The sequence below is a fragment of the Doryrhamphus excisus genome, chromosome 1 (assembly GCF_030265055.1).
Source record: "Doryrhamphus excisus isolate RoL2022-K1 chromosome 1, RoL_Dexc_1.0, whole genome shotgun sequence".
In the NCBI taxonomy this organism is placed as follows: Eukaryota; Metazoa; Chordata; class Actinopteri; order Syngnathiformes; family Syngnathidae; genus Doryrhamphus; species Doryrhamphus excisus.
This window is the reverse complement of record NC_080466.1, coordinates 26,875,157-27,091,069: the sequence shown is the minus strand read 5'-3', so window position 1 is coordinate 27,091,069 and position 215,913 is coordinate 26,875,157. Positions and strand designations below refer to the sequence as shown.

The 215,913-nt window shown below is 40.0% G+C and overlaps 1 protein-coding gene across 8 annotated transcripts; it reads left to right on the top strand.

The window, feature by feature from the left end:
• Nucleotides 1-27,229: 27,229 nt before the first annotated feature.
• lama2 (laminin, alpha 2) lies at nucleotides 27,230-213,336 on the top strand. 8 transcript variants are annotated; one of them, XM_058091728.1, is made up of 74 exons: nucleotides 27,230-27,373; nucleotides 27,951-28,139; nucleotides 61,248-61,418; nucleotides 61,524-61,636; nucleotides 71,420-71,471; nucleotides 71,648-71,838; nucleotides 76,509-76,688; nucleotides 78,254-78,343; nucleotides 82,120-82,237; nucleotides 84,819-84,997; nucleotides 85,066-85,165; nucleotides 86,581-86,638; nucleotides 87,283-87,385; nucleotides 89,089-89,229; nucleotides 90,161-90,325; nucleotides 107,394-107,498; nucleotides 111,233-111,444; nucleotides 111,520-111,631; nucleotides 111,817-111,930; nucleotides 117,086-117,213; nucleotides 121,139-121,225; nucleotides 126,932-127,143; nucleotides 136,631-136,737; nucleotides 139,203-139,383; nucleotides 142,951-143,087; nucleotides 143,350-143,481; nucleotides 143,613-143,717; nucleotides 144,706-144,849; nucleotides 146,391-146,567; nucleotides 146,659-146,844; nucleotides 146,948-147,066; nucleotides 150,037-150,154; nucleotides 152,582-152,734; nucleotides 157,046-157,170; nucleotides 157,494-157,580; nucleotides 158,382-158,575; nucleotides 163,250-163,392; nucleotides 163,566-163,664; nucleotides 165,151-165,262; nucleotides 169,338-169,500; nucleotides 171,200-171,278; nucleotides 171,377-171,508; nucleotides 171,618-171,734; nucleotides 171,802-171,965; nucleotides 172,041-172,179; nucleotides 174,190-174,292; nucleotides 174,421-174,537; nucleotides 176,187-176,369; nucleotides 177,412-177,566; nucleotides 181,340-181,483; nucleotides 185,387-185,520; nucleotides 186,536-186,695; nucleotides 186,780-186,904; nucleotides 188,027-188,189; nucleotides 188,265-188,409; nucleotides 188,478-188,616; nucleotides 189,297-189,308; nucleotides 193,329-193,449; nucleotides 193,997-194,152; nucleotides 194,433-194,483; nucleotides 200,482-200,633; nucleotides 202,039-202,215; nucleotides 204,059-204,242; nucleotides 204,990-205,058; nucleotides 208,271-208,383; nucleotides 208,648-208,741; nucleotides 208,815-208,910; nucleotides 210,176-210,256; nucleotides 210,397-210,474; nucleotides 210,560-210,638; nucleotides 210,723-210,854; nucleotides 210,929-211,059; nucleotides 211,130-211,349; nucleotides 212,596-213,336. In XM_058091728.1, exons 2-74 carry the CDS (start codon nucleotides 28,073-28,075, stop codon nucleotides 212,754-212,756), a joined length of 9,486 nt encoding a protein of 3,161 aa, XP_057947711.1. In that variant the 5' UTR covers nucleotides 27,230-27,373; nucleotides 27,951-28,072; the 3' UTR covers nucleotides 212,757-213,336. The 8 variants fall into 8 exon arrangements, with proteins under 8 accessions (XP_057947711.1, XP_057947718.1, XP_057947715.1 ...); XM_058091732.1 differs by having other exon boundaries at nucleotides 27,339-28,139; nucleotides 158,382-158,437; XM_058091727.1 differs by having other exon boundaries at nucleotides 27,340-28,139.
• Nucleotides 213,337-215,913: the final 2,577 nt, after the last annotated feature.

Below are 215,913 nucleotides of genomic sequence, written 5' to 3'. Positions count from 1 at the left end.
TAATTTAACTTAAAAACTTAACTTATTTTTGATTGTAAAAGTACCAGATGGAGGGGTAGGATTTAATAAGCTTTGCTTCTTCCTACTCCTTTTGGACATGTGGAACTGGGAACTGATTATGGGATGCATTCAATTGTAATCTGATGCATGTTCAAATGAAATTAAACCATTACCATATTTACGTTCTCCACCACGACCACTATTTCAAGTCATTTTGTTTACTTCTATTGTGAAAGGTGGTGGTTATCATTTAGAACAGGCGGGAAGGCTGACCGTATTATTTTAAAGGAACATTCTTATTAGATGTGAAAATCTTCGATGTACGACTTTGTAGATTTGAGTACTCCTACTATGAAACACGGTGGTTATTATGAACAACTGGCGACGAGTAATTGCATTACAGTCAGGTCTACAATTCGATATCCATAATTGCATAACTTTTAGGTAATTTAATTCAGAAATGAAGCATCACAATTAAACTGTTGACTGATAACCCTTATTTTGCTAAAAGTTATGGTCAGATGTTCGAAACAACAAATGAAAATATTTGGACTTTGTTTTATCGCGAGAAAGTTGATTTAAAAATACGTAGAGAGGGACTGACGCAAGCTTGCACTGGGATTGCTTTTATTGTTTTGTTTTTTTTCTCTCCGCCACAGAGTGCTCATTGTTGCTAATCCGTTTAGGCACACTGAGATACGTAGCACTCACACATACTGTTGTGTATCTGTTACTTCATATAACATTACACCGACTTATTCACTTTCACCAAACTTAACCTATCAAGAGTTCCCAAATCAGCGAACTAAACAGGAAGAAAGTCTTCTTCCTGGAATTGCATGACTTCATGATAAAGGATTCATATCACCACAGCAAGAGTATCATCTGGAGAACACACACACACGCAAAACATCATGTGGTTCCACTTAAGGAAAATAGAATGCACACCCGATATTCATTGCGGTTGTGAGTCATTATTGTATTGTGTGTTGTTTGAATGGTGATAATTAATCTTCTTTGTGCTCGTATGAAGTGTCTTTTTCTATCCATTTGTCTCGTGGCTTCTGTGTTGTGTCGCTCTGCCATATGACCGCATTTTCTGCAGACCAATCACAAATAAGACAAACATACAGAGAAAGAAATTGCTTCAGTTCACAACGAAATGTGCTAGTTTCATGAAAATATTAACTGTAATTGATTTGGAGTAATGGTAATGGTAATGGTAATGGTTTAATTTCATTTGAACATGCATCAGATTACAATTGAGTGCATCCCATAATCAGTTCACAGTTCCACATGTCCAAAAGGAGTAGGAAGAAGCAAAGCTTATTAAATCCTACCCCTCCATCTGGTACTTTTACAATCAGTAACTGTTACATTTGTTCACTTCCTGCTTTCCTAATATAGTTTACGTTTTGTTTTTTTGTTTTTTTCACGTATCGAAGTGCGAGGTGATATGACCAACATTTGTTCCCTTCCTGCTTTCCGAATATAATTTGGTTTTTTGGGGTTTTTAAAATGTATTTTATAAAATATTTATTTTAATTTAATTAATAATAATTGTATTAATTATTTATTTATGAATTAATTATTATTATTTATTAATAGTTTTAATATTTTACAATTTTAATAAAATAATAATTAAAATAAAAAAATATTTAATAATAATTTAATTAAAAAAATATTTTTTAATTTTTTTAATTTTGTCATGTACCAAAGTACAAGGTGATATGACCATCCAATAACATTATGTGTACCATAGTAACTGTCAATATAGTGATATATAAAGCACATCATGACTGGTTCAAGACCAGTATTAATGCATCTTCTGAGAAATATGACAGAGAATGAAAAAAGGGGAAAAGTCAGAGGTTTATTGGCCGCCGGCACATTGTAGGAAGAAAAATTAAACCAAAAAAACAGAAAAAAATGGGAAAAAATTGAGCAGAAAGGCAAAAGTCAATCAAATTAATTACAGTTTACAAATTAATCATGGTTAATCGGCATGCGCAAATGTGTGAAATATGCTGTTTTTATTGTATTTTCCCAACAAAAAGATGAATGACAGGGCAGGATTTTATATATTTGTATTAATGAACAGCTCCAAATGAACAGAAAATGTAAGTAGTGCTCAAAGATATTTTTCTATCAATCATAGAAAATAAATGAATGAATGACAGAAAAACACAGAAAGCCCCCCCCCCCCCCACCCCCTCATCCTTGGATTTGTATGACGCCCTGATCTAGCTGGATTGTTTTAAGGCTGTAGTCTCACAACCAACATGACTGAAACAATAACAATAATACAATAATACAATAATAAACAACTGTTCTTAATACGATGTTACTGGATATAGTGGGTGATATAGGCCACTAAGCTCCCACAGAGCTAGCTTATAAATGTAAAGACTCGACTAAACCCTTTTGTTTTTAATCTGAAAAATGCATACATAATCGCTGCTGTCCAGTTGTTTTGAATTTTACGGCTTCATTCGATCACGGTTTTACAAAAATGCTGTTTTGTGGGATGAATGAAAAAAAACATGCATATTGAAGCAAACTCTGAACCCTGGACGTCACTTCCTGTTCACTCATCTATACATTCATAGCAACACACACAATGTAATTTATGTATTAGATGGCTTATTTACATTTATGTCTAATAATGTTCATTTATTCATTCATTCATTTTCTACCGCTTATCCTCACGAGGGTCATGGGGGTGCTGGAGCCTATCCCAGCTGTCTTGGGGCGAGAGGCGGGGTACACCCTGGACTGGTGGCCAGCCAATCACAGGGCACATATAGACAAACAACCATTCACACTCACATTCATACCTGTGGACAATTTGGAGTTGCCAATTAACCTAGCATGTTTTTGGAATGTGGGAGGAAACCGGAGTACCCGGAGAAAACCCGGAGAACATGCAAACTCCACACAGAGATGACCGAGGGTGTGTTAGCTATAGCAAGGGATAGTTCCAGCTGAGATGGCTCCACCTCCAAAGAGTAAGGAGACCATATCAGCTGAGACGAACCATTTCCCGAGGGCCGCATTCGAGGAAGGAGCCAGTTCGAGCGGAAACGACATGCATCCAGGAGGACGAGATGAGTGGCCTCCTCCTCCTCCTGCATGTGACATGCCGAGTCACCAATTCATCTCGACGGAGGAAGCCCCTCATCACAAAGAGTCCCTCCAGATCACATGATGACCCGCTTCCCTCCCCATCTATACCCATTTCATCAGGATGAGCATAAATTGTCATGAACTTCATCTGCAAACTCGAATCAAGAAACATTCATTCATTCATTTTCTACCGCTTATCCTCACAAGGGTTGCAGGGGGTGCTGGAGCCTATCCCAGCTGTCTTCGGGCGAGCGGCAGGGTACACCCTGGACTCATTTTTTTAAAAAAGCAAATCAAAGATTCTATATATTACAGAACAACTCTGCTGTTCTTTTAAGGACTTAAGGACTGTTGCTAAATCTGGCAACATATTTGACTAGTGACAAATCTAGTGACTCTTTCTGGTATTTGGGGGCTTAAAAGTGAAAGCACTTTTTTGTTCTATTGAGTGCTGCTGAACAGTCCATCAGCCCGCCCCAAAATATTGTGGGTACACCCTGGACTGGTGGCCAGCCAATCACAGGGCACATATAGACAAACAACCATTCACACTCACATTCATACCTATGGACAATTTGGAGTCGCTAATTAACCTAGCATGTTTTTGGAATGTGGGAGGAAACCGAAGTACCCGCGCATGCACGAACATGTAAACTCCACACAGAGATGGCCGAGGGTGGAATTGAACCCTGGGCTCCTAGCGTAATCATTTTTTTGGGTACATGATACCATACAGCATCCATATCAAACTTGCGCGGGCCGCACTAACATTAAACTTTCATATCAAGGCGGGGGCCTCAAACTAGTGTCCTGTGGGCCACATTTGGCGCGCGGGCCACATGTTTGAGACCCCTGACCTAGCATGTTTTTGGAATGTGGGAGGAAACCGGAATACCCGGAGAAAACCCACGCATGCACGGGGAGAACTGAGGGTGGAATTGAACCCTGGGACTTCATACGGACACACATCTCGTAGTGGGGGGTGTGGGAACAAGTAGCCACTTCATGATCGGAATACCTGACACACACACACAAGGATCATCCAGGGTTTTGCTAGTGAGCTGGATTAGGTCAACAGATGCAGAGAAGCAATATCGCTAATGGCTGACCTACACACACACACACACACACACACACATACACACACATGGCTGCCTTATGGGTATGGACTGATGCGGTGTATGTGTCAGATGTGCATGTGATCTGGGTTTGATGCTATTAAGTTTAATCATCGTCTGTCTATCCACACCACAGCTGCCGAGGCATCGAAAGGGGGGGGCTAGACTGGACTGGCTGGTAAAAAACTCCAATGAAATGATGATATTTTATGGTTTTATTGGCCGTGTTATAGAATGGCGACTGTTTTAGAGATATACCGCCATGTGCGATACACGACTCACAAAAAGTTGACATAGTTTCACAAATTAACTTATGGTGCATTTTTCACCTGAAAGTTGAATTTCCATCACGTTTTGTGAGTTGTGTTGTACGATGTTTTGTGTCATTTTTTGGTATAACGCACAAAATTTTTGCAAGACAAGCGGCTACAATTTTAATTGTTTATTTTTATTTTTATTTTTATTTTTATTTTTATTTTTATTTTTATTTTTATTTTTATTTTTATTTTTATTTTTATTTTTATTTTTATTTTTATTTTTATTTTTATTTTTATTTTTATTTTTATTTTTATTTTTATTTTTATTTTTATTTTTATTTTTATTTTTATTTTTATTTTTATTTTTATTTTTATTTTTATCCGGAGTCCCAGAACAGACAAACGGCTACACTTCACACTTAAAGAATTTAAGGATCTCCTAGCTGTGAGGTCTGCGCGCTAACCACTCGACCGCCGTGCCGGTTGTGCAATATACTTGTCAATAAATCACATTTATTTTCATATTTGTCATGTGCTAATATGCACTATGACATTTTTAATTTTAATTTTAATTTTAATTTTAATTTTAATTTTAATTTTAATTTTAATTTTAATTTTAATTTTAATTTTAATTTTAATTTTAATTTTAATTTTAATTTTAATTTTAATTTTAATTTTAATTTTAATTTTAATTTTAATTTTAATTTTAATTTTAATTTTAATTTTAATTTTATCCGGAGTCCCAGAACAGACAAACGGCTACACTTCACACTTAAAGAATTTAAGGATCTCCTAGCTGTGAGGTCTGCGCGCTAACCACTCGACCGCCGTGCCGGTTGTGCAATATACTTGTCAATAAATCACATTTATTCACAATTTTAATTTTAATTTTAATTTTAATTTTAATTTTAATTTTAATTTTAATTTTAATTTTAATTTTAATTTTAATTTTAATTTTAATTTTAATTTTAATTTTAATTTTAATTTTAATTTTAATTTTAATTTTAATTTTAATTTTAATTTCAGTTTCAATTTCAGTTTCAATTTCAGTTTCAGTTTCAATTTTAATTTTAATTTTAATTTTAATTTTAATTTTAATTTTAATTTTAATTTTAATTTTAATTTTAATTTTAATTTTAATTTTAATTTTAATTTTAATTTTAATTTTAATTTTAATTTTAATTTTAATTTTAATTTTAATTTTAATTTTAATTTTAATTTTAATTTTAATTTTATCCGGAGTCCCAGAACAGACAAACGGCTACACTTCACACTTAAAGAATTTAAGGAATATGTTGTCCAAGAGCAACCTCAGGTCAAGTTTACCTCTTTTTTTAGTGCAGTTCTTTGGGGTCCCAAAACCCCCAAAACAAACCTAATTGTCCCTAGTTTATATCTTTGCACCCCTGTATCATTTCAACTTGGTTGTTCCTTGAGTCGGGCTGCATGGTGGTCGAGTGGTTAGTGCTTGGAGCACAACTCATCAACAATAAACGTATAACATTAAGTGCAAGGCATGCTGGGTATTCCAGTAGCAAGTCCCTACAATTGACACTACAATATATAGTAATATATAAGATGTACAATGTACCCGTGTGTCTTATTAGCTGCTGCATGAAATTTAACCAGCGCGCAGACCTCACAGCTAGGAGACCAGGGTTCAATTCCACCCTTGGCCATCTCTGTGTGGAGTTTACATGTTCGTGCATGCGCAGGTACTCCGGTTTCCTCCCACATTCCAAAAACATGCTAGGTTAATTAGCAACTCCAAATTGTCCATAGGTATGAATGTGAGTGTGAATGGTTGTTTGTCTATATGTGCCCTGTGATTGGCTGACCATCAGCTGGGATAGACTCCAGCAACCCCTGCAACCCTTGTGAGGATAAGCGGTAGAAAATGAATGAATATACTGCACAACACAACAGCAACAGAACCAATGTTGTAATACAAGTAAGGGCCAATTCATAGAAGTAATTAATACCACTGTAAACAACAGTTTAGTTAAATCTCAGCACTGTAGTAGTACCTCTGTAGTACCTCACTAATGTTAATTAGTACTGCACTGAGTAGATGTATTATATGTTTATAGGGGTTATAATCCTTCGATGAACTCTAAAGTTTCTTGGGTCCAAGACTTCCCAAAGGAGTTGCTAAATTTAACGATCCCACAAATGATTCAACTAAATTGTTATTTTTTAAAACAGTAAAAAAAAAAAAAAGCTCTAAAGTGGGAACGTCAGCGTGCGTTCTATTGGGGATCAGGCTAATGTGGTCATTCCATAGGAAAGTAAAGCCTCTATGGTCGTTTCCCGTAGAAATAGCAGCTTCCACAGGCCGCTGCCGTTAGTGAGATAGATGGTCCAGTTGAGAGGCGGGAAAAGTACACCTCAGCATTTTTTAGACTTTATCTATTAGAGAAGTAATATTGCTTGATCAAGTGTGAGACGCACTCCCGCAGATCCGCCGCTTCCTCTCTCTCTTGCTCTTCTCCTACCACTCTTTTTCCGCCCATTATGTTGACTAATGAGTGTGGAGTTTGCAGTTCATACAATAGTCACAGTGGATTTTACAGACACACACGCTTGTTGATGGAGACAAATATGACGAATTACCATACAAATAATCCCACTTTTATTGCGATTAATTAGTTCCAGATATGATCCTGATAAGCAAACGTAGTCGGGTTCCTTATTTATTCATTCATTCATTTTCTACCGCTTTTTCCTCACAGGGGGTCGCGAGGGGTGCTGGAGCCTATCCCAGCTGTCTTCGGGCGAGACTGGTGGCCAGCCAATCACAGGGCACATATAGCCAAACAACCATTCACACTCACATTCATACCTATGGACAATTTGGAGTGGCTAATTAACCTAGCATGTTTTTGGAATGTGGGAGGAAACCGGAGTACCCGGAGAAAACCCACGCATGCACGGGGAGAACATGCAAACTCCACACAGAGATGCCCGAAGGTGGAATTGAACCCTGGTCTCCTAGCTGTGAGGTCTGCGCGCTAACCACTAGACCGCCGTACCGCCTGGTTCCTTATTTATAAATCAAATATTTTGGTGGTTAGTTAGAGCACATAGAAAACATTGATGATTTTTAACACTCACAGCTAGGAGACCAGGGTTCAATTCCACCCTCGGGCATTTCTGTGTGGAGTTTGCATGTTCTCCCTGTGCATGCGTGGGTTTTCTCCGGGTACTCCGGTTTCCTCCCACATTCCAAAAACATGCTAGGTTAATTAGCGACTCCAAATTGTCCATAGGTATGAATGTGAGTGTGAATGGTTGTTTGTCTATATGTGCCCTGTGATTGGCTGGCCACCAGTCCAGGGTGTACCCCCCCTCTCACCCGAAGACAGCTGGGATAGGCTCCAGCACCCCCGTGACCTTTGTGAGGAAAAGCAGTAGAAAATGAATGAATTAATGAATAACAAAATTACAGGGCTGCGCGGTGGAGGTGGTTAGCGTGGAGGGCTCACAGCTAGGAGTCCAGAGTTCAATTCCACTCGATTTTGTCTTTTCTCCGGGTACTCCGGTTTCCTCCCACATTCCAAAAACATGCTAGGTTAATTGGGGACTCCAAATTGTCCATAGGTATGAATGTGAGTGTGAATGGTTGTTTGTCTATATGTGCCCTGTGATTGGCTGGCCACCAGTCCAGGGTGGGATAGGACAGCTGGGATAGGCTCCAGCACCCCCGCGACCCTCGTGAGGAAAAAGCAGTAGAAAATGAATAAATGAATGAAAAATACAGGGCTGCGCGATGGAGGTGGTTAGCGTGGAGGGCTCACAGCTAGGAGACCCCAGTTCAATTCCATCCGAGTTTGCATGTCTTTTCTCCGGGTTCTCCGGTTTCCTCCCCCATTCCAAAACATGCTAGGTTAATTGGGGACTCCAAATTGTCCATAGGTATGAATGTGAGTGTGAATGGTTGTTTGTCTATATGTGCCCTGTGATTGGCTGGCCACCAGTCAAGGGTGGGACAGGACAGCTGGGATAGGTTCCAGCACCCAGGCCACCCTTGTGAAGATAAGCAGTAGAAAATGAATGAATTAATGAATTTAGCTATTGTTAATTGTGAGTTAACTAAGAAGTTCATAATTAATTCCTTGAAATTATCCTTTCAAACAAGATTAATGAGGTAGGATGACCAGAAGAATATAAAAGTATTCTGTTTTATTACGATTACTATTACCGGAAAATCACCTATATTTTGATTTGCTGTACTGCCATTAAAATACGCCTGCATAATACATCCAGTACCCGAGTTGAACAAGTACAACGCTCAAGTTAAACACACGGCAATAAAAGCGCACATAAGCATAAACATTAGTGACTCCTCATCATGAATACAAAATCCTCCTACATGAAGGCTGTGAATATTACTGATTGTGTACAACTCTGGAAATAGAAAAAGAGCAGCTAAGCCAGATGCATTCATTCATTCATTCATTTTCTATTGCTTATCCTCACTGGGGTGCTGGAGCCTATCCCAGCAGTCTTGGGGCGAGAGGCGGAGTACACCCTGGACTGGTGGCCAGCCAATCACAGGGCACATATAGGCAAACAACCATTCACACTCACATTCATACCTATGGACAATTTGGAGTGGCCAATTAACCTAGCATGTTTTTGGAATGTGGGAGGAAACCGGAGTACCCGGAGAAAACCCACGCATGCACGGGGAGAACTAAGGGTGGAATTGAACCCTGGTCTCCTAGCTGTGAGGTCTGCGCGCTAATCACTCGACCGCCATGCCGGTTGTGCAATATACTTGTCAATAAATCACATTTATTTTCATATTTGTCATGTGCTATGACAATTTTAATTTTAATTTTAATTTTAATTTTAATTTTAATTTTAATTTTAATTTTAATTTTAATTTTAATTTTAATTTTAATTTTAATTTTAATTTTAATTTTAATTTTAATTTTAATTTTAATTTTAATTTTAATTTTAATTTTAATTTTATCCGGAGTCCCAGAACATGCAAACTCCACACAGAGATGGCTGAGGGTGGGATTAAACTCGGGTCTCCTAGCTGTGAGGTCTGCGCGCTAACCACTTGACCGTCGTGCCGGTTGTGCAATATACTTGTCAATAAATCACATTTATGTTCATATTTGTCATGTGCTAATATGCACTATGACAATTTTAATTTTAATTTTAATTTTAATTTTAATTTTAATTTTAATTTTAATTTTAATTTTAATTTTAATTTTAATTTTAATTTTAATTTTAATTTTAATTTTAATTTTAATTTTAATTTTAATTTTAATTTTAATTTTAATTTTAATTTTATCCGGAGTCCCAGAACATGTAAACTCCACACAGAGATATCCGAGGGTGGAATTAAACTTGGGTCTCCCAGCTGTGAGGCCTGCACGCTAACCACTAGACCACCGTGCAGCCTTTCAATATTTCAATAACACATAAAAGTAATGCTTTTCTTCAGTTTGGAATGATCAAGTCACTGTCTCTTCTGGTCGGGCGGGGGGGCGTCTTGAGAGCAATTCTCCTGCTGAATACCCCCCCCTCCCCTTTTTTTTTTCACTTGACCTTTGTCCTGACAATTATTCATGATTCTCATTCCCCTAATGGTGATCAGAATCAACTTAACCTTAAGGTGAAAAATGCTTATCTGGTTTCAAATCAACTTTAAGGCTATGAGTCTGAATACATTTCAGATGCAGGAAATGAAAACCTTTAAATACTTGATGCTGCCTTGTGTCACTTTTACTGGAATTAAAGTACTTTTTTAAATCGTGCATCTTTGCACTAAAAATACAATGGTGTTTTCTGTAAAGATTGACAAAATGAATTGAACAAATGTTTGTTCTGTGCTGGCATTTCCACGCTCCACATCTGCTCACCCGTAGGTCAAAAGGATTAGATATAACCCAAGCTTATTAGGATTTTTAATTACCATAATGCTCTCATTATGATGCCATGCAATATTGCTGTTTGTGTTTGTTTCATCCATCAGGGTTAGCAGGAAGATGAATTCCTATTTTCTGTGATGTCTAAGAGAGTTGGGGTTGAGCCAAAAGAAGTGGAATAAGTGCAAAAACCAGCCAGTGTTTGACCAACCCATTTTTTTTTTTAAAGGATATGGCCCGGGATGAAGAATCAATTTGGGGGATTTGGGAGCTGACTGCAGTCTCTGGCAGCGTCACAGCGGCGTGGGTTACAGCCAAAAGAGTTATGAATGATGACGAAGACGAAGAGGAGGAAAGGAAGAGGGCTGGAAATGGCTGGCTCCGTGGATGGGTGGGCTTAGATACACTCAAGTGTTGCCAAGGATGGATTTGCAGATGAGTTAACTTGACAAATGAGTATGAACAGAAGTGACGGACGGAGTAGGATGTAAATATTTATAACTGCCAGCTCGCTAAAGTGGTTATATTAATGTGCCAGTCAGCAAAAAAAAAAAAGATATGATACATGACGACCAAATTGGTCATATTTAGCAACAGTAAACATGGTCAGAAGTTAATGAATGCATGTGAATAATACCAACACTTAATAATACTTTCATAAAACTCTAAACAGTAAATTTAGCACTGAAAAACATGAAATCGGTCCTGGCAGGTCCGCTATGATTATGTTAATGGTAATGGTTTAATTTCATTTGAACATGCATCAGATTACAATTGAGTGCATCCCATAATCAGTTCACAGTTCCACATGTCCAAAAGGAGTAGGAAGAAGCAAAGCTTATTGAATCCTACCCCTCCATCTGGTACTTTTACAATCAGTAACTGTTACATTTGTTCACTTCCTGCTTTCCTAATATCATTTTAATTTTAATTATGGTAATGGTAATGGTTTAATTTCATTTGAACATGCATCAGATTACAATTGAATGCATCCCATAATCAGTTCACAGTTCCACATGTCCAAAAGGAGTAGGAAGAAGCAAAGCTTATTAAATCCTTACCCCTCCATCTGGTACTTTTACAATCAGTAACTGTTACATTTGTTCACTTCCTGCTTTTCTAATATAATTTTAATTTTAATTTTAATTTTAATTTTAATTTTAATTTTAATTTTAATTTTAATTTTAATTTTAATTTTAATTTTAATTTTAATTTTAATTTTAATTTTAATTTTAATTTTAATTTTATTTTTATTTTTATTTTTATTTTTATTTTTATTTTTATTTTTATTTTTATTTTTATTTTTATTTTTATTTTTATTTTTATTTTTATTTTTATTTTTATTTTTATTTTTATTTTTATTTTTATTTTTATTTATTTTTTGACACATAATAATAATACATTTTATTTGTATTGCGCTTTTCAAAATACTCAAAGACGCTTTACAGAAAAATGGAGTTGAATAAAAGAAAGTAAACAAAGTAAAATATACACTAAAGTACAACATTTATTCGTTTATCTACAGCTAAAACATGGGTAAAAGCGGGGCCCCTTTTATTTTTATTTTTGTATTATTTAGTATGTTTATATATTTTTTTGTCACATACATACATTATATACTGTGAAGGTAGAGATCGTCCTTGTTACTAGCAAGTAAAATAAGCTAAATAAAAATAATAAAAACATCTTCTTTAATCCGCATGTAGCATCCAAGTATAAAAAGCCTGAAATGAACGATAACTATGCGAGTGGCATTGTTCCCGTTTTCCATAATTCCTTATGAAAATGTGACCTGCAGTTCTACCTCTTTATGGTAATATGGCCTCACTCAGTGCGGGTGATGTGGAAAGGCATAGAAAAGATGACCACATTAGCCTCGTCCTGACCTCGCCGTGTGACATATTGCATGCACTTGCACCATCTCAAGTGTCTGTGAACTCATCATTGAATATCATCATTTCTCTTTTGTGTCTTTCTGCTCGTTTAATTAATGCACAGCATGAACAAAATGGAAATGATTTCTGAAGAGTCAACCTTATTTAACATAAGACGTTTAGCCTCTTCCGTGGATTCTAAAGTCACAAAGTTTGCACTCGTCAAAGATCTTCTATACGACAGGAACATTCTGCTGTTTTTAAGGACCTCGTTTAAAAAAGCAAATCAAAGATTCTATATATTACAGAACAACTCTGCTGTTCTTTTAAGGACTTATAAGGACTGTTGCTAAATCTGGCAACATATTTGACTAGTGACAAATCTAGTGACTCTTTCTGGTATTTAGGGGCTTAAAAGTGAAAGCACTTTTTTGTTCTATTGAGTGCTGCTGAACAGTCCATTAACCCGCCCCAAAACATTGTGGGTACACCACACAAGGTAACAGGGGTGCTGGAGCCTATCCCAGCTGTCTTCGGGCGAGAGGCGGGGTACACCCTGGACTGGTGGCCAGCCAATCACAGGGCACATATAGACAAACAACCATTCACACTCACATTCATACCTATGGACAATTTGGAGTCAACAATTAACCTAGCATGTTTTTGGAATGTGGGAGGAAACCGGAGTACCCGGAGAAAACCCACGCATGCACGGGGAGAACATGCAAACTCCACACAGAGATGGCCGAGGGTGGAATTGAACTCGGGTCTCCTAGCTGTGTCGCCTGCGCACTAACCACTTGCTATGCCGCATGTCCTCCAATGAACAGCTTTGCTCAAACACAATGCAGAATGGGGAAACTTCAAAAATCATATTGGTACTTCATTGTGTTATTTTTAGGTACAGTGTTAAGTTACTGTGTGATGATTTTAGTGTTTTTTTGCAAGCATAAATGTGGCTAAATATAGAGACATAGACATGTTGTTTTCTATAATAGACATGTTTTTGGAATGTGGGAGGAAACCGGAGTACCCGGAGAAAACCCACACATGCACGGGGAGATGGCCGAGGGTGGAATTGAACTCAGATCTCCTAGCTGTGAGGTCTGCACGCTAACCACTCGACCGCCGTGCAGCCCGTATCATATATATTATGTCTTATTTTCTCTTTATTTTCTATTATCTTGTGTAATATGAGTTTAAAGTTGACTATAGGGGTGTTATTTCCTGTCTAAAGGGCTCTAATAATGTTCATTCATTCATTCATTTTCAACCGCTTATCCTCACGATGGTCACGGGGGTTACTGGAGCCTATCCCAGCTGTCTTCGGGCGAGAGGCGGGGTACACCCTGGACTGGTGGCCAGCCAATCACAGGGCACATATAGACAAACAACCATTCACACTCACATTCATACCTATGGACAATTTGGAGTCGCTAATTAACCTAGCATGTTTTTGGAAAAAACATTTTTGGAACGCCACACAGAGATGGCCGAGGGTAGAATTGAACTCAGGTCACCTAGCTGTGTGCCCTGAATACTAACCACTTGTACACCGTACAGATATGGCCACTATATTGGGTAAAACATGTGTAAAGGTGACTATAGGAATGTTATGTCATGACTAGAGAGCTCTAATAACTTATTTAGAAGGTTGTAAAGAGGTTTTCATGTACGGGGAGAACATGCAAACTCACAGAGACAGAGATCGGCCGAGGATGGAATTGAACTCGGGTCTCCTTACTGTGTGGCCTGTGTGCTAACCACTCACCACCGTGCAGCCTAATCGTGTAAAAATAAGCTAACCACTTTTTTTGCATCAGGATTTTATCCATGCATCCATGCAAGCATCACCAATAAAGGGCTGACGGCACACCCACTCTCACTCATGAGCAGTGTCTTAGTGGACCAGATGTGGGAAGGATTAGCAAAGTTGGCAGTCAGCACAAAGCTCCTTATCCACTGGAGTTAATTCACTTGCGTACGCCACGTCTCTCTGACTGCATCTTTGTCTTCCTCTTCACCTTTCAAACTCTTGCTTTGCTTGGCATTCTCAACGTTTTAACTCCGTCTTTGCTTTTTTTTTCACATTTCCATTCGCAATTTATTTGGAATTTTTTTTACCTCCGTCAGCTGAAATTGGTCTTGGAAAGCATCCCGTGCCTCCGGTTGGAAAAGCCTTCTGCTGATGAAAGGTGACATTACTAATGAGGCGATCTCCATCTTTAAAAATGGACTCATGGTGACTCAGGGTGATTTTTTTTAAAACTATTTTGAAGCTACTTAATATCCCAATTTAATTCAAACATTCTGACAAATAAACATCATCGTCATCATACTTTCCCGGTTCAGCTAGCACCAAAGGTGATGCATTATTTTTTGCTTTTTCTTTGGCTTTTTTGCTTCAAGAATTCTAACAAAGAACATTTTTTTTTCACATTTATAGTTCACAAATGTCAAAACGATAAATCAAAACCGCAACTTTTTAAAATGTCAGACCAAACCAAGAGACCCCCCTCCCACATATGGCAATAAAAAAAAGAATAATGCAGTAATTACTTTTATTTCCTGAACTTTTATTTATTTACAGTATTTACTGAACCTGCTCATGACTATCAAAGCACAGATCTGATGTAATACCTGCACTGACCTGTGAGGGGCAGCAATGTAGCACTCACACTGCCAGGAAATAACAAGTAGAAGAAGCTAGGCTAGCTGTTAGCTGACCTAGTTGTCATAATTACCACACAATTAATACTGGAAACCTGATCGGTTCTGCACAAGACCTATATTATGTCATCCATTTGAACATTTCTGTTTTTTCTTTGGCTTTTTTGCTTCTATAATTCTAAAAAAAAGAAACATATTTTCTTTTTCCTTTTTGTTTTGTTTCACATTAATAGTTCACAAATGTCAAAACGATAAAAAAAAACCCATATGGCAATATAAAAAAAGAATAATGCAGTAGTATTTACTGTATCTGGCCATGACTATCAAAGCACAGGTCTGATGTAATAATACATAATATATTATACATCGGATGTAATAATACATGTAAAATGTAATACCTGCACTGACCTGTGAGGGGCAGCAATGTGACACTCACACTGCCAGGAAATAACAAGTAGAAGAAGCCAGGCTAGCTGTTATATATATGCTATATATATATATATATAGTCATATAGTCATTAGGCAAATAACCCCCAGTATATTACATATATGAAATTTGGTCATTTACAATTTATGAAAAATGAAAAAAATAATATATATATATATTAAATATATATATATATATATTTTAAATATATTCAATATATATATATATTTAATTTGTAAAAAAAATCATTTTTCATAAATTGTAAATGACCAAATTTCATATATGTAATATACTGGGGGGGGGGTAAAAAAATTAAATATATTAAATATATATATATATATATATATAATTTTTTTATTTTTTTCATTTTTCATAAATTGTAAATGACCAAATTTCATATATGTAATATACTGGGGGGGGGGTAAAAAATTAAATATATTAAATATATATATATATATATAATTTTTTTATTTTTTTCATTTTTCATAAATTGTAAATGACCAAATTTCAAATATGTAATATACTGGGGGGTTATTTGTCTAATGACTCTTATTAAAAGACTTGCTAGCATGTTGCTATCGTCTTTATTTACGAAGCGTGACGAATAACCATCACGGTACGCATAACCTCGAGTGGATTCCTGCTAGCTCAACCTGACCTCCGTCTATGTAGGACAAAAGCCCAAACATAAATAGAACCCCCAATGGAATGAAAACATGCAATGTGAGACGAGTGTGAAATAATGTGGTGTAATCAACTTCATCATGTACAGTAAAGTGCATCATTTATCATCTTAGATAATGTGAGGCTCATTTTGGGGGTGGGGGGGGGGGGGCGACCGCGGCGGTGATAACAAGATATGATGCATCGGTAAACGCAGAGGTCACAGACTAAGAGCGTAGATGTGAGCATCGATTATTTTTTATGTGGCTTCTGAACGAATCAATTACATTTTAAGTGCTGTGATGATTAAAATATGAACGTAAAATCAACTGTAAGAAAAAAAGCACCGCCACTTTCTTCGCCACTTTTGATTTTTGTGGTTGTCGCTGACTGGTCACTAGGTTCATATGCTAGCATCATATTTAAACATCATCCATATTCATAGGTTTTCATTGTGATGCTGCAGTTACTGTACATCAGGGGTCTCAAACTCAATTTACCTAGGGGCCACTGGAGCTAGGGTCTGGGCAAGGCTGGGCCGCATCAGGTTTTCCAAAAAAAAAACAAAAACGCATTTATTAAAAACACAGCTTTGGTTCCGATTTTCTACAATAAAAGCTCTGATAAAACATTCCACTGTTCTCAAATATCTTAATTTTTATTTTTCTGCACAAAATAAGATGAAAAATAAATAAACAAATCAAGAATAAAGAAAATCAATCACTCAGTAATAAATAAATATAATAATAATAATAATAAAACGGCAAATAATAAAAACTTAAGAAACCACATATACATAGTTGGTGGGTAGACAAATTTTTTTTTTCAGATTAAAATGAACAAAGCATTATTAGAGCCCTGTAGACATGACAAAACACGACTATTGTCACATTTATACTTTTTTTATTTCCAACAAATTGCGCAACTGCAGGGTCTTGAGACACATGCTAACTCGCAAACTAGAGAGTTAGCGACCTAAACGGTAGCCTTCAAGTTATTTCCTTTAAACTTAAATAGCCAAAAACTTACCACTTCCACACGGATAGGGAGGATAACTATTAATAGTTATTTAACCTTTAACATGAACATTAATCAAACGTAATAATTTTTTTCTGGGTACATGATACCATACAGCATCCATATCAAGGCGGGGGCCTCAAACTAGTGTCCTGCGGGCCACATTTGGCCCGCGGGCCGCATGTTTGAGACCCCTGCTGTACATGGTCAATGTCAGACACCCCCTGACACCTCCAGTCGGCAGCGGCACTCCTGATAAATGAAGCGGTTCATGATAAATAAGTAGACAAACTTTGATATTATACTGTTTGAGATGATTTTGCATTGACATTGCAGAAAATAAAACACTCCTCTGGACTGCAGAATTCATTCATTGTAGCACTTTATTCATAACATATCAGTTTTTTAATTACTAATGCACTTCTGAGAAGACATGGCAAGGTTGGCTTGACACCTGACTCTTGAGAAGACAAAAAATAATTTGATTACCGCCACAAGGCTCTTCATTGTTTCCTGTTAACAGTTTTTTTTTTCCGATTAAAATGAGTATTTCACCAGAAAAAGCAAGGTCTTTTCATTCATGTACTTTGCAGTACCGGAATAACATTTGTGGAGAAGTGTTCCTTTGTGACAAAACAAGGCCAAATCCCAATAGAAGGGACACTGCCTGCTGTGACCTCGTCTTGCAATGTTTTTATGAGGCTACTTGTGCTATGAAAGCTGCATGGAAAGCTTTGAATACTGACTTCGTCTTTATCGTGTATTTATTTGCTCTTTAAAATGTGATAAAAATGCATTAAATAAATGTATGCTTCCCGGAAACTAGTGTTATTACAGTATACAAAGTATACTGTCTATACAGTATGTACTGCTTTGATTACTTTATTAGTAAATTATTATTAAAAAAATATTTGACGCTAATTTGAGTAATTAGTTATTTATGTGGCCCCTAAGGACCACAGGAGTCGCCTGCCAGTCTGTTAAAAAATAGCTCAAATAGCCTCTTAACAGTGAGCTGCATCTATTTTTTTTTGGTTGCTATATTCTTAAGTGGCGCTTTCTACAGTGTTCAGAATCTGCACCCATTCCGGCTGTTTTTCCTTGGATTTCCAGAACTGTTTTTAATTTATTCCACCCATAGTCATTCAGCTGTGATTGGTCACATTCAGCTTGTACTTTTTGACTCGTGGGTCGCATTGTTTATGTAAAAAAAATATTTTCTACATGTAACAGTCCACTTGGAATTATTGTATCTGTAAAAGTGTCATGCAATCTGCTATGAGATCATTTATTTGATGTAAAGTGTGTTATAAATTAAATGTATAATAATAATAATAATAATAATAATAATAATAATAATAATAATAATTATTATTATTATTATTATTATTGCCAGGTTGTATGTTGAGTTTAAATGAAATACTGATGGGCCGTATTCAAACACTTGGCGGGCCGGATGTGGCCCCCGGGCCATAGTTTGCCCACCCCTGTTGTACAGCTTGTACCTAAAAAAATATTTTTTACACGTAACAGTCCACCTGGAATTATTGTATCTGTAAAAGTATCATGCAATCTGCTATATATGCGCTTTGAGATCATTTATTTGATGTATTGTATGTTATAAATTAAATTTATTATTATTATTATTATTATTATTATTATTATTATTATTATTATTATTATTATTATTATTATTATTATTATTATTATTATTATTATTATTATTATTATTGCCAGGTTGTATGTTGAGTTTAAATGAAACATTGATTGGTCGTATTCAAACACTCGGCGGGCTGGATGTGACCCCCGGGCCGTAGTTTGCCCACCCCTGTTGTACAGCTTGTACCAGGGCACGCCCTTAAAAGGATGTCCGGCTGACTGTGACATAAAATGGAGCTAGAGAAACCGATCGTTCAGAGCCATCCCAAACTTATTTCAGAGTTCATTTTCCTGAAACTTTGACATTATTTAACACGATAATACAACATTCTAAAAACATTTATAGCTCAGAAAAGTGGAAAAAGCACAACAGGTCCCCTTTAAGATAATGTGATTAAACGTAGCTCCCAATTACGACGCTATATAGGCACCTGAATGCACCAGAGCAGCTTTGAGCGTTAGTGTCGTAACACGGGCCTTCCTTCGGATGTTTAAAGCAACAGTATTCGTCTAGAAACGTGAGTAATCTGGTTATTTGTCATTATTTCGGTGCTAGACGCCGTTTGAAGCTGTCGTGATATCGTATTGTGTTGTGAGTCTTAAACATCCAGCCGCCGATCTGGTGGCGAACTGCTGGGCTAAGTTAGCCTGGTTAGCATAGCCACTAATGCCGGAAATGACTGCCAGCTTTGTTTTGTACTAAATATGCCACATTGACACACGTTAGCATGCTACTGGTGATAGCTGGGATGTTATGTCACTAACTGGTAGCTTTATAAGCATTTCATTAGAGTAGATTAAATATTATTAATGGCAACTTATAGTTAAAGGCAACTGAGCAAAGAGTGTATCAAACCGGTAGCCATTAGCATCAATCAGTAGCCAGGAAGCAGCTCTCGATTTCTAATCTAAGGTTGGTGATCCTAGACCCTAGACAGACCAAATATCAAGAAAACACAATTTCAAACAATATCAAACAAACACAAACATATCAGAAAGATATATCAGACAAAAGACCAAAATGTCTTCACTGTTTTCCAAAATAAAAGCTGCAATTCGCCTGTGGTCTTTGGAAAAGGATCTACTGTATTATGTATTAATATATATCATTTCATTTGTTTAATTTTATACATTTTTGAACTTTAAAAAGTGTACTACATATGTCCAAACCAGCTGTTTAACTTTTTTTTTAATTGGCTCTGATTTCCTGCTTTGCTGCTCTTCTCCTATTTGACATTTTCAATGTGGCGGTTTAACCAATGTAATGGTAATGATAATGGTTTAATTTCATTTGAACATGCATCAGATTACAATTGAGTGCATCCCATAATCAGTTCACAGTTCCACATGTCCAAAAGGAGTAGGAAGAAGCAAAGCTTATTAAATCCTACCCCTCCATCTGGTACTTTTACAATCAGGAACTGTTACATTTGTTCACTTCCTGCAAATATAACATTTGTAACAGCGTGAAAGATGTTTATCTCATTGCTTCTTTTCTTTGCCTTTCTGGATCTTCCTTGGTTGATTTAACTCCCACCAGGTCTTGCATGCACATGGGAAGATGTTGAACCCAGGCCAAGTAATGACACTCACTCATACAGCATGCCTAAAAGCAGAAATGTATATTTTGAGCAGGAAGAACATCTTGATGCATTGTGGCTGAGCTAAAAAAAAAAATGTCTGTCCGACACACTCTATCCTACAGGTGGGGGGCGGGGGTTCCTTTGATATTCCATTTTGGCTTGGTTCCCATGGCAATGCATCTTGCATTAACATCCGTAGTGGTAGTGTAGTGTAGTGGTATGGTTGACTGCATTGTGTGTGTGATATTTTTTACCCTGACTGTTTACATTTTTATACTATAATATAATAGTTGGTATGCAGAATCATGATATGAATTCTATCAAGAGTATTGCATGGTAGTATCAGCGTATACAGTGTGATACTGTATAGTATATTACTCATACTATGAGATCCACCACTGCCCCCCGCCCCAACAAAATCAGGGGTGTAAAAAATGGATGGAAATAGAAGGGTATTATTATTATTTGATTACAAATCCATGCACATGTCATTTAAGCGTAATGCACACGAAATAGCCGATGTTATTATTCCAGAAATGTACCATCTTACCATTTATCGTATGTTGCTCAACTATGAAAAACTGCAAAGAAATCAGTCTCCACATGAGCAAAAGTCATTGGGATGGAATTGTAGGCACGAGTTAGAGACATTATCTTATGGAAGGGAAAATAGCGGCTCTTCATCAGGCCAAGGAGCACACATGCACACATCTACATCTTCCTCTCAAAATGAGATTTGAACATTTTGACAGCTTAGTTAATGGAAAATCCATGGCAGTGACAGATGACACCATAAGCTGAGAAAAAAACATATGCTGCACTTTTTCTTTCTGTTATTTGGGAATTTTACTGTTTATGTGGTTTCTCCTCCCTCTTTTTTACGTCAACTAAACAAGTTGCATGTCACCGTAATATGTTGTAATATGCTTGGCTCTATGTAATCCTGCTGGATGTAATTTGAAAAAAAAAAATGTTTAATAGAGAATCCGTAAAGATTCACACAACACTTAAACACTTATATGCTAGGACTACGTTAAAAAGACATAGCTTTTCAGTATGTGGAATCAAACTATGGAATGGATTGAGTGAGGACCTCAAACAATGCACAACGATGAGCCAATTCAAGAAACAATACAAGCTGTTGATGTTTGCTAAATACAAGGATGAAGAGTCTTGAACCAGTCATGATGTGCTATATATATCACTATATTGACACTTACTATTGTACCCATTATGTCATTGGATGCTCATATCACCTCATACTTAGGTACGAGGTACATTATTTAAAAAAAAAAAAATTAAACTGTATTATGGAAAGCAGGAAGTGAACAAATGTAACAGTTACTGATTGTAAAAGTACCAGATGGCGGGGTAGGATTTAATAAGCTTTGCTTCTTCCTACTCCTTTTGGACATGTGGAACTGGGAACTGATTATGGGATGCACTCCATTGTAATCTAATGCATGTTCAAATGAAATAAAACCATTACCATTACCAGATCATGTAACTATACTGTACAGTCAATGCAAAAACAGTATCAAAATGCTAATGTTAACATGCTGATGCTATATGGGGTTTGCGTCTCCATCACGGAGGCCGATGTGCTATGCAATAAATAAGCAATAACCACTAAATTAAAGTAGGCTGTTCATCAAAAGTGAAAGTTGAAAATAACCACAACCAGCCGCTCATCCACTGGTAAAGTGGAAGAAGTCTCAACATCTCAGTATCAATGAAAAAGGATCCATTTCTTCAGCTTTTTCTTTATGCTGTCGACTTACTAAATGAGTCTGCTGGTGATGGTTTGCTATCTAAGCCGGGTCAGGAGCTGGTCTTGGTCCCATCTGTCTCTCAGCAGGGAGTCGGAGGAGTTTGTTATGTCTGTGGGCGTCTACATCTTCTGATCTCCCTACCTCCTGTAGAGGGCAGCATGGAAGACAGATCATTTGGGCCTCTGTCATGTTTTCTTATTTGAGACTAAAGACTAAATTTACCGGGCAGGTAGGTTTGGGCCATTTGGGATCTATAGCTAAATATCTCATTCATTCTTCAATTTTCTATGGCGTTTCCTGTTCAGGGTTATGGGTGAGCTAGAGCCTATCCCAGCACTGGCTTTGGCTGAGAGCCATGGTATATGCCGGACTGGTCATCCAACACGGGCCACATATGGACATACAACCATTGGACATATAGACAATTTAGAACCTCCAATTAGCCTAACATGTTTGTTTTTTCCCAGTTTTATAAAATGGACCACTGCAGTAAAAGAGAGACTGTGGAACCTGTGGATACTGCAGCATCCACTCATCCAGGTACTAGGATTATACACCGGATTATATAATGTCATGGATTATGTTGGCGTTCTGAGGCTGAGTTGTAGGAATAAACAAACAGGTACGACCAAAGCAATGGAGTGACTGATTGTTTTCCTCCTCGATTAGGCTGTCTCGGGAGGAGAGACAAGGGAGGTCATCGCATGCAACCTCCCTCATGACCTCTGACCTCTTCTCAGCCTGTGTCTGCTGTCCGACCCTCTGCCATGCTACTCTTCTGCAGAGATCCTCCACACCTACTCTCCAAGAGGCGACCGCTAGTGACGCTAACGACGAGGTGAGCACTAATGACCAACACTGACGATGGAATTTCAATTCAAGCCGACACCTATTGTTCATTTTATGTCCTGTACCAGAATCCTCCATGTGGGTACAAATCGAGAACCAATCCAATGTGTGCCTGACAAAGACGGAGCAAAGTGCAAAGCAACACCGAGATGCCCTGAAGGAGGATAAAAGCAGAGCAAAGATAGAAGCAATGGCTTTAAAATACACATTTCACACAGAAGCTATAATTGCTGTTATGATGATGAGTGGAAAAACAATCTTCACCACAGGTGAAAAGAATGAAGGTAAAGGGCGGCGATGAATGAAGACGGACGGGGAATTTAGTTAGCGGATGAGGAGATGAAGATACTGTTGGCGTAAAGCCCAGAGAAGTCCAGCATCCAGGAGCAGAGGATCGAGGAGGGGGGGCGGGCTTTGGCCCTTCACCAAGTGACTCACAAGGAGACCCCGGGCTGCAAGTTGAAGGTACAGGTGAGAACAAAAGGAGACAGAAGAGAAGGAAAGAGAAGAAAGAGGCCTGACCTTTTGGATGCAGGGCAGGAAGTTGAAGGAGGAAGATGAGAGGAGGAACACGGCGCTGCTTTGATGGAGCTTCTGTGTTTTGGATGTTGGAACATGCTGATGCACACGCTCGCTACGCGTTCACTACTTTGATGTGGGGGGGGGGGACGAAAACGCTTGTGGAAGGATCAGACGTTCAAGTGCATGATGACCCCCCCCGCCCCCCCACCCTGCCATGGCCACCACCATTGCCCCCCCCTCCCTTCCTCCCTCCCCCTGTCACTTCTACTTTCTCTCTGTGCTCCTGCCAGTTAATTCCTAATTGGCTACTCTGCGCACAACCTGGAGATGATTCCAATCACAGCAAGTCTCAGAGACCGGGAAAAGGAAGATCCCTCCGTGGCTCTGAAGAAGATTCCGATCTGGGAGATTCTTTTCAACTCCAGCCAGTAGCCCAGACCCTTAAAACTCCGTTCATCCGTGCGACCATAATCTAAATGCTTTACATTCATCTTCACAAATTATAGAGCATTACACATTCTCCGCTCCGACTGGACTCCCCTGGTGGATGACTTCAATTGCAGCCCTTCAGCATTCATATGCGCAAGTGACAAGAGATGGGGAATTATGGGATGTCGGCACAACAGGAACAGACCGGTTTTAGTTTTTTAGTTCATTTGTTTTCTACCGCTTTTCCTCACAAGGGTTGCGGGGGTGCTGGAGCCTATCCCAGCTGTCTTCGGGCCAATCACAGGGCACATATAGACAAACAACCATTCACACTCACATTCATACCTATGGACAATTTGGAGTGGCCAATTAACCTAGCATGTTTTTGGAATGTGGGAGGAAACCGGAGTACCCGGAGAGAACATGCAATTGAGGGTGGAATTTAACCCTGGTCTCCTAGCTGTGAGGTCTGCGCGCTAACCACTAGACCGCTGTGCAGCCCTCAATTGTTTCATTCATTTTCTACCGCTTTTCCTCACAAGGGTCGCGGGGGGTGCTGGAGCCTATCCCAGCTGTCTTCGGGCGAGAGGCGGGGTACACACCGGGGACTGGTGACCAACCAATCACAGGGCACATATAGACAAACAACCATTCACACTCACATTCATACGTATGGACAATTTGGAGTCGCCAATTAACCTAGCATGTTTTTGGAATGTGGGAGGAAACCGGAGTACCCAGAGAGAACATGCAAAATTCCACACAGAGATGGCCGAGGGTGGAATTGAACCCTGGTCTGCGCCGTGCAGCCCTCAATTGCTCCACTAAACTTTAAAATCAATGCCTACGGACTGTTGCGACAAGCGATGCGCATTAATTAGCTCAAATTAGACACACAAAAAAACCTGAATGGCACAAATTGTGATTGATTGAACACTATTAACGATCATTACTTTTAACTAGTCGTGATTATTAGCACATCTTTTACGAGCTGAATATCACAGAAGGGATAACGTTTGATGCCAGTGATCATAATAATGCACCATAAGTCATTGTTTGCGATAGGAAGTATACCTGAAGCAAATATTAACTACCTGGGGACTGCAGATGGAAACTCACAGTAGTGCTTTCCTCTGGCATGTTTACATTGGTATTGGTCGCAGATGCAGTTTAATATGCGTTGCCCCTAATAAATAAATACGTAATATGTGCCCTACTACAAGAGATCTGGAGATTTTTTTTTTAATTACATTTTAGATTTTAATAAAATCATCACACTCAAGGTCAGTTTATCGAAGTAAAGTCGAGCCTGACGGCTATATCTGTCATGGGCAAACTCATTAAGAAGCAGTTGGAATCCATACCAAGTTCCGTCCTATTCCCAAGTTGGCAGCCTTAAAAGCTTGAGAATTAGAAGCTTGAGATTATGCATTTTATCTTGCCAGCGATTTTGCCCCTCAATAAAAACTTTATTAAGCTGGCACACAGTGAGTTATATTGGCACCAATAAACCAGCAGCGGAAAATTCATATTTTCTGTTTAATAGGATATAAAACTGTTCTTTTTTTACATTTTAGGTCATTCGTCACCCCTTCAACAAACAGTCATACTTTTAATGCCTACCTTTTTTATGAGACATGCAGCCACCACTAAATCCTCCATTACAATATTAGAAGATTGTTATTTTAGTAATATAAACCAAACATACATGACTTGCATACAAAGCAACTCAAAATAATTTACATGTATTATGCATGGGTGAACCATGACTACATTATGCTTGTTTTCCTTTATGTACTGTATGTATGTTTATGTGTGTGTATACAATTACACACACACACACGCACAGAGTGCTCCCGAATGTCCTAAAAGAGGCAGGGACACAGCTCCATCACACTACAGTTATTCACGGAAGAGCACTTTAACATGAGTACCGCAATTGAGCACGCCTCAGAATTCATAGCATAATAAGCTATTTGCTTTAGAACACAAGGATGTGCAATCTAGCTCATGCTTTTTTATTTGATTAGAAGTACTGCCTGCCTGCGTACACGCCGCCACATTGTTCAGTAATATTTAAAACCCAACCGGAGCAGATGAAATGTGTTGCACGCTTAAGGATGCCTTTTCAATGCACCGTGGAGAACAGGAGCCATTTGTATTCTTGCAATTTCAATACCATTCATATTTGGTTTATATCGTCATAAAGCTAAAAGTGAAGAGACAAAATTAGAATTAAAGCTCTAATTAGTTGAGAAATGCCAGTAGGAAAACATCTGTGTGGGTTTCTGCAGAACAAAATACAGCAATTTAGCTGAAATTTAGGAAAAAAAATATTTTTTGGAAAGTCTGGTCCTCCGAGCAGAAGGTGGTTAATGCTACAGTGGGTCTAGTAGGGGGTCCTGTTGTTTTGGTTGGAGTCTCTCTGTACTGGTGGATTCGGATTCAGCAATGACAGGTCTGGGGTCTATTCAATTAGAACGGGGACAGCTTTGGTTGTTGTTCGTTTTTTTTTTTTTTTTGGTGTTATGGAATTTAAACATCTGGGTAAGAATCTGCATGTCAAGATCATCCTGAAAGAATGACTACCATTATGTTCATACCATATGTCCACTTGCCGTCCAGTCCAGATATAGCCTTGACCTCACGCTGGACCTCGGAGACCCGGCAGACACCAGTGCTCCTCCGAGCCCAGAGAAGAGAACCCTTAGTCGCCGCAGTACCAGCCTCTGTGCATCTGGAGGTCATTTTGTATTCTAGGTCTAGAGATCCAGTATATGCATGCCAACCAACAGCCAAATAACTTCTCTCCAAGCGAGTCATAGCTTTTCTTCCTGTCACTCACACCCACCAGTGACCTGAATAGATGTAAGAACAACTGTTGGGTACCAAATAATATTTTCTTATTCACATTGATTAGGTGTTATTTCACTGACATTGTAACCATGAGTTAAAAATATAATTTTCATTTTTTCCCCCAAAAATGGGTCTTAAATATTTTGTTATGTTTTGTGTCCAAAATGAAGGGCGGGTTTAAATGTGTTGTGTTTTATTGCGTCAACATTGTGCTCTTTGCTAACAGTGCCTCATGTATTTTTTCATTTGTCTAAATTTTCCTATCAGTAATCTGTTTTCTGAGGGCCACAATTTGACGTTGACATGGATTATTATTTCCTGTTGGAATTTTTTTTAAATCCCAATTTTAGATAATTCTTGTGTTGGATGTGAGTAGTGACGAGTGGTTAGCATGTTGCCCACACAGTCAGGAGATCAGGAGGACCTGGGTTTGAATCTCCGCTTGGGCATCTCTGTGTGGAGTTTGGGTTTGGCTTTTTTTCTGATACTCCGGTTTCATCCCACATTCCCAAAATTGACGACCCCAAATTGTCCATAGGTATGAATGTGAGTGTGAATGGTTGTTTGTCTATATGTGCCCTGTGATTGGCTGGCGACCAGCCCAGGGTGTACCCCGCCTCTTGCCAGAAGTCAGCTGGGATAGACTCCAGCATACCCACGACCCTCGTGAGTATAAACTTATGATTTTTTTAGACTTTTTTTTTGTTGCCAATTTCTGTGTAAAAATATTTTGTAATGATGAAAGTTAGGCATATTTAAGTGTTGGGTAACATTCACATTTTTCCTGTAATTTTTCACTGTTCATTACATTTTTTTAAATCTCAACTGCTCCATATTTATGCACTCAATGCACTCATGGCTGACTATGCAAGCACTTTAGTCAGAGTGTGGTGAGTTGAGCAGGGCAGCAGGAGGAGCCCTAAAACAGTCGTACTGTCAAGTTAGACCAAAACTTTTCCTTCACTACTTTGTCTTTATTGCATTCTCTACTTTTTGCATCTCCTCTTTTTTCCCCACGAGTTTTTTTTTTAATCCATGAAAGCCATAGTAGTTTCTGATGCAACATTTAATTGAATAAGCCTCCCAAAAAAAGAATGTTTATACTTGTTACCAGAAGCTAAAGTTCATTAAAGGGTTGATTTAATGCCTCTAGTGGATGCAAATCTAATCAACAACGTGGAAACCAAAGTGTGTACTGAATGAGAACAACATTTCCATATGTTCCCCCTTGTTTCCCATTCAGGCCAGGAGGGGAAGAGGAGGAGAAGGAGGAGAGAAAGGAAGAGGAGGAGTGCGGAGTTGGGCCGAACTCCTGTGCTGGTGGCAGCGCACAGTCGCACGCCCTGAACTTCACACAGGACGACCATGGCGCGGCTTCGGCTGGTACTCCTCGCCGCGTTGCTATGGCAATGCGGCCACGCGCAGCAGAGAGGTGAGTAGTTTGTATGAAAGCAAGTCCATTAATGATTACGTCATTTGCCCTGATGCGCTAATTGGTCGACGGCCAATAGCTAATCACTGCAAAACAGGAAGTAAAACTTTTAATGGCGCTGTCGAGCTAGCACGTTTTTGTTTTAATTGTACCACGCTTTCGTTTAATTAGTTTAAAGCAGCATTTTTGAAGGATGTCTAGACAATTCATGAATGATTTTGTGAAAGGTCAGTTACGTATCCATGTGGAATTTTGATGTGTTTAGGAGCAAACGTTGATTCGTAGCCAGAAAATGATCCCACACCAAAAGCACACACACACACACACCATAAAACATAATTGATGGAAACAATCATAATGTGTCCTGGGGTCCATGTACTCATTTTAAAGATACAGTAATGTCATTCTACCTCTAATATATCACTATAGTACCACCTCCCCACCCCATTACTAAATTAGTGGAATCATGGGTCCCATGAAAAACACCATCACCACATCTGTCGGCCCTAACCACCCCATTAAAAGCCAGTTTTATACGATATGACTTCAACTTCAATTTGGTTATATGCATTTTTGGAGTAATATGAATGCATATCAGACAAACTGATTGATAAATGGTTATTACTGCAAAAATTTTGCTCACACATTGTCTGCTCTAAAAAGCAGCAGCTGTAGTGTTACACCACCAGGGACTGATATGTGAGTGGCTGGACTCTGCTATTGTTATTGTCATTGTGACAGTGAGTACAGTGTCAGATTACTTTGGTACCCCCCCCCCCCCCCCCCCCCCCCCCAAGCTGACTTGGTGCTCAATGCCCACTCTTTGAGCCTTTGTGGAGAATGCGCCCCCTTGTGCATAATGTGGATTGTTTTAGTGATGATACTAGATTACGTTTCTTTGTCGATACAAAAAAGAAGCAAGACAAAGCTGCTGACAATTGCTATTTCATGGCTAGTACTTCATTTTTGATTAGATTCAGTCATGAAGAAACTTTGTACTCAATGTTTTGGTTCTGGCTTCCACAGAGTTCCATACAGAGTTATAAAGGGGTTGCTTCACGATTTGACACGCCCTTAGGATGCTGTTTCTGGAAATACTTCAAGCCCCTACATTGCATTGTCATGCAGGCACACCCCTCCCATAGATCTCCAACTAAATCAAATCAATTTGTCTGGTATCATACCAGTGGAGCTCAGTGAAAATGAACTTCGTCCTGGTTGTAATTTTGGGCTAAAGATCAAACCACCTCTCAAAACACCAGAGACAAGAATGTGGCTGCTCTCGCTTTGCGTTCTTGGGGAGCTGTGAAAGATCAATTTGGTCTATGACACAGGTAACGCTGGTAAACTGCGTTGATGTCAATTTTGAGATTATGACTGACTGGAAGAGCAAATTGGCCAGTAATATGGGTCAAAATATTCCTGCAAAGAAGATGTTGAATATATTTATTGGATGTTATGTGCTGCATAATCTCACGATAAATTGAAGCATATTTTTTTGCTACCTGTGACCCACTTCTTAAGTTCTTCTGCTGACGGATGCGGATCTTTGTACATGTGTGTTGCATGGAGAGAATAGCCTGACTACTCATCCTTAAAACAAAAAAAAAATAATACATGGAACATGAATGTATATCATGCATTTCACACAATAATCTAGGATTATAGCAGCCTACAAAGTATAATAGCAGTCTATTCCCCCAAAAATGACAACATTTGAGACTTTGAATAGTGGCAGTCATCACACAGGGCAATGGGAATGAATGGGAACACACATCTTATTAAAATGGCCATATTGTATTCCCGCACTCTTGAAGATGGCAATCTGAACTGATCTTACAAAGAATGATCCCATAAACTTTGTAACAGAGAAATTAGGGGAAGTGCGTGTCTAGTGATGAATTGGTTGATGGAAAGGTTGTCGAAGTTACTGGTGCCGCGGCAGATCAAATTCATGGGAATCTGGCTTGAGTAGATCATTTGAGAAGTTGATTATTCGTACAATTGCAAAACTCGCTGTTGTGTGTGGACGGGTGTGCAAGATTAAAAAAAAAATGTGCGACATTATCTCACATGTTGAGCCTTATTTAACAGTAGTGTGTTGGTTAAATTTCATTCATTCATATCCCAGCGGTCTTCGGGCAAGAGGCGGGGTACACCCTGGACTGGTGGCCAGCCAATCACAGGGCACATATAGACAAACAACCATTTACACTCTCATTCATACCTATGGACAATTTGGAGTCGCCAATTAACCTAGCATGTTTTTGGAATGTGGGAGGAAACCGGAGTACCCGGAGAAAACCCATGCATGCACGGGGAGAACATGAAAACTCCACACAGAGATGGCCGAGGGTGGAATTGAACCCTGGTCTCCTAGCTGTGAGGTCTACGCGCTGGTTAAATTTCATGCAGCTGCTAATAAGACACACGGGTACATTGTACATCTTATATATTACTATATATTATAGTGTCAAGGGGAGTTGCTACTGGAATACCCAGCATGCCTTGCGGGCACTTAATGTTATACGTTTATTGTTGATTTGTGCTCCAAGCGTCCTCATCAGCACCGTTTTGAATGGATTTTGGAGATGGATGGGCCAAAATGTCAACTCCCTGAGTATAAAAGTTAAGTGTACTGTATCACCAGCACATTGACAAGCCATTGCACCTCAAAAAAGCTCAGCACAGGAGATGAAAACTAGCCAAAATACAGTCGAACATGTTTAAAATGACTTAGTGAAATTGGCTAAAGCAGTTACCGATGTGTTTATCAGTTTATGTAAATGTAGACCCAACCAAGGTGTGCTGAATGACAGGCAAGTCGACTCGTGGCATCGTAGCGAGTGTGATGTGAATCCAGAGAGTGTGTGTGTGTGTGTGTGTGTGTGTGTTTTTTTTAGGCCATCAGAGAAATCAATATTTTCATGAGATGAATCCATCTCAGCGTTATGTTTCTGAAACATGTTGATCCCAGTCTGCTTTGTTAATGTGAAAAGCAGCCGCGCTTAGCTGGATGGGTTTGATAGAATGCACCGCTGGGAAATCTGTTAAACTTTCACAACTTGGAAAGCCCAACTTTACAGTAAGTAATTCATGTTTTCTTACAAATAAAAGAGGATTAACACATAGGGAGGGGGTGGAAGGGCCCAGTAAGGGAATGTAAATCTCTTCTAATGATCTGATATATGATCTCTTATGAGCTACATATGTGAGAAAATGAGTCCTTACTTGGCACTGGTCAGTTTTGCACACCATGTTTATTTTTAATTATAGTTGCCCTTACAACTGAACTGGGTCAGGATATCGGTTATTTACCCTTTTAGCGAGTTAAGAAGGGTTTTTGTGGAGGCACGGGTTACCAGGGTAAGTATCCTGGACTTTTAGCCATTGTACTGACCCTGAATGGAGCACCTCTAGCTGTTTTTGAGGTTGGCTCTATACTACAACCCCTGCTTCCTGCTTTAACAGTTTTTGAATAGGAAAAAATAAACCTAGAAATCATCAGTTGCGGCATCATTATGCATTCATTCAAAATGGTGACAGAGCAAAGCCGTGAAATTCAAGCTGCTAATTAGTGAAGACACAAATTCCAAAGAAAAAACGCTGAAAAACTGACATGAAAATGACTCCTCAAACCAGAATCTAATCAATATTGGAACGGAATCAATATTTGTGGGAAAAATGTATACTCTAAAGTCGCAAGAATTTCATTTTTCGGGGGTTTAGTGACCCCTTCCGTGTAGGCCTAGGTCAAAATCTCACCATCAGAATGAAGCCCTGCCATTATTGACATTGTGCTAAAGTCACATCCTGTATCTGTGCCTTGCTAACAGGTGTGTGCGTGTGGATTAGCGCAGTGATTAATCCAAATGTAGTTTTACCGGTAGTCGTTAGTTTGTCCAAACGCAGTTCTAGAAGTAGTCATTAGAGTTAGTCCAAACATAGTTCTACTAGTAGTCAGTAGAGTTAGTCCGAACGTAGTTCTACCAGTAGTCAGTAGAGTTAGTCCAAATGTAGTTCTACCGGTAGCCAGTAGAGGTAGTCCGAACGTAGTTCTACCGGAAGTCGGTAGAGTTAGTCCGAACGTAGTTCTACCGGTAGTCGGTAGAGTTAGTCCAAACATCGTTCTACCGGTAGTCGGTAGAGTTAGTCCAAACGTAGTTCTACCTATAGTCAGTAGAGTTAGTCCAAACGTAGTTCTACCGGTAGTGAGTAGAGTTAGTCCAAACGTAATTCTACCAGTAGTCAGTAGAATTAGTCCAAACATAGTTCTACCGGTAGTCAGTAGAGTTAATCCAAACATAGTTCTACCGGTAGTCAGTTGAGTTAGTCAGTAGAGTTAGTCCAAACATAGTTCTACCAGTAGTCAGTAGAGTTAGTCCAAACATAGTTCTACCTGTAGTCAGTAGAGTTAGTCTAAACATGAAACATGAAAATGACTCCCCAAACCAGAATCTAATCAATATTGGAACAGAATCAATATTTGTGGGAAAAATGTACACTCTAAAGTCACAAAAATTTCATTTTTCGGGGGTTTAGTGACCCCTTCCGTGTAGGCCTAGGTCAAAATCTCACCATCAGAATGAGGCCCTGCCATCATTGACATTGTGCTAAAGTCACATCCTGTATCTGTGCCTTGCTAACAGGTGTGTGCGTGTGGATTAGCGCAGTGTTTTGCATGCTAAAATTAAACGGGTGTTAAGTTTGACTTATACGGCATCCTTCCTGTCAAAACCGATTTGGGAGCCCAGTAAAAAAAAAAAAAAAAAAAAAGTATCAGATTTCAAGGACGTCAACCCTCAGTGTTGTTTGCTTTAAAACGAGGCACTGTGTGTATCATATTTTCTTCTGTATCATTGTTTGTTTTTTGTGTACTACAGTCACATGTTAATATTTCATTTGGCCTTTTCTCATTGGGCTTGTGCTGCCCCCCCCCCCCCCCCAAAAAATCTAGGGCTTTTTTGTGTGCGTGCACGCCCCTGTGTGAGTGTTGTGTAGCTGTTTTGTTGTCAGAGCTGCACTGATAATGCTAAGGAGAAAATCAATAGTTAATTCTACTAGGGACACAATAGCTGCTCTGCCCACCTCCATCCTACCTTAGAGAGAAGGGGGGGGGGGCATGGGTTGATGAATTAGTGAGTGTTTGTACATGTGTGAGACACTGAGGGTGCGTGCCTGCATCCTGTTTACTGAGATATATAATATATATATATATATATATAATATATACAATTGGATGACAGAATTTTTGAAAATAGTACCAGTCCCTGTCGGAGTCGGCACACATTCTTTAATTTAGGCCACATCTTGCTTTGGAAGAAAAAAAAAAAAAACAAACTCCCACGAGTCTCCAGTGTACACAGTGTAAATAGTGGAATTTCACACAAGAAATACCTACTTTATTTATTCTGTCAGGCCGCAGCTGAAGCTGTTGATTTTAATAAACAGAGAAATAGCAACTATGTCCTATATTCATTCCTAACTCCAACTTAGTCTTCCCCAATGTTCCCTCTATTTTTCATCAAAGTTTTATTAAAAAAATGTAAATGTGATGAAAGTCACACAAAGTATATACATAACAGTACTAGTACATGTCTGTAAATGGGCATATAGACAATACAACATAAACAGTTCAAGTACTTTAAACAGAGATAGTTTAACAATTTTCTTTGTGTTCGGCATCTTATTTTCTTTCAATTGGTTCAGTGTTGAGCGTATGAGTGGCTGAGGCAAGCCCCCTTCTTCCATCTCTTGAGAGCTAAGGAAACATGAGAACTTGTAGGCTCTGCAGCATATTGTAGATAATACATGTGTCTTGGGCAGTCCTGGGGTTTGCCCACATTTTCTGCATTCACAGGAGCCTGTTGTATGTCTGATGTAATCTTTAACATCTGGGAGGTTTAGTGTTTGTCTTTATGTGCCCTGTGATTGGCTGGCGACCAGTCCGGGGTATACCCTGCTTCTCACGTGTTAGCTGGCATAGGCTGAAGCATACCCTGACGACCCTTCTGACGACATAGTGGCATAGAAAATGAATGAATGAATGTTTTTGGACCAAAAATCAGTATAACACACACAGTAATACAATAATAATAAGACGTGCACCATATTGTATGCTAAGCAGAAAATGCACACAAACCCAAGCAAAATTGCAGCATACTTTTTCAGCATTAATCGTTCATTAAACGCGCAAACCGGGGTTCCGCTGTATTGTGGTTGAAATCCAAATAACTTCGACTAGTCAACCTGTAATGGGTGCCAGCTGGGTGCCGCAGGTGTGGTCGTGACCCTGAGCTGGGGTGGTGTGCAGAGCTGAAGTTTGCAAAACATCAATTGGTTCTAACCCCTCAAACTGAGGTGTGTGTTACATTTTGAACACCCGTTTAAATAAACAAATATACCCAAAGAAAAGTTACACAACGTAACGTAGAATCTTAAAAGTTGGCCTACTCCAGTTTTACTGTTATATTTACCAGTAGTCAGTAGAGTTAATCCAAACGTAGTTCTACTGGTAGTCGGTAGAGTTAGTCCAAACACAGTTCTAGAAGTAGTCAGTAGAGTTTGTCCAAACACTGTTCTAGAAGTAGTCAGTAGAGTTTGTCCAAACATAGTTCTACCGGTAGTCAGTAGAGTTAGTCCAAACGTAGTTCTACCGGTAGTCAGTAGAGTTAGTCCAAACGTAGTTCTACCGGTAGTCAGTAGAGTTAGTCCAAACGTAGTTCTACCGGTAGTCAGTAGAGTTAGTCCAAACGTAGTTCTACCGGTAGTCAGTAGAGTTAGTCCAAACGTAGTTCTACCTGTAGTCAGTAGAGTTAGTCCAAACGTAGTTCTACCTGTAGTCAGTAGAGTTAGTCCAAACATAGTACTACCAGTAGTCAGTAGAGTTAGTCCAAATATAGTTCTACCAGTAGTCAGTAGAGTTAGTCCAAATATAGTTCTACCAGTAGTCAGTAGAGTTAGTCAGTAGAGTTAGTCTAAACACAGTTCTACCAGTAGTCAGTAGAGTTAGTCCAAACACAGTTCTACCAGTAGTCAGTAGAGTTAGTCCAAACACAGTTCTACCATTAGTCAGTAGAGTTAGTCCAAACACAGTTCTACCAGTAGTCAGTAGAGTTAGTCCAAACACAGTTCTACCAGTGGTCAGTAGAGTTAGTCCAAACATAGTTATCTCTCATCTAAAGTTAAACTTGTAGCGCTTTTTGGGCTGTTGGGATTAGTTTCCTTGTCCTTGTAGCAAAGAACACTGAACGCCTGACATGCAGATGTACGACTTCTGACCCTCGGAGACAGACGTCCACACGCAGGCTTGCAGCTGCAAGGAGTTTAGACTCTCGCTCCTGTCTTTCTCAGTGTTGATCTCCCATTTCTCTCTTCCCCCTTTCTGATGTCTCGAGATGCTTATATTTTCTCAAGGAGCTTCCTGTGGTAACACATGGTGTCAATAATGAGCCCCCCTACTTACTCACACACACACAACCTTTCCCTCCCATCTTGCTGTGCCACACTCTCCATTCGTTCCACGGCCCCCTGGTCCTCTTCACTGTTGTCTTCTTTTACTTACAAATAATATTTGTCCTTCTGCAACATGGCTCTATCAAATCAGAGCTGACTATATATAGATGTATTAAAAAAGCATCAAAAATGTTCCACTGATAGATTTGCTTCCCATTTTCACATTTCACGGCATCAAAAGCTTTCTGCACTTTTGTGTTGTACCATTTCATCACTTTACTTCCCCCGACTACTTATCTCTTTCCCCTCCTCTGGAGCCGCCTCTCTTTCATCTTGAGTTAAGCGTACGGCTCACAACCTCTGCAGCCGTAGTCGGGATCTGTGTTTGGCCTCGCTTTGTTTGTCTTTGCGCCTCCACCACCGCTTTCTAGAGGTCTTACTGGTTTGTTCCAGTTTAAAGCTTTCTGATCCACAGTGAGCACGCCGAGCGCAAGCTGTCTTTTAAAGGAAGAAAAACTGACACAGGCAGTTCAAAGGCAGCTATAAAGTCAGGCCCCTAGACCTTGTTTAGGGTTTTCTTGTCATGTCGAGATCACTTTAACATCTATTGATTTCAGTTGTGGTTGCTTCCTCTTAAGCTGCTGTTATGGAAGATCTAAAGCGGTGGTTCTCAGTTATTTGTACATATTGTATTGAGTTGTGGACTCCTAAAGAGCAGCTACACACAATAACCCGCACAGAAAGCTTTCTAGATCTTCCAGACTCTGCACCTCTTCCTGCAGTGTTCATTGAGTTCCCTGCTTCCTGCCCAAACCGCCTGTGTAATTTACTCCACTCCTTGGTGGTCTTCAGGAACAGTTAGGTGGATAGTCCAGCTTCGTATTGGCCCATGTTCACAAAACAGTCTCGTGTGACGTGCCATTGGCAGATGAACATATTTGTGGCTGGAAATTAGGAACTACAACCACTTCTGCCTGATGCTTGCCTCTTTAGACACACAAAACATACATTTCCTGGGAGCCATTGCTCGACATGCTAACATGGCAAACAGAGCGAAGCATATCGGGGGTGCTGGGCATGCCCACATCAAGAACTCCCAATGCATAAACTTCATTATCTGACACATTGGCATTGTTTACCACAACAATACAACATTGGAACAACATTTCTAGGTCAGAAAAGAGGAAAAGCATAATAGGTCCCCTTTAACACTCCTGGCATGGGGTCAAGTCCCACTCATGGCCCGTGATCGATTGATGAGCAGTCCTGTGGTACAGTCTGCCTTTTATCCTGGATCAGCTGGGATGGACGGATCAGGAAGCAGCACCAAAACAGAACCGGAAGACCTCCACCACATCAGATATCTTTGGGTTTCCCACAGATGCAGTCCAAAATCTTTAGGCAAGTCTTCCCCCCAAGAGTGGAAGCTCTTATACTTCCAAGGTTCCAGTTGCATTCATGTAGGTGTATTTGCCAGATGTTGTTCATGTTCTTTGATGGTTTGAATATGTTGCGGATTTACTGTAGACTAGAGGTCTACACGGAGCGGCTGGCCCCACGGCTAGCCGGACTCCTCGTCTAACGGGGCGGGCTGAAGAAATCTCAAGAACATGGCCACGGCTATGGAAAACTAATATAACAAAGTATTGCTAGCCTCATTTGTTTCTTGAAAGGTCACCTATATTGTCCATAATCCTTCCTTATATCATCTTTTTCACACAATTTATACTATCTTGAGCTGAAAAGAGGTCATTTAATTTTTGCGCTTGTTCGGCCGGCTGACGGCTGGCCGCTCAAATCTCACCACGGCTGTGGACGGCTGTGGCTGTCGTGCCACGGCTGTGGGACAAGGCGGCCAAGGAGGCCAAGGAAAAGCACAGCCGTGTAGACCTCTACTGTAGACTCATCAAGTCAGTTCCCAACTGATGTGGTAATTGCTATAAAACCCCCTGCAGCATACCAATTCTTGTTTTTGACGATGTCAGTCTTCTAAAAAAAACCCAGATGGGCCCTTACAAATTTCCCCACTGAGCGACGAATAAAGGCATATCTTATCTTATCTTCGCATCCCCAAACCAAGTTTTATCATTGTTGTTGGTTGCAACAGTTGAAATGTGTTTGGATCATAGCAAGGATTCATAGCAGCTGGGTTTAGTGACTGCTAGAAATCACTCGTAGTTACTCCTCCCATGCATACTTGCTGAACACATGGTCACAGCATGGATTTCTACGTATTGGGATCTCGGGAAGAGATTCTTCCAGAATGTCTTGGAAGGTTTGTTGTTGCATCTGTTGGTTTGATGTGTGTGTCCAGCTGGGATGATTCTATTTTTTTTTTTGTGTCGTCACCTTCAATATTAAGTTGAACTCTAACCTCTCACCCTGGTGATCTTTAACCCTTCGGGTTCACCCTCCATTACTTCATGTTATCATGACCTACCCCCACTGTGCGGTTGATTTGCATAGCCTGGCACAGATTTACTTAAACATCGTATTTGAAAGTATTTGCCAACCTTACTCAAGTTGTTTTTTTGTTTTTTTTACCAATCTTTCAAGATTGTCATGTAGCCAGATGAATAAATTTATAGTTGTTTGCAGTGTCCAGCACAGCTGTGGAGTTTAGTTTAAAAATTTTTTGAGGTGGAACATTCTGTGTCTGTTTAAGAATCTGTTGAACGAGGATGTCACAAGACTGCATCAAGTTTTCAGTTTTATTTCAATTACTTCCCAAGTACATTTCTTAAGGCAGCAGATTATGGAATATAACATAAATTGACCCCAAGAAAATCCATCAGAAAGGCCTCAGCACTAATTTACTTATGAATGGACACACATGTTCATTGATAAATAATGTGTTACTTTACATTAAAATGATTTATTTTTACATTTGCTTTCATTGGGGTGGCACGGCGGTTGAAAGACCAGGGTTCAATTCCACCCTCGGCCATCTCTGTGTGGAGTTTGCATGTTCTCCCCGTGCATGCGTGGGTTTTCTCCGGGTACTCCGGTTTCCTCCCACATTCCAAAAGCATGCTAGGTTAATTGGCGACTCCAAATTGTCCATAGGTATGAATGTGAGTGTGAATGGTTGTTTGTCTATATGTGCCCTGTGATTGGCTGGCCACCAGTCCAGGGTGTACCCCGCCTCTCGCCCAAAGACAGCTGGGATAGGCTCCAGCACCCCCCTCATGAGGATAAGCGGTTGAAAATGAATGAATGGATATTACTTAGGGCTGCACGGTGCAGGAGTGGTTATCACACAGGCCTCACAGCTAGGAGACCTGAGTTCAATTCCACCCTCTCTGTGTGGAGTTTGCACGTTCTCCCTGTGCATGCGTGGGTTTTCTCCGGGTACTCCGGTTTCCTCCCACATTCCAAAAACATGCTAGGTTAATCGGCGACTCCAAATTGTCCATAGGTATGAATGTGAGTGTGAATGGTTGTTTGTCTATATGTGCCCTGTGATTGGCTGGCAATCGGTCCAGGGTGTACCCCGCCTCTCGCCTGAAGACAGCTGGGATAGACTCCAGCACCCCCTGCCACCCTCTTGAGGAAAAGCGTTAGAAAATGAATGAATGAATGCTTTCATTGGACGACAGCCCCAAACCCTCTAATAATCCTCATGTCTGCTTTTACTGGCACATCTGTATGCAGTGCACACGGACACTTTAAGATAGAAATGCATAGACGTACACACACATACACACTGAAGGAGAGAGCAAACAGAAAAGCCATTATTTTCTTGCTGAATGTTTGTGTGATTCTGCTGATAAAGCATCAGAGAGAATAAGAGTCTATCAGAATGGCCGAGTTGGCCATAGGACTTCTATACACAACTCTGCGTGTGTGTGTGTGTACAAATCACTAAGACAGAGAAAAATACTGACAGAAGTGGGGCTAAAGAAGCAGAAAAAATATTAGATTTTTCATTATTTCTGTAGCTTTTCTCACCGATATTTTGTGTACGTGCGTGGATAAGACACAGACAGAGGGAGGTCTATATTCTGAATTTCACATTTCCATTAGGTTTTTTTCTATTTCCATTATTGTGGTCCAAGGCAAACCCACAGAGGCTAATGCAGAGCAAATGTTCACGTTTGACAAAAGATGAAAAATGGGAAAGTGTGTGTGTGTGTGTGTGCTCTTCCACACTGGGATTTTGCAGCACTGCAGTAATAGACTAACTGCACCTGGGAATAAGGGTGTGGGTCTGTGATTGTACAAGGTTGTGAGGTAGTTCTCAATGTCACTTTTCTGTTGAGGTGAATTTGCTTTATTAATTATTATCCACCTCAAAGGAAGAAAAAAAAAACTACTGAGGTCAGCCAGTAATGATACTGACTAGAAAGAGAGTTTAATATCACTGACTTATTTTGCTGTTTTTTTTTTCTCTGACCTTGCTTGGATCTGTCCAGGACAGCCGACCTAAGCATTCGGCCCGGCCCAAAGCTATGACTGTGGGTGGTCCGTCAGCACATTTACTCCTCCAGTAACTCTCTGTTCTGTTCGTAGAGCATATCAACACGCTCATTGTGGTTGATAAAGAACCTTTGTTTGTTTACATATCTTGCTATGTTCTCTCTGTTTGTTTATCAAATCGACTAATTGCGTTGAGAACCAACTGGATTATGTTGTTTGTACTGAGAACTCAAAGACACATCTATTGTATTGTGTAGTTTTATCGGAACAATATACTTATTTTATTGGTGCTAGAATCATTCATTCATTCATTTTCTCCCGCTTTTTCCTCACGAGGGTCGCGGGGGGTGCTGGAGCCTATCCCAGCTGTCTTCGGGCGTAAGGCGGGGTACACCCTGGACTGGTGGCCAGCCAATCACAGGGCACATATAGACAAACAACCATTCACACTCACATTCATACCTATGGACAATTTGGAGTGGCCAATTAACCTAGCATGTTTTTTGGAATGTGGGAGGAAACCGGAGTACCCGGAGAAAACCCACGCATGCACGGGGAGAACATGCAAACTCCACACAGAGATGCCCGAGGGTGGAATTGGTCTGGTCTCCTAGCTGTGAGGTCTGTGCGCTAACCCCTAGACCACAGTGCCGCCTGGTGCTAGAATCCGTACAAAGTTATCTTCAGCCATGTTCAGTTCCGATCACTTCAGTATGGATCGGATCAGTAAATCTTGATCGTCCCGATCATCCTGAACATAACGTAGTGCATTGCTGTGTACTGACATCCAAGGATCATCCGAAGATGTGTGAGTCGTGAACTCACACTTGTCACATTTGTTCACTTACCACTGCTTCCGCTGGCTAAATTTAAGAAGTAAACCAGTTAACATTTCACTAATTATATCATTGTTACCCATTAACTGCGTTTTCAATTCCACTGACTCACGGGTTGATGAAGACTCACATGTCACTGACTCAAGGTGGTTGAAGAAGACTCGAGTTTTACTGACTCATCGATGCTCGACAAAGACTCGAGTTTTACTGACTCATCGATGCTCGACAAAGACTCGCATTTAACTGACTCATCGGTGCTCGACAAAGACTCGAATTTCATTGACTCATGGGCTCATGAAGCCTTGTGTTTCACTGACTCACAGATGAACGAAGACTTGAGTTTTACTGACTCATTGGTGCTCGACAAAGACTCAAATTTCACTGACTCAACGGTGCTCGACAAAGACTCAAATTTCATTGACTAATGGGTTCATGAAGCCTCACGTTTCACTGACTCACAGATGAACAAAGACTCGAATTTCACTGACTCATCGGTGCTCGACAAAGACTCGAATTTCACTGACTCATCAGTGCTCGACAAAGACTCGAATTTCATTGACTCATGGGTTCATGAAGCCTCGCGTTTCACTGACTCACAGATGAACGAAGACTTGAGTTTTACTGACTCATCGGTGCTCGACAAAGACTCGAATTTCACTGACTCATCGGTGTTCGACAAAGACTCGAATTTCATTGACTCACAGATGGATGAAGACTTGAGTTTTACCAACTCATGAGTTAACGAAGACTTATCTTTTATATTTGACCATGTGCAGTTAAAACAATTAATACATTTTTCTGTTTTGTTTTTCAACCAAACAAGACGGGAACATTGAACGTTTATGGTATCGGCCAAAATAAGAATCTGTTGTCAGGCTTTTTTGTGATTGGCCAGTCCACTGTAATTAGTGAACCCCCGAGTGTTTATGTATGCTCAACAAGCAACACAGACCAATAAACAAAGCTGCAGCATGCAACCCAGCATGTTCCCAAACAGCAGCCATTAATGACCCCACGACAGGACCTCCAAGCTCTGACTTATCTTGGTTTGTGGATGCTTTAGTGAGTTGGCTGAGCAAATAACATCTGATCCTTTGGGAAATATCTTGGGGTGGGTTATACTCTGAGCTTTGAATTAAGTCTTGCACACCCAGGTATTAAAGAAAAACAATGCCGCAGTGACTTTAATGTCAGCATTATCCGTCTACCATAACTTTCTGCTTTTCTTCAGTTCGTCCAATTGTGGCTAAAATGAATGACTTTTAGCCGTGAAGGAATATGCACTGACATTTCAATTAAGAGCATTTTTTTTGAGTTTCTGTTGCCTCAGACTTAGCAGCTGTAGGGATGAAAAATAAATTTTAAGGCTGTCATAACTAAAATGTTAAAGTGGATTAATCCATCATCATTATTGATCTGATTAAAACGTTTCATGCAGTCGACAGAATGACTCAAAATGCCTGAAACATGAGTGGCAGTGCATTTGTTTGTCTAAATCAGGGGTCTCAAACTCAATTTACGTGGCGGCCACTGGAGCTAAGATCTGGGCAAGGCTGGGCCTCATCAGGTTTTACAAAAAAAAAGTGCATTTATTAAAAACAGAAAAATATACAAACTTTTTCAGTGCTTTGGTTCCGATTTTCTACAATAAAAGCTCTGATAAAACATTCCACTGTTCTCAAATATCTTAATTTTTATTTTTCTGTACAAAATAAGATGAAAAATAAATAAACAAATCAAGAATAAAGAAAATCAATCAGTAATAAATAAATATAATAATAATAATAAAACGGCAAATAATAAAAACTTAAGAAACCACATATAGTTGGTGGGTAGACAAATTATTTTTTTCAGATTAAAATGAACAAAGCATTATTAGAGCCCTGTAGACATGACAAAACACGACTATAGTCATATTTATACTCTTTTTATTTACAACATATTGCGCAACTGCAGGGTCTTGAGACACATGCTAACTAGAGAGCTAGCAACCTAAAGGGTAGCCTTCAAGTTATTTCCTTTAAACTTAAATAGCCAAAAACTTACCACTTCCACACGGATAGGGAGGATAACTATTAACAGTTATTTAACCTTTATTTTTAACCTTTACATGAACATTAATCAAATGTAATAATTTTTTCTGGGTACATGATACCATACAGCATCCATATCAAACTTGGGCGGGCCGCACTAACATTAAACTTTCATATCAAGGCGGGGGCCTCAAACTAGTGTGGCCCGCAGGCCGCGTCTTTGAGACCCCTGCTGTAAACCTTGCAATCCTACATACCTACACTACACATACCTTCTTAGAGTGAGATGGGAAACACTTTTTTTCCACCTTTTTTTCAATTGCCAGGATCCAAGCAGTCCAAAAAGCAGAAAGTAGAAAAACCTACTTAAGATTTGTCAGATCAAAACACGATTGCTGCATTAGACTTCAAAACACAACATTAGCGTCCATTTCACGACTTCTTCAATCTGCACTCCAAGCATCATGGCAACTGTATTTATTTTGAAGTTTGTGCACAATTCATTTTTCTCAAGCCGCTGCGTCTCCCCCAAAGTCTATTAGCGCCTGACACTGTGAAAGCTCTTGCTTGTTGAACACTTCATTAAAAAAAATTGTGTTTTATTGACTGTCCATCCAAAAGTGATGTGAAATTGAACTAAATTGACACAAACGTCTGCTCTGTCAACTCCGGCAGCTTCAATACAGTACTGGCAGGGAGACCTAATACCCGAATATTCTGTCTGATCCAGTTTTTCCCATCGGTGGGAAACCGTAACCCTCTTTAGGACATTCTGGAGAAGTCTTCACACGCTTCACAGACGTTCCCTTTTTCAACACAAGATGTCAGCCAAAAAATGCACACCATTACTGGGGAATTGCATAAGCTAATGAAAATAATCACAGGGAAGCATATTGTATTCAAAGTTGATGGCGGTTCAACAAAATATTAGCTCTGGAATGTTTTGGGCCGGGCCGTGTGGTTTGTCCATAATGTAGTGTGTGCAATGCAAATATTTCATCACTATTTCACAACAGACTGGCGTCTGCTGTGTGTCATCATCAGCTTTCTATACTGGAAGCAATACAAAAAAAAAAAAACAAGAAAACTCTTCTGGGGTTTACTCGGAGTAGTACTCTGTACTTGGCACATGTCCAGTATAAGGTATTTCTCATATTGCACCTTCCTTCAAGGGACTGAAGCTGTTTTTGAATGACTTCACTATACAAACCTGTGTTGTCATCGGGGGTTGGGGTTTCATCTACTTCCTTTGGGCAATGCTCACTGTTTTTTCTTTGCGCCCCCTAATAGTCTCCATGTCTACTTGTGTGTGTGTGTTTCCTTGCTGAGGCAGTAGGTCTGTACCGGTTGGGGGGGGCACAGTCCTAACTGGTGATGCATGAAGGATTCAGTGCTTCGATAATGACCAGAAACTTGGATTATTTGTAACTGCGTCTAAAAAAATTGTGCAAAATTGTTTTTTTTTTTTTTAATTTAATATTGGGCTGCACGGTGGTAGAGTGGTTAGCAGGGGTTCGATTCCACCCTCGGGCATCTCTGTTCTCCCTGTGCATACGTGGGTACTCTGGTTTCCTCTATAAACTAACTGTCATTCCAATGTTTTGTTATGTCTATTTATACTGCCTATATTATTATTATTATTATATTATTTATTACAACTGGTATATGAATTAGTTACATAACATCTTTGACAATTATCTTAGCTTTATTTGGCAACAATTATATTCATAATACAGGAAGTGAATCAATGTATTCCAATTGGGGATGTCTGATAATTATCGGGGCTGCATGGCGGTCGAGTAGTTAGCACGCAGACCTCACAGCTAGGAGACCAGTGTTCAATTCCACCCTCGGATATCTCTGTGTGGAGTTTGCATGTTCTCCTTGTGCATGCGTGGGTTTTCTCCGGGTACTCCGGTTTCCTCCCACATTCCAAAAACATGCTAGGTTAATTAGCGACTCCAAATTTTCCATAGGTATGAATGTGAGTGTGAATGGTTGTTTGTCTATATGTGCCCTGTGATTGGTACCCTGGACTGGTGCACCCCGCCTCTCGCCCAAAGACAGCTGGGATAGGCTCCAGCACCCCCGCGACCCTCTTGATCATAAGCGGTAGAAAATGAATGAATGAATGAATATTCATTCACCCGTGGGCATCTCTGTGTGGAGTTTGCATGTTCTCCCCATGCATGCGTGGGTTTTCTCCAGGTACTCCGGTTTCCTCCCACATTCCAAAAACATGTCTATTATAGAAAACAACATGTCTATGTCTATTAGTTTATTTAGCCATGTTTATGCTTGCAAAAAACACTAAACTCATCACACAGTAACTTAACACTGTACCTAAAAATAACACAATGAAGTACCAATATGAATTTTGAAGTTTCCCATTCTGCATTGTGTCTGAGCAAAGCAGTTCATTGGAGGACATGCGGCATAGCAAGTGGTTAGTGCGCAGGCGACACAGCTAGGAGACCCGAGTTCAATTCCACCCTCGGCCATTTCTATGTGGAGTTTGCATGTTCTCCCCGTGCATGCGTGGATTTTCTCCGGGTACTCCGGTTTCCTCCCACATTCCAAAAACATGCTAGGTTAATTAGCGACTCCAAATTGTCCATAGGTATGAATGTGAGTGTGAATGGTTGTTTGTCTATATGTGCCGTGTGATTGGCTGGCCACCAGTCCTCGCCCGAAGACAGCTGGGATAGGCTCCAGCACCCGCCACGACCCTCGTGAGGATAAGCGGTAGAAAATGAATAATTTAATGGGGTACTTTGTTCATCTTTGTTTTCATTATAGATTAGCGAGGATTAGCTGTTTGTCGATTCCATCATCCATCCATATCTTTTTTCAAATTTCACCCTTTTCCATTTACTTTATCCACATGTGTTTTTTTAATCTCTTGACCCTCAATCTCGCCTCTCCTTTTCCTTTCTGCTGCCCCGTAGGGGCTCATTCATAACCTGTACCCATTACCCAGCAAGCTATTAGGTTTGCTAACAGTGAGATCCATTGGGTGGAAATCAATGTCTATCCAGGGAGCAGTTTGTCCGTAGTGCCACTGTAATGAATGCCGTGTGCACCGCCTCACACGCGCGGCGGACACGCACTTTCCTTTCACACACCAGCGGGCGCACACATTGACACAGATGAGTGTAGCAGATATGTTCGGTCGACACTTTTGCGGAAAACACATTGCAGCTGTATTGTTCCTGTAAAACTTTCATGTATAGATACATCATTAGTGGCGTGGAAGGGCTGGTTTAGCTTGCCCACACGAAACCGAAGCCAAGTGTATCACAGTGCTGTCGCTTACATTTAGCAATAATTTTATTACAGGACATCTTCTCAAGGGATAGTATTACACGGATCCAATTTGCCGATATCATCGGATACCGATATATGTAACATGACATACCTCCTATGATGGAATGAACAGATATGTGTTGTATAAAATATCGTTTTTCATGATCAGGAAAAATCTGATACCGATATTGCATTTTTATGCTGATCTCGGGCCGATTATTATGATTCATTCATTCATTTTCTACCGCTTTTTCCTCACGAGGGTCGCAGGGGGTGCTGGAGCCTATCCCAGCTGTCTTCGGGCGAGGACTGGTGGCCAGCCAATCACAGGGCACATATAGACAAACAACCATTCACACTCACATTCATACCTATGGACAATTTGGAGTGGCCAATTAACCGAGCATGTTTTTGGAATGTGGGAGGAAACCGGAGTGCCCGGAGAAAACCCACGCATGCACGGGGAGAACGTGCAAACTCCACACAGAGAGGGTGGAATTGAACTCAGGTCTCCTAGCAGTGAGGCCTGTGTGCCACTCCAGCACCGTGCAGCCCTAAGTAATATCCATTCATTGATTCATTTTGTTATCCTCATGAGGGGGGTGCTGGAGCCTATCCCAGCTGTCTTCGGGCGAGAGGCGGGGTACACCCTGGACTGGTGGCCAGCCAATCACAGGGCACATATAGACAAACAACCATTCACACTCACATTCATACCTATGGACAATTTGGAGTCGCTAATTAACCTAGCATGTTTTTGGAAAAAACATTTTTGGAACGCCACACAGAGATTGCCGAGGGTAGAATTGACCTCAGGTCTCCTAGCTGTGTGCCCTGCGGGATAACCACTTGTCCACCGTGCAGATATGGCTACTATACTGGGTAATACATGTGTAAAGGTGACTATGGGGATGTTATTTCATGACTAGAGAGCTCTAATAACTTATTTAGAAGGTTGTAAACAGGTTTTCTATGCTCTATGACAATATTCAATTAATATATAAGGAATCCTACTTCTCGAAAATTCACTTATCGCGGTTGGGTCTGGAACCAATTAACCGCGATCATCGTCATCACAAATGGAGGTGTTATGGGATGTGATGGAAACATGGAAGGCATCAAAACAATGTTGGTATTCATTCATTCATTCATTTTGGAGTCGCTAATTAGCCTAGCATGTTTTTGGAATGTGGGAGGAAACCGGAGTACCCGGAGAAAACCCACGCATGCACGGGGAGAACATGCAAACTCCACACAGAGATGGTCGACGGTGGAATTGAACCCTGGTCTCCAAGCTGTGAGGTCTGTGTGCTAACCACTCGATAATTATCAGACATCCCCAATTGGAATACATTGATTCACTTCCTGTATTACAAATATAATTGTTGCCAAATAATGCTAAGATAATGATACAATGTGATAATTGTCAAATATGTTATTTAACTAATTCATATACCAGTTGTAATAAACAATATAATGATAATAATAATATAGGCAGTATAAATAGACATAACAAAACATTGGAATGACAGTTAGTTTATACATACGTGAAATAGGGGTAAAATGTACAGCATATACGTATGATTATTTAAATTATTTTACGTTTTTATGCTTGACTGACTGTTTTTCATCAAGTGTTGAGATTTCACACTGTTGGACAGTCCTTGAACGCACCGTAGCTGCTGTGAGACACCAAAGTAAAACATACATAATAATAATAATAATAATTGTGTGTTAAATATGTTCAAATAAAACAGTTGCTGAAGGTCTGTACTCACATTTGTGAGATACCTTACAAAGAAAGTATTCAATATTCTCTTGGTGATTAATCCCATATTGTCAAACGGCGGCCATTAGCCCGGACATTTCCCCCCTGCCAGGGCAGTGAACGGAAGCTTTGGAGCCGCTAATAGCAGAGGTGTAGTCATCAGTGATGCCCAAAGTCTGTGAGTCAGCATCCTTCAGTTCGGCTCCGTCGTGATCAATAGCCATCTTTTTAACGCTGTGTGAGAGCTCAGCATTAAAAGCATTGGACAGTACCCCCCCCCCCCCCCCCCCTTTTCCTCTCACAGAAGACTTGTACTCATTGTTGTGTTCACTTAAAGATGTGCTTCTCAAGTAGAAGTAAAGACTTTAATTTTAGTGCAGACATGGCAACCTGTATGATTTTATCGTACTGAGCCTGCCTCGTATTATAATTGTGTTTCCTTATGGGCGCACCAACCATGTTGCGTCAGTGCCACCTAATTATTATACAGTCCTGAAACAAACTTTGCCACATTCAGTTGTCGAAGTTAATTGTTTGATTTTCCAGTTGCAGACACCAAAGTGTCAGCTAACAGAGACGAATCGCGTTGCAAACCCAATAAGTCTTTTCAAGGAATACTGCGTAGAAGGAGATACTTCTTCCCTTTCGGAGATTGACTGCGTTTGTGTGGATGGACAGTCGATAGTCCGCATGATTACTCCCTCGTTCTTCTCTACATACTTGGCTGATTGTACCCCATGGACTTTACCACTCAATTCTTTAGTCAATTGTGCACTTGACTGTTTTATATGTTGTTCATAAGTCAAGTGAATGCACACCAAAAAAATAAAAAATGAGACCGGGAAGTCGGAGAATGAGAAAAGTAAAGAGACGACGAGAGCTGCAAAAGCAGAAATGAACGCTATTAACGTTGCTGCCTGTTTGTTCTGTTTGGTCTCCCCGGTAACTCTGTCCACCGCAAAGCTCATGCACGTCCATCTGGATTTCCAATTACCCACAACCCCTTGTGACTGCGCTGGCCGCATCTAAAAAAAATGATGTTATTTCCCGAACTGACAAATACAAAATGCCCTCATTCAGGCTGACCGCACCAAAAACACAAATGATCTCGTAAAGACACCTCATGTCACTCGGTCCGCCATGCAAACGTGACGTTTATTCTTTTGTCCCAATTGAAGTTCTGGATTTTACCATGAAATAGACCTCAAGGGGTTCTGATTAGGGATCGACCGATATGGTTTTTTTGGGGCCGATGTCGATACCGATTTTTTTCCATCACCCTTAGCCGATTTTGCTTGGGCCGATATTTGTGGCCGATATTTGTGGCCGATACTGCTTTTGCTCCCTCAATTTACATGAAAAAATGACCATGATAACAAATATTATCACATACTACAGTATTAATTGGCCCTGTACCCTAGAAACCGCCCATGAACGATACGGGAAAAGGCCGAAATGATACTGTGTCAAAACCCAGGGCAGTGATACTGATAAAATATAGAGTTTAACCATGTCCAGTATCAGCCCCCGTAGCTGTCCACTCAGAGCGCGCTGCTCTGGTATCGTGCCCGTGAAACAACCAATCAGAGAACAGTGCACGAGTGTGAACACACAGCGTTTGTTTTGCTGCCGTCTGTGCTCTGTCAACATGTCAGCGGTTGACACTCCCGGCGAAAGACAAATAGGGAATATAGCAAACAGAATATTAGAAATGGAACGTTTTATCACCATTAATGAGGAGGACACTCTTGAAATGATCGAAAAAACTAAAAATGCAAATACAAGTCGGATAACCAAGGGCTCAAGCTTTTTTCTGAATGCCTCATCAACTGCAAGAACGAACGAAGACTGGTAGAAAGTATTCCCCCGCCTGAGTTAGACAAATAGGTGTGTCTGTTTATTTTATCAATCAGAAAAGAAAATGGGGATGAATACGAGCCTGATTCTCTCGAATCAAAATTCAACTCTCTCGGCACGGCGGTCTAGTGGTTAGCGCACAGACCTCACAGCTAGGAGATCAGGGTTCAATTCCACCCTCGGCCATTTCTGTGTGGAGTTTGCATGTTCTCCCCGTGCATGCGTGGGTTTTCTCTGGGTACTCCGGTCTCCTCCCACATTCAAAAAACATGCTAGGTTAATTGGCCACTCAAAATAGTCCATAGGTATGAATGTGAGTGTGAATGGTTGTTTGTCTATATGTGCCCTGTGATTGGCTGGCGACCAGTGTACCCCGCCTCTCGCCCAAAGACAGCAAATAGTGGCTCGTTACATCGGCCGGCCGATGAATCGGTCGATCCTTAATTCTGATCATGGATTTGTTACGACAAGTTCACACCAGCAGAACATGAGCGTTGCACATAAACGTTGCAGTTGCGGCGTGACTTCACCGCCAGGGAAGACATTGAAGTTGACTCCGGAGCAATCGGCGCTGTGCTGAGTTCGAGATAAAAGCCAAAAGTGATATTGTCATTCTTTTGCCTCTGCTACGTAAGCGCTGGCCTGGCGAGCAGGACGTAGCGGTTGTTCTTTTAGCTATGAGGAGATTAGATTCTTCACCCGTAATAAATCTTTACTGGGGGGCAGAGATCAAGTTGCTCTCTCCTGTAAATCTACTCACTGGCATGTTTTCATTACCGAGCTCGACATATTCCCCTTATCCCCCCCCCCAGACAGTGGACGTGTGTGTGTGTTTGTTTGTGTATCTGTGCATGTGTGTGTGTGTTGTAGCCTCGGTTGATGGTTGAGTAAGTGCCCAGCAAGGCTAGCGCAGATGAATTCCGTTTTAAATCATACATGTGTATCTCCGAGGTGCTTTGGGATGATTTAACAATGTCCTCATCATTGTCAGGTACGCTCTCTCTCTCTCTCCGAGTGTGTGTTTGAGTGTGTGTGTGTGTGTGCAACACAGGGAGCAGTCGTAACATCGCCTGATAGATTTACTGCTTGCTGTACTGAGCTGGGTTAAATCTCCAACCACTTACCCAGGAGTAATTGCGCATAAACACTGGTGCTCTGCTTCATTTTTTACAGATTAGAGCAGATTTTTCCATAAAGGTTTTCCCAATACTGAATGAAATTAGGTATTTGATGGATTGGTCATCCTTTTCTTCATTTTCTACTTGTTTTAAAGTCCGTAGCTTCGGTCATTGACTTGCATTCTTGTCTGCAACATGAATTTAACAGCGAAGAGACCCATAGGGCATCGACTCCTACTTGTGTGTGTGTGTGTGTGTTTGTGTGTGTGTGTGTCGGGGTTGGGGGGGGATTAACTGTCTATAACTTGGTGGTTTTCCTGTTTAGTCTGATTTAATGACCGTCTGGAAGAGGACAGCATTGACTCAGATCCGTCCCACCCCAAACACACAAAATGAGAATGCATGTGCATATGACGATGTTACCGTGTGTTTATTTGGTATTTCCTATATTTAGAAAAAATATATATATTCAACAGTATTGGAAATTAAAATAACATTTCACCTTCTTAACTGTCATACAAATGTAAATCTCACTTCCAAATCTGACTTTGGCTCGGTTTGACACAAGAATACAACATTCTAACTCCATTTATAGGTCAGAAAAATGGACAAAGCACAATAGGTCCCCTCTAAAAACAATATGCGCTCAAAAGAGTAATACGGTTGCATCACAAAAATGTCTCCATGAAAAAAATTACACCTCACAAATTGCTAGATATCGTTATATACACTACCGCTCAAAAGTTTGGGATCACTTGCAAATTTCTTTGTTTTCCAAAGAAAAACACATTTTCATGCATTTCGCAAACATTTTTTCCATTTCACAAACATTTTTATCCATTTCAAAAACAATTAAAATGAATCAGCTGATTTTCAAAAAGGATCTACATTTTTGCATAGAGGCCTACTATCAACAACTGTCAGTCCTCTGCATCAATCTCCTGGTATGGCTGCTAATCCAAGTTCATCATTTTATAAGGCTAATAGATTATTAGAAAAGCCATCTAAAAATCGAAACTAAAACTGAAATCTCTTACCATGCTGTTAACTACTCCCTTCAGAGAGCGGCACAAACTGGGTCTAGCAAGGACAGAAAAACGTGTGTAGTATAAGGCTAGTAGATTATTAGAAAAGACATCTAAAAATCTAAACTAAAACTGAAATCTCTTACCATGCTGTTAACTACTCCCTTCAGAGAGCGGCACAAACTGGGTCTAACAATGACAGAAAAACGCTGCACAACTGTGCAAGAAGACAAATATCTGAGAGTGTGTAGTTTGAGACAAAGACGCCTCACAGGTCGTCACCTGGCAGCTGTACTAAATAATCAAATACCTGTCAAACACCAGTATCACCAGTGTCGGTATGAACAGTGAAGCGGCGACTTCAGGATGCTGGACTTCATGGCAGGATTGCCAAGAAAAAGTCATATCTCAGACTGGCCAAAAAAAATTTAAAGTGATCCCAAACTTGTGTACTTGTGCGTACGTATATATCCCTGTGCGCTGTTTCCTGTCCATTCTCGTGAAGCTCGCATTATTTTCCGTTGTGGAACACAGATGTAAACGAAATGATTGAGGTCATCAGACCGCGAGTCAGGAATACGTAGGATACTTCCTATGGCCACAGGATTCCATGGAATGATACAATACACTGCAAAGGTTATTCCTGGTATATTCTACGAAAACCGTGGTAAATTTTGGTAAATATTTTAGCGAAAAAACTAATCATACCAAAACTGTTGTGTTCGAAAACCGAGGTTTGCCGATACAGATTACCCACGTTTTGTCTTTAGCAGTCACAGTATGCTACACAATAACAAACTTTTGCCTGGTACTGTATCTGAATACATAGTAATCATCATTACTATGCTAATCACGTATAACGATCTAACGTGGGATGGCGGGGTGGAAGGGACAATAACATGAAGTGTGAGTCAATGGAATGAAATGTACTTGGGGAAGAAAAAAAAACCCATGGATGGGAAGTGGGACAGGGAAATATTCTGACCTTTCTGATCCGCCCACACTCATTCCACCGCTCTTTCACATGTGCTCTCGCTCTTTATTTTGTTTGTATAGTAAATAATTAATGGCTATATTTCAAGGAGAGCCGACTGTTTGCTGGAGGTTTTCATTTTGGAGCTTCAATTTCTGACTTGGAAGCGGCGCCGGGGCAGGAAGTCATAGAGAGAGGAGGATGTTGACTTAGGTTTCATTTCTTCTAAAAGCCTTCGAGGTTCGAGCGACCACCGGATATGCAGTGGAATAAGCCAGAGAGACAAATGTAACGAAAAGTTAAAATAAAAGAAATAATAGTGGAGAAGTTACATGACACATTCTTCCATCCTGCTGACTAAAACCTAACAATGGAGTCCAAATTTCAAAATTGAGGTGCACGCAAAACTCACATCATAAAAAAAAAACAAAAAAAAAAACTGTACAATGTTAGACGGAAAATAGTAGCAAATAAAACCTCAGTGATAACAGTCATGATGATTGGACACCATATCATGCTTACATGGCTGCACGGTGGACGAAAAGTTAGCATGTGGGTTCGATTCCCCGCTTGGGCATCTCTCTGTAGAGTTAGCATGTTCTCCCCATGGTTTGCAATTTTCACTTTTGCTTCCCACAGCATCTATGGTGCGTTCAAGGACTAGTGAACAAAGTGTAAAATTTCAGGCTTGACGAAAACCAATGAAACGTAGGAACATAAACATGTAAAAATTGTTGGATTTGTCAACAGTGGTAGTATGTATGTAGTATATTTAAGCAGTATTATCACATATTTAGAAACTAAATGTGAATTAGATGTTTTTTCTGTATAAAAATGGCCCATTTTCGGAGGAAAAACATTTTTTTTGGACCAAAATCTACATATTTGTGAATGTGCTGGGATTAATTGTACTTATATACCCTATAATAATACACATTTTATCCAAGGTAGTCACAACTGAGATCTTATACATAGAGCATGGTAATGGTAATGGTTTTATTTCATTTGAACATGCATCAGATTACAATTGAATGCATCCCATAATCAGTTCACAGTTCCACATGTCCAAAAGGAGTAGGAAGAAGCAAAGCTTATTAAATCCTACCCCTCCATCTGGTACTTTTACAATCAGTAACTGTTACATTTGTTCACTTCCTGCTTTAAATACGAGGTGATATGACTATCCAATGACATAATGGGTACCATAGTAAGTGTCAATATAGTGATATATATAGCACATCATGACTGGTTCAAGACTCTTCATCCTTGTATTTAGCAAACATCAACTGCTTGTATTGTTTCTTGAATTGGCTCATCGTTGTGCATTGTTTGATTTCCTTAATCCATTCCATAGTTTGATTCCGCATACTGTAAAGCTATGGCTTTTTAACGAGCATAAAGTAGCCATGGTGGCCTGACATTGCATCCAAGCACTTATTTACGCTTGCCACACTGAAATATGACAACAATAGTCACTTTATTGTGTAGTACAAAGTACAGCGACCCACTCCGAAGTCAGTAGCCTTTGGAACACATTGTATATGATTTTGTCCGTTCATTGTATCAGGGTAATTGAAATATGGTCGGGGGTAATGGATTTTATAATTGAGGCTTTTATCTTTTTTTCCCGAACCTTTAGATCATGACTGTAATCTGATGGTACCAGCTGTTCTACCACTGTATTTGTACCTTATTACACCTCATGAATAAAACATGCAACGCTAGTTATAAAGAATAAATGTAGCAATGATGCACGGTATTAATGAGTCGTGCTGTGTTCACTTGGCTGCAGGGATTTAATGAAGCGACTGGATGTTTTCTATTACGGAACAGAGCAAGCAGCTTGTGTGCTTCAGACACAATATGATATTTTGTCTGATGCTGGTGTATAGGAATATTAGGGATGGATTACTGGGATTGCATTAGTTTATCATTAGTATGTCAAACTGCACATCGACTCCATACTCCTTTGACCAAATTAGTGCCAAGATTTTTTGCACATTTTGCTCAATCATCAAAAAAAAAAAAATACTTCCATGATGCACCCCGTATCCTGCATTTATGCACGATTCCCTGGAGACCACGTTGAAAGGAGCCGTTATGTTGTTTTCTTTCCGCATATACGTTATACGCCAGTACTGACGCTCGTGCCTCCATCTCATGTAAATGACCTTGCTCCTCAGCCTTCAGATGTTTGCATTCATCTGCTTCCCCTCCGCTCTGGTTAGGATCCAGGCCAAATGATTGGACATTAGCATGCGGAGATCAGAGGTTTGCATGTTTGCACATATCTTTGCGTGGGTAACATCAGCGGTGTTCTTTGTACCTTAACGATAAACAAATATTGATTCCATCGTATTAACATGGTCTTCGTTTTATTTTCAGGCAACTTTGGTCACTGACAAAAAAAAACTTCTTCTCTATGATCTTGATTTAATTAGCTCCACCTTGAAATGGCTACAGCACATGTTATCAAGAGCATCATTTAATTAAACAGGTAAATTATTGAAAACTTGTTCCACCTATAATCCTTGATGCTCAGTCTATTTATTCAGATAATGCTTTGTTTTCTTTAAGCTCTGCCATATCTGTGGAAGTATCTCCAGGTGATTGTCTTGTCCTTTAGGAACAGGAAATTATTTTTGTTCTGTTTTTGTTTTACAGATAGTGTCCCAGGCAGCCGTTGGTGAGCTACCGAAATAGCTTCAAAAATATAGTTGGAGCTTTACCCAATGGGAAAATAATATATTCTGAGTGTTGACAATAATAAGCAAATTAATAAATCTGTCTGACCGTTTTGCAGTGTGAACACCCCCCAACATTGAATGCCCCTAAAGTCGTACAACATGTACAGTGAAGAAAATAAGTATTTGAACACCCTGCTATTTTGCTATTTCTCCCACTTAGAAATCATGGAGGGGTCTGAAATTTTCATCGTAGGTGCATGTCCACTGTGAGAGAGATAAACTAAAAAGAAAAATCCAGAAATCACAATGCATGATTTTTTAACAATTTATTTGTGTGATACAGCTGCTAATAAGTATTTGAACACCTGAGAAAATGAATGTTAATATTTGGTACAGTAGCCTTTGTTTGCTATTACAGAGGTCAAACGTTTCCTGTAGTTTTTCACCAGGTTTGCACATACTGCAGGAGGGATCTTGGCCCACTCCTCCACACAGATCTTCTCTAGATCAGTCAGGTTTCTGGGCTGTCGCTGAGAAACACGGAGTTTGAGCTCCCTCCAAAGATTTTCGATTGGGTTCAGGTCTGGAGACTGGCTGGGCCATGCTAGAACCTTGATATGCTTCTTACGGAGCCACTCCTTGGTTTTCCTGGCTGTGTGCTTCGGGTCGTTGTCGTGTTGGAAGACCCAGCCACGACCCATCTTCAATGCTCTGACAGAGGGAAGGAGGTTGTTCCCCAAAATCTCACAATACACGGCCCCAGTCATCCTCTCTTTAATGCAGTGCACTCGTCCTGTCCCATGTGCAGAAAAACACCCCCAAAGCATGATGCTACCACCCCCATGCTTCACAGTAGGGATGGTGTTCTTCGGATTGTACTCTTCATTCTTCTTCCTCCAAACACGCTTATTGGAATTATGACCAAAAAGTTCTATTTTGGTCTCATCTGACCATAAAACTTTCTCCCATGACTCCTCTGTATCATCCAAATGGTCATATGCAAACTTAAGACGGGCCTTGACATGTGCTGGTTTAAGCAGGGGAACCTTTCGTGCCATGCATGATTTCACATCATGACGTCTTAGTGTATTACCTACAGTAACCTTGGAAACGGTGGTCCCAGCTCTTTTCAGGTCATTGACCAAGTCCTGTCGTGTAGTTCTGGGCTGATTCCTCACCTTTCTTAGAATCATTGAGACCCCACGAGGTGATATCTTGCATGGGGCTCCACTCCGATTGAGATTGACCGTCATGTTTAGCTTCTTCCATTTTCTAATGATAGCTCCAACAGTGGACCTTTTTTCACCAAGCTGCTTGGTAATTGCTCCGTAGCCCTTTCCAGCCTTGTGGAGGTGTACAATTTTGTCTCTGGTGTCTTTGGACAGCTCTTTGGTCTTCGCCATGTTACAAGTTAAAGTCTTACTGATTGTATGGGGTGGACAGGTGTCTTTATGCAGCTAACGACCTCAAACAGGTGCATCTGATTCAGGATGATACATGGAGTGCAGGTGGACTTCTAATGGGCAGACTAACAGGTCTTTCAGGGTCAGAATTCTAGATGATACACAGGTGTTCAAATACTTATTTGCAGCTGTATCACACAAATAAATTGTTAAAAAATCATGCATTGTGATTTCTGGATTTTTCTTTTTAGTTTATCTCTCTCACAGTGGACATGCACCTACGATGAAAATTTCAGACCCCTCCATGATTTCTAAGTGGGAGAAATAGCAAAATAGCAGGGTGTTCAAATACTTATTTTCTTCACTGTAACTGAAGGTTTACTTCAGTGAAAATCCAAAGTGACTTTTAATTGAGTTTTTTTGTGAGTGTGATGATGACCATAGAATCGGAAACACAGTGGAACCTTGGTTGGCGTCATTAATCCCTTCTAGAAGGTCCAATCAACTTTTCCTATTCATCCATTTTTCATACGGGTATGCTGGAGCCTATCCCAGCTTTCTTTGGGCAAGAGGTTTGATTAGTTGGCAACAGGGATCCCTTCAATAACTCATTCATTCATTTTGTACTGCTTATACTCACGAGGGTCGCGGGGGTGCTGGGGCCTATCCCAGCTGTCTTCGGGCGAGAGGTTTGATTAGTTGGCAACAGTCATCCCTTCAATAATTAATTCATTCATTTTCTACCGCTTATCATCACGAAGGTTACAGTGGGTGCTGGAGCCTATCCCAGCTGTCTTTGGACGAGAGGTTTGATTAGTTGGCAACAGTCCTCCCTTCAATAATTCATTCATTCATTTTCTACCGCTTATCCTCACGATGGTTGCGGGGCGTGCTGGAGCCTATCCCAGCTGTCTTCGGGCGAGAGGTTTCATTAGTTGGCAACAGTCATCCCTTCAATAATTCATTCATTCATTCATTTTCTACCACTTATCCTCACGAGGGTTGCAGTGGGTGCTGGAGCCTATCCCAGCTGTCTTTGGGCGAGAGGTTTGATTAGTTGTCAACAGGGATCCCTTCAATAAGTCATTCATTCATTTTCTACGGCTTATCCTCACGAGGGTTGGGGAGGGGTGTTGGAGCCTATCCCAGCTGTCTTCGGGTGAGGGTTTGATTAGTTCTCAACAGTCACCCCTTCAATAATTAATTCATTCATTTTCTACCGCTTATCCTCACAAGGGTCACAGTGGGTGCTGGAGCCTATCCCAGCTGTATTTGGGCGAGAGGCGGAGTACACCCTGGACTGGTCGCCAGCCAATCACAGGGCACCTTTCAATAATCTGTCGTCTTATTTTCTGTCCGATCAGGTGCATTATCGTGTGTTTATGTAGCGGTCTAAATTAATTTGTGGCGGGCTGCCATGTATAACAATCCCTATGAGCGTCCACAATGGCTTGTATTCTACTTTGGAGACTGTACTCTTTCCTGAATAATATATGATATAATATATGATATAATATAATAATATATAATATACGATACTGTGTGATCACGTCCTAGTAAAATCACCCTTGTGGTTTTTGTGTCTACATTTCCGCTTGCACACAACTTTGTATGTATAGATGCCTTCCCATCCTCCATATGTGCGTACGTCGGCGTGAGGATAGAGAATTATAGTCGTCTCATCCGTCATTCCTCTCCCGGCCCTGACCCTTTTAAACAACACTCTATCGTTCTCGGAAAATCCTTCCCATCCATCTCGTCGTCTTCATCAATCTCTCCATATTTTCCTCCAGCCCGTAACGCCGAAGTGCTCAGGATGGAGGGGGAGGTGCAGAGAGAGATGATCCCGTCCTTTTCAACCTCCTTTTTATTCCATCATGCTTACATCTAGCCCCAAAACTCCACAATAACACATCCATCACACACGCACACACACCTCGGAGCGCGAACACACAATATGAAGACTCATCTTCTCCCGTGACAGCAAAAAACAAACACTGTTTCCTTTCACCATGTAATAAAGAAACCTTGGGGACATTTTGGCTTTAATGTAGATTGAGCTCCACTACGCTGATGTCTTGTTTTCTATTGTCTGTATTCAGCCAATGGCATGACGCACTCCTGTCTGGTTCATCAACTTGTACCAGTGTTTGCTTCAACTTTTAGGATTATGGCATAACACAATTGTGTGTGTGTGTGTGTGTGTGTGTGTGTGAATTTTAGGACTCAAGGCAAAAAGTCATTGTGTGGATGACATTCTTTGTATCTGAAATCTGATCTCCGAACTCCGATCTGCTAGGAGACCAGGATTCAATTCCACCCTCGGCCATCTCTGTGTGGAGTTTGCATGTTCGCATGTTTGCATGTAGCCATGCTTATGCTTATGCTTATGCTTGCAAAAAACACTAAACTCATCACACAGTAACTTAACACTGGACCTAAAAATAACACAATGAAGTACCAATATGAGTTTTGAAGTTTCCCCATTCTGCATTGTGTCTGAGCAAAGCAGTTCATTGGAGGACATGCGGCATAGCAAGTGGTTAGTGCGCAGGCGACACAGCTAGGAGACCAGAGTTCAATTCCTACCCTTGGCCATCTCTGTGTGGAGTTTGCATGTTCTCCCCGTGCATGCGTGGATTTTCTCCGGGTACTCCGGTTTCCTCCCACATTCCAAAAACATGCTAGGTTAATTAGCGACTCCAAATTGTCCATAGGTATGAATGTGAGTGTGAATGGTTGTTTGTCTATATGTGCCCTGTGATTGGCTGGCCACCAGTCCAGGGTGTACCCCGCCTCTCGCCGGAAGACAGCTGGGATAGGCTCCAGCACCCACTGCGACCCTCGTGAGGAAAAGCGGTAGAAAATGAATGAATTGCTGTGTTTTTAGAATGTGCTGAAAAAACAAATTCTCGGGCGTAATGCATGTAAAAGTATAATGATTCCATTTAAAATATTTTGTGTTAAACAGATGAGTTAAATTTACATTATTTCTTAAGGGAAAAATGTACTAGGTTTTCGGATGAAGAACAAAAACTGAGGTACCCGTGTATTTTAGTTCTTGCAGTGCATGGTCGTGTCAGCAGGCCAAAAAAAAACCCAGCATGGTAACACATAAAGTTGAAAATAATGATCATATATGGATATAAATCTGCTATGAATCCCTGTGTGTTCACTATAAAAACGCACAGTGATGATACTGGATCTCCAGTACACTGATGTCTTGTTTTGTATTGTCTGTATTGTCTGTATTCAGCCAATGGCACTCCTGTCTGGTTCATCAACTTGTACCAGTGTTTGCTTCAACTTTTAGGATTATGGCATAAGACAATAATGTGTGTGTGTGAATTTTAGGACTTAAGGCAAAAAGTCGTTGTGTGGATGACATTCTGTGTATCTGAAATCTGATCCGAACCTCAGCTGAAAAAACGGTAGCACTGAGTTGTCACTGATGCGACATATTAATTTTTTTTATTATATTATATTATATTATTATATTTTATATTATGCATATTTTATATATAATAAATATATTATATATATATATATATATATATATATATATAATATATTTTTTCACATTATTGTTTTATACCATAATCATAAAAATATATATTATTATTATATTTTTTTCTGTTAAAATTTTTCGTTTTCTTGTATTTTTAGAATGTGCTGATAAAAAAAAAATCTCAGGCGTAAATGCATGTAAAAGTATAATGATTCCATTTTAAATATTTTGTGTTAAACATGAGTTAAATTGACATTATTTCTTAAGGGAAAAATGTACTAGGTTTTCGGATTTCGGAAACAGTAGCACCGAGTTGTCACTGATGCAACATATTTGACTGATTGGAATACTTTTACAAAAGACCGTTTTGGATGTCTTCGACGCTCTTCACAGTACGATGATGTTGACATCTGCTCAAGCAGCTGTGCTCAGCTGGACTCAAACACTTCTCCACTTTTCCTCTGGTTCACACATTCATCCATGTCTGTTTACAACTCCAACTCCATGTCTGTTTATGTTTTTGTGCTCCTGCACCTGTTTCAATAGAACTTCATCAGTCCAGACTTGGATATCTGCTGATTCAAGTGTTCAATCAGGGGAAAGAAAAACACTTCTTTGACGTCTTGATTGGAACACAAGAATAAAATATCCCAATGAAATCCTTGGATAGTCCAACACATTCACAGCTGCATTTAATTGCCTTTGTTTTGTTTATTCCAGGATTATTCCCAGCAGTTTTGAACTTGGCCTCCATGGCGGATATAACAACCAACGCGACATGCGGTCTGTCGGAACCGGAGATGTTCTGCAAGCTAGTAGAACACGTGCCAGGTCAGCCTGTAAGAAACCCTCAGTGTCGAGTCTGCCATCAGAACAGCGTGAAACCATTTGGTAAGATGCCGACGCAGTACAAGCATTGATGTTCTCTAATTAGACGTAGAACAAAGCTTTGGCAAATGAATAGAAGAGGACGGCTGTGTTTCTGTATGTTTACAGAGCGGCACCCCATAGAATACGCCATCGACGGGACCAACCGTTGGTGGCAAAGTCCCTCCATCAAGAATGGAATGGAGTATCACTATGTGACAATAACATTGGACTTGAAACAGGTAGAGTACGCGCTTTTACTTTCACAGTACCGTCTGTTGTGGGTTTATGCTTACCTCAGCGTTTGGATTTACATTACATTCCGTCATCCATCCATTTTTTATACCGCTCTGTAAAAAGCTAAGCAAGATAAAATACCTGAACTCAACGTCAAAAATGCAGTTTTTGATTATCAGTATATTTTATTCCAATGTTGGATACATTTCATTTTCTTACATAAGTGTCTGGTAAGAAAAAATATCTTATTAGTCAAAAACTCATGTTTATTTATCTTTCAAATACCATAATTTCAGGCTGCACGGTGGACGTGTGGTTAGCGCGCAGACCTCACAGCTAGGAGACCCGGGTTCAATTCCACCCTCGGCCATCTCTGTGTGAAGTTTGCATGTTCTCCCCGTGCATGCGTGGGTTTTCTCCGGGTACTCCGGTTTCCTCCCACATTCCAAAAACATGTCTATTATAGAAAACAACATGTCTATGTCTATTAGTCTATTTAGCCATGTTTATGCTTGCAAAAACACTAAACTCATCACACAGTAACTTAACACTGTACCTAAAAATAACACAATGAAGTACCAATATAAGTTTTGAAGTTTCCCATTCTGCATTGTGTCTGAGCAAAGCAGTTCATTGGAGGACATGCGGCATAGCAAGTGGTTAGTGCGCAGGCGACACAGCTAGGAGACCCGAGTTCAATTCCACCCTCGGACATCTCGATGTGGAGTTTGCATGTTCTCCCCGTGCATGCGTGGGTTTTCTCCCGGTACTCCGGTTTCCTCCCACATTCCAAAAACATGTCTATTATAGAAAACAACATGTCTATGTATATTAGTTTATTTAGCCATGTTTATGCTCGCAAAAAACACTAAACTCATCACACAGTAACTTAACACTGTACCTAAAAATAACATAATGAAGCACCAATATGAGTTTTGAAGTTTCCCATTCTGCACTGTGTCTGAGCAAAGCAGTTCATTGGAGGACATGCGGCATAGCAAGTGGTTAGTGCGCAGGCGACACAGCTAGGAGACCCGAGTTCAATTCCACCCTCGGCCATCTCTGTGTGGAGTTTGCATGTTCTCCCCGTGCATGCGTGGGTTTTTTCCGGGTACTCCGGTTTCCTCCCACATTCCAAAAACATGCTAGGTTAATTGGCGACTCCAAATTGTCCATAGGTATGAATGTTAGGGTGAATGGTTGTTTGTCTATATGTGCCCTATGATTGGCTGGCCACCAGTCCAGGGACTGCTGGGATAGGCTCCAGCACCCTCGTGAGGATAAGCGGTAGAAAATGAATGAATGAATGAATGAATACCATAATTTCACACATTTTTGCCAGGCTTTAAACCCTGCAGGTTGTGTGTGATGTACGAATTATGGGGCTGCTCAATTGTGATGCTGAAGAAGACAGCTTCAGTGGTTTTAGTTGTCAGGAGGAGGAGGAGGAGCATGAAGATACCGGTGAATGACTTTTCCCTTTACCTTTTACCCAACCTAATTTCATAAAATTGCATCTGTATTCTTTGTTTTGTTTGTTTCTCACAAAATTATTTTTAATATTAGACTTTAAAAAAAATCAATATTTTAGTTATACATTTTTCAACTTTATGCTATTTTTGATTATATTAGTATATTATTATATGATATTATTATATTAATATATTATTATATTATATTAATATAATATTTTATTTTTTTTCTGTTAAATTTTTTAGTTTTCTTGTATTTTTAGAATGTGCTGAGTGCTGATTTAAAAAAAAGTATCGGGAGTAAATGCATGTAAAAGTACAATTATTCCATTTTAAATGTTTTGTGTTAAACAGATGAGTTAAATTTATATTATTTCTTAAAGGAAAAATGTACTAGGTTTTCGGACGAACAAAAACTGAGGTACTCGTGTATTTTAGTTCTTGCAGTGCATAGTCGTGTATCGGAGTCGGTTGTGTATAAATCCTTTCTTGAGCTGCTACGCTTTAGTATCAAGCATGTGAAGCATGTGAAGCAACTGACACCGATGATGTAAAAGCAGGTCATATTCCTCATACTTGGTCAGTGTGACCCTTCCTGTTGGGTGGCCCCCGCCTTCCTCCTTTGTCCCAGTCAAGCTTTCATAGAGATGCACAGAGAACTGATTGAAGATTGATTATAACAGTTGACTGCAGGCTTGGCAATCCACGACAACCATCATCTTGCTCCATTTGTCTTGCACCGATTCTTTAAAAGCTTTTTAATACTGGAGACTTTGACTCTTGGCGACCACCGACTGAGACAACACTGATTTGCAATTGTCTTCTTTTTGCAACGCCACTTTTTTCCTCTTTATTGATGCTTGAATGGTTTTGTATTTCTAATACGCGATTGTTCATGTTGGTTTAAATATAGATATCACCTTGTACTTCGGTACATGACGAAAATAAAATTGAAAAAATAAAACAAAAAAAAAAAACGTTAGGAAAGCAGGAAGTGAACAAATGTAACAGTAGCTGATTGTAAAAGTACCAGATGGAGGGGTAGGATTTAATAAGCTTTGCTTCTTCCTACTCCTTTTGGACATGTGGAACTGTGAACTGATTATGGGATGCACTCAATTGTAATCTGATGCATGTTCAAATGAAATTAAACCATTACCGTTACCATAAATTCAGGGCGTCAAAATATGGTTTTCGAGTAGTTTGACAAATATAATAATATCTGTGGGGCAGTCATAATGGAGCCCCGCCTACTTTAGCGGTCATCAGGTGATGTAAACAACAAAAAGAAAGTGAACGTTTCTGCTGCTTAAACGTGTATTTTAGTTTTTTTTTTAGAAGAGCATGAAGTGGGCTTCGGCCATCTTTATAAAAGTGCTGTAATACAGCAAGTCTTTTATTAATGTCATATAATTGTACTTTGAGAATATGTAGCAATACTTGGCTTCAAGCATTGTGTAGCAAAGAGGGACTCGGTCTTCTCTGACTGCTAGCATTAACATCCCGCCTGTGCAGGCTGTGAAATTGCTAGTCCAAGAGCTATTTGCCTCCCCGTGTGGTATTCAACTTTTCAGCATTGCAGCAATTCAGGTAAATTGCAGTTATTAAGAAAAAATGTCGGGCAGGTTTACTCACGGACGGTTTTGATGGACGCGGTCTAATCACGTACAGGCTATATGCTGATTGGGGTGGAAGTCTGTGTGTGTGTGTGGGGGGGGGGGGGATTGGCAGAGCAATTGGGGATCCTGAAAGCAGCTGCCAGTCAAAACATTTTTAATATCCACACTTTCTGATTACTAGAGATGTGACTCACAAAATGAGGTTTTTAATTTTTTTTTCAGAATAGATGATTTTTCAGCTAGAAAATATTATGTGACCTTGTATGGTTCAATTATATCATGGTTTTAAGGTTAGTACCATTCATTTTCTACCGCTTTTCCTCACGAGGGTCGCGGGGGGTGCTAGAGCCTATCCCAGCTGTCTTCGGGCGAGAGGCGGGGTACACCCTGGACTGGTGGCCAGCCAATCACAGGGCACATATAGACAAACAACCATTCACACTCACATTCATACCTATGGACAATTTGGAGTCGCTAATTAACCTAGCATGTTTTTGGAATGTGGGAGGAAACCGGAGTACCCGGAGAAAACCCACGCATGCACGGGGAGAACATGCAAACTCCACACAGAGATGGCCGAGGGTGGAATTGAACCCTGGTAGATAGATAGATAGACTCCCTTTATTGTCATTGCACAAAAACACAGTAGTGAAATTGCCAACGAAATGTCGTTGCCTGGCTCCCATATAATAACTGACACAAAAGAAGATAAGTAATAATAAATAATAATAATAATAGTAATAATAATAATAATGTGGAGTGGTCTCCTAGCTGTGAGGTCTGCGCGCTAACCACACGACCGCCGTGCTGCCAGGTTAGTACCATTTTCTGGTAAATAACAAAACACATTAATTTTCTAGTTTTGTGATGTACAATTCCTAACATTTGCAATAAAAGTAGCAAATTATTAACTAGATTCAGATCCAGAAAGTAAAATATGCAACGGTTACTCAATACTAACGAATCAAAGTTGACTGATAGGATGACTAAAAGTCACTACGTGGAAGTTACTATATACTGTATAAGATTCACATTTGCATCTCACAGCAACTATGGTGCGTTCACGGACCTTCAAACAGAGTGTAAAACGTGTCGACTGACTGCACGGTAAAATATTTTCGTGTAGCTTTTGCAGAAAAATACATACTTGAAGGGGGAAGCCATTCACAGATGGAAAATACATGAAAGAATCGTTCATAAAAATATCAGAGCATCTATTTTCCGAATTAAAAAATAAGCAAAAAATGATTCCGGAACAAAACCTCTTCTGTGAAGACCGTCTAGGACAGGACCAATCGAATGGTCATTAGCCGCGTTTACATTAGGAGTTTTTCCTCTTTCCGAATGGAATCTTTACGAATGACTTTTCCGAAAACAATGGTATCCATGGAAAGGAATATTCCAATCTCTTGTCTACATGCGGCGCTATAATCAAACAGAATAGAATGGGGCATTGGCAGTAAAACTTAAACATCAACATCACGTGATACACATTTCACTTGTTGGAATAACTCCGTATTGCCAGTTTTTCCTTCGTCCAGTCTTGAAATTTAGTATGGGTCAAAAGCAAACTTTCCGCAGCAATCCAGTGCCGATTGCTCGCCTCCATTTTTAAAAGTGAAGAACGTCTGGATCTGCGTGTTACGTCATATCTGAGCATGCGCTGAAAGAACGCACCCGGGATCAATTTAAACAGGAAAAGATCAAATTCAATCTTTTTAATATTTTATAATTAAACTCGGGACATGTGGGATTTTGCCCATCATTCCCAATCCTTATGTGAGATATGACCACATTTGTCTTTTCTGTGCATTCTAAAGATATAAAAACAGATAAAAAGAGGTAGCTCATTAATGCACGTAATGGAACACACCACCAAAAACCTCCCAAAAAGTTTCAAGTATTATCGGTATTAATATTAGAAATACTACAGCTTCTACTTGGGCCTTAAAGGAAAACTGCCCTTTTTTGGGGGGGGGGATTTTGCCCATCATTCCCAATCCTTATGTGAGACATGACCACATTTGTCTTTTCTGTGCATTCTAAAGATATACAAAGAGATAAAAAGAGGTAGCTCATTAATGCATGTAATGGAACACACCACCAAAAACCTCCCAAAACGGCTTTAAGTATTACCGGTATTAATATTACAAATACTACAGCTTCTACTTGGACGTTAAAGGAAAACTGCACTTTTTTTTGGTGGGGGGGTTTGCCCATAAGGATTGGGAATGACCACATTTGTCTTTTCTGTGCATTCTAAAGATATAAAAACAGATAAAAAGAGGTAGCTCATTAATGCACGTAATGGAACACAACCTCCCAAAAAGGTTTTAAGTATTACCGGAACGTCCTTCCTGGGTGTACTGGTTTCAGATCGCAACATAGAAATGAAAGAACGCACCCGGGATAAATTTAAACAGGAAAAGATCAAATTCAATCTTGCAAATATTTTATAATTAAACTCGGGACATGTTTTATATGGATACATATTTTCTTTTTTAATAAAACTGGACTTGTGAATGGCGTATAGAAGGGTTTAGATTCTGTTTCACAGATGGCGCTAATGCACACGAAAGCTGCTTGCCAACCGCCAATAAACAACAGAAGAAGAAAAACACCACGAAGAAGAACGCGCCCTGACAACTTTCAGTTTGAGCGGATACAAGATACCTCAATCGGATTGGGGAAAGGAATATTCCATTATATATTCATTTGGATTGGCACTTACATTTTTTCAGTTTGAGCGAATAAACCGAATGCAATTGGAATATTTGGGTCCATGTATACATGGCTAATGATGACAATTCAGCACAGGCGTTTTCCGATTATTGTGACTCATTTTTTGACAGATTTGAGTTACAATCCAGAGCGATTTATTGCCTGAAAAATACGGAGATTTTCATATTCATTTTAAATGAGAAGAATTTAATGAGAACTTTGTGTTAGAGGGCGGGGGCGTTGGCCTCGAATGTTTGACGGCAAACTGGACCAAAACAAGAATGTGTGTGAGATTACAGCATCTGGTGTTGTGTGTGTGTGATCGAACAAAGTCTATTTAAAAGCTTAAGGCCAAATTCCAACGCGGCTAGCTGTGTTGGCACATATACATTTTTATATGCCTTTAGTGTCTTTTGGCAGCCCAAAAGACGGACTTAAGGAGATTGGATTTCAAATGGATGTTTTGTCTTCCTCTGCACACACACACACACACACACACACACACACACACACACACACACACACGGAACATTTCCCTCTTTAATCTGTTTTATCCGGAGGCCTCTATCTCTCTGTGTCTTGCTCTTCTTCTTGAAACCCACCCCAAATAAAAACACAATTTTAGTTTCATATTTTCCCATGCACGCTGTCATCCATAACACTGCTGCATTCAAATACATTTTTTGTGTGCAAACAGAGCGATAAGATAGCTCCAGTGAATATTTGCTACTTTCTTGCTAGTGTTAAGTCTGGCAGGAGAAGATGTTGGATGAGTCACATGATTAGAAGTGGGCCAAAAGCTTCTTTATTAGTCCAGTGAGATGTTAGCACATTTCCACTTGACGTGATAGTACATTTTTAAGACTCCCGCATATCAGTGGTATCAGGCCAGGTATCATGCCCCTAAGTGTCAGTATGAGCCCGAGACCGAAGGTCGATCTTATTATGACATACTATTTAATCATGAGCTTATTATCACGTACAGTAAACCTCGGATATATCGGATTCAATTGTTCCCACTGGTTTTGTCCGATATAAGCGAAATCCGTTATATGCGTATACCGGAAAATGTCCGTTTTACGCATATATCGGATTTATATCCGGTATATGCGTAAATCGGATTTTATCCGTTATAAAAAAGCACTTCCTTGACTATGTTTCCAATGTACCTGGACGCGCAGGCAACGCTGCAAACGCTGCAAACGCTGCAAATGACGTCGTATAGCGGCCTGTCACGATTCGGTGAATCGGAGCGCCACGATGCGGCCATCCGATATATGCGAGGGAAATTTAATGGAAATGCATTGGAACGAGACTGGAGATTTTGTCCGAAATAGGCGAAATCCGTTATAAAAAATCCGATATATGCAATGAATTTTTATTGGAAATGCATTACAGAAAAATCGGTTCTTTTTTATCTGTCCGTTGTGAGCGAATTTCCGATATATCCGAGTCCGATATATCCGAGGTTTACTGTACTTTCGTTTTTCCATCATGTAACGTGCCAGAGAGTTGAATTTTGATTTGAGAGAATCAGGCTCGTATTCATCCCCATTTTCTTTTCTGATTGATAAAATAATGTAGCGACCCTGACGTGTTCATGTTGACATGTTGTGCTCTTGAGTGTCTGACTGTTCCGGGTGACTGTGAATGCACCAGGGGTGGGGGCGTGTCGTGTTGAGGAAGCACTGTTGCGTTGCTGGCGGTGGTTGCAACGGCGTGGTTACGGCCGACAGTAGCCAGTATTGTTGTGTAATAAAAGCTTGTTAGCGATCACAGTCGTGTCCTTTCCATAGCGTCGGCAACAACGTTACAATAAACATAGACACGTATTTGTCTAACTCAAGCGGGGGAATACTTTCGGAATACTTCGTTCGTTCTTGCAGTTGCAGTCGCCCTTGGTTTTCCAACTTGTATTTGCATTTTTAGTTTTTTCGATCATTTCAAGAGTGTCCTCCTCATTAATGGTGATAAAACGTTCCATTTCTAATATTCTGTTTGCTATTTTCCCTATTTGTCTTTCGCCGGGAGTGTCAACCGCTGACATGTTGACAGAGCACAGACGGCAGCAAAACAAACGCTTGTGTGCTGTTCTCTGATTGGTTGTTTCACGGGCACGATACCAGAGCAGCGCGCTCCGAGTGGACAGCTACGGGGGCTGATACTGGACATGGTTAAACTCTATATTTTATCAGTATCACTGCCCTGGGCTTTGACACAGTATCATTTGGGCCTTTTCCCGTATCATTCATGGGCGGTTTCTAGGGTACAGGGCCAATTAATACTGTAGTATGTGATAAAGTGGCATACGCACCTGTCATGTTTTTTTGTTTTTTTGTAAATACCAGAACTCCCAGTACCCTGTCTTCTTTCTTTTAATTGAACGCCACGTCTCTTTGTTTTCTACTTTGGGTTTTTATTCCAGTTCCTGTTCCTTTCCAACGTATCAAGCCAAAAAAATCGTAGCATGTGTCCATCAGTGATACTTTACCGCCAGCTGTTCCTCCGAACCTCATGGAGACGCCATGAATTCCTCACAGAATTCCTTTTAACGGCAGGAAAGCCAAAAATCCACTGGACACACAGACCTTACATGGTCAGATTGGATCTGCACAACAATCCTTTTTAAGTGCTCATTTGGCTCCCATGCTTCAATAATCTGGCAAGGACTATGTTTTTGCTTTCATAATGTACACATAAGGACTGTAGTAAAATGTTACATGCCGATAAATCCCTTGTCATAACCAGACAGGAACACTTCCTAGTTGTCAGCGGCGACTGTTCCTGAGATAGCATCGGTGGAAAAAAAACAAGAACAGATGATTTCATCTGGGAATGTCTTTTTTCTTCTTTTTAATAACACCTCCAGATGTGCTCTGTTCTGTCTTTCCATCGGCAAAACAGACAATATGTTCAATATGCGAATATGTTGAATGTCAAGCAAATAATCGGCCATTGCGGTTTCCTCGGGAGACGTTGTTGACGTGTGTCTGTAGGATTTATGGTCCATTTGTTAGGTAAGATGTCACTGATGTTGGACCTTGGAGAAGCCTGCTTTTCGTGGGAGGAAACATTTTTGGACCACCGGAGAATGGCGAGAAATCACAATTACTTGATAAAGCCATAAAAATGACAGTACAGAACGCTCCGTGCTTCTCAGAAATTAGACGAGATTCAGCCCCCATCTCTCTTTAATTGCAATTGTTCACTCAGGAAACAATCCGGGTTTAAGTCCTAAAGATGCCTCACACACTTATTGGACAATGTATAGGTCCTCGGGGTGTATATTGGAACATTACTTACTAGAACTACAGCTCCCATGATGCCGAACCCAGAAGTAGTGAACTACTATTTTTTTTTTTGCCAAGCTATATGCAGCCATCGTGTTTTTATCTCACAAATCAGTAACTTTGTTCAAATGTCGAAGTACTACAGCTTCTACTTGGACCTTAAAGGAAAACTGCACTTTTTAGGGGTGGAATTTTGCCGGTCATTCCCAATCCTTATGTGAGACATGACCACGTTCGTCTTTTCTGTGCATTCTAAAGATATACAAACAGATAAAAAGAGGTAGCTCGTTAATTCACGTAATGGAACACACCACAAAAAACCTCCCAAAAAGGTTTTAAGTATTACCGGTATTAGTTTTAGAAATACTACAGATTCTACTTGGACCTTAAAGGAAAACTGCACTTAAAGCAGGGGGAATTTTGCCCATCATTCCCAATCCTTATGTGAGACATGACCACATTTGTCAACCTTGCACTTTGATTTCATCTCAGCAAACCCCTCCATCAGTTCAGTCGACTCAGTATTGTACGGAAAATAGTCCATTAAGAAGCACAACTGACGGCCATCTTTGCTTGAGTGAGATATAGTGATCACCGTGCATATTTAAATACAAGTGCGTTTCAAAAAAAAAAATGTTTCTTTTTAAGTGTGTCGGTTTGCTCATTTATCTTCTTTATGTTGTCAGGTTTTCCAGATCGCCTATGTGATCATTAAGGCCGCCAACTCGCCTCGCCCGGGTAAGCGTTCCGCGACATCATTACTATTTAAACAGCCTCACACATTTCAGATGTTCCCCATTTCGCTTTGATTATGATATCAAACTTGGACCGTATGTTTTAGATGCTGGCTTTAAAAGCATCATGTTCAACAAACGTCAGATGCATATCCGTATCAAAAATATGTATGTATGCAGGTAACTGGATCTTGGAGCGTTCGATAGATGGCGTGGACTTTGAACCCTGGCAGTACTACGCCATCACAGACACGGAGTGCCTGACCCGCTTCAACATTAATCCAAGGACGGGACCTCCATCGTATACTCGAGATGATGAAGTTATCTGCACATCCTTCTATTCTAAGATCCACCCCTTGGAGAATGGAGAGGTAAAGATATTCAAGTATAATCTGTTTTCCTACCCCCCCTTTTTCCATATTGTACAGTTTTTAGTCAACTAACGTGTAATAAGCAGCACCATGCTAAAAAAAAAAAAAAAACAATTATCCAATTCAATTAAAATGACTATTTATCCCAAATGCGCAATTAAAAGTGTTACACAAGCAGGCATCCGAGTGAAATAATAATGATAATAATTACTCATGAATTCATTAGCCGAGTACTCTGTGTCCTGTTGGTACAATAAAGCCTACAGTATGTTGCACTCACTTGGTACGAACTGGTCATTTTTTAGTAAAATATACCAGTTACTGTCCAAAGAGTGTCATTTTTATGGATGCTGAGGACATACCTGTAAACAAATGCATTTGAAAATGTATAAGCTGCTGCTACTTATTGTTTAAATACTGTACTGCTCGTGAGTCAGTAAGGAAACAGTAGCGCTTTCATTACCAGCAGCCAATCACGCCGAGCTTGTCAACCCAACAGTAACAGTAGAACAACATAACAATCTGACTGTTATCTTATCAAATAATACTAAACTCATCACACAGCAACTTAACACTCAAAGCTATACTTGAGAAATATAAACAAATATGTACTAATATAAGTTTAAAAATGAAAAGGCGACTCTTTTAAAAGTTTTTCCATAATGCATTGCATATGAGCAAGGCATTCAATGCCGCCTGCAGTGGCGCTGCATTGACATCAGTCTCCCTATGGGCTCCTTTGTCTCCCTGTGGTGTACTTTATATATTTATTATGGAAACCTTTTGACCAGTCCAGGGTGTACCCTGACTCTCGCCCAAAGACAGCTGGGATAGGCTCCACCACCCCTGTGACCCTCGTGAGGAAAAAGCGGTAGAAAATGAATGAATGAATGTACTAATATAAGTTTAAAAATGAAAAAGCGACTCTTTTAAAAGTTTTTCCATAATGCATTGTATATGAGCAAGACATTCAATGCCGCCTGCAGCGGCGCTGCATTGACATCAGTCTCCCTCTGGGCTCTTTTGGCTCCCTGTGATGTACTTTATATATTTATTATGGAAACCTTTTGACCAGTCCAGGGTGTACCCTGACTCTCGCCCGAAGACAGCTGGGATAGGCTTCAGCACCCCCGCGACCCTCGTGAGGAAAAGCAGTAGAAAATGAATGAATTAATTAATTAATGGAAACCTTTTGGGTGTTAAGCTGCTGTGTGATGAGTTTAGTGCCCTTTGTAAGATGACACAGTGAGTCACACAGTTATATTGAGTAATAATGACCCGTTTCCAATGTGTTGACAAGCTCATTGTGGTTTTTTTTTCATGAAGAGTTACTTGGTCCTCACAGACTCGTGCACACCATGTCATTTTCTGACGTGGACCTGCATGAAGATGTTTTTCCTACCCGTATTGTGAGTCTATTATCCATATTTTTTTTTTACCAGCGCTAGTGGACACAAAATTGAAATATTACAACTCGCATGTTTTGTTGTGTTGTCATGGTTTTTTTCCTCAAACGAGGACCTTGAAGTGATACTTAGCTTCACCGTGAACCAAACAAGTTTGTTTTTAACATAATTAAACCCGTCATTATTTCACACAGTGTTACATTTTAATATATATGCGTTATAATTACGCTTAGAAGGGTTGCCTGTTATTAAAAACACTCTCTCAGCGAGGTTTACACTCTTGTCGAGCAACAATTATGTGTGTGTGTGTGTGTGTGTGCATAGTAAGAGCAGAGAATGGCCCTGCGATAACTGACATTAATGAACTGAAGGCTTCAGGATACACACACACACACACACACACACATGTACATTTCCTACACAGGCTTCTAATTGTAGTTGCCTGTTTGGAGATGCGTGCACATTCTCCCATGGGTGAAAGTGTTTGTCTTGTGTGTTTGTCCTGTATTTTTACGTGCGTGTGTGTCCTCTGGGGGAGCACCGGAGGGGGTGTGAGCGAGGAGATGTCAAGAGCTGCAACTAACGGAGGAGTCTAAATGTGTGAGTGTGTGCATGCGGGCTTGTGGTTGACAGCTCCCGAGCCGTCTGATCTCGGTGCAACTATAATGAGTCAGAGGCGATGTGTCTCACACACACACACACACACACACACACACACACACACATACAAAGCCGCTATGCCGCTCATGTGTTCACACCTACACAGCCACATCTTTTTCGTTACTTCCAAGTGTACAGCTTGCAAGTGTCCCCCCCTCCTCAAACCACCAACATACAGACTTTTGGCACAAATGAGGACTTTTTGGCAGATGCCAAATGTTGCTTTTGGCCACATTACGGAGACGAACTGACAGAGCCGCTCCTCTCGCTCACTTTGCGGCTTATTTCTGATGATGGGTGTTCCCACATATAGAATTAACACCTACTCATTCTATACATACCGACTCATGTAAACAGGTATTTCCATCAGTTCTGTGACTGGTTAACTGTTTAAAACCTTTGGCAATTTGGAAGAATTCATGTAATTTGTTGATGAAAAGCGGGCTGCATGGCGCACGAGTGGTTTGCACACAGGCCTCACAGCTAGGAGTTCGATTCCATCCTGTTTGGAGTTTGCATGTTCTCCCCGTGCATGTGTGGGTTTTCGCCGGGTACTCCGGTTTCCTCCGATTTGTATATATGTGCCCTGTGATTGGCTGGCCACCAGTCCAGGGTGTACCCCGCCTCTCGCCCGAAGACGGCTGGGATAGGCTCCAGCACCCTCCGCGACCCTCGTGAGGATAAGCGGTAGAAAATGAATTAATTAATTAATTATTGAAGGGATCACTGTTGCCAACTAATCAAACGTCTCCTGCCCGAAGACAGCTGGGATTGGCTCCAGCACCCCCCGCAACCCTCGTGAGGATAAGCGGTAGAAAATGAATGAATGTTGATGAAGCTACTTAATATAGGTTTAGAGTCCAATCAACTTAGTCAAACTATAATTCATTCATATTCTACCGCTTATCCTCACGAGGGTCGGGGGTGCTGGAGCCTATCCCAGCTATCTTCGGGCGAGAGGCGGGGTACACCCTGGAAACTCCACCCAGAGATGGCCGAGGGTGGAATTGAACTCGGGTTCCCTAGCTGTGAGGTCTGCGTGCTAACCACTCGACCGCCATGCAGCCCTTTTTTATCCATAAATTTAGACATAAATGTCTAATTTTAGACATAAATTATAATAATTATACATACAGTGATTTTTATTATTTTGATTATAATTATTATATTAATAATAAATAATCAATAAATAAATAATAATAATTATTATGATGCTGATTATTATTATACCACCGCCTCATAGAACTAAAGGTACATTTGTTTAGATAGATAGATAGATAGATAGATAGATAGATAGATAGATAGATAGATAGATAGATAGATAGACTCCCTTTATTGTCATTGCACAAAAACACAGTAGTGAAATTGCCAACGAAATGTCGTTGCCTGGCTCCCATATAACAACAGACACAAAAGAAGATAAGTAAAAACAAATAATAATAATAATAATAATAATAATGTGGAGAATAAATAGATAGAATAGACACCAAATATGAACAACATAATATAAAGTGCAGCATGAACAGTAAATTGCCCAAATAATTTAAATAATTAAAATAAATAATAATAATGTAAGTAAGGCTTATTTGGCATTGAGCAGTCTGATGGCCAGGGGGAAGTAGCTGTCTCTGAACCTGGTCGTCCTACAGCGGATGCTGCAGAGCCTTCTCCCCGATGCCAGGCGAGAGAACAGTCCATGCTGGGGGTGTGTGGGGTCAGAGCAGATCCGATGGGCTCTAGATACACACCGGCTGTTTGCTATGTCCTTAATGGGGGGGAGTTGGGTCCCGATGATCTTCTCCGCTGTCCTCACCACTCTCTGCAGTAACGTCCAGTCCGAGGCCTTGCAGCTCCCAGACCAGACGGAGATGCAGTTGGTCAGCAGGCTCTCGATGGTCCCTCTGTAGAAGGTGGTAAGGATAGGAGGGGAGAGGGAGGCTCTTTTCATCCGCCGCAGGAAGTGCAGTCGCTGCTGTGCCTTCTTCGCCAGAGCGGAGGTGTGGAGTGACCAGACAAATATAATGATATTTTAACAAAAATACCAAATCAAAACCATTGAAATGGCTAGTAAGAGCTCAGTTCAATTAAGTCTTATGAACTGTTTTCGTTGTCACCATTATATTTGTCCGAACAAATGTACCCTGTAGTTGTATCCAACATCAGATGGTAGGCTCAGTCTCATCTCTGCAAATTCGGTGATTTTACCCCAAAAAAATGTTTTTATCTTAACACAGGTGAGTCGAACTAATAATAATAATAATAATAATGGGCAAAGCCTACAGGCGCAGCTCGGTCTAACATAAAACTCACCATGCACGGTGGACGCAGGACTGCAGCCCAAAAAGTACCCTTCTGTGGTGGCTTCACACAAAATAAAAACCAAAGAAAAAGCATAAGACACTTGTGTATGTACACAATCGTGTATCATACTAAATAGAGTATACAGTCAATAAAAATGGATTTCTTATGTTTTGTTTTTTCTGGCTTTTCCTTCCCACCTTTGCCACTATCTGTTGCCGTAGGAGACACAATGCACCTTTAATGTTTCCCTTGAGTTGGATTCTCTTGTTCCATGTCAGTATTTATCCTTCTTCCCTGGTATAGATCCACACTTCTTTAATCAATGGCCGTCCCAGTGCAGATGACCCCTCCCCGACCTTGCTGAACTACACCTCCGCCCGCTACATTCGATTGGTGTTTCAGAGGATCAGAACGCTCAACGCCGACCTCATGACCCTGACCCTGCGGGACCCCAGGGATATCGATCCCATTGTGACAAGACGGGTGAGGCTGATGTGCACTTGTTCATTCTTTCTTTTTGTGTTTGTTTTGTTTATCGTCAACGTCTTAGATAAGGTCAAACTGTAGTACTCCACTGATATTCTTATCATTTGTTTTTCATGTAATACTTTTGTCGAAATGTAGTCAAGTGGCCATGTAGCTGCTATCAAATCCAACTGTTCTTTAACCCTTAGATGCGTAAGTGGGTCAAAAATGACCCGGTTAGGTTGTTTTCTTGAAATATCTTTGTAACGAATTTTTTTTATTAATTCATATTCCAGGTAGTCCTCAAAAAACATGTTTTTGATATCATGCCATTCATATTTTTAACTTACCTTTTGTACATTTTAAGAATTTTTTGTTTTTGTGTTACTACCCCAACCTTCCATAAGTGGGTCAAAAATGACCCGGTCAGGTTGTTTTCTTGAAATATCTTTGTAATAATTTTTTTTTATCATTTCATATTCCAGGTATTCCTCAAAAAACATGTTTTTGATATCATGCCGTTCACATTTTTAACTTACCTTTTATACATTTTAAGAAATTTTTGTTTTTGTGTTACTACCCCAACGCTCGGTTTTCCTAACCCCTGCTCCCTGTGATGTCACAGTGAGCCTTGTGAGAAGTCAACGACTCCACCCAGTCGGTGACTTCCGTATATGGCCGTACCTGAGAACAAGCTATAGGCCTGCACAGTGGGCACTACCGTGGGTGGAATAGATTAAAACAGACCATTTTGGAAATCCAAGGAAATAGGTACAGATTCTGGAAAATCTAGAAAGCTTTCTGTGTACCATAAATTAGTATAATAGGTCCCATTTAATATATATGTGGCCAACAAAGTATAGTTCTATGTCAAACCAATGAACCCATGTGTTAAAGACAACATGAACGGTGTCCTGGCTGGTCCAACACTATTATATAGACCAGGGGTCTCAAACTCGCGGCCCGCGGGACCTATAAATGTGTTATCATTTTAAACCATGCCAAAGTTTCACATCATGACTTTGCCGCATTTGGAAATGAGCGCTGAACGCTCGGTTTCAGAGAGTTTTCCTAAACCCCCGCTCCCTGTGATGTCACAGTGAGAAGTTAACGGCTCCACCCAGTCGACGACTTCCTTATATGGGCGTACTTTAATACAAGCTATAGGCCTGCTCGGGATTGTGACCAATCTCAGCAGAATGGGCATTGCCATGGGTGGGATAAATTAAAACAGACCATTTTGGAAATCCAAGGAAAATAGGTACAGATTCTGGAAAATCTAGAAAGCTTTCTGTGTACCCATTTAATATATATGTGGCCAACAAAGTATAGTTCGATGTCAAACCAATGAGCACCAAATGTGCTAAAGACAACATGAACGGTGTCCTGGCTGGTCCAACACTATTATATCGACTGCTAAAGGTCACTGTGGCCAGACATTCCAATTTGAGCTAGTTCACCATTTTTCTGTGAAACCTTTACTGTCCGGTCAGTTCTTATATATTTTTCACGCCATCTTGTAACCATGCAGTATAATATATCAGACATGCATCAATGTGTATCCTTCTCTTGTGTCTCCACAGTACTACTATTCCATCAAGGATATTTCCATTGGTGGGATGTGTATATGTTATGGTCACGCAAAGGCCTGCCCGCTCAACGCTGCTACCAAGGTAAAAAAAAAACTGGTCTCTCATGTTTCAATGTAACTTGGTCTTCTTTAGAAAGTGGAAAAGAAAGCCGAGTACCCTCAGGCTTCAGTTTGCTACGTGCCGCCTTTATATCAAACCTTTACTGCATTGTCGGCAAAGGACACAGGCGTTGTCTACCATGATGGGTCGGTCCATGGTTTGATGCCAGACACCTGATCTTTGCCTCATTTTCTCATGAACTGTTGTCCTGTATATGTCCTCAGGCTGAGACGAGGTGATGATGTCATTGGTCTTAAGTGATGTCATTGGTCCTAAATACAGGTTCTTAAAACGGTCAAGGAAGTTTTCAATGTTAATAATATTGACCTAAACAAAACTTTTTTCCAGACCAATTTTTTCATTCATTCATTTTTTACCGCTTTTTCGTCACGAGGGTCGCGGGGGTGCTGGAGCCTTTCCCAGCTGTCTTTGGGCAAGAGGCGGGGTACACCCTGGACTGGTGGCCAGCCAATCACAGGGCACATATAGACAAACAACCATTCACACTCACATTCATACCTATGGACAATTTGGAGTCGCTAATTAACCTAGCATGTTTTTGGAATGTGGGAGGAAACCGGAGTATCCGGAGAAAACCCACGCATACACGGGGAGAACATGCAAACTCCACACAGAGATGGCCGAGGGTGGAATTGAACCCTGGTCTCCTAGCTGTGAGGTCTGCGCACTAACCACTCGGTTGCCGTGCAGCCATCCTGTGGTGCAATGAACACATGTGTTGTATACAGCAGTTTTTTAATATCGATTTTCATGATCAGGAAAAACTTTATACCGATATCACATTTTTATATCCTTCGTCATAACTTCTCTCACGGGTGTCTTGTGTGCGTGAGTGACAGGAAGAAAAGCACTCCGGGGGAGAAGTTTTTAGAACCCCCCCACCCCCAAAATGACAGTATTATATTAAGGTCAATTTGGTAATATATGATAATAAAACATGCATAAGTGGGTCAAAAATGACCCGGTCAGGTTGTTTTCTTGAAATATCTTTGTAATGAAATTTTTTTATCATTTCATATTCCAGGTATTCCTCAAAAAACATGTTTTTAATATCATGCCATTCACATTTTTAACTTACCTTTTATACATCACATACATAAAACAATGTTATTCACTGGAAGACTTAATAGAAAGAGAGCCAAGTTGGGAAGAGAGAGAAGGTTCTCACTGGTTTCCTTGGCTTCCTCCTATAGGATGTGATTTCCCCCGCTGCAGCCAATCCAGGGAACCGAGGTCCTCCAACAAGGGGGGGAAAAACCCACACATTTAAACATTTAAACAACACCAAAGCAGACGCGTCATCCAAAAAGAACTCAGGTTCGAACCCTCATTGAAACCATGCAAACGTCCACGATCCTACTGAACCGGATCAGAATCAGGTATAAATCAGGTATCAATCAGGTATTTCCCCATCGTAAAAAAACATGAACCCCACTTTGCTTGGTTCCTTGCCTTAACGTGCTAAGCAAAGCAATTCACCGAGCTGATGGAGACCTGTGAGATGATTGGTTAATGATGGTCTACAGAACATCTGCTAGGATGCGTGCTCAGCACAAAGGCAGCCTGAAGCTGGAGTGTTTTGTCTCAGATAAAAGGGGAGGGGGGGGCGAACCGTTGCCAAAATAACCAAAGTTGGCTCGGACCGGGCTATTGTACTCCGTTCAATCTGGCAGCCTCTCCTCATCAAGCAATTTACAGAAAGTACTAAATTGAATTACTAAGCCTCCACGTTGGCAGAAGTCTCGCATGGGAGAACTGTGATCCAACTGTGTTATGATTTCCCTTCTCTCAGGAAGGCGGGACTCAACCCATTTGTTATCAACTGATAATCTGGAAAAGGGAAACAAGATCTTTTATGGCGCTCTCCTGTGGATTCATTATTGTTAGACAGGCCACTTACAAATACTGGTAATTACATTTTTTTTCTGCCATTTATTTGAACATTCCGCCATATGCTGTGATGCTTTGTTTTTCATTCACTGTCTGTGATGAAGACATTCAATCGTTACATCTTTATTCAACTTAGATAGATTGTCCTTGAAACTAAGTAAAACTAAAATCATGCTGTTTGGTAACAGCAGAAAGGACACGCACCAGCAAATACAAATAGACGGTATAGACATTGAAAGGGTGAAGGTAAATACATTTCTGGGGATCACAATGGATGAAAATATGAGCTGGAAACCTCATACAGTAAACCTCGGATATATCGGAGTCAATTGTTCCCACTGGTTTTGTCCGATATAAGCGAAATCCGTTACCGGAAAAAGTCCGATTTACGCATATACCGGATATAAATCCGATATATGCGTAAATCGGATTTTATCCGTTATAAAAAGGCACTTCCTTGACTATGTTTCCAATGTACCTGGACGCGCAGGCAACGCTGCAAACGCTGCAAATGACGTCGTATAGCGGCCTGTCACGATTCGGCGAATCGGAGCGCCACGATGCGGCCATCAGATATATGCGAGCGAAATTTAATGGAAATGCATTGGAACGGGACTGGAGATTTTGTCCGAAATAGGCGAAATCCGTTATAAAAAATCCGATATATGCAATGAAATTTTATTGGAAATGCATTACAGGAAAATTGGTTCTTTTTTATCTGTCCGTTGTGAGCGAATTTCCGATATATCCGAGTCCGATATATCCGAGGTTTACTGTATTACAAATATACAACATAAGGTGGCCAGAAATATTTCAGTATTGAACGAAGCAGAAATCACTCCACACTCTTTATTGCTCTCTGGTTCTACCATATCTTACTCATTGTGTGGAAATACGGGCTAATAACTATAAAAGCAATCTTCACTTGCTAAATGTACTGCAAAAAAAAGGGCAGTAAGGATAATTCATAATGCCGCCTACAGAGAACATACTAACTCCTTATTTCTAAAATCACAAATACTTCAACTTGCTGATATAGTTCATCTTCAAACAGCTAAAATAAAATAAAATAAAATAAAATAATGCATAAGGTTAAAAATAATCAATTACCTAAATATGTCATCCAATACTTCTCTACAAGAGAGGAGAAATATGATCTCAGGGAATAAATAAATTTGAAACACTTATGCTAGGACTACGTTAAAAAGCCATAGCATTTCAGTATGTGGAATCAAACTATGGAATGGATTGAGTAAGGAAATCAAACAATGCACAACGATGAGCCAATTCAAGAAACAATACAAGCAGTTGATGTTTGCTAAATACAAGGATGAAGAGTCTTGAACCAGTCATGATGTGCTATATATATCACTATATTGACACTTACTATGGTACCCATTATGGCATTGGATGCTCATATCACCTCCTACTTTGGTACGGGACAAAAAAGTTAAAAATAACAACAAAAAATTAAAAAAAAAAAACTATATTATGAAAGCAGGAAGTGAACAAATGTAACAGTTACTGTTTGTAAAAGTACCATATGGAGGGGTAGGATTTAATAAGCTTTGCTTCTTCCTACTCCTTTTGGACATGTGGAACTGTGAACTGATTATGGGATGCACTCAATTGTAATCTGATGCATGTTCAAATGAAATTAAACCATTACCATTACTTATCACCCGGTATGATAAGCACAACATCAACAGTGGTTGGCACAGGATTGCGATCTATCTGTGGTGCTATAATAAATGGTATACTGTATTTGCCACTGTATTACGCGATATAAGATAACTTGTTGGAATGTCATTGGTAACGAATGTGTTCATGTTTGTGTGTTTGCGTAGAAGTTTAGCTGCGAATGCGAACACAACACCTGTGGAGAGAGCTGCGATCGTTGTTGCCCTGGTCATCACCAGCAACCCTGGATGGCGGGAACCTTCCTCACGCGACACGTCTGTGAGAGTAAGTCGGTCCATAATGCAACAACTACTGATACACTACGCTACACCACCAGTCCAAGGATTGGAGATACTCTATCACAGGGGTCTCAAACTCAATTTACTTGGGGGCCACTGGAGCTTGGGTCTGGGTAAGACTGGGCCGCATCAGGTTTTCCAAAAAAAAAAAAAAAAAAAAAAAATGTAAAAACTTCGCTTTGGTTCCAATTTTCTACAAGAAAAGCTCTGATAAAACATTCCACTGTTCTCAAATATCTTCCTTTTTACTTTTCTACACAAAATAAGATGAAAAATAAATAAACAAATCAAGAATAAAGAAAATCAATCAGTAATAAATAAATAAATCTAATAATAATAATAATAATAAAACAGCAAATAATAAAAACTCAAGAAACCACATATAGTTGGTGGGTAGACAAATTATTCTTTTCAGATTAAAATGAACAAAGCATTATTAGAGCCCTGTAGACATGACAAAACACGACTATAGTCACATTTATACTCTTTTTATTTACAACATATTGCGCAACTGCAGGGTCTTGAGACACATGCTAACTCGCAAACTAGAGAGCTAGCGACCTAAACAGTAGCCTTCAAGTTATTTCCTTTAAACTTAAATAGCAAAAACTTACCACTTCCACACGGATAGGGAGGATAACTATTAACAGTTATTTAACCTTTAACATGAACATTAATCAAACGTAATATTTTTTTCTGGGTACATGATACCATACAGCATCCATATCAAACTTGCGCGGGCCGCACTAATATTAAACTTTCATATCAAGGTGGGGGCCTCAAACTAGTGTCCCGCGGGCCGCGTGTTTGAGACCCCTGCTGTATCACGTTATCGTATGAGATGAGTCCTGAGATTGGAAGCTTCCTTCTTCTTCCACGATGAGCATCTTCCACCCATAAGCCCAAAACACTCTGACACACTGACCCAGCACCACTAAGACTATAAAGGCTGTTGATCAGAGTGCAAGTTGAACGCTGGCTCATTAGAATATTAAAGGAAACCTGACATAAGTCGAGAGCGTTGTGTCACCACCTTTGAGCTCCTTGTTATAAGTGATCTAAAGCTGGGGGTGGACAACCCCGTGAATGGATCCAAGCAGCCCACGGGAACCACAGGAGCGGTTGCCAGATGTAATACAGCGGGAAGCTCAGCGGCGTCTTCACGGAGCAGCGATGCCAACTCTTGAGATCAAACCCACAACATGGCCCGCTATCGATCCTGAGATCAAACCGGCCATGCTCTTCGCCTCTGCTATTATTCCATCAGGCAGATCTGTGACCAAATAGTGATGAGTGCCGTGGGCTTGATTGAGTATGCAAAAGCTGTGGGTGGAGGGTCCGAGCCTGCTAATAACGGGCCTGTGATGTTTGCATTTATGTATAAGCCAACTACACATGGATGCCAGTTCACAAGAGTGGGTGGAGGGTCAAAGCCTCAGGCAATAAAGTACTTTCCTACTGCGCAAAATTACATGCCGCGCATTTACATAATGTACGAGATATTTGATAGTAGTTGTCATGTGATTGATGTATAAACATTATTGTTTCCTTATGCATCAAAAAGGAACCAGAGGGACTTCTCGTTTCAATGATATTAACAAGACGTGGGTAAACTGAAAAAAATGTTTTGCCTTAAAACATTGTTGTGAGGAACGTCTGCATTTTTGGGTGGCTCGCCTAATGCTTGAACAACCATATGGACGTCTTTAACTGCATACACACTCATACAATTATATTAATTATATTTTTAAAATCACAAATACTTCAACTTGCTGATATAGCTAAAATAATGCATAAGGCTAAAAATAACCAATTAGCTAAAAATGTCATCCGATACTTCTCTACAAGAGAGGAGAAATATGATCTCAACTACATTTGAAACACTTATATGCTAGGACTACGTTAAAAAGCCATAGCATTTCAGTATGTGGAATCAAATTATGGAAATAAAAATAGCAATAACAACAATAAAAAAATAATAACCATCATCATCATAAAAATCATAAAATAAATACTACAAATACTACAAAAATACAAAAAATACAATACAAATAAAATAATATAAAAAATAATAACATAAAAATAAATAAATAAATAAATAATAATACAAAATATAAAAAATAACCTTATATTAGGAAAGCAGGAAGTGAACAAATGTAACAGTTACTGATTGTAAAAGTACCAGATGGAGGGGTAGGATTTAATAAGCTTTGCTTCTTCCTACTCCTTTTGGACATGTGGAACTGGGAACTGATTATGGGATGCATTCAATTGTAATCTGATGCATGTTCAAATGAAATTAAACCATTACCATTACCATTAATCAGAGCAAACCAAACAAAAGGTACATGTAGCCAAAGTAGACAAAGAAAGGCATGGGGGAAAAAAAGGTGAAAACACACAGCACTATACCACCACCATTGATCAGTAAGTAGTAGTGATGTTTTCAATAGCAAGCATCATTTATTCATTTATTTTCTACTGCATGTCCTCAACATGGCAAAGTAAAATAAATATTATCATGTACTATGTAACCAAGTCCTGTATGTATGTACAACCCTTCCCAGAGTGCAACTGCCACGGGAAGGCTGAAGAATGCTACTTTAATCAGACTGTAGCAGACCTATCACTCAGCCTGGACATCCACGGCCAGTACCGAGGCGGCGGGGTGTGTATTTCTTGCCGTGACAACACAGACGGTATTAACTGTCAGAGCTGTCTTCCCGGCTACTACAGACCTGAAGGGGTAGGTTGCGGGTAGTAACATTCGCTTCTGTGAACGAGCGAATTTGAAATGTTTTACGTCTTGTCAAGGTGACCGCTGAAGAGGAAAACCCCTGCGTGCCCTGCTCGTGTGACTACCGTGGTTCTCATGGGCAAACGTGCATTGAGGACTCAAGCCGAGCGACGCCAAGTATGGAAAATTCTTGTAATTGTACTGTCCTATCTGATGAAAAATATAGAGAACAGTATGTAGGCATATTTAGGGCTTAAACATGGATTGTGTTGTGAGTGAACAATGGTAATTGAAGAGAGAAAGGGAGGGTTCTAACAGTCGAATGCCGACATCAAGCTAGCGTTAGGGTTTGGGGTGGGGTGTTAAAAAATAGACATTTTTATCATGGGCTTATCAATTACTTACTTTGTAATTCATAATTCTATGTCTGTTTTATGATCAAATAAACCACGTCCACACACATAATAAAATTATTAAAGGGGACCTATTATGCTTTTCCACTTTTCTGACCTATAAATGTAGTTAGAATGTTGTATTCTGGTGTTAAACCATGCCAAAGTTTCAGATAATCAGGTTTGTGCATTTGGAAGTGAGCCCTAAAAGAAGTTTGGGATGGCTCAAAACGCTTGGTTTCAAAAGGCGGGGTAAAACTGCCCCTTTGTGATGTCACAGAGGAACGGACTTCCTTATATGGGCGTGGCTGTAAGCCAAATAAACTCACTGCCCTCCCCCAAGTACTGCTCCTGTTTACGGAAACGCAACCATTCATTCATTCATTTTCTACCGCTTATCCTCACGAAGATCGCAGGGGGTGCTGGAGCCTATCCCAGCTGTCTTCGGGTGAGAGACTGGGTACACTCGGGACTGGTGGCTAGCCAATCACCGGGCACATATAGACAAACAACCATTCACACTCACATTCATACCTATGGACAATTTGGAGTCGCCAATTAACCTAGCATGTTTTTGGAATGGGGGAGGAAACCGGAGTCCACACAGAGATGGAATTGAACTTGGGTCTCCTAGCTGTGAGGCCTGTGCACTAACCACTCGAACACCGTGCAGCCCGGAAACGCAACCTTTGTTTACAATTCCTAATTACGTTACTGATGCTGTAGAAAACGCTAAAAGGCTAAAGCGACTTGACCATTGAGGGACATCTTGAGAAAACTGTGACTGTCCAGTCTCTAATTTCGGATTGGATTTGGAATCCAACACATTTTAAAAAGATACATCACTGTTTATTAGCATTCGCAGCTAGCGACATATAGCGGAATGTGACCAACAACAGCAAAGTAGGCGGGCCTGGAGGCTAGCAGTGGGTGGAATTAATAAGAACAGACTGTTTGCGAGAACTATGACATCCAGCTAGAATAGGTGCAGATTCTGGAAGATCTAGAAAGCTTTATGTGCTGGTTATTGTGTGTAGCTGCTCTGTAGGAGTCCACGGCTCAATATAAAGGGCTGAAAATGAGCATAATAGGTCTAATAGTAGGACTAAAATGGGACTTTTTTCAACCATACTGCTTTTAGGATGCACACACCCTCCTTCCATTCTTTCATGTGTGTGTATTTGTGTGTTTGACTGACAGCCCAGCCACCGGGGTCATGCCGGTGTAAGGAAGGGTTTGGGGGTCCGCGATGTGACAGGTAACACACACAAACGACAGGCACGGAATGTGACAGGTGAGCTGAACCTTTCAGCTGCTGTCTGTTCTAATTAGTCTTTGAAAATTGCTCCAAAGTTTTCATTAAGACTTGTAACGATTTACTAATACGCTGTACTTAAGAAGAACTTTTAAGTGCTCTAAACAAAGACGTTTTGATTTTTTTTCTTTTCTTCAATTATACATCTCTTCAAAAAAAAACATGCAGCATCCGTTTAGATTGGCTTAACTTGCTCTGGTACCGTAATGGCTTGTTTGCGTAACTGCTTATTATAGCATTTTCTCCATGGTGGAATTATTCACATTTATTCTAATGTCACCTTAAATCAAGTCTTCGCTTCCCTTTACGCTTCTTACCTAACAATTAAGGCACAGTCATCTGCTTTTTAATGACCAAATCTCTGTTTGTTGTTAATTATATGTAACGTTTCCTCTGAGAGGCCCGTTTACCTGCTGAGCAAAGTCAGCGTTTTGTTCTAAACTAGAGGTCCTCTGACATCCCGTGCTTTGAGTGCATGGGACTGTCAGGAGAGTTGACCCCCCTGACCAGTTATGGAACGGCCCCTTTTTTTTTTTTAATACTCATCACCTCCATCTTTTTTGTTATTAAATCCATTTGTCTTTCAGGTGTGCTGTTGGTTATATGGGCTACCCGGACTGTCAGCAATGTAACTGCAGCCTGGAGGGAAGCAGCAACGCTGACCCGTGTACATCACCCTGCCTGTGCAAGGTCAAATACACACGTAATAACGATGAAGACATGGTAGTGTCCGTCATAGCCTGTCGTGGGTTCTATTCAACACAAAAACTCAGCTTTTAGTGTTTTTATTTGTGTTGTTATGAACTGAATTAATATACTGAATCACATACTGCACTTGAACTCTTTTTAACATAAACAGTGTAGGGACCACTCATTAAATGCCTTCAAGGTCTGCTATGGTAACGGTAATGGTAATGGTTTAATTTCATTTGAACATGCATCAGATTACAATTGAATGTATCCCATAATCAGTTCACAGTTCCACATGTCCAAAAGGAGTAGGAAGAAGCAAAGCTTATTAAATAAGCTTATTAAATAAGCCCCTACCCCTCCATCTGGTACTTTTACAATCACTAACTGTTACATTTGTTCACTTCCTGCTTTCCAAATATAATTTAAGTTTTTAAATTTTATTTAATTTTTTTTATCATGTACCGAAGTAGGAGGTGATATGACCATATAATAACATAATGGGTACCATAGTAAGTGTCAATATAGTGATATATATAGCACATCATGACTGGTTCAAGACTCTTCATCCTTGTAATTAGCAAATTTATTTTATTTATTAATGTATTTTATTAAATATTTTTTGTTTTGTTTTTAATTATTATTTTTTTTCCATTTTGTTTCTCGTACCAAAATAGGAGGTGATATGAGCATCCAATGACATAATGGGTACCATAGTAAGTGTCAATATAGTGATATATATAGCACATCATGACTGGTTCAAGACTCTTCATCCTTGTATTTAGCAAACATCAACTGCTTGTATTGTTTCTTGAATTGGCTCATCGTTGTGCATTGTTTGATTTCCTTACTCAATCCATTCCATAGTTTGATTCCACATACTGAAATGCTATGGCTTTTTAATGTAGTCCTAGCATATAAGTGTTTCAAATGTACTTCTTCCCTGAAATCATATTTCTCCTCTCTTGTAGAAAAGTATTGGATGACATTTTTAGCTAATTGCTTTTATTTAATTTAATTTAATTTAATTTAATTTAATTTAATTTAATTTAATTTAATTTAATTTAATTTAATTTATTTTATTTTATTTTATTTTATTTTATTTTATTTTATTTTATTTTATTTTATTTTATTTTATTTTATTTTATTTTATTTTAGCTGTTTGAAGATGAACTATATCAGCAAGTTGAAGCATTTGTGATTTTAGAAATAAGGAGTTAGTATGTTCTCTGTAGGCGCCATTATGAATTATCCTTACTGACCTTTTTTGCAGTACATTTAGCGAGTGAAGATTGCTTTTATAGTTATTAGCCCATATTCCACAGATATGGTAGAACCAGAGAGCCATAAAGAGTGTGGAGTGATTTCTGATTGAGAACAAATTTTGCTTTGTTCAATATTGAAATATTTCTGGCCACCTTATGTTGTATATTTGTAAGGTTATATGAGGTTTCCAGCACATATTTTAATCTATTGTGATCCCCAGAAATTATAAAATATTTTCCTTCACCCTTCACCCTTTGTCTACGCCGTCTATTTGTATTTGCTAGTACGTGTCCTAGTGGGTTAAAACGGGTATATATTGCATTAAATTGCAATTGCAATTGTATTAAAAAAATGTGTCTTGCAACAATCTGGCAAAAGTGTTCTATTGTCAAGTTATTAAAACAGCAGAAATAAACTTGAATACTTGCTCCCTACAGGAAAATGTGGAGGGAGGCAACTGTGACCGCTGCAAACCGGGCTTCTACAATCTCCAACGCGACAATCCACGCGGCTGTGAGAAATGTTCATGCATGGGCGTAGCGAGCCACTGCTCTGCCTCCACGTGGGTTTATCAGAATGTAAGAAATGACACACAAACTGTGATTAGGATTATCGGACTTTCTGGCTTTCACAAATAAACATTGTTTCCGCACAGAGTGGGGGCGGATGGATCCACTGTGGGGTATTTAACTTCTTTGTAGGATGCGAGTAAAGACGCGGACAGCTGGGAAGTTAGATAAGTGAGGTTATTATGACAGCGGGAAAGAAGATGGAGACAATAACTGGAGACGGGGATGAAACCAGCAGAGCTCGTGTATACTTTTTACTAGTGACCTTTGGTCCAAAGGTCAACAAATTGCACGGAGGCAGCATCACGGTAGAACGGGATGACAATGAATCCGTTGACATTAGCAATCACTGAAACAACAGTAAGTAGAAAATAAACAAGAATGGATGCGGACAAAGCGAGGGATGGAAGAAGAAGAAAATAAGACGGAGCAGAGAGGTGAATAGAGGAAAACGTTTTTTTGACTGACAGGCTGGCGGGAGGGGATGGGAGGGTGGAGGTGCTGACAGGATGACAGCTTTGATTCAGACTCTGATAGCATTCGTGTGTGTGTGTGTGTGTGTGTGTGTGTGTGTGTTTGTGTTCAAAAGGGTAAGCCAAGGTCAGGTTAATTGCAATGACAGATGTGTGTCTCTTTGAGGTGTGACACGCACACACACACACACACACACACACACTGACAGTCTGACATGTGACAGATGTGCAGAATCTTTCCACATCCTTTGAGTTAAATTCTGAACTTGTCAGACCCGTCCATGGATTATTAACATATGCAATATGGAATTGAAAGGAAAATAATAACAAAGTGTATCTAATAGTCATACACACCCAACATGGCTTTATGGAGATAAACATATTCATCAATTTAGGCAAATTCATGAGATGCTTCACTTTTTTTTTTTTGACCAACTTTAATCATTTTTTTAACGACTGTTGCACAGGAGAGCATTCTGACTGGCTGGCACCTGAGTGGAGATTCAGGACGGAGGGTGTGGCCAATCCACAGAGACACACCCCTCTACCTAAGTGTCCACCATGCAGCTGTTGTGGACAGCCTTGGCTCTGCCTACTACTGGAACGCACCTAAAGTATACCTGGGAAACAAGGTGAGAGGAGGACATATTGTATGCTGCAGTTGCTGCAAATCTTTCATGGATGCTGGGCCAGCTTGTATGGACTTAAGTAAGCTTAGTTTATTATTAGGTTATACCCAAATTATACTTAAATTAACATTTGTTTTGAATGCAGTAATTTCTGACTTTGAAAACTACATTTCCATAATGTAGTGCAGCCTCAGGAAGTAGTAACGCTGATTGTTGAAGTTGGAAGCTAAAATCACATTTTGAAGTCTTAAATCCTAAGTCTCAAGAGGGACCTATTATGTTTTTTCCCCTTTCTTGTCCTATGAATGTAGCTAGAATGTTGTATTATCATGTTAAACCATGCCAAAGTTTCAGATAATGAGGTTTGTGCATTTGGAAGTGAGGCCTGAAAGAAGTTTGGGATGGCTCAAAAAGCTCGGTATCAAAAGGCGTGGTAAAACTGCCCCTTTGTGATGTCACAGAGGGACGGACGTATGTCGGACTTCCTTATATGGTTCATAGTTAGGAAGCACTTTGGATGTGTGACCAATCAAACAGCTGGGGATAGGTGTAGATTCTGCAAAATCGAAAAGGTTTTCTATGCAGGTTATTGTGTCTAGCTGCTCTATAGGAGTCCACAACCAATACAAAGGCTCGAAAAATTAGCATGAAGAATTACTACAGCTTCTGGGTAGATTACTCGGACCACCAACAGTCTATTATCACCACTACTGCGTAATGCAAAGGATAGCTCAAGCTCGAGACAAAAGTGACTCCAAAAGAGACAATAAAAGAGAGGCAGACAAAGTGTGTGAAGAAGGAATTATGAGACTAAAAATCTAAAAGGTTTTCTGTGCGGGTTATTGTGTCTAGCTGTTCTATAGGAGTCCACAACTCAATACAAAGACTCGAAAAATTAGCATGAAGAATTACTACTGCTTCTGTTTAGATTGCTCGGACCACCAACAGTTTACTATCGCCGCTACTGCGCAATGCAGAGGATAGCTCAAGCTCGAGACAAAAGTGACTCCAAGAGCGACAATGAAAGAGAGGCCGACAAAGTGTGTGATGAAGGAATTATGAGACTAAAATTCTAAAAGGTTTTCTATGCGGGTTATTGTGTCTAGCTGCTCTATAGGAGTCCACAACTCAATACAAAGGCTCGAAAAATTAGCATGAAGAATTACTACAGCTTCTGTTTAGATTACTCTTGCCACCAACAGTTTACTATCGCCAATACTGCATAATGCAGAGGATAGCTCAAGCTCAAGACAAAAGTGACTCCAAGAGCGACAATGAAAGAGAGGCCGACAAAGTGTGTGATGAAGGAGTTATGAGACTAAAAAGCTAAAAGGTTTTCTGTGCGGGTTATTGTTTTTGGCGGCTCTATAGGAGTCCACAACTCAATACAAAGGCTCGAAAAATTACCATGAAGAATTACTACAAGGGTGCATGTCGGTCGAGTGGTTAGCGCGCAGACCTCACAGCTAGGAGACCCGAGTTCAATCCCACACTCGGCCATCTCTGTGTGGAGTTTGCATGTTCTCCACGTGCATGCGTGGGTTTTCTCCGGGTACTCCGCTTTCCTACCACATTCCAAAAACATGCTAGGTTAATTGGGGACTCCAAATTGTCCATAGGTATGAATGTGAGTGTGAATGGTTGTTTGTCTATATGTGCCCTGTGATTGGCTGGCAACCAGTCCAGGGTGTACCCCGCCTCTCGTCCGAAGACAGCTGGGATAGGCTCCACTACCCCCCGCAACCCTTGTGAGGATAAGCGGTAGAAAATGAACGAATGAACGAATTACTACAATTTCTGAAAGAGAGGCCGAGAAGGTGTGTGACGAAGGAATTATGAGACTGTTCAACTGTGATGCTGAAGATGACTTCAGCGGTTTTAGTGCCCAGGAGGACGGCGATGATTGACTATTTAGTAAAACTGAGAACAGTTTTAGGTGTGGTCGGTTTTGGTTGGTGACTGCTGTTTTTGCAGAGCCCCGTTGGCTTTCGTTTTGTGTGACGATTCGTTCACCAGCCATTCTTTTTGGTTTTTTTGTACAAGTCTCCATTGCAAGTTTTAAGGAGTGACAGACAAATGTGTAAGACCTGACCCAGGGCTACATCATTAAGACAGACGTGCACAAACAAATGGGTTTGTGATCTAAGACTAAATCTTCCAAAGCTGCCCTGTCTGGTGAGAACATATCCTGCTGTGCTGCTCCCAACCCCCCCCCCCCCCCCTGCCCCCCCCCCCCCACCCCAGTTCTTCTTCTCTGGTTCTTGCCTCCACTAATGTCATCTATTTGAACGTGTGCTGCATTTTCTTCTGCCATTGTAGCGATGATTAGACTTTAACACTCGAGCTGGCAAATAGCTGGAGTCCATGCTTATGAAGTGGAGTTGTTGCACTTCTTCCACAGCAGACTGGCTGTGATGTTTGTCTGGGTGTCATGGCTTGAAGGAAGAGACTGCTGCTGCTGCTGCATTTCATTACTTCATGGCTCGCAGGCCCGGCTTGTCGTTTCATTTATTTGTCTGAACTTCTACCCCTTCATCCCTCCAACCATCCCTCCATCCTTGTTTCTCTTCATGCGCTTCCTCGTCCGACTCGCCCTGTCTCTCCAGGACTCCCATTTTCTCTCCTCCTGTTTCTAAATCATTCTTCTTCATCTCCCTTCAGCTCCTTTCTCCTTCTGTTTGATTTATATTTTGCCTGTTGAACTCCACCATCAACTTCATTCTTCTTGTGGCACACAAACACAAACAGAGCTTTGTTGTTTTAAGTTTACAACGCTTCAGCCCAATGCCGTTTGGGTTGGGGCATCCAGGAATGGACACAAGAAATTGCCGTATTTTCCGGACTATAAGTCGCACTTTTTTTCAGGGGGTGCTGGAGCCTAACCCAGCTGTCTTCAGGCGAGAGGCGGCGTACACCCTGGACTGGTGGCCAGCCAATCACAGGGCACATATAGACAAAAAACCATTCACACTCACATTCATACCTATGGACAATTTCGAGTCGATAATTAACCTAGCATGTTTTTGGAATGGGGGAGGAAACCGGAGTACCCGGAGAAAACCTATAGTAATATATACTGTAATATAATAGTACATACCGTATTTTCCGGACTATAAGTCGCACTTTTTTTCAAAGGTTGGCTGTTCCTTTTTATGTGTGTTATTTCAGTCATAGTTGCAAGTGATGATTAATCATGATTAATTAGATTAAAAATGTTCCTAATTTGCCAGCCCTATAAATAGTATATAGATGGTATATAGTACATAATAATATATAGTAATATATTCATTCATTCATTCATTTTCTACCGCTTATCCTCACAAGCGTCGCGAGAGGGTGCTGGAGCCTATCCCAGCTATCTTCGGGGTACACCCTGGACTGGTGGCCAGCCAATCACAGGGCACATATAGACAACCATTCACACTCACATTCATACCTATGGACATTTTGGAGTCACTAATTAACCTAGCATGTTTTTGGAATGGAGGAGGAAATCGGAGTACCCGGAGAAAACCTATAGATATATATATTGTAATATAATAGTATATACCGTATTTTCCGGACTATAAGTCGCACTTTTTTTCATAGGTTGGCTGTTCCTGCGACTTATACTCCAGAGCGACTTATAAATGAAAAAAAGTGTTTATGTTCCATAAACACTGGACACCTTTTCTGTTCATGTTTATTTTTTGTGTAGCTGAATGACCATTGTGTTAGCATATCTTACATCTATTCAGCCTGTTCTCTATTCTTTTATTGGTAGAACTTGCCTTCCAAGAGGACGTAATGTCCGTTTTGGTCAAGTAGTTTGGAAAATAAATTACCAGCAAAAAATGCCACTTATACTCCAGTGCGACTTATGTATGTTTTTTTCTACCTAATTATGCATTTTTGGCCTTGTGCGACTTATACTCCTGAGCGACTTATAGTCTAGAAAATACGGTAATTGAAGATTAAATGTATCTTAAAGTAATACAAGGCATGCTGGGAAATGCCGCATTCTTTTGAGGGTGAGGGTTCCTCCTGTTGGTTTGTGTTATGTAACAACAGTATGGGTGTAAACAAATAGACAACACGTCCTCATTATATGGATGCCATGTGCAGTAGTGCCATTGAGCTGCACCAATCTAAACATTGAAAATGACCACCGACTCCTTACTCACCTAGAATCAGGTCTTAACGTTATGGCAACCCTCAAAATGTCCTTGCTATAATGGTTTCCAAACAAATACACACAAACAGACTGGATGTGTACTTGATAACACAAATAAAACGCACACACACACCCGTTCTCAGAGCCTCATCATTGAGATAATGATGTATTTTAGACGCACTGCAAACAGCACAGCAGAACTGATGCATTTGAACACGAGTAATAAACAACTCTGACTATTCTGTATAAGTATACGTCCACGCTATGGAAAAGTGATTATTTGCTCCAGTCAAAGATCATGTCAGATACACAATGTGACATGACACACACACACACACACACACACACACACTATGGCATATTATCTCTGAGCGTGTCATTGGAAGTGACAGGCTATGTGTGTAATGACATGCTAGCCATAGCTTTGTGTAGTGCATCCCAGTATGTGTGTGTGATAATGCCCTAAATTCATGCATGACCAAGCCAAGGATGCTCATTGGCCCGCCAGTACGCTCCATGGATGCTCATTGGTCCAGAAAGCATGTTTAACTGAAGCTTATTGGCTAGTTTAGGGATCTGGGGGCTGCTCATTTACAAGAATATAATATATTATATAATAATATATTATATAAATATATAATATATATATTTTTATATATATAAATATATATTAAATAATATTCATTCATTCATTCATTTTCTACCGCTTTTTCCTCACGAGGGTCGCGGGGGGTGCTGGAGCCCATTCCTTGGGAATGTGGGAGGAAACCGGAGTACCCGGAGAAAACCCACGCATGCACGGGTAGCACATGCAAACTCCACACATAGATGGCAGAGGGTGGAATTGAACCCTGGTCTCCGAGCTGTGAGGTCTGCGCACTAACCACTCAACTACCGTGCAGCCTATTGTTATTGTTATTGTTATTGTTATTGTTATTGTTATTGTTATTGTTATTGTTATTGTTATTAGGGCTCGAGCACTGACCAGTGCGAAAGCCCTATTGTAATCGTAATGTTTATTATTATTATTATTATTATTATTATTAGGGCTCGAGCACTGACCAGTGCGAAAGCCCTATTGTAATCGTTCCGTTTCTTTTTATTATTATTATTATTCTTCTCCGCCTTTGAGCGCCATTTTGAGGGCCTGAACATGCCCGAAAACTCACCAAATTTGGCGAGCGCATCAGGTCTGGCGAAAAATTTGATATTTTATGGGTTTCAAATATAATGTTCCAAAATTGGCTCTCTAGCGCCACCTTGAAATTTAAAAAAAATTGGCCCCCGCCACCAGTTTCACCGATCGTCACGAAACTTGGTGGAGACGTCTATCGTGACAGGACGGACCAAAAAGTCTCAAGAACCCATATTGTAAAACGAACAGGAAGTCGGCCATTTTGGATGGCGCCGGCCTTTTTCGGGCCAGAAGTTGGGGTCGTATCTCGACGAACTCCTCCTAGGGGGTTTGACCGAATGAGTCCGTTGTTGCGTCAACGGACACTAGACGGATGGCCGACGTTAAATTGCGAAGGATTTTGGGATATTCCGTACGATGTGGGCGTGGCACGCCCCCAAATTTTGCCCTTTTTCATCTGTCCGGGCCTTGCATGCTGAGCGTAACTGTAGACGTGAATAACTTGGCTCCACGTGGTCAGATCTTCAACATACTTGGTACATGTGATCATGGCCCCGCCCCGAAGGTCCCCGTAGGTCACTTCCTGATTTCGTCGCAGCGCCACCTATTGGCGACAGGCTAAAGGCGTGTGATCTACATGAGGCCTTTTCTGGCAGGAGATTCATCAGATGAACACCGAGGTCACAAGGTCACTGCCTGACAGCCTGGTGAAGCCTGTTGATGGACCATGATGCAGGAAAAGCGCACGTGGTGGGCGTGGCCTGGCGGCGAATGCTCAGGCCTCGCCGTTTACAAAGAAAGGGTCATCATTCGCCCGCAGAAGGTCGCATGTGCTTGAAAACTCATAAGGGGGGGCAGATTCCAGGCCTGAGGGCCCTGGTGGGGCCCCCATTTGAAACCAAGCCAAATTGACTCACTAGCGCCACCTACAAGTTTTAAAATCATTATCCCTCGCCTCCTGTTGCACGTATGGGCATGATTTTCGGAGGAGACATCACTCGTGACAGGATGCACAAAAAAGTCTCAAGAACCCATGTTCAAAAACCAACAGGAAGTCGGCCATTTTAGGTGGCGGCGGCCATTTGGGGGAGGATGTAGGGGTCGTATCTCGACGAACTCCTCCTAGAGGGTTTGACCGAATGAGTCCGTTGTAGTATCAACGGACACTAGACGGATGGCCCACGTTAAATTGCGAAGGATTTTGGGCTGCTACTTAGGATGTGGGCGTGGCACGCCACCAAACTTTTACTTTAACCTTAACTTTTACCTTATCTGGCCCTGCCTGGTGTCTGGCCTTGCCTTGAAGCAATGTACATCAAAGTCAATACACAGTTTGACTGACAGACTGATGATGTCAGTTGATGGACTGTGATGTGTGTAAAGCACATGTGGTGGGCGTGGCCACGGCGAATGGTCAGCCTTCGCCATTGACCATCGAAGGCTCATATTCTGCCCGCAGAAGGTCACAGGCTGCTGAAATCTTACACGCAAGCTCATAATCCAGGCCTGAGCGCCCTGGTGGTGCTCCCATGTGACACCAATCTAAATTGACACACTAGCGCCACCTAGAAGTTTCAATTCATTATCCCTCGCCACCCGTGGCACGTATCGCTATGATTTTCGGTGGAGACGTCTATCATGACAGGACGCACCTAACGCTCCAGAACCCATGTTCAAAACACAGCGCCACCAACTGGTGGAAATGTATATCTGCTGTAACTTCCTCACGCATGGTCGGATCGTCTCCTAATTTTTTTGGGTGGGTTCGGTCACCCTCCAGTCTGTGACTGTGTGTGTATATGGACTCTATAGCGCCACCAACTGGTGGAAATGTATATCTGCCGTAACTTCCTGATTCATGGTCAGATTGTCTTGAAATTTTTTTTGGTGTGTTGGGTCAATCTTTGGTCTGTTATGCTGTGTGTACATAGACTGTATAGCACCACCTATTGGTGGCAATGTATATCAGCTGTAACTTCCTTCCACATGGTCGGATCTGCCCCAAATTTTTTCTGGTGGTTTGGGATACCCTCCAGTCTATGACTGGGTGTGTACATAGACTCTATAGCGCCACCAACTGGTGAAAATGTATATCTGCCGTCACTTCCTCCCACTTGGTCCGATCTGTCTAAATTTTTTTCTGGTGGTTTGGGGTACCCTCTGGTCTATGACTGTGTGTGTACATACACTATAGCGCCACCAACTGGTGGAAATGTATATCAGCTGTAACTTCCTTCCACTTGGTCGCATCGGCCCCAAATTTTTTCTGGTGGTTTGGGGTACCCTCTGGTCTATTACTGTGTGTGTACATAGACTGTATAGCGCCACCAACTGGTGGAAATTTATATCTGCCGTAACTTTCTCCCACATGGTCGGATCGTCTCTAAATTTTTTTGGTCGGTCGGGTCACCCTCCACTCTTTGAATCTGCGTGTCCATAGACTCTACAGCGCCACCAACTGGTGGAAATGTATATCTGCCGTAACTTCCTCCCACATGGTCGGATCTGCCCGAATTTTTTTCCAGTGGTTCGGGGTACCCTCTGGTCTATGACAGTGTGTGTACATACGCTATAGCGCCACCAACTGGTAGAAATGTATATCAGCTGTAACTTCCTTCCACATGGTCGGATCGGCCCCAAATTTTTTCTGGTGGTTTGGGGTACCCTCTGGTCTATGACTGTGTGTGTACGTAGACTCTATAGCGCCACCAACTGGTGAAAATGTATATCTGCCGTAACTTCCTTCCACAATGTCGGATCGGTCCCAAATTTTTTCTGGTGGTTTGGGGTACCCTCTGGTCTATGACTCTTTGTGTACATAGACTCTATAGCGCCACCAACTGGTGGAAATGTATATAGCCGTAACTTCCTTCCACATGGTCGGATCGTCTCTAAAATTTTTTTGGGTCGGTCGGGTCACCCTCCACTCTTTGAATCTGCGTCTCCATAGATTCTATAGCGCCACCAACTGGTGGAAATGTATATCAGCTGTAACTTCCTTCCACATGGTTGGATCGGTCCCTAATTTTTTTTTGGTCGGTCGGGTCACCCTCCACTCTTTGAATCTGCGTGTCCATAGACTCTATAGCGCCACCAACTGGTGGAAATGTATATCTGCCGTAACTTCCTCCCACATGGTCGGATCTGCCCGAATTTTTTTCTGGTGGTTCGGGGTACCCTTTGGTCTATGACAGTGTGTGTACATACGCTATAGCGCCACCAACTGGTGGAAATGTATATCAGCCGTAACTTCCTTCCGCACGGTCGGATCGGCACCTAATTTTTTCTGGTGGTTCGGGGTACCCTCCGGTCCGTTACCGTGTGGGCGCATAGACTGTATAGCGCCACCCACAGGCGGAAACGTATATCCGCCGCAAGTACCTACCGCACGGTCCGATCGTCGCAAATTTTTTTATGGCGGTTCGGGGCGCCGGACGGGACGTGACCGCGCACCAGCCTCCCCGCCAGCGTCGCCCCCTCCGGGCGGAAAATTGCAAGTGCCGTAACTCCCTTACCGCTTATCCCATCGTTGCGGTTTTTCGTACGGTGCGTCCGCGCGCCCGTCCAAACACGCGCGCGCCCCCGACCCGCGTGTACCCCTGACCCGCGCGTACCCCCGACCGCGTCGGGGTGCTCGAGCCCGCTCATCACTGCTTGCAGTTTTAATTATTATTATTATTATTATTCTGCCGATTCGACGGCCATTTTGAGGGCCTGAACATGCCCGAAAACTCACCAAATTTTGCAAGCGCGTCAGGTCTGCCGAAAATTGCGATCTGGTGGGGGTCCCGAAAACAATGTTCCAAAATTGACTCTCTAGCGCCACCTTTTATTTTTGAAAAAATTGGCCCCCGACACCAGTTTCACCTATCGTCACGAAACTTTGTGGAGACGTCTATCGTGACAGGACGGACCAAAAAGTCTCAAGAACCCATATTGTAAAACGAACAGGAAGTCGGCCATTTTGGATGGCGCCGGCCTTTTTCGGGCCAGAAGTTGGGGTCGTATCTCGACGAACTCCTCCTAGGGGGTTTGACCGAATGAGTCCGTTGTTGCATCAACGGACACTAGACGGCTGGCCGACGTTAAATTGCGAAGGATTTTGGGATATTCCATACGATGTGGGCGTGGCACGCCCCCGAATTTTGCCCTTTTTCATCTGCCCGGGCCTTGCACGCTGAGCGTAACTGTAGACGTGAATAACTTGGCTCCACGTGGTCAGATCTTCATCATACTTGGTACATGTGATCATGGCCCCACCCCGAAGGTCCCCGTAGGTCACTTCCTGATTTCGTCGCAGCGCCACCTATTGGCGACAGGCTAAAGGCGTGTCATCTACATGAGGCCTTTTCTGGCAGGAGATTCATCAGATGAACACCGAGGTCACAAGGTCACTGCCTGACAGCCTGGTGAAGCCTGTTGATGGACCATGATGCAGGAAAAGCGCACCTGGTGGGCGTGGCCTGGCGGCGAATGCTCAGGCCTCGCCGTTTACAAAGAAAGGGTCATCATTCGCCCGCAGAAGGTCGCATGTGCTTGAAAACTCATAAGGGGGGGCAGATTCCAGGCCTGAGGGCCCTGGTGGGGCCCCCATTTGAAACCAAGCCAAATTGACTCACTAGCGCCACCTACAAGTTTTAAAATAATTATCCCTCGCCTCCCGTTGCACGTATGGGCATGATTTTCGGAGGAGACATCACTCGTGACAGGACGCACAAAAAAGTCTCAAGAACCCATGTTCAAAAACCAACAGGAAGTCGGCCATTTTAGGTGGCGGCGGCCATTTGGGGGAGGATGTAGGGGTCGTATCTCGACGAACTCCTCCTAGGGGGTTTGACCGAATGAGTCCGTTGTAGCATCAACGGACACTAGACGGATGGCCCACGTTAAATTGCGAAGGATTTTGGGCTGCTACTTAGGATGTGGGCGTGGCACGCCACCAAACTTTTACTTTAACCTTAACTTTTACCTTATCTGGCCCTGCCTGGTGTCTGGCCTTGCCTTGAAGCAATGTACATCAAAGTCAATACACAGTTTGACTGACAGACTGATGATGTCAGTCGATGGACTGTGATGTGTGTAAAGCACATTTGGTGGGCGTGGCCACGGCGAATGGTCAGCCTTCGCCATTGACCATCGAAGGCTCATATTTTGCCCGCAGAAGGTCACAGGCTGCTAAAATCTTACACGTAAGGTCAGAATCCAGGCCTGAGCGCCCTGGTGGTGCTCCCATGTGACACCAATCTAAATTGACACACTAGCGCCACCTAGAAGTTTCAATTCATTATCCCTCGCCACCCGTTGCACGTATCACTATGATTTTCGGTGGAGACGTCTATCATGACAGGACGCACCTAACGCTCCAGAACCCATGTTCAAAACACAGCGCCACCAACTGGTGGAAATGTATATCTGCTGTAACTTCCTCACGCATGGTCGGATCGTCCCCTAATTTTTTTGGGTGGGTTCGGTCACCCTCCAGTCTGTGACTGTGTGTGTATATGGACTCTATAGCGCCACCAACTGGTGGAAATGTATATCTGCCATAACTTCCTGATTCATGGTCAGATTGTCTTGAAATTTTTTTTGGTGTGTTGGGTCAATCTCTGGTCTGTTATACTGTGTGTACATAGCCTGTATAGCACCACCTATTGGTGGCAATGTATATCAGCTGTAACTTCCTTCCACATGGTCGGATCTGCCCCAAATTTTTTCTGGTGGTTTGGGATACCCTCCAGTCTATGACTGGGTGTGTACATAGACTCTATAGCGCCACCAACTGGTGAAAATGTATATCTGCCGTCATTTCCTCCCACTTGGTCCGATCTGCCCAAATTTTTTTCTGGTGGTTTGGGGTACCCTCTGGTCTATGACTGTGTGTGTACATAGACTGTATAGCACCACCAACTGGTGGAAATTTATATCTGCCGTAACTTCCTCCCACATGGTCGGGTCTGCCCCAATTTTTTTCTGGTGGTTCGGGGTACCCTCTGGTCTATGACAGTGTGTGTACATACGCTGTAGCACCTCCAACTGGTGGATATGTATATCAGCTGTAACTTCCTTCCACATGGTCAGATCGGTCCCAAATCTTTTCTGGTGGTTCGGGGTACCCTCTGGTCTTTGACTGTGTGTATACATAGACTCTATAGCGCCACCAACTGGTGGAAATGTATATAGCCGTAACTTCCTTCCACATGGTCGGATCGTCTCTAAATTTTTTTTGGTCGGTCGGGTCACCCTCCACTCTTTGAATCTGCGTGTCCATAGACTCTATAGCGCCACCAACTGGTGGAAATGTATATCTGCCGTAACTTCCTCCCACATGGTCGGATCTGCCCGAATTTTTTTCTGGTGGTTCGGGGTACCCTCTGGTCTATGACAGTGTGTGTACATACGCTATAGCGCCACCAACTGGTGGAAATGTATATCAGCCGTAACTTCCTTCCGCACGGTCGGATCGGCACCTAATTTTTTCTGGTGGTTCGGGGTACCCTCCGGTCCGTTACCGTGTGGGCGCATAGACTGTATAGCGCCACCCACAGGTGGAAACGTATATCCGCCGCAAGTACCTACCGCACGGTCCGATCGTCGCAATTTTTTTTATGGCGGTTCGGGGCGCCGGACGGGACGTGACTGCGCACCAGCCTCGCCGCCGGCGTCACCCCCTCCGGGTGGAAAATTGCAAGTGCCGTAACTCCTTTACCGCTTATCCCATCGTTGCGGTTTTTCGTACGGTGCGTCCGCGCGCCCGTCCGAACACGCGCGCGCCCCCGACCCGCGTGTACCCCCGACCCGCGCGTACCCCCGACCGCGTCGGGGTGCTCGAGCCCGCTCATCACTGCTTGCAGTTTTAATTGTTATTGTTATTGTTATTGTTATTGTTATTGTTATTTTTATTGTTATTTTTATTGTTATTTTTATTGTTATTTTTATTGTTATTTTTATTATTATTGTTATTGTTATTTTTATTGTTAATTTTAAGCAAGGGAGCCCAGCGGTCTCTCTGGTGAGAGACCATGTCTCTCCAATGTGTGCTGGGTCTTCCCCGAGGTTGAAGGGGTGTGTGTGTAAACTGTGTAACTGAAGCTAGAACCGCTAAATTGTTTCGCCTCCATTGCTGTCCTGAGGTACTTGAGCAGGTTAGCACTAGCGGCGTTATCGGCCTTCAGTCAAGTAGACTAATTGCTTCCATCCACCTTGTAGCCGCTTACACAAACAGATTCACTGTCACGCCAGATAAAGGCTGAAAAGCAAGAACATTCCTCTCTTGTCGGGGAGCGCCGTGACAGAGAAAGACAGATGGAGGGTGGCGGGGGGCAAAAGCGATGATGAACGGGGGGGGGTGTCCTTGCTAAAAGCTGCTGAACGCTAACACAACTAGTGAAAGTTTGTCATCTCTCTCTCCGATCGCTTTTCATCACTTTTATCTCCTGCTTTGTTCCAACATCCTCCATAACGCATGCAGAAATATGTTGTTTCTGTTAGATATTCCGCTTTGATAAACCAAATCACTTTTTTTGTCATGTAAACGAATATTTATCTGCCACACAAGCTGCTAACAGAACGGATGTGTGAGATGTTTGTGTGCAAGCGTCGCTCCCAATCTGGTCACAATGGCATGAGATGGATTTGCCCATTTCACTTTCTTTTCTCCTCTCTTCCTTCTTCATTTTTTTCCCCACTTACATGGCTGAGAAGCTGCCCTTACATCAATCACGCCAGATTTGTTACGCTTTTTGTCAGCCAAATAATTTGCTGTCACACACAAACATACGTGTGTGTGTGTGTGTGTGTGTGTGTGCACAGGGCCCTGCACATTAATCCCATGGTGCACATGGGAAAATAAGTCATTACTTCATGGCGCTATTCACAAATATATTCATCACTGAAACATAATGAAACAGGATTTGGAGAATGAAGACTTTATTTTTTCTGAGATTAGGATACAATCTCAAGTCGTTATTTCGACCTTCATTACTCATAACACCATATTTGTAGATGATTTAAAAAATAATAATAACACTGGTCACTGTTTTATTGAAATGCTTCCAAACTTGAGGTTTCATTATGAGAAATTATATACAGTCAAACCTCGTTTATCAAAGTTAATAGGTGGAATATTTGTTGTTTACAACCTTGGAAAAAAAGCTTTTAACATGATCAGAGCCCTCTGAACTCCTCAAGTCACCTTAGCAATGGTATGACCTGAAATAGTACACATAACAAGAGTAAATAAGCCATTATATAAATATAAATAAGACTCTTTTTTTTTTAGCAGGGATTATTGTCTCTTGTTTGGGATCATTCAAACCTGCAATAACAGCCTCTTGTTCCGGCGATCAGTCATTACTGGCCATTACTGGCCATTACTGGTCATTATTATTGGTCAATAACTAGTCATTACAACCAGTCATTATTCTTATGTGGATATGAATGCAATATATCCTTTTTGGACATTTGGAATTGTGAATTGTAACATGAAGCATTCAATGTCAACTGTATGCACATTCAAAACCATAACATAACCAGTCATTACTGGTTATTACTGGTTATTCCTGGTCATTACTGGTCATTATTACAGGTCATTCAGCAGTCATTACAACCAGTCAGTAACATGAGGCATTCAATGTCAACTGTATGCACGTTCAAAACCATAGCGTAACCAGTCATTACTGGTTATTACTGGTCATTACTGGTCATTATTACTGGTCATTATCCAGTCATTACAACCAGTCAGTAACATGAAGCATTCAATGTCAACTGTATGCTATCAAAACCATAACATAACCAGTAATTACTGGTTATTACTGGTCATTACTGGTCATTATTACTGGTCATTAACTAGTCATTACAACCAGTCGTTAATCTTATGCATGTTCAAAACCATAACGTAACCAGTCATTACTGGTTATTACTGGTCATTATTACTGGTCATTACAACTGGTCATTAACCAGTCATTACAACCAGTCATTATTCTTATGTGGATATGAATCCAATATATCCTTTTGGACATATGGAATTGTGAATTGTAACATGAAGCATTCAATGTCAACTGTATGCATGTTCCAAACCATACCATAACCGTATGTTATGAATTCATATATATATATATATATATATATATATATATATATATATATATATATATATATATATATATATCTGACCAACCGTGATAGAATAAAGCTGGGGACAGTTTATTGGTGAAAGATGCTTGTTTTAAAATCCAGTATGTGTGTTAATGTTCCCATGTGAAACAGGAGGAAGTTCCTCATAAACAAATAAACAGACAGGGCCGTTTCCGATGAAAATATATCCTTCTTGTTCATGTAAAATAGGTCAAAATAACACTTTAAGCTTCTAAAAATACATAGATGCGCATTAGTGCACTTCATATTCTCTGATACCTGACTACCTACCTGCCCTACCTGAGCAGCGGCAGTACATTTCATATCTCCATTTTGCAGATCTTCTTTCATCATGTCTCTCCTCCATCCTACCTGTTCTATTATGTTATACGGACTTATGCAACAGTATACTATTACACATACCGTATGTACTTTATATTCCAATTCATATAAAGAAACAAGTCGCCATGCTTCCGTTTGGTGATGGAGGTTGTGACCGCGACAATGATACCTTCCTCCTCTTTATTTGGGTCACCAGGAGTTAATAACAGGCTCATGGGCTCTGGAGAGGGAATCCCACTGATGTCCATTGTCGCCGCCAGTGTGGAAGCGTCTTTTATTCTTCTTTTGTTTCTGTCCCCTCTAATTCCTCTCTCCGTTACCGTGCTTTCAGATTCCTGCTTCCCATGGTGGCTTCCTTTTATTTCCCCTCACATGGTCATTAGGTTGCCATGGCGAAAAGCTTTAATGACTTTGGTGTCGAATGTCTGAAATTGGAGCAGTTTTCATTTGTTTTGCGATAAAGTCGGGTACTTTATACTCGGTGTGCACTTTGTGTAGCAATACTACACATATAAATATACGGCACTGTCGTACTCGTACACTTAAGGTGACTGTATTATATCGATACGGTTAAGATGGCGTTCACACAATTAGTAAACAATGTGTCTTCTTGTGTTGTGTTGCGTTTCGCTTTCCCAGTGCCTCTACCGAGTGTCGACTGCATACCGGAGGGCATGATGGTTATTAGTGGAGCGGCTCATCCATGTTAAGCGTACTGCGTCTTTAAATGATGATTTCATTGTCTTCCACAGTCCAAATCAGCAAATGGGGGTTAGATGGAGTATAAGTGTTAGTCAATAAAATGGTCGCTACTGTGTGTGTGTGTGTGTGTGTGTGTGTGTTTTCAGTCAGCTGTGAAATAGGTGATTCCTCCTCCAGGTCTTAAGAAGTGAGGGCAACGGATGATAGAGGTTTATGGAGGCATTAAATCCACCTTGATACCCCCCCCCCCCCTCCCTTTTTTCCCAACTTAAGCTCACTTTCTTCAGTCCCTCTTTCTCGACATTGTCCTCCTTCTGTCTGCGGGTTTTTATGGTAGTATTACTGCGTTGCTGCACTCCCTCGTATGACTGTTGAGGTTGCAGAGAGAGAGGGGGGGTGGGGGGGATAAATTCTGCAGTGGTGCTGACACAGCGCTGTGCAATGTGCTGTGAAGCTGATTCCGTACAGTTGACAGAAATACTCACACTCTTTCATTCCTATTGTGTTTATATACTGTATATATGAAGTTTTATGACTGGAAGACCATCAGTTATTAGTTATATTGTAGTAGTTTTATCACTTTGGGGCTTGGGTAATGCCATTGCCGTGGCTTCCCATTTTGGTAATGGTTTTATTTCATTTGAACATGCATCAGATTACAATTGAATGCATCCCATAATCAGTTCCCAGTTCCACATGTCCAAAAGCAGTAGGAAGAAGCAAAGCTTATTAAATCCTACCCCTCCATCTGGTACTTACATTTGTTCACTTCCTGCTTTCTTAATATAATTTGGGGTTTTTGTTGTTTTTTTATTTATTTTATAAAATGTTTATTTTAATTTAATTAATAATAATTTAATTAATTAATTAATTATTATTTATTTATTATTTTTGATATTTGTCATTATTTTAATTTAATAATAATATTTTAATTATTCATTTTTTTAATGTTTTGTCCAAAAGGAGTAGGAAGAAGCAAAGCTTATTAAATCCTACCCCTCCATCTGGTACTTTTACAATCACTAACTGTTACATTTGTTCACTTCCTGCTTTCCTAATATAATTTAAGTTTTTTTATTTAATTTTTTTTGTCACGTACCGAAGTAGGAGGTGATATGAGCATCCAATGCCATAATGGGTACCATAGTAAGTGTCAATATAGTGATATATATAGCACATCATGACTGGTTCAAGACTCTTCATCCTTGTATTTAGCAAACATCAACTGCTTGTATTGTTTCTTGAATTGGCTCATCGTTGTGCATTGTTTGATTTTCTTACTCAATCCATTCCATAGTTTGATTCCACATACTGAAATGCTATGGCTTTTTAACGTAGTCCTAGCATATAAGTGTTTCAAATGTACTTCTTCCCTGAGATCATATTTCTCCTCTCTTGTAGAGAAGTATTGGATGACGTTTTTAGGTAATTGGTTATTTTTAGCCTTATGCATTATTTTAGCTGTTTGAAGATTAAGTATATCAACTACATTTTTTAAGCATTCAATCACATTTTTGTTATTAAGTCATTCGGTTAAACTGTGAAATACCAATTTTTTTTTTGTGATTTAAAAAACAAAAAGTGACGATCTGACTGTCTTCTTTCAGCTGTCTGCCTATGGAGGGGGCGTGGTCTACACAGTGTCGTACATTACAGAGCAGCAGGAAGAGATGCCTATCAGAGTCACCTCAGAACCCGATCTTATCGTTGAGGTATGTTTTTACAGGGCCTCCTTTTTTTTTTTTAAAGAATCAATTTGCATGGGATATTACATTCATTCATTCATTCATTCATTTTCTACCGCTTTTCCTCACGAGGGTCGCAGGGGTGCTGGAGCCTATCCCAGCTGTCCTGGACTGGTGGCCAGCCAATCACAGGGCACATATAGACAAACAACCATTCACACTCACATTCATACCTATGGACAATTTGGAGTCGCTAATTAACCTAGCATGTTTTTGGAATGTGGGAGGAAACCGGAGTACCCGGAGAAAACCCACGCATGCACGGGGAGAACATGCAAACTCCACACAAAGATGGCCTAGGGTGGAATTGAACCCTGGTCTCTTAGCTGTGAGGTCTGCGCGCTAACCACTCAACCGCCGTGCCGCCCTGGGATATTACAATAATAGTAAAATGTTATTGTAGCTTCTGCTCCTGGGTAATCCATTCTACAGCCTTATTTCATAACTCCCATCAACCTTTGCGCCAATCAAACGCCAAAACTGAAGCCTACACCCTCGGATATAGAGATGCAGTTGGCAGTTGATTGGTGGACTTAAAGCAACAAAAATAAGACCCAGTGATATGATGTACTGCGTAACGACAGTCTAATTGTTTACATAATTGTTTACATAACTCATGTCAGTAAATAGCGTGTGTGTGTGTGTCATCTACGTATAAGCAGATTTTGATGGTCTTCCTTAGTGATGATGGGATTAAAAATGACAAAAACTGTGTGTACATATCAACACAAAAAAGAAACTAAACAATTGGAAGGATTATGATTCTAACGTTATTAAAACGGACAAAGACAATAGAAAAGAAACAAAAGGTTGACAGACAGAAGTAAATAAGTCAGGTGATGGGAAAGACTCCGCTTAATTGGATAATTAAGGATGGAAGAATAAAAGGAAAGAAGGCAGCAATCAGCTGACGTTATTTAAAGACGTGTCAATGAGAGTGACAGACTGGGAAGAGGAGGAGGAGGAGGAGGAGGAGGAGAAAAGGAGGAGGACAAGTTGTCGGTCTTGTTGTCAACAGAAAGGCGCTACAAACGATGACAATAACGAACCACCTACATGCTGTCAAGCTGCTCGCTCGCACGTCACCGTCTCTCTTTCAGCATCCTGATGCCTTTTTCTTTGTTTTTTTTGTTTGTTTTGTTTGACGGCAACCAACAAGAATGAAGCACGACGACTATCAGTAATGACTTGACCATCATATCGGTTTGGTTGCACTCTTTTTTTTTTTGCTCACCATCCATTCACATTTGTTGTTTTTTTTTCTTGGAAGATAGTATGGAGGGCTAGGAAACCCGAGTTCAATTCCACCCTCGGCCATCTCTATGTGGAGTTTGCATGTTGGCTTTTTTGTTAAAAAAAACAATATGGTGATATTGTCCAACTCTAAATTTCCGATACTGATATGTGCAATATTGGTTTTCATGATCAGGAAAAATCTGATACTGATATTGCATTTTTAGAATGATATCGGCATTGATAATTATCGGACATCCTTAATAAAAATGTCTATAAACCCTATAATATGCCTCTAAATGTTAAAAACAAATGTAGACATGAAATAGCACCCCTATAGTCACCTTTACACTCCTTTTACACTTTGTTTACAACACATTGCGCAACACTAAAGCGTAGGGACATAAGATGGCTGCCACTCAAAGCATATAGCAAGCTATGTAGCTAACTCGTTAGCCTCCACTTTATTTGTTCTTAAGATAATGAGTCAAACAGAGTGGGGAAGAAAGACAAAGTAAGAAGCCAAAAATGTGCCACTTCCACATGGAATGGGGGTAGAACCTTGTCTCTATGCAGCGTGATGGTAATCTAAGGCAGCGGTCTCAAACACGCGGCCCGTGGGCCAAATGTGGCCCGCTGGACACTAGTTTGAGGCCCCCGCCTTGATATGAAAGTTTAATGTTAGTGCGGCCCCCGCAAGTTTGATACGGATGCTGTATGGTATCATGTACCCAGAAAAAATGATTACGTTTGATTAATGTTCATGTTAAAGGTTAAATAACTGTTAATAGTTATCCTCCCTATCCGTGTGGAAGTGGTAAGTTTTTGGCTATTTAAGTTTAAAGGAAATAACTTGAAGGCTACCGTTTAGGTCGCTAGCTCTCTAGTTTGCGAGTTAGCATGTGTCTCAAGACCCTGCAGTTGCGCAATATGTTGTAAATAAAAAGAGTATAAATGTGACTATAGTCGTGTTTTGTCATGTCTACAGGGCTCTAATAATGCTTTGTTCATTTTAATCTGAAAAAAATAATTTGTCTACCCACCAACTATATGTGGTTTCTTAAGTTTTTATTATTTGCTGTTTTATTATTATTATTATATTTATTTATTACTGATTGATTGATTTTCTTTATTCTTGATTTGTTTATTTATTTTTCATCTTATTTTGTGCAGAAAAATAAAAAATAAGAAATTTGAGAACAGTGGAATGTTTTATCAGAGCTTTTATTGTAGAAAATTGGAACCAAAGCGAAGTTTTTTAAATTTTTTTGTTTTTAATAAATGCGTTTTTTTTTTTTTTGGTTGGAAAACCTGATGCGGCCCAGTCTCACCCAGACCCTAGCTCCAGTGGCCCCCAAGTAAATTGAGTTTGAGACCCCTGATCTAAGGTATCTTCAGTGTATTACTCATGCCTGGGGACCAGAATACTACATAGGACTTCATTCATTCATTCATTTTCTACCGCTTATCCTCACGAGGATCGCAGGGGGTGCTGGAGCCTATCCCAGCTGTCTTTGGGCGAGAGGCGGGGTACACCCTGGACTGGTGGCCAGCCAATCACAGGGCACATATAGACAAACAACCATTCACACTCACATTCATACCTATGGACAATTTGGAGTCGCCAATTAACCTAGCATGTTTTTGGAATGTGGGAGGAAACCGGAGTCCACACAGAGATGGAATTGAACTTGGGTCTCCTAGCTGTGAGGCCTGTGCACTAACCACTGGAACACCGTGCAGCCCAGAAATGCAACCTTTGTTTACAACTCCTAATTACGACTCCTAATTACGTTACTGATGCTGTAGAAAATGCTAAAATGCTAAAGCTACCTGATCATTGAGGGACGTCTTGAGAAAACTGCGACTGTCCAGTCTCTAATTCCGGATTGGATTTGGAATCCAACACATGCGGTGGACATTTTAAAAAGATACATTACTGTTTATTAGCAACTTCTAAACCCACGCATGCACGGGGTCTCAGGTCTCCTAACTGTGAGGTCTGTGCGCTAACCACTCGACCGCCGTGCAGCCAAACAAATCATCAGTAAAGAAAAAATGAACTAGCGATGGTCAATATTGGAATTCATGTATATGTTTTTCCAGAGCAACCTTCCGTATTTGGATTTGTACAGTATGCAGTACTTGGAGCGGACTGTATAAGTATGGAACCACACGACTTCTCCATCTCAGAGCTCTCCATCCATCTCCTCTCTCAATTAGTTTTTATTTAATGGCTTATTGGCACGGTGGGCTCTCATGCTCCCTCTCCATCAGCAGTTGTCACTCTGCGTTAACCACTACACGCCATCGATCTGTTCTCAACAAGCGGTGGTCCAATACCCAGGCTGGGCTCACTTCATTGTTTATTGACAGAATCTGCAACTCTTTTTTTTCTAAACATGTTACCTTCACTGCATGTTGGTCTTTAAATAAAAAAAAAAAATGACGTTCCTGCGTCCGATAAGGGTGGCGGGATCAGGATGATGGACAGACGGTACGGCCAACCCGTGTACCCGTCCTCGCCGAGCACCAATCGCATCGCTCTCCTTCCTGAGAACTTCTTGCTGTCTGAGACTGTTCAGCCAATCAGTCGGAGGGACTTCCTGACCGTGTTGGCAAATATAACTCGACTCATGGTCAGGGCCTCGTACAGTACGGAACCCAGTGCCGTGTACCGGTAGGACCAATATCAGAAATTCTTATTCTACTGTTAAATTATCCTACACCGATGTTCTAAACTTTGTGTGTGTAGACTCCACATGTTCTCGATGCAGGTCGGTCATCCTTTTGCCAAAGGTGAGCAGATAGCATCGGCTGTCGAGGTGTGCTCGTGTCCTCCTGGTTATGCCGGGACTTCCTGTGAGGTAAATATATACACATAAAGTACATATATGCATTGTACATTACCAAACAAAGAGAGTCAGGACACGTGGTAAGTCCGGGCTTCCCTGCTTAGGCTCAGAAGAAGATAGATGGATGGATACTTCCCATCCTCCGCTTTGTGGTGGCATCATTTTGGTAAAAACACATCTCTTCCTGTGGTTTCTAGACTTGTGTTTCTGGATTCCGAAGAGTGGATGGTCATCTGCACGACGGTGTGTGTGAAATGTGTCGTTGTCATGGACACGCTACACAATGCCACCAGATCACAGGTCACTGCCTGGTAAGCTTATATACAGTGAAGAAAATAAGTATTTGAACACCCTGCTATTTTGCTATTTCTCCCACTTAGAAATCATGGAGGGGTCTGAAATTTTCATCGTAGGTGCATGTCCACTGTGAGAGAGATAAACTAAAAAGAAAAATCCAGAAATCACAATGCATGATTTTTTAACAATTTATTTGTGTGATACAGCTGCAAATAAGTATTTGAACACCTGTGTATCATCTAGAATTCTGACCCTGAAAGACCTGTTAGTCTGCCCATTAGAAGTCCACCTGCACTCCATGTATCATCCTGAATCAGATGCACCTGTTTGAGGTCGTTAGCTGCATAAAGACACCTGTCCACCCCATACAATCAGTAAGACTTTAACTTGTAACATGGCGAAGACCAAAGAGCTGTCCAAAGACACCAGAGACAAAATTGTACACCTCCACAAGGCTGGAAAGGGCTACGGAGCAATTACCAAGCAGCTTGGTGAAAAAAGGTCCACTGTTGGAGCTATCATTAGAAAATGGAAGAAGCTAAACATGACGGTCAATCTCAATCGGAGTGGAGCCCCATGCAAGATATCACCTCGTGGGGTCTCAATGATTCTAAGAAAGGTGAGGAATCAGCCCAGAACTACACGACAGGACTTGGTCAATGACCTGAAAAGAGCTGGGACCACCGTTTCCAAGGTTACTGTAGGTAATACACTAAGACGTCATGATGTGAAATCATGCATGGCACGAAAGGTTCCCCTGCTTAAACCAGCACATGTCAAGGCCCGTCTTAAGTTTGCATATGACCATTTGGATGATACAGAGGAGTCATGGGAGAAAGTTTTATGGTCAGATGAGACCAAAATAGAACTTTTTGGTCATAATTCCAATAAGCGTGTTTGGAGGAAGAAGAATGAAGAGTACAATCCGAAGAACACCATCCCTACTGTGAAGCATGGGGGTGGTAGCATCATGCTTTGGGGGTGTTTTTCTGCACATGGGACAGGACGAGTGCACTGCATTAAAGAGAGGATGACTGGGGCCGTGTATTGTGAGATTTTGGGGAACAACCTCCTTCCCTCTGTCAGAGCATTGAAGATGGGTCGTGGCTGGGTCTTCCAACACGACAACGACCCGAAGCACACAGCCAGGAAAACCAAGGAGTGGCTCCGTAAGAAGCATATCAAGGTTCTAGCATGGCCCAGCCAGTCTCCAGACCTGAACCCAATCGAAAATCTTTGGAGGGAGCTCAAACTCCGTGTTTCTCAGCGACAGCCCAGAAACCTGACTGATCTAGAGAAGATCTGTGTGGAGGAGTGGGCCAAGATCCCTCCTGCAGTATGTGCAAACCTGGTGAAAAACTACAGGAAACGTTTGACCTCTGTAATAGCAAACAAAGGCTACTGTACCAAATATTAACATTCATTTTCTCAGGTGTTCAAATACTTATTTGCAGCTGTATCACACAAATAAATTGTTAAAAAATCATGCATTGTGATTTCTGGATTTTTCTTTTTAGTTTATCTCTCTCACAGTGGACATGCACCTACGATGAAAATTTCAGACCCCTCCATGATTTCTAAGTGGGAGAAATAGCAAAATAGCAGGGTGTTCAAATACTTATTTTCTTCACTGTACTTCATCCACCGACTTGGTTTGTGGATTTCTTGGAAAAATTGTCCGGAACTCATAAAATGGGACAGTATTAGTTTCCAGCCACAATGTAATATATTTTTTTTTTAGACTGAATATTGAATATTGATTTGACGGTGCTGGTACTCCGCACCATTAACCAAATATCAAATATCCACGCGATCTTTCATGATGTCTGACATTGTTATTCATGTTGTGAACTGTCAGCCTGTGGGAGTTATTGATCTTCCCATGAATGATTGTCAGATACTGTGGATAGCGTTCGCATATCGGTCGATTAGTCAGTCACAATTCACTTCATCACAGTATTTGTAGGAAAAAAAATCGATGGAAATTGATACTATTGGGGCTGCACGGTGGTCTAGTGGTTAGCGAGCAGACCTCACAGCTGGGACACCGGAGTTCAATTCCACCCTCTGTGTAGAGTTTGCATGTTCTCCCCGTGTATGCGTGGGTTTTCTCCGGGTACTCCGGTTTCCTCCCACATTCCAAAAACATGCTAGGTTAATTGGCGACCCCAAATTGTCCATAGGTATGAATGTGAGTGTGAATGGTTGTTTGTCTATATGTGCCCTGTGATGTGTACCCCCGTCTGAATGATATTATATGCAGATTTTGCATAAAAATAAGATATGTTGGTATAATTTGTTTCTCTCTATAAATTATGTATTTTCAAGCATAAAGAAAGAATTGAACGCATTGAAAGACATGTTGACATGTACTATTTCAAATTGGTCACTAGGTGTCAGTAAAGTTACATTAGCCACAGCAAGAAGCTCGGAATAAAAAAAAAACAACTTATTTTCTCTTATTGTGTCTACTATGTTGGGTAATACAAGTATAACGGTGACTATAGGGGTGTTATTTTATCACGAGGGCTCCAATAGTATTAAAACTGTATTTACAAGGTGGTGTATTTTTCTATGAAAATATTCCATTCACCTGAGTTCAATTCCACCCTCGGCCATCTCTGTGTGGAGTTTGCATGTTATCCCTGTGCATGCGTGGGTTTTCTCCGGGTACTCCGGTTTCCTCCCACATTCCAAAAACATGCTAGGTTAATTGGTCACTCCAATTTTTGAGAAGTAGGATTCCTTATATATAAGTTGAATATTGTCATAGAGCATAGAAAACCTGTTTACAACCTTCTAAATAAGTTATTAGATCTCTCTAGCCATTAAATAACATCCCTATAGTCACCTTTACACATGTATTACTCAAGATAGTAGCCATATCTGCATATCTGGATGAGTGGTTATCGCGCAGGGCACACAGCTAGGAGACCCGAGTTCAATTCCATCTCTGTGTGGAGTTCCAAAAATGTTTTTCCAAAAACATGCTAGGTTAATTAGCGACTCCAAATTGTCCATAGGTATGAATGTGAGTGTGAATGGTTGTTTGTCTATATGTGCCCTGTGATTGGCTGGCCACCAGTCCAGGGTGTAACCCCGGCTCTCACCCGAAGACAGCTGGGGTAGACTCCAGCAACCCATACAATTGGTATTAGAACTAGGATGCACATGTGAGAATCCACTACATCCACTAGCAAAGCGTGTTGTGTAGTAGCACAGACCACACAGGGGCACACTGGTGGGTGCTTTCTATTTTTTTTTTACTCGCTCACAAACCCCCCCGTGAGAAAGACATGTTGACAGTTAATCACTCACACTCACAGAGATGTACGTGTTTCCATATTCATAAGCGGTGATCGGCAGAGCGATAGACGCACGGAGCTGAGTGACTGGATATTCCTGCGGCTCTGTAGGTTAACGCAGCAGCGAAAGAGATATTTGATTTCAGGAGGAAGTACATTGGAATATTACTCACAATACACACAACACACAAACACACCTCTATGTAGTAGAAACTAGTATTACTATGTCTATGATTAACCAGTTACTATGTAGAATCAGCGCCGGGCTTGACTTGTTTCTGGTTTATGAAGTACATCGGTTACAAAGTTCCGGCTCATCTCTTTGAGCTTGTAAGTGCTTGGTTGCTATGGTAACAGAATACGATCTGATGTTCATCCCGTACCACTTCATTAACCTTCAACTCCCTGGGTTTGTTTATCCTTTTGCTGTCGACCTTGTCATAGTTTCATGTAAAAACAGAATTCAGTTGTAGGATTTAGACCAGGGGTCTCAAACTAGCGGGCCGCGAGTTTGAGGCCCCTACCTTGATACCAAAGTTTAATGGAAACGAGCGCCGAACGCTCGGTTTCAGAGAGTTTTCCTAACCCCTGCTTCCTGTGATGTCACAGCGAGCCTTGTGAGAAGTCAACGGCTCCACCCAGTCGGTGACTTCCTTATATGGCCTAATCACAGCACAGTGGGCACTACCATGGGTGGAATAAATTAAAACAGACCATTTTGGAAATCCAAGGAAATAGGTACAGATTCTGGAAAATCTAGAAAGCTTTCTGTGTACCATAAATGAGTATAATAGGTCTCATTTAATATGTATGTGTTAAAGACAACATAAACAGTGTCCTGGCTGGTCCAACACTATTATATAGACCAGGGGTCTCAAACTTGCGGCCCGCGGGCCAAATGCGGCCCGCGAGACACTAGTTTGAGGCCCCCACCTTGATACCAAAGTTGAATGTTGAAATGACAGCTTAAAGTTGTGTGCACACCGGACACAATTAACATGATTTTGCCCCGCCCATACTGTTCCCCTACCCTGTTACCCCGCCCTGTTTTGCTTTGGATTAGCAATGAAGCTAAAGGCTTATGACGCTGGGTACAAATAAATGCAGGAAATGATTTGGAATAAAAGGGAAAATACACGTCAAGATAAAGCATCTCATCAAACATGTTGTTAAAGTTACCACGCTGCTCCCAGATGGAACTGAGTACGATGCTAACTTGCTAATTGGGTCAAATTATTAATTTTCATTAATGTTCATGTTAAAGATTAAATAACTGTTTATACTGTACATTTGAATCTGAAAAAAAATCATTTCTCTACCAACTGTATGTGGTTTCTTACGTTTTTCTTATTTGCTGTTTTATTATTATTTTACTTATTTGTTACTGATTGATTGATTTATTGTCTTTATTCTTTTTTTTTAATCTTATTTTGTGTATAGAAAAATAAAAATTAAAATATTTGAGAACAGTGGAATGTTTTATCAGATATTTTGGTGTGGAAAACCGGAACCAAAGTACTGAAAAAGTGTAGGGTATAGCAGAAGCAAAAGCATTGAAGATAGTTTTTTTTATTGATTTTTTTTTCCAGTTTTTAATAAATGCGTTTTGGTTTGTTTTTTTTTTAAACCCGATGCGGCCCGGCTTCACCCAGAACCTAGCTCCGGTGGCCCCCAGGTAAATTGAGTTTGAGACCCCTGATTTAGACTGTAGATTGCAATACAATAGCAGTGCAATGCAGTGCAGTATGTACTAACGTGTGTGAGTGACTCGAAGAAAAGCTCTGACATTTTCAAGCCTTTTTTAAAATCAATTATTTAGATTTTTTTTTTCTCGGTACTAAAACAAGCCGTCTGTGTCTTCCAGGACTGCTCCCACCACACCACAGGCCCCCACTGTGACGCCTGCCTACCTGGTTACTACGGCAACGCCACCCGTGGGTCAGCCACGGATTGTCAGGCTTGCGCTTGCCCGCTCAGTCTGCCCGGTAACAAGTAAGTTATCAAGACACCGGGGCTAATTGTAAACATTGTCACCAAGCCACTCCATCTATCCCCGCTGACCCTCCTGACCTCCACCGCACTCAATTGCTTCTTCCACCGCTCTGTCGTCACCCTCTTCCCCTCGCCGCTTTTTCCCACTTTTGTAAAGGCATCACAGCAGCGGCAGCCACTTCCTGGTGGCAGCGCACAAAATATCACGGCAGCAGTTGGTGTAAATGTCATCACTGTTGGTGGATCACAAAGAACTCTGCCAAAAAACCTGACACAGCTGCTGGGGGGGGGGCTCATTAAGAAGTTAAAACCTTTCTGGTATGCCGCCTCGTCTCTCCTAGGCTCAAATGGCAGATGTTGAATGAAAAATGTTTTGATGAAATCCATATCCTCACCTGTTAAAGGTCAAAAAAACCTTTCCTCTAATCTATGCCAAGCGTTCCTGGACATATGTTTTGACACTTTGTTTGACATAAAAATATAATTTTCTTCATTTTTATCAAGCTGCTGCACCTCTCCACTTCATTAAAGTCATGAAAATCCTTATTCAGCTTCATTAGTTTCTCATGTGGTCTCACCCTGGCACCCGCATTTTCCCACGGTCATGAAGTCGCAAGCCACTTGACACTTAAGTATTCTTTTAATAGCACTTGCCGTCTTTAATAAATAATAAATACACATAAAATCATGTATAAAGGGTGTAAATCAGGAACAAGACATGCATACAAATAATGAAATATCAAAATATTAAAATTGCGACCACAAAATAGATACAATGGAATCTTAGACGGCCTGATTTTCGTGTGATTTATTTTTCGGCGAAATTATGTCTCATTTTCATTTTTTGGGCTCTAATTTTGTAGACCATGCGCAGCGCCAGGCGCACCCACGCCTCCGTCAAAGAGGGAGGAGAGAATGCTTGAGAGGTTTAACATAGCCGAGCGTAATCTGTCCTGTGCTTTTTGTGGTCGAGTTTTCACTCCTAAAATGTTGAATTGGGGGGGGGGGGGGGGGGCATTTATTTAGGTGGGGCATTCACACGTGTTTGCCTGTGTTTTAGCTTTTACCTGTGTAAATTTTGTTTTGGGCTGCATGGCGGGAAAAGTGGTTAGCCCCCAGGCCTCACAGCGTGAGACCTGGGTTCGATTTTAAATTTTTTAATCAAATTAATCATGGTTTAAATTAATCATGATTAATCATAATTTGCAACTATGTCTGAAATATGCCCGCGATTGCAAATTGTTTCGTAATTAATTTAAATATACAATATGTGATTAAGGGCTGCACGGCGGTCTAGTGGTTACGCGCAGACCTGACAGCTAGGAGATCCAAGTTCAATTCCACCCTCGGCCAACTCTGTGTGGAGTTTGCATGTTCTCCCCGTGCATGCGTGGGTTTTCTCCGGTTACTCCGGTTTCCTCCCACATTCCAAAAACATGCTAGGTTAATCTCGCCCCAAGACAGCTGGGATAGGCTCCAGCACCCACCGTGAGGATAAGCGATAGAAAATGAATGAATTGAGTTTTGTGGTACGCTTCACTCGCTACTGTAGATATTTGAGTTTTCATACCAGCCCACACCTGAGGAACCACCTGTGAACATGACGCTATGCAGAGTTAGTTGTATTATTAATAATATTAATAAGGTTTGTACATTAAAATGGAACATTTCATGTACATTTAGAGCTCAGATGCACGCACGCTTCCATGCACGGGCAGCAGCAGCTGAGAATTTTCATGATGCAGTTGGGATGCGTCCTCTTGCAGCTAAAGAGAGACACATCTCTCTTTCGCAGCTTCCTGTTAACCCCCCTCCCTGCAGTAATAATAGCCTGGAGGTGCTAGCCCTCCATGCCCCGTAAAAATAGCCCTCTATTCCCTCGCCCGATGTCCAATGAAAGCTGTCACTCAAGCGGCTAGCCCGGCTCGCTTAGCTCCGATGTCAAAGATCTTATTAACATGAGATGTCTCACACAGGGAGCAGTGTTGTGAATTGAAGACAGTCAATATAAATCCATTTAGTATTTCTATGCGGCTGTGTTTCATTTACACACGGGCTCAATTACCGACATGCTAAGCATCACCTTTCTGTCAATTACTCCATCTTGCCATCTTTCGTCTAGTAATTAGAATCAATTCTGATGCCACTTTTTTTTCACGTCATGTTTCTTTTGTAATTAATTTTTCCATCCTTCATGGCTTGTCATGTGATTTTCTATTTTAGTCACCCATTACATTATGAGCATAATACAGTCACACATTGACTATTAAACACTGATAGGAGAGTTGGGAAAAGAGGTTGCCCTTAAAAAGCTATTCATGCTTTCATTATGAATAAATGCTTAGTATTGTGGTTGTCGTTTGCAATGCAGTAGGAACTATAGCAACAATACCTTAAACCAGTGGCTCTCAACTGGTGGTTTGGCTGCCTCTCAGATATGTTACATTTAAAGGGACAGTTTGAAAGACAACATTGGCACAGACGCTGGATCTCTTATCCAGCAGATATCTGCAGCTGTGTGTTGCATGTTTCTATTGGATGTTCTTCCTTGCCTGCTTATTATTATTTCTATATTGTCCCGGTCAAAGGTTTGGACCAGGGATTCCCAAAGTGTGGGCCGCGACCCCCTGGTGGGCCCTGGTGGTACTGCAGATGGGCCATGAGAGGTCATAAAAAAACATGATTCATTTTTGCAAATATTTTTAAAATTATTTTATTATATATATATATATATATATATATATATATATATATATATATATATATATATATATATATATATAATATATAATATATATATTTTATTTTTTTATCACTGTAAAATATTTATTGCACGATTTAAAAAATATGTATTTATAGGCCCAAGTAAAAACCTATTGACCTGTCACAATATTTTAGGAACCTTGTATAGTTTATGATTGGAAAGTAGCTCTCTGGTCATCATGCCAGCGGGCATTATTATTATTATTATTATTATTATTATTATTATTGTTATTGTTATTGTTATTGTTATTATTATTATTATTATATTATTATATATTATTATATTATATTATTATTAATAATATTGATATTATTATATAATAATTATATTATTATTAGTTTTATTATTTTATTATCAATAATAAAAAAATAAGTTAGGTGCTCTGAGAACTTAGCATTTCGTCTATGTACTCTTTATAGGGCATTATTATTATTATTATTATTATATTAATATTAATAATATTATTATTTAATAATTATATTATCATTATTATTATTATCAATAATAACAAAAATAAGTTAGGTGCTCTGAGAACGTAGCATTTCGTCTATGTACTGTTTATAGGACAAAGTTGGCGCAGACATTTTTTCGATTTTCCAGTGGGCCCTGAGTTGGTAAAGTTTGGGAAGCCCTGGTTTGGACAATAGCTGGTGTATCCAAATGTTTACTACTAGTTTATATTTTTACTAGTGTATATTTTTCTGATTTCATGTACTTGGTGCTAATGTGGGCGTCTCAAACTTCCACATTGAGCCAGCTCACATTCAGGCAGTCTGTCAGCCAGTCAGCAAGTGAGCCAGTCTGGGCTCGGAACCTGAGCCAGCAGAACTATCTATAGTTTATGGAAGTGGGTGGGTGTCACTCCCTCGCCATGTGTCTCACTCCCGGGGTCTTTTAGTCATTTAGGGTACATTTTGAGGGCAGGAAGAGCGTTTTAAAATCAAAGAGTGCAGCAATTTCAGTGTGTGAATGTGAGGATTTCAAACGTAAAAGTAGGGACACGGCGGGGGTGCGCACAAGGAGACCCACAATGGCCTTAACCCTTTTTTGTTCTCTTCTTCTCATCCTCTTCCACCTCGGCCCTCTTTTTGCTGTGGGACAACGTCACGGAATCGATCTGCAACTTCAACAAAAACTTCATCGTCCCGACAACCATAAAAGTTTCAGTCCGACGTGCCGCCTCAGCGAGGAGGGGGGGCTGCTGTGTGACCGTTGTCAGTCCGGATACGCAGGACCACGATGTGACAGGTAGGTGGGGTACACCTGTGCAATCAAACACTATCAGAGTCATATTAATTAAACATGTTTATTATTGTGCTTAATATGCTGCCTGTTTCTCATTGTTTTGTTACCTTAAATATAATAGAAATAAATAATATATAAAATATAATATTATATATAATATATAATACAAAAAACCCAATCATAATTATACAAACAATAATAATACAAAAAATATATAATACAATATATAATGTAAAATAATAGAAATAAATACAATATTGGCTCTTATAGTTAAATGATGCCTCTAATATGCATCTTTTGTAGCTTTATTATATATGATATGCTTAAAGACTTAATATGCCGGATATTTATAGCTTCACAGTTCGGAAAAATCCTTTCTTAATCCGCTAATAGCTGGCTAGTTCATCGTCTGTTTCTCTTTTAAGAAGCTGAAGTTCTCCTAATTGGACAGCTTCTGTAATCCTTCCCTGCCATTACTTTGTCAGCTTTGGTGTTATTAAAAATTAAAAAAAAAAATTAAAAAATACACTTTGCAAGACATCCTCACAAAGATCGAGCGAGAATCCGGAGAAAAGACACATGCTCACGGGAAAACATGTAAACTCCGCACATAGATTCGAACCCAGGTCTTCCTGATGTTGTGACTGCGTGGCAAACACGTTAACCACGCTAATCCACTGTCCTGCTTAGTAATAAAACATTCATTCATTCATTTTCTACCGCTTTTTTCTCACGAGGGTCGCGGGGGGTGCTGGAGCCTATCCCAGCTGTCTTTGGGCGAGAGGCGGGGTACACCCTGGACTGGTGGCCAGCCAATCACAGGGCACATATAGACAAACAACCATTCACACTCACATTCATACCTATGGACAATTTGGAGTGGCCAATTAACCTAGCATGTTTTTGGAATGTGGGAGGAAACCGGAGTACCCGGAGAAAACCCACGCATGCACGGGGAGAACATGCAAACTCTACACAGAGATGGGTGGAATTGAACCCTGGTCTCCTAGCTGTGAGGTCTGCGCGCTAACCACTCGTCTGCCGTGCCGCCCGTGTAATAAAACATAAAATTATAAATATGACACCAACACTAGCAGAAAAACTAGCACCAAAACTCTTCCGCTACTTTCACAATATCAGCTTTGGTCTGTTTACACTTCCGACTGCTGATTCCAGAACCAAGTTTCGGTACCATCCATATTCATAACTAATTCATAAAACTGCTGTTCAAATAATGAAGAACAGATTCCCATGTGATTTATTTCTATTTGTGTAACAGCATTGTTACAAATGACATTTCTATTTGGCAACATATTCTGTTGCTATGTTGCCATTTAAAAAGGGTGGGGCTCTAGTGGACCCACGGGCGCCCTCCCCCGACTCTCCTGCCCCCCCGAGCCGGCTGGCCTGCATAGTCGGCATGCCTGGCCGTGCTGTTCGCAGCAGAATCTCTAAGTCTGCCTTTTAGTCTTTTTATAAACGGCATCAGCCGTGGGGCCAGACAAACTGACTCGGTGTCGCTCCACACTTTTACCGGCACGAGTGGCATCATCCCGCACTGACAAATATGGACTGGCGCTGAAAGTGTGTGAAAGAATATATGATTTGAATAATGTAATTAACAGGCTTTTAATGTGAAAGGATTAAAATGTAAAGATAAACAGCAATACATGTGCTTGTTGGGTTAGCCGCTTCTCAATGGGAATAATACCAGCCATCACCAAGGTTACCCCTTTATTTAAGCGTGTGTGTGCGCAAAAATGAAATTGAAAAATAGTTTGATGTCGTCCGAGTCTAGCAGTCTCTGTTATGCGACAGGAAGTTAGTTAAGAATTGACGGCAAACAACCTTGAGTTTGAGAACGTGCCAGGATGAATCTTTTTCTTCCACAAAGCAATGAAAAGCAAATCAAGGCCGACCGTACTTTCATGGCCGGTCACATTCTCAAAAAAAAAAGCCTTTTGTGCTTTTATACTGTAGTTTTTATGTTTTATTTCTTTATCGCTTTAAAATCCTATGTATATAAAGTCAATGACAATCTCATGAGGTGAGGTTTTCTTATTCTTATACAAAAGTTGACAATGTGTCATAGTTTACCTTTGGATATCGTACGTATTTATCCATCCCAGCATAATATACTGTACAAGATACAACTACTACTACTCTGGGGAATAATAAACAACATATTTCAAAACAAGTGCCGCAAAGCATGCTGGGGAGGGAATTATGTCTGTTCCCTGCATGCTTTGCGGCACCTCAGCATATTTGTAGATGGATAGAAGGGTAGATGGATAGATGGATAGATTGACTTCCTTTATTGTCATTGCAAAAAAACACAGCAGTGAAATTGCCAAAGAAATGTTGTTGCCTGGCTCCTGTATAATACCAGAGACAAAAGAAGATAAATAATAATAATTTAATAATTATTATTAAATAGTATTATTAAATTATAATAATATAATAATATTTATGATTATTAATTAATATAATGTATTAATAGTCAAGTATTATTATTATTATTATATAATATTAAATAATAATAATGAATATTGTTATTGTTATTATTTATCTTCTTTTGTCTCTGGTATTATGTGGGAGCCAGGCAATGAAATTTTTTGGCAATTTCACAATTATTATTATTTATAATATAATATAATATTTTACATTATTATACATTTTTGGGCAATTTCACAATTATTATTAATAATATAATATAATATAATATAATATAATATTTTACATTATTATATATTTTTGGCAATTTCACAATTATTATTAATAATATAATATAATATTTTACATTATTATAATTTTTTGGCAATTTCACAATTATTATTATTTATAATATAATATAATATAATATAACATAACATAACATAATATAATATAATATAATATAATATAATATAATATAATATAATATAATATAATATAATATAATATAATATAATAATATGGAGAATAAATAGATGCACTGTTTACTTTTCTCTACATAATGCAAACTATCATTCATCTTTCCAGATGAGATTAAAGAGAAAATGTACTTTATCACGGTGCTACGAAGACATGAAGTTGTCCTGCACACCTTCTGTCTTTGTAAAGAGAGTCAACTGACAGATAAAATGGCTAAACGTCCTTGCTAACTTGCTGGGGGCCATTACGATTTAATTTACCATAAAGGTCACAATCCAAATTTTCAGGGTGGCTAGCTTGATTGCACAAGTTGGGGGCAAAAAAAAAATGGATGGCTTCTTAAAAGGTCATCTGTTTTGATGGTGCTGTTGCTGACATGGTTATTCTAAACGTTACAGGCTAACGTAACCTTAGAAACACACATAGAGGCTTCTGCTCTAATAGCCTGCCGGGGTACCTTGTCCACTGTAAGAAATAAACACCTCTTAAATAGCAGGTGGGGGCACTTAAGTAGCTGTAATTGCTTTTATAGTTGGCCAACGTCTCCATGAGGCGTTGCCCAATGCTGCACTGCAACCTGATTCGGTTGATATTTCCACTGCAGGTGTGTTGGCAGCACGTAGATAGAATACGCTAAGTAGTGTCACATCACAGCGTAGATAGAATACGCTAAGTAGTGTCACATCACTGCAGCAGGCACTCAAACCAAACTGATAAGTTAATGAATGGAACATACAACAAAGTACACGTCAGCATGGTCTTACTATGTCACTAACATGAGCCCGTGACATGTTGGATGCCGAGGTGGAGGCTCCTGGAGAGGCAGGGAGTGTGTTGTTGTGCACTGACGAGGCGGGCAGGGCGGACCTCTTGGCAGCAACTGCAGTTGTTGCAATACTTGCTTTCGCTTTTAAGCAGGGGTCTCAAACTCAATTTACTTAACCCATCAGGTTTTCCAAAAAAAACAAAAACAAAAAAAAAAACACATTTATTAAAAACAGAAAAATGAATAAACTTTAATATAACTAAAGCTCTGATAAAACATTCCACTGTTCTCAAATATCTTACTTTTTATTTTTTTACACAAAATAAGATGAAAAATAAATAAACAAATCAAGAATAAAGAAAATCAATCAATCAGTAATAAATAAATAAATATAATAATAACAATAAAACGGCAAATAAAAAAAACTTAAGAAACCACATATAGTTGGTGGGTAGACAAATTATTTTTTTCAGATTAAAATGAACAAAGCATTATTAGAGCCCTGTAGACATGACAAAACACGACTATAGTCACATTTATACTTTTTTTAATTTACAACATATTGCGCAACTGCAGGGTCTTGAGACACATGCTAACTCGCAAACTAGAGAGCTAGCGACCTAAACGGTAGCCTACAAGTTATTTCCTTTAAACTTAAATAGCCAAAAACTTACCACTTCCACACAGATAGGGAGGATAACTATTAACAGTTATTTAACCTTTAACATGAACATTAATCAAACGTAATCATTTTTTCTAAGCCTAAACACAAGACCAGGTTGACCTTATTTCCAAACCTGACAGGAAATTATTTTACTCGAACATAACATACTCTGTGACCCTAATCCGGGGGTCTCAAACTCAATTTACCTGGGGGCCACTGGAGCTAGGGTCTGGGCAAGGATGGGCTGCATCAGGTTTTCAAAAAAAAAACAAAAACGCATTTATTAAAAACAGAAAAATATACAAACTTTTTCAGTGCTTTGGTTCCGATTTTCTACAATAAAAGCTCTGATAAAACATTCCACTGTTCTCAAATATCTTAATTTTTATTTTTCTACACAAAATAAGATGAAAAATAAATAAACAAATCAAGAATAAAGAAAATCAATCAATCAGTAATAAATAAATAAATATAATAATAACAATAACCACTTCCACACAGATAGGGAGGATAACTATTAACAGTTATTTAACCTTTAACATGAACATTAATCAAACGTAATAATTTTTCCTGGGTACATGATACCATACAGCATCCATATCAAACTTGCGCGGGCGGCACTAACATTAAACTTTCATATCAAGGCGGGGGCCTAAAAGTAGTGTCCTGCGGGCCACATTTGGCCCGCGGGCCGTGTGTTTGAGACCCCTGCCCTAATCTCACTCATCATTGCCAACTTCCTGGTCGGTAAGATGATTCTGACCGCATGTCGGCACGCTCCTCCTCAATATAAGTCACGATTCTCACTTCCTATTTTGAAATAAACAGAATGAAATAGAATACAATAATACATAGACAAAAACAAATTTCCCACGTTTTTTTTTTTTTCCCCTGAAGGCAACACACACGTACATCCACACATACAAAAGCTAATAAAGCGGCTCTATTGAGTAGCACTGAGGGTCAGTGGTAATAATGGCTGCCTGCTCTTGACTCCTCTTCGCTCTTTGTCCTTTTTCTCTCCAAACTCAATTCTCTCTCCAATCTGAAGACCCTTCTCCTCCCCTCTAGTCCTCCTCTCACGCTCCTCTCTGCTTTCAATATCACTCGTCCTTTCTTATTTCATCTCAAGTTCCCCTTTCAGCCGCGTCCTTTCAGCGGATTGTGTCATGGCACACTTAGACTTGTTTTAATTATGAAACATAACGAGAGGAAGAAATATTGGGAATGTGTTCTAGTTGACGCTTGTACCGCTCTTGTGCGTCCTTGTACTCGCTGCAGCAACACGTATTTGTTTCTTTCACCGTTAAACCAAGCGAAATGTGTAGAAATTACAAGTCCATTTATATGATGAACGTCCTCCTAGGTGTGCCAACGGCTTTCACGGCCAACCCACGGTCCCAGGGGGCTCCTGCCAGCCTTGTGATTGCCATGGAAACCTGGACCTGACTACACCTGGCAGCTGTGATCCAATCACAGGCCAGTGTCTGCACTGTCGCCAAGGTTATGGCGGCGTGGCGTGCGACAGTTGCGACAAAGGTTACTTTGGCGATGCCGTCACTGCGAAGAACTGCCAGGGTAAGTTTGAACATGTACTTTTTTACTATGTTCTCGCTAAAGTACTCGGTCATGCAAAATTATCCCACACAGTTGCAGGTTAAATAAAAGGCAAATAAAGTAAAAAGTATTTTTTGAAAAGTACATATATAGTATTTTCTGGACTCTGTTGCTGTTATGTTAGCAAGTCAGCAAGTTTTCGTGCTAATGCTAAAGCAACTAATTTATCTTTTACAATACAGTACTGTTGATTTCACATTTCATTACATACTGTATTTTCTGGACTATAAGTCGCTCCGGAGAAAAGTCGCACAAGGCAAAAAATGCATAATTAGGTAGAAAAAAAACATACATAAGTCGGACTGGAGTATAAGTTGCATTTTTTGCGAGTACCGTATTTTCTGGACTATAAGTCGCTCTGGAGTATAAGTCGCACAATGCCAAAAATGCATCATTAGGTAGAAAAAAACATACATAAATCGCATTTTTTGCGAGTACTGTGTTTTCTGGACTATAAGTTGCTCCGGAGTATAAGTCGCACAAGGCCAAAAATGCATAATTAGGTAGAAAAAAACATACATAAATCGCATTTTTTGCGAGTACTGTATTTTCTGGACTATAAGTCGCACTGGAGTATAAGTCGCATTTTTTACAGGTAATTTATTTTCCAAACTACTTGACCAAAACAGACATTATGTCCTCTTGGAAGGCAAGTTCTACCAATAAAAGAATAGAGAACAGGCTGAATAGGTGTAAGATATGCTAACACAATGGTTATTCAGCTACACAAAAAATAAACATGAACAGAAAAGGTGTCCAGTATTTATGTAACATAAATATTTTTTTTTACATTTTTAAGTCGCTCTGGAGTATAAGTCGCAGGAACAGCCAATCTATGAAAAAAAGTGTGACTTATAGTCCGGGAAATACGGTAATGCCATTCTGTTTCATTATATATAATGCAAATCCAGTAGTTCTGAAGTTGGTAACTCATACCAAGATGGTATTTGGAGCTGGTACGGGATCACATCGACTAAGATTGAACTGCAAACGGAACGCTCGTTGTGTTGCAGTTACCGATTCCTTTGTTTTGATCAACGTTTCCACAATGAGAGAACCATGCTCACCGGTCCAATTCATGGCAGCAACTGAAAAAGAAACTAAAAAAAAATGGCATTATAAAGAAACAAAGCAAAATAGCATTGAAAATAAAAACACTTTTTAGTGTTTTTACTTTATTTGCCTTTTATTTAACCTACAAATGTGTCAGATCATTTTGCCTGACTCTGTACGTATAGCACAAATATAACTACAAAACATAAATATATAAGTTGGTAAACACCTTATATTTCAGAAACCGTTTATTTTTACTACTATTCACTGAACATGAATTGACACAAAGGTGTTATTTTCTAAACAGCTAGCAACACATGGTGGTAGCGTAATGGGCTGAGGTTGCATGAGTGCTGTCTGCACTCGGGAGCTGTGGTCAATTGAGCGAAGAAAATGATGGGTTTTTTTTAAACGATACATAGTGTTGACGTATTTTCACAGAACAGTAAATATAGGCTACTGTCCAAGCTGTACACTGACTCCTCTAAGCATCGCAGTTCCATTTCTATAGTACTGTCCCTTTAAGAAGATACAATGATGTTTTTTTGGATTTGTGGGTGGTGTACTCAGCTGTGAAACACTATATGGACATTTTAAACATAATACTGAACAATCAGTGCCAAGCAGGCCCAGTTTCCTGCCTCCCGCTGTTGATGTCGCCTCTACATTTTGATTGGTGCGTGTGAGGGAACTGACACTAATGAGCCCTGCTGTTTTTCAAAACTATTTCCACCTGAAAGCCCCATCATCGCGATGGAGGGAAAAAAAAATAAAAATCACCAGGCCGGGGGTGTTTATTTTTTTTTATTTATTTTTTATTTTTTTGCACTTAGCACTTGGAGCGCTGTCAACAAAATAGATGCTGCCAAAGTCTAAAAGACATCTTGTGTCCAGAAGGCCATTAGTTTGAGAACAAGCGGTGATTTTGCTGCTGTTGCTGTTTGTCGGTAAATACGATACACTTTGCTTTGCAACATGTGTTAATATTGTAGCGTTTTGCACTGATTATGGCAGTGATAAGTATATTTTAGTTGACAGCAACCCTAATTGATGCATTAAGTATTCTCAGTTCTTAGGCAGCGACCTAAGAACGGAAGCCCAGACTTCCTTCCTTCTATCCTGGGTCCTCCCCAGGGAGGGGTCTGGGAGACACCCTGACCAGATATCCATATCCAATTTATCCAATATCAATAACAGCAGAAAAAAAAACATAGCAATATGAATAAATATGTCATTTTCATGCCAGTACTGGACATCCCGAATGGGAATTGTAGCTTGCAGCAAGCGACCAATCAGATTTCTAACAAACCAAAATGGGTTTGGGCCCATCTAAGGCGGGCCATGGACCAAATCTATTTAGTGTAGTCCACAACTAACAGTTTTTTTGTAGTACTGCCTTAGAATATAATAGAAACCCAATCATAGAGGATCTTTGACAGCATTTTTCCAAAGTTCCTGTCATATAGAAGAGCTTTGTTTTATTTATGACTTGGGTGAAGTAAAATGAGCGTGGAAGTTGGGCCTCCGGTCCTAAAATTTCTGAGTAAATGTAGTTAAATGTAGGAGAAAAAAAGCATTTGAGTTTAAATATTTGATAAGTTCAACTCTTAAAACTCAATCAAATGGTCCAGGGTGCACCCCTGCTTCTCACCCAAAGTCAGCTGGGATAGGCTTCAGCTCATCGTGGAGTGGAGCTGGCATTCATCATATGAGACTACAAAAAGTGATCCAAGCATAAAACACGCCAAAGGGTCTCTTCTATGAAACGGATATATTTCATCCGAGCGCTGAAACAGTCATGACGCCATCAGGAGTGTGTGCTGGTCATGTTGTGGTGTGTGTGTTGTGTTGCTCGGTGTATTGTATATATATATGAATATGGAAATGGTTTTATTTCATTTGAACATGCATCAGATTACAATTGAATGTTACAGTTCCACATGTCCAAAAGGAGTAGGAAGAAGCAAAGCTTATTAAATCCTACCCCTCCATCTGGTACTTTTACAATCAGTAACTGTTACATTTGTTCACTTCCTGCTTTCATAATATCATTTAAGTTATTTTTATTTTTCACATATCGAAGTTCGAGGCGATATGACCGTACAATGACATAATGGGTACCATAGTAACTGTCAATATAGTGAGATATATATATATATATATATATATATATATATATATATATATATATATATATATATGAATATGGTAATGGTTTTATTTCATTTGAACATGCATCAGATTACAATTGAGTGCATCCCATAATCAGTTCACAGTTCCACATGTCCAAAAGGAGTAGGAAGAAGCAAAGCTTATTAAATCCTACCCCTCCATCTGGTACTTTTACAATCAGTAACTGGTACATTTGTTCACTTCCTGCTTTTCTCATTTATTTTTATTTTTATTTTTATTTTTATTTTTATTTTTATTTTTATTTTTATTTTTATTTTTATTTTTATTTTTATTTTTATTTTTATTTTTATTTTTATTTTTATTTTTATTTTTATTTTTATTTTTATTTTTATTTTTATTTTTATTTTTATTTTTATTTTTATTTTTATTTTTCACATATCGAAGTAGGAGGTGATATGAGCATCCAATGCCATAATGGGTACCATAGTAAGTGTCAATATAGTGATATATATAGCACATCATGACTGGTTCAAGACTCTTCATCCTTGTATTTAGCAAACATCAACTGCTTGTATTGTTTCTTGAATTGGCTCATCGTTGTGCATTGTTTGATTTCCTTACTCAATCCATTCCATAGTTTGATTCCACATACTGAAATGCTATGGCTAGCATAACGTAGTCCTAGCATATAAGTGTTTCAAATGTACTTCTTCCCTGAGATCATATTTCTCCTCTCTTGTAGAGAAGTATTGGATGACATTTTTAGGTAATTGGTTATTTTTAGCCTTATACATTATTTTAGCTGTTTGAAGATGAACTATATCAGCAAGTTGAAGTATTTGTGATTTTAGAAATAAGGAATATTAGCCAGCAGCTGTGCAATCCGTAAAGGTGTGATGTCGGAGCGTCCCGCTGGTTGCCAGATGCGTTAAGAGTGAGAACACAAACTCCACCTGTGCAAAGGGAGACCAAGACGTGGGTGCAGATCCAGATGTGCAGGCGCTTGTCTGTGCAAATCGGGGAAGAATGGCCAAAAGAGAGAGAGAGAAGGAGAGAGTTCACACCCTGCAAAGAGCGATAGACGGTCTGTCCAATCAGGAGACGGATAAAGCACAAAGGCAGCTAGACGCTCTGACTTTTTACTATTAATGCGTGTTTGATAGTTCATTGTTCTGTAGCTGTTTTCCCTCCACCCGGCTAAATGCTTATTGATTAATCGGCCTGATGTATTGCACCGCTGCATCGCTGATTGGCTGCTCTGGTCTGGAAGATGGAGGGTTGTTATTGATCCCGTGCAAATGACAAAAGACCAGCAGGAATTATTAAAAGACAATAACTCTCGCCTTCTGTCTCTTTGCCTCTCCTTATCGCTCCAAGTCTTAATGAATTTTATTGAGTGGTGCAAGGAGTTCGGGTCAAGTCCATTTGCCTTCCAATATGCTGCAAAAATCCAGTACTTTTTGTTTGTTTTGATGTCAAACTTCACATTCAAGGCCATTTCTTGTAGACGCACAGTGGAATTAATTACGGCAAAGTAACCCGAAAATGCATTATGAGTATGTGTGTGTGTTGGTTCAATAATAATATCACCATTTGACTATTTTTCACATGAGGAAAGGTCTTCTGAGGATAAGAACGGATATGTAGTAATTCAATAATGTAATAACGGTTCCTTCCGTCCAGTTAAGCAAGGTTCCGTAGATGCTCCACCGATCAATAAAGCCTTATGGGATCTTATTGGATATGCAGAATTGTGAATTGTGTTGTGTAATTTGCTCACAGTGATTGGCCTGAAACCATTACCGTTACGTTATTTTACATCCCAAGCCAAGTGCGCCAAAGAAAAGGAAAGCCGTCACCACGCAAGTGGAAATGAACGTTATTAGAAGCTGAGAGCTCAGAAGCAGTTTCTTTGGAAGTCGTTTGCTTCCACAAGCAATCTCCCGCTACTCCCCACTCTTGTTATCAGTGGGGAAGCTCTAAGGACTGACATCACATCGCTTGTGGACTGAAAATTGCAACCATCGGCCGGCCCCCACGGCGTGGCTATGTAGTGATACTCACAGCTAGTGGGACTCTACGAGTGACGTAGGAGGGGGGTGTCTATGTGGAACCATGTGAGGGCATGATATAAATTTTTAATCAGATTAATCACAGATTCATTCATTCATTTTCTACCGCTTATCCTCACGAGGGTTGCGGGGGTGCTGGAGCCAATCCCAGCTGTCTTTGGGCGAGAGGCGCGGTACACCCTGGACTGGTGGCCAGCCAATCACAGGGCACATATAGACAAACAACCATTCACACTCACATTCATACCTATGGACAACTTGGAGTCGCCAATTAACCTAGCATGTAGCCGGAGAAAAACCCACGCATGCACAGGGAGAACATGCAAACTCCACACAGAGTTGGCCGAGGGTGGAATTGAACTCGGATCTCCTAGCTGTGAGGTCTGCGCATAACCACTAGACCGCCGTTCAGCCCTTAATCACATATTATATATTTAAATTAATTACGAAACAATTTGCAACCACGGGCATATTTCAGACATAGTTGCAAATTATGATTAATCATGGTTAATTTTTTAAAACATGATTAATTTGATTAAAAATTTAACTAATTTGACAGCCCTAATAATGACATCATTTTTCCTCACAATGTTATGAGTTTTTATGCGAGTATTTGTTATTAGAATACGGCTTTTTTCTATTCATATTTTGACTTTATTTCGGAAAATTACAGTTTTTCCATTTTTTTTCTTCTGCAATTATTACTTTATTATCGGAATATTTTGCAGCGCAAATTTTACATTATTATCTTAACATAACGTTTTCCACAACCTAATTTTCTCCCCAAATTCTTATTCTTTTTTTCTCAATCATTTTTCTCATATTTTAACTTATTTAAAAATAAACACACTTTTTTAAAATATTGTAACTTTATTCGACTAAAATCACATTATTTTTCTTCATAGTATGACAACTTTATGACTTTTTTTCTTTTAATTATATTTTTTACAATGTGACATGGGCCAACAAAACAACCAGCCATCGGCCACAAATGGCCCGTAGGCTACACTTTGGACACCCTTTCTCTGGAAACTATAATATGCCTCTCAAAGTTATTAAATACACTTTAAAGTCCACATGAATAAACAATTCCAGGTACATGGTATGTAGTACTGTACTAACATAACATGCAGTAACACAACATCGTCTTGTTAAAGCATTTTCCTGCTGACAGCAACATCCATTTTGGAAAAATGTTTTATTGACAGCTCAAATGCAAAATTTTTGTATATAATAAATAAATGCATAAAAAAATAATAAGAGCAGAAAAAGCCCACATTTTAGGCTCGCATTGTGGCGATTGACAGAATGGAGTCCAGATGGTCGCCCAAAGGGTGCAGCGAGAGGGGCAAGAGACTGTTTGAGCGAGTGTGTGTGTGTGTGTGTGTGTGTGTGTGTGTGAAACAGTGTTTATATGTGTGTGTGTGTGTGTGTGTGAAACAGTGTTTATATGTGTGTGTTTTCTTGTCTGGTTGCCGTGCTGTGTTCATGTACATGAGTAGGTGTATGCATGTACTGCGGTACATACATAAATGCCTCATTTCTTTGTGTGTGAGTGTGGACATCTGTTGGAGTCCTTTTTTATTTTCTCCTCACTTTCTCAGCCCACACTCGGGTTGGTCCTTCTGTCTGCTTTGCATGGAACAGGAGACGAGCGAGTCCATGTGTGAGCACCTTATTTCTTAAGATGCGCTGTGTTTTTGTTCCTGCGTGAGAACCTCATGCGCCAGATGGGCGCTGTGATGTCCGGGCTTTTAATTGCGTGTGTTTGGTTTGTATTTGTCGTTCTTCACTTTCACTTAAACACACAAGGTTCCTCCCAGTGGCGTCATTAGGCGCATTTTAGGGGGGCTGTTCTTAAGCCCCCCCATAATTAGATATTTCTTATTGATTTTTTACATTTTTTTATTGTTTTTTTTTCACAAAAAATCTGACAAATTTGAAATCATAATCGGAATTGTAATCATAATCATAATCATAATACATTTCATTTGTATAGCGCTTTTCAGAGTACTTAAAGACGCTTTACAGTGGAGAAAAAAAGAAATAATAATAGAGTAAAAACAGAGTAAACGATGCATTAAAATACAATATCCATACATTCATTCATAGATAAAACTATCTATCTTTCCTTCCTTCTTTCCTTCTTTCCTTCTTCCCTTCTTCCCTTCTTTCCTTCTTTCCTTCTTTCCTTCTTTCCTTCTTTCCTTCTTTCTTTCCTTCTTTCCTTCCTTCTTTTCTTCCTTATCTTGTATTTTATATTGGTGTTTTTATCTCCTGTACAGCGACCTTGGGTGTCCTGAAAGGCGCTTTTAAAAAAAATGTATTATTATTATTATTCCTTCCTTCTTTCCTTCCTTCCTTCCTTCCTTCCTTCCTTCCTTCCTTCTTTCCTTTCTTCTTTATTTCTTTCCTTCCTTCTTTCCTTCCTTCTTTCCTTCCTTCCTTCCCTCCTTCCTTCCTTCCTTCCTTCTTTCCTTCCTTCCTTCTTTCCTTCTTTCCTTCCTTCCTTCCTTCTTTCCTTCTTTCCTTCCTTCCTTCCTTCTTTCCTTCCTTCTTTCCTTCTTTCCTTCTTTCCTTCCTTCCGTCTTTCCTTCCTTCCTTCTTTCCTTCCTTCTTTCCTTTCTTCCCTCCTTCTTTCCTTCTTTCCCTCCTTCTTTCCTTCTTTCCTTCCTTCTTTCCTTCTTTGTTTCCTTCTTTCCTTCTTTGCTTCCTTCTTTCCTTCCTTGCTTCCTTCCTTGCTTCCTTCCTTGCTTCCTTCCTTCTTTCCTTCCTTCCTTCCTTCCTTCCTTCCTTCCTTCCTTCCTTCCTTCCTTCTTTCCTTCCTTCTTTCCTTCTTTCCTTCCTTCTTTCCTTCCTTCCCTCCTTCTTTCCTTCTTTCCCTCCTTCTTTCCTTCTTTCCTTCCTTCTTTGTTTCCTTCTTTCCTTCCTTCTTTTCTTTCTTCTTTCCTTCTTTCCTTCCTTCTTTCCTTCTTTCCTTCCTTGCTTCCTTGCTTCCTTCCTTCTTTCTTTCCTTCTTTCCTTCCTTCTTTCCTTCTTTCCTTCCTTCCTTCCTTCCTTCCTTCCTTCCTTCCTTCCTCTACCACTTATACTCATGAGGGTGACAGAGGGTGCTGGAGCCTATCCCAGCCGTCTTGGGGCGAGAGGCGGGGTACACCCTGGACTGGTGGCCAGCCAATCACAGGGCACATATAGACAAACAACCATTCACACTCACATTCATACCTATGGACAATTTGGAGTGGCCAATTAACCAAGCATGTTTTTGGAATGTGGGAGGAAACCGGAGTACCCGGACGGGGAGAACATGCAAAGAGATGGCCGAGGGTGTAATTGAACTCGGGGTCTCCTAGCTGTGAGGCCTGTGTGCTAACCACTCGACCACCGCTATGATTCATTTATTAATAATTTCTGATGAAAACAATTGAGTATCTCTACTAAATCTGTCCAAAAGTGGGAAAGTTATATCCCGGTTCTTGTTCCTTATTTGTTTTTTGGATTTCCTAATGTCTACTACATTCATTCATATTCTGTACATCTCCAGGGGGCTAAGCCCCCCCATCCTCAGAACCTAGTGACGCCCCTGGTTCCTCCACATAGGCACAAAAATCCTAATCTGTTTTGTCCTTCGACGAATCAGGAGCCACTGAAATAACAGCATAGATTGACAGACATCAACCAGATTCTGACATGCTAAATTGACGGTGAGATAAATTTTTGGGGTGACCATTGGTAACCAGCATTAAAGAGACATTCATGGCAACATTACAGAAAAAAACAGTAATTGCAATCCAACACTGAGGGTAAATGGAATGAGTTATTTTGAATGGAATCTGTTCCATCAATAATGAACAGCATTTGGCCTTAAAATGGGATTTAATACACAATTTGCTATCAGTCATTAAACGCAGCACAATTATTTCTCTTGGCTTCAGAATAGTTCAATTTGGCACATAATTCCTCTTTTATTCGTTATACAGAATACTTGACAAAAAGGAATTATAACCTTGATGCATAAAGGAAAGCCTAGAGAATGTCGTTGACGGGGGAGAACTGTGCCGAGAAGCATAATAAAAGTGGACGTCAACAACTAATCCTGAAGACCACCTTAAGTGCTTTAAAGTAGTGTGAAGTGAACACTTTAAATCCACATAATTGATGCAAAATATTCCTCTTCTCCTCCGGCGCAGCCTGTCAGTGCCACGTTAATGGCTCCGTCTCGGAAGTCTGCAATAAGGAGACCGGCCAGTGCCTGTGCAAAGAAAACGTGGTTGGACGACAGTGTGACGACTGCATGGTAAGTGTTTTGACACTCGTTATTAATACTCCTGAGTTTCCTGTGCCACTGTTTTAGGATTATTTCTTCTACCTTTATGATGTACCATCGTTTATTTTAATTAGTATTTGTGTAGCGCTTGTTATTCCCAGTCTTTTCCAGGATGTTTTTTTTCATTAATTTGTAGTAAATCCATGTCCTTGTACATATACTATGTATTGGTACGATGTCTTCAGGGTCCAACCTACTAATCGGTGTGTTTGTTTCTGTATAGAATCTATTTTATTTTTGATATAAAATGCTAATTTCTTATAGATGCAATGTACAGTACTCTCAGGTCAGTAGCCACGTTTACATGAGGAGTTTTTCTCTTTCCGAATGGAATCTTTCCAAATGACCTTTCCGAAAGCAATGGTATACATGGAAAGGAATATTCCAATCGCGTGTCATCATGCGCCGCTATAATCAACCAGAATAGTCAATGGGGCATACGCAGTAAAACGTAAACATCAACATCACGTGATACCGACTTCCTAGAGTTTTTCTTTCACTTGTCGGAATAACTCCGTATTGCCATTTTTTTTTTTTGTCCAGTCTTGAAATTTAGTTTGGATCAAAAACAAACTTTTTCTAAATTTATCAGGAAAAGATAAAATTCAATCTTGCTAATATTTTATAATGAAACTCGGGACATGTTTTATATAGATATATATTTTCTTTTTTAATAAAACTGGACTTGTGAATGGCGTATAGAAGGGTTTAGATCAGGGGTCAGATCAGGGGTCTCAAACTCAATTTACCTGGGTGCCACTGGAGCTAGGGTCTGGGCAAGGCTGGGCCGCATTAGGTTTTCCAAAAAAAAAATATATATATATATTTATTAAAAACAGAAAAATATACAAACTTTTTCAGTGCTTTGGTTCCAATTTTCTACAAGAAACGCTCTGATAAAACGTTCCACTGTTCTCAAATATCTTAATTTTTATTTTTCTGCACAAAATAAGATGAAAAATAAATAAACAAATCAAGAATAAAGAAAATCAATCAGTAATAAATAAATATAATAATAATAATAATAATAATAATAAAACGGGAAATAATAAAAACTCAAGAAACCACATATAGTTGGTGGGTAGACAAATTATTTTTTCCAGATTAAAATGAACAAAGCATTATTAGAGCCCTGTAGACATGACAAAACACGACTATAGTCACATTTATACTCTTTTTATTTACAACATATTGCGCAACTGCAGGGTCTTGAGACACATGCTAACTCGCAAACTAGAGCGCTAGCGACCTAAACGGTAGCCTTCAAGTTATTTCCTTTAAACTTAAATAACCCAAAACTTACCACTTCCACACGGATAGGGAGGATAACTATTAACAGTTTTCAACCTTTAACATGAACATTAATCAAACGTAATAATTTTTTCTGGGTACATGATACCATACAGCATCCATATCAAACTTGCGCGGGCCGCACTAACATTGAACTTTCATATCAAAGCGGGGGCCTCAAACTAGTGTCCTGCGGGCCATATTTGTCTTTCCGTTTGAGCAAATAACCCGAATGGAATTGGAATATTTGGGTCCATGTAGACGTGGCTAGTGAATCCATCCCAACTGGATTGTTCAGGTTGTCCGCCTCTCATCCAAGCAGGGTTCATCAGGCTGAAAGACTAGAAGGGACACACCAATAAGACTAGATAGGACAGCTCTGTTTGTTGTTTATGAACTTTAATAAACAAGGTTTGATACGGGTCCATGATCATCACGATATTAAAGTTTGAAAATTAAAATTTGAGACCCAAACTCAACTAAACTGTAATCTGTGTTGTGATTGGTCCAGCCTAATTGGTGGTGGGATGCGGCTCGTCAGGACTGCACCGCCTGTCGCTGTAGCCATTTTGGTTCCATCTCTCAACGTTGTGACGCTGAGGGCCGCTGTATGTGTCGGCCGGGCTTCGCCGGCCGGCGATGCGACCAGCGTCAGCGAGGTTACGAGAGACGGGAGACGCGACGCCCAGTGGAACGCGTCCCCGTGGAGACAGTGCAGCAGAGATGGGGCGGGCCTTCTCGCATGGGGGGTTGCCCCAGGGGGGCTTACAGGCCGATTACAGGGGTAAAAAAAAAAACTGCACAGGAATGATGGCGTGGAGCATGAGCGTGTGGTGTGACGGGGACGACTCCGTGCATGAAAACCTGCTGTGAAGTCCAGACTAAAGATTTGGTTTTTTTTCTTTACTTTATTACTTTTTACTTTACTTATTTTTGATTTAATTGATTGATTGTTTTGATTAATTGATTTAATTGATGCAGTTGACTGGTTTCAGTTCATAGCCTGATAACCCCAAACTGCCTGCTGTTTGAACATGAGCGTTACCCTTTAAATAGTTTGGATGCCCCCCCCCCCCCCCCCCCCCCCAACCCCTCCCCCCTACTCGCCGACCCCTCTGACCTTGTCTGTTCCTTCGTGTCTCCAGCCTCAGACACACGGCATCGCCACATTTGGCCGCTGCGTGCCGTGTCACTGTAACTCCTTTGGCTCCAAATCGTTTGACTGCGACGAAAACGGTCAGTGTCGGTGCCAGCCGGGTGTCACCGGACCGAAATGTGACCGCTGCTCGAGGGGATTCTTCAACTTCCAGGAGGGGGGCTGCACACGTAAGCAGACACACACACAATGGGATGGGGACAAAACATGCAATTTGACTATGAAAATTCAAGTTTTGATGTTGAATTTGAAAAATACAAGAGTGGATTCAAATGAAAAAGAACATGTTTTCCGGACTATAAGTCGCACTTTTTTTCATAGTTTTTTTTTCAAAGTTCACTTTAAATGTCAAATTGTTAGAAAACCAAACCATTCATTCATTCATTCATTCATTCATTTTCTCCCACTTATCCTCACGAGGGTGGCAGGGGTGCTGGAGCCTGCTGTCTTCAGCACACCCTGGACTGGTGGCCAGCCAATCACAGGGCACATATAGACAAACAACCATTCACACTCACATTCATACCTATGGACAATTTGGAGTCGTTAATTAACCTAGCATGTTTTTGGAATGTGGGAGGAAACGGAGTACCCGGAGAAAAAACATGCAAACTCCACACAGAGATGGCCGAGGGTGGAATCGAACTCTGGTGAATGGAATACTTTCATAGAAAAATACACCACCTTGTAAATACAGTTTTAATACTATTGGAGCCTTCGAGATAAAATAACACCCCTATAGTCACCGTTATACTTGTATTACCCAACATAGTTGACATAATAGGAGGAAATACGTTTTTTTTTTTTATTCCGAGCTTCTTGCTGTGGCTAATGTAACTTTACTGACACCTAGTGACCAATTTGAAATAGTACATGTCTTTCAATGCGTTTGTTTCTTTATGCTTGAAAATGCCTAATTTATAGCCAGATACAAATTATACCAATATCTTATTTTTATGCCAAAATCTGCATATAGCGTATTTTCTGGACTTTTTTTCATAGGTTGGCTGTTCCTGCGACTTATACTCCAGAGCGACTTATACATGAAAAAATACACCTTTTCTGTTCATGTTTATTTTTTGTGTAGCTGAATAACCATTGTGTTAGCATATCTTACACCTATTCAGCCTGTTCTCTATTCTTTTATTGGTAGAACTTGCCTTCCAAGAGGACGTAGTGTCTGTATTGGTCAAGTAGTTTGGAAAATAAATTACCTGCAAAAAATGCAACTTATGCATGTTTTTTTTTTTTAACTTAATTATGCATTTTTGGCCTTGTGCGACTTATAAGATAAGATATGCCTTTATTCGTCCCTCAGTGGGTAAATTACAGAGTACAGAATCAGTTAAGCAGTACAAAGTACAAAATACACAATATAAAAAAATAAACAATATTAACAGCTATAAACAGTTTTACCCAGAGTTATATACAAATACAGTTTGCAGATAATATGAAATGAGATGAAATATATGACCAGTCTATATATTATGATATCTTGCCAGTGAGTTAATATGAGGCATTATAGAAATACTTCTACTACTTATACTCCGGAGTGACTGATAGTCCAGAAAATATGGTATTTAAACAATATTATATATCAATATCTTGTCCCACTCCCACTTAAAGAGTGAAAGGGTTAAACATGGGTTGTGCTTCACTACCCAGGCTGTGTTCAGACTATTTCTAGCGTCTGTCATTATTTTTGCTGTTTATATGTGAGATGTTCACATGTGTGAATCATCCACCCTAAATAGTCGGCACTGCAGGCAGCAGGTGTCTCAAACTTTGTTTATGCTGCCTAAAATGAGGATTAAGAGTGACGGCTATATGAATAGCTCCCCCTTCATATCTCCTTATGCAATATGTCAGGGATGCCAACCATCATTGACGGCCAAGAACAGGCAGGAACAAACGCAGCTTGCTTAGTCACACCGTCAAAACCAATCACAAGCTTGGGATTTATTTTCTTTGGCTGGTCTTTAATTTTTTTTTTTTTTTTTGGGGGGGGGGGGGATTAATAGGCCATTAGTGTTTATTTAATGTTACAGATATTTTACTGGAGACAGAATTTAAATATCTTCTAGCCTGAGAGCTTGGCAGAAAATATTTAAAACTGAAACAGATATCATGTATATTATCATGTATTATTTAATGTACATCAGTACATACAAAACGACATACTAACCCCCTTAGGATTTTTGTCATCACCGCCCTCAAACACCGCCAATTAATGCCATTTTTGGATGCTTCTCAGGCCCCTGTTGAGTGTGTGTCAGGTTTCCACTGTGTTTTTGACCAGTAAAGTGCATTAGAAGCAAGTTGAAAAAATCAGTAAAAAACACTTACTAAGCATCATGTCCGAAAACATACTTTACTATACATCATGTCCGAAAAAATACCTTACTATACATCATGTCTGAAAAAATACCTTACTATACAACATGTCCGAAAAAATACCTTACTATCATCATGTCCGAAAAAATACCTTACTATACATCATGTCCAAAAAAAGGTTTTATTATACGTCATGTCCGAAAAAATACTTTACTATACATCATGTCCGAAAAAATACTTTACTATCCATCATGTCCGAAAAAATACTTTACGATACGTCATGTCCGAAAAAATACCTTACTATATGTCATGTCCGAAAAAATACCTTACTATCATCATGTCAGAATTTTTTTTTTACTATACATCATGTCCAAAAAAAGGTCTTATTATACGTCATGTCCGAAAAAATACTTTACGATACATCTTGTTCGAAAAAATACTTTACTATTCATCATGTCCGAAAAAAGGTCTATCCATCATGTCCGAAAAAATACTTTACGATACATCATGTCCGAAAAAAATACTTTACGATACATCATGTCCAAAAAAATACTTTACTATACATCATGTCCGAAAAAAACGTCTTACTATAAATCACGTCCGAAAAAATACCTTACTATCATCATGTCCGAAAAAATACTTTACTATACATCATGTCCAAAAAAAGGTCTTATTATACATCATGTCCGAAAAAAGGTCTATGCATCTTGTCCGAAAAAATACTTTACGATACATCATGTCCGAAAAAATACTTTACTATACATCATGTCAGAAAAAATACTTTACGATACATCATGTCCGAAAAAATACCTTACTATCATCGTGTCCAAAAAAAGGTCTTATTATACGTCATGTCGGAAAAAATATTTTACTATACATCATGTCCGAAAAAATACTTTACTATACATCATGTCCAAAAAATGGTCTTATTATACGTCAGGTCCGGAAAAATACTTTACGATACATCATGTTCGAAAAAATACTTTACTATACATCATGTCCGAAAAAATACTTTACGATACATCATGTCCGAAAAAATACCTTAGTATCATCATGTCCGAAAAAATACTTTACTATACATCATGTCCAAAAAAGGTCTTATTATACATCATGTCCGAAAAAAGGTCTATCCATCTTGTCCCAAAAAAGACTTTACTATACATCATGTCTGAAAAAATGTCTTATATACATCATCATCTATCAATGGTAAAATAGTAAATAACTTAACTTATAACAGTAGTTCCACAACGGAAACCTTATTTCCCAATTCTGTTTTTTTGTATAAAACCTGACATCCAGTACTTATATTCCTGATTTTACTTATAAATGTACTTATAATATAAGGAGAAAAACAAGTGTTATTAGATGTTAGGCCCTCATTTTTGCCCTCTTCTGTGTTCCAGCGTGTCTCTGCAGCCATGTGGGAAATAACTGTGACGCCAACACGGGACAGTGCATCTGCCCTCCAAACACGGTTGGCGAGAGGTGCGACCGCTGCGCCCCCAACCACTGGGGCCATGATATCATGACCGGGTGCAAGGTGAGCAAGGAACTGTGCAAAGGTCACCACCAATTTTTATGTTTTCTTGACCTTTTTTTATTTTCATGCTGGAGCCTATCCCAGCTGTCCGGGGTACACCCTGGACTGGTGGCCAGCCAATCACAGGGCACATATAGACAAACAACCATTCACACTCACATTCATATTTGGAGTGGCCAATTAACCTAGCATGTTTTTGGAATGTGGGAGGAAACCGGAGTACCCGGAGTGGTTACCTCGTAATCGTGCTGTTTGTGTGCAGGAGTGTGGCTGCAGTGTGGTGGGCTCGGTGACCCAGCAGTGCAACACCAACACAGGCTGCTGTCTTTGCCATGACTCCTTCCGAGGAGAGAAATGTAATGAATGTAAGCTGGGCTACAGAGACTTCCCTCAGGTAAACTAGAATATACCATTAATGTGTTCAAATGGTAGCCTTTGCTAGCCAGTTGTTTCATTAGATGACAACCAATGTTGGTATTCAAGTGGATGTGAGCTGAATTAGCGTCTATGTTCCATTCTCCACAGTGCACCGCCTGCACGTGTAGCATCTTAGGATCGGACAGCGAGACGTGCGACCTGGATAGAGGAGTTTGTGCTTGTGCAGATCGAACTGGGAAGTGCAGCTGCAAGGTACATAAAATATATCACCTTGTGTGGGATTGTACTTGTACGTGTATGTCAATGATAATGGGTGGCATTTTCCATATGTACCATAGAGAAGAAATTCATTCATTCATTCATTCATTCATTCATTCATTTTCTACCGCTTATCCTCACAAGATTCGCTGGGAGTGCTAGAGTCTATCCCAGCTCTCTCTATACCCTGGACTGGTGGCCAGCCAATCACAGGGCACATATAGACAAACAACCATTCACACTCACATTCATACCTATGGACAATTTCATTCATTCATTCATTTTCTACCACTTTTTCCTCATGAGGGTCGCGGGGGGTGCTGGAGCCTATCTCAGCTGTCTTCGGTCAAGAGGCGGGGTAAACCCTTGACTGGTGTCCAGCCAATCACAGGGCACATATAGACAAACAACCATTAACACTCACATTCATACCTATGGACAATTTGGAGTCGCTAATTAGCCTAGCGTGTTTTTGGAAAGTCCCCAAAAGTACCCACACAGAGATGGCCGAGAGTGGAATTGAACACAGGTCTCCTAGCTGTGAGGCCTGAATGCTAACCACTTGTCCACCGTGCAGCCTTAGAGAAGAAATTCATTCATTCATTCATTTTCTACCGCTTTTTCCTCGCGGGGGTGCTGGAGCCTATCCCAGCTGTCTTCGGTCAAGAGGCGGGGTAAACCCTTGACTGGTGGCCAGCCAATCACAGGGCACATATAGACAAACAACCATTCACACTCACATTCATACCTATGGACAATTTGGAGTCGCTAATTAGCCTAGCATGTTTTTGGAAAGTACCCGGAGAAAACCCACGCATGCACAGGAAGAACATGCAAAATCCACACAGAGATGGCAGAGAGTGGAATTGAACCTGGGTCTCCTACCTGTGAGGCCTACGTGCTAACCACTTAACCACCGTGCAGCCTTAGAGAAGAAATGAGAAGCTTTATTTACATGTATGCTTATGTCTTTGTTTTTAAGGAAAATGTAATAGGGGACAACTGTGACCGCTGCAAGCTCAACACATTCGGGTTGTCTGTACAAAATCCACTGGGCTGCAGTAAATGTTACTGTTACGGCCTGACACACTCCTGTATTGAGGCACAGGGACTCATCAGGATGTGGGTGAGTACACAAATACCGTTACTCTCAAGTGCATATTCACTCTTTAAGCACAAAATCACGACAATCAACTTTTATGTGGGTAATACTAATTCACCAGGAGATAAACTTTCACCGATGTTTTGCTTAACCGTGTTTAGGGTAGCAGGAGGGGTCATGGTGGGTTGTCAAAACACCGTAAATAGATCGATAGATACTTTATATGTCAAGATACGGCTGTAAGTGACGACGATGATGATGATGATGATGATGATGATGATGGCTGGGTTTGCTTGATGAGCTGGTCTTGATTATATATCACCAAGAGGATGATGCACACGGTTATGAAATGTTGCACGTGTCTATTAGAGCTGGTTCCATTTTTAAAGGAGTACATTCATATCAATGTAAGCATAACCGAGCATGCTATGTAAATGTTTGCTATTGAAGTCATGTTGACTGAAATAAGCAATCTCCTACATGTGATTGTATTTCTTTCTTATTTGCCACCAGGTCCTCGCTGTATCACCTTATTAGAGTCCCATCCTTTCTTTCCAACCAAATGCACTCATTAACAATACCCTGCACATCAACACTATAGTCACATAAAAAAAAAAAAATAAAATAATAATCTCAGCCCCGGCTGATGAATCTATTTTTAAAATCACTCCATTCAACCGTATCGCACAGTCAATGATGAACCACTGATATTATTCGTGAAGCGATGAAATGAAAACAAATAAAACGGGGGACTGGGAGGATGAAAAGCACTTTGATTTAATCCAGAGTCTCGGTAATAACTCAAATATTATTCACACATCAGACAGCGATGGACCGACTGACACCAACGGTTACTGCTCTTGCAAACGCTTCCACGTTTATATTACTTTCAGCTTGCATATTATTAAATGTAGTTGTTATTGTGTGGGATTTTGGAGCAAACTACTTCAGTATTTTTTTTAGCCTGTGGGACACTGCTTATTGAGCGGAATTATATATTTTAAAGTATATATCTTCATCACTTTTGTTATTGCTGTTGTTTTATTTATTTGTTTTTACTTATGTATAAAAAAAATATTTTATACATTTTATTTTTATTTATTTATAAGAAAATATTTTTATACATTTTATTTTTATTTATTTATAAGAAAATATTTTTATACATTTTATTTTTATTTATTTATACAAAAATTATTTTTATACATTTTATTTTTGTTTTTAATGACATTTTTGTACCTCTTTTTTATTATTTATAAATAAAGTATTTTATTTATTTATTTGTTTTTATTTATTTTTTTAAAATTATGTTATAAATTTTATTTTTATTTATTTATGAAAAAATATTTTTGTAAATTTTATTTTTATTTATTTATAAAAAATATTTTTATAAATTTTATTTTTATTTATTTATAAAAAAATATGTTTATGAAAAAATATATTCATTTATAAAAAAATTATTTATTTATAAAAATTTTGAACATGGACCGTCTGAAAATGCCCTCAATGGTACTTTAAAGGTGTTTCTCTTCTACACACTTAAACATAAAGTGTTCCTTCTACTGTAGTTAACGCTGAGACCTGAGCAGACGGTGCTCCCCCTGGTGGATAAATCTAACATCGTTGAGACGAGAACCGGAGTGACCTTCCAGCACCCTGAGATCCTCGCCCACTCCGAGCTGGTCACCACAGTTCTTTCCGAGCCGTATTATTGGAAACTACCGCAACAGTTCAGAGGCTCCATGGTAGGCTGGTTGTTATTTCCTCCTCATCCATGTTTAGTTCCATTAGTCTTAAGATCATTGATGAGCTCTGGATGTGCTTCGATTCTATTAGATCACAGCATACGGAGGAAAGTTGAAATATGCGGTCTACTATGAGGCCAGAGATGAAACTGGTCCCTCTTCGTACGAGCCTCAGATCATCGTTAAGGGCGGCCCTAACCACAGCATCGTGATGACACGTCACGTAGCAGGACTGCAGATTGGGCAGCTCACACGCCATGAGATTGACATGACTGAGGTACACTATTATCATCACCACCTCCACATGTATGGAAAATCCATTTTGGATGGGACTTTGGTGTACATTTTTTCCTTTTTTGAATATATAATTGCATGTACAGCACGAATGGAAGCATGCCGATGGACGCTTCATGACGCGCCAGGACTTCATGGACGTTTTGTTCTACGTGGATTATGTCCTCATTAAGGCGTCCCATGGCAACCAGATGAGACACAGCCGGTAAAACGCATACAGATCACAAACACAACAACATGGATAGATAGATGGATGGATGGATGGGTGGGTGGATGGATGGATGGGTATATGGATGGATGGATGGATGGATGGGTATATGGATGGGTATATGTATGGATGGATGGGTATATGTATGGATGGATGGGTATATGGATGGATGGGTATAGGGATGGATGGGTATATGGATGATGGATGGATGGATGGGTATATGGATGGATGAATGGGTATATGGATGGATGGATGGGTATATGGATGGATGGGTATATGGATGAATGGGTATATGAATGGGTATATGGATGGATGGATGGATGGATAAGTATATGGATGGATGGATGGGTATATGGATGGATGGGTATATGGATGGATGGATGGATGGATAAGTATATGGATGGATGGATGGGTATATGGATGGATGGATGGATGGATGGGTATATGGATGGATGGATGGATGGGTATATGGATCGATGGATGGGTATATGGATGGATCGATGGATGGGTATATGGATGGATGCATGGGTATATGGATCGATGGATGGGTATATGGATGGGTAGATGGATGGATGGGTATATGGATGGATGGGTATATGGATGGATGGATGGGTGGGTGGATGGATGGGTATATGGATGGATGGATGGATGGGTATATGGATGATGGATGGATGGATGGGTATATGGATGGATGAATGGGTATATGGATGGATGGATGGGTATATGGATGGATGGGTATATGGATGAATGGGTATATGAATGGGTATATGGATGGATGGATGGATAAGTATATGGATGGATGGATGGGTATATGGATGGATGGGTATATGGATGGATGGATGGATGGGTATATGGATGGATGGATAAGTATATGGATGGATGGATGGGTATATGGATGGATGGATGGATGGATGGGTATATGGATGGATGCATGGGTATATGGATGGATGGATGGGTATATGGATGGGTAGATGGATGGATGGGTATATGGATGGATGGGTAGATGGATGGATGGATGGGTGGGTGGATGGATGGGTATATGGGTATATGGATGGATGGATGGATGGATGGGTATATGGATGATGGATGGATGGATGGATGGATGGGTATATGGATGGATGGATGGATGGGTATATGAATGGGTATATGGATGGATGGATGGGTATATGGATGGATGGATGGATGGATGGGTATATGGATGGATGGATGGATGGGTATATGGATGGATGGATGGGTATATGGATGGATGGATGGGTATATGGATGGATGGATGGATGGGTATATGAATGGGTATATGGATGGATGGATGGGTATATGGATGGATGGATGGATGGATGGATGGATGGGTATATGGATGGATGGATGGATGGGTATATGGATGGATGGATGGGTATATGGATGGATGGATGGATGGGTATATGGATGGGTAGATGGATGGATGGATGGATGGGTATATGGATGGGTAGATGGATGGATGGATGGGTATATGGATGGGTATATGGATGGCTGGATGGATGGGTATATGGATGGATGGATGGGTATATGGATGGATGGGTATATGAATGGGTATATGGATGGGTATATGAATGGGTATATGGATGGATGGATGGGTATATGGTTGGATGGGTATATGGATGGATGGATGGATGGATGGATGGATGGGTATATGGATGGATGGATGGGTATATGGATGGATGGATGGGTATATGGATGGATGAATGGGTATATGGATGGATGGATGGGTATATGGGTATATGGATGGATGGATGGGTATATGGATGGATGGATGGGTATATGGATGGTGGATGGATGGATGGATGGGTATATGGATGGATGGATGGATGGATGGGTATATGAATGGGTATATGGATGGATGGATGGATGGGTATATGGATGGATGGATGGATGGATGGGTATATGGATGGATGGATGGGTATATGGATGGATGGATGGGTATATGGATGGATGGATGGGTATATGGATGGGTAGATGGGTATATGGATGGGTAGATGGATGGATGGATGGATGGGTATATGGATGGGTAGATGGATGGATGGATGGATGGGTATATGGATGGGTAGATGGATGGATGGATGGGTATATGGATGGGTATATGGATGGATGGATGGGTATATGGATGGATGGGTATATGAATGGGTATATGGATGGGTATATGAATGGGTATATGGATGGATGGATGGGTATATGGTTGGATGGGTATATGGATGGATGGATGGATGGATGGGTATATGGATGGATGGATGGGTATATGGATGGATGGATGGGTATATGGATGGATGGATGGATGGATGGGTATATGGGTATATGGATGGATGGATGGGTATATGGATGGATGGATGGGTATATGGATGGATGGATGGGTATATGGATGGATGGATGGATGGATGGGTATATGGATGGATGGATGGATGGATGGGTATATGGGTATATGGATGGATGGATGGGTATATGGATGGATGGATGGGTATATGGATGGATGGATGGGTATATGGATGGGTATATGGATGGATGGATGGGTATATGGATGGATGGGTATATGAATGGGTATATGGATGGATGGATGGGTATATGGTTGGATGGGTATATGGATGGATGGATGGATGGGTATATGGATGGATGGATGGATGGATGGGTATATGGATGGATGGATGGGTATATGGGTATATGGATGGATGGATGGGTATATGGATGGATGGATGGGTATATGGATGGATGGATGGGTATATGGATGGATGGATGGATGGATGGACTCTTTATTGTCATTGCAAAATAACACAGCAGTGAAATTGCCAACGAAATGTCGTTGCCTGGCTCCCGTATAATAATAAATACTAATGTGGAGAATAAATAGATGACATCAAATATGAACAATGTAAACAGCGTAAACAGTAATTTGTACAAATAATTTAGAATAAATATTAAAGAACATGTATTATCCCGTCTTAGTATTTCAGAGATCAGTCTGACTGTGGCGGAAGAAGGCACCCCCACCAAGGAGAGTGAGAAGGCCAATCAAATCGAAAAGTGTGCCTGCCCAAGTGGATATTCCGGACTGTCCTGTGAGGTGCGTTCACAACCAACCCAAACAAACACACATGCTCTTAACGCCAGTTAAGACTTGCAGTAAGGGTTTTGAACGTTTAAATGACCCTTCTGGTATGCGATCATAATAGAAAAGTAAACACAAAACATAACATGTGGAGCACACAATATCACCACACCACACACATGACTCGGGTATCATTTACACACTAATCTGCATGCAAAACAATACTATTTTATTCAAATGTAGAACCCAAAAGGCATGCTGGGTAGCTACACATCCATACATCTTCCTCTGGCAGCGGCAGTCTAAGCAACGAAGTCCAAACCTCTCCTCGGTTACTTCCTCCGATCCTTCCGACCGCCATGACAGCAAATAATTGAGAAGCATTGTCCGAGCAGGCCTCACAGCCAGGAGACCCGAGTTCAATCCCGCCAATCTCAGTTCAATCTCCGGGTACTCCGGTTTCCTCCCCCATTCCAAAAACATGCTAGGTTAATTGGCCACTCCAAATTGTCCATAGGTATGAATGTGAGTGTGAATGGTTGTTTGTCTATATGTCCCCTGTGATTGGCTGGCCACCAGTCCAGGGTGTACCCCGCCTCTCGCCTGAAGACAGCTGGGATAGGCTCCAGCACCCCCGTGACCCTCGTGAGGATAAGCGGTAGAAAATGAATGAATGAATGAATACCAACATTGTTTTGTTGCCTTCCATGTTTCCATCCCATCCCATAACACCTCCATTTGTGAATACGATGATCGCGGTTAATCGGTTCCAGACCCAACCGCGATAAGTGAATTTCCGAGAAGTAGGATTCCTTATATATAAATTGAATATTGTCATAGAGCATAGAAAACCTCTTTACAACCTTCTAAATAAGTTATTAGAGCTCTCTAGCCATGAAATAACATTCCTATAGTCACCTTTACACATGTATTACCCAATATAGTAGCCATATCTGCATGGCGGATGAGTGGTTAGCATGCAGGGCACACAGCTAGGAGACCCGAATTCAATTCCATCTCTGTGTGGAGTTCCAAAAATGTTTTTCCAAAAACATGGTAGGTTAATTAGCGACTCCAAATTGTCCATAGGTATGAATGTGAGTGTGAATGGTTGTTTGTCTATATGTGCCCTGTGATTGGCTGGCCACCAGTCCAGGGTGTACCCCGCCTCTCGCCTGAAGACAGCTGGGATAGGCTCCAGCACCCCCGTGACCCTCGTGAAGATAAGCAGTAGAAAATGAATGAATGAATGTCCTAGCAGATCTTGAGGTGTTCCCAGACCTACTCTCACTAACATGTCCTGGGTCTGGATCCCGGTTCTACTCCGGGTTTTTCCTGGACGACTGTCCTTGTCACCTTATCTCTAAGGGAGAAAAACTCATTTCAGCCATTTGTACCCACGATCTTCTCCATTCCGTCACCACCGAAAACTCATGACCATAGGTGAGGGGAGGAACGTAGATCAACTGATTTTGGGTTAGGTTTTCTTTATTTTTCCAAGCTGCTGCACCTCCGAAAAACATGTACACATACTTGCACACGTGCTAGTAATTCTGCAGCTCAACAGAATGACCAAGTGATACCGCCGACTTTGTTTTGCTTTGCTGAGCTGAGGATTTCGACCTTTCTGTGCGCCTCCTCTACTCCATTGTCATTTTTGTCAAAGCAATTCACCTTCAGCTCTTAAGCCACAGAAAGCGGAGAAAGCGGAGTGAGCCAATCTTTAGTTTTAATGAGAATTTTTTTGAGAAAGAGGTTATGATGCACAGAAGCAACAGCTCCAATTCCACAAGGTGATGGAACCTCGGAGTCGTCAATTTAGCCGTGCCGGCAAAACTTGTAACTATGTTTGGGGTTTTTTTTTGTTTTTTTTTTTCTTCCAACTGTATTACTCTGCTGCTGGTTACTCAGAGTGCAGCCGAGCATCCATCTTGATTGCCTGACAGAGTGCCAAACGGAAGGCAAATAATAAAGAGTAGCGAAACTTAAGAAAGTTTTTGTTTGCCAACAGATGGGCATCCTATTTGTAGCTGCTGTCGTTATTAAAGTATTTCTAAAACGGGCGTTAAGCGCTAGCAGAGGGAGCAGATGGCTTTTTAAATGGACTTCATTAATTATTGCTGAACACACAAGGTAGGGAGAGTTACCTTTCTTGTGTGTGTGTGTGTGTGTGTGTGTGTTGAAAAGTTACTGAGGGGAATAACCCTTAATTGGCTGTATGTGTGTGAAAGAGCGAGGTCAACAGTCGCCTTGAGAAATAGCAATTTGGGATAATTATGAGTCCATGAGTGCTGTTGTTGCCGCTCTGTGTGGCTTCCATTATCATTCCCGTTTTATTATGATTGTGGGAATACATGTTCACATAAAAAAGGCCCATGCATATCTCCCGCCGCCGCTTTATTAAACCTTTTCATGTTATCTGGCTCTGCTTCATCTGGTCAGGAGTGTGCAGCGGGCTTCTACCGTCTCCGCAGTGGCTCGCATTCATCTGCTCCAGCCTCCAGAGCTCCCACTGCTGCGGGCATGGGCAGCTGTGTTCAATGCCAGTGCAGCGGCCACTCAACCACCTGTGACCCTGACACGTCCATATGCCAGGTAGAGTTCCACTCTATGTGTGTGTACGTGAGCAAGAGTGAGGCGACGCTCCGTCGTGAGAAGCATCATGCCGACATATGCCAGGTAGCTTCTGGAAGAGACACAGAAAGGAAGTTTAATTAGCCTTGCCGTAATTAACAAGCCTGGCGTATTCATATTTCATATAATGTCTCCTCTCCTGAACGTGGCCCAAAGCGACTTCAAGCGAAGAGGAGATGCAACTTCATTTGGACGCAAAATGAAGTCAAAGTGTAAACAGCAACAATAACATTAGTCATTACCCTCATAAAGAGTGTACATAAGTCGCAACTTATACCTTGTACACTGTACATAGAACACAAATGCAGCAATAATAAGATAAAATATCATCCCGGGTTAGTTTGGAACGATAACCTCCTTTTCTCCCAGATGACTTTGTAACAGCGCATGGAATCCATGACCCCTATAGCATTAATTAGCATTCAGTAACCTTTATTTGGGGCTCGAGTGGTTAGCACGCAAACCTCACAGCTAGGAGACCTGGGTTCAATCCCACCCTCGGCCATCTCTGTGTGGAGTTTGCATGTTCTCCCTGTGCATGCGTGGGTTTTCTCCGGGTACTCCGGTTTCCTCCCACATTCCAAAAACATGCTAGGTTAATTGGCCAAATTGTCCATAGGTATGAATGTGAGTGTGAATGGTTGTTTGTCTATATGTGCCCTGTGATTGGCTGGCCACCAGTCCGGGGTGTACCCCGCCTCTCGCCCGAAGACAGCTGGAATAGGCTCCAGCACCCCCCGCGACCCTCGTGAGGAAAAGCGATAGAAAATGAATGAATAACCTCTCTTACGATGCTTATTTTCACTTCCATGCTGATGGCTTTCCTTTTCATTGGCGCACCGTCTTTTGGGGACTTAATAAAGTGCAAAACATGAACTAAATAACTCGTTAGTTCGATGTTCTTAGTTAATTTATACATTTTAACATGTCTGTGCGCGTACTTGATAGTATAGTTGTTTTTTCTTAAAACTCCATCCACCCTATCTCCGAACCCTAAATACATCCCTTTTCTCCATCCCAAATTTACTTTTACTGGCCTTCTTATCATCCTTGTTTTTCCTTCTTTTTGCTATTTCCAAAAAAAAATCTCTCTTGTGCCCCACAGCCATTTTTTCCTTTGCTCAATTTCATTGTGCTTTTCCATAACAGCGTCATTACCATTTTCTAACCGAGTTGGCCAAATTGAAAACGCTAAACGAGTTTGTTTCTGAGATAATTAGCAGTAACGAGGAACACAGGAAGTTAATGGAAATGACTTGCCTCGTTAAGAGGCTACTTCCTGTTACAACTGATTGAAGTTCTTATTTCAACAAACAAAGCAGCCACGTAGAAAGTGAGCCTAGGTGTTTGGATGAAAACCACAATATTAGGAACACCTAACACCTCACCGGTAAATAACACAAATATGCATTTTGTGTAGGGTATGGTGTATGAAATCATAACTGCTCATAAAAGTAAGCTATTCAAAATATAATGACAGTTAGATCACCACTCCCAAAATTCTTTTCACAAAATTCAGAATGAAAAGTAGCACACAGAACATCAAGCTGAACAGATGTCTGCTACGTTCATGGTGCCCAATATCAGATCAAACATACCTGAGAGGATCAATAGGCTAAATTAACATAATAAGACAGTGAGTCCAAAAAAGCAAGTTACCGGTAAATAGGTTCACCGAGCTCTCGATCTAATCCCACATCACTGAGTGACAGACTCCTTCATGTCAGTCAGTATGAATTATGTCAGAAAAATATGATTGTTTATTGTGCTTATTACATGTTTTATTGTCATTATTCCATCTGATTTTACTAATTATTATTAGTTTTTATTTACTAATTATTATTCAATTATTACTATTAGTGTTACACAAACTTCCTATAATAATCTGCTCCAAGATTATAAGCCTTTTGGCTCCAAAACAAGTCCTCCTTATTTATCACCTCACTCAAATAAGTTTGTGTGTCTAGACATCTAAATTTGTCCTTCATTGAAGAAGATGATAAGTTGTTATCTATATTAAGTCACATTTCAGCATGAATAGTCAGACGTTTTCTCTTGAAGCCATCTGTTCAGGTTGTATTGATTTGTGGTTTTCTTAAATGGTACCTCTCATTCAAAGACCTGCTCTTGTCTCTCATCTATTTTGAAGCCAGCATCGAAATTAAGATTAAAAACACGTTGAGATATTTTGATATATAAATTCTGCCTGACTACAAGTTGCAGGACCAGCTAAACTACTGTATTTTCCGGACTATAAGTCGCACTTTTTTTTCCAAAGGTTGGCTGTTCCTGCGACTTACTATACTCCAGAGCGACTTATAAATGAAAAAAAAGTGTTTATGTTCCATAAACACTGGACACCTTTTTTGTTCATGTTTATTTTTTGTGTAGCTGAATAACCATTGTGTTAGCATATCTTACACCTATTCAGCCTGTTCTCTATTCTTTTATTGGTAGAATTTGCCTTCCAAGAGGACGTAATGTCTGTTGTGGTCAAATATTTGTAAAATAAATTACCCGCAAAAAATGTGACTTATACTCCAGTGCGACTAATGTATTTTTTTCTACCTAATTATGCATTTTTGGTCTTGTGGGACTTATACTCCAGAGCGACTTATAGTCTAGAACAGGGGTGCTCATTAAGTCGATCGCGAGCTACCGGTCGATCGCGGAGGTGGTACTGGTCGATCGCTGGTCGATCGCGGCGTGACATTAAAAAAATATCCCAGCATCAATGTCGTCACTTGATTGATATACAGGGCAGCCATTCAGATGACAACTGAATGTTGCCCTTCGGGCGACCAATCAAATCAAACAACGTCTCTAAGTGCAGCAGAACTTACGATGTCAGCCTATCATCCATCCCCGTTACTTGATTGACATACAGGACAACCAGTCAGATGACAACTGAATTTTGACCTTTAGGTCACCGCTCATGCGTAAACAACGATGCAAAGTGCTAAGCTAGTCGGCGAATTGCGAGATTTTAAGCCCTCGCTAAAGTTTATGGTCACTAAAATGAGTGAAGGAGCTGAAAACTGGACCAAGTAAAAAGGCAAAAAACACATCACTTCCATACGGATATGGAATATTATACGGATATTATGATACGGATATTATCCATGACTGATAAACATTTGGAAGTGTGCTTGAGGCTGGCTATCAGCAGCTACTGTCCGGACTATGCATCCCTGGCTGGTTCAATTCAGTGCAAGTCATCAAAGTAAACTCAGGTAATTACAAAAAATGTTAATAGTTAATTATGTGTGTTTTGCAATATTGGCTCATTTGGTTATGTAAGGTACATCAACATACATTGTACGTACAAATAATCCTCAATACATTTGAAAATAAATAGATAGAGTTTTGCATTTTTGTAGTGGGTAGATCATTTTGACTCTGTCATTTTAAAAGTAGCTCGCATGCTGAAAAAGTGTGAGCACCCCTGGTCTAGAAAATATGGTACTTGCAAAAAATGCAATTTATACTCCAGTGCGACTTATGTATGTTTTTTTCTACCTAATTATGCATTTTTGGCCTTGTGCGCCTTATACTCCAGTGCGACTTATGTATGTGTTTTCTACCTAATTATGCATTTTTGGCCTTGTGCGATTTATACTCCGGAGCGACTTATAGTCTAGAAAATACGGTACTCGCAAAAAATGCAATTTATACTCCAGTGCGACTTATGTATGTTTTTTCTACGTAATTAAGCATTTTTGGCCTTGTGCGACTTATACTCCAGTGTGACTTATGTATGTTTTTTCTACCTAATTATGCATTTTTGGCCTTGTGCGATTTATACTCTTATAGTCTAGAAAATACGGTACTCGCAAAAAATGCAATTTATACTCCAGTGCGACTTATGTATGCTGTTTTCTACCTAATTATGCATTTTTGGCATTGTGCGACTTATACTCCAGTGCGACTTATGTATGTTTTTTTCTACCTAATTATGCATTTTTGGCCTTGTGCAATTTATACTCCGGAGCAACTTATAGTCTAGAAAATACGGTACTTGGAAAAAAATGCAATTTATACTCCAGTGCGACTTCTGTATGTTTTTTCGACATAATTATGCATTTTTGGCTTTGTGCGACTTATGTATGTTTTTTCTACCTAATTATGCATTTTGGGCCTTATTCGACTTATAGTCCGGGAGCGACTTATAGTCCAGAAAATACGGTAACTATAAACAAAGTGCGACTTATGTACATGTAGTCGGCAAAATAGGGTAATATTCTGTTTTTTTTTTGTGTGGGTGCTGTAAAGTACTGTCAAGACAACACGGAGGGCGATCATTGCGAGCGTTGTGCTCCAGGATTCTACGGCGTGGTCCGAGGATCCCCTGATGACTGCAAACCTTGCGCCTGCCCCCTCACCTACCCTGGAAACAAGTACATGCTGTCTTCCTTTACAAACTACATGGTCTTTGTGTAAATACTGTATACATGCTGTGATAGGCGCTTGCAATGCCTTAGACTGTGACATTACACTTTAGCCTAATGATTCTATTCAATTTGCTTCATTCATTTTAATAACAATCACGCAATAGCAGGGTGCTAATGTGGTTAGCACGTCCATGGCTGTGAGCCTTCTTCTCCCTGCAGTAGAATCAATAAACACCCCCCCGCCACACTTTGAGGAAATATTGTCGAAGCTGAAATTGTCGTTACCGAATTAATTTTCCACACTGATGTTGTGAAATGTCTTTGTGTAGTTTTAGTCCTTTGTGCGTAGCTGACGGCTTCGACGACTACAGATGCACGGCCTGTCCTGAGGGATACGAGGGAAAATACTGTGACAGGTCAGCAACAATAACATATTATAATTCTTTCTGTATTATTACTATTATTATTATTATTATTATTGTTCCTGTGTGAGTCATAGTGGTACAGTCCATGTAATGAATGGGATATGGCTGCTTTCAGACCTTATTTTAAGATGTGTAGCGAAGCCTTTTTTTCCTGGTGGGTGTCGACATGGGGACTTCCTTGAACATTAAATGTCAGCATTGAAAAAAAAAAAGAAAATAATAATAAATGTCAGCCGTCACGGTGGCCTAGTGGTTAGCGCTCAGACCTCACAGCTAGGAGGACCAGGGTTCGATTCCACCCTCGGCCACCCTCCGGTTTCCTCCCACATTCCAAAAACATGCTAGGTTAATCGGCCACTCCAAATTGTCCATAGGTATGAATGTGAGTGTGAATGGTTGTTTGACTATATGTGCCCTGTGATTGGCTGGCCACCAGTCCAGGGTGTACCCCGCCTCTCTCCCGAAGACAGCTGGGATAGGCTCCAGCACCCCCACGACCCTCATGAGGAAAAAGCGGTAGAAAATGAATGAATGAATTATTATTATTATTGTGCCTTTGTGAGTCATAGTAATACAGTCCATGTAATAAATGGGATATGGCAGCTTTCAGACCTTATTTTAAGATGTGTAGCGAAGCCTTTTTTTGCCTGGTGGGTGTCGATATGTTGACTTCCTTGAACATTAAATGTCAGCATTGAAAAAAAAAAAAATAATAATAATTAAATAATAATAAATGTCAGCGTTGCCATTAAGCTCCTGTAAGAAACGCCTTGTTTTCTTCCTGTTGTCCAGATGTTCCACTGGTTACCATGGCAACCCCCGGATGCCTGGTGGTCGATGCGAGGAGTGTAAGTGTTCCTCCTGGGGGGCGTTGCCTGGACCGTGTGACCCTGTGACTGGCCAATGCCGGTGCAAGGTCGGGGTGTCTGGGAGGTCATGTGACCAGTGCATGGACAGGCATGTGTGTGGACCATCTGGGATCATCTGTAAGGACTAACACACAGAATACACACCTTCTTACACGTCCTCTATCTCTATCTTACCGTCTTATATGGAGAGCATACAGTAGTGAATTAGAATGGCCAACCTCTCGGTCGGCCATCTTGTCTAAGTCAGTGCAAACATCTTAGTGGCCTCACTTGAAATATGACTAATTGAGAGTCAAATAATCCTAAAATTCTCTTTGGCTGGTCTCCAACAACCAAAGCCAACCCGAAATCCCAAATTGCAACACGGGCGTACTCCATGTCTCGCTTTCTTCCACTCCAATCTATTCTCTGTGGGGGCCAACCACTGAGCACAATGTTACCATTTTGATTTTATTTTTTCGCAAACAAGTGCAAATGAGTACCTTTGCCCGTTGCCCTGGGAGACGGGGGGGTGGTCCGTGGCAGAATTGAAATTCCAGTCATTTAGACAATAATTTCAATGTCATTTGGAGCTAATTTAAACGTAATATGATCATAATGGCGGGGCCAATTTGGTACCATTAGTATGTCTGGATGTAGGTGTGTGTGGGGGGGGGGGGGGGGGGGGGGTGTGTAAGACAGATGCTGATGTGAAATGGCTGCTAGCTGGTCGCAGAGGTGATTGCTTGATGTGTTCAGGTGCAAAGTGTGTGTTCATGCGTTAGCTGTGCAAGTGCTCGAGCGCAGCCTGACAGCAAACCCGTAGCCCAGTTTTACTAGTTTTACAGTTTTACTGTCTCTCTTCAATTTGCATTCATGGTAATGTTTTTAAATGAGGTCTATCCAGACGCCACTTTTTTTAAAGACCTCCGGGCCACTGCACTCGAAATATTTAATTTGTCCAATAAAATGATTCCCATAGCCTAACCTGACGTAGGCGCGATGTGAATACAAAGCGACTTGGCAGACATTTAAATGACATCCAAACCAGCAGCTCACATGAAGGTAAATAATCGGCAACCATGTCGCATTATGTAGCCGTATGTTATGTGTTAAAATACAGATATGATACACTTATCATATCTTATATATACAGCTACAATGTGTGTCCATGAATCTGTGGCTAAAAATGACACATGGATTTCCTAGTCCTTAAACTCATCATATTAAATTAAGAGATTAGTTGTTATATCAGTTGACCATTTTAGTGTATGATTTATTTATATATATATATATATATATATATATATATATATATATGTGTGTGTGTGTGCGTGTGCGTGTGCGTGTGCGTGTGCGTGTGTACTTGACACCCGCTTTTGAGGCTTGTGTGACTCACAGTTCACTGATTAAACGTTTCAGCGTGAGCAAACACACGTTGACTAGCTATTTAGCTTCCTGTCTAGTAGTACTGAACAATGGCGATTGAAGTAACATCTCGATCATTTTTCACAAAAATTGTGTAGTCAACAAACAATGACCAGCGATGAAAGCATACAGTAATAACAGCTACACACGGGGATGCGATTGTTATATTTATTATTCTGATGATGGATAAACTCAGCGGTAATGTGCTAATATCGCTAGCAAAAGTTATCCTTTCACTTGTCAATTGTTTGATGGCTTTGCGACGCTGGAGGCGTCTATTTTTAATTGTACAACCCAGTGGTGTCATTGGGCCTATTTTATGGCATGTTCTTAAGCCCCCCTAAATAATTTGATATTTTTAATAGATTTTTAAAATAAATAAAAAAATGATTTAAAAAATCTATAAAAAAATCTTTTAAAAATCAATTAAAAATTCATTCATTTCAATGAATTTTTAATTATAGATTTATAGATAATTTATTTATAATTATAAATAAATTTATTATATTATATATTTATATATTTATAATTATATTTACAATTATAGATTTTTTGAATTGAATTTTAAAAATCAATTAAAAATTCATTCAAATGAATGAATTTTTATTTGATTTTTAAAATATTTTTTATAGATTTTTTGAATCAATTTATTTTTTTTTTTACTATTTTAAAAATCAATTAAAAATATCAAATTATTTAGGGGGGCTTACGAACATGCCATTTTTTTTTTTACAAAAAATAAATCAGCAAACCCGTGTGACCCATTAGGACTTGTTATGGTCTGGAGGTGAGGGGGCAACGGGCTTGCTGTCACAAATTATTATTTTTTTTTTTTTACAAAAAAAAAATCACTGACAAATTTTATGACTAATACTAACATACTACTAGTAGTAGTAATAATCAGAAGAAAAATAATGATGATAGTAATAATAATAGGCTAATTAATAATATAATAATGATTATTATATTATATATTATATAATTGATCACTGTCCACTGGACAGAATGGTTGCAGAGCTTGAGCAGCGTTTTTTTTTTGCAGTGTAGATTGTGTGTACTTGTGTACATTTAATGGTGGCCTAAAACAATTGAGTATCTCTACTAAATCTGTCCAAAAGTGGGAAAGTTATATTCCGGTTCTTGTTCCTTATTTGGTTTTTGGATTTTTTAAATTTTTAAATTTTTTTTTGAATGTCTACTACATTCATTTATATCCTATGCAGCTCCAGGGGGCTAAGCCCCCCCTGTCATCAGAACCTAGTGATGCCCCTGGTGCAACCTCAGCTGCTTTTGACTTTAGACGTTCCGCTGTATGAAACCATAAAAAGTCCAAACTATTAATGTGAAATTTAAAACAAAACAGTTTTACTGTCTCTCTTCAATTTGCATTCATGGTAATGTTTTTAAATGAGGTCTATCCAGACGCCACTTTTTTTAAAGACCTCCGGGCCACTGCACTCGAAATATTTAATTTGTCCAATAAAATGATTCCCATAGCCTAACCTGACGTAGGCGCGATGTGAATACAAAGCGACTTGGCAGACATTTAAATGACATCCAAACCAGCAGCTCACATGAAGGTAAATAATCGGCAACCATGTCGCATTATGTAGCCGTATGTTATGTGTTAAAATACAGATATGATACACTTATCATATCTTATATATACAGCTACAATGTGTGTCCATGAATCTGTGGCTAAAAATGACACATGGATTTCCTAGTCCTTAAACTCATCATATTAAATTAAGAGATTAGTTGTTATATCAGTTGACCATTTTAGTGTATGATTTATTTATATATATATATATATATATATATATATATATATGTGTGTGTGTGTGCGTGTGCGTGTGCGTGTGCGTGTGCGTGTGCGTGTGCGTGTGCGCTCTGGTTCTGTCAGAGATTGATAGAGTAGAAAGTGTTTCGGTTGAATTTGTCTTTGATTTCCCTTGTCAGAAATTTTAATTTCAGCAATAAATCAGCCCCTGGCTCTATGGAAGGGAAGACGATTTCTACACACATACACACACACACACTGCACTGCATGTGTCTGAATCCCCTGGTGTGCAGTTTATGTGAATTCCCAGCCTGCAGTGTGCGCTCGTAACAAGTACTTTTTTTTTTTTTACCTCTGTGTGCTGTGCTATCACACACACCGAGGGGCTCAACTGATGCAGACTTTCAACTGATGGGGGGGTCTCATGGGGGGGTTCCAAAAGGTTGTGACACTGTGTTAGCCAGAAGTACAATCATAAATCTGATCATTGGTAAACCATCTACTCTCTAAAGCAGGGGTTCCCAAACTTGATCAACTCAGGGCCCTCTTGAAAATCTAAAAAATGTCCGCAGTCCTATAAACAGTACATAGGCAACATTTTTATTTTTATTTTTATTTTTATTTTTATTTTTATTTTTATTTTTATTTTTATTTTTATTTTTATTTTTATTTTTATTTTTATTTTTATTTTTATTTTTATTTTTATTTTTATTTTTATTTTTATTTTTATTTTTATTTTTATTTTTATTTTTATTTTTATTTTTATTTTTATTTTTATTTTTATTTTTATTTTTATTTTTATTTTTATTTTTATTTTTATTTTTATTTTAAAAATGCAGGATAGAAATGAAAGCAGGGGGATAAAGGAAGCCCAAACATTTAATCGAATTAATTCTCAAACTTTTCATAACTACATCCAAAACTGGAATGATGACCAGAGAGCTCCGTTCCTATCATAAACTATATAAGGTTCCTGAAATATTGTGACAGGTCAATAACACTCAATAGGTTATTACTTAGGCCTATAAATGTTTTTTCAATCGTGCAAAAATATTTTTACAATAAAAATAATATTTTAATATATTATTATATTTATTATTATTCTATTTATTATATATATATATATATATATATTTGATACTTATTTTAAATAATTTATATTTTATAATATAATTATTATTTTATAATAATTAATATTTTAAATAATATTTGCAAAAATGAATCATATTTTTAATGACCTCTCATGGCCCACCTGCAGTCCCACCACGGCCCACCACGGGGCCGCGCCTCACACTTTGGGGATCATTGCTCTAAAGCAGCAATCCATGCCCTGATAGGCAACATCTCATGTTCAATAGGTGATGAGTTGTAACTGGAGGAACGTTAGGCCTGCTAAGAACTATCAGGGCCACTTTCCACTTTCTCATGCCCTCCACATTATGATTAAAGTTGAAAATTGGGTAAAAATATGGGGAATAAATGCATGAATTATCATCTGCTTTCCAATAGACGAATAAGCACCTAGCTATATTTTTTTCTTGTAATTAAAACAACATGTTTGTAATGTGCTGATCTGATATTGACTTTGGTGTGTTTGTCCACAGCGTGTGACGACGAGTGCTCGGGTTTGTTGATCAGTGACATGGACCGCCTGTATCGCATCATCACTGACGTCACCCTGACTACACCCCTGCCACCCCCGTATAAGATCCTGTACCGCTTTGAGAACATGACTGAAGAACTCAAGGTACTTTTTATGGCTTTCTAAACACCATGAAAACACGAGCAAGGCATTCTTTAGTTGGATTTTATTCCTGTGCTGTGCTTCCCTGAGCTTCGAAGCGGGTCAAAAGCTTGAGCCCCGTGTCAGACGTCAGTTGTCTGTTATACCTCCTTCACGTCTCCTTTTCATTCCCGCAGCACATGCTGTCGCCTCAGAAAGCCCCGGAGAGATTACTGCAGCTGGCTGACTCCAACCTGGGATCACTGGTTGCTGAGATGGACCAACTCCACAGCAGGGTACACATCATTTAGCGGAGCTTTTGGCCTGGCTTGAGTCGGTTTGTCTGCTTTCTTGATGCTCCCGAGCTTCCTTTCATCCCCTTTGTCTCTGTCTCGCCATCGCAGCATGGAGAAAACGTTCTTTGGCAGGCATTGAGATCATAGTTTAAGGCACTTACTTGCAGTGTGTGGAAAGAATGTTAAGATAAACAAGTGAAAGCACTTGTACAACAAGAGTTGCAGCAAGAAAACAAAGCTGGCTCTCGAGACAAATGCAGGACGGATTCTGTACTCTTTGACAAACACAGCAGTTCAAGCACAAATAGCTGTCTAGCAATAGCCGCCTCAGCTTGGAACCCGCATTTACACAGCTGGGATAGGCTCCAGCATAGGATAAGCGGCATAGAAAACGGATGTCAAAAATGTACACAAGCATGCTTTCACTGTTATGCTCATTCACACACATGCAGCATGATGGATGACAGGGCATGATCCTGTTGAATACCATCAATAATTACTTCCTTAATAATAATAATAATGATAATAATAGTCATAGTAATAATAATAATAATAATATAATAGTAATAATAATAATAATAACAATAGTAATAATAGTAATAGTAATAATAATAGTAATAATAGTAATAGAAATAATAGTAATAATAATAATAATAGTAATAATAGTAATAATAGTGACAATAATAGCAATAATAGTAATAATGATAATAATGATAATAATAATGATAATAATGATAATAATAATAACAATAGTAATAATAATGATAATAATATTAATGATGATGATAACAATAATAATAATAATAATAATAATAATAGTAATAATAATAATAATAATAATAATAATAATAATAATAATAATAATAATAATAATAATAATAATAATAATAATAATAATAATATATATATGGTAATGGTTTAATTTCACTTGAACATGCTTCAGATTACGCTTGAGTGCATAATCAGTTCCCAGTTCCACATGTCCAAAAGGAGTAGGAAGAAACAAAGCTTACTAAATCCTACCCCTCCATCTGGTACTTTTACAATCAGTAACTGTTACATTTGTTCACTTCCTGCTTTCCTAATATAGTTTACGTTTTTTTTAATTATTTTTTTATTTTATTTTATTTTTTTATCATGTACCGAAGTACGAGGTGATATGACCATATATGTAATGATGATGATAATAATAATAGTAAATATTATTATTATTGCTCTGCATGTGTGGCTTGTGTTTGTTTCATCACTGATTCATTCCTCATGTTCCTTTTGTGTTGTACTTTGTGTTTTTCTGTCCATAATCCATGCATGTCGAGGCATGACAGCGTGGATGTTGACAATAACCACAAAGCTGAGAAGTGAGACATAGTGAACATACACAACCTAAAATATTGATGCATGTCTGTCAATCTTTATTTGACGTGTAAAAGTCGATAAGTCGTCACTAATTCATCATGTTTGCTGTTTTCACGCGTGTTGTGTACAGGCCACTAAGGTGTCCGCCGACGGGGAACAGGTGGAAGACGATGCTGACAGAATTCAGAAGCGAGCCGAGGACCTGGAGAAGTTCATCCGGGACACGCTGCTGGGAGCTCAAGGTAGCACACGTCAACGGCCATCACCTGGCTGCCATGAATTGGCTCTGTTGTGCAGGGATGACTGCATTTCACGCTCCGCTGTCTCCGTATTGGGTTATGCTATGCACTCCAGGGCCACCTCATTAGGTACACCTGCACTTCTTAATGAGGAGCTGTAAACAAGTTGCCCGTTTGTGCTTGGATCGTCACATTTTCAGGGTTTGGAAATTATTTATTTGCCAAATAATGTTCTTGTCTTAACTCATTCCATCCTAAAGACGTTTTTCTACGTCTTTATAATCTGGAACAGATTGGAACACCCCATCCTAAAGACATATTTAGAGGTTTTTTTATGTTTAAGAGGTGAGGTGCAACTTTTCAGAGTACTCTTAAGCCATAAAAACATGCATTTGACACCAGGGATCATTTCAATGAGGAATCTCACATGACAGGAAGTAGGAAGTGGGAGATCGTTGAGGAGTGTAGCGTGCAGAAGGTTACACATCGTAGGGAGATGTGAACACATCCAATCCAGTATAGTAAATTTGAATAAAATAACATAAAACCGATAAAATAAAATAAAATTAGATAAAATATAGTACAAAAATAAAATCCAAAAATAAATTTAAAAAGTAAAAAGTCATGTATGTTTTTTTTTTTTTACCTAATTATACATTTTTGGCCTTGTGCGACTGATAAGATAAGATAACATATGCCTTTATTTGTCTCTCAGTGGAGAAATGCATTGCACAGCAGCAAGGGTACAGAATCAGAGTACAGAGTTACGTATATACAAATACAGTTTGCAGATAATATGAAATGAGATTAAATATATGACCAGTCTATACACTATGATATAATTTACACTATGATGTAATTACCCACAATGCGACTTGTACTCCAGTGCGACTTATTTTTTTTTCTACCTAATTATGCATTTTTGGCCTTGTGCGACTTATACTCCAGAGCGACTTATAGTCTAGAAAATACGGTACTTGCAAAAAATGCGACTTAAACTCCAGTGCGACTTATGTATGTTTTTTTCTACCTAATTATGCATTTTTGGCCTTGTGCGACTTATACTCCGGAGCGACTTATAGTCCAGAAAATACGGTACCCGCAAAAAATGCGACTTATACTCTAGTGCGACTTATGTATGTTTTTTTTCTACCTAATTATGCATTTTTGGGCTGGTGCGACTTATGTATGTTTTTTCTACCTAATTATGCATTTTTGGCCTTGTGCGACTTATACTCTGGAGCGACTTATAGTCTAGAAAATATGGTACTCGCAAAAAATGCGACTTAAACTCCAGTGCGACTTATGTATGTTTTTTTCTACATAATTATGCATTTTTGGCTTTGTGCGACTTATACTCCGGGAGCGACTTATAGTCTAGAAAATACGATACCCGCAAAAAATGCGACTTATACTCTAGTGCGACTTATAGTCGAGAAAATACGGTACTCGCGAAAAATGCAACTTAAACTCCAGTGCGACTTATGTATGTTTTTCCAACTCATTATGCATTTTTGGCCTTGTGCGATTTATGTATGTTTTTTCTACCTAATTATGCATTTGTGGCCTTGTGCGACTTATACTCCGGAGCAACTTAGAGTCCAGAAAATACGGTATATATAATACAATATTTTGTGTGCCTTGAAAGATGAGTCCAAATCATATAAAATGGCCGCCATAACCAGCCATATTGAAAGAAAAGTTTGTCTATTTCAACTTCAGGGGGCATTTCAGTTCCGTTTTTGTACGTCCACTGTTACACGACAGTCCAAGACCCTCGTCTCTGCTGCTTTTACAGGAAATGGCGCAGTTAAACTTGATTGCTGCTCCAATGGCCGCTCTTATAAAACGCTGGCTTGTCTGGGGTGCAAAAAAAAAAAGTGATGAAACTTTCCTCTTCCTGGCCCTCTGCCTGATGACGGCGTGATTACGGCTGTGTGTGCGCGAGGAGAGGTGCGCGTTGGCTCCCGGTGAATGATTGAGAGTGGCAATTAGAGGCGTAATTAGCGGCTATTACACACACACACATAGACTCAAAAGACATAGACACTAATGCAGAAGTGCACGGATAATACAATGCCTCACTTATGGATAATGAGGCAAGGAAATACTGTACACACTCGGTGTTTGTGTGTGTGTGTGTGTTTGTGCGTGCTGGTGTTTACCGGATACCGTAATACAATTCCATCCACGTTTTAAGTGTTAAATTGGCTTTTAAAGCCGCAGCGTGTAATTATACGGCTGTGACACGCGGACTCGGTGACACGCGTACACACATGCAGTACAGCTGTTCATTAGCGGGATAGCGCTTTGCTTCTGTCTTGGCTCTAATCACATCATGTTTACATTTGAAATCAGAAGAAGAAAAGCCCGCATTGCCGCCACCGTGCACACCCCCCCACACACACACACACACACAAACATTCACCAGTGTAAAGTTTCAACTCGCCTTCATAAGATGCGGTTACGGACGTGGCAATGGAGTAATGGGCCGCCATGACGCATCCATTAGGTTATGGATATGTGATCTCGCCTCGCACACAAAACAAAAGCACCGATTCATGCATCGTTATTTCAATCAGTGCTCATTACCAGCTCATCAACAGTAGCTCGGGATTCTGTGCAAATATGGCTCCAGACAAAGAACCGAGTCATGTTTTAAATGTGTTATGAAATCAATTATCTTTCATGTTTCATCTACAAACAGAGCAGGACGCCCCATTATGCAATAAATGCAAATGTTAATGCCGCCGTGCCCTCCAGGGGGTGCCAGATCATTTTGAAAAAATTCATTTTGAATGTCAAATTGTTAGAAAACCAAACCATTCATTCATTCATTCATTCATTTTCTACTGCTTATCCTCACAAGGGTCACAGGGGTGATGGAGCGAGAGGCGGGGTTCACCCTGGACTGGTGGCCAGCCAATCACAGGGCACATATAGACAAACAACCATTCATTTAGTAATTCCACATTTGATCAAAGTTACTTCATCTTTGTCAGATCAAAACACCATCATTAAACTTATGTTATTAGAGTGTAGTTTGTGTTTCTGCACTCCACGCATCATGAGACCTGTAGTTCTTTCAGTGTAAACATAACCTATCTGCAATCTAGTTTATGTTTTTTTTTAGGGTGCGCCGATCGGTGCGCCGTTTTTTATGCAAATCGTCCAATACCAATCATACCTCGGAAACCGTACTCCATCAAGTGTTCATTCATTCATTTATCTAGAGCTTATTCTCACGAGGGTCGTGGGGGTGCTGGAGCCTATCCCAGCTGTCTTCACGCTGGACTGGTGGCCTGCCAATCACAGGGCACATATAGACAAACAACCATTCACACTCACATTCATACCTATGGACAATTTGGAGTTGCCAATTAACCTAGCATGTTTTTGGAATGGGGGAGGAAACCGGATCTCCTAGCTGTGAGGTCTGCACGCTAACCACTCGACCGCCGTGCAGCCCCAAAACCGAACCAAACTAAAAAAAATACATATCGTCAATATACCAGTAATTTAATTGGTCAGTGCAAATTAAAATATTTGATCATTGATCTTGAGATCGCCATTTCTGCCCAACCTTTGAGACACTTTACCAGCAGGTCTTCGGTGTGGTTGTGTGTGTGAATGACAGGAAGAAAAGCACTGTCTCACTCGGGGAGACCACCTTCTGGTTGGCATGTATGAACCTCTAAGAGGAGGAGAAGGAGGAAAGGTTATTTTTGGAAAGGAAATCCTTCTCCATAGCGACTTCTCAGTATCTTTGATCATTGCAGAGCGTTTTTTGTTTTTTGTTTTTTACACTCTTTAAAATTTCCTTCCTTGATTTCTTCGTTCTTCGCTAGGATGGAACTTACTTCCTCTACATCCTGGCAATACTGGCTGCACATATGCATTTCATTTTTGGCCCCGTGGCGGGTTATTTAGCATTTTCACTCAATGAGAAAAACATGGAGACGGAAACGGCAACTCATGTTTGGTCGTGAAATGATACACGTGGAAACTTTTGTCCATTTTGGATCAAGTTTACTGCAAGAATGCTGTAAGAATAGCTCTATCTCGTCTTTGTGCTCAGACCTCCAGTCCAAGGCGGACGAATTGAATCGGATGCTGGCGCGCAAAGATGGAACGCCAGACAAAAGTCTGAAACAGATAAAGGAGGAGATTCAAGCCATGCTGGCCGAGATGAGGAAACGGCAGCTTGGAGGGAAGAAGATCGTTGCTGAGGAGGAGATGGAGTACGAATACACACAAACACACACATATTTACACATCACATGTATTTATTGGGATTTATTTTGTTTACCACAAAAGACATTCATTTTAATAAGACGTTAGCCCCTGGTGGTCATATGATTATTATGTTGTGATAGCATACTGTAGTCATAGTCATATCATAGTGTAGTGCCAATTACTGACCCCTAGTGGCCTATGTAGAATCCTACAGTCACCATTTCAATGCTTTTTCTGCCTTGTATTTGTTTCAGTTCATTTAGGCCGAGAATAAGTATGATTTGATTACGAGTCAGCGATCATTTAGTAATTCGTAATTAAAAAAAAAAAGTGAGTGGGCTCTATGCTCGAACCATGACGTAGCCAGGGACAATTATATTAATTAATTAATATATTTATAGTAATACATTAATTAATATTCTGATACTACGTTCAATATTTATTATGGCTTTACTTTAACAGTAGTTAATATGTGAACAATCTTAAATGAAGTCACAACCCAGCTATGTAATAAGATGATCTGCTAGGAGGTAAACAAGCGTATCCCAAGTATCCCTCTCTCTCACTTTATCTCTTTACCGCATTAAATGTTGACGAGGTCGATGAGTTAATTAAAACTATGGCCGCAGGGGGGGAGACACAGACATAACGATGCTTAGATAAAGAGGGGCGGGGGGGGGTAGCGGAAGAAAGACTGACACAGACACCGTAGTATTGGGAGTCGCCCAGTTGTAAAACCTAGGTGCTATACTTCCCTTTTTTCATAAATATTATTGTACTTATTCAGAATACAGTAATCACTGTGGGTATTGTTGTTGGGGAATTGGTTCCAGTCCCCACCATGATAAGTGAATTTCTGGTGGGGAAAAAAGTAGGATTCGGTATTAATAAACTGAATATTTTTATAGTTTCATAGCGTTTATGACGTTTATACATTTGTATCCATTATTAGTTATTGTTATTGTAACTATAACTGTCGCAGCTTTGCATGTAGAAATCTTATATGTGGTGACCTTGAAACTTGTGTATATAATATTGTATAATATAATATAATAATCCATATTATTTTAATATAATAAATAAATATTATAATAATTATTATATATATACATATATATAACATACATATATAATATAATAATTATTATAATATTTATTTATTTATTATATTATATATATACATATATATAACATACATATATAATATAATAATTATTATAATATTTATAATAATTATTTATGTATTTATTTATTATATTAAAATAATATATATTATTGTATTATATATATACAGAGCTGTATTATATATATAATATATATACACTTATTATATTTAAATAATATATATTATTGTATTATATATATACATATATAATATAACATAACACGATAATATATATTATTTTAATATAAGAAATAAATACATATTATAATAATTATTATATAAAAAGAAAAATAAATTAATAATAATAAGAAGAAGAAGAATAGTAATAATAATAATGATGATAATAATGATAATAATAATAATGATGATAATAATGATAATAATAATAATGATGATGATAATAATGATGATGATAATAATCATAATCATAATCATAATCATAATCATAATCATAATCATAATAATAATAATAATAATAATAATAATAATAATAATAATAATAATAATAATAATAATGTACTGTATGTCCCTCCCGCCAGTCTTGCCGAGCAGTTATTCCTGAAAGTGAAGAGGATGTTTGGCGACCCTCATCAGGCCACAGAAGACCTCAAAGCAGAAGTACTCACAACTCAAACATTTTCAAACCTCAAGATTGAATGTCCCATAGAAGAACTGAACAATGACATCATATTTCTATGAACAATCCATCTTCCAAGATAAAAGGGAAGCTATCCGACCATGAGAACAAGCTTCGGGAGGCCCAAGATCTTCTTCACTCTGCTCGGGAAAAGACCAGGATGGCAAGCTCGCTGGGTGACCAGAACCAAGCCAACCTCACAATCTTAGAGGTACGCGTATATCACCTCTTATACTTCTATATTTACTACATGGAAGCATAACATTATGGGGTCTATAAGGAGTTTATGATTATATGATTTGTAATCTCCCATCTTTCAGAGGAAGCATTCTGCTGTCCTTGGGGTGAAACAACAAGCCCAAAAGGTCCTTGGAGAAGGAGAACACCTCCTGGATGAAGCAAACCAGCTTTCCGACAACATCAATAAGGAGTTAGAGGTACTAAACATGGCGGCTGGGAGAGAGGACAACACAAGCGTCTACAAGTTGTGTCTCCTCTCTGAAGGACGCAGAGGACATGAAAAGAGATCTCCATCCTCTTCACGAGCAGCTGGATGACAAAGTCCGTCACCTCACCGACGGCCTCGGTGGCGGCAGCCTGGCTGGTCGTGTGCGTGCGGCCGAGGATCACGCTCGACAGCTGAATGAATCGGCCGCCATTTTGGATGGGTAAATACGCCCCTCATTTTGCAGGATTTGTCACCGGATTTGTCACCGAAATTCCTCCGCTTTTTTTCGTCGCAGAATTTTGGCCGAAGCGAAGAATTTGTCTTTCAACGCAACAGCTGCGTTTAAAGCGTACACCAACATCAAAGCCAATGTGGATGCAGCCGAGAAAGAGGCCAGGACAGCCAAACAGAGGGCATCAGAAGCCCTGGCGATGGTGAGAGAACCTACATTAAGAACACACGTTGCCGTTGCTGTTGGAATTCGTGACCTCCTTGAAATTCCGATACATTCCGGGAGACTGTTCCGGTATCTGGAGGGAAAGAACGACTAATTGGAAGAATTTTCAACACCCAAAAGCCTTCAAATCAGGGTTCTCAAACTCAATTTGGAGTTCACTGGAGCTAGGAAAGGGGTCAGCAAGCCACGGCTCCAGAGCCGCATGTGGCTTTTCAGCCTCTTTGTTGTGGCTCCCTTCGCGATGCTCAAGTATTTTTTGTTTTTTACAAAATACGCGGAGAAAATACTCATTATTGTAAAGCGTTTTGAAAAATATCAGATGATATATCAGATATCAGATTACTGGATCAACTCTGCTTTTTCTCCTCTGAACTACTTTGATACCCCAAAATTCCCTCCAAATCTGGAAGTCAATCAAAATCTTTGGAGCCTCGCAATTCGCTGCACAAACAAAAAAAGAAAAAGAAACAAGAAAAAAAATTAAACTATATTAGGAAAGCAGGAAGTGAACAAATGTAACAGTTACTGATTGTAAAAGTACCAGATGGAGGGGTAGGATTTAATAAGCTTTGCTTCTTCCTACTCCTTTTGGACATGTGGAACTGTGAACTGATTATGGGATGCATTCAATTGTAATCTGATGCATGTTCAAATGAAATTAAACCATTACCATTACCATTTCTTCAGGTGTCGGGTATTGAAGTTTAACCAAGATGATACTATGATTACGCTATGAGTTGGCATCCATCACACATGAACACTGCACTTCTATTTGTTGTATTTTGCTGTTAAAACTTTCAAATTTCAAAAGTTTATAAGATATTTTCATCTAGATAGATTTTTGAAATTATGTTTTGCAGCTCTTTAGTTAGCGAGGGGGTAAATTGGCTCTTTTGATAGTAAAGGTTGCCGACCCCTGAGCTAGGATCCGGGTGAGGCTGGGCCAATCGGGTTTAAAAAAAAAAAAAATTATTAAAAACATTAAAAAAATAATAATAATAAAAAAACTGTCTGCTGTACCCTTCACTTTTCCAGTGCTTTGGTTCCGATTTTCCACAAGAAAAGTTTTAATAAAACATTCCACTGTTCTTAGATATCTTAATTTTTATTCACTATACAAAATAAAATGGGGAAAAATAATTAAACAAATCAAAATAAAATGAAGAAAATAAATCAATCAGTAATAAATAAATACAAAATAAATAAACAATATAGCAAATAAGAAAAACTTAAGAAACCACATATAGTTGTTGGGTAGAGAATTATATTAACAGTATTAACAGTTATTTAACCTTTAACATGAAGATTAATGAAACTTTACATTTTACCCAATTAGCAAGTTAGCAGCGTCGTAGCTTGGCTACATGATACCATACAGCATCCATATCAAACTCGCACGGGCCGCACTAACATTAAAGTTTCATATCAAGGTGGGGGCCTGCTGGACGCTAGTTTGTTTGTATGTGTTTGTTTGATAATCCATCCAGGGTGTCCAAAGTGCACCATTAATAGAATCATTATTTTACAAGAATAAAGTCAAAACTGCCATTGGCTGGTGACCAGTCCAGGGTGTACCCCACCTCTCGCCCGAAGTCAGCTGGGATAGTTATTCCCAGCTTAATATTCCCTTAAGAATATTAAGAGAAAAGGTTGTAAACTAACAAAGTTGTCATTTTATAATAGAATAATGTTGTAATATTATTGGGAAATATGTAATTTTAAGACCACAAAGTTGAATTATACATTTTAAAAGTCTTAATATTAAAAAACAAAACAAAATAATGAATAAAGTTGTAATTTTGGCAAAATGTTACAGAAAAAAATATGTTACAAGACTAAAGTCAAAATATTATGAGAGAAGTTAAGATTTGAGGTTGAAGGTGTAGGAATAGCGTGAAGAGGTCCTTTCTGGGAATGTCATTTAGGAATGCAAAGTGGTCGGTCATTGAGACTCCCAAGTTTCCAAGCGTCACTGATGTCTTTGCAGGCTTTAGGCCCTGAGATCCCAGTGAAGGAGGAGGCTCAAGGTGCCCTCCAGAAGAGTCTGAGGCTGCTGAACCAAGCGAAGCAACTCCATAATGACGTCAAAGGTAACATGTGTTGCGTTTGAGTGTATTGTGGACGATGCAGTGCTGCAGGAATGGTGCAGATTCCATGTAAATGACCTTTTAAGACATGTTTGAGTTATGAAATCATGTTTACATTGTGTGTGTTGCAGATAACGCCCAGAGTGTTTCTGGACTGAAGGGCCGAGTTAAAGCTGCAAGGGACAGAACCAAAGACCTGCTCAAAGCTATCAATGGAACCATGGCAACACTCACCGCTATCCCCAACGGTACCACTGCAGAAATACACTGCGTGTGTGTGTGTGTGTGTGTGTGTGTGTGTGTGTGTGCGCAGCTACGAGAAGTGACAGTGAATCAATGTAAGCGCATGAATGGAGCTCAGTTGCTCTTCTAAACTCAACTTGACACATGTCAGTGCTCAGAGGTTGCGGAGCCAATATGATAGACGTTATTAGCCTTGTAGCAGCTCGCTCGTAAACAATCCCATGAAACTACTGGAACGCATCCAAAAGTGCAAGCTAGTGTTCTCATTTTTAACCTCCGATGGCTTGGAGGGACTCCACAAGTCCAGTCATTAAGCAACAAGTAGGGCCTGTTCCTCACTTCATTTCATTTCATTGCATTATGTCATTATTTATTACATTGTACTGATGGATTTAAGACATGAATTTCACAATTTTTTAAAATTTTTAACCTTAGATGCATAAATCGGTCAAAAATGACCCGGTCAGGTTTTTTTTTTTTTTTTTTTAAATATGTTCATAATGAAAAATTATCATTTCATATTCCAGGTATTCCTCAAAAAACATGTTTTTTCATATCATGCCATTCATATTTTTAACTTACCTCTTGGTTTTGTGTTACTACCCCAACCTTCCATGCATTTTCTATGAAATCCAATAGGAACCTTTTGATTCTTCCCAACTTTTGCTGTCAGGAATAAATTAATAAATTAACTGTAGACCACACAAACTATATCAGAAATGTCACCACTCAGGAAGATTATTTTACACATCAAGTGCTAATACATATAAGTATTATCTTCATATAATATTGTGTGTGTGTGTGTGTGTGTGTGTGTGTGTGTGTGTGTCTTTCATGACTGTTAGAATTATCAACAATTTAGCCTACTTTATCACTAGCTGACACTAGCTGGATAAAATTACTATGTATTGTTGGGCATACTTTGTATATATATATATATATATATATATATATATATGTATATATATATATATACATATATATATGTATATATATATATATACATATATATGTATACTGTATTTTCTGGACTATAAGTCGTTCCTGAGTATAAGTCGCATTTTTTGCGATTTTTTTGCGCATTTTCATTTATTTTCACAAGGCCAAAAATGCATAATTACATAGAAAAAAAACATACATAAGTCACACTGGAGTATAAGTTGCATTTTTTGCAATTATTTGCAATTTTTTGCAATTTTTTGCAATTTTTTGCAATTTTTTGCAATTTTTTGCAATTTTTTGCAATTTTTTGCAATTTTCATTTATTTTCCAAACTTCTTGACCAAAACAAACAGAAAAGGTATCCAGTGTTTATGTAACATAAACAGTTTTTTCATTTATAAGTCGCTCTGGAGTATAAGTCGCAGGAACAGCCAACCTAGGAAAAAAAGTGTGACTTACAGTCCGGAAAATACGGTATATGTACCGACTATAAGTCGCACTATTTTTGGCCTTTGTGTGACTTACACTCCGAAGCGACTTATAGTCCAGGAAATAATAATGAAATATGAAATCAACAGTACTATATTGTAAAAGAGAAATTTGTTGCTTTAGCATTAGCGCGGAAACTTGCTGACTTGCCAAGATAACAGTACTGTAACGATAAACGAAGGTGTGTGTATTAATCTAACTGTATTAATCTTGTTTTTTGCAGACACAGCAGCCAAGTTAGCCGCGACAAAGGCCGTCGCCGCTGACGCTAATGCTACAGCCATAGACGTCCTGGAGCGTCTTGCGGCCTTGAACCTGCAAATGCATGACATACAGAAGAACTATAGCCGATTGGCCGACACGGTCAGCGCCGCCAACCAGATGATCCAGGACCCTGAGAAAAACAGTAAGTGCCACCCTAATTAGGAGAGTATCTATCTTTTTGTTGTTTAATGTTGAAAAGGAAAAATATTGTATATTAAACTGTTATTAATTTAGGCTGTTTATATTGTCTATTTTTAGATTTAGGTTTATTTTTTTACCGTTTAACTGGTTCTGTCCCCTTTGAAATGTAAATTTCCACACTGAGGGACAAATTATATATTAAATATATCTAAATATCTAAAGTATCTTAAATATATGTATATCTATATATTATATATTAAATATATCTAATCTAATCTAATCTACAACACTAGCAATAAAACTAAAATACAAACCAATCAATGAAATCAAGACTACTTTTGTGTGATGAATTTTACATGCGTTTCTATAGGAAAATAAATTTTTTTCTTTAAATTGTTGTATATTCTGTCTGTGTTAGTTTTTTCATAAGAAAATAGGATTATGTTGGTAAATTATGACAAAATTAATCGTATTAAAATGTTTTTTTCTCTTTGTTTCCCCTTCATCCCCACAGCTATAAGTATGTATATATTTAATTTACCTTAATATCAGTGGTGCCCCAATACCATGTTCTTGCACCTTTTTCCTGCTAAATTACCATGATACTAATTTGCATATACAGTATTGGATTATTGGATTATTGGAGCACCATTTACTCTCCTATCCATGTCTTTACAAGCTGTAAAGTCAACAGTAGCCGCTGCTAATAATGCCCTAGCTGTGCTCAAGCATGGGCTCGATGCATACCTGCAAAGCATGGACCTCTTTCAGTCTGCCTTCCTCCAGTCTCCATTCAAACAAAGACCATAGCTTCTCTTGGAATGCTGAGCTACACTAATTGATTGGCTCTTTCTCTCCTTCTTCTCTTCTCTTGCTCTTTATTCGTTTTATCGCCTTCCGTCTCTGTGTTAAATCAATGACTGAGTGATTCAGCTGCTTTAAATTTTCCTCCTGTCGTCGTCGCTCACCGCTTCCCTCGGCTGTATGCAACTATTTCTCTTTCACGCGTATAGTATACAAACTATCTCGTCTTTTTCCATCAGTTCATGCCGCGGGGGCTAAGGTGAAGGATTTAGAAGATGAAGCCGACAGGCTGTTGGAGAAGCTGCAGCCAATCAGAAAACTGGAGGACAATTTGCGGCGAAACATCTCTCAAATCAAGGAGCTCATCAACCAAGCCAGGAAACAAGCCAACTCCGTAAGGAACACCAGTTACTTCCTCACTTTGGCGGCTCGGTCACGTGACATGCCAATTTCGATTTTAAGATTCTCTTACTGGTTTTTAAATGTCTTAACAGCCTTGCATCTTATTTATCTGATCTGCTTTTACCATATCAACCCCCGCGGACCCTGCGGTCGTCCGGCACTGGCCTTTTAACAATACCAAAACCCAGAACCAAAACCCATGGTGAGGCAGCATTTAGCCACTATGGCCCCAACCTGTGGAACAGCCTGTCGGAGAGCCTCAGGACAGCGGAGACTGTTGATATTTAAAAAAAAAAAAAAAAAAAAGATTAAAGACACACCTTTTTAATCAGGCTTTTAACTCATATTTTTAAACTTTTCTTATGTTTTTATCTTTTTAGTCCTATTTTATGCTCTTCGTCTTCAGCTTTTAACTCCAGTGTTTTGTTTTTATCTTTTTAGTCCTATTTTTTTGCTCTTAGTCTTCAGCTTTTAACGCCAGTGTTTTTTTAAAATCTTTTTAGTCCTATTTTTTTTGCTCTTAGTCTTCAGCTTTTAACGCCAGTGTTATGTTTTTATCTTTTTAGTCCTATTTTATGCTCTTAGTCTTCAGCTTTTAACCCCAGTGTTATGTTTTTATCTTTTTAGTCCTATTTTATGCTCTTAGTCTTCAGCTTTTAACTCCAGTGTTTTGTTTTTATCTTTTTAGTCCTATTTTTTTTGCTCTTAGTCTTCAGCTTTACCTCTAGTGTTATGTTTTTATCTTTTTAGTCCTATTTTATGCTCTTAGTCTTCAGCTTTTAACTCCAGTGTTATGTTTTTATCTTTTTAGTCCTATTTTATGCTCTTAGTCTTCAGCTTTTAACTCCAGTGTTATGTTTTTATCTTTTTAGTCCTATTTTATGCTCTTAGTCTTCAGCTTTTAACTCCAGTGTTTTGTTTTTATCTTTTTAGTCCTATTTTTTTTTGCTCTTAGTCTTCAGCTTTTAACTCCAGTGTTTTGTTTTTATCTTTTTAGTCCTATTTTTTTTTGCTCTTAGTCTTCAGCTTTTAACTCCAGTGTTTTGTTTTTATCTTTTTAGTCCTATTTTATGCTCTTAGTCTTCAGCTTTTAACTCCAGTGTTATGTTTTTATCTTTTTAGTCCTATTTTTTTTTGCTCTTAGTCTTCAGCTTTTAACTCCAGTGTTATGTTTTTATCTTTTTAGTCCTATTTTTTTTTTTGCTCTTAGTCTTCAGCTTTTAACTCCAGTGTCATTTTTATCTTTTTAGTCCTATTTTATGCTCTTCAGCTTTTAACTCCAGTGTTTTGTTTTTATCTTTTTAGTCCTATTTTTTTTTTTTGCTCTTAGTCTTCAGCTTTTAACTCCAGTGTTTTGTTTTTATCTTTTTAGTTCTATTTTTTTGCTCTTAGTCTTCAGCTTTTAACTCCAGTGTTTTGTTTTTATCTTTTTAGTCCTATTTTTTTTGCTCTTAGTCTTCAGCTTTTAACTCCAGTGTTTTGTTTTTATCTTTTTAGTCCTATTTTATGCTCTTAGTCTTCAGCTTTTAACTCCAGTGTTGTCTTTTTATCTTTTTAGTCCTATTTTATGCTCTTCGTCTTCAGCTTTTAACTCCAGTGTTGTCTTTTTATCTTTTTAGTCCTATTTTATGCTCTTAGTCTTCAGCTTTTAACTCCAGTGTTATGTTTTTATCTTTTTAGTCCTATTTTATGCTCTTAGTCTTCAGCTTTTAACTCCAGTGTTTTGTTTTTATCTTTTTAGTCCTATTTTTTTGCTCTTAGTCTTCAGCTTTTAACTCCAGTGTTGTGTTTTTATCATTTTTAGTCCTATTTTATGCTCTTAGTCTTCAGCTTTTTACTCCAGTGTTATGTTTTTATCTTTTTAGTCCTATTTTTTTTGCTCTTAGTCTTCAGCTTTTAACTCCAGTGTCATTTTTATCTTTTTAGTCCTATTTTATGCTCTTAGTCTTCAGCTTTTAACTCCAGTGTTTTGTTTTTATCTTTTTAGTCCTATTTTTTTTGCTCTTAGTCTTCAGCTTTTAACTCCAGTGTTATGTTTTTATCTTTTTAGTCCTATTTTATGCTCTTAGTCTTCAGCTTTTAACTCCAGTGTTTTGTTTTTATCTTTTTAGTCCTCTTTTTTGCTCTTAGTCTTCAGCTTTTAACTCCAGTGTTATGTTTTTATCTTTTTAGTCCTATTTTATGCTCTTAGTCTTCAGCTTTTAACTCCAGTGTTTTGTTTTTATCTTTTTAGTCCTATTTTTTTTTGCTCTTAGTCTTCAGCTTTTAACTCCAGTGTTTTGTTTTTATCTTTTTAGTCCTATTTTTTTTTGCTCTTAGTCTTCAGCTTTTAACTCCAGTGTTGTCTTTTTATCTTTTTAGTCCTATTTTATGCTCTTCGTCTTCAGCTTTTAACTCCAGTGTTGTCTTTTTATCTTTTTAGTCCTATTTTATGCTCTTAGTCTTCAGCTTTTAACTCCAGTGTTATGTTTTTATCTTTTTAGTCCTATTTTATGCTCTTAGTCTTCAGCTTTTAACTCCAGTGTTTTGTTTTTATCTTTTTAGTCCTATTTTATGCTCTTAGTCTTCAGCTTTTAACTCCAGTGTTGTCTTTTTATCTTTTTAGTCCTATTTTATGCTCTTCGTCTTCAGCTTTTAACTCCAGTGTTGTCTTTTTATCTTTTTAGTCCTATTTTATGCTCTTAGTCTTCAGCTTTTAACTCCAGTGTTATGTTTTTATCTTTTTAGTCCTATTTTATGCTCTTAGTCTTCAGCTTTTAACTCCAGTGTTTTGTTTTTATCTTTTTAGTCCTATTTTTTTGCTCTTAGTCTTCAGCTTTTAACTCCAGTGTTGTGTTTTTATCATTTTTAGTCCTATTTTATGCTCTTAGTCTTCAGCTTTTTACTCCAGTGTTATGTTTTTATCTTTTTAGTCCTATTTTTTTTGCTCTTAGTCTTCAGCTTTTAACTCCAGTGTCATTTTTATCTTTTTAGTCCTATTTTATGCTCTTAGTCTTCAGCTTTTAACTCCAGTGTTTTGTTTTTATCTTTTTAGTCCTATTTTTTTTGCTCTTAGTCTTCAGCTTTTAACTCCAGTGTTATGTTTTTATCTTTTTAGTCCTATTTTATGCTCTTAGTCTTCAGCTTTTAACTCCAGTGTTTTGTTTTTATCTTTTTAGTCCTCTTTTTTGCTCTTAGTCTTCAGCTTTTAACTCCAGTGTTATGTTTTTATCTTTTTAGTCCTATTTTGTGCTCTTAGTCTTCAGCTTTTAACTCCAGTGTTTTGTTTTTATCTTTTTAGTCCTATTTTATGCTCTTAGTCTTCAGCTTTTAACTCCAGTGTTTCCTCAGGGGGGTCCTCCACACTGGGGGATGTGTCAGGTCTCCTTAGGGGGTGCCATCCTTGGGTCCCTTCGACCCGGCCGGCTGGAGGTTCCTCCCTTTAATGTGGGGATCCGCCCGTCTGTCGGAGTCGGGGGGCCCGGGTGCTGGTCCCCTGATGGCACGGCCTGCAGCTCCTCCCAGTGTGGACGGCCCCAAAGGTGGCGTTTCCTTCTTAGTGCCATGCCATGTCTCCCTACTGTGTGTGATTGTGTGATATTATGTGTGTGTGTGTCTAGTATGGAGGGTGGGAAGGAGGGGCTTTCTTATGTTTCTTTGTTTTTTCCTTTTAATTGTGGCAATTGTTTTAATTCTGTAAAGCACTTTGTGTTGCATGTCTTTGCAGGAAAAGTGCTATACAAATAAAGTTGATTTGATTTGAAAACTTGACTGTTGCCCCTGCAGATTAAAGTGTCGGTGTCATCAGGTGGTGACTGTCTTCGGAGTTACCGCCCAGACATCAGGAAGGGCAGGTACAATACTATCATCCTTCACGTCAAAACCACCACGCCTGATAATCTGCTCTTCTACCTCGGCTCTGCCAAATATGTAAGTAATATGTAAGTACGATGCTAACCGCATATCATAGCAATCCCCAGATATTCACAGCGGTAATTCCCAACCCACACGGAATATTAATGTATCATACTATCACTGCGGTTGTGAGTATGCTGGAGCCTATCCCAGCTGATATCGGGTGAGAGGCGGGGTACACCCTTACTTGTCACCAGCCAATCACAGGGCACGTATAAACGAACCCACCCCTGCCCTAGAGGATGATTAGCATATGATTAGTGTATTTTCTGACATTTGTATTCATAATTAACTACAAACAACTTTACCTTTAATAATGATTTGGACTGCATGAAAAAGTAGAATGGAAAACTTTGACCACATGCTAATTATTTAAGTATATTGCACAACACAGCGGCAACAGAACCGATGTTGTAATACCTGTAAGGATAAAAACTTGTGAGCCAATATGAAATTTTGTCCTTTCCAAACTTAGTTTCTCACCAACACACACATTTTAAAGCGCATGCAGAGGTAGATAAACCTACTTGTGCATCATTGAAGCTACTTCCGCCTTGTTTTAATAAAACTATCGTTTATGGAAATACAAGAATAAAGTGGAACTATCAGATTAAATTAAAAAAAATAATATTTAACATGCAAATTGATAAAAAAATACCGATAAGAAGATATCGATAACTATACCGATATGAAGATACCCGAGTTCAATTCCACCCTCGGCTATCTCTGTGTGGAGTTTGCATGCATGGGTTTTCTCCGGGTACTCCGGTTTCCTCCCACATTCCAAAAACATGCTAGGTTAATTAGCGACTCCAAATTGTCCATAGGTATGAATGTGAGTGTGAATAGTTGTTTGTCTATATGTGCCCTGTGATTGGCTGGCCACCAGTCCAGGGTGTCTCACCCGAAGTCAGCTGGGAGTGAGGCCTGAGTGAGTTATAGAGCCTCTTTGTCTCGGTGGGTGGAGGCGGGCCGCTAGCATACACACAACCTGCAGAAGAGTTTAATACAGTAAAAATGATATTATTATTGTCATATATTTTTATTGTTCTTCATTGGGCACGGCGGTCGTGTGGTTAGCGCGCAGGCCTCACAGCTAGTTCAATCCCACCCTCGGCCATCTCTGTGTGGAGTTTGCATGTTCTCCCCGTGCATGCGTGGGTTTTCTCTGGGTACTCCGGTTTCCTCCCACATTCCAAAAACATGTCTATTATTAGAAAACACATGTCTATGTGTATTAGTTTATTTAGCCACGTTTATGCTTGCAAAAAACACTAAACTCATCACACAGTAACTTAACACTGTACCTAAAAATAACACAATGAAGTACCAATATGAGTTTTGAAGTTTCCCATTCTGCATTGTGTCTGAGCAAAGCAGTTCATTGGAGGACATGCGGCATAGCAAGTGGTTAGTGCGCAGGTGACACAGCCAGGAGACCCGAGTTCAATTCCAACCTCGGCCATCTCTATGTGGAGTTTGCATGTTCTCCCCGTGCATGCGTGGGTTTTTTCCGGGTACTCTGGTTTCCTCCCACATTCCAAAAACATGCTAGGTTAATTGGTGACTCCAAATTGTCCATAGGTATGAATGTGAGTGTGAATGGTTGTTTGTCTATATGTGCCCTGTGATTGGCTTGCCACCAGTCCAGGGTGTACCCCGCCTATCGCCCCAAGACAGCCGGGATAGGCTCCAGCACCCCCTATGACCCTCGTGAGGATAAGCAGTATAAAATGAATGAATGTTCATCACTGCACATACGAAGAGGAAGCACCTCAGCTGATCCCAAAGTGTGTTTACAAACGTTGGCATGCTTAGGCTTGTGAGTCCAAACAAGCCTTGACAATTAACAGCTTTTGGTTGCTATCTGCTTTTAGGTTGATTTCCCCTGAGAAATCACAGCTTTGCTGCATTTGACTGGGAAGTCATGATCACTAATGCTTGTGTGTGTGTGTGTCACAAGAATGCGCCATAAGTGAAACATTCCACATGAACGGCTGCGCGTGCACGTGTGTCCACATGCACGTCTAACATTTCACTAATAGTGTGTAATGCCAGCTGAATAGCGACAACGCGGCCCTGTGATCTGCGCTAATGAATAATGGCCGTTCCTCCTGGGGGAGACGGCAAAGATAAGAAGCCGTGTGTGAATGTCTGTCTGCGTCTTCAAATCTGACTCCCTAATAACCTCTAACTGTGCATAATGCTATATGAATAATAATAATAATGCTTAGTGTAAGTGTGTTCTTCAGCGGCATCTCCATGAGACCTCCAAAGCCTCTCGTTAATTTTTTTTTTTTTGCAGCTCATACATAATAATAATGATATTAATCAAAATACAAGAGTGAGAAAATCGGCTTAAAGATGAACAGGAGTTAAAGTTCTAAAATTGGATTTAAATATTCATTAATACTTTGAGGTTCATTGTGTTTCATTGTATTTTTTCATTACTATTTATTTTCACAGTTCATGTGTATTGTGTTTTCCATGGGCAAGAACAGTACATGAATGCAGCTTTTTTGCTTAGATTTTACCTGGCTTCCAGTTACCACTATAACGCCACCCCCCCCCCCCCACCCCCTACCCCCCATGAGATAAGGTATTTCAACATCCAAATGGGTGTGGGCTTGATTCCTGCTACTTGTAATAGAAATGCATTAGTTAAAACCAAAATGGAATGGTAATGGTTTAGTTTCATTTGAACATGCATCAGATTACAATTGAATGCATCCCATAATCAGTTCACAGTTCCACATGTCCAAAAGGAGTAGGAAGAAGCAAAGCTTATTAAATCCTACCCCTCCATCTGGTACTTTTACAATCACTAACTGTTACATTTGTTCACTTCCTGCTTTCTTAATATAGTTTAAGTTGTTTTTTTTTGTTAATTTTTAATTATTTAAATTTTTTGTCTCATACCAAAGTACAAGGTGATATGACCATCCGATGACATAATGGGTACCATAGTAATCATCAATATAGTGATATACGTATATAGCACATCATGACTGGTTCAAGACTGATACTTAATGATACTTTTTTCTGCTTTTGTTTCTTTTTTTTAAGTAGCTATGTGACATTCTGCTCGTCTACTTTCTCAGGCATTAATGTTGTATTTTAACATATCTTTTACTCTGTTTACTTGCTTTTATTCAACTCCATTTTTCTGTAAAGTGTCTTTGAGTATTTTGAAAAGCGCTATACAAATAAAATGTATTATTATTATTATTATTATTAACATGCATCAGATTACAATTGAATGCATCCCATAATCAGTTCACAGTTCCACATGTCCAAAAGGAGTAGGAAGAAGCAAAGCTTATTAAATCCTACCCCTCCATCTGGTACTTTTACAATCAGCAACTGTTACATTTGTTCACTTCCTGCTTTCCTAATATAATTTAAGTTATTTTTAATTTATTTTTTAAACTTTATTTTATTATAATTGTATTATATTAAATTACTATATTAAATATATTATATTAAATTAAATATAACATTTATTTATTTATTTTTTTATTTTTATTTTTTGTCACATACTGAAGTATGAGGTGATATGAGCATCCAATGACATAATGGGTACCATAGTAAGTGTCAATATAGTGATATATATAGCACATCATGACTGGTTCAAGACTCTTCATCTTTGTATTTAGCAATCAGTAACTGTTACATTTGTTCACTTCCTGCTTTCCTAATATAGTTTAATTTTTTTTTATTTATTTTTTTTGTCACGTATCGAAGTACGAGGTGATGTGACCATCCAATGACATAATGGGTACCATAGTAATCATCAATATAGTGATATATATATAGCACATCATGACTGGTTCAAGACTGATACTTAATGATACTTTTTTCTGCTTTTGTGTCTTTTTTTAAGTAGCTACGTGACATTCTGCTTGTCTACTTTCTCAGGTTGATTTCTTGGCCATAGAGATGCGCAAGGGCAAAGTGTATTTCCTCTGGGACGTTGGTTCAGGTGTCGGAAGGGTGGAATATCCCCATCTGACCATCCATGATGGGAACTGGCACAGAATCGAGGCTTCTCGGTAGGACTTTGTTTAGTGTGTTTACAATGTCGCTGCCACGTGCTCTATCATCGTTTTGCTACTAGCAACAATACAAATGACCTCATTATCTATTTCCTACTGAAAAAGAAGCATATTTTGTAAGTTTCTTTTTATGGAAACACACAAATTATATCCACTGAGAGATACAGTTCATATTTCGTTGAAAGAAAAAACACAACATGGTCTCAGTGGTTTAGAAATTTAAATTAGATTGATTGTCTTCAACTCTACTTTGTAAAAAAAAACAAAAACGGAAGGCAATAATCATAAGAACATGCCAGCAATCTCATTTTAAAATGTCCAAATTAACGAAATAAGATTTTTGGCACTATGAGAAGGTTTTTTTTGGTCAAATCTTTCACTACTTCCACTAATAATTCAGTCCACAATCCAGTATTTCCATGGGAAAATATCGGATGTTTCCAGGATTTATCATCAAGACGTGCCGTGTTTTAGAGTTCTATTTTCTGCGTAAATCTTACGGGAACATGATGAGTGGTGTCGTCTTGACCCGACTGACATCCACTCAACCACAACCAAAAATGGAGAAATCAACAGAAAGTTACCACAGGATATTATTTCCTTTGTGGAATTGGGTAAAACGGCATAGTTTGACTTGGGAAATCAAGTCTATGCAACCTTGTCGGCCCTTGGCTGTTGCATAACCTACAGTGTCATCAGCTCAGGCGGGGAGATAGTCGTGCATACGGACCCCTTTGACTTCTCATTGGGGAGATTTCCCAACTGTTTTCCCCGCACGATGAAACAACAAATTCAAGTTGGCAGATCAATTTCACTGTACATCTCAGAGGTCTCCGCCTGCTGGAAACCTGTCTCCGCCGTCGCTTTGTCTCATTCGTCTTTTTATGCTGCCAGTTCATAAAAGCTGATTTCATGTGACAGAACAAGCTCGCTCATAAATGTCCTCCAGGAAATGCACACTGGCAAATAAAATTACTTCTTAATTCCTGTCTGTCTTCTCCGGTGTCTGCAGTAATGGATTGAACGGTACCATATTAGTGTATCCTCTGGAAGGCCCGACGGCCGCCATGGTGCCGATCCCAAGCAGCGCCAACTCTCCCACGGCATATAGCATCCTGGATGTGGACCAGAATGCCTACCTGTTTGTTGGCGGAATACTCGGCACGGTCAAGGTAGCGTCCTCGTATCCGTGTGTTTAGAGCGACGTAAAGTGTTGTTTTTTAATCGTTATTAATATTCTTTGTCGTATCTTTTAGAAAGCGGATGCTGTTAAGACAACAACGTTCACAGGCTGCATGGGGGAGACATTCCTGGATGGGAAACCTATTGGACTTTGGAACTACAGAGAGAGACAGGGAGACTGTAAAGGATGTGTTGTCAGGTACAATGTCAATAAATGACATCTATTATTGTGTGCATTTATATTAAATAAGGGAAAACGTTATTTGGCATTAGCAAGAACTGAAACTGCTACAGAACTGCACCACACACATTTTTACTATCCTACTATTATACTACTATTCCAAGTAAGACGTACAGTATATTCTTTATTTATAGATATAAATGAATTTTATTAATTTGATATTACTTAGGGCTGCACGGTGGACGAGTGGTTAGCAAACAGGCTTCACAGCTGGGAGACCCGAGTTCAATTCCACCATCTCTGTGTGGAGTTTGCACGTTCTCCCCGTGCATGCGTGGGTTTTCTCCGGGTACTCCGGTTTCCTCCCCCATTCCAAAAACATGCTAGGTTAATTGGCCACTCCAAATTGTCCATAGGTATGAATGTGAGTGTGAATGGTTGTTTGTCTATATGTGCCCTGTGATTGGCTGGCCACCAGTCCAGGGTGTACCCCGCCTCTCGCCCGAAGACAGCTGGGATAGGCTCCAGCACCTCCGTGAACCTCGTGAGGATAAGCGGTTGAAAATGAATGAATGAATGCATATTAATTAGGGCTGCACGGTGAAGAGTGGTTAGCACTCAGGCCTCACAGCTAGGAGACCCGAGTTCAATTCCATCCTCTCTGTGTGGAGCTTGCACGTTCTCCCCGTGCATGCGTGGTTTTTCTCCGCCTACTCCGGTTTCCTCCCACATTCCAAAAACATGCTAGGTTAATTAGCGACTCCAAATTGTCCATAGGTATGAATGTGAGTGTGAATGGTTGTTTGTCTATATGTGCCCTGTGATTGGCTGGCCACCAGTCCAGGGTGTAACCCCCCCCCCCCCCCCCACGCCCACTCCCACGAAAACAGCTGGGTAGAAACTGAATAAATGAATGATATTAATTAGCTGCACAAGTGATAACCGTGTCTAAAGTCAAGCATGGTCGAGGTATGCATGAGTGCTGCCGGTACAGGGGAGCTGCGGTTCATTGGCGGAAACATCATGAACCATTGAACAAATTCCTGCAAGACAAAGCAACCACACAATTTCATGCTAGTCTTACCCAATTCCACAGTGACATGATGTTGTATGACGTAATTGTTGGATTGTGTTTGCTAGCCCCCAGACTTCATACGGTGAAGGGACGGTCCAGCTGGACGGGGAAGGCTATGCCGCTGTGGGACGACCCACGAGATGGAACCCGAATGTTTCCAGCGTTACATTCAAGTTCCGAACGTTCTCCTCTGATGCACTGCTTATGTATCTGGCAACCGAAGACATGGTATGGAGGCTAAGAGTCCGGGTTCCACAACAATGACTGCTTACTGTTTTTCTTTCCACATTTATCCCTATATAGAAGGACTTCATGTCCTTGGAGTTACACGGGGGCAAGGTGAAGGTGAACTTTGACCTCGGGTCTGGCGTTGGAAGCGCCATATCAGCTAACCGCCAAAATGATGGTCGCTGGAAATCTCTGACCATGTCTCGCAACAAGAAGCAAGGTACGCACAACAACATAATAATAATAATAATATCATAAACATTCTAATATTCTGGTCCCTTTGTACAGCCACAGTGACCATTGTGGACATCGACTCCAGTGCCGAGGAGAAGATAGTGGCCACATCTCAGGGTACAGCCACGGGTCTGAACCTCAAGGAGAACCAGAGCATTTACTTTGGAGGTCTGCCGACCATTGGAAACTACAGGTAAGAATAGTTTCAGGGTGTACACATTAATAAATATATTAATAGAGCATGTCTTAACTTTAATGATCATTTATCATTATATGTTAATTGGGGCGGCACGGCGGTCGAGTGGTTAACGCGCAGATCTCACAGCTAAGAGACCAGGGTTCAATTTCCACCCTCGACCATCTCTGTGTGGAGTTTGCATGTTCTCCCCGTGCATGCGTGGGTTTTCTCCGGGTACTCCGGTTTCCTCCCACATTCCAAAAACATGCTAGGTTAATTGGTGACTCCACACAGCTAGGAGTTCAATTCTACCCTCAGCCATCTCTGTGTGGCGTTTGAATTTTTTTTTTCCAAAAACATGCTAGGTTAATTGGCGACTCCAAATTGTCCATAGGTATGAATGTGAGTGTGAATGGTTGTTTGTCTATATGTGCCCTGTGATTGGCTGGCCACCAGTCCAGGGTGTACCCCGCCTCTCGTCCTAAGACAGCTGGGATAGGCTCCAGCACCCCCGCTTGTGAGGAAAAGCTGGTAGAAAATGAATGAATGAATGTGTTAATTGTATAGATAATAATAAACAACAGAGGCTTCCCATCAATTTCACCTGTGAAAGGATTAGTTTAAGAGTACATTTGAGCTTATTTAATGGTGAAAGATGTGTGCTAATGTGCTAATGTCGTGTTTTGTCTTAACAGCATGAAATCCAGGTAAATGAAAATACATATTCAAATATACAACAACTGTAAATTGTTCTCTGCATGAGGCTAGCCACACTGATGCTGGAGCACCATTTATCCCACAATGTGTGTGTGTGTGTGTGTGTGTGAGTGTGTGTACACAGTATGTGTGTGTTGGCCCCTAATGGCTGCTGCTCTTTCACGAGGCGGCTGAACATCCTCTTCCCTGCCCTTTATACATCTGGATGTGTCATTTGTCCTTCCAGCACCAACAATGTGGCATTTCTGACATTGGTGACTTTTTGTATTGTTGTTGGAATTGCATTCAAATTGTATTTTGGACGATAATCTAACAATGGTTACCAGTCACCAGTGGAACAGCAAAACACCAAATTGTGTAGCGCTAAAAAAAGCAAATGCAAATTGTAATAACAAGGACAACTGGCATATTCCCATAATGCTCAGGCTGTTATCAAGCCACTACTAATTATTAGGGGTGTCACGAGATCTCGCAAGATTAAAACGTGACGATATTTCTAATTTAGAGAGAAACCGTTTCGCAAGAAGATGGCAGCCGGAAGCCAATCAGACAGTAAACTATGGCATCACTACTGTGAATGATAATACACATAATAGGCATTTGCAGTGCACAGACGCTATAAACCTTGCAATCCAACCCACCTCGGCGTTGCCAGCATTTTTCCATACAGCTGAACAGCTGCAGATTTTTAGTTCAGATTTATCACATTTTGATTAATTGATTAATTAATCATGCAACAGAGTGGTTCTGTTTACGTTTGTCTACATTTGGCTGAGTGTCAAGTTTACATACACCGTCGATCACGGGTGGAAGTTGATTGGTGCTACCAAGTGTGTAGTACAAAGTAAAGTCATGTGTATCAGTGACAGTGTAATGGAGGATAAAGGGTTAAGTGGATGTCTCGTGAATATCATGTATCATTTCCTCGCGTATCGTAACACCCCTACTGATTAAACACAAAGTCTGTAATATTTAACAACTAATCCTCGCAAGATTAAAACGTGACGATATTTCTAATTTAGAGAGAAACTGTCTCGCAAGAAGATGGCAGCCGGAAGCCCATCAGACAGTAAATGGCATCACTACTGTGAATGATAATACACATAATAGGCATTCGCAGTGCACAGACGCTATAAACCTTGCAATCCAACCCACCTCGGTGTTGCCAGCATTTTTCCATACAGCTGAACAGCTGCTGATTTCTGGTTCAGATTTATCACATTTTGATTGATTGATGGTGCAAGTCCAAAAACACACAGATTTTGGACCTACACCATCAATCATGCAACAGAGTGGTTCTAGTCAAGTCAAGTCAAGTCAAGTTTATTTATATAGCCCTTAATCACAAAAGAGCCTCAAAGGGCTTAACAAGCAGGCAACAGAAGAAGACAGACAATAGACGACAAACGACATCCCCTGATCTGAACCCCCATCAGGGCAAGGAAAAACTCAAAACCCATTAGGGAAAAAGAAACCTTGAGAAGGGACCGCAGATGGGGGAATCCCCCTTCTAGGATGACCAGGCTGCAATGGATGTGGAGAGGTTAACATGTGACAGTTAAATATAAACATAGAGTATAATAGTCCAGGTCCAAGATGTGATGCCATTAGGACAGTTGGGCAGCCACGGGTCTTGAGATGATCACTATCCCTCTGCTGCAGCGCCTCCAAGGTAGGCCACGACCGATGTCCAGTTTCGTCAAGGCAAACTTCCAAAACAGCCTCTCCTGGACCCCCCCCCCCCCTCAGCCGGGGGGGGCGGTATGGGAGAGAGAAGGAGCGGCAGTCAAAACAGGCAGGGAATATTTTTAACTAAACGCTAAAGTATAGAAATGAGTCTTAAGTCGGGACTTGAACATTTCTACTGAGGTAGCAGCTCTAATATTAACAGGTAGATCATTCCACAACGTTGGGGCCCGAATGGAAAAGGCTCTAGAGCCCGCATACTTCTTTCTGGCTCTCGGGATAGTCAAAAGACCGGCGTGTTGTGAGCGTAGGTTTCTAGACGGAGCATAGGGTACAATTAGGTCCACCAGATAACAAGGTGCCAACCCGTGTAATATTTTGTAAACCAGAAGCAGTACCTTAAAGTCACATCTTAAATGAACTGGGAGCCAGTGCAGGTTGGCTAGTATTGGTGAAATATGGTCACACTTACGTGTCCTTGTAAGAAGTCGCGCTGCAGCATTTTGTACTAACTGCAAGCTTTTGAGACTCGCCATTGGAAGACCAGAAAGCAGTACATTACAGTAGTCAAGGCGAGACGTGACAAATGCATGGACTAGGGTCTCTGCATCAGAGGTGGATAGAATAGGTCGTATCTTCGCAATATTGCGAAGATGAAAAAATGCTATTTTAGTAACATTCTTAATGTGTTTATGAAAGGATAGAGTCGGGTCCAATATCACACCCAGATTTTTCACAGAGTCACTTTGGGAAATTATGCTATTATCAAAACTCAGAGTGGTGTCCTTAAACAGGCGGCTCTGTTTAGCAGGGCCGATGATCACCATCTCAGTTTTATCAGAGTTCAGGAGTAAAAAGTTACAGGACATCCAATGTTTAATATCAATGAGGCAAGCCTCCAAATTAGAGCAGTCCCGCGGGTCAGTTAACTTTAGTGGGACATATAGCTGAGTGTCATCAGCATAAGAGTGAAAGCTAATCTTATGTTTGCGAATGATGTCGCCAAGCGGCAACATGTAAATGTTAAACAAAAGAGGGCCGAGCACTGAACCTTGTGGAACTCCACAAGTGACACCACAGAACTCTGAAGTCATATCATCACAAACGACACGATGCGTCCGATCCTTAAGGTAGGATCTAAACCAAGAGAGTACCGGACCAGTAACACCAATATATGTTTGAAGGCGTTCCAGTAGGATAGAGTGATTGACAGTGTCGAAAGCAGCACTGAGATCAAGTAATAACAATATTGTAGATGTGTCACAGTCCATAGAAAGAAGAAGATCATTCGTCACTTTTGCAAGGGCTGATTCAGTGGAATGGTTTCTCCTGAAACCAGACTGAAAAGGTTCAAAAAGATCACCCAAAGCCATGTGGTCATTGAGCTGTTGTGCTACAATTCTTTCAAGGATCTTGGACAGAAATGGGAGGTTAGACACCGGCCTATAGTGGGAAATACTCCCGGGGTCGAGGGTTGGTTTCTTCAGCAGGGGTCGAATCACTGCAGTCTTGAAAGCTGCAGGCACAGTGCCAGATGAGAGTGATAGATTAAATATATTTAAGAGTGAGGGGGCTAGAATTGGGAACAGTTCTTTAACAAGTTTCCCAGGAAGCGGGTCAAGCAGACATGTTGTCTGCTTTGCTGTACTGACAAGTTTTGTAAGCTCGTCCAGAGATACTTCCTCAAAGTAGGAGAAACTAGTGGGACAGAGGCTGGAAGTAGTCCCAGCAGCGATCATGGCGGTTGACATGTTAAGCCCGTCTGGCGGTAGGGAGTACTTTATTTCCTTCCTGATGAGCTCAACTTTATTTGCGAAGAATCGCAAGAACTCATCGGCTGAGAAGGGGGAACTACTAGGAGAGGTCCTCTTCTGGGTTAGCAGTGCCACTGTGTCGAATAAGTATTTAGGGTTATTTTTATGGAGGTCAATTAGTCTAGAGAAATAGTTGTTTTTTGCCGCAACAAGAGCCTGTTTATATTTAGTCAGACTATCCCCCCATGCCTGTCGGAAGACCTCAAGTTTGTTTACGTTTGTTTACATTTGGATGAGTGTCAAGTTTACAAACACCGCCGATGATGGGTGGAAGTTGATTTAATGCTACCAAGTGTGTAGTACAAAGTAAAGTCCTGTGTAATGGAGGATAAAGGGTTAAGTACGTGTCTCATGAGTATCGTGTATCATCTCTTTGCGTATCGTAACACCCCTACTGATTTAAACACAAAGTCTGTAATATTTAAGAACTGATCCTATTACATTACGTTTAATCCTAAGAGATTGCAAGCTCTGATGTATTCGCTGCCAATGATTCTCATGTCTTTATAGGTCGGAGGTTATGCTGAAGCGATATGTTGGCTGCCTTCGGGATATTGAAGTATCCCGAACTCCATATAATCTCCTTAGTAGCTCAGATTATACTGGAGTTACTAAGGGGTGTAATGTCGAGGTAAGACCTTTATTTCCGAACAATGAAGTGCATGTAAACCCACATTACATCACAAAGGTATGCTTTCTAATATAGTGGACATATGTACAGCACTGTTTCTTGAAGAGGTGCTGGAGTGGGTTCCAGAGTTGTGTGCAGCGCTTGTACCAACTATATGCCTTTCTCATCACGCTTTCAAAGTACAACAATACATTGACTTGCAAAATTTTCCAATACAGAGATGTCCTCCATGCATGCTTTACTTATAAGATATGTATAAATACAGACTCAATACTACAATGACGTTTTTCAAAGTCATTCGAGGCATTCATGAGGCGTTCTATCCACTAATGGAATTTATGTACAGTATACACTCAAGCAGCCTTTGTATGTGTACAAAGGAATTGAAAAGCCCGGTGTTGTGTGTATCTATAGTGGGGGCGGGGGTGGGGGGGTCATTACATTCCCCCCCCCCCCGAGTTGATTGTCCAAGGTTGTCTATTCAGCTTTGTGGCATTAAAGTATGAATATTTTCCTCCTGCACATGACTTTGCTCTTTGTCTGATAGAACCTGCACACGGTCAGTTTCTCCAAGCCGGGATACGTGGAGCTTGATGGGCTGTCGCTGGCTGTCGGCACCGAGATCAGCCTGTCGTTCAGCACTTTGGTCGATACCGGTACCTTGCTCTTAGCAGTGGGCGGGGCTCCACCCATCAACCAACAGGTTAGCGTTCGACTGTTTCATTCGGGCTCGAGAAGCTAAAACTTAGCATAAATGTTGCCAGAGCAGCAGTTTTATCAGAACCGGACATCATGTCTGAATAAAGAGCAAAGAATAGATCTGGAAGTGTGACTTTTTCATAGGATATCTGTTGGAAATATGATTTTATCTGTTCTACCTCAATAGCAGACCAGTATCACACTCTTCTACCAATTTGATTGACATGATGTCATCATAATATGTTGTTCATATTTTTACAAACTGTGTAATCCCGTCCACCTAGGTCCGTAACAAGAATGCCCTTTCTCAGAGGAAACGCAGACAATCAGGAGAGGTGAGTTCCTAAAACACACGTAAATAAGTTTTGCTTAGGTTTTCATAAGTACATTTTATTCATTCATTCATTCATTTTCTACCGCTTATCCTCACGAGGGTCGTGGGGTGTGCTGGAGCCTATCCCAGCTGTCTTCGGGCGAAAGGCGGGGTTCACCCCGGAACGGTCGCCAGCCAATCACAGGGCACATATAGACAAACAACCATTCACACTCACATTCATACCTATGGACAATTTGGAGTGGCCAATTAACCTAGCATGTTTTTGGAATGGGGGAGGAAACCGGAGTACCCGGAGAAAACCCACACATGCACGGGGAGAACATGCAAACTCCACACATCCCAAGTGGGGAATCGAACCTGAGTCCCCTAGCTGTGAAGCCTACATGGTGGAAGTATGGTTAGCGCGCATGCTTCATGCTTTCCACTTTGTATGAAGTTAATATTTTGAAAATGGTGTATTGTGCGATTAATTAGTTCTCAAATGAATGAATCCTAATTAATCACCATTTGCACCAATGTCCAAAATATGCCCTTTTTCAAAATGTATTTTATTGAAAGAAAGATGGACAATTTGGAGTGGCCAATTAACCTAGCATATTTTTGGAATGTGGGAGGAAAACGGAGTACCCGGAGAAAACCCACGCATGCACGGGGAGAACATGCAAACTCCACACAGAGATGACCGAGGGTGGAATTGAACCTTGGTCTCCTAGCTGTGAGGTCTACACGCTAACCACTCGTCCGCCGTGCAGCCAAGTACATTTTAATGAGATTTTGTTTTTTGAAACACAACAAGGACATGGATGCCAATCAACATGCGTACACATGTACACACACATACGTATAGTACCTATGGCGCCAAGTGTATGGCTTTACCATCATTGCATCCTAATGAGATTTCAGTTGGTTGTTGACCGTGCTCATTATATGCAAACACACACATGCATCACTACTGTATTCAAATACAGTTTATGAATAATGGAAAATGGAAAAAGGGTTTTGGACACGGCCATTGCAGATTCCAGGAATTTAAACCATCTTTAAGGGCAAAAAGTTTCTTCTATGACCTGAATAATGACCCCAGAGGTCAACTTTCCATCGCACGTGGCGCTAATTAGGATACTTAGGTATCTCCCAGGGGAGTCTGGGGGTGTTTCCAGTCAACAAGACACACCCGATTGTCTTTGGTTAAAATATCCCATTTTAGTTGAATGCTTGTTTTGTTTGTGCGCTAATGTAATAGTGCCACTAAGCAGAACAGGAATGTCATTGCGAGCACGTGTGTATGCCCGTGTTAGCATAATGTGGGTGCGGGTGCATGTGTGTGAATGCAAAGTGTGTGTAAGGACAAAGGGTTACCCCTGGTTTATCCATCATTACTGGTTGTTGGGTGCATAAATCTATTTTTACTAACAACGCTGGAAGGCACCGGTGTGTGCGCTTGCAATTTGTGTGTAAGTGTGTGTATATGTGTGTGTGTGTGTGTGGAAAGGTTAAGCGAGGTTAAGAACACCATCAGCTCAACTTGGCCCTGACTAATGGATGTGTAAGAGCGGGACAGAGCGGTGGCGGCGTGAGGAAAAAAGAACAAGAAACAAAAGATGGAGGGGATTTAGAGGTGAAAGTGAGGATTAAAGGGCGCATTGAAAAAAGGAGAAATAATGCAAGAGGACAACAATTGCATAGCGAGGAGACAGCCAAAATACTGGAATGTTGCCAAAGATAGTGACAAAGAATGACGGTGGAAAGCATTGGCATTTGCAAGGCAGGAATATCAAGTGCTGTACGCACGCTATAAACCTTCCAATCCTACTACCACTCGGTGTTTCCAGCGTCACTTGCTCGCAACGTGTGGTTGCTTTTTTCTTCGAGAGTTCAACAGCTGCCTCTCCGCTAAAGGCCCCAGGCAGAAGCTTTAGTAATTCCACATTTGATCAAAGTTACTTCATCTTTGTCAGATCAAAACACCATCATCAAACATATGTGATTGGAGTGCAGTTTGTGTTTCTACACTCGATGCATCATGAGACCTGTAGTTCTTTCAGTGTAAACATAATCTGCAATCTAGTTGTTGTTTTTTTTAGGGTGCGCCAATCGGTGCGCTGATCGGTGCGCCGTTTTTTATGCAAATTGTCCAATACCAATCATACCTGGGAAACCGTACTCCATCAAGTGTTCATTCATTCATTTATCTACTGCTGACTCTCACGAGGGCGGTGGGGGGTGCTGAAGCCTATCCCAGCTGTCTTCGGGCGAGAGGCGGGGTACACCCTGGACTGGTGGCCAGCCAATCACAGGGCACATATAGACAAACAACCATTAATTTAGTAATTCCACATTTGATCAAAGTTACTTCATCTTTGTGAGATCAAAACACCATCATCAAACATACGTTATTAGAGTGTAGTTTGTGTTTCTGCACTCCACGCATCATGAGACCTGTAGTTCTTTCAGTGTAAACATAACCTATCTGCAATCTTGCTTATGTTTTTTCTTAGGGTGCGCCGATCGGTGCGCCGTTTTTTTATGCAAATTGTCCAATACCAATCATACCTCGGAAACCGTACTCCATCAAGTGTTCATTCTTTCATTTATCTACTGCTTATTCTCACGAGGGTCGTGGGGGGTGCTGGAGCCTATCCCAGCTGTCTTCGGGCGAAAGGCGGGGTACGCCCGGGACTGGTGGCCAGCCAATCACAGGGCACATATAGACAAACAACCATTCACACTCACATTCATACCTATGGATGATTTGGAGTCGCCAATTATAACCTAGCATGAGATGATGGGATTGAACTCGGGTCTCCTACCTCCTCCTCCTGCGTTCCAACCACTCGTCCACCGTGCAGAAAATGTGGTATGAAAGCTTTTTAACATTCTAACCCCAGCACAATAGTTTTTGTGGCATGTGTGCCCATCATGTGATTTTTCACGGAAATCGGCCGATATTGATCAGTGGGCGATGGATTGGAGCATCCCTAATTTCTTGAAAATTGAAAATAATAATGATTTTTTGGGGGGGATTGAATTAGTTGATCAAAGAAATGATTTTAACACGGCAGATATTGACTTTATGCATAGTTAATACATCGGTACATGAATACAAAAGGCAATATCTGTATACTTATAATTTTATATCAACCCCATAAACTGGTTGGAGGATGGCAAAATATGAAAGTTTAAGTGTGTGTGTTTTAGTGTTCAGGTTTCATCCAGCATGTCAGTTTTTGACTTGAGTGTGTGTCCATGTGTTCTCCCCACACTGTGTAAATGTATGTTTGAGTTCATGTGTGGTATAGTGTGGGTCTTTTTTCCATTCGTGTGACATGTGTCTTTGTGTGTGTGTGTGTGTGCGTGCACGCCAGGCAGCACAGCGAAAGGCATGTTGTAGCTACATCTCGGTTCAATTTGTCCCCCGACCTCAAATTGAAATTCCATTTTCAAGTGGTAAATTGTCTCCCACTTCGCCCTCTGGCACACAGTGAATTAAAATTCAAATGAGCCTGACCTTGCACCGCCGCTCTTCACCACCTTTCTCTCTTCATCTCTCTCTCTCTTGCTGTTCTGCTCCCTGCCCTCTCATCTCGTCCCCCTATTATCCTCTCCTCAGTGTTCCTCTCATCTCTTGTTATCCTTTCCTCCGTGCTCTCCACTCCTCCGCTGCCTCCCCAATTTCTCTTTATATACCCACACTCGTATCCACTCTCCCCTTTGCCTCTTCCATCTGCTCTACAACCCTCACACTCTTCTACCTGCTGTGTTGCTTCTTGAGCGGATTTTTTTTTTCCACGAGTGTTTGCAGTCAATCAATGTTGTACATATTGGTATGCAAGGCCGGAAGATGATTGTTGACACAATGATCTCGAAGCTCCAACTCGGAGCTTAACTGAGCCTCGACCAGGGGCGGGCCGCATTGCTTTAACAAAATTTATGCGGGGGCCAGACTATATATTTTACACATAACAGTCCACCTGGAAGTATTGTATCTGTAAAAGTGTGTGTGTTGTGTCTCTATTTTTCAGGAGCACTTTGTAAACAGCAGACTACATCAAATAACAAAATTATATTTTTGATATATTTATATTATTATTATTATATATTATAATATATGTTATATTATTGTTATTATTATTATTATATTTATATAACGAAATTGTCATTATATTGTCATATGGTCTGTTTTTACTCACCTCTATTTTTATTTCTTTTTTCTCTACTGTAAAGCGTCTTTGAGTACTCTGAAAAGCACTGTACAAATAGAATGTATTATTATTTATTATTATATCACCTCGTACTCCGGTATGTGACAAAAAACTTAAATTAAATTAAATTAAATTAAAAAACAAACTTCAATTATATTGGAAAGCAGGAAGTGAACAAATGTAACAGTTACTGATTGTAAAAGTACCAGATGGAGGGGTAGGATTTAATAAGCTTTGCTTCTTCCTACTCCTTTTGGACATGTGGAACTGTGAACTGATTATGGGATGCATTCAATTGTAATCTGATGCATGTTCAAATGGAATTAAACCATTACCATTACAAAACAGCTACTTAAACCGTCAAAAGGTTGGCTCAAACCATGATGCCAGGTTGCACGTTAGGTTGAAATTAAAGACTTTGGAAAGAACGGCCGGGCCTTATTCAAACACTTGGCGGGCTGAATGTGGCCCCCAGGCCGTAGTTTGCCCACCCCTGACCTAGCCCAACTAGAACACATGCTGGTTTACATAGCTTGGTGAATTATCAACAAACGTACTGCAAAATACAAAATACAGATAATGAAGTAGCATAATGGACTAAAATAGTTACGCAGTGTAACTCTAGCTTAAGTCACTCCCGCTAATCTTACCATTCCGTTAGCATTGACATACATGGACATAAACATTTAGATCCAAAGGGCTCATTTTTGTGAAAATTGTTCCCGATGTTTTGAAATGAGTTGCGATATTGTCAACTTCCTGATTGTTGCTAAGCCACAACAACTACTGTCAAGTACACAAGCTGTAAAATAAAAGCATATTTTTTCCACGATATATTGTCAATAATAGTGTTATATTGGCGGAATGACGATGAGGTAGGATGACTTTTTATTGGCATCTACAAAACTGCAGCGTAAACAACTTGGCGACTCTTCTTCTCCTTTGGGCTGGCTCCAATTGGCAGGTAAACTCCACTGCCCCCTATTGACCATGTCTTGAATCACAGCTCAGAACCGTACCCAATACTCCTGTTGGGACAATATCTCATCAAAATACAAATGTCAATAAACCTCCTTTAGCGCACAGACCTCACAGCTAGGAGACCAGGGTTCAATTCCACCCTCGGCCATCTCTGTGTGGACTTTGCATGTTCTCCCCGTGCTGTGTGGGTTTTCTCCGGGTACTCCGGTTTCCTCCATCATTCCAAAAACATGCTAGGTTAATTGGCCATAGGTATGAATGTGAGTGTGAAAGAAAGTGTCTAAGAAATAAACTGGTTAGCTTGCTAGTTTGCGAGCTTGCTAGCTAGTGTCTATATGTGCCCTGTGATTGGCTGGCGACCAGTCCAGGGTGTACACCGCCTCTCGCCCCAAGACAGCTGGGATAGGCTCCAGCACCCCCCTGCGACCCTTGTGAGGAAAAAGCGGTACAAAACGAACGAATGAATGAATGAATAAAGCTCCCTTTCTCTTCATGTTAATTATACTTCACAGGACGCTGCCGTAGTGCAAAACATTGCTCCAAGATCCTCTATATGACAGACACCACTGCTGTTTTTTATTAACTAGATTGTACATCTTCTCTACTTAGACCTTTTCACACAGCAATCCTAGACAAATGGTCTCTTTAATATGTGGTTAAGAGGACGACGTCAATGCCATTCTTTCATACCTTGGTGAAATTTCTCCATTTCATCTCCACCATTATCCCGTGTCTCTGAGAGTATTGCATGTGTGATCTCATGGCTTAATGGAGTTGATTTCCCTCCTCCTCCTCTTCCTCTTCCTCCCACAGCCCTATCTCACAGTGATGCTGAACAAAGGCTCCCTGGAGGTTTTGGTGTTTACAGGCAGCCACAGTGTGCGTCGTGTCATTAGACGGCCCGAGCAAGGCATCCTGAGTGACGGCAGAGAACACTCGCTGCGCATTGAGAGATTACCTGGCAGGTCAGTAAGTGAGGATGATGAAGTGGGTCTTCCTCAGGCTGTGAGGTCGAACGGAAATCACCATAGATTGTGTGTTTTCTCAACAAAAAAAAATACTCCAAAATATTTCTACCAAACTTTCTAAAGGGGCGGCACCAGGGAATAACCCATTATGTTTTTACATTGTTTGTATGCCACATTATGCTACGTATTAGACTCCTTATATCTAAAATCATACAAAAATACTTCAACTTGCTGATATAGTTCATCTTCAAACAGCTAAAATAACGCCTAAGGCTAAAATTAACCAATTATCTAAAAATGTCATCCAGTACTTCTCTACAAGAGAGAAGAAATATGATCTCACTACATTTGAAACACTTCTATGCTAGGACTGTGTTAAAAAGCCATAGCATTTCAGTATGTGGAATCAAACTATGGCATGGATTGAGTCAGGGAATCAAACAATGCACAACGATGAGCCAATTCAAGAAACAATACAAGCAGTTCATGTTTGCTAAATACAAGGATGGCAGTTACTATGGTACACATAATGTTATTGTATGGTCATATCATCTTGTACTTCGGTACGAGGTACATTATTAAAAAAAAAAACCTTTAAACTGTATTATGGAAAACAGGAAGTGAACAAATGAAACATTTACTGATTGTAAAAGTAAACTGTATTATGGAAAGCAGGAAGTGAACAAATGAAACATTTACTGATTGTAAAAGTAAACTGTATTATTGAAAGCAGGAAGTGAACAAATGAAACATTTACTGGTTGTAAAAGTAAACTGTATTATGGAAAGCAGGAAGTGAACAAATGAAACATTTACTGATTGTAAAAGTAAACTATTATTGAAAGCAGGAAGTGAACAAATGAAACATTTACTGGTTGTAAAAGTAAACTGTATTATGGAAAGCAGGAAGTGAACAAATGAAACATTTACTGGTTGTAAAAGTAAACTGTATTATGGAAAGCAGGAAGTGAACAAATGAAACATTTACTGGTTGTAAAAGTAAACTGTATTATGAAAGCAGGAAGTGAACAAATGAAACATTTACTGGTTGTAAAAGTAAACTGTATTATGGAAAGCAGGAAGTGAACAAATGAAACATTTACTGATTGTAAAAGTAAACTGTATTATGGAAAGCAGGAAGTGAACAAATGTAACAGTTAGTGATTGTAAAAGTACCAGATGGAGGGGTAGGATTTAATAAGCTTTGCTTCTTCCTACTCCTTTTGGACATGTGGAACTGTGAACTGATTATGGGATGCATTCAATTGTGATCTGATGCATGTTCAAATGAAATAAAACCATTATGTTTCACTTTTCGAGTTCATTTACAACCCTAGTGGACGTTGACTTGACTTTTCACCTTCTCATGACTTCTGCTTCATTTTCTTTTGTGCTCTCATCAGATCTTTTGCAGTTCAAGTGGACGAGGAGGCGAAGAGAGAGGCGGCGCTGCCCAACGACCAGCCAATCGCCTTGCAGCGTGTTTTCGTGGGTGGCATTCCCGCCGAGGTGGAGCAGACGTCTAACAGGGCCAACGTCCCATTCCAGGGATGCATATGGAATCTCATGATCAACACCGTGTAAGTGACAACTATCCTATCGGAACACGTCCTTGCTCGAGGAAGAAGCGCAGAAGCGCAATGTCAGCATCTATTTTTGACATTCCTGGGTTCTAGTTGAGACCCGAGTTGATGGCGTCACTTAACTTCATTAGACCTGAGATGCTCACCTCCACCTCTGCTGCGCCAAAACTCCTGCAGGGCAGCCTTGGTCACGCTGATGACGATAAAGCCGGCGTCTCTCTGCGCCCCGGCTGCAGTAATAGAGCTGTCCGATAGCATAAACATATTCATGATTTTCATTGCGCCCGATCGTCCAGCTCTCACCTCACTTCACCCCTATTAACCCGTCTCCTCGCTGTTGTGACGTCTTCTCTGTCCCCCTCTCGTCCTCCCGGGGGTATTTGTTCATGTATTTTATGTATTGCAATCAAGCAGCCATGTCGATTTAACGTGGGTTATCCTGTGCAGATTAACATATTCATTAATTTTGTAGATATATTTGATCTGAATGTGAAAGGCATTGGAGCGTAATTGTCTTCTGAGGACGTGCAAAGCTGCTTATACAGGAGCTGCACGTTCCCACTAAATAAGTGAGGCTAGAAAACAGACTGAAAAATGAATGTGAATGTGGTAAAACGAGATAATAACAAGGACAACAATGAGGAGAATGAAAGAGAGTTTAGGTTCTTATGCAGCACATCTGACTAACTGTATTTCATCATTTATTTATTTATGTAAAATTGCTTTGGAAATCACAGTAATTTTTTTTCAATTTTTCAATTTTTTTCAATTTTTTCTGTTTTTTAAAATTTAATTTATTTTTTTTAATTTTATTTAATTCTATTTTTTATGTTATTTAATTTTTTTTTCAAATTTGTTTCTGTTTTTTTAAGTTAATTTAATTTAATTTTATTAAATTTTATTTAATTTTATTTAATGTTTTAAATTTCTGCAATGAGTGACATTCCACAGATGGCCCCTTTTATTGAGGTCATCTTCAATCATGCTGCCTGTCCCTCTTGTAGCCTCTCGGACTTCTCCCAGGCAGCGTCTTTTGACAATGCTGAGATTGGCCAATGTCCCAACCTGGCCCCGCCCCTTCTTCCACCTTACCAGCCAGTATTTCATCATTTACTTATTCATGTTAAATTACTTTGGAAATCACAGTAAATTTTTTTCAATTTTTCCATTTTTTTTCAAAAAAAAAATCGGTTTTTTTCATGTAATTATATTTTTTATTTACTTAATTTTATTTAATTGTATTTTATTTTAATTTCTGCAATGAGTGACATTCCACAGATGGCCCCTTTTATTGAGGTCATCTTCAATCACGCTGCCTGTCCCTCTCGTAGCCTCTCGGACTTCTCCCATTTGTTGACACAGTCATCCAACTGAAAAATGAATGTGAATGCGGTAAAAGGAGATAATAACAAGGACAACAATGAGGAGAATGAAAGAGAGTTTAGGTTCTTATGCAGCACATCTGACTAACTGTATTTCATCATTTATTTATTTATGTAAAATTGCTTTGGAAATCACAGTAATTTTTTTTCAATTTTTCAATTTTTTTCAATTTTTTCTGTTTTTTAAAATTTAATTTTTTTTTTTATTATTTTATTTAATTCCATTTTTTTATGTTATTTAATTTTTTTTTCAAATTTGTTTCTGTTTTTTTTATTTTAATTTTATTTAATTTTATTTAATTTTATTTAATTTTATTTAATTTTATTTAATTTTATTTAATTTTATTTAATTTTATTTAATTTTATTTAATGTTTTAAATTTCTGCAATGAGTGACATTCCACAGATGGCCCCTTTTATTGAGGTCATCTTCAATCACGCTGCCTGTCCCTCTCGTAGCCTCTCGGACTTCTCCCAGGCAGTGTCTTTTGACAATGCTGAGATTGGCCAATGTCCCAACCTGGCCCCGCCCCTTCTTCCACCTTACCAGCCGGAAGAGGAGGCTGGGAAGGAGGAAGTGGTTAAACAAGAACTCCCTGCACCGACTCCTGTGCCTGTTACATCACCCCCTGGACTTCCTGCTGTGAGTACTGCAAACTTAAGCACATATTTTACATACAAAGGGTGTTTTTTTGTTATTCATGTGTGAGAAAATAGCTATTTCCAGTCGTTGTGTGCTGGCTGGTCCACCATTAGTGTTACATGTAGTAAAAAGAAATCCCACACAACAAAGGTAAACACATGTTCTCCTCTCAGTCACCCCCCCCCCCCCCCCCCCCCAATTTCAACGAGATGTAATGCAGCCATGGCCTTGCTGTGTTAGCTCAGCGCTCCATCACGCCGCACTTGTACAGCCCATTAACTCTTCTTTATTGTCCCTTTAGCCTTGAGCCACTAAACTCCATCTCTGGCAACCTGTCGTGCGGCGTGAAGTCACGCTGATGTGCAAGCTAACTGTGCATGCCAGCGCTATGCTTTATGAGCCTGCCGGAGCCAAACCAGTCACTACAAAAATGTAGCCACAATGCTAAGAGACCGTTTTTGACCTATGAACAGCTTTCCCAAAATATAAGGATTTCTATGGATCTTGATCTTACTTTCATAGTTGTGTCAAACAGTCTTCAAAATATTCATGAACTTTTTCATATACTTTATTTCAAAGTTATCGCATTATGAGTACAAAATCAACATTTGTAAATAAAAGTAATTTCAAGATTGAACTGCACTGCACAATAACATTGCTGCATTGCTTTGGCTGCTGCTGATTGGAGTTGCTATGATTTGCTTCATGGCTACAATCTCCTCCTTTCCACTTCCAAACCGCTGATAGGAGGCCACGCCCCCTGCTGTACCCGCCGCCACACCTTCTGCTGCCACAGCCCGGCCCACCGCCGACACGGTATATGCTCTCACACGCCTACACACCTTTCACCTCACGCTGCGTACAAAAACCACTCCCTCAATAAATATGCTGGGGTCAAGTATTTAAAATTAAAGCTAAAAGATTATTTAACTGAGGCAAGGGAGGTCTGTAGTTCTTTGGATGTTGTTGTGGGGTCTTTTGTGACCCCTTGGAGGAGTCATCTCCTGATCATTTTCTTTGGCCGGCCACTCCTGGGAAGGTTCACCAACGTTCCATGTTTTTGCCATTTGTAGTTAATGACTCTCGCTTTGGTTTGCTGGAGTCCCAAAGCTTCAGAAAAGCCTTTAAGACCTTCATTAATTGGGTTTATTTTGTCAATAGGGCGGCACGGCGGTCGAGTGGTTAGTGTGCAGACCTCACAGCGAGGAAAACCGAGTTCAATTCCGCCCTCGGGCATCTCTTGAGAAGATATGTTCATCACTGGGTTGCACGGTGGACGAGTGGTTAGCACGAAGGACTCACAGCTAGGAGACCCGCGTTCAATTCCACCCTCGGCTATCTTTATGTGGAGTTTGCATGTTCTCCCGGTGCATGCGTGGGTTTTCTCCGGGTACTCCGGTTTCCTCCCACGTTCCAAAAACATGCTAGGTTAATTAGCGACTCCAAATTGTCCATAGGTATGAATGTGAGTGTGAATGGTTGTTTGTCTATATGTGCCCTGTGATTGGCTGGCCACCAGTCCAGGGCGTTCCCCGCCTCTCGCCTGAAGACAGCTGGGATAGGCTCCAGCACCCCAATATTAATACCTTATTGTATTCTGTACAGTCTCATATTGGGTTAATATGGTATCATATCTCATAAGTGTCAATCAAAAAGAACATTATACTGTATTTTCATCCTTGCTTGCTCAGCATGCACCAATGTGAGCGTGGTTTTTAGCCTGACGATTGGCCGCTGACCAGCGTCACCTGACCAGCTGCAGGTCAAGGAGCATCAGAGTGTGCTTGACGAGGCACACTTCATCTTTCCGCCTCCAACCATCTCAGCTTTTCGCTAGCAGAAACATCGATAGATATGAATCATATGACAACAATTAGGAATAATAGAATAATCTCATGTGTTCTCAGTTTGCACGCTTCCAACTCAAAGACTATAATGAGGTTAAAAGAGTATTAAGGAACGTAATGAGTGCCCTCTGACAGCAGTATGACCAACAAGGCTTTGAGCGGCCTTCCCCGGAGTAATAAAACATTTGGGCTAAAGATAATAACTCCTAGCGGCTGCAAGAGTTGCTCATTTGAACCTCATAATAAGCCCGTTCTCTGGAGAAAAGCAGGTGGCAACACACACACACACACACGCCATACACACTTATACCAAATCCTGACTTAATGACTTGACATTCTATCAGCGTGACCTCCCGGCAAAGACTAGTCGCTCTGAATGGAGGACCATCTCATTGTTAGCCTGATGGAAAGCCACAGAGGGGATGAGAGGAAGCAAGAGGGAGAAAGAGGAGAATAAAGGAGGATACAAGGGGAAGACGAGGGTACCGGCCATTGAAGAGCGGGAAAGAACTCTTTCTGAACACGGCGGCTCGCGCCTTTTGTTGGCTTAATGGAAAGCCGCAGGAGAGGTAGCCGAGGCGAGGAGAGGAGAGAGAGAAAAAGCTTCTAAGCGAGCCGCGTCTCCTTTTGTTGGATAGAAGGCAGGGTGAGGTTGAGGCGGAGAAGAAAGGGAGAGGTTGAGGAGGAGCGGATATGAAGACAGAGCATGATAAGAGGTGAGTGTCGGCGGTAACAAAGCAAGGTCGCCGTGCGGGGAATGTCTTCACTTGAAAGGGAACAAGAGACCAGACCAGATTAAGACACACACACAGACACACACACTAACACACACTCCGATCATGTCTCCAACTTTTGTCTGGGGCTGGAGCCTACCCCAGCTGACTTTGAGTGAGAGGTGGAGTACACACAAGCCACATAGAGTGGACTTTTATTTACTTTAGTGATAGCAGAAATGAGAAATACGATGATAACCATAGAACAGTAAGCATTCAATATGGCTGATGCCATAATAATTCAATAAGACTTGTATGAAGTCCTTTACGTTTACTGCTTTCATTGTGACAACATACGTAAGTGGAGATACAGTTTTACATTGCACGGCCATTAACTTATTTTTACACTTGTATGACCTCAAGAATGTTACATAATCATAGTTAATATACAGTTAATCCAGGTTTCATAACAGGAATAGATGTTTTCTATTTTAGCTATTTCCTCCAGGAAAAAATAGCAACATATTTGATCATTGTGTTGCAACACTGACATCTTCTGGTCACAGACTGAAATGCAACTTAAAAAATCACCCATTGGAGATTGCTGTGGGTTTCCCACAGTTGAGAAAACATTCATTCATTCATTCATTTTCTACCGCTTTTCCTCACGAGGGTCGCGGGGGTTGCTGGAGCCTATCCCAGCTGTTTTGGGGCGAGAGGCGGGGTACACCCTGGACTGGTGGCCAGCCAATCACAGGGCACATATAGACAAACAACCATTCACACTCACATTCATACCTATGGACAATTTGGAGTCGCTAATTAACCTAGCATGTTTTTGGAATGTGGGAGGAAACCGGAGTACCCAGAGAAAACCCACGCATGCACGGGGAGAACATGCAAACTCCACACATCCCAAGTGGGGAATCGAACCTGAGTCTCCTAGCTGTGAAGCCTACATGGTTGAAGTATGGTTAGCGTGCAGGCTTCACTGCTTTCCACTTTGTATGAAGTTAATATTTTGAAGATGGTGTATTGTGCGATTAATTAGTTCTCAAATGAATTAATCCTGATTAATCACCATTTGCACCAATGTCCAAAATATGCCCTTTTTAAAACTGTATTTTATTGAAAGAAAGATGGACAATTTGGAGTGGCCAATTAACCTAGCATGTTTTTGGAATGTGGGAGGAAACCGGAGTACCCGGAGAAAACCCACGCATGCACAGGGAGAACATGCAAACTCCACACAGAGATGGCTGAGGGTGGAATTGAACCGTGGTCTCCTAGCTGTGAGGGCTGCGCGCTAACCACTCGTCCACCGTGCCGCCCACAGTTGAGAAAACATCAATAATATAATTTGGCACTACTCACTAACCTACAGACTCAATCCATATGCAATATTTAGTATAAACTATTCTTTGGGGTTAATTAATATTATTTACTGATATGTTATGATAATCTCCAGGACTCGTGTCCCTCAGCGGTGGCCCCAGTGGCTCTGGAGAAGTCCTACCAGTTTGGACTGAGCAAGAACAGTCACATGAGCTTCGCTTTCGATGACGCCAAAGTGAGAGAAAGGTTGGTAACGAACAGAAGTTTAATGTATGCACGCTTAAAGTACATTAGTGTATATAATTAAGATTCATGTATTATTCATGCATGATTAAGGTAAATGATGACTAATGCCCTCAGTGTGACAAAGTGATACTGGACATGCACTTTAATTCAGACTTGCATCCATTTTTGTTTTTATTTTGTAGTATTTTTGAGAGTAATTGAGCCTAACCTTCCTCAAGGAGGTACTGCCATTGGAGATATTTTACACATTCTTTCTCCTTTCAGGTTGATACTGGAGTTTGAACTGAGAACCCAAGAAGAATCAGGACTTGTTCTCTACATGGCCAGGATCAACCATGCTGACTTTGTTTCCATTCAGGTACCATCCACCATCACATCCCCCCTTTTTTAGTAACACTCTAAACACCCAAGTTGTCCTTCTTGTCATGCAGATCAAGGACGGACAAGTGTGTTTGGGTTACGACCTCGGTCATGGGAACACGTCTGGATGTGTTCCCTTCTCCATCAATGATGGCATCTGGCACAAGGTCAGTTACACATCGCCAACTGTGGAAGTATTATTCCAAAATGTACTTTTAAAAATACCGCAAATGCTCCGATAGACACCGCACTCACTTCAATCGACTGAATCCACCCTCTAGTCAACAGCTGTAGCTGATGTAGTTTTTATTAAGTCCACAAGATGGCAGTAGCTTCATTTGAAGCATCATGATCCTATAAATAAAAAAATTAAAAAAATTAAAAAAATAATGTGTACATGTATACGTATATATATAATAAAATAAAATAAAAAATAAAATAAATATGTGTACTTGTGTGTATGTGTATATATGTATATATATATATATATATATATATATATATATACAGCTGTTGACTAAAATAAAAATAATAACATAAATATGTGTATATATATATATGTGTGTGTACACATATTTTTTATTTTATTTATTTATTTTTTATATATATATTTTTTTTATTCTCATAATTTTAGAACTTTTTCCCTAACCTAGTTTTCCAAAAATTGCAACAAAAAAAAATTAATATTAAAGAATATTACCACAAAAAAATACAGTATATCTACTATAATATTTATAATAATAATATCTCTATCCAAAAAATGCCTTACATGACTTGGCATTAAAAGTTTATTGTTCATGTAAAAGTATATCTGTCATTTTTTTTAATTTCCCAACTATTTCAATAGTACTTCTTGTAATATTATGACTTTATTCCCGTAATATTTTTACTTAATTAACTTTTTCTATTGCATATTTTTTTTCCACAAATGACAACTTTATTTGTGTCTTTGTTTGATTTTTCATAAGATTACAAATAAAAATAAAACATCATTCTTTACCATTTCAAGTTTATCCTCCAAAAAGTTTATTATTTTTCCTCATTAAAGTATGTACATTATTCTTGTAAAATTATGACATTTTTCCCATTACATTACGACTCAATATTTAGACTTTATTATTCTAAAATGACATGCTGTTGTTCTTGAGAATTTTTCTGTTAGTTTTCTTAAATTATTATTTTTGTATTATTTTTAGAACGTGCGACGGGCCCAATAAAAACCACAAATGGCCCTCGGGCTGCACTTTGGACACCGCAGATCTCAACATGGGCCAAAAATGATATAATTTATTAATTCATTGATTTTAAGCCATTGAAACCAGTAGAATACAGCAAGTGGAACCTGAAACATCTCCTGTATGTCAACAAGTATGAATATGCTTAATGCATCCAGTCATTCCGGTCTGGTTTGGACCTTCTTTGTGTTGTTCAGATCCGAGTGACTCGCAGCAAGCAGAGGGCTCTCCTGGTGGTGGATGGACGCTACAGTAAACAGATGATCAGCCCCAAGAAGGTGATCATTATTATCATTTATTATTATTATTATTATTATTATTATACGTGTTGTCTTGGTGTCAAAAGCATGGATTTATTAACTATGAGTGACATCGGAGGACCCGTCAGTAAGCACACAATTCCCTGCCGATGTTCCAGGCTGACCTGTTAGATGTGGTGGGAATGCTGTACGTGGGCGGCCTACCACAAAACTACACCACCAAGAGGATCGGACCGGTAATACACGACATAAATATGAATAATATACAATATAAATAAAGAGTTGCCATGGAATTCCAATATGCTAACTTCCTGTGTCCAGATTCTGTACAGCATCAATGGGTGCATCCGTCGTTTGAAGATGGTGGGCGGTCCTGTCAGCACCAAGGTGGCCACTCCAGGTGGGACGCCATCATCTTATTTTGACACTCGGAGGCTTTTAGTGTGAGTTAATTCGATGTTCTCTTCATGTGCGCTTGGCTCAGGTCGTTCTGAGGCGCTCATCGAGGACTTCAAGCTCGACATGGCGACGCCGACGTCCAGTCACATGGTCGGAAGATGCTTTGCTGCGACTGAGGCGGGAACTTATTTTGATGGAACGGGCTTCTTGAAAGCAGGTGAGATGAACGCATGCAACAACGTTTGTGCAGAAAGTGAACACACACATTTGTTGTCTCGGTTTCGTGTACAGTGTCCGCCTACAGAGTGGGTCTGGATGTGTCCATTGCGTTGGAGTTCCGAACCAGCAGAACTAATGGTGTCCTTCTGGGCATCAGTAACCAAGGCAACGATGGGCTGGGTCTGGAGATCGTTGATGGCAAGGTAAATGACACTGTCGTTAAAATAAAGCCATACAACCGATGACTAAATGATCCTTGTCGGTGTCTTCTAGCTGCTTTTCCACGTTGACAACGGCGCAGGACGCATCACGGCGCAGCACGCGCCCGATGGCGCCGGCTTCTGTGACGGCCAGTGGCACTCGCTTGTCGCCAACAAGCTTCGTCACAGAGTGGAGCTGACGGTCGACGGCAAGCAAAGTCAAGCGGAGAGTTCAAACGTGCGGTCCAACACCTGCGACACCAACGACCCCATCTATGTGGGGGGGCACCCAGGTAGGAATCTCATTCATAGAGTGCTTCAGTTTAGGTCAGGGGTGTCCAAAGTGTGACCCTTTTTTTTTATTGGCCTACACCACATTTAAAAAAATGGACTTTAACAAGAAAACAAAAAAATTACAGTCATAATATTACAAGATTGATAAAGATTATTTTTAAGTTATAATCGCATGAAAAAACAAAAAATGTATAATTTTTTGGAAAAATCGGTTGCCTTATTATAAGAATAAAGTCAAAATGTTATGAGGGGAAATAATGTCATTTTAGTAAAGTAATATAGACTTGAAAATTACAGAAAAAGAACATTATTTTCAAGTTATAATAGTTATATATGTATATATGTATATATATATATATATATATATATATATATATATATATATATATATATATATATATATATATATATATATATATATATATATATATATATATATATATATATATATATATATATATATATATATATATATATATATGTATATATATATATATATATATATATATATATATATATATATACACATATATATGTATATATATATATATATATATATATATATATATATATATATATATACACATATATATGTATATATATATATGTATATAGATATACGTATATATACATATATATACATACATATATATACATACATACTTATACACATACATATATACATAAATATATACATATACACATGCATATATACATATACATATATACACACACATATATACACACACATATATATATGTATACATATATATACATATATACGTATACATATATACACGTATACGTATACATATATATACACATATACGTATACATATATATACACATATACACATACATATACATATACACATATATATACATATACACACATATATATATACATATACACATATATATATATATATATATATACACATACATATATATACACATACATATACACATATATATACATATACACATATATATATACACACATACACACATATATATATATATATATATATATATATATATATATATACATATACACATATATATACATATATATATATACACATATACACACACACATATATATATATATATATATATATATATATACATATACACACACACACACACACATATACATGGAAAAGGTTTGGACCCCCCTCGTTTCGATTGCACCCATCCTAGCAGTGTAACCACAACACGCTGAAGTCATGGTCTCTCTTTCAGATGGTGTTCGCCAGGCAGCTCTCTCCAGCCACACTTCCTTCAGAGGTTGTATGAGGAACCTGAAGATCACCAAATCCTCCAAGACCATGGAGGTGCACTTCAACAAGGCTCTGGAAGTCAAAGGAGTCCAACCACTCTCTTGTCCTGCCGTAGCTACATAGCAACGTCCGTGAAGCTCCTTTCTTCCTAATGGCAAAGACTTCAGTCTGCTAAATAAATATGTAATATCTACTAACCAAAGTGGAGGAAATGCACTATTTTGTGATTGGTCCACTTCACCCGACTTTAAAAAGTCAGCATCTTTGACTCACTAGGACTTAGTCCAGGACCTGGAACAGTTCCCAAGATCCTGCTGCAGAGCTGACCTTGTTATCCATTCACTAACAGCAAACACAAAAGGTGCTCACGGGCAAATTATCAGGTATTTGGTCACTTTAAATATCCTACCATCATAATGACAATACATAGTTTTATTGTATTTCCACAAAAATTACAAACAATATATCTCCGTCCTGTTTCTCCTTTCATTTCTTTCAATGAACGACTTTTGGAAATACTACCTTTATTAACCTTGTTAGTTAGTAAACTTGTCTTTAGTTCCTTCTGTGCGCCTCTCTATTGCCACACTGTAAATGATGTTAATATGAAGGCTGAATGCTGCTTGTGTGATGTTGTGTTCAAGTACTTTCACTACACGTTTTTAAAAGGCGCTACTTAAATCAAATAAAAGGCTTGAATTCATTTTTCACTTGCAGTCTGTGATACTGACATACTCTGTTGAATGGAAGACCAATGTTGTGGTTAAACATGCAATATACTGTACTGGAGGTAGACATAGTGATTTCACGTTTTTTTTCTTTTTTTTCAACTTGCTTCTAATGCACTTTTATGGTCAAAAAAACAGGGGAACCTCACACACACTCAACAGGGGCCCCAGAAGCATCCAAAAATGGCATAAAATGCCAGAGTTAGAGGGTGGCAATTTTTGACAAAAAACGTAAAAGGTTAGTATGCCGTTTTTTGGGGGTGTTTTTTTCAAGTTGCTCCTAATGAACTTTTCTGGTCAAATAAACAAGGGAAACCTCACACACACTAACCAGGGGCCGCAGAAGCATCCAAAAATGGCATAAAATGCCAGAGTTTGAGGACGGGGATTTTTGACAAAAACGTAAGGGGTTAGTATGTCGTTTTTTTTCATTTTTTCAACTTGCTGAAAATGCACTTTTCTGGTCAAAAAAACACCAGAAACCTCACACACACTCACCAGGGGCCCCAGAAGCACCCAGAAAGCGCATAAAACACCAGTATTTCAGGGCGGTGATTTTTGACAAAAACGTAAGGGGTTAGTATGTCGTTTTGTTTCTTTTTTTTCCAACTTGCTCCTAATGAACTTTTCTGGTCATATAAACAAGGGAAACCTCACACACACTCAACAGGGGCCCCAGAAGCATCCAAAAATGGCATAAAATGCCAGGGTTTGAGGGCGGTGATTTTTGACAAAAACGTAAGGGGTTAGTATGTCATTTTTTTTAATTTTTTCAACTTGCTGAAAATGAACTTTTCTGGTCAAAAAAACAGCGGAAACCTCACAGACACTCACCAGGGGGCCAAGGAGCACCCAAAAGCGCATAAAACGCCAGTGTTTGAGGGCGGCAATTTTTGACAAAAAACGTAAGGGGTTAGTATGTCGTTTTTTTTCTTTTTTTCAACTTGTTTCTAATGCACTTTTATGGTGAAAAAAACAGTGGAAACCTCACACACACTCACCAGGGGCCCCGGAAGCATAAAAAAATGGCATAAAATGCGGGCGGTGAGGGCGGTGATTTTTGACAAAAAACGTATGTCGTTTTTTTTATTTTTTTCAACTTGCTTCTAATTAACTTTTATGGTCATATAAACAAGGGACACCTCACACACACTCAACAGGGACCCAGAAGCATCCAAAAATGTCATAAAATGCCAGAGATTGAGGGCGGCGATCTGACAAAAAAACGTCAGGGGTTAGCATGTCGTTTTTTTCCACTTTTTCAATTTACTTCTAATGCACTTTTATGGTCAAATAAACAAGGGAAACCTCACACACACTCAACAGGGGCCCCAGAAGCATCCAAAAATGGCATAAAATGCCAGAGTTTCTGTGTTGAAACTTCCAACACATGGAAAAGTGAATATTTTAACTTTTTTTGGGTTCTGGCAGGACCCCCGATGATAATGGGGGAAGTTTATCCACCCTCCTACAACAGAAAAAGGCATTTGAAAAAAATTGAGAGAAAAAAATGTAAGGGCAAAAAATCAACACATGGAAAAAGTGGCAATTTTAGCCTACTTTGGGTTCTGCCAAGACCTCCAATGACAGTGTGAGAGGTTTCAACGTCCTCCTGAGAAAAAAGAGAAAAAATTTGAGAAAAAAAAAACAAATGTAAGGTTAACACCATACCATTTTTGTCAAAAATCAGCACATGGAAAAAGTTGCAATTTTACACTTCGTTGGGTTCTGCCAGGGCCCTCGAAGATGATGGGGGAGGTTTCTAAAAAAAAAAAAAAAATACAAAAAATACAAAACCAAAATATAACAACCCCTTACCATTTTCGTCAAAAATCAACACATGGAAAAAGTGGCTATTTTAATCTTCTTTGGGTTCTGCCAGGACCCCCGAGGGGGAGGTTTCTACACCCTCCTTCTTTGGGGGAGAAAAACCGTAAGGTTAACCCCTTACCATTTTAGTCAAAAATCAACACATGGAAAACGTGGCAATTTTAACCTTCTTTAAAAAAATAAAAAAATAAAAAAATAAAAAATTTGGATTGACTCTAAGCCCTATAAGCCCTACACCTCGGACGTTTTACTAACAGCAAACAACACTAAAACATGTATAATTGACATTATTATATGTCTATATACGTTGCATATCCAAATACACAAACAAGTTCTGGAAAGTTACTTATGAATGAAGGTTGCGCTACTCACACATTCCACAAGAGGGTGGTATTTCATCAGAAGTCATCGCTTTCACCTGGAGGACTCTATAGAGCAGGGGTCTCAAACTCAATTTACCTGGGGGCCACCGGAGCTAGGTTCTGGGTGAAGCCGGGCCGCGTCAGGTTTTCAAAAAAAAAAACCAAAACGCATTTATTAAAAACTGGAAAAAAAATCAATAAAAAAAACTAGCTTCAATGCTTTTGTTTCTGCTATACCCTACACTTTTTCAGTACTTTGGTTCCGGTTTTCCACACCAAAATATCTGATAAAACATTCCACTGTTCTCAAATATCTTAATTTTTTATTTTTATTATTTATTTATGTTGACGTGTATTTCC

Bases quoted from the DNA above. Each gene is read 5' to 3' on its own strand.
- lama2 (XM_058091728.1), top strand. From the start codon at position 28,073: ATGGCGCGGCTTCGGCTGGTACTCCTCGCCGCGTTGCTATGGCAATGC. The intron at 85,166-86,580 runs GTATGGAAAATT...TTTGACTGACAG, and splicing joins CTCAAGCCGAGCGACGCCAA to CCCAGCCACCGGGGTCATGC. The intron at 146,568-146,658 runs GTAGGCTGGTTG...CGATTCTATTAG, and splicing joins AACAGTTCAGAGGCTCCATG to ATCACAGCATACGGAGGAAA.